At 37.5% G+C, this 262,212-nt stretch overlaps 1 protein-coding gene and 1 long non-coding RNA gene across 4 annotated transcripts; one reads left to right on the top strand and one right to left on the bottom strand.

Moving 5' to 3' along the window:
- Positions 1–88,483: 88,483 nt before the first annotated feature.
- On the top strand, positions 88,484–217,836 carry LOC128029443 (leucine-rich repeat and fibronectin type III domain-containing protein 1-like protein). Of its 3 annotated transcripts, XR_008187387.1 has the most exons (7): positions 88,484–89,100; positions 149,422–149,613; positions 179,261–180,651; positions 197,610–198,229; positions 205,010–205,123; positions 206,126–206,444; positions 217,426–217,836. XR_008187387.1 is itself a non-coding variant. In XM_052617231.1 (5 exons), the coding sequence occupies exons 3-5, from the start codon at positions 179,273–179,275 to the stop codon at positions 205,075–205,077; spliced, it is 2,067 nt and encodes a 688-aa protein (XP_052473191.1). In that variant the 5' UTR covers positions 88,484–89,100; positions 149,422–149,613; positions 179,261–179,272; the 3' UTR covers positions 205,078–205,615. The 3 variants fall into 3 exon arrangements, 1 of the variants encoding a protein (XP_052473191.1); XR_008187388.1 differs by lacking the exon at positions 149,422–149,613; XM_052617231.1 differs by lacking the exons at positions 206,126–206,444; positions 217,426–217,836 and having other exon boundaries at positions 205,010–205,615.
- Positions 114,854–116,260, bottom strand: LOC128029444 (uncharacterized). Its single transcript, XR_008187389.1, has 3 exons — positions 115,986–116,260; positions 115,818–115,906; positions 114,854–115,737 (listed from the first exon to the last, which is right to left on the bottom strand). It is a non-coding gene; the product is annotated as an uncharacterized LOC128029444 (long non-coding RNA).
- Positions 217,837–262,212: the final 44,376 nt, after the last annotated feature.

Raw genomic sequence — 262,212 nt, 5'->3', positions numbered from 1 at the left:
CTAACCACAAAGGCAATAACAGACCTTCACTGACTCATCTCTTCTACATAAACCAAAAGACCTTGTTTTCTTAACTCAAGACAGTCAGCCTGTAAGGATCAGTGAGCAGAATAAACCTGTGAAAGCTTTTTTTAAAAAGCAAAATGCATATTTTTGATGTTAAAATACTTTCTTCTATCCAAGTTTAACATGCAGAGACAACTGTACCCAAACCATTTGTAGGATGACTTCATGTGGAGTGTAAACACAGGCTCTGCTGCACTTTCAAAACTATCTTAAGTGTTGCTTTCTGTCTAGGGAGCAGAATACTAAAGATATTTGACAGCTCTTTTGACTTGGGCCACTAATCAAGCACCTAGCAATCACCCAAAAACTCTACTAATACTAAATGGAAACCGCTTAATAATGACCCACACACCAGTCAAGGTTTGCACAGGTGAGCACCACACTGAAAATATGTCTAAAAAATGCTCAGCATTTATTTTTGTTTTCTATTTGAATATATTTTAAAATGTAACTTATTCCTGCAAATTTTTGAATTTTTATTCAAAAAAAACATTTATTCAATTTTTAGCATCATTACTCCAGTCACACGACCTTTCAGAAATAATTCAAATATTTTTTACGTATATAATTTTTTAGGTTTGTTTGATGAATAGATAGTTCAGAAGAACAAAATGTTTATAATTTTTTTGTAATATTATAAAAATATTTATCATCACTTTTGATCAATTTAAAGCATCCTAGCTAAATAATAGTCTCAACGTCTATTATTTACCAAAAACTAAAATAAAAATAAAAAATAAATATATACCATTCAAAAGCTTTGAGTGTATATATGTATAATGTTACAAAAGCTTTTTATTTCAGGTAAATGCTTATCTACGGTTCTTTCTATTGGATCTTTCTTACTGTTCAAAAAAATTTACTGGTAGTGTATGTATTATGTATGTAGCCTGTGTATCAGACTCATATCACATCTTGATTTGGATAAGAATAAAATGTCAGGTCCGACAATATAGTGAAAAAAAATAAAAAATAAAAAAAAATTATATATATATATATATATATATATATATATATATATATATATATATATATATATATATATCAGGGCCGGGACTCGATTAAAAAAAAAATAATCTAATTAATTAGAGGCTTTGTAATTAATTAATCGAAATTAATCGCATTTTAATCGCAGATAAATATTTGACCTGAGAACAGTGAGAAGTAATTTTTTTTCACATGGATTTATAGTATACCATTGAATAATGACCGAATACATAAGCTTAAGCAACAAAATATTGTTTATTTTTGTTCAACCAAATCTAGCAGACCAGTGCAATTTTTGACATTAAGTGTAGCAATAGCATATTTAGAAACAATCTAGAAATAGTACATTTCAGAAATTCAGGAAGCTTATAGGTGCTGGAACCTTCTGTAAAGTGTTTTTTTTTTTTTTTTAAAGTAAAACACAATACTGTCAATTACATTCAGAACATTGGAAACCATGACTATTAGAAAACATCTCTCTGTTGCTTCAGAGGCCAAAACATACTAACCTTGGCCAAAACAATAAAGAGTTCAACATAAACTGTTGCACCAACAAAATAATACATAGTTCAACATAAAGTGTAAAGTCCACGCTAGCTGCTATATGTTTTGCGTTGAGGTGATACTTGAGGCTCGATGTGCTGCAGTGATATGCGAACGCTAGTCGGTGCTTCAGTATAATCGGTCCGCCGAAACTCATCCAGTGAGAAACGTTCCGCGGTGCAAAAATAAGTTATTAAAAATGCGTGATTTTTTTTTCTGTAATTAATAAATCTTGGTTAACGCGTTATTTTTTTCTGTAATTAATTAATCTCAATTAACGCGTTAAAGTCCCGGCCCTAATATATATATATATATATATATATATATATATATATATATATATATATATATATATATATATATATATATATATTATATATATATATATATATATATATATATATATATATATATATATATATATATATATATATATATATATAAAACATTCTGTCGGCCACTTAAGTATGTAGGCGCACCAGGAAAATGCCGGTATGCTCGATTACCAATCCAGCCCTGTTGAAGACCCATGCATGGTGATTTTGTTAAAGGTAATTCACATAACTGGCAGTCCAGAAAATAAGAGATGAAACTTCTATATTATCTAATCTATCAGACTATGTTAAAAATGTAAAAGATTGTATGACAGAAAAGATTGAGATATTACTTATTGGGCCAAAAAACAAAAAACAAAAAACAGTACACAGAATCTCATAGATTACAATTTGCAACTAGACGGATGTACTGTTACTTCATATACAGTCAAAAATCTGGATATTATATTAAACAGCAAATTTTCTTTTGAAAACCATATTTCCAATATTACAAAAACAGCATTCTTCCATCTTAGAAACATTGGCAAGCTATGAAACATGTTACCTGTTCCTGATGCAGAAAAGCTAATTAATGCATTCATGGCCTCTAGACTGGACTATTGTAATGCACTGCTAGGTGGTTGTCCTGCATCTTCAATAAACAAGCTAAATGTAGTCCAAAATGCAACGGCTTGAGTCCTTACCAGGTCAAGACAATATGGTCATATTACCCCAGTTTTACAGTCTCTGCACTGGCTACCTATTGATTTCCGTATCAGTTAATGGTCTAGCTCCTAGTACTTAAATCAAGCTCAGCGTTAGTTCAGTCAGGCCACAGAGGCATAGGCTGTGACCATCTGATGCAGTCAGCTGTCATCAGTCCAATCACTACCACTCTCCTATTAGAAACGGGACATATATACGTGGCACCACTGCTCGGTAAGCATGCTCAAATGGCTCGCCGGGTTCAAACTGTTCGCTCAGGAACTAATCATACAGCAAATCTCCATAGGAAGCGTTAAAATCAGGATTTGGCAGGATTCCCATAGAGTATCTCATCAGATTTCAAGTTGTGAACTTAAGCGAATTCGCAGCGTTGTTTGTCAAGCAACGGAACGAGCACTTAATATAGACACTTCGCCAGCGATTCATCGTCAAGTTGTGCTAATATGACGGACTCACAACTATCCAGTTACAACTAAAAGTATGCACGAACAACTGGCAATTTCACCTGTAATTAATCTCTGGAGGTCTTCATGAAGCTAAGCAAAGTTCTATCATTTTATTGCCTAGTGCTATTTTGGCAAACATGCTTCAGACATTGCTCAATGTACACAGAAAACTGTTATGTTTGCTAGGCATGCTATCATATTACCACACTGGTAACAGTACCAGTTAAATATACCCACGAGCCTCGTAATCTGTGGTCAAGGCTGTCCATATTAACGGGCTGCTGCTCAGGCTCATATATTGGGGATGCTTTCATCAAACTTATCCGACTATTTCCAACACACTGGGTTTAAATCAGTGATCTGCTGTTGCTCAAGCTAGTGTATCTATAAAGTGCTTGATACTAAATGTACAGATCGTTAATTTTACGATTTTACGACCATATGGCGTACTGCTTTACAGGTGAATAATGATCTTTTAGCTGTTCAAAAGAGCACCCTTCACTACTCCTATTCTCCGTAAGGGGATCCCACCCTACTCCTCTCACTTAAGAAGGTGTTTGCTTAAAGCTATCAGGATATGGGACTGCTTGCTTGTTGAGGCTTATCTATTGTCCAGTATCATATGCTAGTCCTGCCGTTGCATAGGCAGGATTTATGCCTCTGCTGACTGCGCGTACACCTGATCAAATGGTCAATGCTTTATACTTGTTACATTCGCCATGGTACAGGGTCATACTGGTTTTTGAAATCCTCGAAAATGCTGGAAATTTAATGCAGTGTTTTCAAGGTTAATTAAAATGGTTGGATTTAGATAAGTGCTTGAAAATGTGTGCATTGGGTTAATATTTGCTTATTTACTGAATGGTTAACCATGGTTTCATCAAATAAGTAGCTCCGCTTGAGTCTGCACCTGTGGCTGTAGAGTGCTCTTATTAACATGCGCCCTCTGATAGCAGATACAAAAAAAAAAGATTATCTGCTTGTTTTGTTTTCCACGGGAGTGCTAAGTTAAACTACATCCTAAGACCACAATGTTTAAAATCTTATGCAGGGTTCCCCAGCATCAGGGTAGGTATTATTGGCATTATAATTAATCACACACGGCGTTGAACGCTACAATTTTGCTCAGATTATGCGTTCACTGGACTGGACTTTCTCGAACATCGGGATCATAAACAGCGGAAATGACATAAACAAGAATTCATTTTTGGCGTAATCCGCAAGATGCAGTGGAATCATCAGTCATTAATCAGGAATGTTTGTTGCTTGGTTCTGTACGTTAAATCCCAAATGGATTAACCATCTTGTTTTTGCTACTAAAATCACTTATTGAAGGATGTATGAATATGACGTCATTCCCCCACCCAAAAAATAAATACAAAAAAAAAAAAAAATGTCTTTGGAAGTGCTTGGATTTTACTTGAAGTTATAATAAGAACCCTGGTGTATCATTCTTTGAACAACAGGGGACGACGAGGACTAACCATCCTCTAAAACCATCGGAAATCACTAGTGAGAAGTACTGGCTGCATCCGATTCTTTAGGAAGCTGAATCGCTGAGTATCAGGCATTAGGTGCTTTCGACTTCACACAGCACTGTGCAAACCAAATATAATCTGACTTGAAGCAGTGCATACCGGTTAGAATTTTGTCTGACTTGCGACTGCGCTGATGCCATATGACCATCACGTGTGGCATCAAAGTACCGCAAGAGTGTTTTGAGAGCAGCCACCGCAGTTTCTCCAGAGCGACTGCAGGAGCACTGATGATAACACAGCTGTTTTACGTTTGGCCAGATCCACCACACGACAACGATCATGTTTGTTCGGTGATTATTCAACTGGATAATTCAATGGCCAAAAATCTGTGTTTTTAGAACGGTTAAAGCCTTTTTAATCTAGTCGCACTGTTGTAGTCACCGTTGACCTTCCAGAGTCAGGGCTAGTTCCTGTTGACCCTCCAGAGTTGAGTCAGGTTCCAGTTGATCCTCCGGAATCGAGTCAGGTGCTCATGGACCCTCCAGAGTCAGGGTTAGTCAGCATTGACCCTCCAGAGTCAGGTTTAGTCACCGATGACCTTCCATAGTCAGGGTTAGTAACCGATGACCCTCCAGCATCAGGGCTAGTCACTGATGACCTTCCAGAGTCAGGGCTAGTCACCGATGACCTCCCAGAGTCAGGGATAGTCACCAATGACCTTCCAGAGTCAGGGATAGTCACCGATGACCTTCCAGAGTCAGGACTAGTAACTGCTGACCTTCCAGAGTCATGGATAGTCACAGATTACCTTCCAGAGTCAGGGCTAGTCATCACTGACCTTCCAGAGTCAGGGCTAGGTACCATGGACTTTCCAGGGACAAGGCTAGTCACCGTTGACCTTTCAGAGTCGGGTGAAGTCACTGGTGATCTTCAAGGACAGAGTCAAATCACTGGTGATTTTCAAGGACTGAGTCAAGTCACCGGTGATCTTCAAGGACTGAGTCAAGTCACCAGGGATCTTCATGAACAAGGGCAAGTCACCACTGACCTTCATGAACAAAGGCAAGTCACCATTGGTCTTCATGAACAAATGCAAGTCACCAATAAACTTCATGAGCAGAGTCAGGTCAGCACCGATGTTCTGGAATCCAGTAGTAACACCATGGGATTACCAGAGTTTCGTCCTCCCGTTGGTCCGACCACAAGGATGTGGTGGTCTTCTGCTCCACCCTGGGGGACTCAGATCTTGACCACACGGAAGTGGTGGTTTTCTGATCCGCCCTGGGGGGCACCCGTTCCGACCACATGGTTGTGGTTGTCTTCTGCTCCGCCCTGGGGGGCTCTCGTCCTGACCACACTGCTGTGGTGGTCTTCTGCTCCGCCCTGGGGGGCTCTCGTCCTGACCACACGGTTGTGGTGGTCTTCTGCTCCGCCCTGGGGGACTCCGGCCTCGACCACAAGGATGTGGTGGTCTTCTGCTCTGCCCTGGGGGACTTCGGCCTCAACCACAAGGACGTGGTGGTCTTCTGTTCCGCCCTGGAGGGCTTCCGCCTTGACCACAGGCTTGTGGTGGTCTTCTGCTCCACCCTGGGGGGACTCCGGCCTCGACCACAAGGATGTGGTGGTCTTCTGTTCCACCCTGGTGGGCGTCACATGATGTCCTTCATGGACTTATGTTTTTGTGTTTTTGTTTTCTTTTCTTTTTCTGTCTGTTCCCCTCTGTTAGCCTGGCCCTCCGTCCCTCCCCCTGAACCTCCTGGTTTATGTTTGCACTTCTGGTGTCTGTTCCCCATTTTCATGTTCCTCTGGTCTCTGGCTTCCCAATTATTTTTTATTTTTTTGGCCCTCCATCCCTCCCTCTGAGCCTCCACCTGTCCGCCTACCTCCTGGTCTCTGTTTTGTAGTCTTGTCGTGGAGCATCTGGGGGGGGGGGGGGGGGGTATTGTCACAGTGTCTGGGTTGTGTTCCCGGGGTATCCACTAGATGTCCTCCTTTCCCACGTTGTCTGTCACTTCATTAAACACATTCCTCACTTCCCTGCCTAAATCATTGCACCCAGCTGTCACTGGTTATCAATCATTACACTCTGTCAATTTCCCATTAGCGTTTGTCTCTCCCTGTGTATTTAACCTGGTCTGTCGTAGTATGTGTTACGGAGTCCTTGTAAATTCATGTACGTCATTCAGTCGTGCCCTTGCTTTATGTTCGTGTTTTATTTTCATGTTGGATTGTTATTCTGGTTTTGACCCACGCCTGGACTGTTTACTCTTTGGATTGCCCTTAAATAAAAACGTACTCGCATTTGGATCTCTCACTGTGTCTTCTTGTATCACCGGTCATGACACTAGTCTTCTACGACGCTACAATCCATCACACTCCCTAAGATCACAAAACTCTGGAGGTAGAGCTTTTTCACATTTGGCTCCCAAACTCTGGAATAGCCTTCCTGATAATGTTTGGGGTTCAGACACACTATCTCTGTTTAAATCTAGATTAAAAACACATCTCTTTCGCCAAGCATTCAAATAATGCATCTCATAATCTTGGACTGCGGTTATATCTGATCAAATGCACATTATTATTCTTTAGTTTGGGTTAAATAAATTAATTTTACTTGGTTGGAAGAACTGCTATGCTAATTATGTATCTATTTGTTTTCTCTGTTTTTGCCACATCTGGATCCAGAACACCTGAGAAGAGATGACGTCCTCCCCTCAGAGGACCTCAGATGATGCCAACCCTGAAACAACATACAGAAATACCAAATTGTGCTATAAGTTTGATTGCATCATGGTAAATGCTGTTAATAGTGTTCATCGTCCATTTGATTACATCTTTAAATGATTTACTTTTTTAATACAATTCTGCCATATGTACATAAACTCACCACTGATAAGCTTCTATTAAATATTATAGAACATTAATTTTCTGTAAAGTTGCTTTGGAATCTTTTTTATAGTAAAAAGTGCTATACCAATAAAATTGAATTGAATTAAAAGATCAAGGTTGTTGTATATATATATATATTTCTCACTGTACTGATACTTGAGCATAGTTGCACATAAAAAGCAAATGTTGGCACATTTCACATATCCACCACCAGCCCCCGTTGCCAATGAAAAACCCATTTTGGGGCTTGAAATCAATCAATATAGTCCTTGAATTAATTAAGTTAGCCATATATTTTCAGTTCATGCTGTGAAAGCAGTTTAGAAGGTTTTACTTTGCTTATACACTGACAATCTGTGGCCTTCACAAAGAATGCATGATGGACTCTACATTGATGTTACACCACCTGGGATTTTCAGTTGCAATGCATACGTTTTGAATGCCGAGATGGGGATGAATTCTCCTCAGTCCCCAGGATGTGACCATGGTTGTCACCTGAACCCTGGCCCCTAGTGACTATACACTCCACTGATGAATTGTATGTTGCCTGCCATAATTCAGTTTTACTCTGTGAACATACCAAAGATGATTCAATCACATTCTAAAACAAAAATCCATATGGGAGACAGAGCAAGTAAAGCCAGGCAAGTACATGAAAGGTCTCTCAAAGCTTCATTACACGTTTCCCTTTAGAGCAGGAAAACTTCAGAGGAGAAAAAATGCTTGAGGCATGACTTGAGCATGAATAAACTCCACAATTATTTATCAGATGAATTCAAAAAAGGAACAATCAAATTATGTAATTTATAATTTACTCACCTTCATGCCGTGAAAAAATGAACTTATATATTGGTGTTGGTTGGTGTGCTTGACTGGCCAGCAAATTCACAAGACCCGAACCCCATAGAGAATATATGGGTTATTGTCAAGAGTAAAATGAGAAACAAGAGACCAAAATATGCAGATGAGCTGAAGGCCACTGTCAAAGCAATCTGGGCAGGCAACGCCAAATTGAGTCAGAAATTAAAGCAAAAGGAGCCCCTACCGAGTATCGAGTACATTTATAGTAAATTTATAGTAAATTAACATACTTTCCAGAAGGCCAACAATCAAATATATATATATATAAATATATATATATTTTTTTTTGATCTTATGAAGTATTCTAATTTGTTGAATTGTTAGGGTTTTTTTATTGAGCCAAAATCATCACAATTAAAATAACCAAAGAATTAAACTATTTCAGTCTGTGTGCATTGGATTTTGTTTTAGTATACAAGCTTCACAATTTGAGTTGAATTACTGAAATAAATGAACTTTTCCACTAATTTATTGAGATGCACCTGTATTATAAGGCTTTTAAAGTCATTTGATATTGATGCATATAAAACTTATATAAAATCTTTCTTGATTCCAAGCCTTCAGCTCTATCCTGGGCTGAGGCCCTAACAAATAAGTTGGGTATGTAGCCTAGGCCTTTGGCCATAAGGGGTAATGTCATGGACAGCCGTCTAAACAACCCAGGGGCAACTCCTATGGAAATGGTAGAGTTGGTACTTAGTGTTCACCATGATTCTGGCCTGCACTCCCCTAGCATGGCGGCATGTGTATACTGTTCCCCATAGCAACCCCTAGAGGACGCAGTTCGAAGTTCCCTTGAAAGGGAATGTCTCAGGTTATGAATGTATACATGGTTCCCTGAGTAGGGAAACGAGACACATCCTCTAGCTCCATTCCATGCTTCAGACGCAAGCTTTAGACGAAGAAGTGAGTGATGTGTTCTCCCGGTGCCTATTTATCAATGGTCGCGCCGGTAGTGATGTCAGGGGCTGTCGCCGGCCAACACGTTGGTGTTTTTTCAATGTATGCTTCAGACACAGACACTTCAGTTTGATGTCAGTCATTGTATGTGTTACAATGTTTGCATTTTTCTGACCGTTCCTTGAAAATTCCGTACCTTCATGAGTTATCTACTGCACCAAGCCCTGACAGAAATGACTGACATAATAGTTTTAATATAGACTTAACAGCTTTGCGTAGTCTCTTCACCTGCCTAAACAGGGAGCTGGTGGAATATTGGTGGTGGGTGATTCACCACTGGCGTCTACTATCTGGACCATCACAGTGCTGAAGCAAGCTGCTCAGTCCATCTCAGAGCCAGGAGCGGACCTCTGTTTAATAGGTCCGGGTCTTATCTCCTCTGCTGGTTTCATCCAGTTTCCCTGGATCTGGCTCTGCATTCCCTCATCTCCACCAAGGCACGTCTGCCCTAGTACTTTTCTGGGTTCCCTCATCATCCATCTCGGTCAGTCATTGCTCAGCTTCTATCTCGTACTTCTGGGTCTCTTACTGCGCTTCAACACTCCACCCCTTCTGCTCCACCAGGCTCCTCCCTTCCACTGGTTTTTCCATCGTCCTCGGTCACACGAGCCTGCTACTCCACCTTGGGCTTCCAGGCTCATTCCAAGGGTTCCTCCAGTAGTGGGCACTCATGCAACATAATCAATGATGTACATTTGGGTAAATGAGATGGAGGGAAGTTAGTGAGTGAGTGAGTGAGGGCATAAAAGGGAATAAAATGGACTGGAACGCAGTCTTGGTTTGTTGGCCTCTCTTTTCCACCGGTTCCCTTACTCACCATGGTTTCCGCCTCTGTTGATAGTCACCTTGGTGCCGCCCAGTCCTTCTGCCAAAGCTCCACCCTGCATACTCCCACCGCCGTCTCCACCATGGTGTTTGATTTCTTTGCAAAATTTTGTCTTATTTGTTTGGTTTGTTTTCTCACACATTTCTGAGAATATATGTTATGTCAAACAGAAAAAAAAGGCATTTATATAGGTTTAGAACAATTTGCGGGTGTAAAAAAGATGACAGAATTGTATGTTGGGGGTAAATACCCCTTTAACGGTTATTAATCAACAACATAAGCCTCGCCAAAACATTTATTTCTGAGAAATAGAGCACACAAGTCATATGGATTACCTTTTTGCACTATTATGATGCTTTTGAGTGCTTTTTGAAACTTGAAAGTTTATTTCCCATTCATTGTTATTGCATGGAATAAAGACCAACTTGTGGATGAGTAAATACTCTTACTTTTGTAATCTTCTGACCCACTTTGCTTAAACACAGCTGTGGCCTCCTCCGCTGTCCTAGTTGTGGCTTGAGATTTTTAAATACATGGTCCTATGACATTCTCCCTCAGATTAAACCAAACCCATCCCATTAAACCTTAATGAGGCTGTCACTCAGGATGTGCAGTAAGGAGAAGGAGGTAAAGCCAGAGAAATATTGAGTCCAGTGTGACTCAAGTGTGAATCATTATTGGGGCAGCATGTGTCAAGAGGCAGCAGCCGTTCCCATGAAAGAGGCGTGTAACCCCTCATGCCAGCCTGCCTGTCAATCCCTCTTTAATCTGGAACTTCATTTCTGGCAACTTCTGACAGGGTCTCACTGAAAGCAACAGTATTTTTAGTTAGTGGTGCACACACTTATGCATAGTCCATATAAACACAAGACACATATCATATGGTGTATACCGTACATGCAGTATAGCTTCTGCAGTAAAGTGTTTATCAACTGTTTAAACCATAGCATTCATTCTATTATCTTTAGTATATAGCAGGGATAGGCAACTCCAGTCCTGGAGGGCCACTATCCTGCAGAGTTTAGCTTCAGCCCTCATAAAAAACTCACCTGCCTGTATCTATCTAGTAATCCCGAAAACACTGACTGCATTGTTCAGGTGTGTTTAATTAGGGTTGGAGCTAAACTCTGCAGGACAGTGGACCTCCAGGACCGAAGTTGCCTATCCCTGGTATATATCTATAGTAATATTTAGCAAATGAGTTTCTGGTTTTGATGTTATGGTTATAGTTATAAGAAATGTAGTGGTGGAAAGTAACTAATACAAATATATATATATTTTTTCTACTTTCTTGAGTAAAATAACATTTTGGTACTTTTAATTTCACTTGAGTAGAATAAAACTAAAGTATTCAACTTCACTACATTTATTTTTCACCAAAAGTAAAAAAAAAAAAAAAAAAAAAAAAAAAAAAAATGCACCGCTGGAAAAACAGAGTTAGCCAGGCACTTTTCAAACTCCTGGGGTGGAGCCCTGCACTACAGCCAATAACAGACAGGTCTGACTCGGGTACAAAACCAATCAAAACTTCAGGTTTAGCTGTGGGGGCAGGCCGTTCAAACCACGCTTTGCTGTGATTGTCAATCACCGCCGTTTTCGCTTTGAATCAGCATCATTAGCATTTCAGTATTTTAGTAAATGTGAGCTATGCTCTGATCATAGTATGTAGACAGGCAGAGCGCCAATGGAAAAATGACCATCTGTAGGTTTCGTATGAAATCATGCAAAATGCCTATAAGGTGTTTCAGAAAGCTGCAAAGTCTGCAAAATGCAAACATTTTTCTGAACTTATTTCTAATAATTGCCATAAACCTCAAGTTCTATTTGCTACTATTAACTCTGTTTTAAATCCCCCTGTGCATCCCACCTTAGAGCCCTCTACTGCTCTCTGTGACAATTTTGCAAAGTTATTTGTTGATAAGATCACAATTTTAAGATCTCAATTGTCTAACTCAGTGTATACACATGATGTTCCATTATGCTCCTCCATCTGGTCTGAGTTTGAGTCGATTGATCTGGACACATGTAATGAAATCGTTGGTCATTTAAAACCCACTATCTGTCCACAGGATGTTATTCCACCTTCTTTCCTTAGGCAAATTATGGACACTGTTGAACTGGGCCAGTTACTTTTAATTAACGAATGCCTGTCAACTGGTTCCTTCCCTAACAGTCTGAAAGTTGCTGTGGTGACGCCATATCTTAAAAAAAAACTAATCTCGATCCTTCCACTCTTTCAAATTATCGTCCTATTTCTAATCTACCTTTTATTTCGAAGATCTTTGAGAGAGTTGTACTGGTTCAACTCCAATCATACTTATCCCCAAATTCTCTCCATGAAACATTTCAATCTGGGTTTAAAGCTCTACACAGTACTGAATCTGCTCTTTTAAGAGTGTCAAGTGATATTTTCACTGAAACTGACTCTGGGAAATCAATGGCCTTAGTCTTATTAGATTTGAGTTCTGCATTTGACTTAGTTGACCATGAGGTCGTGTTGCGACGTCTGGAGACATCCGTGGGTTTTCGAGGCATTGTCTTGCAGTGGTTCCACTCTTATCTGAACAATAGATGTTTTAGTGTCCGTATTGGTCATCAATCCTCCACTAGTGTAGCTCTGAACTGCGGAGTCCCACAGGGATCAATCCTCAGCCCCATATTGTTTATTCTGTATCTGTTACCTCTGGCTTCCATCTTTAATAAATATGAAGTATCCTTCCATTTGTATGCAGACGATACTCAGATTTATTTTCCTTTAAAACATAATGATAAAAATGGTCTACAACCCTTGTTTGCCTGTTTAAGTGATCTTAAACTTTGGCTTTCAAGTAACTTTCTAAACCTAAATGAAAATAAAACTGTGTGTTTGATGTTGAGCGTGGTTCTCTTGCACCGTATGAAACTCACTGCGCAAGAAATCTGGGCTTTCTGTTTGACCACAACTTAAAATTTGAGAAACAGATCAGTGCTGTTGTAAAATCATGTTTTTTTCAGCTTCGCCAACTCTCTAAAGTGAAACCGTTTTTAACTCAGAGTAATCTTCAAATAGTGACTCACGCATTCGTAACATCACGACTAGACTACTGTAATTCACTTTTCTTTGGTCTATCTCAGTCCTCTCTCTCTCGCCTACAGCTAGTGCAATTTTTATTTTATTTATTTTTTTATTTTTATTTTTTCAGTAGTTTCTTTTGTCCAGTACTGCTCTGCATTTTATTCTCTGCTATGTACAGCACTTTGGTCAGCCTTGGTTGTTTTTAAATGTGCTTTATAAATAAATATTTTATTGTATTGTATTGATCATAATTTTTTCAGCTCCTGACCGTCGATATTACACAGCAGTGTAAGTAAATACAACCTCATCTAATGGACGGACACTGCATGGATGGAGCAAGAACAATGTGTCTAAAATACATGTACATACATGTAATTCAGTTTAATGGTAAAAATGTCATATTTAACAGTGCAGTTAAACTAAATGTACGTAGCTAAAATATCCTCAACATTAACATTTAAATAAGAGCGCATGCATTTTTTTTTGTTCATCTGACTGATAGATCAACCATGGTTTATCTGCCAATCAGATTTTTTTTTTCATTTATTTATTTTATTATTATTTATTTATTTATTTATTTATTCATTTATTTATTTATTTTTTTATTTTTTTTTACAAGAAATGCATTTATTAAGACACTGAACTGCTGTATCTCTTCATGACCACATCAAACTTTTTGAGACTTTTGAGACGAGTACTTCAACTTCGCTCAGCGCCAGGTGCAAGTGAAACAAGCAGAAAAATAAAGGGACTTTAGTAGAACAACAGTGAACTGGATCTGGTAAGATGTTTTTAGGCTATATAAGTCAGTACAATAAACATTCCTCTCCTGGAAGCTGTTTTAAGGTGCTCACGGTGCACACTCTTTACGCGAGTATAAGGCACACCCTCTATATCGCTTTATTAGAAATAGTGCACGCAAGGAACTATGAGAACACAATGTAGTTCTGTCGTAAGTTAATTCATTTGTGTATAGCATCACATTAAAGAACGTCTCTCAAATACATGTACTAAAATATTGTGTAAATATATATTAACACATTGCACTTGCAATTTGCAATTTTTTTTTTTTTTTTTTTTTTTTTTTTTTTTTGTAAAGTACATTCTCGGGTTATTATTTGCTGTTAACTTCCATCCTAAATAACTGTATTCAGCTGTGTTTTTTTAGGCACTAAAACAGTCCAATACTTTATAGTCAATCAAATTTTTATATTTAAATAATGAAGATGTCTGTGCCACCCCAGACTGGTTGCTAGCCCCTCCCTGCTCACCCATATGAAAACAACCTGGCTCCACCACTGGCTGAACACTCTCATATATATATATATATATATATATATATATATATATATATATATATATATATAGTTTTGGCATTTAAGTTTATTTAAAGTTTGCTTAACCCTCCATTGCACCAAGCTCCCTCAGGGGAACACATTTTTATCCAATGCATGTTGTCCACAATTATTGCCACCCTAGAAACTATTTTGAGTAAAATATCTATGAAGTATATTACCATTGAGATGTGTGTGTATATATACAGTACAGAACCAAAAGTTTGGACACACCTTCTCATTTAAAGAATTCCATAACAACTATGAATTAACACATGTTATTATGAAATTATGTATGGAATTATATACATAACAAAAAAGTGTGAAACAACTGAAAATATGTGATATTGTATGTAGCAGAAATGAGTCGAACCAGACAAATTAAAGAGTCTATCAGAGCTGTGTGCATTGAAACGAGAGCCGAACTCCTCAGGAAGTCATAAATCAGTTCTAGTGCCACAAGAACCAAGCAAGATAACCAACCAACCAACTTGTTCACACAACAGCTTTCAACATTAACACCAATAGAATAATTATTGACAATTTTAATTCGAAGAAGAGATTGTCAAAGTTATTGTTCGTGATTGAAATGCAACGCTGGACATCACATGTAAACCCAGGAGATCAAGTTAAATACTTGCATTGACTTCCCACATCAGGCAGAAACAGACTGAAATTCCTAAGGGGGAAGGGCTTTAAACCTTTGTCTTCACAGAAAAGTCCCCTTACCAGAGAATGGCAAAGAAACTGTTTTTTGTACATTATATATGGACCAGAATGAACTCAAAAAGACTTATAAATGAATCGTTCCATTGCTTAACTCCATATTCATTTATGTGTAACCCACACATTTGACTATCATGTATAACCACTTATTGTGTATGTCTTTTGATAACTATAGGATACATAGTCATGTCTAGTATTGATATAATCAAATTTTCTTGCTTGATGTTGTCCTGACAATCATTTATTTGTAAAATATATCATAATCATGTTATAGGAATCATGTCCAAAATTAGACCCTGTGAGGCAAGAACCACATGCTTGGTAAGATAAACAAATGATTTATGATACTCCAGACCCAAGACCATATCTGATTGGTCAAGGCAACATTTGAGGGGTGGCCAACAAGGAAGTTTAAATACTTTGGACCCCATGAAATTTGGCTTTTAGTTCTAGCATTGCTTGTGCTATCAGTCATGCCTTGCTTTTAGTTCCAGCCTTGCTCGTGCTATCAGTCATGCTATTAGTCATGCCTGCTCTTAGCTTTTAGCTTGTAGCTTTGCTACCTAGCTTTAGCTTGTAGCATCTAGCCATGCGGTTAGTCATCATTGTTCTTTGAGCGCAGTTCCAGCGTGCATGCCTGCTGCTACTATGCCACGATGAGAAGGAACACAACCTAGTCTCGTCAAACTTTATTTATTTTCTTTTCCGTTTGAGAGTTTCGTGTTCTGAGTTAAGTTTTGTAACGTCCATTCAACTTAAACCAGCGAACATGACTCTGCACTTTCAGCCAACGCCCAACAACCACGGGATTCCCAAGACGTCACTTCAGAGACTGAACTTCCAGCCAATCAACGACCTCGGGATAGCCCTTTCACCGAGGCTCCCTCTTCACAGGAGATGCAAGTAACTTTACCTCCAGACTGTGACCTTTACTGGTGTATCTAATATAATTTTAACCTCATTGAGGAACTCAATGCGAGCGCTAATTACGTGATTGATGGTTGTTCATGTTTATGCAATTTAACGTATTGCTGTTAACTTGGGATTCCATATTTCCATTCTCTTAAACTCATCTTTCCCTAACTTTCGACCTTCCTGCAACTTGTGTGAATGTGTGTGTGCGTGTGTTTATGTATTAGATTAGTTTATATGTCTTAGATTTATCTAATAAAGCCTTATTCATATTGAAAAGAGAAGTATCTTGTGTTTTGTGCTTACAAGTTAATGTCTTAAACTGCCGATCTTGTTACTGTGCTAATTGATAGTGTTTTCACTATAGTTTGGATATTAGTATCCAGCGCAGATTTGATGTTAAACGGCTCGTTCACTGAACCGCAGGGCGTCTCCGTGAACAGCCGTGAAACAGTGATTCTGTTCAAATTCCCTTTAAAATCTTAAATGATTCCCTTTGAGCTAAATTGACCTGTTTCCCTTACATGTAGGTTCTTCAAAGTAGCCATCTTTTGCTTTGATTACTGCTTTGCACACTCTTGGGATTCTCTTGATGAGCTTCAAGAGGTAGTCACCTAAAATGGTCTTCCAACAGTCTTGAAGGAGTTCCCCGAGAGATGCTTAACACTTGTTGGCCCTTTTGCCTTCACTCTGTGGTCCAGCTCACCCCTAAACCATCTCGATTGGGCTTCAGGTCCAGTGACTGTGGAGGCCAGGTCATCTGGCGCAGCACCCCATCACTCTCCTTCTTGGTCAAATAGCCCTTGATGCCTTCAGTGTGACTCTACAATTTCCATAGTCATGAAAATAAAGAAAACTCTTTGAATGAGAAGGTGTGTCCAAACTTTTGGTCTGTACTATATATATATATATATATATATATATATATATATATATATATATATATATATATATATATATCGCACATATCAGAATAATAATGTCTGGCCGTTCTGGTGCTCAGTGCTCTGTAGCGTCGATCAGAGGGCAACAGTTTAAAGAATGAGTGTGCTGGATGTGAGGGGTCCAGAGTGATTTTACTAGCCTTTTTGCTCACTCTGGATGTGTACAGTTCTTGGAGAGAAGGGAGGGCTGTAACAATGATTCACTCAGCTGTCTGGACTACCCTATGTAGTCTTCTGAGGTCAGATTTGGTAGCTGAGTTGAACCAGACAGTAACTGAAGTGCAGAGGATGGATGATGATGGTGGGATAAGGGTGAGCAGAGGGGCTGCCAGACGACAGGGGTGGAGGAGGCAGTAGTGGGAGGGTTGGTGGGTATTTGTGAGCCAACAGGAGCAAAAGCCCTTCTTGGGCCGAACTTGGGAATGGAAGACCTCTCTGTGTGGTACTCGGAAATGGGAGTTGAAAATGATTTGTAATTTAATATACCCAAAGCAAGGGGGTAATCCACACTAGCAATTGCAGTGACACACGGACATGACGATTCAGATCTGACAAAAGACAGACAGCACAGACTGGGACTCAAATGCTCCGGAATGAGGACAAATAACATGACAGACCTGAACTAAATGACATGAATAACAACAGGGAAAACTAGCTCACGGAGAGCACATGGGAAGGAAAACTCAACAAAACAGTTCCATATTCCTAACACCTTGTGTGTCCAATTTACTATTTGAATTTTTTTTTTTTCGATTTTGTTATTATTATTATTATTTTTTTAAATAAAATACAAATCATCTTCTTGAGTGGAATTGGATGCATCCATTATACATAACGTTGCAGTTATCATGTATTTAAGGTTTAATATATATATATATGTATGTATGTATGTATGTATATATATATATATATATATATATATATATATATATATATATATATATATATATATATATATATATATGTAGTCAGGATATTCACAAGAGGCAGAGGTAAATGAATTCAAAGCACAGTGTTTACTTAAAAAAATCAAGTGCACGGTGAATAGTTGGGGTTTCAGGTTCGGGCTATGTGCAGATCACAGGGTGCGGGGCTGAAGACAGCTGAGTACTTCCATTGCAGGAATGCCAATGCCACACAGTCACAGATTGTTAATACTCTTTTCCTTCTTTTTCAGACGCAGAAGCTTTCGAGCCGACTCGGGGAAAACACGGGAGACTAGAGGGTTCGTTGGATCTCATAAAAAAATAGCCTTTTAAGATTATTATTAAAAGTACTTTACTTTGTAAAACAATAATCTTAGAATCTCATATGATTCTCTGTCATGTATCAGTTATGACAACAATAACATGGCAATTGGTAACCGTTAGTAACTGAAAATTTGGCAATTTTTGAATCAGTTCAATCTCAGCTGTACATTTTCATTTAATCTTTTCTGAGGGTTAAGTTTATAATTTTACTTGATCATTTATTTATTTATTTTTAAAGTATACATTTTCATGCAATTTAAATCATACCAAGTCAAACAAATTCCTCACCGGTTCATCAAAACATAGTTAGATTGGTTGTGTAAAGTAGTTTAGGTTGGTTATCTAATGAAATTTATATATATATATATATATATATATATATATATATATATATATATATATATTAATAATAATAATCATTTTTATTATGTTGCTTGTAATACAGAAGCTTAAAGCAAGGTCTTATAGTTTAATTTGACGTCTTTACACCTGTCGACAACATATTATGAAGTGAATAGACAGTTAATATAAGGAAATATGACATTTTCATACAAATAAAATTGTACAAAGTCATACAGATTCAGCTCCAGTTCGCCAAAAAATTATTACATTATCTCTCTCTCTCTCTCTCTCTCTCTCTCTCTCTCTCTCTCTCTTTCTCTCTCTCTCTCTTTACATTGCTTCTGTTAAGCAGTGGCTTAAAGGAATAGTTCATACAAAAATAAAATATGCTGTAAATGTGTTTAAACTCATGCCAGCCAAGATGTACTGTATATACAGGAATATAGCATTACTGTACATCACTTGCTCCTTTAAAGCAAGGTGTTCTAGTTTAATTTAATGAAAACATGGCTTTCCATCTGTCAACAGCATACGTGTGAGCATTTTGAGCTTTATCTTTTATAGAGAAAGTGTGCGTTAGAGAGCGAAAGAGAGACAATGCATAATCAGTATCCTCTCCTTGACTAATGATGCTGTCAGTACTGGCCCCTGTGCGCTCATCCTCAAACACGGGTCACACGCCACAGAGCACAAGGTCTCAGACCTTCTTCCATCTCTCAACTGACTTTCCTAGCAATATCATGAAAAAAAAAAAAAAAAAAAAAAATCAAAATACCCCCACACAAACACTTCCTCTCTGTCACAGCAGTTCTTCAGCCTGATGCTCAGTCTGTGGAGGCCCAACTGCTCCTAATTACTTCACCGACCTCCATCTCGCCTGCAGTCCACATGCTACCACAGCACTGCTTCCACTCAGCAAGGCAATTAGCAGAGGAGAATCAGGCATTGCTGTTCTGTAGTGGCTCCAAGCACTGATCCAGTGCTTGAGGGTGAAGTTTGAGGCGGTTCCCCAGCTCCAATTACTGACCAGCGCTGCTATGCTCTTCAGAATAACAATACGTGGAGATGAACAGATGCACTTGTGCATCCCACCATCTGTGTGACTGCTCTATTGAGGCTTCGTAAAACAGTCTCCTCCAACCAAAAGGAGCACTTATAAGACACCTTTCTAGAGACATTAAAACTTCAGTGGGGTTGTGAGCGGTGAACACTGACACATGTTTCTGCAGCTTGTTAATAATGTAGCACAGTTTCAGGACTTTAGAGGCACTGATTAAATTTCAAATCCCAATGTTTTTATTTTTTTTATTTTATTTTTTTTGTTATGTGCCATATGAGGATCATTTCAGGTTTTGTAGCAATAACGCTTTGCAAATAATGATCCAGTGAGGTTAGCTAATTAACAGCCAATCAAACCAAGAAACACCCATAGTCTATTCATTGGCTAGCTTATGGATTTTGCACATAAAACAAGTACTGTATTTATAGAAGACATTAGACATGTGTTTGTGTATTGTACAGATTTTCCACAAATTTTAAGTTCTTTTTTATGTTCTCCACAAATATTTGTCACATCAGTTTTTGTCTTTGTTTGTTTGTTTGCTCGCTTGCCTCAATAAACTAATAATTTGATAATTTGCTGCTTATTGACAGTAGGGAAGTGTTTGTAGTCGCTTATATATGGATAAAGGGATCTAAAACGTGGTCATTCAAAATAAGGCATTAATAGTGTGCTTAATAATTACTAAATAGCCAACATAGTAATATGCATGCTAGTAAATAATGAGAATTTGTCATTATAATAAAGCATTACATGTGTGTGTGTGTATACTGTATCAATTAAGTAGTTTATTCGTTTATGATTTTTGAAGTAATCTTGCATAACCTCAGCCCTAAACTGTAAGTAAAATCAATATAACTTGTGACTGGCCACTTTATATGTCAGTCAGACTTCTTTTCTTCTTTTAGGCGGATCTTGACTATAATGAACTGCAATGTAAAATGAGAACTTTTGCTGTTTATTCAAAGATCATGCTATATAAGATTAACCTAAAACTAAGATAAAGCTAAACCTAAATATGTTCTCTGTACTCAATACCTGATCCTTTAACTTCTCTCCTAGAAGAAGTCTTTAAAAAAAAAAAAAAAAAAAAAACTCATTGTGATCAAAAACCACTTACAGTGACAGCAAATTGTGCTGCAAACAATACACCTTTGCCAGATCTGCTAGGCAGCATAAGTTAATAACAGCTAAACATATGTAATGGTGCACCCCAAAGCAGCAAACACATATCAGGATGATGCCTCAGATTTCAGTGAAAGAGAAAAAAGGCAGACAGAGAGAGAGAGAGAGAGAGAGAGAGAGAGAGAGAGAGAGAGAGAAGGAAAATGTGAACATGTAAACCACATAAACAACTGCATTGCAGTCAGTCTGTTTTTGTTATTGCACACCAGTTGCATGAAGTAATATTACCTCTGGCTTTAATTCCATAACTCTTTGATGCTTCTGTCACAGATGAGCAGCATATGGAGAATGCAAATGTTTATTGCAAAAGAAGGCAATGTGACCAGGTGTAAATTTTAACCCCTTCCCACCCTACTGTTCCTATTGCTTTTAGCTTGGAAACATTTTGTATTATTATTGTTGAATGTTAATGTACAGTTCTACTGCTTATTTTATTTTTTTATTATTTTATTTTATTATTATTGTTTTTGTGGAATACAGTACTTTGATAGAATGTTAAAATATCTAACTAACTAAACAAAATAATTTTTATTGACCTTAATCTACTGAATAGTAGTGTATAACATATAGCTGTGAAAACAACCACTGAGAATTTACAGTTTAACACAATTAGGTCGTAATTTGGTTTGCATATCATCTAATCAACAATCTGGGTACAATGTTCCCTCCATTTTATCACTCCAGAGTCTCACATTTTCAGCCATGAGAGATGCCAATTTGTTTTGTGGATATTGATAATGATTTTTGGAATGGTGTGTGTCTTATTACCCAGCATTCAATTGAGTTTGAGTTGTGTTGTAGCACAGTCTTCCAACAAGAGTGACAGCACAGATCCTCAGACTGATCCTGATATCCATATTCTGTTGACTTGTTCGCCCACTTCTCCTGAACTATCGTTATTTTGGAAGTTGACATGCAGTATGAAAGGCACATCAGCCTGTCCCTGCTTTTACATTATATCTAAACATGTCTGTTCCTGGTGAGATTGACTTGTTTTTTCTTCGGTGAAGACTGAGGGCACTTTGGTCAGGCTGGGTCCAGGCTTGCGGGAGGTGCTGTTCTCTGTGACATAAACAGGACCTGAGAGTCCACTTCTCAAGCACTCAGAAAGGATATGTGTCTTCAGGCGAAACAGCCCATCTAAATGATCAAAGACACAGCACTTTTGTTCCCATCCTGCCATGTTACATGAGTCAGCTCAAATCACAAAGTGTATCCATCTAATATGGTTAAATTTACATGCATGCTTACCCAAGGGAGAAATAAACATGTTGTTTTGGAGCGAAGGTAAAGGTGGCAAATGTACTCATAATTGCCTCATGCTTAGCAGTGATGCTATTCAACATCTTGTGTGTATGGTAAAGCTTGTTTTCTGTCACTTAATTATGATCAAGTTATTGTATTATGGCTATTTATGCATCAGAACACTGGCATTAGCATGCATTTTTATTATAAAGACCATTTTAACAATGTTATACTTTGAAATATTGTATGGCAGTGCTTCATAATTGCTAAATCTAGCAGGCAATCTTTGGTCTTTAATCTATTAAGATTTTTAAATAAATAAAAAAAAAAGAAAAGAGGCAATAGGCTGTTTGATATAAAATTACATTTCATTGTAATATACAATATGCACTCCGAGAACTACATTTCTGCGGTTATTAATACGTTTAAATGAAAATGAGTCCATGGTGTTTGATATAAATTTATGGGATCTAGGAAGGAGGACCCAATTGCAGTGTGAGATAACAATGGTTTGACAAAACAGACTGATACAAGAGGGTAGTGAAGTGCACAGAGATACCACAACAGGAACACAGTAAACCGAAACAGCTATGGAAGGCCACTAGGACAGCTTCAGAAAACAACTGGCAGGATACTTTGGCAACAGAGGGGGTGGCAAGACCAGGCTGATGGAAAAAAAAAGACCACACAAGGCACCATAGAGCAGAGTTCAGACACTTATAGACCGCCGGCTCTGAAGCAGACCAAGTGCCAGGCAGGTAGATCCAGGGCAGGACACATGGGAACAGGCGAGGAACTCGAACACAAGACTAGACAAGACAAAGCTCCACAGAAACTAAATTAACCCAAGACAAAAGAAGCCATTACCAATTTAACCAATTAGAATATCAAACAAAACCAAGAATCAGGACTAGAGAAACTAAATTAACTATTACAAATAGGAGTAAAAAGCAAAAACAAACAAAATACTAAAACAAGGAGCAAGACAAGAACTGGACAAAACAAGGGCACAAGACCAACCAGGCAGGCAGGCAGGCAGGCAGGCAGGCAGGCAGGCAGGCAGGCAGGCAGGGAGGGAGGGAGGGAGGCAGGGAGGGAGGGAGGGAGGGCGGAATGGACACATATTCATCCAGAGACAGAGGGAGTAAAAATGACCACAAACCAGCAAACACAAATGGGTAAGGGGCACTATAAATAGGGAGGAACACAAATGAGGAACAGGTGAGCACAATAAGACAAACAAGGCTAACAAGGGGGCGTGGTAAAAAGGAAAACAAGGAGGAGGGGCTAAAGGAGCACACAGCCGAGAAAACAATTAACAAGGTCATGTTCTGACACAAGAAACAAAACAAACAGTGACAGTGCAAAACCCTGACAATAATATTTAATCTAATTGTAATTACAGTGAGGAAAATTGCAGTAGCCAAGGCGAGCTGACTGACATTATCAAGTACGCTGCTGTTTGCAGAATTACCAGACTTGCATCGTCCCGAACTACCATGGAAGCAAGTCCAAAATTTGCATACTTGATATTGAGAAAGACTCACAGACGTAGGTCACCAGACTATTTGCGTAATATTCTCGGTACTTTAGACCTGTACGGAAACAGACAACAACAGGTCTGGGGGAAAAATAAGTTACTGGGACAGATTCCAAGTAATTTCGGTGGACAAAAAAGGCTTATGTAAACATAATTTTGTAAAAAATCTTATTTAGGACATAACTAAATAAGTAAATAGATAAATAAATATAAAAATAACCTGCATTTTGTGTGATCGGTCTTGTTTTGTAATTTTTACGAGAAATATGAGTGATTTCTTTGTGAGAAGAACTTATCTATGTGTTACTGACTGTAACATTGGGCATTTAATTGTAATTCATTTTAATCTAAGCATAATATTTAGAAATAATTTTAAAGGGTTAGTACATTGGATTTTTGAAGTTAAAGGGACAATAAGTAACTTTTTAGGTATTTTATTATCTAAAATCAATATTTTTATTCATAAATATGCCCTCAATGGTGTGCAAATACCTATGCCAATGTTTAAACTAATCCTCATAAATGAAGAATTTATTATCTTTATATACATGGGACAGGTTGGTCGACGGAGGCTTCCATGTAGTTCCGCCATCTTGCAAAACTATAATAGCAGAGAGGGACAAAAAGTACTAAGCCAACGCGTTTCCACAGCGCGTTTTCGGTCAGAGCCAGAAACGCAGGTGCAGAGCAGTGAGAGGCGCTTGAAACTGCACCGGCAAGTTTAAAAGTCTGGATTGCATTCTTATTATGGACCATACATATGCCGCACCACAGGAGAAGAAAACATCATCGCCAAAACAGTCAAAAATAGAACGTAAAAGGAAACGTGACCGTAGATTACAGAAAACAAGAGTTAATGTTGGGGAAGCTTTTTCTAGGTGGAAAGAGCTAATGCTTGATAAAGATTTCAAAAGAGACGCTGAAGTGGCCAGTTTTCTTCTCGACAGGTAAGTCAGTGTTACAATCTATATTATAATATTTTTATTTTATATCTAACAATGCATATAATTCAGAAAATATAACGAATAAATTAGACATAACTACTAATTACAATATTTCATGTTTTCCACAGTCAGTAATTCATACTGTAACATTCGTTTGTTAGTTGTCATGTTGCAGTTTGTTTGAAATAACACCTGTTCACCTGAAGGAAAACTCGACGAAGTGCTATTAGAAGACATCCTGTCAAAGATTTTTGGTACATATCGCCTACCGTAGATGCAACGCGCATTTGAAAAAGCGAGGCGCTGGAGAGCAAAATTAGTTTGAATGCAAAATACAATTTCACCACTAGATGGGAGTAATTCCTACTTAGTGTCCCTTTAAATAAAAAGCTTCCTTCCATAAAAAAAAAATGTGTCTCACACAGCCCCAGGGGTGAACAAAGGCCTCCTATAGTGAATCGATGCGTTTTTACAGGAAAACATATCAATTTTCAAACGTAATAATCACTTTAATATAGCTTGCGCCAGTTTAATGATGCATGAGCTCATCATTCTTCTGAAAGAAGAAAGTCATATACACCTAGGATGACTTGAGGGTAAGTAATTTATGCCTTAATTTTCATTTTTGGGTGAACTAACCCTTTCACAACCTAATTTGGCAAACTCACAGAAAGTGGCGCCCCTTGACAGCAACGTTTACTCCACTATTCTCATTTATTTCTCTGTTGGTAAGAGACATTCTGTCTATCTGTCTGTCTGCTCCAAGATGCTGTCGTTGCTTCCTTCAGATGACAAAATATTGAAGAAGAACAGTATTGCTTTTCACTGGGGATGTTCTTTAGCCACAACCGGGTGAAGCTGTTAATTTCATCCGAGGAGGAGGGTTTATCTAGGTGTAATTTATTAAGATGGAGACCGTTCTGATCCTGAACATCTTGAATCACACTTGACTTCATATAGTTTGAGACTGAATCAACAGACTGGATTTTTTTTATAGTATACAAGCACAAGGAAAGCTTCCAATATGTGGGAACTGCATGTATCATTCATCACAGAAGGATATGATATCTGTTTATTTACATTATATTCTGGGAAAATTCATGAAGGGAATCTACATTGGATTTGAAGTTTCAATACCATAGGGACAAAAACAGAGGGCAATCTGTCTAACCTGTATTTTTATTGCATGCACTGCTGAAAACGTTAGGCTACAGGCTTTGCAAATGCAGTTCTTGTCCTTTCCTAAATCCTTCAATGAGAAAAGTATCTGAACTAGTTCCAAAAATCTGCAGTATTTTAAAATGTATTGCAGATAAGAGGATAGAAGATGGAAATTGTGTTTATAAAAGCCAACAATTGAGTGATGTAACAGTCAAAGAGCAGCCTGGGGGTGTAGACAAACTGCTAAAGACGAATAGAGGTCCTGGTCCTTTAGGTCGCAGATAAAGCGGATATATTCCAGAGTTCAAGGAAGATTCAGAGCGCTCTCATTTCATCATGAACCATGTGACTCTTAAACACTTGAGTTGGCACAGCATTGTGAGTGTTTGACATAATAATCCTTCTGACTCTTTCTCATCTGTTCCCTTTCAGAGAATCTAAAACTGCAGCTGCCAGTTCTCTGCAGCATGCAGAAAATCTTTTAAATGATATAAATCTACACAAATCACTCTTTTAATCCAGGATGAAATACTTGCTAGGCAATCTCTTGCTACTTTTGCATTTTTCATGTGATCTTTTCATCTTCAGGCAGTTCATATCTTTCTGCTCTTTTTTAAAAATCTTTTATAGTTTTTAGTGCATATTAAAATGTTACAGGGTTTCGTGCTGGACTGGAATTGACAGCAGGAAAATCAATGGACTGTCGTGGTTTTAATCAAGGAAAACCATTTGACACAAAATGTAATTTTATTTTTTAGCCTTATCCCACAACCAGACTTTCAGTCTTTAAAGATGAAAATCCATCTTGAAAGTATGATTATCGAATGTTTAAAGTTATGATAATGTAAACACTAATCAGAAATTGTAATGAACTCTTTGTCAGGTTTGTGACATGGTGCGTTATCCTGCTGGAAGATCATACACTGTGGTCATAAAGGGATGGATGTGATCAGCAACAGTACTCAGGTTGGCCGTGGCGTTTTAAACAATGTTCAGTTGGTGCTAAGGGGCCCAAAGTGTGCCAATAAAAAATCCCCCACACCATTATATCATCACCACCACCAGCCTGAACTGGTGATACAAGGCAGGATGAATCAATGCTTTCATGTTGTTTACGCCAGATTCTATTTCTACCACCAGAATGTCACGGCAGAAATTGAGACTCATCAGACCAGGCACCCTTTTTCCAATCTTCTGTTGTCCAATTTTGTTGAGCCTGTGCAAATGGTAGCCTGAGCTTCTTGTTCTTAGTTGACAGGTTTTGCACCCGGTCTTCTGTTGCTGTAGCGCATCTGATTCAAGTTTCAGAGATACTCTGCATACCTGCAATTGTTTTTTTTTTTTTTTTAGTTAATGTTGTCTTCCTATCAGCTGGTCATTCTGGTCTGATCATTCAGTCTGGTCATTCTCCTCAGACCTCTGACATCAACAAGGCATTTTTACCCACAGGACTGCCTCTTACTGGACATTTCCTATTTTTCTGTCCATTCTCTGTAAACCCTAGATATGTTTGTGCATGAAAATCCCAGTGGATCAGCAGTTTCTGAAATACTCAGACCAGCTCATCTGGCACCAACAACCATGTCATGTTCAAAGTCACTTAGATAATTTTTTATCCCAAATCTGATTTTCGGTTTGAAATTAAGCTAATCATCTCGACCATGTTTACAGGCTTAAAAACGTTGAGTTGCTGCCATGTGATTGGATGATTATATATTATTGTTAATGAGGAGCTGAAATTTATTTTTTCTATGAGAAAAGTATGTACAGAAACTGTTAGATTATTTCAAAATGTTTAGATTATTATGCAATAATGTTTAGTCTTTTGTTTGTGTTTGACTTTTATATTGTAGATTAAAGGTCTGGATCAGCATACTTTTATATATATAAGACCAGTACAATGTATATATATATATATATATATATATATATATATATATATATATATATATATATATATATATATATATATATATATATATATATATATATATTATATGCTTTTGGTGGACACATTTTCAACCAAACTCTACAAGTCAAAAAGCGCTCATTTTCGTAAATAAGGCAAACTAATTCATAATAAGCCTAATTTACACAGAAAGCCGGCATGTTTGTACTGAAAAGAATGACAATGAAATAATTTGCATGCAGTACTCAGGACGCAGAGCTATTTCAGCACACTTAGCGCCTCTGGATTGCAGGTGGATAATAGTTAGGTACCACTCGGAAAACTGTTTCGTGAATTCCACCAGAGTGTGTTTTCAAACAAAGCTTTAATTTAACTTTTGGAGGAAACCCAACTGTTGATTCTCATCCAGCATCAGAACAAAAGGAACAAAGTACCCTCTGAGCAATGTGCAACTGAAGGTCTGTTTCAATGTTTCGGTCATCCTTTGGCTAAAGCTTATGCGTCACAAACGCAGATTGTGTGGGAAATCTCCCATGATATTCTCTCTTGAGTAAAAGGTTTTCTCTCCGTTACGTTAAAACCCATCCACTTGTCCTTTTGTTTAAAAGAGGTGCAGACAAATTCAGCACTGTGGGTGGAATCATTCGACAGGCTTTAAGAGAATTTGACTGACAGGGGTTGTCCTCCATTCTCTGCCACCCCTGCTGAGCAACACATCAGTCCTATCTCTCGTCCTCCATCTCTCCAGGCTTTCTCTCGGGTCTCAAGGCAATCAGCGGAGCACACCTGTAGAGCAACCTCGGTAATACGGAGCTGCCATAAAGGGCACGACATCTGTCTACTCATGTGACCTACTGTACATCATGTGAGCTTCAGAGAAACAACTCTGCCTCTTATCACTAAAAGCTTTTTACATGTGGAATAATAACAAAACACACACACACACACACACGTTTGTTTTTGTGAAAAGTAGGGACATCCCATTAGTGTAATGGTTTTTATACTATACAAACTGTATATTCTGTGGCCCTACACCAACCCTACACCTAACCCTCACAGAAAACTTTGTGCATTTATACTTTCTCAAAAAAAAAAAAAAAAAAAAAGTATGTATGATTTATAAGCGTTTTGAAAAATGGGGACATGGGTTATGTCCTCATAAGTCACCCTCTCCATGTAATACCTGTGTCATACCCATGTCATTGCACACACACACACACACACACACACACACGCACGCATGCACGCACACACACACACACACACACAGCAAGACATGGTTGGACCAAGTAGAATGAGTTCTGGATCAACAAACTTTGTATTTGCTATTTAACTTTAGCACAAGCACAGGCTAAATGTATGCACTCTATGTGTAGCAGCTAAAGCTGCACAGTTTTGTTCCCTACCATATAAATAAGACTTTAAAACAGTTGAATAAGAGTTGAATAATTGTGTACCGTATGTCAACAATTATCTCACTGGTGACTATTTATATTTACTATAAGGATTTAAGGATTTTAAAAAAACATCCAGGATGGCAGTATTATCAAAACGCCCACTTGAGTAAATCACTAAATCAGATTAACCTCATAGATGGATCTTTGTTTTTTCCAACTGCTATAAAAAAAGGATTTACAATTTCACATAGCAAAAGAGGAAGACCACAAGCGTGCCAGTGTGGACACACAAATTACACATTCACACTGAAGCCGAGGACAACACCCACCTCCTCAAAATTTTACAATTTGTCAGAGGTGATCTGCAGCACATCCTCATGTAAGACACCATGTCCATTCATTTGAAAAGTATTCTGGTGTGCCAGGTAGAAGGAAAGACAGAGGGAGATAGAAACAGAGAGAAGAAGAAAAGAGCTTGGCAATGTTTCCAACTTAGTTTACCTGAAATTGTCCCACCTTAGATGCGATATCAAGGGGCAAAAGCATTGTACACTATGAAAACAAACTAAATCAGTTTCACTAAACCAGTTGCACATTAGTGTTTACCTACCTCATTTAAAGAGCCAATTACCTCCACAGATCAGAGCTTTACTATAATTACTAATGCTGCTGTGCTTCTGTTGTACACAGTGATCAACAAGAATTTATTTAAATTCCTCAAGAAATAAGATCTATATAAACTGCTGTACCAGAAAATGAGTTCGATTTGAGATTTCCAGCTGTACGGATCACTTTCCTTTAATCTTGTCAAGGTTTCCTGGTGCATTTTGTTGTCTGAAATTTTCTGTCTAATTCTGTTTTTTTCCCATTTTATAGTTTGATGATACATATATATAATCAGAAAGCTAAATCAAGTCAGGTTTTCCACAAAATACATAATTTCTAAGCAATTTTACAGACTAGGCCACTATAAGATCACATGTATCATTGCAGGGATAGAAAATTACTCAACATGTGGTAAATTGTTTAGGTCATATTACCCAACATATTATTTTTATCTGGGAGCTGCAATAAATTAATTACATATATACATACGCACATATTTATTTATTTACTTGTTTTAGTTCATTTATAGTCATTCATTTATATAATATTGCATTACTTGTTTCATAGCACTTCAACATTTCTTTATATTTTCTCAAAGTTCTGCACAGCATTATAAATTATAAATACTGAATAAAATATAGAACATGTCAAGCTTGTTTTATCAGTAACAATGTGCAATGGTGGGATTGGAAATCACAAAAACATAATAATACAAATAAATAAACAAATAAATAAATACATAATATTGATAATAATAATAATAATAATAATAATAATAATAATAATAATAATAATAATAATAATAAACTGTTGTTGTAAATAAATTTACTAGAATTTTTCTGTGCACATTTTGTATTGGTTTGAAAAGTAAAATCAAATTTTAGATTGCAAAAGCATCAGCTTTTTAAGTTTGGCTATGATATCAGCTTTATTTAATTTATTTTCATGTTGAAATGCTCACATAAAAAAAATAAAAAAATAATAATAAATACAAATAAACAATAATAATAATAAATGCTGAACACACCTTGCATCGTGACGTTAAGGGTCTTTTTGTCATTCTGCTATTGTGGAACAGTGAGCGTGAGGCAGAGCCATTGATAGCACATTGCAGTGCTCCAGATCGATGAGTATCTTTAAAACTTTATTAAGTGAAAGTACAACAGGAAAACACACCGAGCTCACTACAATCCCATACCAGAGCAAGGACTTGATTTAGATTAATGGGCATTGTTCTGACAAAGTGAGTATAAATGACCTCTAGCGCATGGTTTCGACAGCTAGATCTAATCTGTAAATGGCGAGCAGAGCAGTCGTTTTCAGTCGTACCTGCCCCTCCTTGGTCTCCTCGGATGCTGTTATTTTACCTAAACTCCAACAGATGTTTTAAACGGCACCAAATTTCATTCGGAAGTGGAAGCTCTGCCCACTAATGTCCTCCCTTATTCGAGAACTGCAAGGTTTCAGCGCTGGTTCGGAACCAGGATCTTTTTTTTTAATGGAAAAATGCAGCCCAATTCCCATTTGTGCTCCGGCTCAAAGCAGTGTGAATAGTTATTGCTTTACTGAGATGATTGTTTAATCTGGATCATTATGAGATGTGAAACGTATGAAAAAGTGAGAAAGTGAGAAGAGTGAGAAAATTGTTCAACAGGTCATTTGCAAATGAAAACTGCCATTTAGGGTATCTTTACATGATGATATATTATCCACAACCACTTCCAATGGTAATTTGTAAACATGTTTGGATGACTTCAACAGACTTTATGCTAATGAGTAGATTAAGTCCCTGCCTTCTCTTACCTGTACACATCTCAATACCTGCCATCACACATAGCCGCTTTTGTCTCCATCTGCTGTAAGGCAATGATGTAAAGATTGCCCTTTGATTGCCCTGGATGACCGACTGAATGCCCCTCAATTACTATCATTAACAGGCTTATACAACAAAATGGAGTTTTATTAGAAGAGGTTACAATTCTCAATTGATTTCTGTCAAAAGAACAGTCTTGGTTTCATTCACTTGCCTGTAATTTAAGTCACAATCTTTGTAGTGCTTCAAGTCAATTAACTCCTTAAATTGCCATTAACTCCCTGCATTGCCATGGCTGATAGGTTCCACTTCAACAGCTCAACCATATGCCACCATTAAGTCAAACAAATCTCATTACGATAATGGGATTTATTTAACAAGAGAAAACTTAATTAGCACACATGAAAGATTTGTGAGTATAGAGGCTAAAGAAGACCAATTGTAAGGCCAGATGCTGTAACACCAGGAGTCTTCCAGCGAGAATGGATGTTCGTAAAGACAGTTGGATTCAGAGCACTTTAAACAATGTTGAAACCAGGTCATTAGGGAGGTAATGCACACCCCACAGAGCATCTGACTGCCATAATTTCTCATTAGTGCTTATAAGAAACCCAGTCTGTAATCAGTGATCAATATTTTGTAAAAGCAAACATTGATGAGCTGTCTTGGTGGGTTAGTCACGGATTCATTTTCCACCATTTATTAGCTTATTTATTTTTCCTAATAGATAACCTGTGTATGTGAGGTTTAAAAGTTGCAAAAAGTGCAAGTTCATTTAAATAATCAAGAACCACTTCAATGATTTTGCTCCAGGCAAAACAGCAGAATTAGGTGAAAAAAAATTGTCAAAGTGTATATTAATTAATTAATTAATTCAAAGCTGTACGGTTATTGGTTCTTTAATAAATCACAGCAATTGGGATGACTGTAATTTATATTCAAAGGCTATGAGACACTAAAGTACAGGTGATTGCTTCAAATTAATTGGCTTTGCAGAGAAAAAAAAAATAATAAAATTAAAAAACATTACAGCCAAAGCACAAACACAGCCATCAGGATAATTACCATCATAATTCAAAGTGGACATGATCCTTCACTAAGCCATTATCAAACATCAATAGCATTCGACCTCATGTTTGAGTAAACATCCCTTATAAAACACAAAGTTAATATTGTTTTGCTATACACAATGCTACTGATACTTAGAAAACGGAAGAAGGAAACTAATTCCTGAAAACTGTCATGGGGAGTGATATTCAAAATATTCAGGAACGGGCTTGGGCACCCCCTGCTACAAAGGGAAAACATCCCGGAGAGCCACAACACTGCGCATTTTCAAACACGGCTAATTCAGGTCATCAGCTTATTAGTAGAAATTTTAAGACCTGAAACGTGTGTGTCAGATAAAAGAGACGTGCAAAATGTGCCGTTTTTGGGGCCCCCCAGGAATGTGGTTGGGAACCACTGCTCTAAGGCACTACTTTGCTTTTACTTTTAGGAACAGATAAGTTACAACGTTTGCCTGCTAAAGTGACAAGCTGTTGTACGCCTTCAAGTGAATTGTTTAAAGTGCTGTTGGTTCAAAAGATGTCCCTTGAGGTAAAACTGTACTTGATTTACAATCTTGGGTACATTATTTTGGTGTTAAAGGACAATAGCAAGATGTCTGACCTAGTATGCTATAGAATCGATTCTGCAGACCTAAAGAACATACTTCATCAACACTGAAGGATTTATTCAGTTATAAAATATATCCACCTTATTTTTCAATGCAGAAGTAAATTACTTTTTGTGAATGTGACTATTTACACTATTTCAAGTCACAAACAAAATTTTGCTTGATTTAAATTTATATTGTGTTGGTTAGCCCCATACAATATCTTATTGGTCCAAATTCCCACACCCATATAGTTATATATTTAACATACTATTTGGACTGGATGTGACTTGAAAACTTTTGGTCGTATCATGCCTGGTTAGAAAACGACGTTGCATTTGTCATCATACAGCTTTTAGTTCTTGTTTACAATACATCCAACTGCATGAACTACAGTGCTTGTAACTTATAAGGGCTTCCACACCAGAGGAGTGTTTGCATAGCTTCCATAACCATTGACAGAAGTACCCGCTTTATGGCTTATTCAAACTTCAGGAACTGGGAATGATCTTGGTTATAGGAATGGGGCAGCTGAGGCCTAATAGTTTAAATTGGATTTGTAACCTGAGGTTTGCAGGTTTGATTATCAGTACAGGCAAAGATTGTAGGTGGGGGACTGAAAAGCACATTCTTCCACCTGCAATACCCATGACTGAGGTGTCCTTGAGCAAGGCACCTTACCCCCAATAGCTCCCTGGGACACATTTGGGATTAAATTAGCTTCTACTTCAGAGCATGGTCTACCTAAACAGTATCTACTACCAATGATGTACTGTAAGTGAATGTTAACTGGTCGAATAGATGCATTGCACTCAGGACTGTAGCTAAGGTTTGCAGGGACCCGCTGTAGGTTGTACCCATAGGCCCTATTTGAAATTGTGTAAATATCACAAATAAATAAAAAGAACAAAGGTTTTGTTAGATATTTGTTAGAGGTGTGCAATTATTTTCAGGGAAATGCACGGCTAACGTAGTTCCACGCAGCTCTCTTGACCGCATTACAGCTCCAAATCACTTTCCATAGTTAAGTGTACAGTCACGCAGTTTGCACAAATAGTTGTTGTCAGCACTGCCCTGCCCCAGTTAGCCTATATAGTGTAGCAACTTAATAGCTACACATGACATTTCTCACTAGCGAGGTAATATCAACGCTGTTTAGAGGCGCACAGAGGTAGCCCTATTCACACACGCGCTCTCTCTCTCTTGCTCTCTTTCTTTCTCTTTCTCTGTGTGTCTCTGTCTCTCTCATTCTCTTTCTAATAACTTCATTAATAACTGCATTAGAATGCTATCAACAGCCCAAGCCTCCATTATCAGCTTTAAAATTGCATTTTGGAACTAGCAAAAAGGCACTGGATGAGATGAGGAAGGAATAACTCTACTCTGCTTCACATCGTGGCCGCATCACCACCTCGGGTGTGCATGATTTTTCTAATAATTCAACAGCCCGTCATCAATTATTCCTGACATAAATTCTTGTAAAAACTACCAAAGGTAATTCAGTCCAGAGCAGTGAGTGATTTTCTCTCTTTTTCTTTTCTTTAAAACACGATGCATGAATCTAGTATGCACATCCAGTTTCTTTCTCTACTATATACGTTCTCTTAAGACATAACCAACAGATTTTTGAGGATATTCACCAAGATGGGTATTTCTACATAATACTGTATGTATTTGTTAAAAGATCTATTAAAAGTTATCTCCTGAACTACAGCTTCACTTTCATTTACCTTTTCAGTCTCTGAATTCCTCTCACATGACTTCCTACTCAGTATTTAACAAAACTATATTTTCTAAATTGCCTAAATGTCAAAATTAGTATTTAAGTACATTATGACCATATACTATATTTGTCACGGTAGGAAATCCAGTGTTTCCTCCGTGTCATGTTTTGTTATTGTTTTTGTACTTACGTTGTCTCCATGTGCTCGTTTAGTTGATTGTCATCACCTGGGTGTTGATTGTCTCGCTCCAGCTGATCGTCATCATACCTCTGCTACTTATACTCACCTCGCTCTCTCTCTGTTGTCAGATCCTCTCTTATGTCTCCATGCACTAGCTGGATTACCGTCCTCCGTGTTTGTGTGCTGGTTTGGATTCGTGTTGTCGTCCGCGTGTCAGTGTTCCGGTCTGTTCCTGGTTCCAACCATTGACCACCTTCACCTGCACCGCTGACTTCACCATCCCGCTCTTCTCACGCCACCGTAGACCTTCCTTGCCATTGCCAACACTCTGGACACTCTTTATCAATAAACAACATCTGATTGCCTGCAATTGCTTCCTCCTCTTTTATCTGTCGTTACAGTAGGATCTGACCATCATGGAAGCAGCAGGCGATCGCTCCCCATCTCATCTCGAAGAATTTCTGCAACGAGCTGTGGGTCGTATGGATCGCCAAGACAAGGCGATAGATGAGATGGGTCGAGCCTTCCAAGCAATGGTGACGAAGGTGTCCGAGCTCGTTCTCCAGACGCAACAACAACAACAATCGTCACCCGCTGCGCCTCCCACGCCACCCACACCGCCGATCGTCTCCAGGGGGATTTCCCAGCCCGAACCACGCCTCCCCATCCCGGAGAAATATGCGGGTGAGCCAGAGTTCTGTCGATCATTTCTGTCTCATTGTTCTCTGCACTTCGCCCTGCAGCCCCGCACGTTCTACACCGAGGAAATGAAGGTGGCATTCGTCTTATCTCTACTTACGGGAAGGGCTGCCCTCTGGGGGACGGCGGTGTGGGAGAACCAAGACAGCTGCTGTGCCTCGTTCCACGCACTTTCGGAAGAGATGAGACGGGTCTTCGACCGCTCCGCCGCCGGGAGGGAAGCGGCTTGGCTTCCCACGGACCTACGTCAGGGGGAAAGGTCTGTTTCCGATTATTCGATTGAGTTCCGCACCCTGGCGGCGGAGTGTAAGTGGAACGAGGAGGCGCAGTGGGATCACTTCCTGCATGGGTTGGCTGACCGCATCCAACAGGAGATCCGCGCCGTCGAGCTCCCCACTTCTCTCAACAGTCTGATTGACCTAACCATCAGAGTGGAGAATCGACTCGATCAAGCCACCAGACGGAGGGGGAGAGCAGTTCTCGCGAACAGACCGGAGGCTCAGTATCAGCGCTCAGATGTTGCGGTCAGCCCACCGGGAGATCTTGAACCCATGCAGGTGGGGCGAGCTCGGCTCTCCCGGGAGGAGAGGATCAGGCGGAGATCCCTGGGACTATGTTTATACTGCGGCAGTCAAGAACATCACATCCAGCGTTGTCCGGTAAAAGACCAAGCCCGATAGTAAGACGGAGGCTACTATCGGGTGGGATCTCTGCCAGAAAGACCTCATCTACATCGACACTCCTTCCGGTGAGTCTACGGTGGTCCACCCACGCACTCGAGCATCACGCCTTGTTGGATTCTGGGGCAGAGGGTAATTTCATGGACTTCCAGTTCGCTAGTAAGCTTAACATTCCTCTCACCTCCCTCAAACACCCCATTGCACCCTTTGCTCTCAATGGACACAGACTACCAGTCATCACTCAGACCACCTTACCGGTTTCCCTCACCACATCTGGCAATCATACTGAGGAGATATCATTTTACATTACGGACTCACCTCAATCCCCCATCGTTCTCGGTCACACCTGGCTTCAGAAACACAACCCCAGCATCAATTGGCGCCTTGGATCTGTGGTTAGCTGGAGCGAGGAATGTCATTTGTCTTGTCTTTTGTCTGCTGGTGTTAATGTTTCTGAGTCTGTGTTTCAGGGGGAAGCAGTGGATTTGGCTAGCGTGCCCGCGGAGTACCACGACCTGAAGGAGGTGTTCAGTAAGTCTCGTGCTGATTCTCTTCCTCCTCATCGTCCCTATGACTGTGCGATAGAGTTATTGCCAGGTACTTCTCCGCCTAAGGGCAAGTTATATTCTTTGTCTGTTCCAGAAACGGCGGCCATGGAGAAATATATATCCAGTTCTCTAGCAACGGGGTTTATCCGCCCTTCCTCTTCTCCAGCGGGGGCGGGGTTCTTTTTTGTGGGAAAGAAGGACGGATCCTTGCGACCTTGCATTGACTACCGAGGGCTGAACAACATAACGGTAAAGAATACCTATCCTTTGCCGCTTATGTCTTCAGCTTTTGAGAGGTTGCAGGGAGCGTCCGTTTTCACTAAATTGGACTTACGTAATGCTTATCATTTGGTCCGCATCAGGGAGGGGGATGAGTGGAAGACTGCCTTTAACACCCCTAGAGGCCATTTTGAGTACTGCGTTATGCCGTTCGGGCTAACCAACTCGCCGGCAGTCTTTCAAGCACTCGTTAATGACGTGTTGCGAGACATGGTCGATCTGTTCATATATGTTTACCTGGATGACATATTGATTTTTTCTTCGTCTCTCCAGGAACACGTGCAACACGTACGACGAGTGCTTCTGCGGTTGCTAGAGAATGGATTGTTTGTCAAGGCGGAGAAATGCGTTTTTCATGCACAGTCTGTTTCTTTTCTAGGACACATCATTTCGACTGAGGGTGTTCGCATGGATCCTGAGAAGGTTAAGGCTGTGGTAAATTGGCCATCCCCAGAGTCTCGCAAGGCCCTGCAGAGATTTCTGGGGTTCGCCAATTTTTACCGGCGTTTCATTCGCAATTTCAGCCAACTAGCCGCTCCTCTGACCGCCTTGACCTCCCCTAGTTTGACGTTCAGGTGGTCAGACGCAGCTGAGACTGCGTTTGCCAAACTGAAAAGCTGCTTTGTTTCAGCTCCCATTCTCGTCACCCCTGATCGCTCACGTCAATTCATAGTGGAGGTCGACGCGTCAGAGGTGGGGGTAGGAGCAGTGTTATCCCAACGCGCATCCTCAGACGGAAAGGTGCATCCGTGCGCGTATTATTCTCACCGTTTATCTCCTGCAGAAGTTAATTATGACATTGGCAATCGAGAGTTGTTGGCAGTCAAACTTGCACTGGAAGAATGGCGTCACTGGCTTGAGGGGTCGGGTGTACCTTTCATTGTATGGACGGACCATAAGAATCTCGAATACATTAGAACCGCCAAAAGACTTAACTCCAGGCAGGCTCGGTGGGCATTGTTTTTCGGTCGTTTCGATTTTACACTTTCTTACCGGCCGGGTTCCAAAAACATCAAACCCGATGCTTTATCCCGTCTTTTTGAGCGTTCCGATCGTACTGCTACTCCCGAGCCCATTTTACCGGGGACCATCATTATCTCCGCGCTCAGGTGGGAGGTCGAATCGAAGGTGTTGACCGCCTTAGAAGGGGTAACGCCCCCGGCTCGTTGCCCACCGAACCGATTGTTTGTGCCGGAGAGGTTACGGTCAGACGTTCTCCAGTGGGGTCATTGTTCCAGTGTTGCTTGTCACCCAGGGGTTAGTAGAACTAGATTTCTGGTCAAGCAACGATTTTGGTGGCCTGGTATGGCTCGTGACGTCCACGATTTCGTCTTGGCTTGTTCAGTTTGCGCTATTGGTAAGACTTCCAATCGACCTCCAGATGGGTTACTCTTACCGCTGTCTGTCCCTTCAAGACCCTGGTCCCACATTTCGCTAGATTTTATCACCGCCCTCCCGCCCTCTAAAGGCAATACGGTGATTTTAACCGTAGTGGACCGGTTCTCGAAGGCGACTCATTTTATTCCCTTGCCCAAATTACCTTCAGCCAAGGAAACAGCGGTAGCTGTCATTGACCACGTCTTCCGCATACATGGCCTCCCGACAGACGTGGTTTCTGACAGGGGTCCCCAATTTGTGTCCAAATTTTGGCGAGAATTTTGTAAATTGTTAGGAGCGACTGTTAGTCTTTCTTCCGGGTTCCATCCCCAGAGCAATGGTCAAACCGAACGAGCCAATCAGGATGTCGAGAGGGTTTTGCGATGTTTGGTTTCCAATAATCCTTCGTCCTGGTGTCAGCAACTCTCAGTTGTGGAGTACGCACACAATTCTTTGCCAGTGTCATCTACGGGCATGTCTCCATTTAAGTGTAGTTTAGGGTACCAACCACCTAATTTTGTCAGTACGGAATCCGAGGTTTCGGTCCCCTCCGCACACGCATTAGTCCAGAGGTGTCACCGCACCTGGACCAGAGCTCGCAGAGCTCTGCTCCAGGCTAGGTCGCGCACCAAGGCTAAGGCCGATCGCCACCGGTCGAAGCCTCCCCGTTACGTCGTCGGTCAAAGAGTGTGGCTTTCTACCCAGAATATTCCTATGCGGTCCGTTTCTAACAAACTTGCTCCCAAATTTATTGGCCCGTTTTCTATTACCAAGATTATTAATCCGGTAACCGTGCGTCTTAGCCTTCCTCCGGCGTACAGGAGGATTCATCCCGTGTTTCACGTCTCCAAAATTAAATCGGTGATTTCTTCCCGTCTTAATCCGCCTGCTCCGGTTCCCCCCCCGCCTCGTCTCGTTAATGGGGAAACCACCTATTTGGTTAATCGTATTCTGGACTCTAGACGGAGGGGACGCGGTTTTCAGTACTTGGTGGATTGGGAAGGTTACGGTCCGGAGGAGAGGAGCTGGGTTCCTGCTCGGGACATATTGGATCACCACCTTATAGATGATTACAATCTACAGGTAAAGCAGGCTGGGAACGTCAGGTGACGTCCTAGGGGAGAGGGTACTGTCACGGTAGGAAATCCAGTGTTTCCTCCGTGTCATGTTTTGTTATTGTTTTTGTACTTACGTTGTCTCCATGTGCTCGTTTAGTTGATTGTCATCACCTGGGTGTTGATTGTCTCGCTCCAGCTGATCGTCATCATACCTCTGCTACTTATACTCACCTCGCTCTCTCTCTGTTGTCAGATCCTCTCTTATGTCTCCATGCACTAGCTGGATTACCGTCCTCCGTGTTTGTGTGCTGGTTTGGATTCGTGTTGTCGTCCGCGTGTCAGTGTTCCGGTCTGTTCCTGGTTCCAACCATTGACCACCTTCACCTGCACCGCTGACTTCACCATCCCGCTCTTCTCACGCCACCGTAGACCTTCCTTGCCATTGCCAACACTCTGGACACTCTTTATCAATAAACAACATCTGATTGCCTGCAATTGCTTCCTCCTCTTTTATCTGTCGTTACAATATTAATAGAAAAATCCTTATACTGCATGTAACCTTATTATCATGAGTCATATTTTCCCCTCATGGAAATTAACCATGGTTGTATCATAGTAAAAGTACAGTAATTCAGGACAAATCCACCAGTGCCTTTTTTCCTTTTAAAGGAAAGCATCTGCATTTCCCCAAGGCCTATTTGGATTTTTATTATCTCTACCCCTTTTAAAATAATGTGTGCAGGGCTCTTCCTCCACTGTGTTTGTGGTAATGCAATGGGTCCGTGGTAATGGTCATGACACAAGAAGAGATGGAGAGGAGTTGTCTCCATTAAGACTACACTTGCATGGGTCTGCTGGCCTCAAATGGAAGAGCCCTTGCTTTTGTGTGCTAATGATCTGTGCACGTTAGGAAAGGAAACATGAAGCTTCACCATTTTCTTATGAGGCAGAAACATTTTACACTCTGTTTGGCTTGTTTTGACTACAAAATAAATCCCACGAGTCTTAATAATACATTTTCTTGGCACACTGTGCTACAATATAGGTAAATATAGTATATTATTGAATAAAAAAACTGATGAAAAGCTATGGAGAGGGAATCTGAAGATAAGCACTATTAAACCAGTTTCTGTCATAACAGTACCCAATTTTAAAGCCATTGAGACAGCTTATCTGTAAGGATTATTTCGGAGAGTCTTCACACAATTCTTTTCTGTATAACAATTCCAACAACATTAAAAAAACATCATACATTTGGTCCTTATATGATTGTGTGCTATATTTCAAGCCTTTTGAAGTCAAGAACCACTGTACCTGCAACATAAAGTCAGTGAACTGAAGTGGGTCGCTAAATCAATCTTTCTTTGAATGAAACTCGTTCTTTTCATTGAACCGTTTGATCACAAATCAGACTGAATGGACAGCCAAGAGTTGTTCAACTCTGTACTCAGTGGTTCGGTTGCAGCCTTTCTTCAGTCAACAGCTCAATGAATGAGACGATTATCACTCGATAACATTACAGTTTCTTTCTAATGCATCTCAGTAACTATGCATCTAAAGCATAGTTACTCTGAAGCTTCCATGCAACTTTAATTTCTTTATATTGCTCATCTTTGATATATAGTCATTTGTATCTGAATCCGTGATGCTGTATGACTGTGATTCTATTTTTATTTAAAATAAATAAATAAATAAATGCAACAGCTGTCTGTTATTTTCTGGTAGTGCTAAGATAATGGAACAGGCCTTATTCTCAAAGTAGCTTTGATGCCTTCACATTATAAATATGTAAGTGCATTAGTACAGGCAATTTGGAAATGCAACTGAATGAGATGTTTCAGTGCAAAGGCTATAGATCAGAAAACTCTAATTTTCATGAATGTGGTGGCCTAAATGGATCTATTACCAAGCAAAGTACACAATGTATGACTTTGCGAGTTTCAGTTAGCATTGGGTTTTGGATTTATTTGCATGCAAATCATATTGTACTGTAAGCAAGCTATACTGCTCACAGCACAAGCAATTCAGTATTTATTTTTCTGCTGTTGAAATGTAATACACGATTTTTCTAAAAATATTCCCCTCATCATGACTCGTGATATCACATAGCCTATAAAACTGAGCAAAAATTATATTTTACAGGCACTTTATATTAAATTCAGTCCCCATGGCGTTTAGTACATCAGCATAAGAAAGACACAAATGTTTTGTTTTGGAATTTTCAGCATCATTACTCCAGGCTTCAGTGACACATTATCCTTCAGAAATCGTTTTAATATGACGATTCGGTGCTCAAGAAACATGTATTATTATTATTATTATCAATGTTGAAAATGGTTGCAGTGATTTTTATAAAGTAAATACTAAATATATAAACAGCTGTGACTTATATTCAATTTATAGCACCCTTGCTGACAAAAAATAAAAATAAATGTATTTAAACAAAAATAATAATAATACAATTTGTGTATAGATATATGGTCTTGTATTAGATAGATATGAGGTCTTATATCTATCTATCTATCTATCTATCTATCTATCTATCTATCTATGTATCTATCTATGTATCTATCTATCTATCTATCTATCTATCTATATATATATATATATATATATATATATATATATATATATTATACATAGAAAATCTGAGAAAATCACCTTTAAAGTTGTCCAAATTAATTCTTAACAATGCATATTACTAATCAAATATCTTCATGGAATATGATCTTTACTTAATATCCTATTTAAGATTTTTGCCATTAAGAAAAATAAATATTTCTGACCCATGCAATGGCTACTGCTAAAAATATACCCCATCAACTTAAGACTGGTTTTGTGGTCCAGGGTCACATATTTGGTTTGAGACTTGAAGCCGATGATATTACATTATCAATAATTAATGACTTGCTAAGGCACTGTATCTACATGAATTTTCTGCATGCGTTCAACATGCATTAAACAAGCAATCTCTAAAAAAATTAAATATTCCTTTGAGGAACTAAAGATCCACAAGGTCACCTTAAAGATGATGAGCTCTTTCTTCTACATTGTCATCTCAACTCAGGAACACAGCAGTTGGTACTATAACACCAAAATGAGTATGTAAATGAGAGTGCTTGACAAAAAAAAAAAAAAAAAAAAAGCCCTCTTACATAACTTTAGCGTATAAATGAGGCTTGGCACTCCAGACGTACTCTTAAACCACTCACGTAATTTTAACAAGGAAAACCGACATATTAAATATATATCCTCCCACACTTCCACGGGCCTGCTGTCCTGCTCTTGTGCACTGGCTGGCTCCCAGCAGAGCACTTCAAGCAATCTCCAAATGCACATGAGACCAGAAGAGCAATAAGGCCTGATTAGCACCGCAGATGTGAGATGCCACCAAGTTAAAGTTGTTCTGCTCAAGTAGTCTCTGACAAGTTTAACATCCCCTCTTCTCAAATAACCAAGCCCTGAGCTGCTTCTTATTGAGCTATGCACTATACATAGATGGGTTGAACATATGTTCATTGACACCCTTAGTAGTTATAAATAATAATGGGTCATTGATTGTTGAGAAAGTGCACAAAGGAACTGTAATCTAGTGTTTTTAAGGAATGCCAGATGAAGCAAAAAACGAATTACTTACCTATAGCTAGCCAAAGATGCTTCTTCATATTTCAGTTTGGCACTATAAGGCTACGTACAGACTGCAAGCAACAGTAGCCCAAACTGGATTTTACTCCTCTCTCATAACATTGTAAAAAACACATTCTAAAAAAAATCTGATCATTTATATTTTCATTTGGGCCAGGTCCATATGTGTTCCTACATCTGGTATCTAAGAATTCATGCGATTTTTGCTTTAACTTCACACCTTTGGTACCTTATAAGTACGATAGCGTTTTAGTGCTGTATAGAATCAAGTCATAGATTAAAGTCAAATTATTTTGATAATAAAGTAACAATTACAAGGACAAAGTCATAGCAATCTGAGAATAAAGTCATCTAAATATTAACTAAAAGATTACATAACATTTTAGAATAAAATTAATATTATTTAGTGATGAACATAATTTATTCACCCTATCCTGAATGATTTATTTATATTTATATATATATATATATATATATATATATATATATATATATATTTATTTATTTATTTTTTTTTTTTTAATGTGTTAATATATTTATTTTTAGAAATAATGTCAGTGTTTCCATACAACAAGTCAAAGTTTTTAGTGACATATTTATATTAAAACTAGCTAGCAAGTGTAAAAGCCGACAGACCAAAAGTGAAATAAAAAAAAAAGAGGGCACAGCTCAAATAAACCTTTTAGCTGTGCTGCCATTCCATTATTTTGTATGTATTTATTTAGTATGATTGAATTGGATTATTAAAGGTCAGCAGCAAATACATTGGTTAACAAAATAGGATTAAATACATAATGGATATTTGTGTTATTTTACATTTAATTATTGCAGGTTTGTGTTATTGTCAGGATTTTGTATGTGTTGTGTTTTTGCTCCCCATATGCTCTGTGACCTAGTTTTCCAGTGTGTTTGATTGTTCGTTGTTTCCATGTGTGTTTCATTATTTGTTCATCCTCCCCACCTTTCTGCCCCTCATTATCCTGTGTAATGTAAGCCCCAGTCTGTTCAGTTAGTGTTTGTCGGGTGTACCAGTGATGTACAGTAAATGTGTTAACCTTTTGTTCTCTGTGTAAGATTCACTCTCTGTGTTGGATTCTAAAGTCTCATTCGATTATCCATGGCTCCGTGTTCATTCTGGCAGTGTAAAGTGACAGAAGACCCGACCGAATGTTATCTTTGTGTTTTCCCCTCCAGTTGTCGTACGCTCTTCTGTGTCAGCTACGGCACCAGGATACATTTTTACATGTATTTACGCTTTGGTTTGAAAGCAAACAATGCATCTGTGCAGTGTGGAGCGTACGCCACACGTTTTTTTGGTGGAGTAACCCTTTAAGTATGTTTATGGGAGTATTTTACTCTGCTACATTTCCCCACAGCATATTTATACTTACTACAAAATAGTCCGAGATCAGAAGAACATTGACAACAGGAAAGCAACCTTCTTGGAGACGTGGGGTGACAGGGACAGCCCAAAGGGGGGGACTTTGTACTGATTTGCCCGTACCGCAAACGCAAAGAGGAGAAATGACCTGTGCCGAGGGAGAATCAAGACATGAAAGTACGTCTCCTTCAGGTCGATCGCTGCAAACCAATCATGGGGATGGATGCATTTGAAAATGTGTTTCTGCGTCATTCCTCGTTCCCACGACTCTCGGCCCCGCCCCACTCGCCACTATATATATATATATATATATATATATATATATATATATATATATATATATATATATAATTTTTCATATTTGTATCATACCATTATCAAATAGACACTGTTATCAAACACTTTGACTGGCTAGCAAGAATTGAGCAACACAATAAGGATAATCACACATTATAATCAAATTCAACAGAGATAAATTGCGATCCTTCCCCTTCAGAAAAAAACATTATCTGATACAATTCTGAAGCATTAATACTGGCTTGATTTTGCTCTGATTATGTGTTTAAGTGCTCCCATAATTCAGTAAAACCCTGCTACAAACACAATAATGAGACAATTTATCTCAGCATTTTAGCAATTGGAAGAGCCCTGATAGCTTTATTGTCCTACAATATGCAGAAGGCATATAACATTTGAACAAGTGTGATTGAATAGTTGCTGATTACCACTTTGTCTGCCCTCTTGTTGGGCCCCCAGATGGCACAACTCAATACAGCACATATATTTACATATGGCACTTGTGCTGATAAGAATGTATAAAAAAGATTTGAAATACGTTTTCACTCTGGCTTGAAATTTGAGAACAATTTTTAACATGTTCTTGCTTGGTTTTGAGTTCCAATATTTATTTTGGTTTGATATTGATTTTAAGACCTGATTCAGATTCATTACAGTCTAGATCACATTTGAATGCACCAATACTGCCAATATGAATCAATACTGGCCAACTGCAGATTCCAAACAAACGGTTTTATCTCCCAATATCTGAAGAAAACATTGCATGTATTGTGTACATGTGAAGTATTTACTGTTAGCATTACCATATCAGTGAGAGTCCTGTCAGAGAAAATGTGCTTGCCTTGTGACATATCATAAAATATAACAAGAAAACTTTATTTTCATGTGATAACTTTAATTAATAAAAGTTTTGAAAAAAATAAATAAATAAATAAAATGACATAGCGTTTGTTATTTTAGGTCCCGGTTCCACATCAGCGTTGCCCTGGAAGTTAACAAGGAGCACCTGCTCATGAGCACTCAAGGCGGATCGGCCACACCTGAGGCTCATCAACCCGCCGGCAGATAAGCAGCATGCTCACGGATGAAGAGTGAGAATCCTCTCCATGAGACAGTAGATTAACTCTATCCTGTTCCAGAGAGCGCTGAGTGACCGATCAGCCCCACCATGAGCAGGGCACAGATTCACCCGCACCTGGACATGACTGAAAGGACCACAACAAGCTAGAACACCACCACTGATCACGTATTCACTCACCTATCAATAAATCCACCCTTTAACAAGCTCTCATTGTCGTGTGATCCTTCCAGCCCTCCCACACCACTATATATATATATATATATATGTATGTATGTATATATGTATGTATATATGTATGTATGTATGTATATATGTATGTATGTGTATATATGTATGTATGTGTATGTATATATGTATGTATGTATATATGTATGTATGTGTATATATGTATGTATGTGCATATATGTATGTATGTATATATATGTGTATGTATGTGTATATATGTATGTATGTGTATATATGTATGTATGTATATATATATGTATGTATGTATGTATATATGTATGTATGTGTATATGTATGTATTTCACTAGTTCACGCTTACATATAATTAGCTGAGGTATGGTATGCGTATTTGGCGTGCTGTCCGGGGAAGGGCTCCGAGCTCGGGAATTGCCCGAACCTAGAGTACCCCCCCTTCCCCGTATATTGTAAAGTGAACTTGAAGTGAGGAGATGGGGTGGAGGAGGGATGCTGATAAACCGTCAATGGATAGAGGTAAGTCAGCGATATTTATACTGTGGGATTGATTACTTGATTGTGGTCCACCTGTGATGATTAGGCTAAGTATCTGACGCGCTCCTCCCGAATCTTCATTGATAATTACATTTCACTAGTTCACGCTTACATATAATTAGCTGAGGTATGGTATGCGTATTTGGCGTGCTGTCCGGGGAAGGGCTCCGAGCTCGGGAATTGCCCGAACCTAGAGTACCCCCCAAAAAGGCAAATGTACAAGAGGACAGCCGCCAGTTTAAAGAATGCCCCCCCATAAAAGCAGAGTACTGGCGGGGGCTGATTTGGTTTCTGAGAAGTCATCTCGTTGGCAGGCTGGAAGGGCCTACGTACTCCGGAGGGAGCGACATGGGAGTTGGGAGAGTAGGCCCTACCGGCTGCAGCTAGTGAACTACGTGGTTGTTGGCGCCCGGTCGGTAGGGCTCGGGCCGATGCTCAACTGGAGCTTTTTGGCGTTGGAACGGTGAGCCCTACCGGCCGATGAGGAGGAGCAGCGTGGTTGTGGTGCCCGACCGGGAGGACCCGAGTTGCCTCGACCGGAATAGGTCACGGTGTCGGCGTACGGGCCCTACTGGCTGATAGCCCCTGCTATTCAGTGGGTGAAGGGCCTAACGCTGACCGAGAGGGCCCATGAAGCCTCCGACAGGAGATTGAGACTCAGGATGACGGACGTCTGGGTCCTCTCGGTTTGGCAGATAAAAAGCTTTTGGGCTAGCCGACAAGGAGGACTCTGGCAACATCCGAAGGGAGATCCCGACTCACGGCATCGGATGGATGAGACTCGCTTGCGGCTGGCAAGCATAGGCCCGTCCGGGAGACTCTCGCCAGACGTCTGAAGGGAGCACACGCGACAGACGGGTAAGCCTCGGCGGACGGGGAGGGTTGGAAAGGAAAACCCGACTGGGAGGACTCTCGCAGCATCCGATGGGGCCTCTAACTCAGAACATCGAATGGGTAAGCCTCGCCAGACGGGGTTAAAAGATGTGAGAGTAGCTGAGGGTAGCTTTTTTTTTTTTTTTTTTTTTTTTTTTTTTGCAGGATTTGGAAAGAGAGGACGAGACTCGTAGCGTCGGACGGTTAAGCCTCGCCTACCGTCAAATGGAAAGGTAAGTTGCGTGGCCGAGAGACTGTTACCGACGTCCGAAGGGAGCACACACATCGAACGGGTAAGCCTCGCCGACCGTAGAGTGGAAACGTAAAGCAAGTCTGTCCAGGAGGCTCTCGCCAGCGTCCGAAGGGAGCACACACATCGAACGGGTAAGCCTCGCTGACCATAGAAAAGGAAAAGGTAAGGTTGTCTAACCGGGAGGCTCTCGCCGGCGTCCGAAGGGAGCACACGCATCGAACGGGTAAGCCTCTCCGGATGGCGGACAGAAAAGGTAACGATAGGTGGCCAGGAGGCTCTTGCCAGCGTCCGGCGGGGACAAAACTGGGTGAGCCTCGCAGGCCGTAGGATGGAAAAGGTAAGTTTGTGTGGTCGTTAGGCTGTCGTCGGCGTTTTAAGGGAGTTTGCTACTCCCGGCAAGAGACGGGTTAGCCTTGGCGACCATAGGAAGGAAGGAGAGTTTATTGTGTGTTTGGTACTTCCAGCATTTGAACAGCTTGCTTGTAGGTTTGTAACCTAAACCACGCGGTAAGGTCGTGGTTGGCTGGCCAGGAGGCTGTCGCCAGCGTCCAATGGGAGCACTCGCATCGGACGGGTAAGCCTCACTGGCCGAGGGTGGAAAAGGTCAGGTTGTCTAGCTGGGAGGCTCGGACCGACGTCCGATAGGAGCTTAGCTCCAGGAATCGAACGGGTAAACCTCTCTGGCTGAAAGACGGAAAAGGTTGTCCGGCCGGGAGGCTCTTACCTTCGTCCGACAGGAGGTTAGCTCCCGGATAGAACGGTTAAGCCTCGCTGGCCAAAGGACGGAAAAGGTAAGGTTGTCTAGCCGGGAAGCTCTCACCTACATTCAATGGGAGCCCTGACTCCGTGCATTGGATGGGTAAACCTCTCCGTACGTAAGACAGAATGGCAAAGCAGGTAGCCGGGGGCTTTCACCTACGTCCGAAGGGAGTGTGAGCTCCTGGCAACGAACGGGTAAGCCTTGCTGGCCGCAGAATGGAAAAGGTGAGGTTGTCTGGCCGGGAGGCTCTCGTCAGCATCCGATGGGAGCGCAAGCTCTTGGCATCGAAGAGAGAAGCCTTGCCGGCCATAGGATTGAAAAAGGTAAGGTTATCTGGTTGGGAGGCTATGGCCAGCATCCGGTGTCTTTTTATTTATTAATTTATTTATTTTCTATATTTATTTTTATTTTTATTTATTATATTTATTAAAATTTGCGACACCAGATGGGTAGTCTCTCCAGCCATCGGAGGGAAAATTTAGATTGTTTTATCTGCGAAGAGCCCGTTGGTGTTCGGCGAAAGCGTAACTTGCGGTATTGGATGGGTACATCTTGCTATCGGAGGGAAAATTTGTTTGGGCTGCAATGTACTCATTGGTGTTCGATAGGTAAATGTCGTTTTTTTTTTTTTTTTTTTGGTTAATCGGCCTATTTTAATCGGGTAAGCTTCGCTGGTGGTCGGATGGAAAGTCCAAGATTGCTTAAGTGGGAAAGCATCTGGCAGGATTTTAATATGTCAAACGAGAAAGCTTTGCTGATAGTTGAATGGAGAAGGCAAAGGTTGGTTCAACCGGGAGCCCTCTTGCAGGGCCTGGCAGGGAGTTCGATACTAAAGATGATTTATTTGTCTACGAGGGTAGACGCTGTGAGGCTTACTTGAATAATTGTTTAGCAAATCCAATGAGCTGCTTCCGATAATGAGTCCGAAAAAATCTTGGTGCAGTCATAGTATCCGAAATTAAGCGTGCAAAAATAAATTGGATTTCCTGTGCCAGTGTACCCCAAATAGGTGCCATGTATCGGCGATGTGGTCATTGTCAGCACGTGAGATCGATGGTACATATCGACGATGTAATCGTGCATGGGTGGAGTAAGAGAAAGATTCTTTATACTGTCTGAGCTTACTATTTACCATTTTGACCATGCAGGTGCACGAAAAGAGCCTATGGAATCACCAATAATCAAAAAATATACTTTCGGATGTACTGATACACTGGTATTAAGTATAAATACTATATTTAAATACTGCTAGTTCATGTAGTCGGCACTACGGTCATCTCGCTTGTCCAGTGAATTTTTTTTTTTTTTTTTTTTTTTTAAACCTACGGGCTCACATCATCCTTTGAGAGCACGGGCGAGCGGGAAATGCAGTGCTGAGATGGGATAACGGAGCGGTTGATAGCCGATTTAAGGTAGGCCGCCTAATGATTATTATAAAAAAAACGTTGGTTGGAAAATGGGCCTAATATCATCTTGGCTATTGTCGATACATGATGCTATCACCGCAACCTCGGATGCATGGCATGCCTTTAGGCGGAGGTGATGTGTGGTATTTTTTTTTTTTTTTTTTTTTTTTTATATATTTAGGTGTAGGAAAGGCTCCTGCGGGAGCAGACGCTGCTACGGCAGTGGGGAGAACGGGAAAGGCTCCTGCGGGAGCAGACACTGCTACGGCAGTGTGGAGGTATAGGAAAGGCTCCTGCGGGAGCAGACACTGTGCGGCAGTGAGGAGGTGTAGGAAGGCTCCTGCGGGAGCAGACACTGCACGGCAGTGAGGAGGTATAGGAAAGGCTCCTGCGGGAGCAGACACTGCGCCGCAGTGAGGAGGTATAGGAAAGGCTCCTGCGGGAGCAGACACTGCACGGCAGTGAGGAGGTATAGGAAAGGCTCCTGCGGGAGCAGACACTGCGCGGCAGTGAGGAGGTATAGGAAAGGCTCCTGCGGGAGCAGACACTGCGCGGCAGTGAGGAGGTATAGGAAAGGCTCCTGCGGGAGCAGATACTGCTGTGGCAGTGGGGAGAACGGGAAAGGCTCCTGCGGGAGCAGATACTGTTGCGGCAGTGGGGAGATACAGGAAGGCTCCTGCGGGAGCAGACACTGCAGCGGCAGTGGGGAGATTTTTTAATTTTAATTTTTAATGCATTTAGCAGACGCTTTTATCCAAAGCGACTTACAGTGCATTCAGGCTATCAATTTTTACATTTCATGTGTTCCCGGTGAATCGAACCCCCAACCTTGCGCTAGCATACCAGTTGAGCTACAGGAACACTATACAGGATACAGGAAGACTCCTGCGGGAGCAGACACTGCAGCGGCAGTGGGGAGGTACAGGAAAGGCTCCTGCGGGAGCAGACGCCGCTGCGGCAGTGAGGAGGTACATAAAAGGCTACTTGCTTCGGCTGCTGTAGATGTTGGCTGTGGGAAGAGTAAAAAGTGTTAGTAATATTTGATGGGGCAAGCTAAAAATGGATGGGTAGCCTACTGTGTTACCAGCTTAGCAATTTGTTGCCTGATTTGACAATTCCTCAGGCCTTGTCCACCTTATTATGTTCCTGTTGGAAAAGCATCTTTCCTCTCATTTGGCCTCCGGGCTCTTTAGACGGACTCCCGAGCGGATACGTTTGGAACGCTGTTTTCACGTTGTATTATGGACTGTGGAAACAGAGGCTTTTGGAAACGATTGAGCATGTTTTTAGTCTTGTAAGGCGTTGTACCGAAAGACATGATTATAGCAGTAACGTTAACCCCTTACCAGACACCCCCCATTTTTGGCATGGAGGCAGAAATTATATACCCAAAATAAAGATGTTTCTGTTCATGATTCTTTCTGACTAGATCCATGATCAACATTTGTCCACGAGCTAACACTTTGACGTTTACCGTTCAGGAATAGTTTTCCTGACATGATGGAAAATTAATCACTGGAATTATGTTTTAGCGAAATATTGGTCAAATATGAAAGCCAAAGTCTTTGGACTTCAATTGATGCGCGGTTTATCCAGATCAAGTAAGAGAGTGATGTTTAACGTGCTGTGAAAATGAAACGTAGACTGGGGCCGTTGGCGATGCTTGCAGCAAATGGGTTAACAGCAGTTATGTGCTATTCGCTTCCAAGTGGTTTCTAAAGAGATTTACTTTCCGGTTTTTTCATATTACGGTCCTTAAAAGGCGATGGTAATTTTACTCACACTTGCTATCCTGCATCTAAACACGAGGGCAGATGCGTTTTAGATTAATTTTGAGTGATCACGCCAGTGAATGGTAAAATAGGTCCCTAAATGATTTGGTCCTACCAGAAGACTTGCATGGAAATTAAAATTTTAAATTAAATTAAGCATTTTTTTTTTAGAACTTATGTCTGTATCATTTCGGCGAGGTTTAAACGTGCGCGGTAAGGCGAATGTAACAATAATAATAATAATAATAATAATAATAATGCATTTTATTTGTAGAAACAAACGCCAAAAGCAATACAACAATTCATTAAAGACAGACAGTCTTGGATAAATGTGACTTAATCAACTTTTTAAAATCGCCCAACATAGGTGCATATCTGACGTGTAGAAGAAGTACATTCCATAGCTTAGGGGCTTTATATGAATATATAATTTTATATGAGGGTCTTTAGCTCACATTATGGCTGGTGAAGTGAAAGCGAGTTAGTAGAGCAAAGAGAGCGTGATGGAATATAAGGACTGATGAGTTCACAAAGATACTCAGGTGCAGTCCCATGAAGTGCCTAGTATGTTAAGATAGAAATTTTAAAATCAATTCTCACGTTTACGGGAAGCCCGTGTAATTGTGAAAGAACCGGTGTAATGTGTTCGCGAGGAGAAGTACAAGCATGCGGCAGAATACTGAAGCTTGCTCAACGATTTAGCTGGAAGGCCTGAGAACGAGGCATTACAATAATCTAACCTAATGCCTTTGGCTTCGTGGTTAAAAAGTGGCATCATCATCCGACGGAACGGTGTATCTGTAGTCCAAATCTATGCGGGATCAACACCCCGGATCAGCGGGTGGCGGTAATGCACCTTTACGTTGGTTTGCCAAAACCGCCATAAAACGCTACTAGAAGAACACGGAACTACGTCAAGACGTAGTTTAACAAAACTTTAGCCGCAAAACTGCTTTTAGATGCAACACTTTGAATGCAAACTGCCGTAAAGATCCAATGAAGAAAAAGAAGAACCTGTTTTTTAGCGTCTTCGCCTGGAAATGTATTAGTCTGCGCCGCTAGAGGAAGCGGCCTCAAACTGCCACTCGGCCGGAACGCCGTGGGGAAAGGCTGAGCCGTGGTTGGATTCTTTCTGCTGCAATCCAGCGCTCGACGAGAGCTCGGTCTCGGGCGGCACGATTGTGTATCGAGCAAGACGAGCTCGGAGTTGCACGGTCTATTGGCCACGATGTGTGGCTTGGCGAGGATAGCAGCTGTCGCGATGACGCTTAATGCTGCTCGACGGCCGTGTTTGGCTGGGTAGAAATGATCTCGGGTCCGGCAAAAGCAGCAGGTCTTATAAATCCCCTGTTTAGCGCTCTTCGTTGGTACGAAAATTGGGTCTGTGATAAGGTGACTGACGAAGCGAACCAGCATGCTGATAAACCGTCAATGGATAGAGGTAAGTCAGCGATATTTATACTGTGGGATTGATTACTTGATTGTGGTCCACCTGTGATGATTAGGCTAAGTATCTGACGCGCTCCTCCCGAATCTTCATTGATAATTACATGTATGTATGTGTATATATGTATGTATATATATGTATGTATGTGTATATATGTATGTATATATATGTATGTATGTATATATATATATATACATATATATATATATATATATATATGTATATATATGTATATATATACACTGTAGTCATAAAGGGATGGACATGGTCAGCAACAATACTCAGATAGGCTGTGGCATTTAAACTATGCTCAATTGGCACTAATGAGCCCAAAGCGTGCCAAGAAAATATCCCCCACACCATCACGCCACCACCAGCCTGAACCGTAGAGACAGAGCAGGATGTATCCATGCTTTCATGTTCTTTATGCCAAATTCTGACCCTACCATCTGAATGTCACAGCAGAAATCGATATTCATCAGACCATGCAATGTTTTATATATATATATATATATATATATATATATATATATATATATATATATATATATATACAGTACAGACCAAAAGTTTGGACACACCTCCTCATTCAAAGAGTTTTCTTTATTTTCATTACTATGAAAAAGTCTCAGTCTAAAAAGCCTGCTAAAACCTGCCAACAGCTGATGGTTTTGGAAACCGATGCCTTTTATTAGGACAGCAGAAGTGTTTTTTGCAAGATTACTTACCATTTTCTTACCCCTGGTTTATCTTCACAAAGACTTTTCCCAAAGACTTTTTATAAGTTTGCATCGTAATTCCAATGGTTAATAGAGCGATGCAAATGCTTCTGTTGTCCTCTCTGCAAACAGTTGGAAGTTAGGGAGCAGTGTGTTCTTCCCGGGATTAGTGCCGCTCATGTTTAACATGAGAGAATGTCACAACCTCACATGTGGCAAAACAAAATGTCATCTTTGGAGGCGGGGGATTAATTTTTAGATAATTAATTAATTTGATTCTTATTCACATATTGATAACTTCTATATAATAGAATATTTCATTAAAATATGTATAATTTACTCAATTCATTCATTCTGTATGACTTACATTCTTCTGTGGAACACAAAATAAGATATTTTGAAAGACATATGCCTTACAAACAGCTTTAAAGGGGTCATATGATGCTGCTAAAACGAAAATTATTTTGTGTGTTTGGTGTAATGCAATGCGTTTTATGCAGTTTAAGGTAAAAAAAAAAATATATATATTATTCACAGAGAGCTTGTAACACACCAAAGAGAAAGAAAAAAAAAAATGAAATTTCATATGACCCCTTTAAGTTTAATTTCATGGACAAATAAAAATAGAGACATTTTTCAAAATATATCTTCTTTTGAAGTGTGTGTATGTGTCACTTCATATTTTAAACTGTATCTCACCTTTTTATGCTTAGGTAGAAACAGGTTTTCATACTTAGAAGACTATCAGCCTGAAAGTAAACATACCATTTCTGGAGCAATTCTCACAATATTGCATTTAAAATGCACACACAAACACACACACACACACACACACACACAATTATCAGATGTAAATGAGCCTACCAAAAAATGTTCTGTTTTTAATTGTTGCATAATGTCTTTAAAAAATAAAAAAATCTACTAAAAACCTATTTAGAAGATTTACAATGAAAGATATTGTCTCATTAGTATCAACAATCTTCTCCAGATCTGCCGTTGATACTGTGGGTATTGCGGTCTATACTGTAATCTGGGTAATTAATTAACACTTGAATAATAAGTAGGACACCGCAGGTGATTACAGAAGTAATAGCAGGACATCCAGCATGATCAGCAAAGCATTGTTGATTAAAAGTATGCTATGGAATCCAAAATAGGTGACATTTTGTATCAAGAGAAGATTGTTAATGAGTGATTGACAGGCTGTCAAATTGTTTGCTTATGGTTTTGTGTCTCTGACTGCAGCATTAGTGTCAGGCAGTATTTATAATTAATAGAAAATGATATTGTCAACCTAGGGAGAATACATTGAACATGTCAGCAGAGTCATCAACACTTCTGATCCATTTTTAAGGATCAGAATTTTTTTTAATTAAAAGTATGTATCTAAGTTTATTTTGAACCAAATGTTAAGTTTAAGATCATCCAACAATATAGGCTAAACCTAGACATATGTCAAAGTTCATCAGTAAAGCTCTACAAATGCAACATTTCGAAAGGTATTAGCAAAGCTCAAAGGTCGCTTCGGAGGAAATAGAGAGGGTTTACCATTTCAAAAGCAGAGTGAATCAGGTACACACAGAGGTTTGAGCATTTCAAAGTCTCTTTTGAAGTCTCAGTCTAAAAAGCTAAAACCTGCCAACAGCTGATGGTTTTGGAAACCGATGCCACTTTTATTAGGACAGCAGAAGTGTTTTTTTGCAAGATTACTTACCGTTTTCTTACCCCTGGTTTATCCTCACAAAGACTTTTCCCAAAGACTTTTTATAAGTTTGCATCGTAATTCCAATGGTTAATAGAGCGATGCAAATGCTTCTGTTGTCCTCTCTGCAAACAGTTGGAAGTTAGGGAGCAGTGTGTTCTTCCCGGGATTAGTGCCGCTCATGTTTAACATGAGAGAATGTCACAACCTCACATGTGGCAAAACAAAATGTCATCTTTGGAGGTGGGGGATTAATTTTTAGATAATTAATCCCTGATATGTGACGTTATGTGTCATTTCAAGATGTTCCATTCTTTTGAGCTTTCATTAGAATCGCATCACCTTTAAAAAATTTTAATGAGAGTGTATTGTTTTCTAACATCAGCATGATATGACAGATGTTATAACATGTTAAAAAGAGTAAAAGCAAACTTGCTTTAATATCCAGTTTATTTCTCACTGACATGATTATACAGTATGAAAAAAAAAGTGTCATACTGTTGGCCCCTTTATACTGGTTTCTTTATAAAAAGTGTGGTTTCTTTCACAAATGTATTGTTTCATGTCATAAAACCTCAATATATCATCAGGAGCCATGGGTAATAATTTTAATTTTATTAAAGTAAATTTAGTACAAATTTAAAGTTTTGTATGAATTATTCCTATTAAAAAAACAGTATTTTCCAGGAACCAATAAAAGATAAATGAAAATTGTGGTCAGTTTTGTGATCTATAGTTATTCAGCAAAGGCCCATAAATCTAAAGATCCTGTGAAACATTTATAAAAACACAAATATCAAAATTAGGATCCAACACACAGAGATAGGAAGTAAAAAGGTGGCCTACAAATACTTTGTTACTATAAATAGATTTTTCTGGTACTTTACTTCACTATTTTCATTTTTTTCTGACAACCTTTCACTTTCACTCCTTACATTTTTACACAGGTGTCTGTACTTTCTACTAACATTTTCAAAACATGCTTGTTACTTAAGTTTGAATCTATATTTTCACCATTACAAATCTCTAATAACATCATGAATCTGAATCTCAGTGTGTGTGATTTAGTAAACAGCATGCTTTCTCTCTCTCATGATAATGCAACAATATAATCAATATTAGATTTTTTTTAAGATATTGTAATGGTGTAGTTATTGTTGTACTATTGAAATTTGGGCAATTTAGAAAATAGTAGTTATTTTGCAGGGCCCCAGCCTAAGGATTTTAACCTTTATTATGTGATAGCTATACAAAAATAGTGTTGTGCATGGTTTCAAAATATGTTGTGGGTGTATAGGCAGACTGGATGTGTTCTACATGGCAGTTGTTCAGCCTAGTTATATTCATCAGTTAACTAAATTTGAAAATTAAGTTCCTCTGTATTAAGGTATTTATATGACATGAGGATCTGATATCCACATGACACTAAAACAGGTAGTAGTAATGGTTTTTTTTTTTTTTACTTAAGTGCATGTCAGAGTCCATAGTTCTTTACTTTAACTTGAGTAGAAAAGTGTAGTCAATACCTCAACTTTGACCAGAGTATTTTTAAACATGAGTATTTTTACTTCTATTGACTGAAGAATGTGTGTACTTTTGCTATCTCTGCCAACATGGCATATTCCAAAAGAAAATGTCTTTCAGATAAGATCAGAGATCAGAGATTAGAAGCAGCTGGCATATGGAGCGAGGAATTCTGACAGGATGTATTTAGCTAAAGTCCTAATTTTACCTAGTCGTCATCATCATTATCGTCATCATCATCTCTCTCTCTCTCTCTCTGTGACACAAATACACAATCACATACACAAATCTATAACACTAAACACTAATCTGCCCATCCATCTGTAATCTTACTTTGACAGATGGGAAGGAAATTGTTTCCTTTTTAATGGTAAAGCTGATATTTTTACTCCAGTCATTCTGTGGCATGGATTTTCTTTTGACCCGGAAGCAGGCCCCACAGGGAGTGAAGCTTCTCTCAGGTCTAGAGAGTGATATTCAGAAGAAAGTGTGGCACATATACAATGCTCCTAAACAGTGCTGTGTTGCTAACTGAAAATAGTGTCACTACTTAATTATATATTTTAAGATATCGCTTTTTGTAATTATGCCTGGTTGAAAGTATTATTTTCTAATAAGAATCTGTTGCCAACCCGACCCATATTATTTGCAGCAGATTTATAAGGAAATAGTCATCAAAGAGTCAGATTTATTTTGGTGAACTGATTTATTTTAAACGATTCATTAAAATGATTCATGGATTGAAAGTCCCTGAATGACATTGTAGGTGTTTTTGGAAGTATAATTTTCATTTATGTAAATGCTGCTTTTGTTTTTAACCTGTTGAAAATAACTGCTCATAAATTACACTGCAACATATCCAAGTCATTTATTCACTGGTGTTGTTTAACTATTAGCCTATGTAGCGCCCTCCTCCCCGATTTAAATGGGAGGGGCCCTGAGCTAGTTTATTGTTAGATCTCTCTAAGTAGCCTCTGAATATTATTAACTTTATTTCAATAAACCCCTTATGTCAATATTGGTGTGTTTATTAACAAACTAAAATAACCACAAAATCTTGTAAGTAAAATAGTATTTTTAGTAGTAGTTTACTCAAATAAAATTCAAATAGCAATTGGAAATAAAATAAAAGTCAAACTTTCATAGTTTTACAATAAAAGGTTCTTTCCACCTTCAAACTCAAAAATCCACAAATACAACAATGTAGGAATATTCTCTATGGAAAAGAATAAATCACTTTGGTGATTTATAAAACAGATAAAATGAACAGTAAATACACAAAATATTCCAAATATCACCAAGGAAAATATTATTGTGTTGATTGCTATTCAAGTTCACCAAATCTTTGTTACCTCAAGACAACGGTTACTATTCACATAAACATCCCACAAAAATAATGAAAAACACCCGGGTGTCAATGCTCAAATTTGCCAAACCAAATAAAATAAATACCCTGTTGCAGGCCTGATGCAGTGCTGGCGATCGTTGAGGCACAAAATGGATTGCCACTTCGCTCAATGAGCAAAAAAAAACACAGCTGTCTTACCGATTGTTAGTTCGAGCCGGCTTTCATAACGGACTTTTAGCAAAGGAGTTCACGGTCCAAAGAACTGACGGCAGATCAATCAACTCGTCCCACGTTGCCAGAGGAACCACTGAGAATCCCTGGTATCTCAGGGCGCTATCTGGGATGTCTTCTATGGATATGGTAAGAGAAACGATGCACGGTAGTTTTCCACAAACGTGACCTCATTAATCTCTCACGCGCGACCAGCGCTGTTTCTTAAGAATCGCGCGCCACTCAGTCACATAGTCAGAGGGGAAATTGCTATCCCCTCACGTTCATACAACATTACCAGCTTTAGATCAGTTCTCTTATGGACAACCGTCATAGAATGGTATTTTTAGCAAGCTAGCGCTCCGACGCGGTCTCTCTTCCAGTTTTAGCTGTCACCTCGTCTTTTCCGGATCACCTTTTTTTCCTCCCGCCCCCTTCAGCGTTTAACCAATCCCCGCTCTTAACAACGGCAAGTACTTTTAACTCAACACATAATTATACATTTTTCTTCTTCTTTTTTATTACAATAATATTATATGAGGAAACCAATACACATACAATATATATTAATAAAATATAAAAATGTTAGAAAATAATATAAAGGAAATATTACTAAATCAAATGAATAAACTTCAACCGGGCTTCACCTACTTAAAGTTGCCTATTAGTTTAACTAGTTTAAATTATGAGTAGGTTTTCGTTTGGCAAACAAAAGTAAAAAATAAATAAATACATAAATAAATAAATGATAATAATAATAATAATTGCAACAAAGTTTGTAGTTCGGGGAAAAAGTATGTGGAAACATAAACATAACTTTCATAATAAAATAAACACAAAACTGAAAATAGTGCTACAGCCCCTCCCGGATGACTGCCACACACAAACAGAACAAAAACAACATAAATAGTCCATGCCTGGTCCTCTTTCATCCTTTACTGCCATTACTCCTCCTTTAATCCATCCGGAACTCCTCCCTGGGACTCCAGACCGGCACAGATCACTCGCTGTCATTCACTCCACTGGCCTCACTCTGTTCCCATGGCTCTCAGCCCGGCGCCACTCATCACATACCCCAATCGCCCCTCGCAGGCCCAGGGGTACCCATGAGACTGTGCTCTACTCAGGGACAAATTAATGCATGGGCCTACTGGGCACGTGCCCGGTGCACTAGACCAGAGGGGGACCCAGCCGAAATACTGCTCTTCCTGGAATATATAGTTAATATTCTCTGAAAATTGTAAATATTCTTTGCTTTCTTTATGTAGCAATGAAAGTGCTATAATTAGTAACTTACAATGTTTTATTAAATTTACATTAAGTGCAAAGTCTTATTAAAAATATTCTATGAAATGACACCTACTGTATAATTAGTACAAGTTAAAAGATAGGTTTTATATAAAATGGGCCACATTTTGGTAAATGACTTGTAATACCATATAATAAGATATGCATGAGATCTAACAAGGTATATAAAAAGTGAAACTTGGATATCATATTAATTCATTACACACAGACTGATATATTCCAAATGTTTATTTATTTTCGTTTTGTTGATTACAACTGACAACTAAGGGAAATCCTAAGTTCAGTATCTCAGAATTTTTGAATATTGTGAAAAGGTTCAATATTGAAGACACCTGGTGCCACACTCTAATCAGCTAATTATCTCAAAACACCTGCAAAGGTCTTTAAATGGTCTCTCAGTCTAGTTCTGTAGGCTACACAATCATGGGGAAGACTGCTGACTCGACAGTTGTCCAAAAGACTACCATTGACACCTTGCACAAGGAGGGCAAGACATAAAAAGTTCATTGCAAAAGAAGCTGGCTGTTCACAGAGCTCTGTGTCCAAGCACATTAATAGAGAGGCGAAGGGAAGGAAAAGATATTGTGGAGAAAAATGTGTACAAGCAATAACCGCACCCTTAAGAGGATTGTGAAACAAAACCCATTAAAAAATGTGGGGGTGATTCACAAAGAGTGGATTGCAGCTGGAGTCAGTGCTTCAATAATCACTACACACAGACGTATGCAAGACATGGGTTTCAGCTGTCGCATTGCTTGTGTCAAGCCACTCTTGAACAACAGAGAGCTTCAGAAGCGTCTAAAGACAAAAAGGACTGGATTGCTGCTGAGTGGTCCAAAGTTATGTTCTCTGATGAAAGTAAATTTTGCATTTACTTTGGAAATCAGGGTCCCAGAGTCTGGAGGAATAGAAGAGAGGCACACAATCCACGTTGCTTGAGGTGCAGTGTAAAGTTTCCACAGTCAGTGATGGTTTGGGGTGCTATGTCATCTGCTGGTGCTGGTCCACTGTGTTTTCTGAGGTTCAAGGTCAATGCAGCCGTATACCAGGAAGTTATAGAGCACTTTATGCTTCCTGCTGCTGACTAACTTTATGGAGATGCAGAATTCATTTTCCACCAGGACTTGGCACCTGCACACAGTGCCAAAGATACCAGTACCTGGTTTAAGGACCATGGCATCCCTGTTCTTAATTGGTCAGCAAACTCGCCTGAGCTTAACCCTATAGAAAATATGTGGGGTATTGTGAAGAGGAAGATGTGATAAGCCAGACCCAACAATGCAGATGAGCTGAAGGCCACTATCAGAGCAACCTGGGCTCTCGTGACACCTGAGCAGTGCCACAGACTGATCGACTCCATGCCACGCCGCATTGCTGCAGTAATTCAGGCAAAAGGAGCCCCAACTAAATATTAAGTGATGTACATGCTCATACTTTTCATGTTCATACTTTTCAACTGGCCAAGATTTCTAAAAATGCTTTCTTTATATTGGTCTTAAGTAATATTCAAATTTTCTGAGATACTGAATTTGGGATTTTCCTTAGTTGTCAGTTATAATCATCAAAATTAAAAGAAACACACATTTGAAATATATCAGTATGTGTGTAATGAATGAATATAATATACAAGTTTCACTTTTTAAATGGAATTAGTGAAATAAATCAACTTTTTGATGATATTCTAATTATATGACCAGCACCTGTATATAATATATGTTTATTTAAAAATATATATATATATATTTTGAATGATTGTGAATATTTTTTAAAAGTGGAAAACTACATTATGCAAACATCTACTTCTAAGTGTACTGCCTACGTTGCTGTACTTAACCTGTAATAATTTCTACAGATTTACTGCCACAGAATGAATAAATGATACATGAAACAAGAACATTGTTGTTCTTCCTGGTTCCCAGGTTGTGTTTAAGTTTTTATGCTTATAAATTGCCTTAGTGATAATCCATGCAATCCATTTAAGATTTGTCAGTGTACATTCATTGATTTATTTGGATTTTTTTTTCTTCTTCCTCTAAGTCTTCCTTCACAATAATAGTGCAGATTGTCATGAGCAAAGCCTGGTTATCAAACATCCTCTGTTCCTGCAAAGCGTTTTTGACAAGCAGCAAAAACTGTGACATAAAAGTTTACCAAACATGATGTGTCTTGTGGCACAATGATCCTATTAATTAACTGAATTATGCTAATTGAGGCTAAATGGCATTTATAGAGCTGGACATGGCTTGTGTTGTCAGATTGGAGCGTTTGTACATTTCTGCTAGTTAAACACATTAATGAACATAAAGAAAATACAATCACTTAACAGTTTAATCACACATTTGCTTACAATCTCATTGATGTTCTTTCTTTCTTCCTCTCTCTCTCTCTCTCTACATCTTTTTTTCTCAATATGTTTATGGGTAATTAAATGAAATTCATGGCAATTTAGATGTCACTCAGCAATTTATAGCAACCTATTAAATTCAATGAAAATCCTGTCATTTAGTCTCATTCTGACAGGACTGAGGATTTTAAACAAACTGGTTCAAGTATTTAAATAAACGGCATTTACACAATAAAATATAATTATAGTTCAGTTACAATTTTGCCAATCTGCTATAGAGTGTTGTCAGCAACATATACATGTAGATTAGGACCATGATTAGATTTTTAGGGATGGGAAATCATGACAACTGATAACTATTATAATTAACATTTTAGTGTCATTGATATACTATTACAGTTTGTGTTAATATTTTCAATCACATTTTAATCATGTTTTAATTTTCATTGTAGTATATATATATACATTTTTACAAGTCGTAATAGTTTTTCATTATTACTATTATTAGTATGTCAGTTTATTAGTTTTATTTAATTTAGTTGTACTTCAAATTAACTATACGAAAATAAGAAATGTTGGCAACTAGCTGAAATAAAATGTATATATATATATATATATATATATATATATATATATATATATATATATATATATACTGTTAACATTGACTTAATTTTCCACCATAGTACAGTCAAGCAAAGCCCCAAAAAGCACAACATAAATATACGTATAATATCCATTTATAACTAATAAATTAATAACTAATTTGGCTATAGATTTTTTGGCTGTTTGATATTTGACTATACGCTATTGATTTAAATCAAACTGTTCAGCGAAAACATGCTGCATTTTGTGGAAAATAATACAAGAGAATACTAACCTCTGTGGCAAACCTGAAATGGTCGAAGTGCAGCATCTCAGCATTCAAATAATGTTAAAATAAACTATATTTAGCATAACAACAGCATAAGAACTTCATGAAATTGAGAAATGAGTCCTCTTTGATGTTTCTAATCATGAAAGTAGCTTTTGTCCCATTATTACTGCTCTATTAGGTCTCTACTGGAACATCCAGGAACAAGCTTCTGCTTTTCTATGCTTTTTTGATATTTACTCTCTCTTGGTTTTAGATTTTGCCTTCTCAAAACACCACCATTTTCCCTTGCTACAACCCATCTATGTGGTAGATTTGACAACCTCCTCTTCAGACAGCGAAGTCCAATGATAGCTATGATTGCTCACAGGTTGAGCTCACGAAAAAAAAAAAAATACACACAGGTACTGCTTTAAATATTACATCAAATAAGCAAGTAAACAATTTTGCCTCAGAAACCATAATTTTTGAACTTTAGTAACGATTGAGTTGCTTCATTGAAAGCTTATTGTATCACTGTTTTAAAAGCTCACTGCATGTAGAGTAGAGTATTATGAGAGAAAGATAGAGACTGACTGAACGTGCAATTATCTGCATCTGATACAGCTTTCATTCTTCAGCTCAATCTTTTATTCACAATTAAACATTCGTTTGCATGTCTGCTAAGGAAAGTGATATATTTGTCGTAATGTCCTTTCATCGTTCAATGATTAGTTCAACTTCAAATTAAAATTTCCTGATAATTAAACCCCAAGTCATCCAAGATATTTACATCTTTCTTTCTTCAGTCAAAAATAAATTAAGGTTTTTGATGAAAACATTCCAGGATTATTCTCCTTATAGTGGACTTCCAATGCTACCAAATGATTGAAGGTCAAAATGACAGTTTCAGTGCAGATTCAAAGGGGTCTACATGATACCAGACAAGGAATAAAGGCCCTGATATACTACAAACTAAGTTGTTTTTTTTTTTTGTTACTTTATTTTATTAGTTTTCATTTATTTTATTAAACTGGATAAATAATTACACCTTTATATTTTATGTGGTGTCACGATTTGATAAAAACAAAGGTTTATTATTGTATGTTCCTGTGGCATTTCATTTATTGTATACCCTTTAAATGTGCATCAGCAGCAGTATTTGAAACACGTATTTGGTACTTGCTACATTTTATTTTTACTCTTTTCTTTCATTTTTTTCATGGCTTTGGAAAATTAGCATCTGATATTTTATCTATGTAACTTTTTGCATAACTCTGGGTAGTCGGTACAAAGTTTCTTTGCAATTTATTTCTAGGAATTAAATGCTTTATCTGAATCTTTCTGTAGTCTATACATGAGAGACCGTACAGGTGCATATATAAATGTCCCAGCTCAGCTATTAGACACTACAGTCTAATCATGTTGCTAGTAACTAGGAGATGTTGTTTTCTTGCCCCCTGCCTTCCGTTGAATGAGACATGACCCTGGAAAAAAAAAATATTGCAAGTCAAAGAAGGTGGAGTTCCTGAACATACACATCAATTGCCGCACGGCCGAACGGCCACAGACTAATAGAAGCTCAAAGATGTCTAGGAGCCAAAACGAACTCCCCCACAAAGTTTGCTTTGGTGAGCTGTTTCGAACTGCCAAAACAAACTCAAAATTATTTTCATTTTGGCCTGATTTTGTTCAAAATGACATTATATCAGTTTGTTCTTCAGTTTTGTTGGAAGTATATCTAGTGAAACAATCCGTAATTTAAAAAAAAAAAAAAATCTATATGCTTTACAAACAGAAATGCTCGCCTTGCACTGATCTGTGATGCGTGTCGTTGAAAAGGTCACGTGTGGCAGAAGTACCGAATAAGTGTGATTCCAAATGTTAGTGTGCATCCCTATGCCCTGCTCCATTCTTGAAGTGTGTTCTTTGAAGAGTGTAGGGCATTACTGTCTCGTAAATATGTTTGGAACTCCTTTGGCAAAGGGAATGACTGACCAAACGTTACCTTGACATGCACGTGTGTGCAGAATTCAGCACTTTTAGGATTCAGTTGTTCACTTTCATTTGGAAAGGCCCTAAATATGGCATTCCCTTCACGAAATTCCCTTGAAAGGCACAGCCATTTACAAATGATTTTAAAATTTCACTGAACATACAACAACTTTTGAATGGTCCTTCTTCTCCACATTTGTAAACACTGACTAAGTCAGCTACTTCCGCCTACCTCAAGCGTGAAGTCATGGATGCACATCACAGAGCATTTCTGATGACAACGCTGATCATTGCATTTGTTAACTGTGTCTTACAAGCTGTGATTAAAAAATAACAACACATTTTGTTTCAGTTTCTTTAAATTTGATTATATTTATATTTGTATTGAAACATACGTTAGCTGTTTTTTTACAAATTGGTTCTCAGTTGGAAATTTTATATGGGTAACAGTTTAGAATAGGTAACACTTGTTAACTATTAACTACGACATTTCTCTCAATAAATTCTTAATTTGCTGCTTATTAATAGTTAGTTAGGTAGTTGTTAAGTTTAGGTATTGGGTAAGATTAGGGATGTAAAATAAGGTCAAGTAGAATAACGCACTAATATGTTCTTAATTAGCACTAATACATGGCTAATATTTTATTAAAATGCATGCTAATAAGCAACTAATAAGTGTTACCTATTTTAAAGTGTTACTGTGTGTTGTTTTAATTCAAATTGTGCTTTCCACACATTTGAGAGACCTGTTAAAGGGATAATGAATGGAATGCAAAATCAAAAATGTGTGTAATTTTTATTTTGGTATAAGCATGCAGCTTTTCCAGTTCAGCTATTCAAATATAGAAACGTCAGCTGTAACTCATCATCAGCCTTTTCCTTTAATGACTTCAGCTGTCCATTTATAGCAAAGATCACAACATAAATTTATTTACCACATTGATGTCGTGTACGCCACACTTTTGTTATTAATCTTCTCTGCCCCCGACACATCTAATATTTTAGAATATGTTAAATGCTGTCAGAATCACTTGAGAAGCCGAGATATATTGAAATTGATGCTCCGAACCGGCCTGACAAGTGAAATGAGATGGGAGAGAGCATGGTGTTCAATCATGTCTTCAATCTAACATAAGTTGTCTGGCTGGCTGAAATCGGAGATGGATTAGATTTCTGTGTGTATGATCGCAACCAAGTCAAGCATTAAAAGTAATATACATTAGATTTTTGGGCTTGATTGATAATTCACATATTTTATGCATGCATTTTGTGACAGAAAACACAAGGAAAAAGTTAGTTTGTGACTAGATTTTGTAACCCAATGAGCTCAAAGAGCAACAACACAATGGAAATTGAACAGATGCGAGAGGTTCAGTCATTAAGCACCATGCGATAAGCTCTTTTAATGACTCCACAGCTACATGTATAAAAGAACTAAGAAACTCATACAGGTTGGGATTAACATGAAGATGAGGAAATGTCAGAAAAGGTATTTGAGGAGTAGTTTGAGAGAAAGTACAATACATACCTCTAAGGTAGGTCGTCCATGGCACCAGCTGTCATATAGTATAAAGTTGTTCAAACAATCATAAAATTATAACATTCAAACTTCCAACTGAAGGTCACTGTGTAATACACACCCTGGTCAGTGCTGACCCGTACACCCATACACTTCAACAGCCTCTGTGCAAACCTGCATTACATTTTGATAGGTTCTCAAAACAACACCCTTAAAAAAAGCCAGTCAAACTTGGAATGACATGGGACCTTGTTAAAAAGTACCTTTTTGTAAATCCTTGGGAAACGCCATGGAACAGTTAATCTGTATAGTATCTGTCCTACTTCCTCTTTATTACCTAACTGTGCCAGATGGTTCAAATCTCTGTACTTGTTCATTAGAGCTTCAAAACAAATCAAATAAAGTAAATCAATCAATCAATCAATCAATCAATCAGACAGGCAAATTTGCTGAAAATGTACCCCCAGTCCATTAAAGACGTGGATGAGTTTGTTTCTTCATCAGAACATATTTGGAGAAATGCAGCATTACATAATTTCCTCACCAATGGATCCTCTGCAGCGAATGGGTCATCAGAATGAGTACAAACAGCTGATGGAAATGTCACAAAAACCTTCTAATAATGCAATAAAAGTAATCCACATGTCCCCAGTCTATTAATATATATATATATATATATATATATATATATATATATATATATATATATATATATATATATATATAAAATATATAATTTTTTTTTTTTTTTTTTTTTTTTTTTTACAGTAAACCTGATGGTGTTTATTTCATTTTTATTTATTTATTTATTTATTTTTTTTGGGTGAACTATTCCTTTAAGGACATCTAGGCTACAAATTCCTCCAAGAAACACATTACACTGAGGTTATTATAAATTGAGCAAGCAGATGTAGCTACTTGTGAAGAATATATGTCCTTTAATGTACTGTATTTTCATTTGATTAGGCAACTCTGCATATGCAGAAACTATATGAGCCCTCACTGATTTGGTCTGGCATCTCTATGAGCTAATATACAGTGTTTAACAAGAGGTACAAACCAGTGCCTCTATTTCCCTCAAAACATCTCCATTAATGAATGAATAACAATTTGGAGACTTTGAGTTTTTTCTTGCATTAGCAAGAGCTTTTACAGTAAGAAACTAAATAAAATATATATTAGTATTCAACGTTTAGGAGAAAAGCACTTTACTCATCTTAAATATATTCAAATGTTTTGCTCTTAAACTCTTCAACATCATAAAGCCGCCCCAACACGTGATAATACACAGTGGGATGTTGTTTGTCTCAGTGTAACTGTAACATACCCAGTGGCTACTCTCCTTCTCTCAGAAGAGTACTCAACAAAAAAACATATCCAAACTGTGGATTTCGACATATAATGGTGCTTTGCGTGTAACATACCCAGTGGCTACTGTCATTCTCTCAGAAGTGTACTTAACAAAAAAAACATATCCAAACTGTGGACTTCGACATACAATGGTGCTTTGCGTGCCACTCCAGTCAGAATAACTTGACTTTAAATGAGTGAAGCAGAGTGCAGTATGACACGGTTGCTAACTTTTTAGAGTGTTTGTAGCCATCCATCTGTTTGACACTTATTACAGGTCCGCAAAGCTGTTTGCCTTTAAAGTTTGTTGTTTTTTCACAAATCCAGTTTTGCAGGTTTATGACTTTCACTATTCATTAAATGTCTTTGATGTAGATGTATGAATATCATTCATGTGTGACAAGTCACATACTCTACATGAGATAAATGCAAGTTGCTTAGTGGTGCTGCTGATCAGGGTTTTAGAGATAAAGTCTGATTTGCAGTACGAGCAGGTAGACTAAATCAGGCAATGTGTCCCATATACATTTAAAGTACCTTAAATTATTCCCACCTGCTTTGCTTTCCTCATCTGTTTGAAGTGAGGAAAGCAAACAAAGATTATACTTTTGGAGTATCTAGAACATGTACAATTCATATGAACTTTCGCAAAAAAAAGAAAAGAAAAAAAAAAGAAAAAAAAAAAGAAAAAAAAAAGAAAAGAAAAAATAAAATATATATATATTTTTTTTCTCCCAAGGTTTTTGTCTACATTATGTCCCCAATGGAGCTGTAGTTCCTTGCCGCTTTCGCCTCTGGCTTGCTTAGTTGGGGTCACTTTATTTACAGTGATATCACTGACTTGATTGCAAATGATTGCACAGACACTGTTTAAACTGAACCGAGATGATGACATTACTGAATAAAATTATGAACTGCCTTTAAGTGTCATTTTGCATTATTGACACACAGTTTTCCTAATTCATGTTGGTCAGTTGCTTCGACACAATCTTTTTTTGTTTAAAGCGCTAGATAAATAAAGGTGATTTGACTTGACTGGATGACACTGCTCCACTGATCATGTACTGGTTACTCCACTGCACACCTCGGATCACTTTCTCCTCATTCTTATCCTCAAAACATGGTTCCTGACACAACACATAGCCCTCCCTCCACATGTCATCTTTCGACATAACCTAAACTCACTCTTACCCTCCCGGCTATCTGCTATGGTTTCATTTTCGCTTTCTCCCCTTAAACAGTTATAAGTTCTTAACCCATTTAATCCCAATTTTTTTTTTTTTTTCTCAGACATAAAAATATCCAAATTATGTGTCATTAGTAACCCTTTGAAATAATCAATAATTTTATATATATATATATATATATATATATATATATATATATATATATATATATATATATATATATATATATATATATATATATATTTATTTATTTATTTATTTATTTATTTTTTTTGGAAAAATGTGTGAAAAAATGTGTTTTATGTTTGGTCACAGTTGTGACCGGTGGGATAATGTTTGTACTGAAATAACATATTTCTGCAGTCATAAAAATTTTAAAATATCTTAACCCAGCTATTGTAAACTGTTTTATCACATTCTATGGTTATTATTATGCATAAAGATGCACTGAGATTTAAAAAAATAATAATAATAATAAAAAAAAATCTAAATGTCTGTAAAATATAACTATTTTTTTATACTAATGCTTATTACAACATCATTATTGCATGTTTTTATGCAATAACATTTGAATTTTTAATTTATTGCAATATTTTGTCACTGAAACATTTTATTTTCCTTTTCACTAGCAATTAGATTTATATTGTACATCTAAGTTCACCAATATCACACTGGTCACTATTGTGACCATCAGCATGTTTACTCATTCTATGACCACACTCAACAAAACTAAATATATGTGAATGCATATATTTATAGTAGACACCCTAAAGATCACATGTACCAAACATCTTTGTCATATATTTATGTTAAGACACTTTACTAGCCTTTAGTTTTAGAGCTTTGATGCAGCCGTCATCTTCTCAAGGTGCAAACAGGAAGTAAACTGCTCTGGTCATGTGACAATTTGCACAAATCATGTGAAACTGCATGTATTTCATTGAGACCCTTTCTTTTTTTCATACCAGTCAGTAAGGTTTTTTAGAGCTTTATAAATGAAAACCTTTTTTACAGTCACTATTGTGACCAGGTTAATGCTAACAGTAATACTGCTATTTTCTGCTCCACTCTTACATCTTGTTAAGACACTGTCTGCTCCTTGTCTTCTCCACGCACATTGTTCTAAGGTCAGGGCTGCTAAAAGGGAATGACATAAATAAAATAAAATACATTTTTGTAACTCTTGCATGCTCTTTAAAACTTTTTCATCCCTCCTTTGTCTTCCTCCCGTTCATCAACTATTAACAGCTGACGACTTTGCCACATTCTTTATTAATAAAATAAAATCAATCAGTTCACAATTGTCCACAAGACAATCCATCAAGCACACTTTACCAGCAAACATACACTTGTTCTCATCCTTCTCTTCACTCTCTGAGGCAGAAATCTACATACTCATCCCTCATCCTACTACTTGTCCGCTTGATTCCATTTCATCTCATCTCCTTCAAGCCATTTCTCTTGCAGTTGTACCTGCACTCACTCACATCATTAACACATCCCTTCACACTGGTGTTTTTCCCGCAATGTTTAAGCAGTCTCGTATAACCTCTCTGCTTAAGAAACCCACCCTCAACCAATCTTTTTTAGAGAACTACAGGCTGGTTTCCTTCCTTACTTTCATTGAAAATAACAATTAAACCATCTGTGTTCAACCAAGATTCCAGAGAGAGGATTCCAAATCTTCAATAATTATCTTGCTGGATCTGTCTGCTCCTTTTGACACTGTAAACCACCAGATCCTCCTGTCAACCTTACTGGCGAAGGGCATCAAAGGAACCACACATCAGTGGTTTGATTCTTACCTCTCAGAAAGGTTCTTCAAGGAATCTTGGAGAGGTGAGGTGTCCAAGTCACAAGATCTAACAACCGGGGTGCCTCAGGGCTCAGTTCTTGGACCACTTATCTTCTCTGTTTACATGGCATCACTAGGTTCTGTCATTCAGAAACATGGATTTTCATACCACTGCTATGCTGATGACACTCAACTTTACCTCTCATTCCATCCTGATGATCTGACGATAGCTGCTCATATCTCAGCTTGTCTAACAGACATTTTTTTGCGGGATGATGGACCATCACCTTCAACTCAACCTTGCCAAGATGGAACTGCTTGTGGTTCAATCAAGCCCATCATTTCATCACTATTTCGCCATCCATTTAGGCACATCAACCATAACTCCTTCAAAAACAGCCAGAAACGTTGGAGTTATGATTGATGATCAGCTGACTTTCTCAGACCACACTGCTAAATCAGCCTGTTCCTGCAGATTTGCTTTATTCAACATCAAGAAGATCATGCCCTTTCTTATGGAAAATGCTTCACAACTCCTTGTTTAAGCCATCACTTTATTGTGCCATACCAAAGAGGCACAACATCATTTTCACAGATATTTAAATTAAATGTTCCTTCCTGGTCGAATGATCTATCCAACTTAATCCGAGCAGCTGAGTCCTTTACCATTTTTAATAATTGGCTGAAAACACTTCTCTTTATTTGACCATCTAACTATAGCAGATATATATATATATATAATAAACTTGCTGGGTGTACTGATTTAAGCTAAGTGAGACTTAGCTTTTTGATTGCTTCCATTGTTCTCATTAAGTTGCTTTGGATAAAAGCATCTGCTAAATGACTAAATGGAAATGGAAACAACCATCTAGAAAACCAATTTAAGTTTAGGTTTAAACCATTTAAGTTTGCATAGCATTAAAAAAGTAATGCTTGATTAATGAAGGCAATTTGTCTAATGTCAATGTGGAAATTACATGAAAGAACAAGTTCAACTGGCCCAAAATGCTTATCAGCAACTTATTACTGAGCCCTGTGAACTGATCTGCAAATATCCAAGACATTACATTGAAACTCATGGTCTGACAGCTTGATGTTTTGAAGCAGTCTTTCGGAGTGTGAAATAAGCACTTCTGAACACACCAGAGCATTTATATTTTATGATTACTCTAAAGCCCTTATTCATACAGTTGTTTAATTGCCCTCTGCAGATATAATTGGATTCACCTCTACTAAACTAAGCTAAAGCCCTGTTGCTTTATCCTTTCACAGGATTTTTTCACGTTAGAGCCCTACGTGCAGCTTTTGGGAATATCATCAACCCTTCGTTCTCTTACTCTTCAGTGTGTGCTTAAAACACAACAGACTTAAAAACAGATTAAGAACTGCTTACCAGAGCTCTGCTCATTCAGAGGTGCCGTAATGAGGTAAGGCTGCCCTCGCTGACACAGTCAATCTATTTCAATAGACGTCGAACCTTTGATCACAGCTTTGAATTGCCACTTGTAAATCTAGGCTCACAGTTGGGTTGTTCCCAAGTGTCTTTCCATTCTCTATCTTTTTATGTTGACCCTGTTTTCTTGGACTCTGTGATTCTGTGACCTGATCCAAGATCAGGTCTTGTCCCAGCGGGCAGTGGGGCATGAAATTAAGAGTCACAACTATGTTACTGGAAGGTGTGTGGTTATATTGTCACAGATGAGCCCTGGATAATTCATGGCATCAACAAATGCCTGTCTGCATCTAATGGGCCACTAAATGACATTTGCAATGGCGTTGACGCAACATTGATTCACATGCTTATAATGTCTGGAGCCAATGTTCTGTCGGACCACCAGAACACTCGCATCATTTTTGTAACAAAAAAACTAGATAGACACATTTCATTAAAATCATTGTCGTTATACTTTAAAACATCTTTACCTATCTAACCAAATTAAATGTTACAAAAGGGAGTTTTTGAAGCAATGCAGTAGAAGAACCATGGTTGGTTCCCCAAAGAATCTAGAACAGTGAACAGTTCTAAAAAAATAAAAATAAAATTACGCTTAAAATAAAGGTTTCTCTTGGTGTAAATAAAATTGTATTGCTCTTGTGAGCAGTACGGTCCCACATATGGGATTTTTATTTCCATGCTCCTGGGAGAACGGTCCCACATATGGACATTGGAGGGTTCGGTGACATCACATAACTGCCAAATTCAAAGTGCACTTTGGCACTTTGTCTGGTGCTGAGACACCACTAGACTTGCCATATAATCACAACTATGTCCAAAGAGATATTCTTTATCAAATTTAAGACTCTTGAAATTGTTAAATAATTGACTTACCTTGGGGTGACTCTGGATTCTGTATGTGTATTTGAGTTTGTGTCTGCAGATGTAAATTATCAATGTTGCTCTAATCCAGATAGTTTACATTTTGTATTACCAAAAATGAACGAAACTTTATAAAACTGAACGTAACTTTTTCAGAAACTATCAAAAATATGCCATTGCAAATAAATAAATAAATAAATAAAAAAATAAAAACAATGAAAATGAAAAAAAAAAATAACACAGTTGCACAAAAAAAAACAATAAAGAATGAAATAGAAATAAATAAATGAGGGCCAAAATCTATACAAAATCACACATGATCAAAATTCTAATAGTCCTTTCTTATTAGATACTGAGATTACATTCAAATAGTTTTCCATTTATTTTAGAAAAACAGAGAAGACAGGTTTACAGTTGGATAATTTGTATTTGTGAATGTGAAATTTGTTTAGAAAAAAAAAAATAATTAATAACAAAATTGATATTTTCGTTTGTGGGGTCATAATACCCAAAAAGTACCCAGAAGTCTGGCAAAATCGTACACTTGACAAACACACCAATGTCATCCAAAAGTTCCTGAGTGTAGTGACATGACCAAAATAGTGTACAGTTTCTTCAGAACACGAACAAAAAGAGCGTGTAAGATCAATGTAAAACGAATCTTTGAAAAACATTAACAAAAATGAAGCACATTTGACAATGACAAAATGTTCCTTTTTGGGTGAACTATACCCCTTTAAGGAGTAGTGTGTTAACAGTCCAGCCACAATGTTCACCTTAATTTTTCTTCGTTGTGCAGAGACCATGCTGTCATTTTTGGTATATCTTGGAGAGGTAATGCAAGGAAAACTACTTGGGTTGTTTGCTGGGTGTACAAATGAATATTTTAAATTGACGAAGCATGTCACAAAAGATGCAGAAACATAATATACAATCAAACAAAAAGGAGGGCACTTCAAAGAAAAGATGCTCAATTAGTATGACTCTATGAAACGTATTAGAATAGAGTGAAAATGGATGAAAACCTTTGCTAGTTGATTTGAGACATGAGGTGTTCTGGTAGTTTTAGTGCATTTTGGAGATGACATTCACTGCTGAAAATTTGTAAGGCAAACTGTTTGAAGAGTTTTGAAAATGTTACAGACTGGTAATATAAATAAGGAATGAATGAATATCATTAAATCATTTATTCATTCATTTTATGGGAAAACCAAATGTCTCATAAGTACTTTTTTTTTTTTTTTCAAAGCTACCATCTATCATATACTGAAGTTCAAACCACTGAGAATTATTAGATTATATAATGGAATTGAAATGGAATTGTAACATTTTATTTGTTATTAGTTATTAGAGTAAAAAAGTTTTTTTTTTTTCTTTTTTTTTTATTTTTTTTTTTTTATAAAGACACAAATGTATGAATGCAGACTGTGATTATGTATTTATTTCTTCTTATTCTTCTTTTACACATTATGTTACACTTAATCATGTTATTCATTGTTCATATCACTGATGTCATTATGTCATGGACAAATGCATTAGCTAGCTCCGGGAATCAAGCTTTAAAGCTCTTTCCTGTAGTTTTAAATATGTGTGGGGATTCCATCACAATAACTACCGAGGCTGATGTGGTGGTTAGTTAATCTAAGAGCTTGAACTGTAATGCAGTTTATTAATGATTTGATATTCAGAGCTTTCCCTTTTGTCTATCAGACAAAATAATATTATGTTCATTAATGTTATGGAGTGCATGAAGCTACATTCTAAATCCCACGCGTTAAATTATTAATTTGAGTTTCCGTTTTGATTAGATGTGTGGTAGGATTTATGATACCAGGTAATCACTACAGGTAAAAACAAGGTCATTTTTTTTTTTTCCTTTCTCCTTTCTCCTGTCTCTGTTTCTCCTCATCCTTGCCTCGTCTGTCTGTCCTTACCCCCAGGTACCCGCGGCCACTGTGATTGGTTATCCCAGAAGGGGGGCAGTAGAGCGCAGTTTCAGGGATACCCCCTGGCCTGTGAGGGGTGATGGGGCTATGTGACGAGTCGGGCAATTGGAAATTAGCGACACCTGTGCCACTCATGGACGAGCTCCGGAAGGATACAGTGGTGAAGGACAAGAGAGGACCAGGTCTGGACTTTATTTTGTGTTTTGGTTTTGTTTGTGCGTGGCAGTCGTCTGTGAGAGGCTGTCGCGCTGTTTTGTGTATATTTTATCATTAAAGTTTTACTTGAATGTTCGCCTGTTCCCGCTTCCTTCTTCCCATCTTACAAACAGCTTTACAGTGTCCCTTTAAGATTGTAAATATACCCATATACCCAATACAGTTTATTAAGACTGTAAATATACCCATAAACACAATATCCCCATCCCCAACACATAGGAGACAAATGATAATAAATAACTAAAGTTGAAATGCATACATATGAAGCCTTTAGGCCTTCCTGCTGTGTTTAGACAAGGAGAGCCGTAATGTTATCTCTGAGATTTGTTATTATGTGTTACATGTTTACCCCTCCAAACAGCCCTGTGGTTATTCCACATCAAGATCAATAAAATAAACACATGGTTATTTATCGAGCATTCTGCATCTTAAGTCATTGAGGTTGAAAAAAAAAAAATAAAAAATAAATAAATAAAATAAACAGGGCAAAGGCAATAATTTCTAAACTTACATGATTACAAACCTACCTAATTTTACAGAACATTACAGAAGCTTGAATTTTACTGGCCTATTAATATATGCTTCAATACTTTTTTGTCCCTCTTGAGACAAGCAAATTTTTGCTCCACTTCCTTAATATACAGTCACATAATGTGGTTGTCTATAATTATCATTGTCAAATGGCACTTAAATTTGGAATGCTGAAAATAAATAAATAGATAATGAATCCAAAGCAAAATAAGTAAAAACATGCAAACACACACACACACACAAACGCAAAATACATTTTTTTTTTTTGTTTTAGTTGTTGAAAGAAATAAAATAAAATGAAGGATGAAATAAAAATAAATAAATAATAAATAAATAAATAATAATACTTGTCAGTATTTTTAATTATTCAATTATTTCAAATAATTCAATTAATTATTATTATTAATTTATTTTTTTGGATGAAAAAGAACATGAATGAGGGATGAGTTTTGTGTATGATCTGGGAAATATAAGATATGATACTGTACCTCCAAACCCTTTTGATGGTCTGACTTAAAATAAATCAAAATGCTCTTAAGCCAGTTACATGATCAACATTCATATACACCTGACGCTTACTGACCTTCTGTGATCATATAGAGAGGTGGTTTATTTTATCAGCGAGCTGTAAAACAGCACAAAATTTGATTTCACCCTCTGAATGATTCCCATGATCACCACACAGGTGTAGGAAAATAGGGAATTTTATGTACAAGCCCAGTTTTGACTAAGCCTCAATTTTCTCATCCTTTTTGGTGGAAAAGCCCTATATCATGAAGACATATTTTGCACCCCCAGCCCTTTGCTCCTAATGGATCTTTCCACATGTTCTCAGTGGTCTATTCACTGCTACTGGGAATATTTTTCCAGCAGCGTACACAGATAAAAGGAACACATTTTATCTGTACAAGACAACCTGGTCTCATAAAAACACTGGTTCAATTCGTGAACCCTGGCACATTTTAATAATGTTGATATAGGTACGTATTGCTGTTGTTTTTATTATGTTGCTCCTGGTACATGCTGAGGCGGTTCAGCATGTTCAGCAGGCGGTTTGAGAATTCAGATATCCGGGTGCTGTCACTAAAAGTTAATGGTCTATCATGTTGGAAATATGCCCTACACCAAACCCAACCCTAAACCTACCCGATAGTGTTAACAAAGGCAAACCTGATATACAAATGCATTTGTTATTGCAATCGTGCCATTTGAACTTCATTATAACCAGATTTGAACTGCTTTGTCAAACCATGGTTACAATACACAGTATTTGAACTAGGCTTCCTGCGATAGATAAAAAAAACTTTGTGTCATTTATTTGTTTTATTTGACATCAGGGTGTATGCCCTGCCTACAAGCTTTCATACTCGTTTTGCTAATAAACATTCTACATTTACTAAAAAGTGCACCCAGGTACATATATACCACGAGACCAGGTAGGTACAAGACTATGCCTGCTGGGTTGTGCTCTGTCAGTCTGCATAAGTACACACCTGAGGTGTCAGAGTCCAAAAACTGCCACAAGTCACATCTGGAGCAAACAGAGATCATGCTGACATTTGTGTGCAAGGAATCACTAAACCTTTTTTGGAGGCAAACAAAACAAAATACACAAAACAAACTATAAATAAACAAAACCAATGCACAAACAACACACAATTTAACAAAACAACAACACAATAAAAAAGGCCATAAATGAAACAAAACAAACACACACACACACACAATTAAACATTCAATATTGACGTTTATGAAGGTTGCTGGATTGTCAAATAAACTGTCATTACTAAAACATCTTGGGGTGGAATTGTCACTTTAAAGGTGCCATGTGCAAAAATTGAGGTAAAAATATCCAAAAAAATGACCTACACACATCAAAAAGAATGAGAAGAAATAAGGGCGATGATGTCATTAAAAAAATGTCAAGTTATAGTGCTGCAGAGATATCAACCTTAATTAGCATTAGCATTACTAGCCCCGGCCCGACAGGTGTTGTAATACCAGTTTCGGCCATGGGAGGCGGAATGCGGGCAACATAAGCACCAGCCAACCTGCAATACACGAATAACTCGCACGGCTTGTGGGCGTACTTGAACCTGATGTCAATCATGTGGAAAGTACAGCCCACTAGTTCATTTCACTTCAGGGAAGAGAGCGGAAGGATGACTGAAGCCCTTGGCAAGAGACCACCACCCGCTACAGGGAAACAACCGCGCTCGTAATCACAAATCAAATCCGATAAGAAAAGGAGCCGAACCAGAGTAAACATCGCCACTGCTTTAAATCGCTGGAGACAACTGATGGACCTGAAAGAAATGAGGTTCGACTCCGAACTTGCAACATTTATTTTGGATTGGTAAGTTAGATACTGTTAGTATTTCGCTAGAAGTTTGTTTTATGTGTTTGTGTATTTTTTTTTTCCGGGAAGTTATAACATGGAAATGTATCGAAGGCTGTTCGATAAACGTGCTAATGTTAGCAATGGCTAACCGTAGTTGCATTTGATAATTAGCTAGCTATAACTTACCCATTTTTTGATATCATAACTAACCTGCTCTGTCTAGTCTGTTGGTCTCCGTGTCCTCTTTGCTTCTTGGTTTTTCTGTGCGTGAGAAAATTGATGTGTGGCAAGAGTCAATTGCGTGTGTCTCACGATGAATGCTTGAGAGTTGGCAGCTCTGGTTACGTTGGTTGGCGCTAGCTTGGTCAACATCAGCTGTCTGATGTTGACCAATGATGTTGACAGAATGCTGTCTGTCAAATTAATTTAATTCAAATAATGTGTATATACAACATAACAATATGAACAAAACAAATAGGAACATATTCACTGGTAAAGGTGAAGGGGAGTAGCTTGAAGATATCATGTTTCAAAATCACTTGACATCACCCAACGTCCTCTGGAGGTAAAATGTCCTCTTAGGCTTCGGCTATGGCTGTAAGGTTGTGGTGAAGGTAGGGTCGGAGCATAGAGACTATGCCGTTTCTCGTTTGTTACTCTAGAGTACACCAATTCACTTTATCGAGGCATACTGCCCCCATCAGGTATGGAATGTGGAGTATGACTTGATTTTTTTGCCAGACATTACAGATGGCACCTTTAAAGCCATATATCTAATGTCAGAAATATTGCATTTTTATTTTTCAAGACAGAAATTATAAATTATTGAACATATTCACAACTTCAATAAGGGATTATTGTAATGCATATATATATATATATATATATATATATATATATATATATATATATATATATATATATATATATATATATATATATACATATATACATATATATAAATTACGAAATGCTACTTGTAAAGTTCCTCAAGGTAGTCCTTGTGCAAAGAATAAATATTTTTTTTTTTTTTTTACAATTGCTCAAAGCATTGTTTTGGATGTGTCCTACTGTAGCACTGTTCAGGACTCATACATACTGAACTCTCTGTTTAGGTCTAGAGTGAAGACTCTGTTTATCCAGGCATACAGTTCAATTCCCACAGTCTGCTTTTAATCCTGCTGCGCTAGCTCGGAACAGTTTGATTCTTTTTCACCATTACTTTTCATCCTTTACTTTTTTCCATTTCTTTTCTTCATCCATATCTTAAGATGCCCATGCCAGTGTCCACGGGCTCCTGTCACACCCAGATTCACTCCTGGCCATATATATATATATAATAATTTTACTGAGCTTCTCATCCAATATATGTATATATATATATATATATATATATATATATATATATATATATATATATATATATATATATATATATATATATATATATATATATATATATATATATTGGATGAGAAGCTCAGTAAAATTATTATTAGCAATGCAAGCAAGATTAACGGTAACCACACTGGCGATGCTAATGGGCTGTAAACTAATAACTAACTGGGGAAATCAAATAAAACTAGTAATAAGGCACTCTGATTGTTTCTGTTGTAACATACGATAGGGGATATATTCTCATTATAGAAACAGAAATGATGATGCAGAAAATGTATTTTAAGACAATAAACTTGACAGAGCTCAAACTCAAAACACGTGGTAGCAACAAACAGGAAGTTTCAGTCCAGATCCAGCACATACAAAGAACTGAGATCACCGAAAACCTGAGAAAAGATGATGCAAACCCCTCAGAGGACCAAAGATGATGCCAAACCTGAAACAACATAAACTACCAAATTTCGCTACAAGTTGGATTGCAACATATAATCATTGCTTTTAATACTGTTCATCGTCTGTTCGATTAAGTCATTAACTGAATTTTACCATACATTTCTGCCATATGTACATCAATCTGACAGTCACCACTGACGAGCTGCTACTAAATATATTGTAGAAATAAAATTTTCTTCAAAGCTGCTTTGCAATGATTTGTATCTTGAAAAGCGCTATGCAAATAAACTTTAATTGAATATATATATATATATATATATATATATATATATATATATATATATATATATATACACTGTAAAAAATAAGTGTAATTTTAACTGTAAAATTTTGTAAAAACGCTACGGAAAAAAACTGATAATAGGTTAACAGTAAGTTCCCGTACTATATACAGGGAAAAACTGTAAAAGATCTAACAAAGCATTTAATGTAAATTTACAGTAAAATTCTGTTAATTATACAGCTTTTAGAAGTAAAAAAAGAACAAATCAATGTATAATTTACAGTCTAAAACTGTAAACTGATATTCCCAGAATTCCCTGCGTGACACTCCATGTTTGAAAGTATTTTGTTTAAATAATCATGTTTTTAAATAGTTCTTGTTTTCAGTTATGTACATTTGAGCTTTATGTTACATCTTCTGTTGCTTAATGAAAGTTTTTTGCATTATTTAAGTATCACGTGTGTTACCATGATGGTGTTTTGTGTTTCCATAAATGTGCACCTTCTATATGTTAATATATACTTCTGCTTGTGGTGAAGCTACTTGTGATGAGCTTTGATACTTCATGTGGCTTTCTCTTATACAGTACCATCTTTATTATTATGGTGGTTGTCAGTATTTTCAAGGTACAAAACAGATTTAATTTTGTGTGTTGTTGAATTTACTGGTTTATATTCACATTTTCTTGTTTGTAAATTACAGCTTTATATTGTAAAATTAACAGTTTTTGACGTAAATGTGTTTACAGTTTTCTGTATTTTTACAAAATTATTCTGGCAACCACAGCTGCCAAAAAGTTTTTGTAAAAACAACAAGAAATTTTTTACAGTGTATATACACTCACCTGAAGGATTATTAGGAACACCTGTTCAATTTCTCAATTTCTCATTAATGCAATTATCTAAGCAACCAATCACATGACAGTTGCTTCAATGCATTTAGGGGTGTGGTCCTGGTCAAGACAATCTCCTGAACTCCAAACTGAATGTCAGAATGGGAAAGAAAGGTGATTTATGCTATTTTGAGCATGGCAAGGTTGTTGATGCCAGACGGGCCGGTCTGAGTATTTCACAATCTGCTCAGTTAATGGGACTTTCACACACAACCATTTCTAGGGTTTACAAAGAATGGTGAGGAAAAGGGAAAAACATCCAGTATGTGGCGGTCCTGTGGGTGAAAATGCCTTGTTGCTGCTAGAGGTCAGAGGAGAATGGGCCGACTGATTCAAGCTGATAGAAGAGCAACTTTGACTGAAATAACCACTCATTACAACTGAGGTATGCAGCAAAGCATTTTTGAAGCCACAACACGCACAACCTTGAGGCGGATGTGCTACAACAGCAGAAGACCCCACCGGGTACCACTCATCTCCACTACAAATAGGAAAAAGAGTCTACAATTTGCTCGAGCTCACCAAAATTTTACAGTTGAAGACTGGAAAATTGTTGCCTGGTCTGATGAGTCTTGATTTCTGTTGAGACATTCAGATGGTAGAGTCAGAATTTGGCGTAAACAGAATGAGAACATGGATCCATCATGCCTTGTTATCACTGTGCAGGCTGCTGGTGGTGGTGTAATGTCGTGGGGGATTTTTTCAAATGTTAATTATGTAGATATAATGGCATGCTAGTGTGACAATGTATATACTCCTTCCAGAGTGACAACATCGTTGCCTGCTTCAGCTGTTCAAGAAACTGTATCTTTATCCTGGTTGATAACAGTGAAAACTTTGAATAACTTTTATGTAGTCGAGACTTAAAACAAAGTGTTCACTGCAAAGTGAAATGGATGACAAGCCTTATCCTTGCCTATACATACAACTGCACATTACAGCAGACAGGACACGTTCCAAGCAACAAACTATTCCAAGGTGCCAGACGTACTTCACCACAGATGAGAGCAAGCATTTGCTGCAACCTGCGCATCTGGAGCTGCTCTGCTTCAGAACACGAGCAACACAACACCAATGTGACGAGTCAGTACTCTTCAGCAGAGCCATAGAGGGAACAGCTTTATCATCAGCATAAATTACATTGCTGTGAGACGTTTTAATTTGGCAACCAACTGAAGCACCCAGAAAGTACATACAGTAGTAGGTGACAATTACTCCTCCGCTCCCGCTACATAAACCACAATCTTTTCTCCATCTTCCAAAAGCAACTCTGTATTTTGAGGTCAAAACTCAACTTGTGATTGTATAACCAAACTATTATGTCCGTGGCTAAACCAGTTTTGATGCTAAAACTCTCAAACAAGTGTGCATTTTTAAAATTTATGAATTAATACTATACACATTTTAAAACTGCATCCCAAATGACACTGACACTAAGCCAACAATACTTGTAATCTAAGTAATCTACTGTGCACTTAACCTCATTGGTCTGTTTCATTGTGTTAGCTGTTTGAATTACTTTTCACATCTTAATCAGTGTTACATACAAACTATAAATTTGAAGTATTTCAGGAACAATCCATATATATATATATTTTTTTTATTATGTAAAAGGATCAAATGATAGTACATGGATAAGTCTTTCTCTCCATCTTCCGTTTCTGACAAGTACAGTAGAGAATGGACTTTTCACATGAATAAAGGTTCATGGTGAAGAGAGTGCAGTTGAGGAAATATATCCTGAAGTAATGATAGCTTTGGTCTTTCTCTCATTTCTTATGTCGCAGCATAGTGTAAAAAAAGGCCTTTCATTCAGCAAAATGGCACAACTGGGAGATTCAACAGTGCAGCATGCATGCTTTATTCTTCTTGAAAAAAAAAAAAAAAAAAAAAAACCTTGATGAAAGGGTTGTGGGGTTTCAAAGCGCCACAGGACCTAGCGGGGGGCTGTGTTCTGACCGTTGAGGCGTGACTGCTGGAAATATTGATTAAAGTAAATAAAATGTATTCTGTTACATTCCCTCAAACTCTGTGCATGTGAATCACTGACGATCTGAAGGCTGTATAGAGAGGTTTATATACTGAGGTTGTCACTATGGGGGGGGGGGTCTGAGGAGGCCAAAATGTTAAATATAAATATAAAAATATAAGTCTCTTATGCTTAAATTAAGCTACATTAATTGGATAAAAATAAGTTATATTTTGAAATATTATTACAATTTAAAACAACTGTTTTAGTTGTTTCTCTGTTATTTTTGTTTTATTATTAATTATTAGTAGTAGTCGTTGTAGTTGTAGTAGAATAAATTTTTAATTTATGTAATTTATTCCTGTAAAGACAAGGCATCAGCACTCCAGTCTTTACTACTGAAAATGGTAATATGCTGATTCCCTGCACAAAACAAAGCACAAACAAAAAAATGATAAAGCATGAATATTTACAATAGTATGACAAAAAAGTATAAAAAGAAAAATATAAAATATTGAGTGTGGTTTAATTATTCCATCAAGCAACAAACAAACAAACAATGAATGAATGAATGGTTTAGTAAAATGATTAAATCATTTTGTAAATAGTTTGAATAGTTAGTAGTTTTTAATATAGTAAATGGTTTAGTAAAATATGATTAATAAATAAATACAAATATTAAATACGAATCTCAACATTGTGTCAAAATCTGAACTAAAGTATTCTTATCCATACGTTAAATACATAAGCCCAAAACATAAATGTTAACAGTATAAGCTGTAAGTAAGGGCTGCACATTTCCAGTAGTATGTCTTCATATGTTTTCCCGGTTTATCAGTGTAGATCAAACTGAAGTTGGGTTGTGTCAGATAGATTTAGAACAAATGCTTACATGTAAAGCCTATTGTGTTTTATCCATTTACTCTGGGGATCAGTAGAGCGTTTTAAGATGCATGATGCGCAAAGTATAAACCTGTGCACTGTACAGATCCTTGGGCATTCAGTGGGTTTTTCAGTGGGTCCTTGTTATTCAGTACTACAGATTGCGCCTGGCCTTGAGTACACTGACACCCTCTCAGCTGGACAGCATGCAAGGGTTAGTTCAGTTCATGCTGACAACAACAGGCCATGCAAGTGGTAATACCCAAGGCTGCTTCAGCATTTAGCCTGCACATTACCCCACTCCAGGGGCTTTAGCATACCTGAGACCTAAAATGACCCGACTGTTGTACAGAATTCCAAGGCAAAATCTTGAGTGATATTTTACTTTGTTCCTCATTAGACACAATGGGAGGGATGCTATATTAAATTATTTTAGGCCAAAATGCAAAATGCAATGAACGCTTAATAAACGTCTCCTAATCTACATTGACATGCATTAACATTTTTTTCTTAGAATCGAATACTTTTATTCCGCAAGAACATGTTAAATTGATCTAAAGTGACAATAAAGACATTTGTAATGTTGGAAAAGTTTTGACTAAATCAGGGTGACAGTCTGTACAAATGTTCGGTAGTATATTATACATTTACTTTGTCTCACTTTAATAGTGTGAGTTGAACCTTAAAACATAGTTTGACTACTAAGATTTACATTACTGGAGTAAAATTAAAACACTTTTTGCCTTAATTAGTTAATCATATTTATTTCTCTCTGTGTGTGTTTTTTGCAATGACTTTGTATTTATTTACTGTTTATTTTTATTTATTTATTTATTATTATTATTATTATTATTATTATTATTATTATTATTATTAATTTATATTTTTTTCTTATATATATATATATATATATATATATATATATATATATATATATATATATATATATATATATATATATATATATATATATATATATATATAGTAGTTTTTTTTTTTTTCACAAATCAGCCAATCCTTTGCAGATCTCAGTTTTAGAAAACTCTTGGGGTGGGTTTTGCCAAACACCCATTGGAGTTTGCTTCAGATAGCACATTTGAAGACACACAGTTTGGATCTAAAATGTAAAACAAAAGAGATACTGACAAGATGTTCAGCCCAAGGGATGTGGCTGTTCAAACAGATCACTAAGATGGCAGCAGACACCTCACACACACCTGCCCTCCCTCGCTGATCCATGTGTACATGTATGATTGATATTTATAATGCCCTGAGGCAGTGCTGCAGTGCTGAGTGATTTGCAGTGACTGCCCCACACTGTGACCTGTACGATTTCTGTAACTCCCCTGACCTGTTTGCATACACAACGTTACAAAGTATATCTTACAGAAAGACACTGACATGATACCAAAGGATGTAAGAAAACTATTTTCAGAAGTTCCACAAAAACAACATTTCATTTTATGGTAGATTTTGTAAAGTGCAGTAGAATCAATCAATCGATCAATCATTAACCGTATGTAAATTGCAGTACATCGATGCACAATTTCAAAATTAGTTGCAATTGTAATCTCAAACCTCTTAATTCTTTATTTAATTTTGCATTATAGATGTGATTAAATCATTTATTATTCATTGACTGTCATCCTCAAACTGGTTGCTGAAAGTGGATCCAGCAAAAGCTTTTATAATCTAAAAATGGACACTGACTATACAGTATTTACCATTCTAAATCTGCAAGGTTGGTTATTGTAATAAAAAAGTAATTGGGCTAGGAACCACGCTGCGGAACCACTTGGCCAATTAAGCTACAGCTTCTCATAAAATGAGGATTGATAAGTATGCCCATGAGCCTAATTCATAATTGTCTTTTAAAGTATGCTCAGATATCTACACTGACTTAAACTTATCTTAAGTTAACTTGATACTTATCATAATGATGGTGGTGGAACAAAGTCACTGTTAAACAGCTGATTTTTGCTTCAATCAATCAATTAATCAATCATCAATCAATGCTATGTATGTTTTATACTTTGTTAATTCTTAATCATCTTCCCAAAATAAGAGATATAACAGTGTTTGGTTTAAATGCAACATCACTCAAAGGAAAAGTTAGAAATTACTTTGTAGAAATACCCTACTTGCTGTCTGCTAATAGTACAGAGGCAAAGTGAGTATTCAGCAGTTTTCAGATTAAAATAAAATAAAATAAAAACAGCACATTTTATACATTGCTTGTTGATTGGATTGTGAAAAAAAAAAAAAAAAAAAAAAAAAAAAAAAAAAATATATATATATATATATATATATATATATATATATATATATATATATATATATATATATATATATATATATATATATAAATATATAAATATATATATATATATATATATATATATATATATATATATATATATATATATATATATATATATATACCATTTACATGTTCTATAAGTTTTGATTTCATGCCAACATATAGAATGTGTTTTGACACAGAATATATATTTGGTTTACAAATGACATACAGATGAGGATTGAATGTGTTACTTTTCCATTTTCCCCACATCTGACACTCCACATTGTAGTTATTATCAATTATTCAGCTTTACCTCAGCAGTCCTTTCCTGTCTTTGATCTATTTATATTATTTCTACAGAATGGTACATGTATCACTTTTTATCCTTCTTGCTTTCTTTGTGATTCAGTGATCGGCCCTTTGGACACCTGCTTTGTTTCCTGAGTGTTTGTGTATTTTCACACTAACCCTTCAGCTTTTCTTTAAACTCTGTCTCCTATTGACTTTCCTACTTCTCTTTATCAGCCGCCAATCGCTTTTAATGTCTCTAAGGAGTAGTGCAGCAGGCATGCTGTCTCTTTCATCCCTGCAGCAGACCTCCATTTTGTGGGATCTCACATCTGTTTCCTATAATCGTTCAATGTCTCTTGAGGTTAAATGACATTCCCAAGGTCCCCGGGTCACATTAGCTGCAGTATTCAACTTGTGCCGATATTACGTTTCAACAATAATTTGAGGTAAAAAAATAGTGGAAGACACCATCATAGTGGTGTAAATAATAAATTAAAAATAAATAAATAAACAAACAAATACATGTATCCAGATAAGTTAACTGCAATTGAGCAACTGCAAAACAAATAAATAAATAAATCTACCCATTCTAGCTAACTTCAAGATCTAATAGTTGAATATATATATATATATATATATATATATATATATATATATATATATATATATATATATATATATAGGCCTACATATTTATACACACACACATACAAAAAAAGGTTGTAATAATAATATAACAAAACAAAAACAAAAAAAACAAAATATATATATATATAGTGAAGTGAATTAGTGAAGTGACATTCAGCCAAGTATGGTGACCCATACTCAGAATTTGTGCTCTGCATTTAACCCATCCGAAATGCACACACACAGAGCAGTGAACACAAACACACACACTGTGAGCACACACCCGGAGCAGTGGGCAGCCATTTATGCTGCGGCGCCCGGGGAGCAGTTGGGGGTTCGATGCCTTGCTCAAGGGCACCTAAGTCGTGGTATTGAAGGTGGAGAGAGAGCTGTTCATGCACTCCCCCCACCCACAATTCCGTCCGGCCCAAGACTAGAATATATAGAATATATATATATTATCATTAGTATTATTATTATTATTATTATTATTATTATTGTTCTATGCTATATCGTAAACTGTTTCTTTATATTCCCATCCCTTCCGGAGGTAAATTCCTTATCGTTACAAACTATAATAAATCAAGCTTTGCCAGTATAAAATGAATCAGTTTTTAAACGTTCCGCCGGCGTGTGCGCTGTCCGTGGTGCTGAAGCAGGACACTGACACTGGGCAAAGAAACTAACGCGGGAACACACCTTTATCTCCGCGTTGATCAGATTATTGTATAATGTTATTTCCGTCTGATTAAGAACCCGCTCACGTGCCGGGCGCTCATTTAATATTTGCTCCTCCTGTGTGGCAGGGTCCTATAGTTTCGCCTGACTTGGAGCTCTCCTCTCACACTCTGTAATGTTGTATCTGTTTTACCTCTCACCAATCTCAAAGTCACAAGTTCCTGCCATCCGCGTTAACAGCGCGCCTGTTTGTGTGCATGCAGGGGAGCAGTGCTTCAGGCGGAGGCATGCATGCTTATTGCCAGTGAGCAGTGAAGATCTACCCCTATAACGCCCACTCTTCAGCGTGCTCCAAGACGAACAGACGCTTCGTGCGTATTTGTCTTCTAACTCATCTATCAGGATGATATTGCGAGGGGCTTCCTTAACGAGGATTTACTCCACTGACGGATTGGATTGTCCTGTATTTGAGCAGCATACGGATATGTATTTTTTATCGCAAGATGAAATGAAAAGCCACGGAAAGTAGATATCTGTTTCTCCGCACCTTGGAAGAAGGGTCGAGCACAAGAATGGGAACTATTTATGCGCGAAGGCAAAAGTAGAGGCAAATTGCATTGCGCTGCATAAAGAAAATGAAAGCGTGCTTTTTGGTTCACATTGTGAAGAACATTATGGTACTGTGCAACCGCACCGAACATGTCTGATCTTTTAACCCAGTTTTAATTAGTGCAATCCGACCTCATCCTCGTCAAACGACCACCGGCTTTCACTTTTCAACGGAGGATAAGGTGCATCGCTGTGGAAAGGTAACCTTTTCTTAAAAGACTCTGTAGAACAACCTTGTTGGGATTAATTGACGGTGCAGTGCAAACTATTTCTCTCTTCTTGATTTCTAGAGCGTTTTTTTTTTTTTTTTTTTTTTTTTTTTGCGCATCATTTTTTATTTAGATTGGGTTCTGATTACTATAAAGCTAGTGTTATAAATAAGTAGCGTGATCTTCCTCCAGATGCAATGATCTCGAGGTGTTTCTCTGCATGGATGCTGAGTAATGGTCAGCAATGCACACGAGCCACGATTCTCCCCATAATGATATCTCACTTTCTCCTCTTTATTTGCATATGGAATTACTTAAAGATTTGGGTTTTGCCAAATGATGATGTAAATGATGCAACATGATGTTTAGACAAACTGTATGCTATTCAAACGTTCTTATAATGTTAGGGTTAGGGTTGCGGGTTAGTTCTGCCTGACAAGATAATTTACCCATGGTGGCAGCACACCCTGATAGGCTTTTTTTTTTTTTTTTTTTTTCTGCCCGACAAGATGTTCTACCCACGTTTCTACTGCAATAGTACATCCAGATAGAGGTTTTCTGCTTGGCAAGATGTTGTAATTTTAAAGATGATTACTGGTTTTAAGTGCCACCGAGTGCTTGATATAATCTAACACCACAAATGTGTCCAAATACCTGGATGAAATGTATGCATAATGTATTCTGAGTCACAAGCAGATCACCAAGATGATATTATTTGGCTTTAATGCTCATATGGATTTCATTCATATGCAAACATGTTCTGTGAGAATCTTAATGGTGCCAGGTGACATGTGTCATCATTGTTTTCTTACATTCATTAACAAACACTTCAATATCAGTAACTAGTGCACTTGTATTTTAATTGTGCTGTAAAAGGAATATAAAACCCACTTGATTCATTTCCATGTATTGCATTAATGTCTGCTATGACTGTAAGCCCACAATTTGGAGGAGTTTTGAATGTCAAGTTGCAAAGCTCATAATGTCTTATTCTAGTCCACAGGTAGGGGGCCACGGTGGGCCTGTAGATGAGTGATCGTACTGTATCGCCTATAGCTTCTGTAGCCTGAAATCATTTGAGTCATGTCAGGTGCAGATGGTTATTTCAGAACCGGACGTAATTGAATCCGTATGTGCTGTTAGCAAACATATGTTTCTTTCCCTTTAATGCCCTTCAACATGATCGCCATCTGAATTGTGTTATTTCATCATATTGTTTCTTTATTGCCATATTGGGTTTGATGGGATATGCAAATGACCACATTGTTTACTCTGACTTATTATCTGAGGGTTTCAGCTGGTACTAAAAAGTCTTAATTTACCCCTCCACAATTTAAGGCCTAAAATGTCTTAAATCATTTTTAGCATTTTACAGCTGGTACTGGTGTCATATGAACAGTGAGAAAACACATGGTGAAAAAAGGCATGCTAAAAGCTTCAAACTGCTTACCAAATTATTATTTGTATTTACTTACTTATTTACTATTATTTTTGCGAGATACCCTTTTTTAGCTTGATTTCCACATCAAGCCAGTCAGCGTTATTGGTTTCAAGGTGTCAGTAAATGTAATTTAACCATCGTTTGTTGCATAGTTCCAGAAGAACCGTGGCATCTGAATGGAATATTTCAAATTGTCCCCTGTTCCCTGTCCTCCTTCTCTACAATCCATCATGAGCTGCAGCACTCACCAAATATGCAGACGAGGCCGTATTCTGAGCGCGTGCTCGAGATTGAACACTCCATCCTGGGCTTTTCAAACAGACTGTCATGTTTTTCAGCATGTGGTAGGACCATTGTGCACACTCCAATCTCCAGAGAGAAAGACAGAGAGTGGGCTCACCATGAAACAGAGTGGTGCTCAGGGATGATTGGAATGGAGGTAGAGAGCGGGGCGAGGGAAAGGAAGAGGAAGTCCCTCTCTTTCTCTCTCCCAGGGTGTAGAGTTCTGCATTAAGGAGAGGCAGTGATGAGTGGGGTCTGCAATAACCCTCAGGCCTCCGTCACACCACAGCTACCTCGGCTTGCAGCTAATTGTGCCGATGTATTACCCTGTGTGTTGCTCTGCTATTACCTATTACTCTTCCCATTCCCTCTCCTAGACGTTTAGCACGGCCGGTGACTGCTCTAAATTAACTCTTGCTACTTTTGAGTTGATGCCCAACAACAGAATTTTCGCCAGTAGAACTTAAATGGCCAGACATGCAATTTTCCAGTCGATCTGGTCTGGAAGCCAACAAAGATACACATCGTGGAGAGTGGGATGGAGGCGAGGCTGTAAAACAGTTGGGGAGTGAAGCGGAGTAAAGGATGTTGTGAAGCACATTAATATGTTGCTTAAACGTTTTACACCTCAGCAATATCAATGGCTCTTTGCTAGACCTGAGGAGGCTTGTAAAGCTTTTGAGCCCTAATGTGTTTATCTATGGTATTAGAAACAACTCACTACAAATCTTACTCTTTGTCAGGCTTGATTTATTTTAAAACATGAGTCGGCGATAGGACTGTGCTTGATTTAATTTTATCATTACTTCGGATTGGATGCCAACTGTTACTTTCCCCTGGAAAGCTGGCAAAAAGGTCGAAATCCATAGTGAAGGTGCAGCAGGAATGGTATCCAATGAAGGTCAAAATAAATGAGGAAAAGTGGCATGACATCACTAAGTTGGCCAAAAAGTGGTGTGAAATTTGCTATTTTGCATTATTTTTCTTTCTTTCTTTCTTTCTTTCTTTCTTTCTTTCTTTCTTTCTTTCTTTCTTTCTTTCTTTCTTTCTTTCTTTCTTTCTTTCTTTCTTTCTTTCTTTCAGAGGATTAAAACTGCAAAGTACTGTATGTCTTTTAACCTGACCTCCTCAGGAAAAACTAGTCCTGTCCAAAAAAGCTTAAAAACAGGAGCTTTCACAGTGTGCAGTTACCATTGCTCTCACCAGAGCACTAATATTTGGAATAATACAGTGATTTGGCAGCTATTATTTGTATAAAACCAGTAGTAATCAGAGTCAAAAATAAGTGTTTAGTCATGCCAACCAAAGGTAGATGAATAGAGAAAATGTGCTGGCCCTACTTACTTGCTTAGTTATTCATGATTTTTAATTTCAGTATTGATTAATATAATTGTTCAATAAATTTAAATCATTAATTATATATTTATTGGATATTATATTGGATATAATTTATAATTATTTATCATTTTAATTCTGAATTAAATGCATTATTATTATTATTTTTAATATTATGTGATTATATATATTTGCAATAATTGTTCATCTTGTACCTATGTAATAATTTGCTGTTATGATATTTCATATGTCTACTTTTATTAATAGATAATGTGTTTAGTAATTCATTATACATGCATTTATAAAATGTAAGTATTTTTTGTCATTATTTTTGCTGTTATTTTTATTTTATTTATAATGTAATAATCAAACGTTAGTTTTGCACACTGATTTTAATATCACTTTGTTCAGATAATATCTAATATCTTGTTTAATATCACCAAGAATGTAAAGCATACACAGTGACATAATTCCAAAACCTAGAACTGTAAAAAAAAAAAAAAAAGTTCCTTAGTTTGTAATACATTAAAAATGCATGTTGATAGTGTTTTTATCTAGGCCATGTCCACACGTACATGGTATTTTTAAAAACTGAGGTTTTCCTCTTAGCTTTCCGTTAAAAAAAAAAAAAAAAATCTGTCCACATGAAAACACAAATGCAGGCCAAGAAGCACTGTCAAGAGCATGGCAAACCAACAGGTGACAATATAATCTCAACCATAAATCCATGTTGGCCAATCAGATGCCTGAAAAAGTTTCCAGTATGCAGAGATAACAGCACTGGCTCCGACATCAAAAGCCAAAAACGCAGTTTTTGCCGTCTACATGACAACACTGCAACCAGAGTTTTTGAAAATCTTCACTCTGGCAGGCGTTTCAAAAAAAATATTCGGTTTCAGTGACCTGGTGCATCGTTTGCGTGCGTTGTTTTAAAAATAACCACATTCGTATGGAGAGGGCCCTAGACCTTACCAACAGTTTTCCCCCACCATGAGCAGTTTTACATTTCAAATCCACTTTAAATAATAATTATGTGAAATATGACCCAGAAAATGTAGCATTTATCTCACTCCAGTCCAGTCTTCAGTATATATTTAACATTGTGTCTGTTGGTATAATTAAGGTCTGCTTAAGTGCACTTTATATATTTGTCCTGCGCTCCTAAGCCCTCTATTGATCTATGGTTACAGCCAGTCAAACCACAGCCAAAGCCTTTACTAATCCATTCTGGGGTTCCTGCAGAGAAACAGATCCAGCACGGTGGGAAACCATCACTTCCTATTTGGCCTTTCAAGGATGACCGATCCCTACAGTATGTCTTCTTTCATTGGCTTGGTGAAAATTACTTTATGAAGGGGTCCCAGCACAATTGCGTTCACCTCTGTCTGACTGACACTGGGTCTGACATTAAGTGTGAGTGAACGCTCTGCTTTCTTCATTTGGGGCTGATCACCAGTTAAATGCCCTCAGATAAAGAGAGTGATGTTGGCATGAGAAACAACTATTGGGAAATAGTTTCAACAGAGACTTGGCAGTTCTTCATCGTATGATGGCATGATTGCAATTGTGACATTCTTATCATTGAGTCCCCTCGTCAGGCCAAAAGTGTAAAGGCCATTTCTTTTTAAATATAAGATATGGTTTACGAAGTGAAGGTCAAGCATTTAAACCATAATGGACTTTCTCTTATTCCACAAAAATGAACCTGTATTCATAGGTTGATTTCTCAGAGTGTAGAAACTGTGTCTCTGTGGTGTTTCTATATAGCACTGTTTGAGTGTTTGGACAATTTTTATTCCAGGAAAAAGAGGTTAAACTGGGAATTCATGGTGCGTTCCATTTGTAGACGTTGGAAACTGAATAGGAACGTTTATCTGGAATGCCCTCATAAGTCACAGTTCTGACTCAGAATCCAATATGGCTGCTTAGTAAAGAAATAATTAGATTAACCGTAATAAAATATTGTTTATTAGCACTTATGTTTGTCCGTGTCTTAATAAACTCAGTGGTTTAAACAGTACAATCTCTATTTGTGGACATGATACTATTGTGATAGTCATGTAAATTACAGCTTTTTATGTGTTTTTAATCGACTGCTAACAATGGGGAAGTCATGGCCTAATGGTTAGAGATTCTGACTAGTAATCCAAAGGTTGCGAGTTTGAGTCTTGGGCCAGCAGGAATGAATTTACAGCACTCTCTCCACTTTCAATACCATGACTGAAGTGCCCTTGATCAAGGCACTGAACCCCCAACTTCTCCCCAGTTGCCGCAGCATAAATGGCTGCCCCCTGCTCCAGGTGTGTGTTCAAGGTGTGTGTGTGTGTGTTCACTGCTGTGTGTGTGCACTTTAGATGGATAAAATGTAGAGCACGAATTCCGAGCATGGGTCACCATACTTGGCTGAATATCACGTCACTTTCACAATGGATGCATTCATCTTAGCTACCACTGTTGGAACCCTTGCAACAAGATGAATTGGAACATCATCAGCCCTTGATTACACTAAAAATCAAATTTTGGCAAGCTGATTTGATATGTCAAAATATCACAAGATATTTGTTAAATTTACTGTAACAAACAGCTGACATACCTTTCCTTTTTAAAGCGAAGAAGGATGTGGTGGTCCGGTCATGTCTGATATCCTAGCTTTGGAAATTGTGTATGCAGCAAATCTCCTTTTATGAATATGGTCAATTGCAAAGTGTTTATGTCCACAAGAAAAGTTCTTGACATAATAATTTCTACGTTCTTTATTTTGTGCACTGAATTTTTTTCTTCTTCTTCTTTTTTTTTTTTTTTTTTTTAAAGTCAAGTGCATTTGTACAGCTGTCTCAGCTTCCTGTTGATTTTTTGTCTTCATCCTTTCCCAGCTCACTGTGATACTGTATGTAGGTAGCTGTCATAGACAGTGAGATAGTGTTAACCCAAAAAAACAGAGCATCCTGAAATGGATTTTATCTCTGCCGTGTTTTACCAGTTGGCGTGTAACTGTGGGGAGAAGTGTGTTTATCAGCATTGTCTCTCTCCTGACACAGTCATCTCCGGCTGCACCTTCAGTGGTGATGGAGTCAATCATCCGTGACCTTCGACTACACCTTCCTCTGTCTCTCTCTTTCGGTCTCTGGCATTATCTTTCTGTCTCTCTCTGCAGATTAGCACAGCTTTGCTTCTTTCTATGCCATACAGTATAAATAGAAATGTTCTCAGAGGCCATCTGCCTGTTCTCATTGGCGGGTACGGTGGGTCAGATTATGGGATCCGTATAGACATCCGGCTGGACAGCTTTTGCTTCTGCTCCAGTCCTTTTTCTGAGCCTGTGCGTACAGATGCGCAGCTCTGGGTTACATATTGGGGCTCGTCTCCTGAGCTGTGATTTTGCTGAAGGTGATACGGTTGATGATTGCGGGGGATACAGTGTGTATATGTGTTTTGTGGGCATTCTAGGTATTCGTCAGGAGGATTACACTCTAGGGCCCAGAAAGGGTTCATGGCAGATTAGCTACACAATATAGTCAAAACAACGACACGTTCTAGGGCAGCGATCCTCAAATCTGGCTCGCGAGATCCACTTTCCTGCAGAGTTTAGCTCCAACCCTTATCAAACAAACCTACCTGTGATTTTCTAATGATCCTAAAGACATTGCAGACTGGTGTGTATGATCAGGGTTAGCTAAACTCTGCAGGAAGGTGAATCTCGCGAGCCAGATTTGAGGATCATTGTTCTAGAGTTTTGGTCTCAACAGGGCTTGACCACCTACCTGAGCGTGAGGTGATGTGGTTCAGAGGGATATTTCGTCAAACTATTTTTAAGTAGGGTAGAGGAATTCAAATCTGCTTTCCTGTAGGTGTATGTGGATCGTTGACGAATAATAGTATCTAAGAGTGAAATATCTTCTTAAAATATAGATTACAATTTCCTAGAAACGTGTTGTTGGTATTCATTTTGGTTTGATATTGTTTTCAAAAATATTTCAATTTTCAGGTAGAGCGTACATTTAAACGTCTTGTGGCGTAACAACCAAGTGAAATTGATTTTAGAAATTGTAAATACTGACTGTAAAAAATGACTGTACACAACTTAATCTTCATTTTAAGAAAAAGAGTGTCATCATGTCAGTCATCCATATAGCCGTTGCATTATATATAGTTATTTCATTGGAGAGAAGAAAATGGAACGTGTTTCTCTGTGTGTGGGCCAACGTCGTGAAAGAGTGAAAGCCCATTTAAAAAGGGTCTGGCAAAACTTATTACACTGTACATGAGGACTAGTGTCATAGGAACAAAAATAATAGAGTGTGAACAGGATTGAGAGAGGTAAAGAGAGTGTTGGCCCCAACTGCTCTTCAGTCATATCCTGTCTGGCCTGGTTACTTAATGCCAATCATATGATTTAATGCTAGATTAAGCACATGCTTGACAGCTAAAATACCCCCCTCTCTTTGCTTAGAGTCACTCAGGGTTTATTGGCTTCAAACAGCTCTCAATCTGCCCCCACTGTTGAATTATCACAAAAGCATTCCACCACAATGCAATCCAGAGTGCTGCAGAAGGTGGTTTTTACCCATTCACGCTTTTGACCTTGGTTCTGCGAATGCAGTGTCACCAATTCAGCCTGCAATGCACATTGGCCAGCATCTAGGAATGAAAAAAAAAAAAAAAAAACCTTAACAAGTTTGAGAACTGCTTCTCTGCTCATGGCCTTGGTTTTCACAGATTCAAACAGTGAAAGAGTGCAAACAAGAAGCCTTTTTAGAGTAGAGTAAAACTAACCCTACCCGCCTCTCCCCTTATGTAGCAGTGACTAGATCACTACTATGTAGAGAACACCATGTGTAATCGACCACAGGATTTAACGCTGATGAGTCAACAAACATCGTTATGCAATACAAGTGTCTGAGTCATGTGCTTCTTTAGCTTTTCTGTTGCTTGTCTTTGTGTTCACATTAATCTATAGCCCACAGTCTAAGAACAGAACAGCTAATTAGCATTGCTTGTTGTTCTAATTAATGGATGCCCATTTCCTTTTCAGTTCAAAAAAGCAAAAAAGTAATTGCGACTTTATTTCTCATATATTTCTTATTTATATCTCACAATGCTACTTTACAGTATATCTCACAATTGCCACCTTTTAGGGTGACTGTATATCACAATTGTGTCTTTAATTCACACTTTCTCACAATTTGACTTTTAATTTTATGATTTGAACTTTATTTTTCATTTATAGCTCACAATTTGACTTTATACTTTAAAAATGTAACATTTTTTCCTCATATGTCTTGAAACGTTGCGTTCGATCTTTCAGGGTGACATTGTAACATTGTATCTTAAAACTGTGACTTGTTTATCATATTACTTATAAAGTCTCACTGAAAGATATAGTCACATTACATCACGTGACCATATCTTACTATTGCAGCTTACTATAGTCTTATTTATTTGTGTAAATGTAACTGTTTATCTTACAATTGGACGTTATTTCTCATTCATTTATTTTGTGACTTTATATCTTTCAGTGGGATTCTGTATTTTGACTTTGTATGACAATTTCAACATGATTTATCATTTATATCACAAAATATGAATTTATATCTTAAAGGGCTTTTTATGCATTACATATTATGATAATATGTAATGTAGATTATTATTAAATTGTAGAATAGCTTGTAATTAACACATCTCATTGCCATACAATTTTAACAGCACCTTCCCCCAAAAGCAAAATCTATTTAATTTATTTATTTTTGGTGTGTCTTTAAGTATCAGATAATGTGTTTTTAATTAGAAAGAAGTGTTGCCTGAAATGTGATTTATATATTTATATATATATATATATATATATATATATATATATATATATATATATATATATATATATATATATACACATACACACACACACACATATATATATATATATATATATATATATATATATATATATATATATATATATATATATATATATATATATATATATATATATATATATATATATATATATATATATATATAGAGAGAGAGTTTTTCTAGAGTATATATATATATTTTTAGGCCTTCATTTGGTTTCATCAATATTACAAGCTCTCAGGTGGTCTTCTAGTTCTGCTCTAGCTTAGCAACTGTTGCTGAGATGAACAGACGTTTTAACAGCTAACTTGCTTCAGGTATTATAGACCTCCTTCCTCAGTACAGGAAACAGATTTGCACTCGTCAGACCATTTTATTGGGTCTTTAAAGCCAGGCATAACTACATGTGCTACATTACTATATGCTTGTATCCTCATAGTAAAGTCCAACCAACTGTTCTGTTTCCAGTAACATTAGTTGTTATGGAGCTATAATACAGCATACTGAAAAAAAAACAAATCTGTACTTTATATGCGCTGCTATTCAGGCATGGCATTTACACACAGGAGGAAGTTTACAGCTGTGTCACACTGCTAGAGATAAGAAAGAGGCAGTGCATCAGGCGTTGAGGTGAAAGGTGAGGGATAAGTTCAGCGATCTGCACACATCGAATCTGTGTGTGTACTTACTAGTGCATACACAGGGCTTTATTTCCGTGTTAGCAAACAACTGACATAAGCTATAATTTCCCCACTCTGAGCATGCTTTGTTTTCGGTTAACATCCAGATCTGTCGGATCGCACCTGATGTGATGATCACATATCTAAAAAAAGAAGAAAAAAGATCATGATTGGAATAACCATTTAATTCAAAACACAATCGGTTCACCAACATTTAAGTGGTGGAGGAGTAGTTTGAAGTAATGTGTAAAGTATTTTAATGAATATAGGCCTGCAAATGTAATTCTGCTTTTATTTGCATGTTTGTTAAGCATAAGTGATTTTTAAAGTGTAATAATGCAGTTAGTTTGTAGGCGAATCATTGTTATTTCCTGGTCTGTGTTTTATAGGGAACCACTCTAAATGAAATCATAACGCTTTTCATGAGCACTTCATATAGACCTCTGATAAGATGTTATGTATCAGAGTATATGAGCGAAGCGGAGTGGGAGTGGTGTGATTTTGACTGGAGCGAGAAGCAGATTTTTAAAAAGTCGGAGCATCTCTATCATGAGTGCAGTTCATGCCAATGACCCATAATATAACTGCATATTTAGCAAGAATTCATGTCTTAAACATATTTAGCTTGCTTGATAGAGAAGGATCACTGAAAACAGAAAGAATGTGAAGGCTATAATGATGGCAATGGACATGAGCGGGAAGTTATAGTTCTCAAAGAATTTGTTTGTTCCTTCTATATATATATATATATATATATATATATATATATATATATATATATATATATATATATATATATATATATATATATATATATATATATATACATATATATATATATATATATATATATATATATATATATATGTATACATACATACATACACATAAAGCAGATCATTAAAGGCTGGATTTTGTGTTAATACAGTACATTGTAATGCTTGCCTATCTTTAATCGAACTTAAATATGGCTTATCATCTGAAATATGTAAGTAGTACCAACTTTACATGGCCACTTAATCTAATTTTAACCTAGAAAAATGTGCACTATTCAACTGTCTGAACAATAACGCGCTCACATGACAGATTGAGGCAGTGGTGCAGTCATTTTGGTCATACAGATAAGAGTAAAACATCTTTCAACTCTGTAAAGCCTCTATGTTTGTGTGCACTCACTATAACAACAAAACATTGTACTTTTGTAAAATAATGAAAGAAAACAGATATATAAATATATTCTCAGATTATGTAAGCCAAACATTGCATCCAGAAACTTGCACCCAGGTGCATCAAGTACTAAAATGCTTCTTTTTCTATCCACTATTTAAATGGCTTGCACACACCTGAATACTTGGGTTGAATTTTCTGGAACAGTGTTGTAAATACAACTTAACCACTGATTCCTACTTGTGTCCTCTTTTGGAAGACAAAACTAAGTTTTTCAGGCTCTGTCTCCACAACATGGTGGAAGCAACAATCGACAGCGACAATCAAAGTCACTCCTTCTGTCTTTACGTGAACATTAGGGTGGTGTTATGCAAATCTTCCCACATCGTGATGTAGACATGTGAGGGCGTGTTTAAATGAAAAAGTCTTAACTTTTATAAGAATATCTACTACTCCATCACATAAAGTTAGTGGCACAGATTGCCTTTAGAAATAAATGGTTATTAAAAATAGTTGCAAAAAATAAATAAATAAATGAAATAATAATAATAACAACAACAACAACAACAACAACAATAATAATAATAATAATAATAATAATAATAATCATAATAATAATGATAATAATAATCAGAATTGTGAGACAAAAAGTCACAATTATTTCTTCTTCTTCTTCTTTTTCTTCTTCTTCTTCTTCTTCTTCTTTTTTATTCCATTTGGTGGCATAAAATGGCTACATATCTACTTGTCTTTGACTTTTCCCCAATTGTAAAATCAAATGTGATAATTTGTACTCACATCTACATTTTTTTTTTTTCAGCAAACTATATACTCCTTATCATCATTCACAGTCATTACAATTGGATGGAGGATAATGAGTGGGTTGCTTGGTAACTACAATTTGTGTGGCATCTCCCAAAAAACACCTCGCAGTCATTAAGTAATTTATTCAGAGCACAAACAATTTGGATTCCCTGTTCTCGCTCTCTCACACATATAGCTGGCAATAGCTGAAACACAGCAGAGCATGAGTCTGGTCATGTGAGTGATTTGGCAACACACTTGTGCATACAGTGACATGTCCTTGTGGGGGAATGATGGGGGTGGCTCAAATAAAAGAAAATAAAACAAACAAAAATATTTCATGCGAGCAAGAGCATTATCCATTTTGTAATTGTGATTGTGATGATCCATTTTGTGATTTATATATATATATATATATATATATATATATATATATATATATATATATATATATATATATATATATATATATAGAGAGAGAGAGAGAGAGAGAGAGAGAGAGAGAGAGAGAGACAAATATGTATGTATTTATTTATTACATGAAACACATTCATGCTTTACATCTTCTGTTTTGCATTTAAGAACATTTTACTAAAATATAATGAGATTTTGAAATGAACAGCGTATGTTGCATGATTTATTACAATATTATATAAAAGTGTTTTAACATAAGCTCTAGTGCTGTATATTATATTAGTCGCTGCTTTGTGGGAAACCAAATAGCGGTTCTGTTAGTTCTTTTGCAGTTTACAGAATAAAAATGTCCAAAGGAAGAACAATGTTTACTGCAGCTGAGGCGATAAAAATATATTTGTGTTATGAAACTATTGCTCACCTGTTTGATGCATTAAAACACTCTCTTAGAGAAGGTTCCGTGTGTATGTGCAAAATACATTTTGTACACAGCCTGTACTCCTTCACAATTTCCTTTTAAGATGTATAGTTGGCATCAGTCATTGTATGTAGGAGGTGTTGAGTTTTCTAGAGTAGCATCACTTTGCAACTACAGTATTGTTGTTTCTGCCTCTAATAATTTATTTAAAAGCATTGTTAGCTTGCATTTGAGCTCAATCAGTCTTTTTTTCATTATTATTATAACTATTATTATTATTTTTTAATTTTTTTTTTATTTTTTTTTTTGAAGAATGTATGATTGTTGTCACAACAATGACAAAATCCCATTGATTAAAGTCATTGTACAGTAACTCTTGTTTCCTGTTCTTCATCATGAACTCTCATTTTCCATCTACCCAAATCTTTTTTCTCACGTTCTTCTTGAACTCCATCTGCAGTGATGTTCACCAGCTTGAAGAATCTTTCAGATGATATTCTTTCATTGCTGTATCTCATGTGCGGAGTCAAAGCTTCTTCAGTGTTTGTTCCTTTCAAACCTCCCAGAGTTGCTAACCGTTTCATAGCTGCATGCTTGCTATTGCTGCCAAGGTTGCATTTCAAGGGTTCCCGTGGGCCCACAGCCTTGAAGAAATGTAGGTTTGGAGATCAGTTTCCATTGGCTGATCAAAGGTCCAGGGCTGTTGTGACAAAAGTGTCTGAACGTGACAGCTCCTGGATCACAAGCCCTCAAGTCCTGGATTCCCTCAATACCACGGCAATCACAAGTTGCCAGTTGTACTGGAAAGCCTGACACCATCTGATGTCTGACTTCTTCCAAAGTGGGTGAGAAAGGCAAGCGTCACATCTGCAGTAACATATCCTCCTGCTTTCTGCCGCTCATCATCACGTTTCCTCCATAGAAGCTGACTGTGGCCATTGTACCTTTCGAAGCTTCCACATTCCTGCCTTTTTCACGAAAAACAGCCAACAAACATATTCCCTCCTGAGTTGTGATGCTCCGACAGATTCATCTTGTGGTGTTCATTATTAAACACACAAAGCATATTGTTTGTGAAGTTCTGATTATGAAACAAAACAGTTGATGTGACAATTAGTAACAGTATATAACAGCAATAGTAACATTAATATACTACTATATCATTTAATTTTATTTCTTTCTAAAAACTTGTTTCTGACATTGGGTTAAAATAAATAAATAAAAGTAATGGTGACATTTTACCACATAATTTATACTTGAGAGTTCAGTCTCACCATTCAGATTTTTTTCTTCCCAGAATTGCGAGGAAAATGGTCAGAATTGTGAAAAGCAATATCTGATTACCATTCTTTTCATTATACATTTTTTGGTATTTTTATGAATTATTGATATATATATATATATATATATATATATATATATATATATATATATATATATATATATATATATATATATATATATATATATATATAAAAAAAAATAAGCAAGTTTATATTTTTGTTTATTCCATTTTCATTTAATTTAGTTTGTTTCAGTAATTTTGTTCTGTTTATTGTCTTTTTCTTTTCTTTTTTTGTAAAGTGAGTCATATGTTGTTATTCATTTTAATTAAGTTTTAGTTATTTTAGTACATCAAGTTAAACTAAATGACATTTTTTTTTTTATTTTGCTTTAGCAACTAGCTAAAATAATCAAATTCATTATTAATCAAAAACAATGTATAGTTTGTGAAGTTTTGACTAAATGGCATTAGCGTCAAAATAATTGAGTTTCTGATGAATCAAATCAAAACTGGAAACAGTGACAGCTGCTCAGACATTTGGGGTGGAGATGGTGAAATTACAGATGAGGAGGAAACAGGACTCCTCACTGAGAACAAAAAGGGACACATGGAGATTTGCTGCTACTTAGTGCTTCCCAGTTTCAACGCACACATCATCGTGCGTAATGCAGCAGAAGATGCTCCCCGCAGTGAGCAACTGCTGAAGCACTGAAGACTGGGGGTTTGCTTGGAGGAAAAGAGCCCCACTGACTGAATATCTGGTGTGTTATGTTGGGCTTACCAAATGAAAGATAGCTTCTGCAGAACAAGAGACAGAGAAGCGCTTACTGTGTGGACTAACGTAGTTAATTACCGATCGACACCAGAAAAACACACACATAAAAAAAAAAAAAAAAAAAACGTGGTCATTTTGGCATGAATGCGTCAATATCCTAATGATGAGAGTGGATAACCCAGAAATAGGACTGATGCCTTGAATCATTAAGAAGCCAAATAAAAGCTACTAATCTGCTTGTGCAAATTATGTGTGCATTGTATGGCTGTATTGCAGGTGATTTGATGGGAATAACTTCACAAATAATTACTTCTGCACATGTTAACGTTTAGTCATTACTTTTAGTTATTAGTTTTAGCCAAACTGCAGTTATCAAATGTTTTTTTTTTTTTTGCTAGCTATTTTATATGTTATCTTCAAACTAAAATAATCATTTATTCTTCTCTCTTTAGACCAAATAAATTTAGCTTATAATTAATTCGAATCAAGGATTGAATTTGAAAAAGTAGTGAAAAGGGAGCAACTTATACAAAATATTATTAATAATATTTAATAATAATTATTATTAATAATATTAATATATATTAATAATTATAATATTAATATTAATTAATAAAGGAAGCACAATGAGAAATATATAGAGATACAAATTAAACTAATTTATTTTATATACAGTAGGTTTACTTAACATGTACACATTTATTTAACATTTTGTTAATTAACATTAATGAGAGATGGGTCACAGACCGAAGGCATGCATCGCTGTCACAGACCGAAGGCATGCATGTGATACTGAAAGACGTTCAGTTTTCACCCACCTGTTTTTATTTACCTAATCCATAACTGACTGTATTTATCTGAGATACTCTTCACGATAAACATTTGGACTGCCGTGTGTATTTTTGAGCACTGAGAACTGATCGTGTGCTGTATATGAGAACTGCAGAAGATGACCGTGCACGAGAGAGAGAGCTTTTCAATCAGCACTCCCGGGAAAAATGGGACATCTGGTCACCTTATCCCTACCTCTTCAGGTGCTGAGGCCATTGTTTCAGATTGCTGGTTTGTGTTTTGTGAGGCTATCCATCCACTGCTGCAGCTATACTGAGACTTATCCAATTGCAATCCAATGACAGGGACGAACATCTTGGAGGACAATAGCATATAGGATGCATTTTGAATGTCTGATAGTTCTCAAATAACATTATAGTCCCGTCATGTCTAGTTAATGAAGACGTGGCATATATTTCGTCATCAGATGTTAGTTTTAGCTCATCAACATCTCATCTTAGTCACAGAAAAAAAGAGTTTTTTTCTGAGTTGGAAAACACCATTCAAAATGTAACTTTTTGCACAGAATGTTCACATATACCTTACTGCATATGCAATTATTTATTTGATATGTAGGTCTCTCAGTCCAAGCAGGGAAAACAAGGCACAAAGAAACCACGAAGGAAAATGGGGTAACATCCACAACGACTGACAGAGCCAGACTGAGAGACCCAACTTGGTTGCACTTTATTTTACAGTACGTGTACTTACATGTACTTATAGTGTACTTAAAGTGTATTTATCTAAGAAAGTTCTGATAATACAAGGTAACTACATGGGGTAGGGTTAGGTTTAGGGGTAGGTTCAGAGTTAGTACCTAGTCATTACATAGTTATTGAAATTAATATAATAAGTACATAGTATGGACATTGGGAACAAGACTGTAAAATAAAGTGCTACCCACAACTTTTTACACAGGGGCAAACAAGATAACGAGGTAACAAGGGCATAGTTATTCAGTGTCCATGGCAACTTACAAGGTGGCAGCATGGCAGGGAAACATGAGGTGAACAACACTAGGGACACAGAACACAGGCAGGGATTGTGACATACCCATATTGTGACATAGGAAGCCAGCAGAGCTGAGGACCACCAAGGTGGAGCAGAAGAACACAACAGCAGAGCAGTAGGGTCAAAGTATACCCATGGCCGTGCAGACGACCACCACAGCAGGGCAGATGGGATTGAACACCCCCACGGTGGAGCAGAAAGGACTTAAGATCCCCATGGCGGACCACAGTAACGCAAACGAGACCGCCAGGGTGGAGCTGAGGGAACAGGGAACCACCACTACAGATCAGGCTTGACTGGAATAATAAGCACAGAGGGGTTATCAATGGCCTCTGTAGCTAAAACAGGACAGGCAGAAAGTTCATAAACGGCCTCCTTGGCCATGGCTGAACAGGCAGAGAGTTCACAGATGCCGCTGCCTCTGCAGGTTTTGCAGCAGAAGACGCCACCTCAGGAGGAGCTGGAGCAGATGCTGCCACTTTAGGAGGTTCTGCAGTGCAATCTGCCACCTCAGAAAGAGTTGGGCTTACTGGAGACATAGGAACAGGAAATAGCAATCCTGGCCATGATGAGAGAACAGGAGCTGATTCAAGGACTAGACTTGGCTTAGGAAGAGATTCCAGAGCTGAAATTGGCTTAGAAATGGATTCCAGGGCTGAATTTGGCTTAGAAATGGATTTCAGGACTTGGCTCAGGAATGGATTCCAGGACTTGGCTCAGGAACGGATTCCAGGACTTGGCTCAGGAACGGATTCCAGGGCTGGACTTGGCTCAGGAACAGATTCTGTAGAAGCTGGAGGACAGTATGCAGCCCAAACATACCAGATGGCCACCAACATAACTGGAAGCACTGTAGATAGGAGAAATGCCTCAGTAACTGCTGGAGCTAAAGGCCTTGGAAGGCCAGCTACTCTCACTGATGTCAATGATGAGTCCGCAAAACTGGAAGCCTGCCTCAAACACTCATGGAAAGCCTTGTTGTCTCCAAACTCAACACTCATGATGACTGGGAACTCTGGCATGGCATCCATGATGACCAGAAACTCTGGTGTGTCATCCATGGTGGCTGAAGACCTTGGCATGACTTTCATGATGGGTGGAGGCTCCGGCGTGGCAGCCATCTTGGGTGCTGATTCTGACTGTGGCATGACAGTCCTCTTGGGAGATGACTTGGAAATGGTGGGTATTTTGGGTTTAGACTCTGGTGGGGTTGACTTTGTGAAGAAACTCTGCAACAGTGGCCATGTTGTGGAGAGGTGCTGGACTGGGGAATGATAACACTGAACTGGCCATCACCAGCATGGGGCTTGCTGGAGACCATGGTTGGCCAAGCTCAGTGGCCAATGCCCCTCCCCCGCAAAAATATAGAAATAAATGTAGCATCTACCTTGACCTCCCCAACAGTGAGAGGGGAATCCATGGAAACTTCAAGAAACCTGTCTGCAAAGCTACCTAAAAAAAAAAAAAAACAATGTGTAAGTGCACCAAGGAGAAAAGCTTTTCTTTTAATTTAGTTAAGTTATTAGAAGTGAATTAATAAAATATATTTATGGCATTATTTTTGACGGCATCCTCACTTTATGGCATTTTTACACAAGTGCCTAAAACTTGCAGGTTTCTTGAAGCGTTTTGTAGATATTGCCACAGTTGTTCTGGATTTAGTCGGTCTCAGGTTGTTTTGTTTCTTCATGTTATTCCAGGCAGACTGATGATGATGTGATCAAATATCTGTGTGGAGCACTGGCTGCTGTAAGAGTCCTTGTGCAAACAAAAATCTCACTTGATTATTACATTTAATGGCAAACATAATGTTTGAAATATAAACTGATATTCCCTACTGACACACTGCAGCAATACATAGAAATAACAATTTTTTGTTGGTGAAAAAAAACTAGTGCCCTAAGACTTTTGCACAGTAATGTATGTATGTGTATATATATATATATATGTGTATACCTGGTCTCATAAAAATATGTAACTCTGTGTACTTTTTGTGCAACACCATTTTTACGTACCTTACTGCATGTTTCACCGCAGTTTCAAAGAGAAATGTCCACTGAGTGCTGCTAAAAAGCTGGTTCAATTCGTGAATCCTGGCATTTTTTTATTACGTTGAAATGTGTACGTATTGCTTGGTTTTTATTATCTTCCTTCTGACAAGTATTGGGGCCATCCAGAATGAAAATATCCGAGGACTGTCACTAAAAGTTAAAGTTCAATCGAGTTGGAAATATGTCCTACACAAACCCAACCCTAAACCTAACCGATTGTGTAAAAAATGCTAAACTGACATAAAAATGCTTTTGTTTATGCAACCATGCCATTTGAACTTCCTAATATACAGATTTGAACTGGTTTGTCAAACTGTGGTTACGCAGAGCTCCTCACCCCTCAAGTATGTCTCCTTACTCCATGAGCTACCAAATAAACCTGCCGCCTATGAAAACTCATAGATATGAAGCTGGATATGTGCGATGCTAACATTCAAAAGCATCAGTTTTCAAATTTCCCAGCATATTAATATTGTTTTGATGTCATAACATGATATTCTTCAAGTAATTGTGCGAGAATTACGCTGTATTAATCAAAACTAAATTCATGAAAAGGAATAAAAGGTGTCAGAGTTTCCCTGCCTCTAGTGTTAATTTATTTTGGAAACTACAGTGAAGTGTACTTACTGGTACCAATTTCACATCTCGCAGAAAATTGAACCCAGGTACATTAATGCCATAGGACCGGATAGATTAATACTTTTTAATTTGCTGACACATTTGAAATATTTTTTAGAATGTGGTATGTAATGTAATCCATTTGCATTAGAGTTGACAAAGTGACACAGTATTCATTAAGCAAAAGCCAAATACACGATTGAGCTCTTCTGAAAGACATAATTCATAGAGGACTACATTAGCAGATTGTCACATGCATGTTCTGTTTTGATTTAGTTTTCCTTGTGTTTTGTTCTACTGCATTAGTTCCCTTGTTTGTCGCCCTGACTATTAATTAGTTCACACCTGTTTATGTTACTAGATAGATACAGGCAGGTGAGTTTTTATGAGGGCTGAAGCTAAACTCTCCAGGATAGTGGCCCTCCAGGACCGGAGTTGCCTATCCCTGGTCTAAAGGCATGTTCACACCGGGACAAATATCGCACATGATTATCACGACGTTTAACACCTTGTGACTAAACAAAGGGTGCCAATGTGAGTGTGCACACCGACACTCGCCCAAAACTTGCTGCGTTAAAAACTGTCCGACCAATGAGATTGGTGCTTTTGTTCATGTGCCTGGAGCTGCTGAAATTACAGTAAAACACAACTTGGTGCCGCTCAAGCACAAAACGGTCTGGCCGTGCATGACTTGATCACTAACGGCGAAGAGGAAGTAAATAGACCAAGTTAATGCATTGAGGCAAGATGACTGTAGAGCTGCTGGTCTCAGTGGTGTCTTAACACAAAGGGCTTCATGACAAGTGTGACAGCGACTACAAAAATCTTGAAAAAAGTGAGTTGTTATGGAGAGGAATTGCAGATCAGATACGATTCGATGTGAACCGGGGTATTTCTGTTTTTCATTAAAGGGGGGGTGAAATGCTATTTCATGCATACTGAGTTTTTTACACTGTTAAAGAATTGGATTCCCATGCTAAACATGGACAAAGTTTCAAATATTAAGTTGTACGTTTGAAGGAGTATTTCTGTTCCAAAAACAGAAATGTGACCTAAGATGGAGCGGAATTTCCTTATATGGGTCCTGAGGGCACATCTGCCGGAAGAGCGCGCGCTCCCGTATAGCAGAGCAATGAGAGCACAATAGACGTTCACTGATCAGAGCGAGAGCGTCGCGAAATGTCACAAAAGGAGTGTGTCTTTGGTTGCCAGGGCAAGACAACCCTGCACAGATTACCAAAGAAAAAACAGCATTAATGGACCAGTGGACGGAGTTTATTTTTCAGAGCATCAACGGAGTTGTGCAAGTGTTTGTGTTTGTTCCCTGCATTTCTAAAATGCTTGTTTTACAAACAAAGCCCAGTTTGACGACGGATTTGCGTATCGTTTATTTCTTAAGGATGATGCAATCCCAACGAAAAAGGGTCACAATTGTGTGTTGGAACCACAGGCGGTGAGTAAAACTGCTTAAAATATCTCTGCCTCCTTGTTAGTGTGTCCGCCTCCCATCGGAGACCCGGGTTCGAGCCCCGCTCGGAGCGAGTCGTTGCTGCTGCTGCTCTCGTTCAGTTTCAGCCTTCAAAGCTGTCACAGCTTCCAAACGCTCTCAACGCAAAAGCTTACTCGCGCTCTTGATTCTTTAGCTCCGCCCACACGTCACGCCTCCAGGCGCTCGTGTTTTTCCGGGAAAAATCGGTACAGACTATCTTTCTCTTATGAATATAATAAAACTAAATACTTTTTGGAGTTATGAAAGATGCAGTACTACTCTATAGGTACTCAAGATTAACATGATATTGAGTGAAAACAAGCATTTCACCCCCCCTTTAAGTGGCATTTAATGTCAGAGAGTGAATCTGCACGTTAACTCAGCTCATCGCCAGTGAAAATTGCTTGGGTATGAACACATAAGATGCATCAAAATGTGCGATAATCATTTCTGTGTGTACGAGGCTTAAGACTAAATCTGTTTCTTCAATAGCAGGGCTCTCTTGTGACATAGTATACAGTGGTTTGCTTTGGTGATATAAATGGTAAAATAGTCTAAAGTACCTTGTCCCTGAGGGCCACCTATGCAAGGCCAGGAACAGAAATAAAATAACACTTAGTTTAAAGGTGCCATGGAATGCAAAAAAAAAAAAAAAAAAAATTAGTATAAGGTGTTTGAACACATTTGTGTGGCCGCAGTGTCCGACAGTGTCTCACAATGTCAGTGCCAAAGAGCCATGGAAAGTGTTGTGTTGAGATGCACCAACAAACATAGGAGTCTCCATAGATCACTGAGGAAATGGAGGTAGACTTTCAGTTTCGATGGACATGTCCCAGGAAGAAAGTGGAACAGTCCTATCTATACATTTGTGCTTACATTTTACAATGGACTGCCTCACAAACAAGGATCAGTTCATCACTGGAGTTGTGCAAAGATTGCTTCTGAAAGAGGGCTCGATACCAAACGCCATGTGTGTAAACTTCCAGACAAAGTAAGCATCACACATTATATTTTGTTTTTCAAAAGGTCTTCTTGGCTCTCTGTAAGGCTAATGTTGCTAAAGCTACTATTGTCTCTTCCTATTTTCACTAATGCTGCCTTCATGTGCTACCAGAATGATTGTAAATAGGAATGTGGTAGTTAAAAAATTGCATTCTGAAGCAAATAACACATCAATAACAGTGAAGTCACTAACACGGTCACCACTAGTTATACTGTAACACCGGTTTGGCCGGGAGCATTAGCTCTTGAAGCTCTGCCAAGGTTGCCAGGTTTTTTTTACATCAAAAACTGCCCAATTGGTACTTAAAACAAGCCCAATTACGTTTTGAGGGGGATCCCCTAATAAAAATCGCATTCCGGTGGGGTAAAATACATGGTTTTTTTGGTGGGATACAATTTCTCGTGGTAAAATTAACATTTTAGGAGCTAAATATCACATTATTGGGGTCACTTAAACCCACGGGAAAACCATTGACTTGACAACGCTGACTGCTCCGCACTTATCTGAAAGGGGAGGCGGGAGCAGCAGCTCATTTTCATTTAAAGAGGACAAACACAAATAAGAGTGAGTTTTGGCTCATACCCTAAAAGTGGCAATAATAAAATTAAATTGGCAAATAAAAAATTATCTGTGGGGTATTTTGAGATAAAACTTCATATACACACTCTGGGGACATCAGAGAACAATTTAAAATATTGTATTAATGCGTTTCATGGCACGTTTAAGTGCTTGTAATGGCAGTAAGGCCAGGATGTGGGTGGCATTTCCCCAGAGACCTGTTACACCATAAGAAAAAAATAAAATAAAAATACTAATCCTTTCCATAGCTTTCTATACCTATAATTTGTTATAGCCAACACCTTTTTTTCTGTTTGTTTCTATATTGTTAGGACTCTATTTGTGCACACAGTAAAATGTTAATTAGTGTGATTTGTTTAAAAGCATGATTGACTTGCTTTCAAGCTCCTGCAGTGAATTAAGGGCACAACAATGGCAACATCGCCATTTAGGCAATCCCTAACAGCGAATGTGTGCTTTTAATGCTTTCTATCATTGGAGATTCTCATCTAAGCATCATCCCACACCTTTTACAGTCACATAATTACATCCCGAGGCCATTCTGTCCATGTCTACCATTGTGTATGTGTCCTTGAGAGTCGCTCCATTTTCCTTAATGTTCCTCATTGGAATCTGTGCAACATGCCATTGACATCTGTGGCAATCTGGAAGATGATGCTCCGACTACTGCTGACATGTGAATGCAAAAGATTTACCTTTCTGACCAATCTTGCTATACCTTTGCCGCCTCCTGTTTGAGTATGCAAAAACACATGGCAGTTTAGTATATTAACCCCTTGTGGGTAATTTCCTGTTGTTTTACAAGGACCTGCAGGGTCAGTTACTGCTAAATGCTAACCGGTAATCCTCCTCTAGAGGTTCTGAGATGACACTGAAGATTAATGGTGCAGAATAGAGTCTTGAACATGACAGAAACGTGCTTTTATTGTTAACTTGAGATCATTCACCAAAAATAAAAAGACAATTTACTCGCAATTGTTCCAAAACCATTTGACTTTCTTTCTGCTGTGGAGCACAAGAGGAGAAATTTTACACACAAGAATGTGCTTGTTGATCTTCAGTGTAGTTCATACATCTTGTGGAGTCATAAAAGTAAAGTTTATAAAGTATTAATGAGTTCTGATGCAAACGGCATATGTGCATCGATAGCTTTCCAATGTATATTTGATAGCTTGCACAAACTTCAGTTATAGTTCTGTGTGAAATTTTATACACTCACACAAGCACTCATTATCACAGGTGTCAATTGTTGTTGTGGCTTTACTTATTTGTTTGTTTGTTATTCTGTCTCTTCTTTTTCTCTTTTAACCGTGAAACAACAGGCCTGATTGGGCAAACTTATTAGTGCAAAAAGTTCATTAAGTGCACTGTACAATTGCCCTGGTGTTTAGTATACATATATTTTGGGCTTAAAAGCTTTTTATTTGTCAATATAACAATTTCCCCTCTAGTGAGCTGTTAACTATTGCAACTGAATCATCAAGTCAGACTTGAACTCGGACCAGATCTGTAACCGATTCACTGAAAGCATCTGACATTGTTTGTTCACATAGCCGACTCTTTCTGTACACAAAGTAGAAGTCAATATTTATCTCATGAATGTTCCAAGGACAGTAAGGGTGAATATTTAAAAATATATGCAAAAATGACTATTACTTTAAAGGTGGAGTAAGAGATTTATGGAATCCAATGTTGATATTTCAAATCATCAAAACAAACAAGTCCCTACCCCAAAAATGTCTCACCCCTATTTGGATAGCTCCACCCCACACATACATAGCTGAAGGGAAACGACAACACGATTGTAGATGAACAAACCAACAAACCAACAGGATACATTAGCATACTCAAGCAAAAGCCAGCATGCCTGTGGCCCTGGACCACAAAGGTGCTTAAGTTGCTGGGGTATATTTTTAGCATTAGCCAAAAAAAAAAAAAAAAAAGATTGTATGGGTCAAAATTATTGATTTTTCTTCTATGCCAAAAATCACTAGGATATTAAGTAAAGATCCTGTTCCATGAATATATTTTGTATATTTAGAAAATATATCAAAACTGAATTTTTGATTAGTAATATGCATTACTAAGAATTCATTTGGGCAAATTCAAAGGTGATTTTCTCAGTATTTAGATTTTTTTGCACCCTCAGATTCCAGATGTTCAAATAGTTATATCTCGGCCAAATATTTTCCTATCCTATCAAAGGCTTTCAGATGATGTATATATCTCAATTAAAAAATAGATAATAATAATTACACTTAAGACAGTGAAACAAAGCAAAATCAATTTTACAAATTCACAAAAGCAACCTCAGCGTCCGAAAGCAAGCATTCCCGTTCCTTGAGTTCTCTCCAGCACTGGAAAGCTGATCCGATATTTACACGGGTCCTACATCATGCCTTATCGTAAGCCTTCTTTTGTGCCGCATCTCTATCTTTCTGTCGTCGGCTATTCTTTATCCTATGCACCGAGCACTCTCTCCTCCCCATCATGAGCAGACCACACCCCTTACTGCTGATTGGCTAAAAGTTTGTTTTGGAACTCGACCTGAATTGTAAAAAAAATAAAATAAAATCATACCACACCTCTAAGAGAAAGGTCAAAACAGAACTCACTTTTAGATGCAAATCCATCTCGGACACTTTCACATGTGTGCGTGCAAGGACAAAAGAATTCTGCTAACACAAAAACAGAGATCATGAAATATGCAGGATCTGGTGGCTCACAGTTTACACAGAACTGGAAGGAAGCTCAGTTCCATTGCATAAGCTTTCCGTGCTTTGTGCATGTTTTGCAACCTGCTTAAAAGGGGAAAGATGGTCAGTGTTACTCATCAGATGATGTGCAGGAAAAGCTAGCCTTGTTGGTGAGGCATCTTTAATGCACCCACAACTGTTGTTATTCATCCCATTATTTATCCATCACACATTTCTAAAAGGGATTTTAGTAACTGAAGGTTTCTTGACAGGATCTAAAGTAGTTAAGGATTTTTTTATTATATTTTTTATTTTTTTTTAAATGTGTATCTGTCATATAAAGAAAACTGGCATTTAAAATTCATAACAATAAATGAAGGAAAAGTGGGAATGAAGAAGAGCATTATTTACACTAACTTTGTAAATACTCAAAGCTAATTTCTGATGCATTAACAGACAGAAAAAAAGAAAAATAGCTGCCATACTAGAATTCCCCTTCAAAAACAAACATCACAAATGATTAACCACATATGAAAAAAATAAAAAAATAAAAATAAAAAACTTGCACTTTTAATTGAATGTTTCTGTTCTCTACGTAACACTCTTTGTTGCTGTCATTCACAGACTCAAGAGATATATTACAGAATCCATTAATTTTGAAAGCTTTACGAAAACTTTACATCCCAATTTCTCTGAAATGTATCAGCATCATTAGGAAAAAAAACTGAGCTTGTTCTCAGAAATAGTTGCTTAAGTTGAAATGTTCTGGGTTGCCTGATATTGTTGATTATGACTGTAAGTAATCACGTTTGCATATATATATATATATATATATATATATATATATATATGTGGCGGGGCGGTGTAATTTTTGGAACACAAGAGCAAATTTTTATTCCCTAATAAATAAAAGTCCGACTACGCCACCCTAGGGGTTAGCCCCAGGGAAAATACTCAAACAAGGAGCACAGCACACAGGTTCGATTCCCTCATAGAATTGAGCAAGAGACGGGAGTAATACAAAAATACAAATGTTTATTAATAAAGAAATACTTTAAAATGTTGAACACTGAAACCCACTTTTAAACTAAACAATAAGAGAAACCATGCAAAAAAAACAGAAAATAAATACCGGCAGGCCTGGGGCTCCCAACGACAGGAACACTTCTACACGCACACACACCCCGTGTCACTTAATCACACAATCACACACTCAACAGTGTACACTGCACACGATAAAGGACGACCACCACCAGGAGGAGGAAGAGCAATCCACCCGTGGGACCCCAGCGTCTGCAAAATAAAGATAAGAAACTATGACAATGTTCATAAAAAAGAATAACCAGATGGACATCAATAAAGCAAATCCTCACAACAATAAATGTAAATGACAAAAAAATAAAGAAAAACCATTCAAGCGCAGGAACATCAATTAGTTGGTCACCTAAATAATACAAGACAATTTTAGCTCAATAGAGGTTCACACACAAATAAAATTGTACTTATAGATGGTTGATCACATGAACCAAGCAATTAAATGGCTTAATTAAATATTACACGCCGTTTAATTGGCTTTACATAAATAAGGATGAAATAAAAATCAAGGTAACCAAACAAACTATACTTCCAAAAATTAGAGGTTAGTTAACAGAAAATAAACAAAAGAGGTTTCAAATCAAACAAAAGACACAAAAGGGCAGCTAACTCCCCTACAAGTGGAAGGAACCAAATAGTCCCCCACACAATCCAGGGTCAAATATAACGCCACGATAAGAACCAAACAAGCAGTCCCCGTCTCTTTAGTGATGATCGCGTCAGCGCGGCCGTATTAACCGCAGCACTTTAATAGGGTAAAGACAGTAGCAAAAAAAATCACGGCATAGAACGAGAAGGAGAATCCTATAAAAAAAAACAAACGGAGATGTTACCAATCGTAATGCTAGCCCCACTCCTAGTCATAGTAAAGTATAAACACTTACCATCAGGAGATCACGCTAGATAGCACGCTTAAAACACCGATTGGTCAGTCATGCCCATCGGTTTTACAAGGGAATACAGGGAATCACGCCTATTTGATATCCGAAATAATGTTAAACCCACACAGCCATTTCAGCACCATATCACGAGCTCTTAACAATAAACATTACCTGTGAGGTGAACAGTCATCAGACCCACTAAGCAGCACGGAGGGCACCGCACCAAAGCTGCACTAGTTGATAATGATTTAAAAAGTTATGCATAGGAAAACTCCAGAAAGAATCACCCATTAAACACAGCTCGCTTACCTACAACCACCGTCGACGCTAGCAAAACAAACGGGGAAAATCGGACGTGACACATCCCAGATAACAGCCAATCAGACTTAAATGCAAGGTACTACGTGCTGATAGGATGACACTGCTGTCAATCACCTGATACCGTTACATATATATATATATATATATATATATATATATATATATATATATATACATATATATATATATATATATATATATATACATATATATATATATATATATATATATATATATATATATATATATATATATATATATATATATATATATATATTAGGGCTGTCAAATGATTAAAATTTTTAATCAAATTAATCAGAATTTTCAGTGGATTAATCATGATTAATCACTATTTGCAATTACACCTGAATCCTAACCATTTTTTTTTCTGAAATGCGTACCAAAAGATAAATAACAGGACACAGATACATAATTTTCATGTATTGATTCATCAATATGTGGTTTTTTTTTTTTTTCTCATTTTCAAAAGTTTAACATTTACTTAATAAAATTTACCTGAGCACTATATCAAACCATGCCATTTAACTACAGATACTGTAAGAGTTTTAGGTGAACCAGTGGTTAAATATAGCCACATATCTATGAAATTATGCATAGAGAAACTCGAAAGAATGAACTCAGAAACACAAACATGCGCCACCATCACATAAGCAGCACTCTGGGCACTCTTGTTTTTGGGAGGTGTTCATTTGCTCTGCCACAATACTTTAGGATCGATATTTTCACGTTCTGAAGGCTTCAAGTGCCAGTAAAACCAAGTAAAAATGCAAATGCTTTTTCAAACAGCTGTAATTTTCGCTGCATTGCATGTAGGCGTTCTGCGCATGCGCAGTGTGAAACACAGGACGCTACAACAGAAAGAAGCTCCAGCGTATCAACTACCAAAGTCGTCTCTGTTTATCGAGCTTGGCATGAATGTATTTGAGAGTAACTGGGGTAAAACCTTAAGCTTCTTCTGTGTTTTCGTCGCAGCGCTCACCGCTGTTTTTTACTATCTTGAGAATTCAGAGATCGACGAGACTTTCCTGACCTAAATAATTTGTCACACTGCGCATGCGTGAAATGCGTTAAAAAATTTGACGTAATTAACGACAAACAACTAATTAACGTCGTTAACGCGCTATTTTTGACAGCCCTAATATATATATATATATATATATATATATATATATATATATATATATATATATATATATATATATATATATATATATATATATATATATATTAGAGGTGGGCATAGATTAATTTTTTTTAATCTAGATTAGTCTCACTGTGATCTTGAAATTAATCTAGATTAATCTAGATTAAAATGGCTCATTCGAATTCTGCCAAAGGCATTCAGAATATGTGTTACCCAAATAAAATTGACAAACAGTAAGTCTTTGAGAAGGGGGTTATCAAGCTAGGTAGTGCATTAGAAAAGGGGCTCATCTCTTGGTTCCAAAATGTATCACAAAGTGCTTGAAAAAGCTGTAAACTAATTCCACATTGCACAAGGTGCAAACAACATTACTCCTGTTTCACACCAATGTTTAAGGTTTTTTTTTTTTTTTCAAGTTTGTAGGTTTCAAGGTACAGAAACCAAATAATAGCACTGGATAGTCTTCAATGTAAAAATGAAATATATAATGAAACCAACATTTATTCAGACACCTTCAACATTTCTCACATTATTACAGTTTTGCTATATATATCAAAATTTATATCTGGTTTCTGAATAATTTTTGGTTTGACTGTTAAAACTACAAAGAAATTCAGTCAAGAGCAGTGAGTGATTTTCATTTTCTTGGATTAACATTACAGCAGCCAGTAGCTAAATTAGGCGCGGTCCTTTTAAGAGAAGATGAACGCATCCAATATAATACACATCCCATTTTTTTCCTCAACTGTTTAATTTTACTTAAGAAATAACTGACAGTTTTTCCGAGCATAATTTCCAAGTTGGATATTTTGACATATTTTGTATGTATTTGTCCGCACAAGAGCAAAAATAAGCAAATTCGATGTTCTAGTGTTTTGAGACGCCTTTCTCTGCGCGAGCCCTGAACACCAGACCACCGCGGTATTGAATTGGGCTCTTCCACAACTTTTTGTTTGTTCAAACTGCAATTTGTATTTGTTCGTCCCGGTGCAGGAGGAACTTCGAGGTGAACTTCGCAGAAGAGAGCTCGGTTCAGTGTCGCTGTCCGTGATACGCGGCTCTCTCTCTCTCGTGCACACCTAACGGCACGCGCTACTCTGTTCAGCTTTTCCGCGCCTAGTTTTTGGATGCTTTAATGTTTAAATCGACAAGCGGTACGGCTTAACAACACATGAGAAAGATAAGCTTTCGTGACGATGCGCAGCAGTGGCCCGTCAACTGTCCTGATAATATTTTTAGGCTGTCCTCGGCGAGTCCGTTATATAAAATATCAAGGTGAAAGCCATCATAGCTCGCTTAGTATAGACCCAGCTCCCAACCCAATTTTGAGAATAGATTAACTGCGATATTTTTTTCATTACATTTTCTGAAAACAAGCTTTAGCATCATCTTTCACTTCACTGTCTGCATCTATATATATATATATATATATATATATATATATATACATATATATATATATATATATATATATATATATATATAGATGCAGACAGTGAAGTGAAAGATGCTAAAGCTTGTTTTCAGAAAATTTATCTTTAATAAAAAGTTTATTTTGTTTTTACTGACTGAAAGCAACAACAAATTCAATTTTTTGCATATTTTTTAGAATTTCATTGGAAAGCAAAAAATCTACACAATTATAGCCACAACACAAACGAGGTTAAGCTTAGTCACCTTGTTGATGTCCATTTATGTCCAAGCTTTCGACACATGCTGTGACTCTTGATTCAGCAGACCCAGTAAATCTAACAATGTTCACAAGACATGAAACGAATGGGACGTGAAAATTTGGGGGTAAAAACAACAACAACAACAGCTATAACGATTCAATAAATATTTCAGCGCTGATTATTTCATGTCAAATATTTCTGCATTTACATCAACTAATACAATTCCCACATAGGCCATATGTTACTGCAAACAAGTTGTGGTTTGTTTTTATAAACTGAGGGGTGAGTTACAGTCAAATGTTTTGGTAACAGACAACTGCTTTAGATGCTGTTGGTTGAGCTTAAACTGTATTTGACCCAGAATATCCCGCTACAGTATCTATGCAAAAACATTTCTAGGGAATTCACACCCCTTTGGTCAAAATATGTTTAATATGGGAGCTAAAGATAGGCACCCATATGTAATATTTGGAAAGTTGCAAAAAAAATTACTTAGAAGCTGGTTTTGCAAATCATGCAGGATAGCAAGAACTTCACATAACTTTTCCATAATGGATTTTCTGTTATCTGTGTGTGTGTGTGTGTGTGTGTCTGAACTAGAGCAAAGTAAGTGAGTGTTAATGTGGTTGAATGAACTGCTCAGGCAGTTTTCAGAGACATATTTTAGAGGTCACATGGGAAGAAGAGCCTGCATGTTGAAATCTTAGGTGCTCAAGTGCAATCAAAAAAGGCACTATGTGCTTCTCGTTTTATTCCACCCCTCCATAAGCCAGGTAAAAAGCCCCCGTGGGCCAGCACTTAAAATGCATTAAGTGCCAGTTAAATAAATAAGTGGTCAGCTGTGGGACACATCAGTTGATTAAATGTCTTTTGGCTGAGTCTAAAGGCTGAATCATTGCCTTATCCTATTCATAGTAACCCTGATTTAGGAACCATTTTCTCTCTCCTTGTTTTGATAAATGGGATAATATTAAAGGGAAATTAAGACTTTTATGTAGTTTTTTAATTAAGTTGATTTATTTAAATAGATCAAATTCAATTTATTTAATAACTAAGATTCAAATTCTAAACATATGGTGTATCTCATGCAGTTTTGAGGGCAGGTTCGGTTAATTAACATCCAACTATAAACATGTCTGGTGAATATGATATTGAAATTATGGCTAAGTTTAGGTGTGATAGGCAGATATATTTTTAATGCTCTTCAGCAGAATAAACATCCTGAGGCATCTGTGTACTCCTACTGCAAACAATTCGCTGAATCTTTCATAAGATGTGACAGGTAAATCACAGGCTCCGGAAACAGCATCCCTAAATATGTCTCTGCCCCATTCAGGTCTGTCATTTCTGATGATAAACTCGATCAAATCTTCACCTTTAACTGAAAAAGTAGTAGATTGGAGTAGACTGGAATTGATTGGAACAGCTAATTTGGTGTTAAGTTAAGAGGGATAAGTAAATAACTCAATAAATAAAATCCAGGTTTTGTATTGTTTTGTATGTTTTGTATTAATGTATAGCATATGCAATACACAAATCCTTAATAAAAGCATGTATTCGTATGTAATGTTGGGTTGGAATCCAATTCACATTTACATATCTGCATTATTATTCTTCAAATGGTGTGCTGTATTCTAACCTGTGCAGCTTGTGTGGAATCCAGCAGAATCAGTGACACATCTTCACAGTTCTAGGTAAGTCAGAGCTTAAAGCAGGCAGTATACAGCACAAAACTGACTGCACCAGACTAAAAATAGTGCCTGAAGACTGCAGGAACTGTTATAAAGGGCAAACAGAGAAAAAGCAATTGCAGGGTGATGAGAAACGTGGTGTAAACTTTATTCCCACTGGAGTATGGCGTCATTCAGGGGAGATTAGAACATTTTGCCACAACTGCCTCATTTCCCAAAAGTCTGTACAGGGGTAAAGCATTCAGGACTTCAAACAGCATTACACACACACACACACACACATTATGAAGTACCTAATAATAATAATACAGTATTTATGGCACAAATTAATAATAATAATAATAATAATAATAATAATAATTATTATTATTATTATTATTATTATTAGTAGTAGTAGTAGTAGTATTAGTATTAGTATTATTAGTATTAGTATTATTATTATTATTATTATTATTATTATTGTTATTATTTGGCCAATACTACTCCTACTTCTACTACTTCTACTACTACTACTAATAATAATAATATGCATTTGTGTTTTGCTTTAATTGGTTAGTTAGTTATCCACAGGCTGAAACTGTATGAAGTGTTAAAGGACACCATGGCTAAGTGGTGTCTTGGGTGCTCCAGCTATGAAAAGTGTATTAGGTTAGAGTAAAGGGTTTTAACAGAGATCAGGAAACATGAAGATGCCTTCGTGAAAGCAAAGGGAATATCCATTAAGTTAAAAGTAAGTTGGTGCTGGAATCATTTTCATCTGGGGGGAATAAGCCTCAGCGGAGTTAAATCGCGTTGCGCTGTCACCGTCATCCCTAATGTTGAGCCAGATATTGGCATGGTATCGATGTCATGTCTCTTTGTAGATTTTAGTTCAAAAGCATACTGTGGAGAGAGCCTATAATCTTCCTATTTGCTCTCAATAGTCAAAGATTTGATATGAGTTGAAAGATTCAGGAGGAGACTAGTTTGACCAAGTGAAATAGATGGTCTCTTTAAATGGATGCTGACACTAGGGTGGGCAATATACTATGATATAGATATATATGACCCAGTTAAAATGTTGGAATTTAAGTTTCTTTTCTTTTTTTCTTTTTTTTTTTTCTTTTCTTAGTGACTTACAATATGGAAATATATGATTTGGCTAAATCTATATCAGCATGATCTATGATTATTTATTTGTAGTACTTTAATTTTCACATTCATTTTTGCAATAAAGACGTTCATTTTATTCAGCAAGTATGCATTACATCGAAGTTACAGTTGCATTTGTCTTTAGACTTTTGAAATGGTACAAAGATTTGCTACTTCAAAAATCATTGGCATTGACATTGTTTAGACCAGTGCTTAAGTAATAATTGTAATTTAATATTGATTAAAATAAATGTTCTTTTGAACTTACTATTCATAAAAGAATCACATTGCACAATATAAACACAATTGTTTTCATCATTATTGATAGTAATATATATCTCTTGAGCAGAAAGTCAGCATGTTAGAATCATTTTTGAATGTCTGTGACCCTAAAGACTGGAGTAATGATGATGGAAATTAACTTTACCATCACATGATTATATTATATTACACAATATATAATATAGATATATTTTTTTATTTATTATTTTTTTAATACTGCCACTACCACTACTATATGTATTGCTGTTTTCCTGTATTGTAATCAAATAAATGCAGCCTTGGTGGTGAATTGAAATAAATTAAAATAAGTTATAAATATCACCGGTCACTATACTTACTTTTTGACTTGTTTTTTTTTTTTTTTTTTTTTACTCACAGTTGACAATTTGTGTTGATGAATTAACTCGTCAGATATAAAAGGCTTTGTGTGACTGACAGTTACATGTACAGTACAACAAATATTGTCAAAGAAGACCAAACCCACACAAACCCATTGTTTTTCTTAATAGAGGTTACCTGAGTTTTGGGACCATTTTAAATATTTTTTACCTTAATAAAAAAAAAAATCAATTTGATTAACCTGTCAAAAGTAATACAAATAAATAAATAAATAAATAAATAAATAAATAAATAAATAAATAATGGTGTCTAGATCCTATCCAGCTGAACTATTAGACTAATTGCAGTACAGCACAATTAAACCTAATTTCAGTGGATTTAACAATTTACCAATCTTATAATTACTACTCCTTTTTCTCAACAGAGTCAATAATAACTGTTTAAATCAACTCAAATGTCTTTATTAAAAATACTACTACTACTACTACTAATAAAAAGAAACAGTCTGTTTTTCTCATGCAGTGCTAGCCTGAAGCTAAGACCGCTTTTGTGGTGTGCCTCGGGTCACATTTTCCCTTCTTTCTCTCAATCACGGCTCTGTTGAACTAATGAAATAAATTAGCAACAAGATCCCATGCGGCAAAGCCTCAGGAATAGATATGTGGATAATGTGTTTCCTGTCTTCTGCTTTCTCTTACTCTCTGTATCCGAGAAGAAACGCTAAAGCTGGGAATGAGGTTAGGCTGGTTTATAGTACATTCACGTCTCCTTAGAGAGATAGTTTACTCCAACTCTCTGTCTACCTCTATCTCACCTCAACCCCAAAAAAAAAAAAAAAAAAAAAAAAAAAAAGATGATTATATCTGTGGCAAGTTGCCGAGGGGCTAAATTTATAATTCAAGCTGTATTCACTCTTCCAACCGGCATAACAAGTCGAGAATGACATTTTGGTTTTTCCCATTGAGAACTAAGCTAGATAGCTAGCTAGTCAGATAGCTATCTATCTATCTAGCTATCTATCTATCTATCTATCTATCTATCTATCTATCTATCTATCTATCTATCTATCTATCTATCTATCTATCTAGCTATCTATCTATCTATCTATCTATCTATCTATCTATCTATCTATCTATCTATCTATCTAGCTAGCTAGCTAGCTAGCTAGCTAGCTAGCTAGCTATATTGATATGTTTTCTTAAACTTTTTAACATATGTGAACACTAATAATTATTTATTAAATATAATTTATTACATAATTTTTTTTATACATATATACATTCTAAAAATTGTCGCTAAATTGTTGTTAAAGGTTCCTTGTACTTAGAAATGTAGTTTGCATTTATATTGGCTTCATATGGTTTTGAAAAGCTTAAATACTATTAAAAAAGTGGTATAATCATCATTTAAAAGAAAGTAAAAACATATTTTCTGTAGATTTTTCATAAATATATATTTTTCCAAATTGTGTGAAATCAACATAAACACAAAATGAAGCTAAAAAATGTTACTCTTTAAATAATGTTAAATAATGTTAAATAATGTCGTCTCCTCTATGTTAAAGAGACTGTTGAACCAAAATCGATCATTAGTTGTGATCGACATAAAAGTGAGTAATTGGTGATCCATATTTTCATTTTAAGATGAACTGTCTCTTTAATACTTGTACTGTATGCGTGAGACAAACGCTTTAAAAATAAGCTCAATATCCAAGTGCCATGTAGAACACGTTTCATGATGGATACTAGCTGACAAGCCATTTAAAATGGAGTGGGTTTAATTTTTAAACACTCTCTCAGCCCACTCCTCTGATGCCAGGCGGGATCACGTCCGTCTGTTGAGAGTATGGTGAAAAGGACGTGTGGAAGGAGAGCTCTTTTTTCTTTTCTTCTGTCTTGAAGGTCACTATGTGATGACCTTTAATATAACCTATCCCTCGAATAACAATAGCACAACCCTTTTGCCCTCAGAATTCTTTTTTTGCTATCAAATCTTCTGGATGCTTTCTCCTCCAACATCAGCTGGTTTTCATCTTTCAGAAGTCTCTTGTAAAATGAGACATGGCCAACACTGATGGGAATCTTCAGAGGCTTTGTATAAATGTACAAATTTTAAAAATGTCATGTCAGTAAAAAAAAAAAAATAAAAAAAAAAAATGGTCATTGTCTTCAAAGGACAATTCACGGATGCCTCCAATATATATATTTTGTTATATGTAGTGCTCATTAATCAATACATTTATGATAATTAGTCACAAGCAGAAAAGCATATCTTATTATTATTATTATTATTATTATTATTATTATTATTATTATTATTATTATTATTATTATTATTATTTTAGTCAGAATTATCTGAGCTTGAGTGCACATGCGACTGGTGACATGAAAAAAAGTTGCTAATGCCAAATTTAGTTATTGTAAATCAAAATCACATTTAGGCCAAAACTAGAACAGGCATGTATGCATATTGTTTTTTTTTTTTTTAAATGCTAATACATTTTCCTGTAGTTGTCTGTTTATTGTATCATTTACACATATTTAGTAATATTTTATTAAGGCATCTGTACTTTTAATTGCATACTCAATCTGGCTGCCTTCAGAATTCAGTCTGATGAAGTTATCTCAGCAGACAGGATCTGAACATGCCTTGTTGCCTTTCTTCCTTCATATGCAGTATTTTTAGATTTTCAGATGCAGCTAGAGAGAACGCTCTTGCATACTTACTATAGTAGTGTCACTGTACTGTAAACACAATTTGCTGCAGTCCAACTCAAAGTGTTCTCACTTTATTTATATGCCCCCATAAACATAAGCGCCCTCATAAGCGCTCAGTCAGAGCATTCTAGTATGTAGGCGCTCTAAAGGGGTCATAGTACAGTACACAACATGCATATATCGACTATACTTATTATTAGATTCTAACTTAAAATGCCAGTGATGTACTCGCAATGTAGACTCACAATGAAGTTAGGTTGAAAAACAAGTTAACAACTTTTTCACAAGGAAATTAATCTTCTGTTCTTGGCTTGTTTGTAAATAAAGGCCCGGCTTTACAGACAGGGTTTAGGTTAAACCAGGTTTAGGCCATAGTTTAATTAGGACATTTGACTTTTTTTTTTTTTTTATAAATGTGCCTTATATATATATATATATATATATAAAACAATAATAATAAATAAATAAAAAACAACAATAACAAAACATTTATGGTGTGCATCTTGAGACAAATCAATGACAACGGCATCAATGGCAATGGCATCCTTTATGATCCATTCAATGACAGTTAAGCTAAAAATATGGCAACTGAAAGTTGCAGTAGGTGGTCAGTTTGTGTGTAAATGTACATCGTTGACCTTTTTTTATTATTAATTATTATATATATATATATATATATATATATATATATATATATATATATATATATATCTTAGGGCTTTCAAAAATAGCGTGTTAACGACGTAATTAGTTGTTTGTCGTTAATTACGTCAATATTTTTAACGCATTTCACGCATGCGCAGTGTGACAAATTATTCAGGTCAGGAAAGTCTCGTCGATCTCTGAATTCTCAAGATAGTAAAAAACAGCGGCGAGCGCCGCGACGAAAACACAGAAGAAGCTTAAGGTTTTACCCCATTTACTCTCAAATACATTCATGCCAAGCTCGATAAACAGAGACGACTTTGGTAGTTGATACGCTCGAGCTGCTTCCTGTTATAGCGTCCTGTGTTTCACACTGCGCATGCGCAGAACGCCTACATGCAATGCAGCGAAAATTACAGCTGTTTGGGAAAGCATGTGCATTTTTACTTGGTTTTACTGGCACTTTAAGCCTTCAGAACGAGAAAATATCAATCCGTATTGTGGCAGAGCAAATGAACACCTCCCTAAAACAAGAGTGCCCAGAGTGCTGCTTATGTGATGGTGGCACATGTTTGTGTTTCTGAGTTTCTCTATGCATAATTTCATAGATATGTGGCTATATTCAACCACTGGTTCACCTAAAACTCTCACACTATCTGTAGTTAAATGGCATGGTTTGATATAGTGCTCAGGTAAATTTGATCTAAGTAAATGTTAAACTTTTGAAATTCAGAAAAAAAGAACCACATATTGATGAATCAATACATGAAAATTATGTATCTGTGTCCTGTTATTTATCTTTTGGTATGCATTTCAGAAAACAAAATGGTTAGGATTCAGGTGTAATTGCAAATAGTGATTAATCCTGATTAATCCACTGAAAATTCTGATTAATTTGATTAAAAATTGTAATCATTTGACAGCCCTAATATATATATATATATATATATATATATATATATATATATATATATATATATATATATATATATATATATATATATATATATATATATATATATATATTTGCATTTTTTGATGAAATTTCAAGCAAGAAAACAGTATTGTAGGAATTAAACATTCATTTAGTTATCACAAAGCTCTCTCTGTTTTGTTGAAGATCATTAAACCATTGTTGCCTCTCTGACATATGTCCAAAATTGGTTCCGGGAGGTGCTTTTGTGTGCAAATGCTACCTAGCAAATCATTGCCTATGCTTTCAGGTGGAGCCATTGACTGTACTCTAACACATGCACACATTAAGATAGAAAGCAAGAGAGTCCTACTTTCTTTTTCTTTTATTTATTATGAAAATTGTTTGATAGTATTCATTGTTTCAGCCTTTCCTGTAACACAAAGGCTTTTAAGAGCAAGTACCTGTGCAAGGCAATTCCATTTCATCTTTTGATTTCAGCAAATCAGTTCAAGCGAATGCATACAATGCAAATAATATTCAACAGTCTGTCAGAATGTACCATGTTTGATAGTAGTAGTAGTGTCAGTAGTAGTAGTATTTGATTGTCTTTTTGATCACTAACATTTAACAATCATTTTTAAGAATAAGATTCAAAAAAAAAAAAAAAAAAAAACTGCTCGGCACACTACAAAGCTTGTCTGTGCTCTCTTGACTTTGAAAAGCATTGTTTACAGTGACTGACTCTAGTTTTGACTGACTCTAGTTTTATATTTTGTCTAGTGCTTTATAATGAGTGTTTCCTCCTGACACTGCACTGTGTTTAACAATAACATTAATTACAACGTCCATCATGTCTTCTGAAGCACACGGCCAGACACTACATTTAGAAAACAGCAACAATATCACAGCAAGTATTTCTCATAGAGTTGAATGCTTTGCCCTTTTCAGCTGATATATTCTATTCTCTTTTTTCACATGAGTTACATTGAAACTGACAGTCTGACAAGGACTGCTGTCCAGTTGTCCATGTACAGCACAGACTGTATGTTTTTTTTTTTTTTTTTTGGCAATTTCTCAGTCTTTTTTTTTTTTTTTTTTTATCTTTGGTTAGGATTAGGGATTTTGACTTTGCTAGCAGACCGCTTCAGCTTTAACTGGATGCTGATATGTATAGGCTAGTCTCACTGAGCCAGTCTTGTGGCCAGCATAAAGTCTGATCCACTTTACAGCTTATTCTGCTCAACAACCAGCCTATTCCAGACAGGAGTGCACCGTCTGAATCACATAAATGACTTAGCACATTTACGTTTGTTTAGCTGTTGTTTATTTTAACAAAAGCTTTTATTTTTAGAGTCTGGAGAACAGTCAGAAGTAAAACACATACCAAATCCTTGAAAGCACTATTAGCCTGAAAGCATTATAAGTCATTAATTTGTTCATTCATTCATTCATTCATTCATTCATCTGTCTGTATGCCTGTTTGTGTATGTGTTAGTTCTCCAAGTACATTTATTTATATATTTATTTACTTCAGTTCAGCACCAAATATCTGCAAGTACATGTTTGTTTGTTTGTTTGTTACAGTGCAAAAAGCTAATTAATGTGTATATGGATTTGTGTAAGTAGTTTGTTTTATTTGTTTGTACGCTCATTCGTTTAAGTGTAAAAAAAAAAAAAAAGGCTAGTTAATTCTTATAAGGGATTTTATAAGCACATTAATTTAAATATTTACATCAGTTCTGAGCCAAATACCTAAATTAAGTTATTAGTTCATTCGTTTGATTCTTGTTTTTAAGTGCAAATACTTTTAATGAATTAGTTGTGTACCAAATGTCTCCATGTACGTTAGCTCATTCATTTATGCATTCAAGTGCAAAAAAAAAAAAAAAAAAAAAACGTTAGCGTGTTTAGGGTATTATTTTTTTTTTTTTAAAGTGACGTGACATTAAGCCAAGTATGGTTATCCATACTCAGAATTTGTGCTCTGCATTTAATCCATCCAAAGTGCACACACACAGCAGTGAACACACACACACACACACACTGTGAACACACACCCGGAGCAGTGGGCAGCCATTTATGCTGCGGCAAAGGGAGCAGTTGGGGGTTCAGTGCCTTGAGACTCAAACTCACAACCTTTCGATTGCCAGTCCAACTCTCTAACCATTAGGCCACGACTTTCAAATACATTAAATATTTATTTATGAATCAATGAGTCAATGAATGATTGAATGAAAGCACAAACAAAGTTTAGTTAGCTAGTTAGTTTTTGTATAGGGATTATATAAGGAAGTGGATAAATGGGTATATAGGAATTATATAGGAAAGTGCATTATATTTGTTTACATTTAAATGCAAAAAGCAACATGTTACTTGTTTATTTTAAACACAGACAGACAGACAGAAAAAAAAACAACAACAAAAAAAAAGGTTTATAGAGGTTTATATTTTTGTTTGTTTAATTTATTTATTTTATTTACTTCAAGTCTGAGCTCACCGTTTTCAGAAAGCACTTGCCATTTTGTATGCGTTACACATCAGAGGTTGAGCAAATGTTTGTGGGTGTGCCTTGTGAGAGTGATACACAGGCAGGCTTTATATCTCACAGACCAATCATCATGTTTCTGTCTTTTTCTCCATTAAACCACAACCAGCACTGGAAATCGGAGTGCTTTACACAATGAATAGTATCATTTTGTGGATTTTTCAACCCCATCGCTGAAGTATTACACTATCATACACTTCTCAAGTGACTATTTAACCATTATCACACAGTTGTCTCGGTGTAGCCACATGCTGTTTCATTAGCATCAACATGTTGATTTCAGCTCCTTTAAGCTCTGGATCTCCTCGCGAGTGAGCAGTGCTACAGTGGTACGTGACAAAGAGATTTGTGAATGATGGCTTCTAATGGAAGAGCCCATTAGGCATGTGCTGTGGTCTCCTCACAGTAATGAGGAGGAGGCTTGCTGGGGGTTCGTCTTATGATCCCTCTTAGCCTCCATTAACATGACGGCTCACAGCCTGTCTTAACACTAAGTCTACTCTGTAATTCCAAATATTGACGTACATGGAGAGCTGGCATTTCCCCCAATTTTCATAGAGATGGTACGTATTTGAACGATGTTGCGATGCACTTTGAGAATAGACAAGAATATATTTAATGAATTGTGTGCTTCTCTGTTTATTGTAAGGAAGAGCATGATGCTTTTCTGAGTTTATTTCTCACATTGTTTGTTTTAATCCTGCTGAATGTAGAAGCTCAAAAACACCAGAAGATACAAATGTATATTCTAAAAGCATCACTCAAAAAAAAATTCGGGGCTGCATTATATTCTTCACTCATATATATTTACTTTATGCACAAATGTCCAAAAGATCCACACAATAACGTCACCAGAATGCTTTTTTTTTTTTTTTTAAGTCTGATCCACTTTACAGCTTATTCTTCTCATCAACCAGCCTATTCCAGACAGGAATGCACCGTCTGAATGACATTAATGACTTAGCACAGTTTGTTTAGCTGTTGTTTCTTTTAACAAAAGCTTTTATTTTTACAGTGTGAAGAACAGTCAGAAGTAACACATTATAAGAAAAAAAATGGGGCACTGGGTCTGGAGTGGGGCTGGTGACATCTTAAATGGTGAATCCACAGGAAATGTCTCAGGTTACTTATGTAACCGTGGTTCCCTGAGTAGGGAATAAGCAAAGTGTCCCCTAGGGGTTGTTTTAGGGAATGCCTCGTCGTGACCCATGTCTTAAGCATACATTGAAAAACACCAACAACATGTTGGCCTGCGACAGCCCATGACCTCATTACTGGTGCGACTATAGTATAAATAGGTGCCGGGAGAACACGTCATCCACTTCTTCGTCTGAAGCTTGCGTCTGAAGCATGGCAAGAAACATAGAGGACGCAGTGTCTCATTCTCTATTCAGGGAACCATGGTTAATTAAGTAACCTGAGACGTTCCCTTTTCAAGGGAACCTCAAACTGTGTCCTCTAGGAGTCGCTATAGGGAACGGTATACTCACACCACCATGCTGAGGGGATTCAGGCCAGAACCATCGTGAGTACTAAGTACAAACTCTACCATTTCTATGGGAGTTGCCCCTGGGACGTTAGACAGCTGTCTGTAACAATATTCCTTATGGTCAAAGGCCTAGGCTACAAAATCAAACTTACCAGTTTGTGCCAAACTTCTGGGCCTGGGGTAGAGGTCAAGGCTTGGAATCACAAATAGATTCCTTTAACGCTTTGAGGTCGATTAACTCGCATACGCTTTTATGAGGCAGTTTCTCCTGATAACCCCGAAAAGAACTTAAATTACACTTTCAGTTTCGATCGTACAGATAAGAGCAATACATCAATCAAATCTGTAAAAGGTTTACTTTTTTATATACAGAGATAATAACAACAAAACTTTGTGCATTTATAAAATAAAGATAACATACAAGGTGTTCTGTTTGCAGCCTTTGTCTGCAGTGATCTTCATTTAGACACATGTCATTAAAATTAACTGTACCTCAGTGAATACTCAACGAAGAGACATGAGAGATATATCTATAGAAAGCTTTACATGTCTTCTTTTAAAACTAAGCAAGTGCTACCGAAAACAAATATTATGTGATAAGTAATCCATATGACAACAACGCAATGTGCGTATTTCACTTTTACCTTCATTATCTCTAATGCGAGATTGTTCAAGTTTTTTTTTTGTTTTGTTTTTTTTTTACTGTTTGCTTTGCGATGAGAGGAATAAGACATAATTCACCCCAAAAAGATGTGATGTGGATTACCTCAGGATTTGAGATTTCCTCAAATGAGGCCAAGGCACGCTCTTGCGATTCATCCACCAGTTCCGATGCTCTCTCGCCTTGCGTGGAAGCCCACCCTGCGGCTTTTCCCACACGAGTGGAGAGCCCAGTGTTTGAGCTGTCTGCTTCCGAGGAAGTAGACATGCTCAGCATCGAAGGCAGGGATTTTGGGGATGACTCGCCTCCCCGTGTCCCCGCATTTGAGGAGCTGGTGAAGGTTGTTTCTCATGCAGTGGCCTGTCTTAATATCAGTTGGCCACATGAGATGCAGGAAATGCTTATTAAAAGCAAGTTGGACGACCGTTTCCTGCAGCACATGTGAGGATGGACAATATGTGTCCCGTCACGGAAACCAGTGACACAAGTCGGCAACACAACTTTCGAGCAAAATGAGAAAGAAGCGGTTTTTTTTTTCAAAATTGGTGATTTTCGTTTTTTTGCAGAATCTGTTAGTTGATATCACAAAGAAGCCTCTTCGTGTTTGAGATAGCAGTATTGGTATATTTAAAAGCGTACATTTTGAGGTTGAAATCAGCTAGTTTGTCAGAGATTCTAGCACGCAGTAGGGGCGTTTCATTGTCTGTCTGTATTTCCATACTGGATAAGCCGGCTTTTGTTTCTTTTGTTATTGCCCCCGCCCTCCGAGGGAAGCATGGTTACTTAGTATGCAGCGCTCTGGCCGGCTGTAGCTGATATCAGAATTCAATGAAGATTTTCGCCGCAAAGATGAACGCAGACGAACTGAACCATGGCCGTTACACCGAAAATGCTTTGAAGTAATTCTTCGACAAGCCGGATGCTTATAAACAAGCACTCACTGATTCTGAAGACGATCTGAGCGATGATGAAAGTGGCATAATAAAACTGTATAATATCCCTAATCTACAACTGAGCGAAGATGACGACGAGGAAGAATGTATTGGACTGGCGTCAGACGAGTTGGACCGTAAGATATCAGAGGCTATATCAATAGTAACATTTGATAGGGATAAAGACAGAGAAATGGGGAAAATCCGTAAGATTTAGAGGCAAACAGACGCACAGTGCAAACTTCGAATACTTTTCTGTTTCTTATGGGGTTAGTTTTCATAAACATCAAAGTTTGTCATTTTGTGTTCATTCTAAGAACACGTAAACGTTATCTCATGTTTAGTTCATGTTTAGACCGTCCCATATCTACCTATTGTTATTAGCTAGCTCATCGGTTATCACAGAATCCTGTTAAAAAAGTCCTAATGCTACACAGTTTTATGTAGAATACCAGCAAATAACAAATAAAATTAGCATCAATATGTACTTTTTGTTTACATAAACATTAAAATAATAACATTAAAATGATGGCCACATTTTAAAGATTAAAGATTTTTTATAAAAAGATAAAACTCACATATTTCAGCTTCTAAATCATTTTTATAAAAGTCAAAAAAGATAAATTACAGACATTTACAATGCACATTCTCCTTTATTATTAATAGTATGTGGTCCGATTTTTCCCGTTGTGTCTGTCGTTGCTATGCAGGGGGTATGGCTTATCTAAATGAGATGTAAATGAGCACCATCGTCACTCGCAGCAGTGAGAACTGCACAATCTTCAGAGGCTATTTCTGCTTTTTGAGCTTTTTTGAGTGCCTACCTTCAAATGGCCACAACTTCTCCAAATATTATCAGATGTCCATGTGTTACACATCGTTGGAAAGCTTGGAGACTACACTTTCAGAATCTGTGAATAACTCAAAATGCCCCAGAACCGACTTGTGTCCCTACTTTCCGTGATTGGTCACATATGTCGGTGGTGGCCTATATAAACCATCAAGGGGGTCTGAGGTCCCGCCCTCTATGTAGACTGGTGCATCAGATCCTCTTGTGGTCCCAGGGGAAATTGTTGTCTCTCATCCTGTCGAGGCAGGGGCTGAGACCCGGGGAATGGAGACTCCATCCCAAGGTGGTGGAGTCAATATGTCAGAGGTTCGGCCCAGTGGAAGTGGATCTATTCGCATCTCGAGAGATGACTCACTGTCCACTGTGGTTCTCCTTCACACATCCAGCCCCATTGGGGTTGGATGCCATGGTACAGACGTGGCTGAGGCTGCCTCTGTATGCTTTTCCCCAGACTGTCTGCTCCCGGGAGTTCTAGAGAGGGTTCATCACAACAGCATCAGTCTATTATTAGTAGCCCCATTGTGGCCGGCCCGAGTATGGTCCTCAGACATATTTCTCCTGGACGGCCCTCCATGGAAGCTTCCCATTCTCAGTAAAGATAGCGCATTGCAACGATGGGAAAAGTAATTAATTAGATTACTCCGTTAATGAAAATGTAACTCTGTTATTAACGCCGCCGTTACTCCCAACACTGCGTACCACTACTCAAACGCATGTAAAAAAAAAATATTAAAATACTATCAGGCCCTATAGTATCAACAATTGGCTTAAAAAGTGTGATGGAATACTATTGTAAGGACAAAAAGTTTAATTCAGATGATCAACAATATCCTTAGGGTTCTCATCTATAAATGTTGTGTGCACCCAAAATGGGCATAGAAAATGCACACGCAATTTTCCACGCACATACCGGGCTTTACAAAAAATAAACTTGCCGTAAATATGTACGCAACGTACGGGCATTCTAGACCATGCATACACACTCTTTTTTTCCTGCAGTGAGAAAACTAATGAAGCCAACAACGATTTTAAAATCTGTTTTCATTTGGATGTACACATTAACGTTATCTCCATTAATGACAGTGGAATATTTAATCACTGAAATTACATAAAGACATTACGCAGGACAAATTTAGGCATGTTTAGTGGATGAACTTGATGACTTTTCCTGTGTCATGCTGTTTTAATGACTGTGAGGAGTGCTCTATGTGCGCAATAATTCATCTTTGAACTAAACTGCAGATCTTATGTTTTTAGAAAATATTATAGTGCGAACCATGATCAAAGATGCGCACTTCAATATTGTGGTGGACTGCTTCGGTGAAACGGTCCATTTTCTGGTTTGAATAGGTCCAATGATAATAGCTTACTGTACAACCGCAGCTGCACGGAGGTGTTGATGTCATGTGAAGGCATCTCCACAACATTATGAAAAATACCACTGTATTTGAAGGATACAACTTGAAGAAAATGGTCATTTGCATGTTTTCCTTTTAAAATAGGCTACTTTGTCAGTGATTCACTAAGTCAGACAATATTTACACTGAAATAAATATAGGCTAAAAATAGCTAAAGGATGTTCCCATTATCAGCAAAACTGCATAAATTGAATTTGATTCAAATTGCTTAAAACAATTGAAATACTATTTGGACAGTGAAAAAAAAAAAAAAAAGAGCTCAACTCTATTCTAAAATATTTATCTGAGAACTATTTTAAACAGTTTTGTTTTTATGGATTTTGATATATTTATGCTAAAACATAACAAGAATACTAGATGATTTTTACCAATAAAAATTGTGTATGGCCCAAATGGCATTTACACTCTGTATCTCATATATCCTTGATGTCTTGTATCTTTAACAGTGTTAAATATGGTGTCACGTGGATGGTAATATGCATGGAAATGATATGCAGATGAGGTTATGCATAGTAAAACTAGGCGTTGTAAGCTCCATGATTTCAGGGAGGAGTCGGGGTGGAGATGCATGTACGCACATCTACCCATGACTGAGATTTATAAAGGGATTTTTGCACAGGTTTTGGCGTACACATGGTTTTATACACTTGTTTTGTACACTTTTAGGATTAAATCTGTGGAGAGTTTTATAAATGAGAACCCAGGCCTGAAGGGTAATCAATGCTCCAAATTTAGGAGCACCTAGTTATTTCAGGAAAAGTATAAGTGACCAGTGATTGTTGTCCTGACCTTGTTGTCTAATTAACAACAACAAAAACAAACAAAAAAACAACAGGAGTTAAGACACATCAGGGAAACATCAATAGCAGGATTAAAAACAGCATCTATAGTTGAAATAGTGACAACCCATTTAGACCATGCGCCCGGGTGCACCAACTGTTTTTTCGTCATTAAAATAGCAAAAGTGGATTTGGACAAGCCCTGACTGCACCTGAGCCGTGCACTTTACACTTTGCATTTCGATTTTTAAAATAGGGCCCTAAAACCATAATAGGGACATAGTAGTATAAAGTAGCTATTATGTAAAGTTCACTTAAAGAAAACTTATGAGTATACTTGCAGTATAAAACTACTAAACTAGTAGATTACTGAGACTATACTTCAAAGGTACAAAGTATTTAATTAGTAAACTTTCAGTAAACCTATAAGTTCACTTTTAGTATAATGGCAATACAAACTACAAACATAGAGGTAAACTAGTTGTGTACTCAAAGTTTGCTACTGTTATACTTAAAGGACACTTTATAGTATACTTTTATTTACTAGAAAGTGGGCCAATTTAGTCCCGAGGAGTATTGAAACAGTACACTTACAAGTATACTACTAGAACACTGATATATGTATACTTGCTACATGAAGTATACTTAAAAATATACTTGAACTTTACTTAAGTATACTTAGTAAGATAAACTTGAAGTATACTACTTTATCGTAAGTGTAGAATAACTAATGAAAAACACCTAAATGGAATGACACAATTTACTTAAAGAACAAAAACAGTACAAAAGAAAACTTTTCCAAACTGAATGATACGTTGACAAAGAGAAAGAATTAATGACATTTAATAAATTACATTACACAATATTTTATTTTATTTTACCTCTGTAATTGTTAGCTAAAATATTACAACTTTCTTTAATAGTTACCCTTCTGGTGCACCATGTACAGATAAATGTAATAAATAAATAAATAAAGCTTGTTTTGTGTTTATGCAGAACAGGAAAACACACACACTTTGACAAATTGTCTGATCTGAATGATGATTCTATTTTTTTTTTTTTTTTTCAGAGCATTTTTAATCAGTGCTACAGTAAATTTCAATATCCATTTCTTTCTAGTCATCTCAAAGTTATTCAAAAGTTAAAATAGGCTTAACAACACACCATAACTAGAACAAAAGGAGTGGGGAATTAGCAAAATGGTGCTAATGCTGCAAGACTGCAAATAATATCACTAATAAAACATGTTTCCTGAAAGCTTGCTGAAAAATGATTTGGAGTACCCAAGTCACACGTGTGTTTGTTTTGAACGCATTTTTAGTTCTGTAACGACAGATAAAAGAGGAGGAAGCAATTGCAGGCAATCAGATGTAGTTTATTGATAAAGAGTGTCCAGAGTGTTGGCAATGGCAAGGAAGGTCTACGGTGGCGTGAGAAGAGCGGGATGGTGAAGTCAGCGGTGCAGGTGAAGGTGGTCAATGGTTGGAACCAGGAACAGACCGGAACACTGACACGCGGACGACAACACGAATCCAAACCAGCACACAAACACGGAAGACGATAATCCAGCTAGTGCATGGAGACATAAGAGAGGATCTGACAACAGAGAGAGAGCGAGGTGAGTATAAGTAGCAGAGGTATGATGACGATCAGCTGGAGCGAGACAATCAACACCCAGGTGATGACAATCAACTAAACGAGCACATGGAGACAACGTAAGTACAAAAACAATAACAAAACATGACACGGAGGAAACACTGGATTTCCTACCGTGACAGTACCCTCTCCCCTAGGACGTCACCTGACGTTCCCAGCCTGCTTTACCTGTAGATTGTAATCATCTATAAGGTGGTGATCCAATATGTCCCGAGCAGGAACCCAGCTCCTCTCCTCCGGACCGTAACCTTCCCAATCCACCAAGTACTGAAAACCGCGTCCCCTCCGTCTAGAGTCCAGAATACGATTAACCAAATAGGTGGTTTCCCCATTAACGAGACGAGGCGGGGGGGGAACCGGAGCAGGCGGATTAAGACGGGAAGAAATCACCGATTTAATTTTGGAGACGTGGAACACGGGATGAATCCTCCTGTACGCCGGAGGAAGGCTAAGACGCACGGTAACCGGATTAATAATCTTGGTAATAGAAAACGGGCCAATAAATTTGGGAGCAAGTTTGTTAGAAACGGACCGCATAGGAATATTCTGGGTAGAAAGCCACACTCTTTGACCGACGACGTAACGGGGAGGCTTCGACCGGTGGCGATCGGCCTTAGCCTTGGTGCGCGACCTAGCCTGGAGCAGAGCTCTGCGAGCTCTGGTCCAGGTGCGGTGACACCTCTGGACTAATGCGTGTGCGGAGGGGACCGAAACCTCGGATTCCGTACTGACAAAATTAGGTGGTTGGTACCCTAAACTACACTTAAATGGAGACATGCCCGTAGATGACACTGGCAAAGAATTGTGTGCGTACTCCACAACTGAGAGTTGCTGACACCAGGACGAAGGATTATTGGAAACCAAACATCGCAAAACCCTCTCGACATCCTGATTGGCTCGTTCGGTTTGACCATTGCTCTGGGGATGGAACCCGGAAGAAAGACTAACAGTCGCTCCTAACAATTTACAAAACTCTCGCCAAAATTTGGACACAAATTGGGGACCCCTGTCAGAAACCACGTCTGTCGGGAGGCCATGTATGCGGAAGACGTGGTCAATGACAGCTACCGCTGTTTCCTTGGCTGAAGGTAATTTGGGCAAGGGAATAAAATGAGTCGCCTTCGAGAACCGGTCCACTACGGTTAAAATCACCGTATTGCCTTTAGAGGGCGGGAGGGCGGTGATAAAATCTAGCGAAATGTGGGACCAGGGTCTTGAAGGGACAGACAGCGGTAAGAGTAACCCATCTGGAGGTCGATTGGAAGTCTTACCAATAGCGCAAACTGAACAAGCCAAGACAAAATCGTGGACGTCACGAGCCATACCAGGCCACCAAAATCGTTGCTTGACCAGAAATCTAGTTCTACTAACCCCTGGGTGACAAGCAACACTGGAACAATGACCCCACTGGAGAACGTCTGACCGTAACCTCTCCGGCACAAACAATCGGTTCGGTGGGCAACGAGCCGGGGGCGTTACCCCTTCTAAGGCGGTCAACACCTTCGATTCGACCTCCCACCTGAGCGCGGAGATAATGATGGTCCCCGGTAAAATGGGCTCGGGAGTAGCAGTACGATCGGAACGCTCAAAAAGACGGGATAAAGCATCGGGTTTGATGTTTTTGGAACCCGGCCGGTAAGAAAGTGTAAAATCGAAACGACCGAAAAACAATGCCCACCGAGCCTGCCTGGAGTTAAGTCTTTTGGCGGTTCTAATGTATTCGAGATTCTTATGGTCCGTCCATACAATGAAAGGTACACCCGACCCTTCAAGCCAGTGACGCCATTCTTCCAGTGCAAGTTTGACTGCCAACAACTCTCGATTGCCAATGTCATAATTAACTTCTGCAGGAGATAAACGGTGAGAATAATACGCGCACGGATGCACCTTTCCGTCTGAGGATGCGCGTTGGGATAACACTGCTCCTACCCCCACCTCTGACGCGTCGACCTCCACTATGAATTGACGTGAGCGATCAGGGGTGACGAGAATGGGAGCTGAAACAAAGCAGCTTTTCAGTTTGGCAAACGCAGCCTCAGCTGCGTCTGACCACCTGAACGTCAAACTAGGGGAGGTCAAGGCGGTCAGAGGAGCGGCTAGTTGGCTGAAATTGCGAATGAAACGCCGGTAAAAATTGGCGAACCCCAGAAATCTCTGCAGGGCCTTGCGAGACTCTGGGGATGGCCAATTTACCACAGCCTTAACCTTCTCAGGATCCATGCGAACACCCTCAGTCGAAATGATGTGTCCTAGAAAAGAAACAGACTGTGCATGAAAAACGCATTTCTCCGCCTTGACAAACAATCCATTCTCTAGCAACCGCAGAAGCACTCGTCGTACGTGTTGCACGTGTTCCTGGAGAGACGAAGAAAAGATCAATATGTCATCCAGGTAAACATATATGAACAGATCGACCATGTCTCGCAACACGTCATTAACGAGTGCTTGAAAGACTGCCGGCGAGTTGGTTAGCCCGAACGGCATAACGCAGTACTCAAAATGGCCTCTAGGGGTGTTAAAGGCAGTCTTCCACTCATCCCCCTCCCTGATGCGGACCAAATGATAAGCATTACGTAAGTCCAATTTAGTGAAAACGGAAGCTCCCTGCAACCTCTCAAAAGCTGAAGACATAAGCGGCAAAGGATAGGTATTCTTTACCGTTATGTTGTTCAGCCCTCGGTAGTCAATGCAAGGTCGCAAGGATCCGTCCTTCTTTCCCACAAAAAAGAACCCCGCCCCCGCTGGAGAAGAGGAAGGGCGGATAAACCCCGTTGCTAGAGAACTGGATATATATTTCTCCATGGCCGCCGTCTCTGGAACAGACAAAGAATATAACTTGCCCTTAGGCGGAGAAGTACCTGGCAATAACTCTATCGCACAGTCATAGGGACGATGAGGAGGAAGAGAATCAGCACGAGACTTACTGAACACCTCCTTCAGGTCATGGTACTCCGCGGGCACGCTAGCCAAATCCACTGCTTCCCCCTGAAACACAGACTCAGAAACATTAACACCAGCAGACAAAAGACAAGACAAATGACATTCCTCGCTCCAGCTAACCACAGATCCAAGGCGCCAATTGATGCTGGGGTTGTGTTTCTGAAGCCAGGTGTGACCGAGAACGATGGGGGATGAAGGTGAGTCCGTAATGTAAAATGATATCTCCTCAGTATGATTGCCAGATGTGGTGAGGGAAACAGGTAAGGTGGTCTGAGTGATGACTGGTAGTCTGTGTCCATTGAGAGCAAAGGGTGCAATGGGGTGTTTGAGGGAGGTGAGAGGAATGTTAAGCTTACTAGCGAACTGGAAGTCCATGAAATTGCCCTCTGCCCCAGAATCCAACAAGGCGTGATGCTCGAGTGCGTGGGTGGACCACCGTAGACTCACCGGAAGGAGTGTCGATGTAGATGAGGTCTTTCTGGCAGAGATCCCACCCGATAGTAGCCTCCGTCTTACTATCGGGCTCGGTCTTTTACCGGACAACGCTGGATGTGATGTTCTTGACTGCCGCAGTATAAACATAGTCCCAGGGATCTCCGCCTGATCCTCTCCTCCCGGGAGAGCCGAGCTCGCCCCACCTGCATGGGTTCAAGATCTCCCGGTGGGCTGACCGCAACATCTGAGCGCTGATACTGAACCTCCGGTCTGTTCGCGAGAACTGCTCTCCCCCTCCGTCTGGTGGCTTGATCGAGTCGATTCTCCACTCTGATGGTTAGGTCAATCAGACTGTTGAGAGAAGTGGGGAGCTCGACGGCGCGGATCTCCTGTTGGATGCGGTCAGCCAACCCATGCAGGAAGTGATCCCACTGCGCCTCCTCGTTCCACTTACACTCCGCCGCCAGGGTGCGGAACTCAATCGAATAATCGGAAACGGACCTTTCCCCCTGACGTAGGTCCGTGAGAAGCCAAGCCGCTTCCCTCCCGGCGGCGGAGCGGTCGAAGACCCGTCTCATCTCTTCCGAAAGTGCGTGGAACGAGGCACAGCAGCTGTCTTGGTTCTCCCACACCGCCGTCCCCCAGAGGGCAGCCCTTCCCGTAAGTAGAGATAAGACGAATGCCACCTTCATTTCCTCGGTGTAGAACGTGCGGGGCTGCAGGGCGAAGTGCAGAGAACAATGAGACAAAAAAGATCGACAGAACTCTGGCTCACCCGCATATTTCTCCGGGATGGGGAGGCGTGGTTCGGGCTGGGAAATCCCCCCGGAGACGATCGGCGGTGTGGGTGGCGTGGGAGGCGCAGCGGGTGACGATAGTTGTTGTTGTTGCGTCTGGAGAACGAGCTCGGACACCTTCGTCACCATTGCTTGGAAGGCTCGACCCATCTCATCTATCGCCTTGTCTTGGCGATCCATACGACCCACAGCTCGTTGCAGAAATTCTTCGAGATGAGATGGGGAGCGATCGCCTGCTGCTTCCATGATGGTCAGATCCTACTGTAACGACAGATAAAAGAGGAGGAAGCAATTGCAGGCAATCAGATGTAGTTTATTGATAAAGAGTGTCCAGAGTGTTGGCAATGGCAAGGAAGGTCTACGGTGGCGTGAGAAGAGCGGGATGGTGAAGTCAGCGGTGCAGGTGAAGGTGGTCAATGGTTGGAACCAGGAACAGACCGGAACACTGACACGCGGACGACAACACGAATCCAAACCAGCACACAAACACGGAAGACGATAATCCAGCTAGTGCATGGAGACATAAGAGAGGATCTGACAACAGAGAGAGAGCGAGGTGAGTATAAGTAGCAGAGGTATGATGACGATCAGCTGGAGCGAGACAATCAACACCCAGGTGATGACAATCAACTAAACGAGCACATGGAGACAACGTAAGTACAAAAACAATAACAAAACATGACACGGAGGAAACACTGGATTTCCTACCGTGACAAGTTCACATACAAACATAAGGGTAAAAAAATGAATTTTGGTGGCCTTTGCTATCTGTTATGAAAGTTTCTAGCTGTGGCGCAGAGAAATAGAGCCTTTTGCACTATGTGCTTAGAGAATTGGGACACAAATGATGATGCCATTGCTCATATATACTGTATATATATATATATTTTTTTCATGCACACATACATTGAGTCATGCGACAAGCCGTGAGGTGGTCTTGCATGATTCCCCCTGCGATCGTGAAACATGACCACCTGCTGGCGTTTCGCCCTCAGCAAAAAAGCCGACACTGCCGAAGGACTTGTTTATTTTTCCTCTGGTGGAACTGTTTTTACGAAACACATTTCACAATTACCATGTGCCCAGGGATAAGGCTAAACGCAAAGCCATGGGCAGGCAGGCACAACTCCAGCTAAATATAGCACATATGATTATCTGTGCGGAGAGGGAGCTTGGGATGGATAGACTTGGAGGAAGAGAGCTGCTCAATTAAAGGAAGAAACAGCCTCCTCCGAGGTTACGAAAAGAAGACAAAAACTACAGCGAACACATAAAACCTTAGTGATGTTTAGAAGCCTTCTCTGTATTTAAAGACATGAGAGATCAGTTGTTTATTTTTTATTTTTTTTGCTTTCTAGTAACTACTGATGATGTTTACAATTAGGCCAGCAACTATCAACTGTTTAATCATTGATTAATCTTGATTTTTGGATATCGTCAAAGCTATCTTCAATCAATGTGCAAATTAAAATCAATTCAGGGCTCGACAAAAATAACTGTTGCTTGTTATTTTGGCTCTACTGTTACAAATTCTGCTGATTTGTTACTAATATAATGCCAAGATAATGTAACCAAGAAGCTTGTTGTGAGCTGGCTAACACAGTTGACTATTTTCTATTGTATTTTTTTTTTTTTTTGCAAATAAGACATTTGATTTTCAAAAAGAATCGGTAAGAATGTCAAAAACTGCAAACTAACTGGTCATATTATATTATATTATATTATATTATATTATATTATATTATATTATATTATATTATATTATATTATATTATATTATATTTTTATTACATGTCATTATTTTCCAGCTGTTCTACTTTTACATGTATGCATATAATTAACAAACAAATAATTAAAAAGGCCTCTTATACTAAAAGTTTTTCCCTCTCTCAACTTAAATGCCATTAAACCTCTTTTTTATGAAGCAATCTCTCTTATCTGACCAAGATCATGCCTATTACAGTGAACCTACATCTCAACTGGTTATCACCCGCAGCCCATCTAATGCCTGGAACCAAAATAAATGAGAAAGATTGGACTTTTGAAATGCTGTGCTGTTCATTATGAGTGCTTTAAGCGTGACCTATTTGAAGGAATTGCTGTTAGTTAGTGCAGAACTTTTTAGCCGAGAACAAAATCATGAGCTGTGACAAGAGCACACTACATTTATTGCAGAGTTTATGAGGAGAATCGCTCTGGGAGCAACTCCATTTGCCACGTACAAAGTAGCATTGGATATCAAAAAAGATTTACCTTCAAAAATACTGCCTTATCAAGCTATTTACACACGATCTGTCCACGTTGTCAGATGAGCTTTTCACATTATTCAGTTTTAATTCTAAGTTTAGAACTGCCAAGTGAACTAAAATAATCCAATCCTAAAATATAATCCTAGGATGTAGTCCTAATCAACAATTCTTGGCTTGCATTATATTATATTATATTATATTATATTATATTATATTATATTATATTATATTATATTATATTATATTATATTATATTATATTATATTATATTATATTATATTGCATATATCTTTGCTAACAGGTTGCACTGCAGACTAATTTATATTCATGAACCAATATTCATATTCATTACCGTGGGTTAAAGCTGCAGTTGGTAACTTTTGACACTAGCGGTTAATAAACAGAACTGCTTGTGTCTTGCGGAAGAACATCGTAGCCGGAACTACTTCTCTCTGTTTATGTCTATGAAGAATCACAAAGGTACTGGGTTACTCCGCCGCAGTACCCCCGAAGCAATCTAAAATATTCCAAATATAAACACTTATTATAGGTGTACCCTAGTGATTGAGGACAAGCCAAAAACACGGTTTGGAAAATTGATTCATGGTGTACTCGCTTATTATATACATTTTTCTACATTTTGAACACAAACAAAGTTACGGACCGCAGCTCTGATTGGTTGATTTCTTACCGGGAGCGGATGACTTTCTGCAAATGGCAGAAAGGACCACTGGGAGGAGCCAGAGGAGCTTGATTTTTTCACAGATTATCTGTCTCATATTCTACTGTCAGGACATAATGACAGGTTTAATAAAAATGTAAAAAAAAAAATATATTTACAAAAGTTACCTACTGCAGCGTTAATAATCCTGAGTATTCAGGTTTTGAGATTTCACTCTGTACATTTGTAAACCCTGAGTTAGTTCTTATTTGCATAATTAGGAGGTCAGGAACATTCATCAGATGATTGGATGATACGCAACCTAGTTTTAATACCAATCATCTACAAAACTGTTGGCGTGTACAGTAAATCCACTTTGGCACTTTGCTGTCTGTCTGTCTGTCATTCTGTAATTCTGCCTATTGTTCTGTCATTCTATCTGTTGTTATTGTATAGCTGGACATCATATTCCTATCCTATCTATCATTCTGTCTGTCTGTCAGTCCATCTGTCTGTATGTTAAAACTAAAATAAAACTCCTAGTCAGCTGAGGAGCTAAATCTACTCGATCCTTTCAAGTGCTATCAGCAAATCAAATTCCCCATGTGCAATTTCCCAGTGTTATGTACAGCCGTGCTTCTGATTGCTTTTAAAGGCAGTGCACTGACATCGGGGCACGCATGCGAATGCTGCCATCCAGTAACACAGTCCTTCCACACCCTCATCTCCACCCTAATGTGCGGTATTGACCCGGCCTCTAATGGACTAGTTTGGAGGGAGGACCACGTCTCCATGGAACACTTAGAGAAAAACCGAACTCCTCGCACAAGTCACAGCCGAGGAGGTCAGCCGAGGCCTGAAGTGTGGGTGGGCACGATAAAGCCAGAATATCTAAGTCAAGCTGGGATCATTATCCCAGCTTAATGCACACTCTGTTTGGCTTGGTGTGCTCCCACTTTCATTTCCTTCGAGAGGCTTGAGTGCCGTGTTTACTCGCCAATTACCGCTGCTCCCTATCGTTAGACGATGGATCCGCTCAATTATGTATTTTATCTCATTTCATAAAGGGAGAAATGTAAATGGCGTGTGCCTGGATGCATATCGTTTGCTGCGTAAAGCACAGTCTCCTCGAATCAAAGCGGTTTGGCATCTGAAATGGCATCTGAGCCCACGCTCAGTCGTTTCGGCAACCCCCACTGAGAGCGTTCGTGCGATTTGCAGACTATGCCAGTTGAGCGTGAGCACATGTTCCAGCATGTTAGATTTAGCATTGTCGAGTGGGCTGAACGCAGCTTAGAGACCCCGTGAAATCGAAATTTGAATTTAGTCTGTGTCTCTTAGCTTCGAGGCCATTTATAAGCACTGAACGTTGATTCAGATTGACTTCACCAGATATCCGCTCTTGAAATTAACAGTCTCTTACTAGAAAACAGACAAAATGTATGAGTGACTCATCTTGTACTCTGCATTTACACATTTCCGTTCTAAAAAATTAAAAAAGGATTCTCCTTGTATCACCACCTGCCTTTGACAAAGTCATCAGTAGATCTATCTGTTTGTCAGTAGATCTGTATGTTTGACTATCTATCTACAATTGTAAAGTGTGTGATTCTCACTAATGCAGTTTTTAAGATGACTGGTTTTGCTCTATGATGAAATACATTATGGAATTTGTCTCAATTGGACAAATTATGGCAAATACTACACAGTGTGCAACCTGCAGTAGAAGCCAATGCTTCTGAGAAAAAAAAAAAAAACATTCACTTCAAAGCAAAAGAGAGGAACTAAAAGGTAATAATGCCCTTTGTCTTCAGAACAGCAGTGTGCGGCAGCCATTAATACATAAGTGCTGCGGTTTGTAATGGCACGATCAGACGGCGCCATGACACAACACGAGAATACATGAGATTAAGCTCTTTGCTTCTCTGTCTTTTTAACCTCACGCTGGGGCTCGACAGAAAGGGTGGATAACACAGAGCCACTGAGGACCGGCCAAAAGTGAGTCAGAGTCTTGACAAAGAGACGCCTGTTCTCCCCAGGCAGCTGGGCTCATTCTGACGACTCGCTGAGGAGAGAACAGCCATGTACATACACACTAATCTGCGCCCTGTATCATACTTTGGGGGGTGGGGGGAAGCGTTGTGATCTAATGCCGGTGTGATGAGAGGATATTGCATTGTTAAGCTGAACTTCTGCTCTATCAGCTTTGAAGTCAGCACATATTCCTCCTGCAAGAGGCATCTTTTACAGTACATGCAAAAGATCAAAGATGGAATCATTATTGTGTTTTTTCCCCAAGGGGCAAACCAGAATATGTGTTTTATCAAATATAGGTAATTATATATATATATATATATATATATATATATATATATATATATATATATATATTAGGGGTGTAACGGTTCACAAAATTCACGGTTCGGTTCGATACGATTCACTGGTGTCACGGTTCGGTTCGGTACGGTTCGGTACGTTTTAGATACAGCAAAAAGAAAAATTGGCAGATAAATTTCCTTGATTTTTAAAAAATGTTTTATTTATTAAAACTAACAAAGTATGTTTTTTTTTTTTTTTTTTTTTTTTTTACATTGAACAATGATGGAGCTATTCTTTACCCATATTCTATGGTGTTTTCTTAGCAGCATATTGTATAAACAAAAACAGCTCCTTATAAAAAATAAAAAAAATGAAAATGTCATATTGTTGTAGTAGTTATGAACACATAGAAAGATGTAACCTTTTATATGGAACTCTATAACTCTTTATATTGAGTGTGTTTTTACTCAATTGGTTCTCTATAGGGCTTATGTTTTTTGGAACAAAGCAGGAATTACTCTCTGGCTGAAATAGGCTCATGAAGGAATATTGTAACGGGGCTCAATTACATTAAGCATGTTCTTAAAACCTGCGTTTTCCACTACAGAGTAAGGCGCTCGCTCACTCAGTACGCGCTGAAGGCTCGTTGGAAAATGGCTAAAGGGTCTTTTACACAGGACGCGGTATGCGCGGTGCTGGACCCTGGGCTCAGCGTTGCCCTTCAGATACAACGCGATTTGCGCTGCACCATACCAAGAGCAAAGTAGGTGGAGTTTTCAAAACTGCCCTTGCATACGTTCTATTTATAACAGTTCTTCTATCTAATAACGTGCAGGCCTGTTAATTGTATCGTACTGCTCAGGAAATTCCGACACAGTATAGTACTAGTCCATTTTGATTTCCGTGCTTGTTTGGATGCCCCGATCGATTGGTAAAGTGCACCCAAACACGAGACCTGTTGGTTATTGGAGGATTTTCTATTTCTGGTCTTTTAAACGCATTGGCCATTTTTTAAACGAGCCTTCAGCGCGTACTGAGTGAGCAAGCGCCTGACTTCTTCGGGGGTGTCAGGGGCGTTGCCTGTTACGTCGTTTGGGTTATTGGGCTACCTTGTTGAATGCATATCATTATATTTCACAATTCTTTTTTCCAAATATAATTAATTAGTCCAATGAACCGTTCGGTACATAGTGCGTACCGCGTACCGAACCGAAAGCCTCGTACCGAACGGTTCAATACGAATACGCGTATCGTTACACCCCTAAATATATATATATATATATATATATATATATATATATATATATATATGCTAAATATAAAGAGAATAAAGACAAATCAACAAACTATAGAGTGCACTTGGGTATTTGATGGAAATTGTAAGCTAGCGAAAGTGTGGAAATCTGTTTTAAGGGAATATTTTTGTCCACAGGGCCAAAAGTGGCCATAGCTGAAGATACGCCCAGTTCTTGAAGGAACAAAATGTGCACACCATCGCATCTGCACAAAATCATACAATATCTGAGTAAGAGGATTTTGTTCTTGGATTTCTTTCCAGTAAGGGACATAAATGTCTAATTAAGCAGGTCTAATTAGGTTTGTGGAGTGGAGAGATCATCATGGTGGGCAAACAAGAGATTAGGAGAGAGAGAGAGCATAAAGACAGAGAGACCTGCAAATTGTATAGTGTAAAGAAAAAAAAAAAAGTAAGACATTATTGTAAACAATAGCCACAACACCCCATTTGTTTTTGTTTTATACGTGTGTTTTTTTGTTTGTTTTTTTTTCACAATTTATCATTGCCTTCAGATCAAACATTTCGACAAAACTCCACATTTTAAAAGCTTCTGGAAGCATTTGACATCTTAAAATAAAATCGAAGTTATGTAATGGGGGAACTGAAGTTAAAGGAATATTTCATATATATATTAAATGTATACCCTCACCTCCAGGCCATCCAATATGTAGATAGGTTTGTTTCTTCATCAGAACAGATTTGGATAAAAAAATAAATAATAATAATAATAAAAAATAAATAAAAAAATAATAATAATAATATCACTTGTTCACCAATGGATCCTTTGAAGTGAATGGATGCCGTCAGAATGAGAGTAAAAGCAGCTGAGAAAAACATCACAATAATCCACAAGTAACTCTAGTCCATCAATTAATGTCATGATGGATTTATTTCTTACAATCAAGTAAATTTTTACTCCACTAGAAATAAGTTGATGGGCTGGAGTGTTGTGGATTACTTGTGGATTATTGCGATGTCTTCATCAGCTGTTTGGACTTTCATTCTGACGGCACCCATAAAATAATAATTATAGTAATAAATAATGGCCCTAAATTATGATTCATATTTATAACATTCATATATATAACAGATTCTCAACAAACTCCAGCAACGTTTGCTTAACTCCTACAGCATAATTCTCCCTGAAAGACAAAATAAATAAATAAAATAAATAAATAAACAAATAAATAAATAATAATTAAAAAATACATTAAGTTAAAAAATTGTACTGTGCGGGTTTAAGCTGCATTCATTTGTTCAGAGGCATGCATTTAGAGAATAAATAAACAAACAAACTGTTAATGTGCCAACTGCCCAGAGAGACAGCTGTATCCATCAGCAATGAAAGAGGCAGACAACTGTAAAAGAAACACTGGAAATAATAACAAGAATTTGTTTCCAAAGAAAATGGAGCTAAATTTATTGCGAATGGCAGCTATTATCAAGAGTGATGGTAAGAACGTTCAAACAGCGTGACACTTCTGGGTCATTATTAATGTCCTCGCTCTTGCCGCATTCCATTTTCTTTTTCATTCCAGTTGTTTTGTGATGTGAAAAAAAAAGAGGTGCATATGCACTGTCTAGCTCTTGTTTTTGTCCTGGAAATGCATTGGCCTTTTAGTCCCAAGAGGCAAAAAAATTCAGACAGACATGCTTTGTGTCTCGTGTAAATGTCCCTCCTCCCTTTCTCCTTTCACAGGTGGATGGAGCTCCTGAATCTCCAGCGCTGTCTGTCGTGGCTCTGAGCGCCAGATATTCTCATGTTCCTGGGCCAATGCATCGAGTCTCTGCTCTCTGCCAGCCTGTCCACATGTAGCAGCCCGCGTCTACAGCTGTCCGCCAGTGGAGTCTTCATGAACATCTCCAGCCATTTTACGCTTCTCAGATAGAGGTACACTGCAGTGAGGTGTTCAAGGAATAACACACCCCAAATTCTCTTATCATTTACCCAAAAAACTGTATGACTTGAACAACAGGAGATATTTGACAGGATGTTTGCACTACTCTTGAAAGTGAAGTGAGACCCCAGACTGTCAAGTACCGAAAATCACAGTAAAAACACATTAATACAAAGGTTATTATTATTATTATTATTATTATTATTATTATTATTATTATTATTATTATTATTATTATTAAATAAGCCTCTAAAAAAAAAAAGAATATTGTGAGATATTAATACAAAAAAAAAAAAAAAAAAAAAAAATATATATATATATATATATATATATATATATATATATATATTAATACATTTAAAATATAATTCATTCCTTTTACGGATAGCTTAATTTGTTCAGTGTCACACAATCCTTCAAAATAATAATCAAATAAGTGCAGCTTTTGTGAGAATTAGAGACTAGTTTTGAAAATAATAATAATAATAATAATAATAATAATAATAATAATAATAATAATAATAATAATAATACAATTAAAAATCTTAATTATTCCAAACCTGTAGTGCATCTTTAAACAGTTAATATTTCTTAGGCACTATATTGTTAAGGTTATTATTTATTTATTTATTTTACTAAACAAACAATATTTAAAAATCTCCCTTTGTGCTTATATTTGAATATATACAATATCAATGAGATTGAAATGCTGCACTTTACATTTTTAGTGTAAATAATTTACATTTCAGAGTTTTTTTTTTTTTTTTTTTTTTTTTTTTTTTTTTCTCTCTCTCCCTGGTAGCCATTCGCATTCAATGCAGACAAAGTTAGAAGAACATTCTTTCCCTTGCGGTCTGTGGAAGAAAGAAAGTCACGTGGGTTTGGAAAGACATGATTGTATTTTATTTTTGGGGTGAAATATTCCACATTGTCCTAGATATGGAATTTCACACCTAAAATGACAAAGCAGCACAGATTTTGATCATGGGAGCCATCATGCTTGATGAGACTCTGACTGAGCTATAGTTCTGAACATTCTTCGAGACATTTAGGTTTTATTTAGGCAAACAACAAAATTAGATTATCTCTCTCTCTCTCTCTCTCTCTCTCTCTGACATATTTGACTCAAATGTGTTTACTTGTTTATAGTGTGAATGAACATTGATTTAAAGCTATTTTTTTTTTTGTAGTAACACAATAAAATGAGTTATGTGACGTTAAGTGACATTTATGATGTTATAAATAATTTAATAATAAATGTCAAATAATTGCTTTCTATTCATAAAATAATCCTGAAAAAATCCTGAGCAAATGTTTTCAGCAGTAATCAGAAATGTATTGAACAGCAAATCAGCATATTAGAATGATTTCTGGAGGATCATGTGACACTGAAGACTGGAATAATGATGCTTAACATTGACCATAGTGAAATGCATCACAGGCACAGAAATAAGCTGCATTAAAAATATATTACAATAGAAAGCTGTAATTGTAAATTGTATTAATATTTCACAATATTACAGTTTTTACTGCATTGTTTTACAAATAAATGTAGCCTTGGTGAATATTCTTTCAAAAACATAAAAAAAAATCTGACCAACTTTATTTATTAATTAATTTATTTGTTTGTTTGTTTTTTGAACATTAGTGTAAATTATATATTTATTTGAATTGTAATTTTATAATTAAATCAGGGTTTAACACCTTTATATGGTTTTGAATCAGATTTTGCAATCTGACTAGTACTCTCCTTGTTTTTGGACATTGTGGTCAGTCTGGATATTTAGCACAGATATGGACACAATGTCATACACCAATGTCATACTGCACATTGCAAAATGCAGCAGCCATTATATGGAAAGCATATACTGTACCGGATACTGACTACACAATCTGAACAAACTGATCTGATTTCATTACTTGTGAAATGACACTGTGGATACCGATAGCCAGTCCTAAAGATCAGAAAGCAAGTCAGTACTGCACATACCTTAATGTTTTTCTAATCATTTATTCCTTCGTATCTGAAATTGACAGATCTGTGGTTCAAAACACATCAATGTCAAACATCGCTGCTGTCTAATCATCTGGATATGATTTGTTTACATAATCAAGTTGTAAGGCGCACCAAGCTCTCCACACGTGATTCAATTTAGATTTCATGCGGTGTGTAATTTTGTTTTTGAGTGAAAATGGAAAAAAGACAAAGATATGCCGTTAGAGTTTACTTTTTCATTTAAATAGGAATCTGCAAGTTAATGAATGAATGGATGGATGGATGGATGAATTAATAAATAAATAAATAAATACAATCCTCCTCAGGTCATATTCTTATACTCAAAGGTCTATCTTTTATATTTGCATGTTCAGTCAACTCAAACTTTTAGCTAATTTTCATATTGTTGTTATTTGATATCATCCCACAGCTGTTTCTTTCTGTTATTTTGCCACAGTCATTAGTCATAACTATTTATAATTAACTTATAATTAGTCCAAAAATATATAGTAACAACAGACCACAGTTGCTGGCTGTCTAGCATGTGTGAAAAAGATACATAGCACAGCAAAGTCACGGGTGGCTATGGTCAGAGGTCAACTAAAAGGTAAAAGTATGCATGTTCCTTTTGGAAAACAGGCCTCCCATGATCTAGTGCATACACCTGGCCTAATTCAAGGTGAAGGGTTCTTTAAATCTCCAGAAACATGATGCTTTTAGAGCCGACTACTGAGGCCCTCTGGGTAATAGCCTCAGTCGAAAGCATTACAGTGGCAGCTCACTCTAAATGTCACATCAGTAGTCTGAAACATCATTTTTCTTTGGGAATGATATGACTGAAATGCCACAGACACACATGAAGCTCATGCAGGTGCTTTGAATGCATTGGGGGAATGATCTAAACATTATTCTGTTAATGTCCATATTTGGATATCAAACATTTTATTGTAATTGCATGTCCTTAAATGGTCTTGTACAGTACAGGGCAGAAATTGAGATTTTGAGTAATGGTGCTGGACTTTTTTGGTGCAGAGCATAGCATTGTTTTGTGCATTCATTCATTAAGGGGTGTACAATACATAACTGACAATCCAAGTGTGGGTATATACAATATATTAGGGCTCTGTAATTTTTGCATTTTAATAAAAAAGTATGCAACCTTTGCATCCCAAATTACACAATGTACTTATGCACTCAACCATGTAGTGTATGAATTATATTAGATTATTTTGTCATTCATAATCACAGTCTGACAATCTCTCACTTTTACATAAAGCAGTTGAGTCCATGAAGTGTCCAATATTCCATACTTATTGATTGACTGATTCATATTTAAAGTTAATCAAGTGCATCATCCAGGCAAGTGCACTTTTTCGATACAAAACAGTACAGAATAGTGCATACGTATGCGATTTGTGAGGCACCTGCAGTATATATCATTTTTATTTATTTATTTATTTAATTTGTTTTGTTTGATAAAAGTCTGACATATTTTGTGATGCTTTGTTCTGTATTTGTTTTACTTTGTTGTTATTGTTTTTTTTGTTCTTTGCTTTATGCTACTTTTTTTCTTGCTTTGTTCTGTTGTTTTCCTGCTGCTTTTTGTTTTGTTTTGTTCTTTGCTATGTTGTGTCATTTTATGCTTTGTTCTGTTGTTTAATGTGTTGCTTTTTGTTTGTCGTTTTATGTTTTGGTTCTTGTACTTTCTTTTGTTATGTTTATTTTTTATTTAATTTGTTGTGCTGCACTTTTTTATTTTGTGTGTATATATATATATATATATATATATATATATATATATATATATATATATATATATATATATATATACATATATATATATATATATATATATATATATATATATATATATATTAGGGATGCACCGAAATGAAAATTCTTGGCCGAAACCGAAAACCGAAAAAGAGAAAACCAAGGCCGAAAACCGAAACCGAAACACCGAAAGAAATTATGCCAATTATTAGTACCATTGCATTTATTGCTATGACCGTGTACTAACTTTACTAAAATTAAGACATTGCAATTGCATAAATTAATATTAAAGTTTCAAAGATAATTACAATTACATAACTTATTTAAAAAAAACAACAACATAAAAATACATAATTACAAATGATGCAAATATTTATTAAAGGGGGGGTGAAATGCTCGTTTTCACTCAATATCCTGTTAACCTTGAGTACCTATAGAGTAGTACTGCATCCTTCATAACTCCAAAAAGGCTTTAGTTTTATTATATTCATAAGAGAAAGATAGTCTGTGCCGATTTTTTCCGGAAAAACACGAGCGTCTGTAGGCGTGACGTGTGGGCGGAGCTAAAGAATCACGAGCGCCAGTAGGCTTTTGCGCTGATAGCGTTTCGAAGCTGTGACATTACTTGAGGACAAAACCAACCAAAACAAACCATTGCTAACAGTCAGATTCAGCGTATATTTATGATCCAGAGGCTGAAATTTAACAATAGCAGCAGCAACAACAGCGGCTCTATGTGGTATGTACTGAAACTGTATATATATTTGCTTAGCAGTTTTGGAAAATGATTAAGTTGCACTTTGTCGTTTTTTTTATTTATTTATTTTTTTTTTAAGCTGTACATGTGGAAAGTGCAGTTTGATGACAACATCGCATGTTGTTTACTTGATGTGCTTACGCGCCGATAGCTAAGTTAACAACAAAGAGATATTTGAAGCAGTTTTACTCATGCAGTTTGATGACAACATCACATGTTGTTTATTTGATGTGCTTACACGCTGACAGCTAAGTTAACAACACAGAGATATTTGAAGCAGTTTCACTCACCGCATGCGGTTCCAACACACGATCGTGACCCTTTTTCGTTGGGACTGCATTATCCTTAAGAAATAAACGATGTGCAAATCCGTCGTCAAACTGGGCCTTGTTTGTAAAACAAGCATCTTCAAAATGGAGGGGAACAAACACAAACACTTGCACAACTCCGTTGATGCTCTGTAAAAATAAACTCCATCCACTGGTCCCTTAATGCTGTTTCTCTTTTGGTAATCTGTGCAGGGTTGTCTTGCCCTGGCAACCAAAAACACACTCCTTTTGTGACATTTCGCGACGCTCTCGCTCTGATCAGTGAAGTCTGTTGTGCTCTCAGTGCTCTGCTATACGGGAGCGCGCGCTCTTCCGGCAGACGCGCCCTCAGGACCCATATAAGGAAATTCCGCTCCATCTAACGTCACACAGAGCCATACTCGAAAAAAACTTTCCGAAACTTGTGACAAACCGGAAGTAGTATTTTTGGAACAGAAATACTCCTTCAAACGTACAACTTAATTTTTGAAACTTTGTCCATGTTTAGCATGGGAATCCAACTCTTTAACAGTGTAAAAAACTCAGTATGCATGAAATAGCATTTCACCCCCCCTTTAAGCACATTGCAACAATGCACAGTATAAAATAAAATTCAAACTAAAAATGTATCCCACTCATGTGTATATTTAATAACAATGTACAGGCCTACTGGCCTGCAGAAAGGTTTTAAAATGAACAGTTCTCTCATAAAAACAAAGTGCATTTAGGTGAAGTGCATTTGAAATTTTTCTATGTAGGACTAGAAAGTGCATTACTTCTCCAGTTGGCAAGACTGTTATCACTTCTGGGGATGGGGACTTCAGACAGATAACCATCTAGCTGTTGAGCAGTTGAGCTTGTCATCTGCCTGACATTTGAGAAATATTTGAGAGAGTGTATTTAAATAGGGCCAGGGCATAAATAAATTTTTTTATCAAATTAAAGCCGAAATCTAGCAGAAAATCTACCATAAATATGGCTACAATCTGATATTATGTATGTATGTGTGTGTGTGTGTGTGTGTGTATATATAGTAGCCTAAGAAAAAAATAGCCAACGTATTATTATTATTATTTGAGGCACTTTCTTGCAGAATTCCACTGAACATATCAGACAACGATGGTGCATGCCCCTCATCTTGTGCAGAGACCAGTCTTTTTTTCTGCGCTCTGATCTGTCTCCTGCGCTTGGCGCTTCTCCGTCTCCACACGGGTTCTCCGCATACAGCGCGGCCTGGATCATTTCTCGTGCTCGCTGCCTTATTTCCGCATCTAAGTAATGGTCTTTATAACGCGGATCAAGCACATTCGCGATGAAGTGCAGAGGATCCGAAAAGATCTCAGTGAGACGTGTGCTAACAGACTCTATAAGACTGTACTTTTCTCTGTTTTTACTTCGTGGTCCGTCTTAATCTCTTTGTTAGGAGACGTTTTAGTGCTGCGAATAAAGGAATACGAAGAGAGAGAATGTTCTCACTGGTGTTAAGTGAATGTCGCGTTTAGCTCGTGGTCTGCACTTTGCAGGTGCACGTGCAGGTCGCGGTTTCTGTTTGCGTCATCACAACATTTCGGCCGTGTTGTTTCGGTGATAAAAGTCTATCGGCCGAAAACCGAAAAGGCCATTTTCGGCCGAAAATTTTCGGTGGCCGAAATTTCGGTGCATCCCTAATATATATATATATATATATATATAGAGCTACATTTTGTTTAGATTGTTTTGGCTTTGTTCTTTTCTTTTTGTTTAATTGTATTTTATTTTGATGTTGCTTTTTAATTCTATTTATTAATTCATTCATTTATTAAAATACACAAACACGTGTGATGAAAGAGTAAGGGCAGTAACAGCTGATATAACTAACCACCAGGGCTTTATCACAGTGTGGGTAGCGAATGAATAGCAGCGTGGGTCTGAAAGGTTGTCTATGCTAACCAAAGGTAATGTGTCAAGACCACATCTGTCTGACTGACCTCATTCAGCAGTAGAGCTTCAGACAGTACGGTAGAGGCTAGATGATGACAGGATCTGGAGAGAGTGGGCGGCAGAGCATTTCAGGGTCATTTAGGCTGTAAAGGCTGACTGATATTATATGTTCACTGACTGAGAGAAGTTCTCTCACAACTGAGCAGAAATCAAATCAGTCGCTCCTTGGCCAAGTTTATTTTCTTCGGGGTATCCATGCGGCACTGCACTCAGGCAAACATCAGCAGAACGCCCAGCAGATTTTAGTTATTCAAGGGCACAGAATTTCCATTCGCTGGTTACGTTTGCCTTATGCTGAATCTCACTATGAAAATAACATGTCATGAATAGTTAGACAAACCGAAGGGACGGATGAACACTGAATATTTTGGTAGGGCAGGATTAAGCATCTTATGATGGATTATTGACTTTAAAAACACATTTTCGAGTTCAAGACCTAGAAAAATGAGTCACACAAACTGGGTCAGATTAAATTATCTCAGCATTTCTGATGAAGCTGTTGAGTTGATATAATTGTCATTCCGAATAGAGACTTGTTGTTTAGGGGCACTTACATAAGTGATCAATCATAACGATGCGCTTCATGCAGTGATTTTCTCACTGCACAAAACCTCTTGAACTCATTTGACAGTGATTCTGCAATTTTGAATAGACAATAGGTTTAGATTCAGATGCATTAGTAGTATAAATCACTATGACTAAAACACATTCCATTCAGTCATACATATTAAGATAAAAAAAAAAAAAAAGAGAAGAGAAGACTTATTATTGTAAGTATGCACCAATATATCGGCCAATAATTGGTATTGGCAGATAAAAGCAATTATATGCAGATCAGATGATCAGACCCAATTGCATCATGTCATTCAAAAGGATGTGGAAAATAGTGTCAGACTTCAATGTCTTAATATATATATATATATATATATATATATATATATATATATATATATATATATATATATATATATATATATATCAAAGTTAACATGATAACGCATTAATGCAGTGTAATAAAATAAATGAAAAATAATAATAATAATAATAATAAGCCATATAGCTCAATAACTTCACATAATGCAATAAGTATAACATTGTTAATGTAATAAAATCTTGGACCCATAATGCATTTGGAAGAAAACGAAATATATAAAATATCAATATATATCACACACCAAGACACATTCCTTGTGTGTGTAAACACTTGTCAATAAAGCTATTTCAGATATATACATACCGACATTTGTATTTAAACATTCATAGTGTATATAGAAAAGGAATAATTACACGTAATATATTTGTCTTGATTAACAGTAACAAAATTAAAGAAAATAACTGCAACACAGTTTTGTTAGTTTGACAAGTTCATGGAAAGGGAACCAAGATGACAGAAAGTGCATCCGGTTTGTTTTCTTTGTTTAATTGTGAATGTACACAAATAAAAGAAAATACTTCGCAGTTTGAAATGTTGTCGTACTATGTCTGTATGACCAAAAATTTAACATTTTAGGTTTCCGCTGTTCGATTATGATGGCGCCTCACACACACTCACACCAAACACACAACAAATGCTATTTTAGCATTGCAAACTTGGCATTGCTGCCTGTTCATTATCAAAATAAAATAGTCAACCAAACATGTTACATATATAAATGTATAAATACTACACTGCTCATCTTAAACACTCGGTAGTACAATCCTAGGAAATAAATGCCGTTCAGCATAAGCACCAGTTCACTGTGGTGTCATAAGCATATTTTGCTCATGTGAAGATTATTTTTCTGTCAATATTGGAAGATGAAGTACAAAGCCATAATAGTTTAGCACCTAAATACATTGCAAATTTTGAAACATTTGGATTTGTGCCAAATGACAGAGTTTAACAGTGAGATCGACACCATTTACACCTTTTTTCGTCATAATTAATTAATAATAAATAAATAAATAAACAAACAAATAAACAAACAAATAAATAAATAAATAAAAACCTGTAAGGATGGAATCAAACTCAGATATTGTAGTCAACTGAACTACCTCTTTACCACTAGGCTATGGTGGATAATAAATAACCAATGGACCCAATAGCAGAAGAATAACATGCAGGCTTTGATGATCGAACACAATGACTTTACTGAAGATTCCTAGTTCCAAAGTACAACATAAAGGAAGCCATGCTTCCTCAGTAAAAGTACGAAACAAAGGATGAGCAAAAACAAACCCAGAACTCAACCAACTTGGCTTTCTTAGCAAGGGTTATCAATGCTAAGTAGGCTCAAGATTAAACAGAATTCAAAGGAAAAGGCACAATTAAATATACAGAACACAAACAAGATATTAATGACCAGGTAGAAGAAATCAAGACCTAATTAGTGGTAACCCAAAGAGTTCTACAACGGCTGGGCCACCTAGTGGACAGGAGAGCCATTACATCTCATGAGTGTCAGTGCCAGCTAATGGTTGGGAGAGTCATTAAAAGAGCAGCAACTAGAAGCTGGAGCCTTACAAATGGAAATAATAGTTCATAATAGTTCATATTACTGAATATCATTTCATAGTATTTGTTCACATCTAACGGCACATGATGTTTCTGTTAATTTTTTACTTCTTATTTTCTAAATATATAAAAATTGTTATATCTGAAATGTTATATAATTTTAATAGCAATAAGACATACCATTTCCTGTTTTAATCTTCTTTAGGTATTGCTGCATGTCTCTTCTGATGATATAATGCCCAGTTTACATGGCTGTAAATATGACTGATTTGGTAACAGTTGTTTAGGGAAAGATTAGTGCGCTGGAAGAGGAAGTGTTTGGGCTTTAAATCAGGGTGGGCTGCGGAGTGTTGAATTACTGTCTCAAGAGCTGATAAGATCTCATTTGTGTGTTTGTGTGTGCAATGAAGTTTGACCACCGTGTTAAAAAATGCATGACTCTAACAGTTTAATTTTCAATGCTAACACTATATATCAGCATGGCCTTGATCAGATTGCATCTATATACTTAATTACATTAACATAATGTGAAACCACATGCTGTTCCCCAAAATAAGTACTTATACTGCATATATGGTATGCAAAATACCCTGCTTTATTTCAGTATTTCATGTTTTATGTATAAGGTTTATTTAACTGATTGATTTGCAGATCACATGGCATTTATTGTTAAACTGAAAAGAATGAAAGTTCCTTATGAAATTGTATAATCTTGACAAAATGATCTGGAGGACAGAGATATGATATGACAGCTGCAGAGAACAAGCAAAACCCTTTTCTAAATATGATTTTGCTTAGGTTTATTTGCAGCTTATTATGTCAAATTGTGAATCTTGTTTTTTTATGGCAGTTTTAGGTTTGTTTCTAGTCTAAATAGGCCTCTGTCTTTATTTCACTCCTCAGAATAGTGAGCTGAGGGAACAAGTTAGACATCAATGACAAAAAATGAGGGCAAATGAAATGTGCAGTAAACAGGATGTGGAACATCACTCTGAAATAACCGAAATAACCATATTTCAGACAGGCCGGGTCCATTTGTATTAGCAAGATGCATTTGTAAGTTTGTCTTCAAAAAGTACTTTAGAATTTCCGCAAGGCCACAGGGAAAGTATTTGCAAAAATGTGGTTATTAAAGAGCTTGAATTATGGAAATATTTGCCTAGCTAACACGTGTGGGAATATATGTTCAGGGCCTGAGGCGGCAGGTTTTGGCAATCAATGAATCCAGCTGCTAATAAATCAGTACAGAATGTTATACTGTCACATATTCTGCAGAGAAGGCCATTATGCACAAGAATAACAATGGATTTTTAGAATCTTAATTAAAATTGCCTCATATTTTGCAACTTTCTTAATAATTACTCAATTTAAATATGGGACATTTGGTTGATGTTCTTATTTAGAGAGACGTTAAGGCAATCCATTAAACTGGATAACCAGTTTAGAAGATATGCAAATAAAAATTGAATTACAAACCTGTCAAAAAAAATAAAATAAAATAAAATAAAATAATAATAATAATAATAATAATAATAATAATAATAATAATAATAATTATTATTATTAGTATTATTATTATTATTATTATTATTATTGTTGTTATTATTATTATTATTATTATTATTATTATTATTATTATTATTATTAATAGTGTTATTATTATTAATGTTGTTTTTGTATATAGTCATTCATTCATTACTGTATTACATAACAAAACATTTACAGACAAGTTTTAGTGGCAAAAAAGTACTGGTCAGTTGGTGACTTTTTATTTATTAATTTATTAATATAAGTATACTTTATAATATAATTTGTTTGTATTTTTGACAGACACAAATCACACTGATTGTCAGTAAACTCTATGGCACATGGGGCGACGCATTATACCCACAAAAATGTATTTAAAAATAATAATAACAATAATTCAGTAATTCCCAAATTCAAAGCAATTCAAACAATAATATCACAATTTTAGCATTGTCCCCACCGGCATCCCCGAAAACTCCACCTATGATCAAACTATTCCAAAACCCAGATAGCTACAGAAACTTACAGTCACAGAGGTGCAACAGGAATATTTCCAAATGCGCATAGAAAGCTATCTTCAAGCGGCAGTGTATATCTTTAAATATTTTTTTCTTCTTTCTTCTTATCACATCAAAGAAAGTGGCCTTGAGGGACAGCTGCATGCAGGGCTGCTGAATAGAAGCCTGTCTCACAGATTACACCGCTGCTTTTCCTGTCTCCTTGAAACCGCTCTTTTGAAGAGCCGCCCAGTTCTGCGGGAGCACCTCACAGAGGTCATGGCCAATTATGTGATTCTGTATGTGGTGCTGTTTGTGTGTTATTTCTTCCTGCAGTATTAAAGAATGCCCTCTGTCATTCACGTTGGGTAATAAAACCAAACTGCCCATGCTTGACACAGCTTTACATTCCCATGGCTGTGTGGATTTTGACATCTCTGAATTAATGGAGTTTAATTCAGAAAACTCCCATGACTAAAATACTTGACAAATAATTCAGTGGCCAACAGCTTTATGTAGGCTGTAGCTGGCTGTAGATATATAAATGTTAAAACATTTCCGTATTTTGGATGAGTAACCAGGGTAATTTTCCTTTTTTTAGTGTTCAATGTTGACTTAAGCTAACGTATATAAATTAATATTCAGAGGTTATGGTCTCCGCGGTCGCGCCTCCAAGTAGGAAAGCAGTGCAAAGTTATTCCATTCTCATCCCCCCCCATGGCGATTATGTGTTGCGCTATTACAGCCCACAATACAGCAACGGTTTACCATGGTTGAAATAGATTTTTAATTAATCAAATTAAGACACACGGCTGAGAGAGAGTACATCTAAACACTCCGCAATAGTCCGAGTAGCAGTAAAGGAGGCCATCAACATGGCGGCCACGCCAAGTAATGACATCACGACGCCCAAGCCCTGTTCAGTTGTTAAGTGGTGACGTAAGAAGCGCTGTTTCCGGGTCCAAGCCTCAACTTGCTTCACTTGAGAATACGACCTCAGCAGCTGTTTATGTGCACTGTTTATTCATATTGATAACACTTTCAAACGTATGGTATACACAACAGTTTTCTTGCTCACAGCATCCCAAACACACACACAAAAAAAATATATATATATAATATATATATATATTTTTTAGGGCCGGGACTCGATTAAAAAAATTCATCTAATTAATTAGAGGCTTTGTAATTAATTAATGGAAATTAATCGCATTTTAATCGCATATAAATATTTGACCTGAGAACAGTGAGAAGTAATTTTTTTTCACATGGATTTATAGTATACCATCGAATAATGACTGAATACATAAGCTTAAGCAACAAAATATTGTTTATTTTTGTTCAACCAAGTCTAGCAGTTCAATTTTTGCCATTAAGTGTAGCAATAGCATATTTAGAAACAATTTAGAAATAGTACATTTCAGAAATTCAGGAAGCTTATGGGTGCTGGAACCTTCTGTAAAGTGTTTTTTTAAGTAAAACACAATATTGTCAATTACATTCAGAACATTGGAAACCCTGACTATTAGAAAACATCTCTCTGTTGCTTCAGAGGCCATAACATAAGTCCAACTCTCAATAACCTTGGCCAAAACAATAAAGAGTTCAACATAAACTGCCAGTTGCACCAACAAAATAATACATAGTTCAACATAAAGTGTAAAGTCCACGCTAGCTGCTATATGTTTTGCATTGAGGTGATGCTTGAGGCTCGATGTGCTGCTGCGGCGATATGCGAACGCTAGTTGGTGCTCCAGTATAATCGGTCCGCCGAAACTCATCCAGTGAGAAACGTTCCGCGGTGCAAAAATAAGTTATAAAAAATGCGGGAATTTTTTTCTGTAATTAATTAATCTTACTTAACGCATTATTTTTTGTGTAATTAATTAATCTCAATTCATGCATGAAAGTCCCGGCCCTAATATTTTTTTATATTTATATTTTCATTGTCTGGCTCTCTGGGACTTCGGTATGGAGTTAAAAGTTAAGATTATAACTTTTTCGCTAGTATTCTATCACATTGTGAGTTTATATTAGCATCTTTTGTTGTTTTCTCGTGGTAACTGTAAGTGTTTGGACACGGCGCTGCTATATGACGTCAGACTTAACAAGCGAATACTGACTCGCCTCAGAGCAACATTCACATAGTTTAACATTAAATTACATTATACTCGCTCGCCCCAAATCGTTGTTAACGTACATAATGGATTGTATATTGAGCATTTTCATCGAAACCATTGATGTGGCTCTAATAAAGTCTGTATGTTTCATTTATAGAGCTATAGATCGCTCTTTCCGTTTGCTCTGTTTTTTAAACACTGAACTTCAAACTTATCTTTGCCTCATTGTTCATTCTTGAAGTAAACTTGTGTCTGTTTGATGAATGAATAAACTTGAGCTGAACGTGACGCGTCTGGAGTGTGTGTGATACCAGTTCAGACTCAGCGCTGCTCTTTTATTTTGATTAGACAATCATTAAGTGTGCAATAATAGAAGAAGTTCTGTGTGAGTGTGAGAGTAAACATTGTGCTAGTATAATTGTAGGGCCCTATGTTTTCCGCGATCCAGAAAATGCGGACGGAATCGCGGAATCCATTCAGTTTAGCGCGTGATGCGTGATGCTGGCGATGGTTTCAGCGTCTGTCGTGTCACTTAATGACGATGAAAACACAAGAAGAACATCTCCAGAACTGCTCAGAGAGTCACTTCATGAGCATTTGACCGTTTGATTTGCGCAAAAGCATCTTTTCACATGCAAAGAATTGTGAAGTTATTCATTGATTTTGCAACCCATCAAATTAAAAGTCCGGTTTTTAAGTCTATTGTTCAGTAGAATGTACATAGTCTACTGCTACTACTAAAATGAAACAAACATTATTTTTAAGGAATAATCACGTAACATTTCTTCCATGTTTTAATTTTATTAGTAAATCCCCTTTGTTTGCCAAAAAAAAAGTTTGTTAATTTTAAGTAAATAAACACAAATAAAATTAATGTTTCATGCCTTGATTTGATAACAATACAAATTTAAATAAACTGATTTTTTGAGGGAAAAAAAAAATCATTAGGCTTCTTTAAGAAAAAATAAATAAATTAAGTTGTTTTATGCATTCAAATAATTAGACAAAAATAATATGGTGAGAAAAAATAAATAAAACATTTCATAGGGCCCTAATAATGACATTTTTGTTCATCTTTTATTACACTGATTTGAAAATGTATAAGTTTCATGATTTTATTTAATTAGACTTACTTAATGATTAATAAACTTTAATTTAACTATTAAAAAGGAGAGGAGTAAAATAAAAAAAAATAAAAAAACAGAATCCAAAATTCTTTTTTTATTAAATAACACAATTTGGGAAAATAAAATAAAATGAAATTTAGGAAAAAAAAAATAAACAAATTTCATAGGGAACTTTTAGAGTGTGGTAATTTCGACATTTAATATTACTGTTATTATTATTATTATTATTACTATTAGTATGGTTCAGGAAGGTTTTTTATTTTTTATTTTATTTTTTTTTGTAAATAAAGCACTATTTTATTTTTATTTTTTTTATTATTTTTTTATTTTTTGTATCCATTTTTAAAACTATCATTTAATTACAACATTGCTTTCAGTATCGGCAAAATCCAATATCGGTTGGCCTCTACTTCTGATACAGCATTCATTCTTAAGCTCAATCTCATATTCACAATAAAACATTAGTTCCCTATCTGTCGGTCACTACGAGTTATGTCGACCGACAAATGGGGTCTCACTTGGGAGGCCAATCATCTCTGATTTTAAGAGAAAACGCCAATGAAATTGGCAAGTGGATTAACACACCTGAGCCACTCCCCGTGCCAGCGGGTATAAATAGGGCGACAGGTGCATCCACTCATTAGATTTTTGCTTCGGAGCCGAGTGGTTGTATGAAAGCTGTTATACTCCACAAAGCCATTCATCTGCTGTGTCGGGAAGCTGTTCTGGTTGGCGGTACGGCGCAAACAGCGGTGTCCCTTTCAGCGATTCCCCTGGGCGCTTCAACTAAGAGAGCAGATTTCCTAAAAGAGCAAATCGCGGACGATTCGCGTCTTTTTCAAGACGCCGTTTCGTCCGCGTCCTTCTGGATGCGGTCGTTTCCTGTTCTCTGACAACGGCCACGTTCGCTCTCTTCCGTGTCTGTGCATTCAGCATGCTGAAGGCGCGTTCGTGGATGGTTCATGCACGCACTGCGTGTGTGACCATGGCAACGCTGTGATCGCGTCTCCCCTTTCTTAAAGGGAAGGGAGCAGACCCCTCTGTCACTACCCGTTCTGGTTTCTCTGTCTCGAGCAGAGGACCACCGGCTAGTGCTCTGGGAGATTTGAAGGTGACAGTGAGAGCTTCTCCGCCGGGCCATGCCCCACGGACCTCTTACCCCTTCCGCAGTGTTTGTCCTGTGCAGCTGCTGGGTGATTTTGCTGGGCTGTCTTATGGCAGTCCCAACGGGTAATTCAGTTTGCCGCCGGAGATCAGATGTCGATTGCAGCATCGGGGATGGGCTGTTGACCTCTGTGGATGAAGATTCGGCGGGGCTGCCCCCCTCGGGTGTTGTCGCCACTGCCGAATTGGACCCAGAGTTGACAGCCGTGCTTGCCCGGGCAGCTGTGAGCATCAGGATGGAGGTGAATGCACCGCCCAGCCCTGAGTGCTCATGGCTGTTTGATTGGTTCTCGGTGTGGAGCCGCGACTCACAACCGCGTTTTACTCTGGTTCCTTTCTTCCCGGATGTGCATGGGGAAGTGATGTAGTCGTGGATGGCCCCTTTTACGGCCGGAAGCAGCTCATTTCGTTCCTCCGTCCTCACTACCCTCGATGGCGAGGCAGCTAGGGGTGTGTTGACATTCCCCAGCAGGAGAGTGCGATTGTGGTGCACTTGTGTCCGCAAAACGCCGCCATTGGGAGGGATAGTCCGCGCCCCTCACCCAAGGCCTGTAAGCTGTCGGCCGCGCTCGCTACCAAGGCTTACAGTGCTGCGGGCCAAGCTGTCTCTGCTTTGCATGCCATGGCTATCCTGCAAACCCAACAAGCCAAGGCTTTAACAATGCACGAGGGTAGGACCAACACGAGGTTGATGCAGGAGCTGCGCATGGCGACTGACCTCCCCCTTCTGGGTGACGGAAGTCACAACGCAGTCCCTCGGGTAGGCGATGTCCACTCTGGTGGTCCAGTAGTGCCGTTTCAGGTTCAGCCTGGTCTGTATGAGAGACATTGACAAAGTGCATTTTCTCGATGCTCCCATGTCCCAGGCTGTCCTGTGTGGCGATGCTGTCAGGGGCTGTGCCCAGTAGTTCCTGACAGAACAACAGCAGACTGAGGCCATACAGCACATCTTGCCACGACGTGATCCTCCGGTTGCCACCATTCCGTCGCAGGCAGTGCCTCAGCCTGCTCGTCGCCGAGGGCGCCCCCCTGCGTCCTCCACACCAGCTCCGCCCCGTGCTGAGAGTTCTTCGAGGCCGGCGCGTCGAGCCCCGCGCAGGAGAGCGGCGCCCCCCGTGTCACTCCCGGCTGCAAAGTCCTCGAGGAAGTCGACTAAGCGGCCCTGACACGGGCAACTCGGAGATGCGGAGAACTGCTCTTCAGGAGTTGGCGGAGAGAGCGCCACTCCCTCCCCCGGAGGAGGGCCGGGTGGAGAATCTTCTGGTTCTGTTCCGCCGCTGGTCGAACGGCCAGTGGCACCCACATTTTCATTGGAAGAGCAAGTTCTCCTTCCTCCGAGTTGCAAGGCTCGTGGGCTGACAATGAGCGACGCACAGCTTCCTCATTCTCACCCACGACGCCCCCTTTCGCCAGCGGCCAAGAGGTCGCGGTTCGGAGACGCAACGCCTCTCCACGTGTCTCTGGCCAGTTCCTCCGGGAACACGGGGAGTGTGGTTGCGATGACCCAGGATGCAGTGCCTTCTGGGCCTTCCGGCACGACTCCCCATCGCTGCACCACTGCGGGTATGTCGACTGTCCCTTTGGTGCCACTTGTACGGTATCTGGGAGCGTGGCTTGCGCTGCCCAACCCGTCACGCTGGCTCATCCGGACGGTTCGACTCGGCTATGCGATTCAGTTCGCCCGGCGACCCCCCAAGTTCAATGGTGTGCTCGAGACTTCGGTGGCAGTCCAGGACGCCCCTGTCTTGCGCGAGGAGATTGCTGTCCTCCTGGCGAAGGATGCAATCGAGCCGGTCCCTCCAGCCGAGATGAGGACGGGGTTTTACAGCCCTTACTTCATCGTGCCCAAGAAAAGCGGTGGGTCAGGCATGCTTTCGAGGGTCAGGCATGGCAGTACAAGGTCCTCCCTTTCGGGCTCTCCCTGTCCCCCCCGTGTCTTCATGAAGGTCACAGAGGGCGCCCTTGCCCCACTTTGGGAAGTGGGCATCAGGATCCTCAACTATCTCGACGACTGGCTCATTATGGCCCGGTCCCGAGAAGAGTTGTGCGATCACAGGGACTTCGTGCTTCGGCACCTCAGTCAGTTGGGGCTTCAGGTCAACCGGGAGAAGAGCAAGCTCTCCCCTGTGCAGAAAATCTCTTATCTCGGTATGGAGTTAGACTCGGTGAGTATGACGGCACGTCTCACCAGCGAGCGTGCCCACTCAGTGCTGAACTGCCTGAGTTCCTTCAGAGGCAGGACAGTGGTACCGCTGAAACACTTTCAGACTCCAGGGGCATATGGCATCCGCAGCCGCAGTCACACCGCTCGGGTTGCTTCATATGAGACCACTTCAGCACTAGTTACACTCCAGAGTCCCGAGATGGGCATGGCGCCGCGGTACACATCGTGTCACCATCACACTGATGTGTCGCCGCCTATTCAGTCCTTGGTCGGACCTTGCTTTTCTACGGGCCGGCGTGCCCTTAGAACAAGTGTCCCGGCACGTTGTTGTCACAACAGATGCCTCCAACTCGGGCTGGGGCGCGACATGCAACGGGCAACGGGCAGCTTCAGGATCCTGGACAGGACCTCGATCAACTGCCTGGAGTTGCTGGCAGTGCATCTAGCTTTGCGACGGTTTCGTCCGCTAGTGCTGGACAAGCACGTGTTGGTCCGCACGGACAACACTGCGGCTGTTTCGTACATCAACCGACAAGGCGGTTTACGATCACGTCGCATGTCTCAACTCACCCGTCATCTCCTCCTCTGGAGTCAGATGTGGCTCAAGTCGCTGCGCACTGTCCACATCCCGGGGGAGCTCAATCGTGCAGCCGACGTGCTCTCACGACAGCTCACTTTCCCCGGGGAATGGCGACTCCATCCCCAGACGGTCCAGCTGATCTGGAGTCGATTCGGGGAAGCCCAGGTAGACCTGTTTGCTTCCCACGAGTCCTCCCACTGCCAGCTGTACTATTCCCTGTCCCAGGCCCCCCTGGGCACAGATGCACTGGCACACAGCTGGCCTCGGGCTTTACGCAAGTATGCGTTTCCCCCAGTGAGCCTGCTCGCACAGACACTGTGCAAGGTCAGGGAGGACGAGGAACAGGTCCTGTTGGTTGCGCCTTACTGGCCCACCCGGACCTGGTTTTTGGAACTCATGCTCCTCGTGACAGCCCCTCCCTGGCGCATCCCCCTGAGGAGAGACCTTCTCTCTCAGGGGCTTGGCACCATTTGGCACCCGCGCCCAGATCTCTGGAACCTCCATGTGTGGCTTCTAGACGGGACGTGGCAGACCTAAGTGATCTGCCCCCAGCGGTGGTAGACACTATCACTCAGGCTAGAGCCCCTTCTACGAGGCAGGCCTATGCTCTGAAGTGGAGTCTGTTCACGAATTGGTGTTCTTCTCACCGGGAAGACCCCCGGAGATGCCCGGTCAGAGTCGTGCTTTCTTTCCTGCAAGGTAGGCTGGAGCGTGGGCTGTCACCCTCCACCCTGAAGGTGATTGCAGCCCATCACGATGCAGTGGACGGCCGGTCCCTGGGGAGGCATGACCTGATCGTTAGGTTCCTGAGGGGTGCCAGAAGGTTACATCCTCAAGACAGCGCTCCTGATCGCGCTCACTTCCATCAAGAGGGTCGGGGACCTCCAAGCATTTTCGGTAAGTGAAGAGTGCCTTGTGTTCGGGCTGGCCTACTCTCACGTTGTCCTGAGACCCCGGCCTGGATACGCGCCCAAGGTTCCCACCACTCCCTTCCGAGACCAGGTGGTGAACCTGCAAGCGCTGCCCCTGGAGGAGGCAGATCCAGCCTTGTCGTTGCTGTGTCCCGTAAGAGCGCTTCGCATATACGTGGACCGCACCCAGAGCTTCAGAAGCTCTGAGCAGCTCCTGGTCTGCTTTGGAGGTCAGCAGAAGGGGAAGGCTGTCTCTAAGCAGAGGTTGGCCCACTGGATAGTGGACGCCATCGCCTTGGCTTACCATTCCCAAGGCGAGCCGTGCCCCCTGGGGGTGAGGGCCCACTCCACACGGAGTGTGGCCTCCTCCTATGCGTTGGCACACGGCGCCTCTCTGGCAGACATTTGTCGAGCTGCGGGCTGGGCGACACCTAAGACCTTTGCGAGGTTTTACAACCTCCGTGTAGAGCCAGTTTCCTCCCGTGTGTTGGGTAACAGGTAATTGGCGGGAAGGGCTGGCTGGGTGTCTCGCTTGCTGCGCCATTCCCCCTAACACGGGGATGTGAGCGCCTTCTTCTCCCAGTAGAGTTCCCCGGTTGGCGTACCCTGGTCGAGCATCCTCCAGCACCCTCGGCGTCAGACTTGGCGGAGCAGTCTGTCGCCAGGCCCAGTACTGGCGTTAGCATGCCCGGAGCCAGTCAGCCCTTGTACTGGGCTAGGTGTCCATATGGCTGGGTTCCCTACGGGTAATCCCATATGTGTATTCTTCCACGGTAAGGTTTCCCTCTTGGCAAACCCGTGTCTTCCCTTGACAGATCGCTCTGTCAGTCTCTTCTGGCAGCCGTTCCATCCCTACTCCAAGGTAGGACCTGCCTCAGAGACCCTTTCCATATGTAGTACTGCCCCCTGGGTCAGTCCATATCGGTATATCCACATGTCACCTCCCTACGGGTAGGATGTGGTCTCCGTAGCGACCTTTCCTAAAGGCTCGCTTCCCCATTGTCTTGCCAGCTGAAAGAACAAATAGGGAAGATTTGAAGCAATCTTTCACTGAAGGTTGAAATCCCTTCCATTTACTTTATGTGGGCGGAACAGCAGCATGGCCTTCTCCAGCAGCGATGTACTCACCCTTTGGCCCCTTCGGTACCAAGGTCAGTGAATTTGCGCTGGGGCTTTGGGAAGGTTACGACCTTAAGCCTAGCTTTTGTGGCACGCCAAGGCTTGTCAACAATTGCAGCGCCTCAGGGTTGTGACGAGGTTCAGGTTATGGCGTTTTCCATAGGACCCCATTTGTCGGTCGACATAACTCGTAGTGACCGACAGATAGGGAACGTCTCGGTTACGTACGTAACCCTTGTTCCCTGATGGAGGGAACGGAGACGTTATGTCCCCATGCCACAACCTTGAACCATTCGCTGTTGCCGGGACACGTTCTCGGCTCCTCAGCGTAAAACCTAATGAGTGGAGGCACCTGTCGCCCTATTTATACCCGCTGGCACGGGGAGTGGCTCAGGTGTGTTAATCCACTTGCCAATTTCATTGGCGTTTTCTCTTAAAATCAGAGATGATTGGCCTCCCAAGTGAGACCCCATTTGTCGGTCGACATAACGTCTCCGTTCCCTCCATCAGTGAACGAGGGTTACGTACGTAACCGAGACGTTTAGATGCCCACTTAGGAAAGTGATATCTTTCACCAATTACTTCATCATCATCATCATCATCATTATTATTATTATTATTATTATTATTATTATTATTATTATAGTTTATATATATATATATATATATATATATATATATATATATATATATATATATATATATATATATATATATATATATATATATTATACTTCAAAATATAACAGAGCATATATTAAATATTTATTTATATATAAAAAAGGTCTACAAATGTATGTCTTTCAGTATAATAGTGGAATTTAACACTTAGGGCAATATATTTGTGATTTTAGCATAATTTTACTAGTTCCAGGATCCCAACAGGAAGTAAAGGTGCTTCAATAAATATATATAAAAAAATAATAATAATAATAATAAAAATAATAATAATAATAATAATAAAAGCCTTTTAAAATGTAAAATTTACCATTTAAAATTACAGTGTTTATGAGCACCTGGTACTATGTTAATTTATTCAGCGTCCTGCAATGTGACCTTTAACAAACACAAAGTATACAGATTTTAAGCAAAAAGTAGGTTAGAGCTGCACTTATGTGTGTGGACATTAGCATATGCATAAGTGTTGGCAACAACATGTCAGAACAGTTTAGTGTGACAGCAGTGTCCTGCAGTGGAGTACTTCAAATATCTGCAATAATTCAGGAAGACATGGTTTTGTAGTGTGACTATTATTATTATTATTATTATTATTATTATTATTATTATTATTATTATTATTACTTTGTATTATTATGCATGCAATTTCATATAATATAATATAATAAAATAATTTATAGACTGTATAGAATGCTTCTACGTGTGGAAATTAACTTATGGTTTAGGTGAAAATCTCAGCAAAATGTATGTATATTTTAATATTTTGATATATTTATATTGATGAATCCTAAATATTTTAACTATTGTTGCACAACACATATTTATTTACATTACATTATGATTTTAGACCATCTGATTGGGCAAAGACCTGTGAAGTGCAAAATTATTCATAAATGAGAACACACTATACATTTATTCATTATTGCGATTTTAAATTACTTTTTAAATGTTTAGGACTGCATTTGCATATAGATTGGACCTTTAAAGTTTTATGAACCATTTGTAAATAGTCCGATTAGTAATTAAATAAATGTTCATGGTTAAATACGCCTTAAGCTCATGCTATTGATTACCACAAGCAGAACAAATGAAAAATGCTCTTCTATATAGGAGCTGTGAAATCAGACAGGTTAACTGATATTGACTCATTTCATCTCATTTAATACAAATCTTCAATGACTTCTTAGATCCTTAAAATAAATGTTTCACATTCAAGACAAGCCTACAGTTTGCTCCAGTGCCAAGGATATTCAGGGCATCATCCCCCTCTGAGACTTAACGCAAAACAATTAACAGCTCATCCTGCATCAGTCTGTGATTAAAATGTCTCCATTTTCTCAGTGAGGAAACCCTCAAACTGTGAATATACTGTATGAATCCACTGCATTTCATTTGGAAACTCAAGTCATGTTAAATCGACCAAGGAACATCTGCAGTCAAATGAGGCCTACAGTAACTAGATGGATTGTGACAGATACACAGGCGTAAAAAAAAAAAAAAGGAAAAAAATAAAAAATAAATAAATGGCTATATTCTGTTATTTGAATGCATATGCAAAAGCATCTGTTTTGGCTCGGAAAATCATGCCTGTTTCTGCATATTATCATTGTTCAGAACTGAAGCAAACCACAGTGCTGCAATGTGTTCAATACTCCAATTAGATATTACATGAGCAATAAATAATTTGTGCATAACGCATGGCTGTGATTCGGTAGCAGGTAGTAGTAGTAATAACAGATCAACCAATAAAGAGAGAGTGCATAAAGTATACCGTGTATAAGAGAAACGTAACAGTTAGACACATGTAACTTAATCCTTATAATTTATTGCAGATGTATCACAGTGTTCCAAATGACGATGCATTTCAGTTGCAGTCCTCTCAGGTAGAATATAATAGAATCGTGAGGAGCAGTGGATAATTTAAATTGTTAATCGCTGAAAATACTATCCCGATCCACTCCGTCAAGGTGCACGTTTTTCATTCAAAACACGCATCACCGGAAACACGGTATGTTGCGATCTATGACGAAACCGGCAAGAGCCAATTTGGATCTGTTCCTCACACGAAGCATTACATGGATAAAGAGGATTTAAATAATAATAAAATACTCTCATGATCATTTTATTTAATGCTTGTACGTGACAGCATACTAATAAAAACGATGTGCCCCCACTCTCTATTATAGTCCCATAGTAAACCAAATAAATATTACATGATAATGGTTAAATTCTCTCTCTCTCTCTCTCTCTCTCTCTCTCTCTCTCTCTCTCTTCATGTAAGGATTCTAAGATTATTTGTACCAAGAATAATTGAACATTTAATGAAATTATAATTAAGTGCAGATTAATGCACTTGACTGATTTGCTTAATTTTGAAATGATAATGTTTCATTCTGTTTTGACTTGCAATTTCAAAGACTACATTTTAACAATTCTACACTTCATTAAAATGTCTGTGATAATTTAACCATTATCATGCAATATTGTATTTATCTTGTTTATCATGGGTCACATAATATGCTGCCAGATCTTAGCCTGATTTGGGCCACATACTATATCACCTGACTGATCTGGGCCACACTCCTCCCACCAACAATCGGCCCGGATACTGTTTGCCGGTTCCCCGCCGTGCCGTCATTGCCACACATGGCCCAGCTCTGGCTGAAAGGGTACATTCCATTGCCGGCAGGAGGCCAGCAGTGCCAGCTTAAGGCCACATTTGGGCCAAGTCCGTTTGCTATGTGTGGATGGGTAATCTTTTAGACAGTTGCTTTCACATGCCTTTTTAAACAAGCTCAACGGCACTAGCCTGATCAAATATAACCAAAACGCTATTGGCTATTTTAAAAAGGGGCCACGCCTCCTCGATATGTCCCTTGTCAAACCTAGACTTCTTATATTGCCTTAACTCATGAGTCATGGATATTAGTAAGACAAATTAACTATAATTGCCTTTTGCCCTTTGGATAATTAGCTGTAAATTCGAGGCACAGATAGCTTAGTCTTGTGTTCATTGCCACTCACCTCCACACCAAGACAAACTGGAAAGGGAGGAAGGGATTGACTTTGCTCTGTAATGTGCATGCACCAATCAATATGTGTTACACTGCTGTGCCGAGGAGATGTCACTCAAAACAGTCTCACCATTTTCAGACCTGACCTGATAATTAGAATTTTTTTTTTTTTTTTTTTTTTTGCTAGACCAGGAAGGCTGTGCACAAACAGAAACACACACACACACACACACAAATATACAAAAAAAAAAAAAAAACACACCCATAAGAAAGAGCACTTTCTCTCGAGGAAGAAAAGGGGCTGGTGCTCGAGGTGCTTGATGTCTATGTGTGCACGTGCCTGAATCACAACATGCCAATAAACAGCAATATTGCACGCTATGAGTGTGTTATTGCGTTTATACAACAGTTTGACAGCACAATTGTGTAAACAAATAAGAAACAACAATGGGGTGTCTTTAAAAACCCTCTTTTGTGCAAACTTCCGCCATGGTTTCAAAATCAGTTTGACAGTTTAACAGCTGAGCCCAAGCCTCCGTTTCTGATCCAAAAAGTAACTTTAGAACTAGTAACGAAGGACCGTTGAGTTGCTTTATTGAAAGCTTACTGTATTACTATATTATGTGGAGTAGAGTATTTTGAGAGAGATATGAACTGAGTGAGTGTGATTACCAGCTTCTGATACAGCATTCATTCTTCAGGTCAATTTCATATTCGTTATTCTATCTGTTAAGGGTTACTTCTGATGTTATAGCTGTTGTTGAAAGTCAATAATTACTTCCTTGTTTACAACCCTGTTTCAGCCTCTTTCAACATAAAAGTCAACATAAAAAACAGTCTCTTGTTGCCATCTAATGGCGGAGCAATGTAACTCAAATCACCATCACGAACACAAACACAGCTGTTTCCCAATGCTATAATTTTTTTTAATATTGTTTTTATTATTATTATTATTGTAGTGGATTTGTGAGGCCACCATGACACTTGCTGCAAGAAATATTGCAAATGGAGTGACACAATATTCTCTCTGTGCTAGTGACACACTATTCTAGTTCTGTTAACACTAGAATATTGCACTCCTCTCAGCCAAACAGATTTGAGGACCAGATTTTGTTGTGTGTGTGTGTGTAATAACAATCACCTTTAAAATAATCACATTGTGTTGTTTTGCAGTCTGGAATGTTTTATTCAGCTGTATTTACTCAGCGTGCAACTTATAACATCCCAGTGAAATATATAACACCAACATATTAAAAAAAAAAAAAAAAAAAAAAAAAAAATATATATATATATATATATATATATAAATAAAACTAAATACAAATCCTGGAGCATTCTAGTCATTGGTAGTGCAGTATGTATGTATGTATGTATGTATGTATTTATTTATTTTACATTGTACCTACAGTAAATTAATATTAATTGACAGACTGAATTGAACATTTATACTTGTTAAATTAATTTACAAGTATAATAATTGAAGACATTTTTAACATTTTGTTTTGACTTTTCACTGGAGGAAGCATTATTATGGATTATGGACTCATATTTTAGCCAGAAGCAAAGTTTAAAGTTAAAATGCTTTAATGATGGATTTGCTTCTTAGAAAAACAGCTTTTCACACAGCGTTAATTGATGGACTTGATGGAATTGTGTGGATTACTTATGGATCAATATGGTGTTTTTATCAGCTGCTTAGACTCTTATCCTGGCGGTACACAGCTACTGCAGAGGCTCCATTGGTGAGCAAGTGATGTAATGTGTAATCTTTTTCGCTGAAGAAACAAAGTAATTTACATCTTGGATTTTTTTAGGGTGAACTATTCCTTTAAGTGAAAACCTCTGCAAAATGTACCTACTAGTTTGCTTTAGTTATTTATTTAAATGGACCAGGGAACATCCTCAAATGAGGCCTTCAGTAGCTAGGAGGATTGTAATGGATACACAGGCCTCGGAAACAGTAGAAATGGCTAACTGCTGTTTTCTGAATGTGTTATGTACTTGAAGCATCTGTTTTGGCTCACAAAAACAAATCCTTGTTTCTGTGGATTGTCATTGTGTTGATATAATTCAGATCAGTGTTCAATACTGAGAAGCAAGCCACAGGCCCACTGTTAAGATAGAATGCTTGATAATAGGATGTGATAAATGCACTCTCCATTGTGGATTGTCATAGCAACATGAACTAATGGGCATTATTTTACCCGAGCTGAATGGGAGCTGGAGACAGCTGATATCCAGGATAAAACGCTCAGGGTTTGTGTCTATACTGGTTTCGGAGTTTTATTTTTGTGTTTTTTTAAGCCAATTTGGTGCACCCCACAGGGGTATCCATCTTTGATAACACCCGACTGGGCCTCCACTGTGCCGAATTAAATCCATTGTGAATTTTTAATTGAAGAGCCCAGAACAGTAGCTTTCATTCAGTTCATAATTTGGCGCATACTGTGAGTGACAGACAAGTATGACATCCGCCCTGTGGGTCGCGTCTCAAGTCCCAAGGCAGCATATGATTACTGTGATTGCTTGATTCTAGAGCTCTCCACTGGATGACATTGATTGAAGCACAAAGGGGTTTGAGTCACATGATGATGCACAACAATGCATTGCAGCAAAGTAGTTGCAACTAATATGCAGACGCTTTGAATAGACAGACAAAGACAAAACAGGCAGGCAAAATACTGCTGCAGCTGGTCAGAGTTCTGAGAGAGAGAGAGAGAGAAAAAGGTGAGGTTGCCTTCGAGGAAAAGGAAGTTCAGATCGATTTACCACACTTTTACCTCACCGGGCCCATGGGCACTCGGGTAGAAAGCAGACATGGACGTGGTAATCCATCTCCATTGTGTCAGAGCTCTCTGGGCTAGGAATTCTGTCAGTCGCAGAGGCACAGAATGTTAGAAAGACTCCGTAAATCACTTTCTGCCTCTCACTAGTAGAAACTTTCTAGTTCAGCTAGTTTTATCCACCGGTCGTTCTTTGAACGTGAGCTTCTTACAGATGGAGAGGTTTCAGAAGAAGGACTGGCTACTGTTCTGAAGGGTATTTAGGTTTGTGTCTGAGTAGTGCCATGAACTAATCTTTCATTAATTCCCAGTGGATAGTCCTAATACTGTATACTATGTGGCTTTAGCTTGATTCAGTGATTGAAGAATTATCTTTAGTTTAAGGTATACATGCTATGTTATACATGCCAGTCTTCCTGAAAATGTTCATTTTAACACTGAGTTTGCAGCCGGTCTGCTTGTCTGTCAGATCAATGACAAACAAAGTCTAAAACATAATTCATAATACATATATAAATACATATATAAATAAAACATAATAATTGTAACTGTCTTTACACTACAATATACCCTAATAGACACTACCAGTTTGAGGTCAGTGAGATTATTTCGCCTTCTTATTTATTTGACAAAATTAATGAATAGAAAGTCCAAAACATCAGCAATTGAAAAATAAATATTTTGGAAAATTATGAATCTGCATTATAGTCTTTTTTGTTCAATTGAATCCACTCTTTCTAAATAAAAGTATTGTTTTGTTAATCAATCAATAATCTGCTCCCAAACTTCACTAAGGTTTGAGCTCATAGACTCTGAGATGAGTTTTGAAGAATGAAATGATCCAGAGTTGTCAAATCATCAACATTTAAAAACTGCTAACTCCGTAATAAAGTACAAAGAACAGCACGCTCTTTGGTGACACCAATGGTGCAGAAAAACACTTTTAACTGGATTCCAAATCAGATTGATACATCAGAGATAACGTTCTATGAATCTGATTATCAGAGAAGCCTTCAAACAAGCCCCATGAGACAATTTGTCTGATTTTTACCCATTTTTTCAATCTTTTTTTTTTTTTTTTTTTTTTTTTTTTTTTTATGAAAAACAAATCACTGTGGCTTGCTTAAGGCAATTACAATCAAAGTACCTAATCCATGTTTAAATTGGATTCGCTCTGTGTTCATTTCTAAATACCAAGTAAATAAATATAAAACATTTATGTATGTATGTATGTATGTATGTGTATGTGTATATAATTGCACATTTCCTTTGTCCTTTCCCATTTACATTTTATTGCAGGAAATATCCCCTTTCTTTTCACACTTTCCAGACTGTGCACCACAGTCTTCTTTCACATTTAGAATTTTTATTACAGGCAGTGACATGACTTTTTATAATATATATATATATATATATATATATATATATTTTTTTTTTTTATTTTTTATTCACACAATAATAATTTTATATATATATATATATATATATATATATATATATATATATATATATATATATATATATATATATATATATATATATATATATATATATATATAAACCAGTCACTCTTATGTTGTAAAGCCAATGGCCGGAGCAGAATAACTTATGTCATAAATACTGGCAACCAGAGGAGCAGCTTTATGATGTCATAATATAACCACACAAGTACAGCTCTCAATCTATTAAAAAGCTTGTCATATGCATCTCAGGAAACACTAATTTACCACAACTTTGTTTAAGCAAGACAGAAGTGCTTCTGTAAAATTGTTGCTTAAATCCTGTTTCATGGCATCCTAATATACACAAAGATAATCTCTATTATAAGCCTCGAGACCTACTGAGATGCACTGATTTCATGAAGGACCGCTACTGTACTTTGGAATGAACCTCATCTGTAACATGGAAATTGTTTTTATTGTTACTGAGATGAGAAGGTGGAATTGAACATGTGGGAATTCTTTGTACTGGTCTCCTTTTTCCTCTCATATTTCTATGTTATCACTCAAATGACTCTAGTTCGATTTTGGGCAAACATGATGAATTTCTATTGTTACAGTGTGGACTATGATATTTAAAAGAGTTTCAAGAGGTTAGATATTTCTGCCACCTTACATCATCTCCACATAAACTTACTTATAATGAGTCAATTCTACATTACTGTGCAATCATAACAGGGAAAGGCCAATGTGTGCTGTTACCATGGTACAGTTCATGGTACAAGGATTCTTACTTTTTTTTTTTTGTAATTGCATTAATGTTTTATATCCAGGGGTCTTTAAGACCCAAAATTATGTAACATTTGATATGCAGCACAGTTGAACCTTGAAATGATGTTTATAATCAGTTCACATGAGATTAGTAAAAGTAATGAATTATCAACCAGAATTAAAATAACCTTGGAATCTCAGAGACCCCAAACAGAACATCAGGTTTGAATGTGGATTTGTATACAGAGTCCAAGAGTTGCTTAAAATACTTTACAAAATATTAACCTTACTCTAGGCCACTGTCAAATGCATGATGTTGTTTCTGTCAAATACAGGGACAGTGCATTTTACAAAGTCATTTGCTTTCAACATTTGAGTGGAGAGTGCATTTACATTAATTTTCATCACACTGGCACATTGTGTTTGCTTGTTTTGCAGTTCCCCCGAGAGATGGAGTGGCTGATCTTCTCCCTGCTGCTGCTGGCTGTGTCTACGGCGGGACAGCTTTGCCCCAAGCGTTGCATGTGCCAGAACCTGTCACCATCTCTAACTATCCTCTGTGCCAAGACCGGCCTGCTTTTCGTGCCAACAGTCATTGACAGGCGTACAGTAGAGCTGCGTCTCACCGAGAACTTCATCACAGCGGTGAGGAGAAGGGACTTCGCAAACATGACAAGTCTCCTGCACCTGACACTGTCCCGCAATACCATTAGCCAAATTATGCCTTACACTTTTGCCGATCTTAAGCGGCTGCGTGCATTGCATCTAGACAGTAACCGTTTAAGCGTCATCACGGACGACCACTTCCGGGGACTCACCAACCTTCGGCATCTTATCCTTGCCAACAATCAACTGCACAACATCTCTCCACATGCATTTGATGACTTTCTGGGGACTCTTGAGGACCTGGATCTCTCATACAATAACCTGGTGGAAATACCATGGGAGACTATAGGACGCCTCACCAATGTGAACACTCTTAACATGGACCATAACCTCATAGAGAACGTGCCTCTAGGGGTCTTTTCAAACCTACACAAACTAGCCCGTTTGGATATGACTTCCAATAAGCTAAAGAAAATCCCCCCTGACCCCTTGTTCCTTAGGATTCCAGTTTATGCCAAGTCAAAAGGGTCACCCCTTTCCTCCCTCGTCTTAAGTTTTGGAGGGAACCCACTGCATTGTAACTGTGAGCTACTCTGGCTAAGGAGGCTAACGAGAGAGGATGACCTGGAAACTTGTGCATCACCTCCTGACCTTACAGCAAAGTACTTCTGGACCATCCCAGAGGAGGAGTTCATATGTGATCCACCTGTTATTACAAGGAAATCTCCCAAAACCTTCACCATGGAAGGCCAGCCCACTAGTCTGAAATGCAAGGCCAATGGAGACCCAGACCCAGATGTTCACTGGATCTCCCCAGAGGGCCGTCTAGCTGCCAACACCTCCCGCACTTTAAGCTTTAGCAATGGGAGTTTGGAGATCAACATCACTTCACTGAAGGATACAGGAGTCTTTACCTGCATTGCATCAAACGCCGCTGGGGAGTCTACAGGCACGGTGGAGTTGGTGGTGAACCCACTGCCGCACCTAGCTAACAGCACTAACCGAATCAGAGAACCTGATCCAGGACCATCTGATATTCTAACCTCTGCCAAGTCGACTTCATCCGTAAGCAATGAGACCAGGTCTCAGGAGAGGAAGGTGGTACTTGCTGAGCTTACGGCAAATTCTGCACTCATCAGATGGCCTTCGCAACAACATTTCCCTGGTATCAGGATGTATCAGATTCAGTATAACAGCTCGGCAGATGAAACTTTGGTCTACAGGTAAGATGCCTCATTGTTTTGTGAGATTGAAAATCTAATCACATGTATAGTTGGTCATTTGGTTGTGCTAATGCTGCAATGTTTTTTTTTATGGTGCAATTGCATATCCAATAAGGTATTCAGCCTTCTGTTTTATTATTGTGATGATATGCTGTTTTTGTTGTTGGGTACCAGTCTTTATTGATTTTATAGCTGGGACTTACTCCAAATATTTCTTCTGTTTACTGTCACTTATTTTCTGTGTTTAATGCAACAATCAATGGTCTTCATCTCCATGGACCAGCCTTATGCTTCAGGTTTCAGAATGCCAAAAATAAAATAAAAATAAAGGAGTAATTTCTGCTGTATTCCACCACAGAATGCTTTTGTCATGATAAAAGAGAAAACATTTCTTCATCTATCAGTTAAGGGCCATGTATTCCCAGTGCACTTTCTAAAGCTGTGGGATATACAAAATTCAAAGTGTTTAATTTGAGCCTCAGAAATCTCATCCATTAAAAGAAGAAAGAAATATCAGAGAGGATGACTCTGTGGTCATACTAACAAATTATTAATTTTGACATGAATGAGTGTAAACTAAATCTGTGATGGGAGAGATGGGCACAAACCAGGCTATTTTGTCTTTGGTGATGTTTAGAATCAACACCCATTGTTATATCTACTTATTCACAGCTGTTTGGTATGTTTGATTAGTCTGGGTGCTGGGGATGACTGTGAATTAGTAGTCATCTCACAACCTTGGGCAAAATGTTTCAGTGAAATGAATGGGCATTAAATATTTACAATAAAAAAAAAAAAAAAAAAAAAAAAAAAATATATATATATATATATATATATATATATATATATATATATATATATATATATATATATATATATATATATATATACATAATATATATATATATATATATATATATATATATATATATATATATATATATATATATATATATATATATATATATATTCAATTCCCCCAATAGTGACAATTCTGTCATTAGGTACAGTATTTGCTCTCATCTCTTTCAAAGCCTGTACTGTATGCTTTTCTTTCTTATGTTTAGCACACACAAAAAAAAACATAAAAAAAAAATATATAATAAAAATAAATAAATTGTTTCACAGAACTTTTACTCAAGCACTGCTTATCTCAAATGGAATGCAATATCAGGTGAGCTAACAAGCACATTTACTATGTCAGAAAAGCCATACTATACTTATTAAGCTGGTTAGGTGGTGCAAACATCAAAATGTTTTACAAACCATGCACTATAATAAAAGTGTATAAGGTTATAACATGGTGTTGTGTAAAGTTTATGTATTTATTTATTAGTTGTTTATTTATCTATTTATTAATTATTAGTAGTTTATTATAATCTAATATAAATTTGTTATTATAATATAATATAAGTTTGTTATAATCTGCCAGTGTAATCATAATATAAATGAATATGAGTAAATAGCATAATTTTCACTTTTGGCTGAACTATCACTTTAAAAGTGAATCACAGTGTAAAACTCTGAGAAACTGGGTCATTCCAAGGAGAATTTCATCTTGCTAAACCTCTTGCACATTAAAGCACAGCGACTGCTTCTAAAACAGGCATCCAGTCACTTTTGCTTAAGCTTTTTTCTTTTCTCTTGTGACCTTTTAACCAAATCTCCATAATGCTGTTTCTTCTGACTGAAGTAGCGTGTCAATAGTTTTTTTTTTTTTTTTTTTTTAGGGCATGCATACAGATTATACTCTATTTCTCTATTAAAGCCTATGTTATATAAAGGGTTAATACATTAACTGTACACAAACAACTATAAATCCAGGCCATACTGCACCTGGAAAGACACTTGTGTTATATTATCAGTAAAGATACTGGCCAGACTTCCTTCTGACAGGATGCCACAAGAAGTCAATGTACCACTGACAGCGCAGAGTAGCACCTTGAATACCCTCTCCAAATGAACAGACAGATAGAGACAGACATATCAAAATAGGTTCCTGTTTCTTTTCACACTAGAGGACAGTTGGAGGGGACAAAAACCAGAATAGGCATTTTTATTCCCTAAATGAAAGACTGACTATAAGACTTTACTGTACACATGCAAGTATGGATATGAATACAATGAATAGGACTTTAGTAATGTGTTAAATGCATTACCAGGGTTAAATGTGTTCATGTTTACCAAGGTTGTGCATCATTCAGAACTGAATTAATTCCTTTAAATTTTTAATTCAGTTCCTGCAACTGAATATTAATTTAAATTAGAAAGTACATTTTAAAAAGCAATGTTAGTCAAGACAAACTTTGAATGTTGCAAATTTAAATTTTAAAAGCCTTGGGGTTGGATGAATGAATGAATGAAATTAATGAATTAATGAATGAATGAATGAAACAGACAGATGGATGGATGGATGGACAGATGGTTAAAAACTTACACACCACGTTTCCAAGGCTTATGACCATACTTAGAGTATAAGTATATGTCAACTATCAGTGTTTTTTGTATTTTCTTCTCTTTAGTGCATTGTGGTTAAAACTGTTTATATTTATTTCTGTCTTTTTAGCAAGGTTTGTACAGTACAGTGCTGTTGTTTTTATTGTGCTTTATAAATACATTTTGATTGATTGACTGATTGATTGACTGAACTGTTTTAATGTTTGAAAGCTCTGCAAAATGTGAACAAAAACATACTGAATTCATATTTAAGTAGGATCTTATCTAGGTAATCCATGTCATATTCAGTGCTATATTTAGCTAAATTTAGCATTTTGTGCTAGTATAGCTATAAACTAATGTGTACAGGCGATTAATTAAAACTGCTGGAAGAATAATAAAAATCTGCTTTAAATGTCATTGAAAAGCATCTGTTTGAAAGGACTGATTAAGTTGCTTTGCTCATATAGAGGTGTCTGTTGAGAAGAAAGTGTTCACATCTATCAGCGAGCGCAAATTAAATTCAGTTGCAATTTTTCATTGTGGCAAAAGAATGCTCTGAGCAACAAAGCCTGGCTTTGTCTTTATAGCACATCTAATGGGGGTGATACTTTTATTCACTGAGTGTTTTATTTTGAGGAAGAAAAGAGTACAGCTGTGTTCCTTAAATAAAAATCCTTAAGATTTCTTGTGTAGGGCTGCAGAAAATAAGCTTATCCTTGTAGAGCATAGTAAAAGAGGATAAAAGCAGCTTCTCATAAATCAGAGACTGGGCACTTTGTTGTTTAACAGCCAAAATGCTGTTCATATATATATATATATATATATATATATATATATATATATATATATATATATATATATATATATATATATATATATATAAACATTTTTTCTGTTTCCGTCCCATCTTGCACAATAAATTCTACTGAAAACTGATAAACACGCAGGATAAAGGATTCATTTACATTTGTTATCATAGGACATGTGTGAACGGTTCAAAACCCATTAAATACACAAGACTTAAATTTGTGATAAAATTATAGCATTATGTATATAATTTGTTCAAATAAGCATCATAAATGACTTCTAAAGTAGTTGTTCTGAACAGTTCATAATCTTCTTATTGATCCACCAACTGTTAGTTTATTAGAAATAAGGTTGAAATTTGTATTGAAGGTGCAACAGGTAGCACAACTCTTAAAGGTCCCATGGCATGGATCATTTCCTTATCTTTAAATGCTTTTTAATGTTCTCTTAGGTGTACTTATATTGTTAGTATGATTTTTACATTCAAAATGTAGAAATAAAAAGCATTTTTAGATCCTGATATTAGCCCTCTGGCTTGAATGCTCTGTTTGAAGGGGTGTGTCTGCTGTGAGACTCCAGTAAACCACAACTGTTGTGATTGGCTGACATCGTTGCATTCAAAATACATTAATGTGGAACCCCTCTCAAAAAAAAAAAAAAAAAAAAAAAAAAAAAAAAAATATATATATATATATATATATATATATATATATATATATATATATATATATATATATATATATATATATATATATATATATATATTTACTATTACAGCTGTCGAGATTAACGAATCGTGGAAGTGTGGATTATATAAGAAAATGTTCGATCTTTTCCCATCACATGAAAGGCTGCAGTGATGAGCATTGAGTAGACAGAGTCTGTTTATCGTGTGGATGCAGTGATCTCGTCATTATTGCAACACGTTTTCTCACAAAATGCTTTCAACACAGCTAACAGCAAACACATGAATACAGTAAGAGCTCCGTTCGTTGTGCAGCATAACAGCGTCATTCATTGTAACGGCAGTTTGGGCAAGTGTGCAGATATACTCGCGATGTGTAACAGCTCCGGAAAAAAAGCGAGCGTTCTTTGATCGCTCTCTGTAGTTAAATCACAATTTAAATAACAGATTTGTTTCATGCTACTAAGAGAAACAACGTGAAGTTGATCGTTTAGTCACTGGCTTGATTCACTGATGCATCTATTAAACGATTTAGAAAGAAAGTCTGTGTGAACTTGAATGATTAGCTACACATCAGAAATCACTGATCACAGATCAGGCATTAATGAACACTGTTACTCACTGTTTGTGCCGGTGCTGTTGAATCCATATCATAAAAGTATGTTTGTAACGCCTGTGCTGAATTATATGTAAATATTTGGGCGGGCAAAGCAGAGAAAGGGGAGGTAACAATTCTCGTTGCAACGTCACAACGAGGAGATTCAAGATCAGCCTGATTGAGCTTCCATTTTCTCAAAGGCAGAGAAAGATAGAAAAATCTCAATTTACACCGATTCAAATTTCTAGAAACTTGGGGAACATATACAGGCTATAGGGGAACTCATATTAATGTTAAAAAACCTCAGAAAGTGAAATTTTAATGTCATAGGACCTTTAAATTTAGCTTTAGTTAAACATTTCAAGAAGGTCAAAATATATCAAAAGTGAATTAGAAGTGTTAGATTAGGATTAGGGTTATGACTGGATTAAATGGGATTTCCTGAGAAACACTACCAAAGTCCTCAGAGAAAACCTGTCCAGATAGTCTTAAATATAGCGTGACAGACAAATAGAGTAAATTACACGTTGAAATTCACTGGTGGTGAGATTGTCAGTTGCATGAGGGTTGTGGATACGTTCATGTGCAATATTGCTTATCTCTGCATATGCCTCATAGTTTACTGTGAATCACATGGTGCTAATGTAGAAAATAAGACGGATGTATGTATGGATGGATGATGTATTTGTAGTTGAAAAGTTGTTTCATATACATGACTGCATCAACTTTATGGGTGTTTTGAATGAAATAAGTTTCAAAACTGTACCAGAAAAACAATAATATAATATATAATACAATATAATATTATTTATATAATATTATTTTATTATAATTTACTGCCTTTAAGTATTATAACTAAACAACATTTTGAATCCAAAATGTGATTAACAGAAGCTTTTTAGGTGAGAAAAAAATAAAAATAAATACTTTTTTTTTTCCCTGCAAGACTGAAGATACTATTTTAAAATGAACCGAGCTACAGTATTCTCATGCAACTGGAAATGAAGTGAAGTAGATAATGTTATTACTTTTAATTAGTTACTACCCACCACAGGGACGGATGGCTGTTAAAGGAGTCATATGATGCAATTGCAATTTTTCCTTTCTCTTCGGAGCGTTACGAGCTCTTGGTGCATAAAGATGATCTGTGAAGTTGCAAAGACTAAAGTCTCAATCAATGTCCTTACTACCTTTCTGGACATTGAACATGGTAGTTCTGTTGCTGTCTATGGAGGACCAGAGAGCTCCCGGATTTCATCAAAAAGATCCCATTTTGTGTTCTGAAGATGAATTAAGTTATTGCAGGTTTTGATGGACATGTGGGTGAATAATTAATGACATTGACAAAATTTACATTTTTGGTTGAACAAACCTCTCTCGTTTATGCACAGGGATTAAATTCCTTGCATTTGTTTTTTCTTCACTCGTTTAGTTAATTGACAGTCAATGTTAACTCTCAGAGCTGCAGCATGTGTTGCTTTCTGAATGCTGCATAGGATGTTTCCACTGGGCTTCTTAACTGTTTTAACCAGATTGCACGTGCAAACAAACACAGCCCACATACTGATAATGACTGACCAGGGCTGTGCTGGAAGATGAATGTATACATTGCAGTCATGTTTCCCCAGATGAACTTAAGAGTAGTTGTGCCCAATCAGTCCTGATTAGCAGATGGTTAATGTGTGAACTGGGAAGCAGAGAAGGGATAATGTTTCATTCATCATGAATGACTGATGAGCTTATTAAATGTCTCCCAGCAAGGGCATCACTGGCCTGCAGTGGTAAAGAGCATGAAGTCTGCATTATCTGCACCATTTCGTCAGTTTCACATGTCAAACTCTCTGCACACTGCTATGGAAGTATGAAACCACTGCCTGGTTTTGATGAAAGGCCATTATCTAGGTAAATTTAAGGCCTTAATCTAGATTACTATTGGTTTAAAAATCCTCATCCAAATACCGTATTTGTGCATAGAAGATTAGCGACTTGTCAGTGATCTAGTAATGCAATTATGCTGTTGCCATTGCTAATGATAGTGCTACTAGCTAACTGTAGCAATTAGAAGAGTACACATTAATTTATGTATTTATTCCTTCATAGAACAGCAGAGCCACATGTTTAACTATCAAATGTGAGGTTTATGAAGTGTTTATGAATTCAAATTTACATATATTTTTCTGAAAGTTTTCATGAATGAGGCCCATTGTCGACCAATGTTTATGAGATATTCATAATCAGTTGTTCGTTAAATTTGATACAGTGGGGCTCGGAAGTTTGGGCAACCCTTGCGCAATCTGTGAAAATGTGAATAATATACAAAAAATAAGAGAGATCATACTAAATGCATGTTATTTTTTTTAGTACTGTCCCAAGTAAGATATTGTACATAAAAGATGTTTACATTTAGTCAAAGGAAAAATGGCTGAAATTATTAAAATAGCCCCATTCAAAAGTTTGGGTACCCTTAGTTCTTAATACTGTGTGCTGTTAACTGGATGATCCACAACTGTCTTTCTGTTTTGTGATGGTTGTGAATGAGTTCCTTGTCTGTTCTGAACAGTTAAACTGAGCAGCGTTCTTCAGAAAAATCTTTAAGGTCCTGCAGATTCTTCAGTTTTCCAGCTTCTTTGCATATTTGAACCCTTTCCAGTGACTGTATGATTTGGAGATACATCTTTTCAAACTGAGGACAATTGAGGCACTCAAACACAACTATTAAAAAAGATTGAAACATTCACTGATGCTCCAGAAGGAAACAAGATGCATTAAGAGAAAACTTTTGGAATTTGAAGATCAAGGTAAATTGTAATTAATTTGAGTTCCGGGAAACATACAAATATCTTCTGTTGATTACGAAGGGCAGAACTAAATCGAAAAAAATATATATATATCAACAAAATAAGAAAAATGTGAACCATCTTCATTGTGTTCAAAAGTGTTCACCCCCAAGCTCTTAATGCATTTTGTTTCCGGTTATACTTTCCAGTGTTTCTTACAGTTATGACCATTTGGAGAATGGAGACCCACTGTAAAGTAACATTGTAATGCATCATTAGACTGTCATTGTCTATGACTATTATGATTAGACATATTGTCATTAGACTAGTTTCGTTATAGTTTCTGGTCCGGAATGTATTAGAGAGTAAAGATAAATTAGGAGAGTCTTTGGTTTAAACAAAAAAAAAAGTTTGATTCATTTCTGTGAATCAGTTTAAACTGTTTTACACTGAAGACTGGAGTAATGATGCTGAAAATTCAGCTTTGCATCACAGAAATGTATTTCTAAAATATATTCACATAAAAAAAAAAAAAAAAAAAAAAAAAAAAAACTTTACATTTGTACTATTTTTTTTTTTTCCACAATATTACTGTGATATTCAATCAACGCAGCTTCTGTGAGCATAAGATACTTTCAGTATTAATAAAAAATCTTACACACCTCAAACTTGTTAGTGGTAGTGTGTACATTACTGTCCATATTTTTACTTGATATGGAATCCATACCCTTATATTGGACCTAAAACTGCAGCCTGTCAAAATGTTGAGTTTGCATTTCGATCAACCGCACCTCCTCTTGCCTCCTTCTTCCCTCCCAGGATTTCATCATTCCTGCAGCGCCCCAGATCAATTTTTAATTATGGACTTCACCTTTACCTGAGTGAGACTACACGCTTTAATTAAAATGACGTGCCACACCCCTGCAGATAAAACAGCTCTCCCTGGCCTAGATAGTGATTTTAATGACAGCCGACAACAGGTAGCCTGAAGAATATATGCTAATCTAACAAAACAAAAGAAATTGGAATCATTGTTATGAAAGAGAAGTAATTTCCCTGCCTCAGACCATATTGTCTCCTTGAACAGAAAGCAGTTTAATAATTTAAATGTGTAATATATATGCTACTGCAAAAGTACTATTTACTTTTTTTGTTTTCACTTAAATCTATCTATCTATCTATCTGTCTATCTATCTATCTATCTATCTATCTATCTATCTATCTATCTATCTATCTATCTATCTATCTATCTATCTGTCTGTCTGTCTGTCTGTCTATCTGTCTGTCTGTCTGTCTGTCTGTTACCAACATTATATTTAAGCATTTGGTAATAGTAAACATTTCTCTTTCTTTGTGGTTTTAAAAGCACCACTGACTGACAACAACAACAACAACAACAACTATTATTATTATTATTATTATTATTATTGTTGTTGTTGTTGTTGTTGTTGTTGTTCACAATTTTAAGTAACATTTTCAATTTTGTATTTAATTGTTATTTGTCATTTAATTCTTAATTGTATTTATTTATTTATGAATGAATGAATGAATGAATGAATGAATGAATGAATGAATGAATGAATGGACATCTAAAACGACTTAGAAGGCAAACTAACAGGTCAGTTTCAAAATAACCATAATATGGTGTCCGGGACCATAAATTGAATTTTAACAGAGCATGGGGGTAAACATTTGCTTCATTTACACACAATGTTCCATTAATAAACGAGGTTGCATCGTGGAGTCTCAATATCAAATTCTTAAAATTCAAAGATCAAAAGAACACTATGTAGGCCGAAATGCATCCATTGTAAAGTAATCACACCCCCTCCCTTAAGCTAAACAGCAAAGCCCTTTAGCTAGCAAGTGTGACTGAGGTTTCTTTTTAATGCAATAAAGGCATTTTCTGAGATAGACCATCTCCACCTAGAGCTACTTAAATTCCCTGCGCTTACAGTGAAACCAGGCAGAATTGAAGGAGTGACCTAGCACCACCACAATTTCCCCCCGTTTATCAAATCAATCGATCCTCAATGGAAAAAGGAGAGATTTATAAGGCCATGCTCTTCTGTTGAACCAGCCTTTTGCTCTCTCCTCTCTCTCCTTCACTATTTTTTTATTTAATTTTTTAGGCTCAGCATTTTGATTATTTTGCAACTTATTTTTTTATGAAGATGTGGTCACAGAAAAGCCTTGAACGTTCTGAAGAAGAGGAAGAGAGAGAGAGTGGGTTTCTTTTGACGACATTCACATAGAAATATTCAAGGTGACTGGGAATCTTCTTTCAGACAGGAACTGATGGATTATCCAGACAGTTTGCGAATGAGCTTAGTTTGTTGAGCGTTTGATCTTGACCTAAATCCAATAGGCCATTTATTTTCTCTGTTCTGTGTAAAATGATAGCTTTTGCTGTGACAGATATGACCATAAAGCCGTGAAACCTCCAGCGCTGCCCACCTGAGGACTACACAAGGTCTGCCAGTTGAAAAGCCATATTGTGAAACTAAACGAGTCGGTTGTCGGACAGCAGCTCTGCTACAAAAAGCCCTATCTATCCATAACACTGGTGTTGGAAGCTTTTTGGAAGCTGACTTTGTGAAACATAATTCAATCCTCCTCCCCTCCAGTCTGTCAAGCAGTTACCGCAAACGGGTTCCTTCTCTGGCTGAGTGCGAGATAGCATTCAGAAATGCAGCGAGGAGTCGGCAGGACAGTTTAAGCATGTACCGATTTAATTGCGGGAATGCATCTTTCCCAGCGTGGCCTGATTGCCCACGGCATTTCCACAGAAATATGAGACACTGCGGTGTGGATCCCCGTGTTCTCAGAGCTTTCTGGTTCTGTCGCTTCTGGTATATTTTCCAATTTAGTGTTTCTTACAGTTATGACCAGCTCAAATGCTGATAAAACAAAGACCATTACAGTTATTAACATTGATTTATACCTTGTTAATATGCCATATTTGTTTATTTTTTTCTAGAAAATATTTATTGTATATTGCTATATAGCAATGTAATGATGCAATAATTGTAATGATTGCTGTCAAAATGATTGTCAAATGTTTATCTATTTTGCAAAATTTTGTATTATATATTGTAAAAAATGATTTTTGTGTGAAAGAAAATATTAATTGAAAATTAAGTGATGTTCAGTAAATAATGATGATTATATTTTCTTATGTGGGGGTGGGGTTGGGGAGGACTATTCCTGTAAATGCACATGTGAACTTTGACAGCTCTAAAAATGCATTTTGTAAACTATTTTTATATTTCTAGATCACAGTATGAAAATGATGTAGACTAAGCGTGGGAAAAAAACATGCGGGAAGAATTCCAAGTATAAATGCATGTTTTCTAAGTAAATATAACCTGTAAACCCTGTTATTCAAGAACAACCAACACTATAATCCATATTTAATTGCAAGGCTGAGTTCAGTCAGAATCTCAGTAACAACTTACATGACTGTAAATGAGAATTCTGTCAATTCTGACAGTCAAGTGTTTGCTTGTGTTTATGCATGGATTTGCAGACACATGATCCAGACATTTCACAGTTCACTGTGTGGTCATTCAGCTTCCTGCTAAAACCAACACAAGCCATTCTTTCAGCAGAAGTGGGAGAGTGAAGTAGCGGTGTCTTTTTACAAGCAAAGGAGTGTCAGAGCAAAGCAGAAATGTTTTGCATCAAATATTAACATGGCTTCACAATTCCCAACAACATTTCTTTTTTAATTTTCAGAGTAAATGTTTGCCGGCCTTGGATTTGTATCCATGTGAAAAAGAAGTATAATTCAGCATACTTTTAAAAAGAGTACTTATTATTACAGATGTTATATATTATTAAAATAATGTATACCTAAAGGAATAGTTCACACAAAATACAAGGTTTGTTGAAAATTTACTCACCCCCAGACCATCCAAGATGTGGATGTAGTTTGTATCTTTATTCGAACAAATTTGAAGAAATGCATTACATCACTTTCTCATTAATGGATCCTCTGCAGTGAATGGGTGCCGTCAGAATTGAGAGTCCATCTGATAAAAACATCAGAGTAATCCACATGACTCCAGTTCATCAATTAACTTCTTGTGAGGTGAAAAACTGCATGATTGTAAGAACAAATCCATCATTAAGGCATTTTAATTTTAATGGTTTAGCTGCATGTTCATTTAAAAAAAAAAAGTTCCTTTAGAGTCATCTTAAGTGGCCTTTAATTAAATACAGTTAAGCACACTTATTTTTAACAAAAGTAGGTAACAGGAGCTGCACTTTTCAGGTTAGACCATTTCTCAAGCTATTCTGGTCAAGAGACGTAATTTACAGCACAAGGATCAACATTCAAGGGACCTTCAACCCAAAGCATAGACCTATACCCATGTTTGCTAGGTACAGACCTCTGAGGTGAGCTTATGAATAAGAGATGAGTGAATATTATAGGCCCGCTTTCAGTGACCAGTTATGCTTGGTGTCCCAGTGCAGAAGAAGAGGAACATTGAGGGTTTGGAGACAGGGGTTGTATTTGCTGCCCACCCACTAACCTCTGTAAAGCTCTTTAGAATCTCACCACACATCAATAATGCAAGCCCTGGCACAATGCACAAGGTAGGTGCAGACACACAGAGCCTCGCCTTGTGTAATGTGCATTAGGGACGGAGGACAGCAGCTCGATGGTAGCATGCGTTTGGAATGTGGAAGCTGTTATGCAACTGCATACAATTAATATCATGCAATTCAAATAAGAGCCAATGGTAATGAAGTACTGTATCATAAAATGAGGTGAAGCCTGGATAATTCCTTACTTAGAAGATCTCTGGATGTCTCCATCTTTTTTAAAATCGTATTTGCAAATCATTCAGCTCCACGGGATTTTCTTATAATGTGAGACTTGCAAATGTAGTCTGACTCTCCCTGTCGCATGCAAACTGGAAACAGACCTGCTCTATATAGGAGGAGCTGGGAAAGGAGATAAGAACATCTTGAGTTGCCTGAGGCTCATGCTCTCCTTGGCTCTCTTATGGGAATGAGGAATGGGCCAAAGCCTCATCCTTCCTCCACCCACCCAGCCCCACTCCCCCTTCTCCACAGGACTGCCAGGCATGTAACCCAACGTCAACTGCTTATGAATATCTTCGTTGAAGTACAGCTTTTTGTGACATGAATTTTCATTGCATGGTTTGACTTTTGTTGACCTCCATCTTCTACTACACTGAAAAAAAGTTTGGGGTCAGGTATATATATATTTTTTTTTACTCTTGAATGGTGTTCGGGTCTGTTGGACCCATTTTCACTTTTTGTAAAAACAATTAATAAATAAATATATATATTTTTTTTAAGCTCATTTGTTCTGGATGTGTGTTGCTGGGTCTGGATAAAATAAGTTCCGGTGCTCTATTTGTCTCCAAAACGTGTTACTGCTATGAAAACGAGTCTACACCATGGCATCCAGTCCATGTGAGGGATGCGTGAGGGAGAACCAGAGCAGACAGTTTGTCATTTACCAGAGTGCTGTCATGTCAGTGCTGCGGAACAGCCTGGGTTCACAGCAGAAGCTGTGGCAGGTGAGGCTCTTCCTGGGCTGACAACTTTGATAGATAAGTGCTATAACCATTGGTGCTATTGTGAATGTAGTTGAATACATATTTTTCATAATACCTTAAGATTTTCTTTAAAGGAAACCTGTAGGGAGGTGGGCGCCTTTTTGTTTGAAATTGCTTTTCTCCTGGTTATGTGTAGTCAGGGAGACAAGTTTTAGGCAAGGAAACGAGTGACAAGTGGGTGTCTTCCCAATGACTGACCACCCAGAAGGGCATGGTAAGCAGCTAAGGCCGCCACATACACCTTCAGAGATAAACCTGAAGAGAATTGCGCCTACAAAAACTCCAGAACTGTACCAACTGGGCGGTTGACTGGGTCTTGTAGTCGCTGTCCGCACCGAGAAGTAAAAAGTTTCCACTTCAAGGCATACAGTTTCCGCATAGATGGAGCTCTGGATTGGGGAATGGTCTTGACAACCTCAGTTGAGAGACCAGATGCTGTCGCAAGTGTGCGGAAATGAGTAAATGTGTTGTTTGCAATTTTCCTTGAGAATAAAGTCAATTTGGCTTCGAAGGCTTTCACATTTGTATGCATTTCATGCACAAATTTATATTTTTCTTGTAGCTTCTCGTCCAGCACTTATATGTGTCCCAGTATGTCCACAGTGAATGCAAAATCACTAAGCCAGTCTATGTCGCTCAGCTCAGAAAAATCGTAAGCCTTACCTATTAACTCCAATAATGAGCTTATCTCGTCTTTGAGATCCCACACTTGCTGACATGCTTTCCCCCAACTTAACCAACAGATATTTGAGTGGTACAGTAAGTCCTAGTGATCAGCATCAGTTTGTTCATTTTGATCAGGCATCTGACAGTACTTGATTTTATTGATGCAATAAAAAACATACATTTTGTTACAAATAGCTTTTCAGCAGCTAGTTAACAGGTGTGCTTTTAGCCCTAGCCTGATATGAGATAGATTGGTGTGATAAATTGGTCCCTGAAAGTGAGCAGCATTGAGATCCTAACATGCGAGAGCCAATCTTGCTGTGGCAGGATTTCGCACATACAGAAAATTGAACTCAGCGATGCTCCCGCAGCACAAGCTAGTTAACAAACTGGTCAGGTACGCAGGAGACTACAGCGCTGATAATTGTACTGATAAATAAGCTTAGTGGATGCTAACGTAAGGCAAAACTGCTACTGTGCAGGAAAAAAATCTGCGATGTGTGCAATGTTGTCCAAAGTTTTTGGGTCACTACGTTTACTGTAGAGCGGGTGTGATTGTTGTGTTACACAGTTTAAGACCACAGATGGGATTTTACGCTAGAACATAGCACGGCATGAGATCTTGCTGTATGTGCATGTGATAGTTTTTTTTTTTTTTTTTTTTTTGTCTCTAGAGGATGAAAAAGCTGTCTTTTTGGGCGATACTGACGGTACATGGAAAATATACAAACATTCTGTGTGATGACTCACTTGGTTTCTATCTAGGAAGTATTGCCTAACAAAGGGTATCCTGCAAAAGGCTGCATTGAAAAACATACAGTAGATACAGCACTTTTTTTTTTAGCCCAAAGTGCTATAAAAAGCAGCGTGATTATAAATAAGTTGTATATTGTGCATAATTTGTCTATAAGCTCATGACAAACGAGGTGCTACCTTAGCATCTATTGACTTAAGTTTTTTTTTTAGTATTTTTTTTTAGTTTCACCACATCGATAAAACATACCGCTTCTTCTCTAAAGCATATTGGTGTGATTTCTCTTTGAGAGCACTGTTTTCTCATATTTTCTTGTTGTTGAAGTTATTAAATGACTGATTAGTTTGTGGCAGGTGTGCGGTAACAGCGCTAACAAGCTTAGTATCCGTGTTACTTTGCGGCATATACCACAGTGTTTTATTGCTGTTGGATTGGAGGACGTACGTAGTTTCCCTCCAAGTAATTATTTTAATAAATTGAAATATCAACTATAAGATGCACTTCTTAAAGGGTTAGTTCACCCAAAAATTTTAATTGTGTCATTAATGACTCACCCTCATGTCGTTCCAAATCTGTAAGACCTCCGTTCATTGTCGGAACACAGTTTAAGATATTTTTGATTTAGTCTGAGAGCTTTCTGTCCATCCACTGAAAATGTATGTACGGTATTCTGTCGATGACCAGAAAGGTAATAAAAACATAATCAAAGGAGTCCATGTGACATCAGAGGGTCAGCTAGAATTTGTTAAAGCATTGAAAATACATTTTAGTCCAAAAATAACAAAAATTATGACTTTATTCAGCATTGTATTCGCTTCCGAGTCTGTTGTAAATCCGCGTTCACCACTCCGCAGTGACGCTGCTGACGTAAATCACTGCTTTAAGCAAGGTGTGTTTTAAAACTTAAACTTAGAGTCACTTAGGGATAAACTGAGATCGATACTGTTTTTCTTTATTTTCAGACCAGTAATGTTGAGAATTCAACAGAATTGAAAATGACAACAACTTCACTGCAAAAATGGAGATAGGCTTTGGTTTATGTGGCGCCAGAGAGAAAAGGATTATCAGTTGTTCGCTAAATTATGGGTCTGGTAATTTGAACATTTTTATTGTGCCACAGCTGCACAAAGTCCTCTTTTGTATTATCTTTGTGTTTCTTTATTAGCTGCTCTTTTTTTTTCTGAAAGGGTCTTTGATGGCCTGCAATACCTCTCTAATAACACAAGACTTCACTGGTGGCCCTAATATCATACAGAAAGGAAAGGCCCTTGACGGCATGCAAATGAAGCAACTGTGTGTGAAGTGTGTTTGAGAAATGCATTAAGGTGCAGAGGGATTTGAAACATGTCATCTTTAGTGAAAAAACAAAAACTAAAAACTAAAGTGCTGTTTCTTGTTGATTGAACAGAAGGCAAGACGCAAATGAGAACACTTCAAGTATGACTTTAAAATCAATAACCAAACGTTGCAGCTGTCTCCTTTGTTGTATCGTAACATGAAGTATATATTTTTCAGTTTATTTCTTTTTAACGAAATCTAACATAGGCTTTGAAGTCATGGTTCAAGTAAACATGAAAAATTATATTTTTTTTATTCACCTTTATGTCCTTCCAAACTGAAACACTCCTATATTTATTTCTTTATTTATTAATTATTATTATTATTATTATTATTATTATTATTATTATTATTATTATTATTATTATTATTATATATGTTTTTTTATCAAACATAAACTGATAAATGCTACACAACACCAAACAATGAAAGACTATAGTGACCTTGGTCTGTCAATCTCCAAAAAAGACACTACAACTTGAATTTTCAGTCTTTTTCTCTCATAAAGCTATCGCAATTCTTGGAATATAGTGTATTTGGACCATTTTATGATGCTTTTTTTGGCTTGTTTGGAGCTTTTATGGCAGGAACGGTGTAACATTTACTCTTGTGTTCCAGAGGGAAAAAATAAAAATAAAAATAACAGCCTTGAAGAATAAAGAAAAAAAAAATTATAATAAAAATAAAGTAACAGCATAGAAGAAAAGGAAGACCTATAACCTATAAACACTTACATAACTTATATGTAATTTTTACATTATTTTGAAATATATATATAAAACATGACACAAATAATTTGTTTTATAGTATTTTAGAATATACAACTATTAAAAAAAAAAAAATGTTATAAAAATGTTATTCTACTGTAAAAATACAAATTGCATTACTGTACTGTTTAAATGTTAACACTCCACCCATAGACTTAATCACACCTTATTAATATTATACAGTTCAAGTAGAAATCAATAATGTATTGTGTATTGATTTTGACATTGGTTATGTTGATGGGGCCTTATAATAAAGAGTACAGTTTTGCTTGGCCTTTTTTTCATGATGGGAAATAGCTCTCTAATGACTACAGATTACACTGTAGTATGTTATATATTAAATTCATTAATCATAATGAACATGATGTGCATTATATTCATATTTATGATAAAATTAAATACATTTCTCTACAGTGATCATGTGGCCATAGATAATACATGCACATGCTCTCTGAGTGTAATCTTAATTATATTCATGTATTACCTGGGGAATACATGATAACATTCAACTCTGCCTGCCTGTCTTGCAGAATGATTCCCTCCACGAGTTATGACTTCCTGGTGCGAGACCTCGTATCCGGGCGTGAGTACGACCTGTGCGTTCTGGCCGTCTATGATGATGGCGTGACCTCGCTGACCACCACACGGCAGGTGGGCTGTGTCACATTTGTCACAGAGACAGAGTACAGCCAGTGCCAGTCACTCCGCAGCCATTTCCTGGGCGGAACCATGATCATCATCATCGGAGGAATCATCGTGGCCTCCGTCCTTGTTTTCATCATCATCCTCATGATCCGGTATAAAGTTTACAGCCATCAAGGGACAGATTCCGGAAAGGGAACACAAATGACAAATTTATGCTCACAAAGAAATGGAGGGCAAGCGGCAGGGCAGGTCCCGCACTCCAGCTCCAAAATCGTGGAAGGCCAAGAGGCTATAGGAGCGGGTTTAGGAGGGGCCGCCGCTAGTTTAAAAGACTCCACCGCCATGGTTCTGGTCACAGACTCTGAGACAACTGTGCAGATATCAGAGATGATCTCAGAGGACATAGTCTACCCCACACAAAAGAACCAACCCAGGACTTATATTGAGCTCAAGAGACAGCATTCTCTTTCCTCTAAAGAGGGTACAAGCACAGACACACCAAGAGGTATGTACACTGATTATTACTATCATTATTATTATTATTATTATTATTATTATTTCATTTGAAATAGGTTAAACAATGTATTGGAATATGGTTTTTACATTTATATTTAGTCATTTAGCAGATACTTTTATCCGAAGTGACTTACAAATGAGGACAATGGAAACTCAACAAAAAGAGCATAGGATGATATTTCAGTTTTTCCATTTCAAAATGTAACTTTTAATTTTATTGTTACTATAATTTATTTTAAATTGTTTGCGGAGTTTTTTGAGTACAAATTGTTTCTACTACATTGTTAAAGGAATAGTTTACCCCAAAATAAAAATTTGCTGACAATTTACTCACTCTAGGCCATAAAAGATGTAGATGAGATTGTATCCTCATCAGAATAGATTTGGAGAAATGTAGCATTACATCACTTGCTCACCAATGGATCCTGTGCAGTGAATAGATGCCATCAGAATTAGAGTCCAAACAACTAATTAATAATCCACAAGTAAATTTACAATAACATGTAAGAACCAAGTAAAAAAAAAAAAAAAAAAAAAAAAAAAAAAAGTTTCTTACAAGCATAGATCTTAATGATGGATGCTGTGTGGATCCAAGAAACAAGACAAAAAAATTGCCAATACATATTTTCTATATTTGATACAATCACATCAGCATGATGTAGTTCAGCACATCATACCAGCTTCTAAAATTCAAATCTGTATTCTCTGGCTGGCGCTGAGCCTGACACATGCATTATAACCAATCACACAAGATGCTGTTAAGCTTATGAATGCAATGATCAATCAGGGGTATTCAGATGAGTCATCACTAAAATGGCGGTGTTGTTTTTCACTCACCTACTGTTTAAATAACTATTTCTGGCGTATTATCTCGTTAGATACAAAAAAACTACAGATATGTGTATAAATGTGTAAGTAAGATATTCATTTCACAGTGTAAACAACTTCAATGATTTTAATGGGAGTTTTCAAGAGTGCTTGAACTCTAAACTGTGAAAATGTTCTTTGCTCTCTGTCCAATGAAAGTGTTATGATAAGTAGTTTTTATTCATATTTTGTTCATGTTAAATTCACATTAAATATAAAGTCAGTCCTATTAAAAATATGTTATGGCAAATACTTTGACCAACACCCACTATCAACTAGCATAATCAATAAAGGTGAGAATCATGATATTTTGTGATATAGTTAATGCATTTGGGAATGTTTAGAGAAAAAAAAAACGGCTCTATTTTGGCTGCTGTGTATCACAGGATGCCACCCCCCAACCTCCCCCCACGCCCACTTGTGCCCTCTCAAAAATAATGAATGCATGATGTCCCTGGTTGCACACATCAGGCTGCACTACCTCCAGTTTGTGTTGCAGGCAACCATCTCCCCTGTACACTTCAGCACACTAAAAGAGCGAGTTCTAAAAGAGCAAAGATGCCATTCCATCCCTGCGTTTCTGGATGCGGACGTTACCTGGCCACAGGTGACGGTCACGATCGCTGCCTCTCATGTCTGGGCATTAAGCATACTAAGGTAGCTTTCGTGGAAGAGTCAAGCTCCGATTGCTGGACAATTACCGTCTCTGAACTGTGGACCAAACTCCATTTCCTGCAAAGGGGTGGGGTACCTATGCCTATATCTAGGGTTCCCTCTGGCGGCAGCCGGGGTGGTGCTACTTCTGGCACTGGCTGGACTGGTCTTATGGTGATGGTGAGGAATTCCCCTCCGAGGAACCAACCACCAAGGGCTCCTCCTTCCGCCGGCACTTTACGGCCAGTGGGGCTACCGAGAAAACAGGCTGGACCCTCCTGTGGGAACCACTTGTATCTTTCAGTGCTCTCCCCGACGATCAGATGAAGATTGCTGCTTCGGAGGGTGAGCCAGACCTTTTTGGAGAGGATGACCCAGCAGCACTGCAGCCATCTGGATGATTGTTTTTCTTTCTGGAGGTGCATGATGAGCTCACTGGGTTGTGGATGGCACCTCACTGTCAGAAACTCTCCCAGTATATGAAAGTCCCTATAGTGGAGTGGTCGGTTGCAATGCAATTGTGCCAAATAACGCAGCCACCTGACGAGGCAAGATCTTCGCCTAGCAGTTATCTGCTGCACAGAAGTAAACTGAGGCCATGAAACACATGCAGCTGCTGCCTCCACTCAGCCACCTGCAGCAGCACATGATGACCATGCTTCGGACTGGCAATGAGATGACCGGACCGGGTCCCTCCATTCTCCATCACTGTCCCACCGCAGGTTCTTCGGTGGTTCCATTGGTGCCACTTGTACAGTTTCTGGGAGCCTGGCTAGCACTTCCCAGTCTGTCTTGTTGGCTCCGTCAGACCATCAGACTTGACTATGCAATCCAGTTTGCCCTCCCAAGTTCAGGGGCGTCCACTTTACTTCAGTGAAGGCAGCAGATGCAGAGTTCGCACTGGCAAAGGATGCAATAGAGCCGGTCCCTCCAACCGATATGAGGACAGGGTTTTACAGACCTTACTTCCTTGTTCCCAAGAAAGGTGGTGGGTTGACACCAATCTTGGATCTACGCATTTTGAACCAGGCCCTTCACAAGCTTTCTTTCATGATGACCACACAGAAGAGCATCTTTAGGTGTATCCATCCCCAAAATTAGAGCAAACGACCTGAAGGAGGTGTACTTCCATGTGTCGATCCTTCCATGCCACAGGCCATTCCAGAGCTTTGCATTCGAAGGACAGGAATATCAGTACAAGGTCCTGGTCTTCAGGTTGTCCCTGTCGCCACATGTCTTCATGAAAGTTGTGGAGGCAGCCCTTTTTTCCCTGAGAGAACAGGGCATTCGCATTCTCAACTAGAATCCTAGACGACTGGCTCATACTTGCTCAGTCTCAGGATTGCACAGTTGTGTGAACACAGGGACTTTGTGCTCTTGATCCTAAGCCATTTGGGCCATCAGGTCAACTGGGAAAAGAGTAATCTCTCCCTTATGCTGAAAATCTCTTTTCTCTGAATAGAATTGTACTCGGTCGAACAGACAGCATTGCTTACACAGGAACATGCTCAGTTGGTGTTTAACTGCTTATAATGCACATACTAGTCCACACGGACAACACTGTAACTGTTGTGGATATCCCCATTGCATGTCGCAACTCATCTGCACATACTAGTCCACACGGACAACACTGTAAGTGTTGTGTATATCCCCCATCGCATGTCGCAACTCGTCCGTCAACAACTCCTCTGGAGTCAGAAACATTGTGCCATTCAAATACCTGGTATGCACAACCGGGCAGCCGATGAGCTGTAATGAGCTGCGCTCCCGGGAGAATGGAGACTCCATCTCCAGGCAGTCCAGCTGATTTGGAGTCATTTCAGATCTGCTCAGGTAGACTTGTTTGCCTCTCCAGAAACCTCTCCCTGCCAGTTGTTTTACTTCCTGGCCACGGGAACACTCAGCATGGACTCACTGACACACAGCTGGCCGCAGGGCCTTTGCAAATTTGTGTTTCCCCAAGGGAGCATTCTTGCACTCACACTGGACGAGGACGAGGACGAGGAGCAGGTCCTGCTTGTGGTGCCTCACTGACCCACTCGGACTTGGTTCCCGAAAATAAAGATCCTTGTGACAGCCCTTCCTTGGCAGATTCTTCTGAGGAAAGATCCGCGTCCAGAGCTCTAGAAACTTCATGTCTGGTCCCCGGATGGGACGCGGAAATTGTAGGTGGCCTATCTCAAGAAGTAGTTGACACCATCACTTCGGCAAGAGCACCGTTTACAAGACACACTTTAAATGAAACCTGTTTGTTGAGTGGTGTTCTTCTCACCAAGCAGACTCTCATAAATGTCCGATCAGAGTTGTGCTGTCCTTTCTGCAGCAGGGGTTGGAGCGAAGGCTGTCTCCCTCCACCCTTAAAGTCTACGTGGCTGCAATTGCTGCCAAGCTTGACTCTGTGGAAGGGAAGTCGATGGGGAAGCTTGATCTGATCATCAGGTACCTTAGGTGGGCGAGAAGACTATATCCTCCACAGCCCCCTTTATACCTTCCTAGCACTTTTCTGTAGTGCTCAGATCATTGAGCCTTGTCAGACAGTCGAGCTAACATTTATGTTAATAAAAATTCTGCTCCTGTGTGCATTGGCCTCCATCAAGAGGATAGGGGACCTGTACACATTTTCGGTCAATGATTCATGCCTAGGGTTTGGCCCATCTGATCCCCAGGTAATCCTGAGGCCCATGCCTGGCTATGTGCCCATGGTTCCCACTACTCACTTCAGGGATTAAGTGATGAACCTGAAAGCACTTCCCCCAGAGGAGCAGACCCAGTTTTAGATTTGCTTTGTCCCGTCTGGGCATTGAGATGCTATGTAGACAGGACACAAAGCTTCCGTACCTCAGACCAGCTCTTTGTCTGTCATGGAGGCCAGCAGAAAGGGAATGTCATCTCTAAGAAGAGGATGGCCCAATGGATAGTTGCTCATTCAGGTGTCAAGCTCACTCTACTAGAAGTGTTGCATCCTCCTCAGCAGCCAGACGTTCCTGTCCCAAGTGGTACATGTACATTTTTCATGTGTTATCCACAGGACACTGGAAGGGGCAGTACCTGTGGTCCTTTGGTAGGGATCCCAATTTGTCAGTCATCCAACATGGATGAATGAACAACGGAAAGGGAACATCTCAGTTATGTATCCCAATGCTTCGTTCCCTCCTTCAGTGAACGAAGACATCACGTCCCATTGCCAGAGCTTCTGTATCACTGCTGAGAGGCCGGGTCACTGGATCGGCACCTTAATGAAAATTTGAATATGCAATGCTCCTGCTGCCTTCTTATACTCACGCTGTGATCAGCAGCAGTTGGATACAATAATTGCATGCCAATGTGGATTGGCTCGTTTAGTTTACACTCGATGTGGATTGGTCTCTCTAAGCAAGATCCCAATTTGTCGGTCATCCGACATGATGTCTCTATTCCCTCCTTCAGGGAACGAGGGTTACAATACATAACCAAGAAATTGTTCTCTCACATCAAAAACCACCAACATATTAGTTTAGAACAGTTTTGGACTGTCTTTTGGACTGTCACTTGTAAATGGAGCTTGATCTGTGCATATTTCTCTACTGAATCAGATGAGACAACTTTTTCACTGGAGAAATACATATTTTGGAGTATGGACTTGTATTATAGCTGATAGCAACAGTTTGAAAAAAAAAATGTCTTGTTGGATTAGTTTCTTATAAACACAGCTTTTAGATTCACAAGATGTTCATTGATGTACTGGAGTCATAGGTGAACTATAACTAGAAATTATGTAATATCTTTTGTAAAATACAGCTAAAAGATAAAAATAAAATGTTAAGCAAGTACAATAAATAATGTGTCATTAAAATCAAAGGCAAATCACTTTTAGGATTTAAAATGCTTAAGGTTGCTTGCATGCAATTGCACATTCAGATAACCTTTTGACAGTAGGCATTTAACAATGCCTGGACAGTTTACAACTGCTCCGAGCACATCTATATAGACTATTGTAATTGCCAGAAATTGAGCTATTCACCTTATTCAATAGGCCATTTCCAGGTATTCCTTAAAGAGTTTTCCTTTGTTGAATTTGGATTTATGGGTCCAATCAGGTAATTGCAGTTTCTAGATGAATGCTCATGGAATTCAAGGGGACCTCATCCTTAAATCACTAAATAGAAGTCCATTCAGTCAAGAGCTGGTGATGCAGAAAAGTGAACTTCCATGGTTCTCCTGATCCCGTCAGTCACCCCAGTACTAAAGGCAGTGAATTAAAAGTAATAATTAGCCAAGTAAGTTAGCACAGAATGAAATAGCATTGTCTGAAGGAGCATGATGACTCAGACAGACACCTTTTTTTTTTTCAGGAATAGTACCTGAAATCGTGTTTTTTTTTTTTTTTTTTTTAGCAAATGGTTGGTGAAAAGAGACTTAATCTTCATAAAATTTTCACTGGCAACTTCAGTATATGATACTAAAAATAAATGTAAATAAGACTGATCATGTTCCATTAAGTATATATGAAGTTTGAAGGATAAAATATGTTGGGACCAAAATGTTGGTTTTATATCTATAACATAACACACTTTCCATATTTTAATACATTTTTCATTATAATAACTTGGGTACTAAAAAAAGGAGAGAGAGAGAGAGAGAGAGAGAGATTTTGTTATTAATATTATATATAGCTGCAGTTTTCGGTAATCAAAATAAGTTCTTTAAAATGTATATGCGATAATACTTCCCACCAATACGCTGTCAATAAACAATATGTCGTCATAAGAAATGGCTTTATATTATACATCAGAGGAATCTCTGTATGGAAAAGTAGGATACATATATATATATATATATATATATATATATATATATATATATATATATATATATATAGCAAAAGGCTTCTTACCATCACAGAATGTGTTTTCCTTTGCCACTGCATAAGAGTCAGGATTACACAGCCCTCTGGAATACTTCATCGTGATTGGTCAATTGCAGCATTGTGGAGGGAAATTCTGCTGTATAATGACCATCATGCAGTATATTTGACTTTTGACCTTGTGTTGTGCAAGCTGTGCATGATCAGCTGATTATACATTATATCTTACTTATCTGTTTTGTGACACATTATACTCTTGTTTCCTAGCAGTTAAAATCAGTTACTGTAGCCGTTCTGCTGCCACAGACAGGCTGATGTCCTTCACCTCTGCCAGCACACTGTCCCCTGTGCTGTCACTAACACGGTCCTGCCCATCCCTCACTGCCATTTTTCTTTGTTCCCTAGACACAGCAAGCCCGCAGGTCAGCGACGAGAAGAGGGTTCAACGAGACTGGAGTGACTTTAAAATTTGATGACTCCTTCCGCTGTCCCACAAGAGACAGCTATCAGCCCTAAAGAGTAATGCCATCTTTTTATTCTTCTGAATTCCTCTATGTGGAATTTTAGATAGTTTATTTTGATAAGTTATAATTTTAAAACTTGTAATCAACCTAATTTATTTGTTTAATTGTTATCAAATATTTCCATGTGCTTTAGTATGTTGGTCAAGTCACACTTGTACTCTTAGTGGAGAAAGAAAAGAAAAAAGAAAAAGAAAAGACCTCATTTAGAAACCAATGTGAAGCACATTTTTATCAAAATAACTAAAAGCTGTTTCATCCTCAAATACTCTGCACATCTTGTTTGGATTCATGACTTTGATTTTCTTGCTGTTTGGCCCAAATTCCGTGACGCGGCCACGGATATTTCTCCAACGCAAGTCAATGACACTGACCTCTCGTGGTCCACACAAGGTCCACAATGTGTAAAGAAAATATTTTTTCTAAGAAAAGAGTTGCTGGTCCCCATTGACTTCTATAGTAATTTTCAGTGGGGTCCATAAACTGTTTAGTTGCCAGTATTTTTATATATATATATATATATATATATATATATATATATATATATATATATATATATTATGTTTGGCAAAAGAGAAAAAGAAAACAACAGAAGTTTGAAACAACTTTATGGTGAGTAAATTATATATATATCTGCTAATATTAATATCTGCAAGTATGCATTACTTTAACAGCTTTTTTTAAAGCATGTCTTTACTTAAAACAAAATAATATTTATATGAAAAAAGAAAGCAGCCTGAGATGAAAGAGTAAGACTGAGATGTTGTCCAACACAAAACAAATTATTTTTATTTATTTATTTATTTATTTATTTATTTATTTATTTATTTATTTATTACTACACTGTTACTGATGTAGTATGGGCGGTCCTGTCTGGTGCATATAACATCTGTTTCATCTCAGCTGTAGTGTGACAGATGCACTTGATCTCTATTCAGGTTTGTATTTGAGTTTTTTTGTTTATCATTACCCTCCCTCTCTTGTTTTCAACCCGTCCCAGAGCTGGCCAAGTCATCCGAATATGGGGAAGAATATGGAAAGATTCAACTGAACCCCTACTGAACTTTCTCCCCTGAGCATTCACTCCTCACACTGCATTCCAAGGACCATCCAGTCGTTTCCTACCGGCACAAATTAGAGGACACAATCCACTACTGCAACAAATGGAAACGGAGCACAATAATTGTTCTCCATTGCAGGCTTTTGGAACGTATTGCCTTTTACATCCACACAGCCGGGACTGTCTGTGTTTGCTGCCGAATACAGTATGCATTGTTTGCTGGACGGTCTGGGTTGAAAAACAACACCTCGCTTAAGGAGTGAGTATACAAATGCTCTTTTATATAGAGAACGCTCACTCTTGATGCTAATGCAAATAGAAACATTAAAAGAAGTTATATATATATATATATATATATATATATATATATATATATATATATATATATATATATATATATATATTTTTTTTTTTTTTTTTTTCTTAAACTTGAATGGGTATATCATTTTATAAATATTTTATCAAGATGCAATAAATCAAAATGCAGTCAGTTTTATTTTAATTCTTGTTACATCCTCTGTGTGTGTGTGTGTATGCACGTGCTTGTGTATACACCTACAGTATAGATCAATTAATTTCTAAATGTTTGAAAGTACAGTATTTTTGAAAATATTGAATCATTTAATATAATGAATAAATATGAATATATTGCACTTTAAAACATTAAAATGTAAGAAAAAATACTTTATCAGCTAAAATAATTCATTGCGCATTATTCTGTAATGACAATTAATCACACTCAACATAAAAATGTGACCACAAACATATTTTTACATTGAATCTACACATTAATAAATAACATATTTTAAATACATTTAATTACTTTTTCACTAAGTACTATAAAATAAGGCAAATATCTCCAATATTAAAACTGATGCCTCAATTATTATTATTATTATTATTATTATTATTATTATTATTATTATTATTATTGTTGTTGTTGTTGTTTTTGTTGTTAGTGTTTAATTTATTTTTAATCAATTTCTTTGGACAAATTGTGTACATATAGACATAAACATAAACGCAGTGTACATTTTTTTGTTGTGTTTTAATTACATTGTATCATAATATATTTTATGATTTATAATTATATTTAAATATATATGTATTCAGTTTTGTTGTTCACTTTGGTGACCAGAAACATTCTCAAACATTTATTTTATGAACAGTCAACAATGCATCAGATATTCCAAAATAAACCGGTTTGCTCTCTCATATGAGATGAGAATCAGTGATTAGTGAACACTTGGCTCTTCTGTTGACATCGCTGTGTCTGTCCTGAGGTTATCAGCTAATGTTTTGCAGCTCAGCTTCATGTATTAGACACTGTACTCACGATCACTCATGTGGAAATATAATTAACTTGGCTGTGTTACAAAATTAGTACCTTTACTAAGTATCACCTCAGACTGCAAACAAATGCCAACATAAGGTCGTAGTAAATGACAAGTATTTAAGTTTCCCTTGTTGGAGGCTAGACGTCAAGACGTCGAGTTTATAATGGATACATGCACAGTTTGCACTACAAGGTGAGTATATAGCATAGTTGTTGCACAGTGGACTGTATTCAAGCTCAGAAATGGCGACAGTCTCATGAATAATTGATCCTGATATATATATATATCAGTGTTCAACCCGGTTATATATTGTCAGTGGTTTTAACTGTTGCAAAAATTTCTCTCTCAATGCCTTGTACATCAGAAAAGAGGGCTGACAGAGCATGTCAAAGAAATGAACAGGATGTTGCAGGCAAACCAGTGCACTAGGGAATGTAATGCACTTAGACATCGTATAGTACATGTAGCATGGACATGAAGATACATAAGTCCCCAAAGGTACATTCGTGACTTTATTTGTTGTCAGAGAATAAACAGCCCTCAAAAACTTAAGCAGTCAAATAAGTTGCAACTCGCTTGATGAAATATTGATCTAGTTTGTGTGTGACCAGGGTGTCTGTGACCCCAAAAAGGTTTTTGATACTGACGTCATGCGCAGTCAGTGGAAGTCAGTTTAAAAGGAGCTGGCAAGGAAAAATTGACACGCCAGTGATTGTTGCTTCACATGGCTATTGATCCCAAAATCAAAGCTTCTGCTTTACATGACTTTGAGAAATGAGAGCAGTTAAAAGTTTGACAGGGCAAAGTGAAATGCAAAGCTAAGATGGATTGAGTGGTTTGTTCTCCTGTTTCAAAGCTTGAAGCTGTGAAAAAAAATCCAGCTGTCAGGTGTCATCCTGAGATTTGCTTCTGTGATACAAAGCAAATGTAAGCTGACCATAGGAAAACATATAGATCATATAGATCATCAGGCCGCTTTCAGCAGTAGCTGAATAAAAAAAAATTAAAAATAAAACATAAATCAATCAATCAATCAGGATTTTAACAAAAATATTTAAGAGACAATTGTTTTTTTTTTATTTATTTTTTTTTTAAATAGACTCATTTTCCACCTCCCCTAGAGTTAAATTGTTGAGTTTTGCCTTTTTTGAATCCTTTCAGCTGAACTTCGGGTATGGCTGTACCTCTTTTAGCTTAGCATAGATCACTGAATCTGATTAAACCGTTAGCATCTCACTCAAAAATGACCAAATAGTTTCTATATTTTTCGTATTTAAAACTCAAGGAATACGAATCAAGGAACTTTGCTGCCGAACCATGGGTGCAGCATGCACAGTGATATTATACAGCACCTAAAAACAGTCCCCAGCAACTCTTCTATTGCTGCAACTAAACAAACTAGCTGGAGATTTTTTTTAGGCGCTGCATAATATCATTGTGCCTGCTGTACCCATGGTACGCCAAGAAATTTCTTTGATTATCACCCTGGAACAAGAGTATAGTTCCTAGGCATATCGGCCTAGAAAAAAGCAACTTTTAATTTTCCATTGGCCGTATTACACAATGTTACTACAGAAGAGTCAAGTTTTAAATAGGAATTTTTTTTTAGAAACTCTCTGGTCATTTTTGAGCAAAATTCGAATGGTTATAAAATGTATTGTATTTATATTAAAACAGAAAACCGTTTTAATTTTAAATAACAATAATAAAAAAAAAAAAAAAAAAAAAAAAAAAAATCTAAATTCTTTGCTGTATTTCTGGTCAAATATATACAGCCTTGTTGAACATAAGATATTTCTTATATAAAAAAAAAAAACATGAAATAATAATACAAATTAAATATTTTATTCAAAATTTAAATTTAAATAATTAATGACTTACGATGCTGTGAGCAATAAGGCTGGAGGTGATTACACCTCCATAGATCGAATAGATTGGTTTCTCGGTGCGGAGCGTGGCTCACAACCAGGTTCTACTCTGGTTCCTTTCTTCCCAGAGGTTGGCCATGGATGGCCACTTTTACAACCAGAAGCCACTCATCTCCTTCTTCTGTCCTCACTACCCTCGATGGCGGGGTGGCTAGGGAGTGAGTCGGCATTCCCCATGTGGAGAGGGGGTTTGCGGTGCACCTGTGACTGCAAAATGCCGCCACTTGGAGGAATTGTCTGTGTCTCCCGTACAAAGCCTGTAAACTGTCGGCAGCTCTCGCAGCCAAAGCTTGTAGTGTTACGACCCAAGCCGCCTTCAGCCTGCATGTCATGGCTGTCCTGCAATTTGCCAAGGCTTTGACAAATGCACAAGGGTAGTAGCGACCCAAGGTTGATGCAGCTGCTACACATTGAGACTGACTTCGCCGTCTGGGCAATGAAAGTCATGTTGCAGTCCCTCAGGAAGGCGATGTCCACTCTGGTGGTCCAGGAGCGCCATCTCTGGCTCAGCCTGGTTGAGAGAAGAGACGTTGACAAAGTGTGCTTTTTTGATGTTTCCATCTCCCAGACTGGACTGTACGGCAACGCTGCAAAAGCAGACTGAGGCCATCCAGCATATCTTGCTCTGACATGATCCTCCAGATGATATCTCCAAGCATAGGTTCGTCCATTGGATGGTGGGTGCCATTGCCTTGGTGTAACAATCCCAAGCGGTTGAAAGCCCACTCCACTCTGAATGTTGCATCCACCTTGGTGCTGGCGCATGGTGCCTCCCTGGTGGACATTTGTCGAGCTGTGGGCTGGGTGACATCTAACACCTGGTTTCTTTCTGTGTTTTGAGTAACAGGTAATTGGCGGGAAGAACTGGCTCATGTCTCGCTTGCTGCATCATTCTTCCTCACATCTTCTTCTCCCAGTAGAGTTCCCTGGTTGGCAAAACTGGGTTGAACATCCTCCAGCACCCCTTGCAGTCAGACTTGGCGGAGGCAATTTTTCCCTCTCGTTAAACCTGTGTCCTCCCATCTTTTCTGGCAGTTTCCCCATCCCTACTCTAATGTAGAACCTGCAATATACTCACCATTTGGCCCCCTTCGGTACCAAGGTCAGTGAATTTGCAAAAATTCAACATTTGCAGCACCACAGGGTTGTGATGGTCTTTAGGTTGTGGAGTTTTCCATAGACCTCTAATATCGTCACGACATAACTCATAGTGACCAACAGATGGGGAACATATCAATAATCTACAACAACAGAAATAACCAAGAGCAGCAGCAATTCAGCAGCATAACAGAGATCTATTCTGCACAGACCAAATACAACAACATTGCCATATCCATTACCATGCTAAAATCTTCAGAGAGTCGTCTCGATTGAATTAAACCATATATGGAAAGTGTGGGACATATAAGGTGTTGTATTTTTTTTATTTTTATGTTATATAGTTGTGTACATTAATAAATGCAAGGAAATTACCATTTTAGTAACAATATAGAATTAAAATATACATATTTTTATAGCCGCTAATCGCACTCCTACCCAGTGGTGGTAAGTAACGAAGTAAAAATACTTTACTACTTTACTTAAGTATTTTTTTTTTCGGGGATCTGTCCTTTACTTGAGTATGTTTTATTTGCATCTTCTTTCATTCTTACTCCACTACTTTATTAAAGACAAGAAACATTGCATTTCACAATGTCACAACGCAGGTGAAAGCCAATGAACACTCAATTTTACTGCAATAAAACCTGTCTGTGGCGAGTGGGGCGGGGTGTAGTGATTGGAGATGAGCTACACCTGCGCCCCACCGCCAGTATCGAGTCCCACGTAGGAGATGGAAGGATATAAAACTGGAGCGACTATAGTGAAGGACGAGAGAGGACCAGGACTGGGACATTATTTTATGTTTTGGTTTTTATTTGCGCGCACCAGTCGTCCGCGAGGGGCTGGTGCGCCATTTTGTATTTATTTTGAATATTAAAATGTTTGATTGTGCGCCGGTTCCCGCCTCCTTCTTCCCGATGAGTATGGAGAACGTATCGTTACACTGTCATAAAGATTCTTGAACCTTTTTATAGCAAGCACATCAATGCAGGAGAGGGGTCTCTGCTCAGGATGGAGATGAAGATTGCAAAATAAAAGCTTGAGTTTTGGTCTATCCTCATAATTGTATGGATTTTGAAAATTTGGATTACAGCGCACACATATATATATATATATATATAATATTAATTTATTTATTCGCGTGTTTTTCTGTATTATATTTTATGGTTCTGTTGTCAGTCACTAGTCATGTTACATGCTGTGCCGAGGCTTTGGAACATGTGTCAAGAAATCTTGGCAGCTTTTGAGTAAAGCACATATCGAGGCTTGTATCACTTTAGAGCAATGATGTAACTGATGATGTTCCAAAGCCTTGCTTGGCCAGACTGGTTCAAGAAGCGATTCAGATCTTGTAAATTCACAGTCCTGCTAAAATAAACCAATTTTTATTTTTATTTTTAACAATATTGGCCCTCCTGCCTATCATGAGCAAATACATTGATTTAAACACATTTGATAGCCCCATTAATTTCAAGCTGATACGTTTACTTCATATTATGTTATACAATCATTATGACATATACATTATATTCATATAGATAGATTTAGTCTATGTGGATTTTTCTTTTCATTCTCCGTTATTTCTATTATTATTGCCTTTTTTCTTGTGCAAAACAGTGTAATCAGATCACATCAGGTCATCTGTAATGTATCTGCTTGTTTTATATTCTTTGGCCACCAAGTGGTATTGTGAGAAAATGAGGCCTCAACAAATGAATTCTTTGTGAGCCACTTGGATTAAAAGCTTCAATGCTTCATAAGGCTTCATCTCGCCATCACTATCAGTCACATGTTGGGGGAAACAGCTTGTGTGCCCCATAGAAAACAAAGTAAATATTACACGATTAAGTATTGATTAAACTATTGCAGAAATGTTATTAATTTTAAGGATTTAAAGTGTAGATGTCATGGTACGCATGCATGAGGCACAAAGAAATGTAAACAGTCTTTAATCCAAGGAACACAGGGGAAATCCACACAATGTGAGCTGGAGCAAACACATGTACACGAGTAGACCCGACAAAGGAGAAGTGCACAGTCAAGAACTTAGAAACACAGGAGCAGAGAATGACTAATTAACTAAACGAGAACGGGAACATGACCAAACAAGAGAACACAGTAACAGAAACGGGCAAAACACAACAAAACAGGTCCATGATCCTGTCTTGTTTAACATGGTAGTATTTGAAACGAGTTGGCAGCAGAAATCACTCAGAACATAATGAAATGTTATAATTTCAGTAAACTTTATTTAATAATGCAACTGAAAACATTATGCTATTGTTATGAAAACTGAATACGATATACAACATGAAATGTTAATGCCGCAATTTCAATATTCATAAGGATTCATTTGTAAGTCTGTAAACTTGTTCACATGTAAATAATTCATGTTTTAGGTATTCTCAAAACCTCAGATTTGTTTGTTAAAATGCTGTAAATTCATCCGTATGATTAGATGCTCTAAAATGTGAGTATTGTACGTTTTAGTGTCTATGTATGTTTTGTTTAACCACATTTTACTTAAAATATATACAAATTCTCATGACTTTTCATTGATACATCATATACTTGACAATGCAATTTAATATCACTGAGACCGTTTTTATTTGCTAAAATGTCACTTTTGGAAAATGGAAAAGGCACTTGTTTCATTATATCTCATTTATTGGTTCCATTTAATTCTTCATCCAGACATTTTGAAAGAGTAAAGTGACAGTGAAGAATTTCACTCTGTTTTCAGTAGAGCAAAGATGACTTTTTGGCTCTATTAAACGATGACTGAGCTTTCCAACATTGTTGGAACTTTGACATTCTTCTCTCAGTGGTACACCAAAGTTGTTATTATTTTAAAAATACTCCAAGTGATCTGCAATTACACAGTATTTTAGTTGTTGGCACCCCTTCGCCTCACTTAGCATTGCGTTTTGACTTGTCAAGCCTCATTTCTTCGCCAATTAAAAAATCATTACATGACTAATCACTTCTCCATGCTGATGACACAGCGATGAGCTCACTGAATACATTTAGCCACCTCAGACGCTCGTGCAGGTTGTTCGTTTTGATTGCTTATTTGCCATTTAATCACAGGAATGCATTAACAGGAATGGTTTAAAATGTTGATACTTAATGATTAATTATATAAGGATGATAAATGCACTAAACTCAGATTTGTTTAGACCGTTTAGCTCAAGACGCAGACCTTGAAATGTCCTTTACCAGTTTTGGCTTGGAACTGGAAAATTTGTGCATCCGATTTCTTACAAAAAAAAAAAAAAAAAAAACAAACCTGGCAGATACTGATAACTTGAAAAGTATACTTCATAGACAACAACATATTTTTTTTCTGCTTCATTAATGAGTTGTTCTTGATTGTTGTTGTTATCTGTGAGTGTTGTGTTGAAAGAGTCGATGCTATCTAGCCGGTGCCATCTCACCCAGAGGCAATGTTTGTTTGATACCTTAATTCTTTGTTCCACCTTCCACCTCTTTGAGATAAGTACTCTCTAATTAGTAATTACCACAATACTGTTAATCACATAGTACATCTGCGCTCTTCGAAATGAATGGTTCAGGCTGGTTTTGTTGCTAATGTTTTGTTTCTTGGAAACCCGTTAGGTGCGCTTTCAGGCAAATTGAATTTGGGAATGAAACACCCCACAAATTAACCCTTTCCTTGAGATGAAATGCTTCCCTAACAGGGTCAGATAAAATGTGAATTTGTTTACTGCTTAGATTAACCAGATGGATTTCAGTGGTCGCCCACATTGACTTCTCCAAATGTGTCTTGTTTTCTTCGGGGGTGTTCAAGATGCTGGTCATATAATTAGAATATGCTCAAAAAGTTTATTTATTTCACTAATTCCATTTAAAAAGTTAAACTTGTATATTATATTAATTCATTACACACATACTGATATATTTTATAGATCTTTATTACTAGTTTTATCATTTAAAAATTACATAAAAAAAGATTATGTAGTGCACAATGAATACGTGCATACATAGTGGAAGCCGTGGCCTAATGGTTAGAGAGACGGACTTTGAATCGAAGGGCTGTGAGTTCGAGTCTCGGGCCGACAGGAAGTGTAGGTGGGGGGAGTGCATGTACAGTGCTCTCTCCACCTTCAATACCACGACTTGTATGTCCTTGAGCAATGCACTGAACCCCGAACGCTGCAGCATAAATGGCTGCCCACTGTTTCGGGTGTGTTCACAGTGTGTGTGTGTTCATGGTGTGTGTGTTTGTGCACTTTGGATGGGTTTAAAAGCAGAGCACGAATTCTGAGAATGGGTCGCCATACTTGGCTGTATGTCACGTCACTTTCTCTTTCACATGTTTTACCATGCACAATTACGTTAAATATGTCGACACTATAAAGTGATTCCAGTTTCTTTGTTTTGAAAAGTTTGTTGCTGTCATTCCCCAGTGCATCATTTGCATGACAGACTGCTGTTTTACAGTATTAAAAGGACTTCTTTCATTTATGCATGGCTGCCATTCATCATTTGCCCCTGGGTTTGCACAAAATCCATTGAAAGTCTCCTTTATGTGATATCTAATGGTCATGCAGGATTTTATTGCATAATCTATAGTGCTGACGAGAAACAAGGTGTGGTGATATAACTCATAATGAAACCATAATGGCAAGCAAACAAAGTAATAAGATTCTCTCAGTGCTGAAAGCTGTCCTCGGTTTCTGATACCGAAGATTGGATGTGTTTACGCTTAAGATTTCATCTAGAACTTTAGTGTGGTACTTCAATGCAATTTATGCATGAAATAGTCTTGCAAAAGTCTTCTCAATTGGCTGATTAAAATGTATTGCACTGCTAATAGAAAAAAACTGATTATTTTCTATAGATTCATTTAGTTTTTATGTATTTTTTTTTACATATTTAACATAAGTCAAATTACAAACAAATTATATATAAATATATATAATTGTGAATTATTATTATTATTAATACAATATAAAACTTTTTTTTTATTTACATTTATTTTAAATGTTATTTATTCATGTAAAGCAAAAAATAAATAAACTCCACTCTTCTCGATATATTTATTTATTTTATATATATTTTTAATTGTTTATTATAGTATAAATTACTATTATTATTATTATTATTATTATTATTATTATTATTATTATTATTTTATTAAATTTAATTAACATTTTATTTATTTATTTATTCATTTATTTTATTAAATAGGTGAAGCTTCAGGGCAAATGAAAATGATATTAACAAATCCTGACTTCATTTTCATGAATTATACACAGATTTCAGGGTGAATGTTAGCATAGCGGAGAGATCAGGATTTTATGACACAGTGGGATTGTAGTTTGAAGTATATTTATCTTTACTTGAAATAGTCCTCTCTCTGGAACAATAGGCATATATTTTATTTTTGTAATAATGCACATATATCTCAAGGAGTCTATGTAAATAGTCACATTTAAAATTGAAAATGTTATTATTTTTTTCACCTAACAAGATTAAACACTGGAACGGCTCGTCTGTTCATGCATACAAGAGGAGAAAACGGCTAAGATTAAAACAAGCAGGATCAGAAACTTCATTTAAAATGCAAATGCCCGGAGCTGTTGATCTTAGCTGTGTTTGGATGATCCTGGTTGTGTGTTCAGTCCACTGTCACGTCTACGCCGTCATCTAGAGCCGCGAGGCTCCAGACAAATCCATCTCGGAGCCCACATGCGGTGTGAAACATCCAGTATCTGTCTCAGCGCTTGGCTGGAACATATGGCCGCTCTAGAGGCCAAATCCATGGCCATGTTTTTTCTTTTGTCAGGACTGAAGCATATTTACATCAATATTGATGGATGTTCATTTAGTTTTTGATTCGAGACTGATTTGTGGTGTTTGAAACAGATCATAGATGGAGGTCTTCGTCCAGGTATCGAAGGTGGTCTCTGAAAACGCATTGTCTAATGGCAGCAGAATAGGTACGAGGTCGAGTCACTGGCAGACATGTCATCTAGTCCCGGCTGCTTTCATGGTCTCTCAAGCTTTCCAGAGCTTGGCGGCACCATTTGCTGCTCCTGCCAACAAATTAACATTTATATCAGCTGTTCTCCCATTCAAAGGGTCCAGACGCCCAAAGAGAACACCATCATAGATTTGAGAGGATGCCAGCACGGCTGTTCATTGCATTTGTTCCTTTATTCATGTTAGATCAATGTAATGTTAGATGTCACAATCAACACTTATGAAAGCCAATTTCACCCATTCCCTCTGGTCTATGAAAACTACTAGCTGTAAAGGAATGTGCCAGGTTAGTGTAAGGTAAACTCAATCCAAAGCATTTGTGGCATAATGTTGACCACTGCATAATCCATAATGTAGTTGTGGAATAATTGTTAAAATACAAGAATAGTCATGTGTATATAAATATATATATATATATATATATATATATATATATATATATATATACACACACACACATACACACACACACACACGATTTTACAAAAGCACAACCAAACTATTGGTTCAAAAATTTGGGGTCAGTAAAAGTTTCTTCTTCTTCTTCTTCTTCTTCTTCTTCTTCTTCTTCTTCTTCTTCTCAGCTAAATTGAAAATAAGTATTTGACATTAAAGCACATATTTTATACAAGATTTTCAAATAAATGTACATTTTATTTCCAAATTCGCTCTAGTAGTCAGTATACCACAAACACTGTCATTAAAGCTTACATTGTATTGTACTGGATCATTCTTCTATATTATATGCTAGCTGACCTGCAAGCAGTTCTTCTGTGACTAGGAAGGGCCTGCAATCTTTTCTTATCTATTCAGAAGCATCACACATTCTGCAAAAGAGTCTGATTTTCTCTCTTGTTTTCTCTAGATACTCATCATCCTCCAGCCATTCAGTCAGGCAAACTGCACCAGTGAGAGGAAACTCAGATGGGACAAAGTAAACAGTATGTCTGTGCTTTCTGCACTTTCATCAATCTGTGATTATGCATCTCCTCTGACTATACATTGTCAGTCTTGACCCTCTCGTCCAGTGAGAACTCAAACCTAAAGGACCCAAAGCAACAAACAGACGGCAAAAGCAGCAGCAGCAACAGTCCTGATTGGGAGCACAAGTATACTGTACCTGTTATTTTGAGTTGTTTGGTCACTTTTTATTTTGCCATGTTCTTTTGTAACTGTACATAAATGAATTTAAGATCTTATAGTTTTGTACATGTAATTTTTATGGTGTGGGATTTTTTTAATAAAATAAAAGACTGGCTAAATTATAATGTGCTTGGTTTTAGCATATATATAATCATAAAGTTAGCTAATATTAATTATTTTAGGCAGAAGCTCATTAAAGCAATTATTACAAGTGTGATCGTAATGATTACAGTATAGATAGATGTTGGCAGCTGTGCATGTTGATTCAAGCTGATGTCATCTGGGGTCCTTGCAGGGGTCAGCATCATCTCTTCAAAGGTGTTGGGTCATCTGAATTCTTTCTACACTCCACGCTGGAGCTGGAGCTGGAGCTGTAAGGAAGAAAGGCAGTGGGAAATATTTAGCTTAGCTGCTGTTTATAATGTTTCATGCAACAAAAAAATAAAAATAAATAAATAAATACAAATACAAAAATAAATCAATGAATAAATAAAAATAAATAAATAATGTATGTGACTTTCTGGTCAAACTGGGGACATTGGTATGAGATTAATTCTGTGAATCCTTATTAGATATTAACACACAGATATATGATTAATATATAACATTATATATTTCATAATATGATATATAATAATATATTATATGGTGAATTAAAAAAAAAAAAAAAAAAAAAAAAAAATATATATATATATATATATATATATATATATATATATATATATATATATATATATTACTTTTACTAATTTATCAAATTACTTTTGATATTTACATATCTACATATTTTATTTTTATTATATATTTTAAAAATAGATATGGTATTTTTGTACTATATTTCAATATTCAATACAAATAAAACATTTGTAAATATTTGTTCCGATTTAAATATATGCATTTATTTTGTGTTTATTAGCTATTATGTCATACAATATATCATACAATAAAAATAAAATATGAAAATCAAAATTTATTTTGTTGATGTCTAAGTATATTCATATAAGATTCTAGTCTTCATATCATTACATGTGTGTGTGTGTGTGTGTGTGTGTGCGTGTCTGTATTATTAAAATAATTGTATTAAATAAAAATATTGTAAAATAAAAAATAAACCTCTTTACATATATAATGTAAATATATAATGAATATATCAAATTATGTTTTATATTATAGTATATAGTATATATTTACATGCATCTAGATATAAATTTTTTATGCATTTTATATATTAATATATTAATATACAAATATAACATTAAAATAGATATTCTTTTTTATATACTTTAACATCTGAATACACAGTTGCTTTTGAATTATTGTCAAAGGAGAAATGAAAAAGTGTGCAGGTGGAAGTGTCAAGCTTGCCCTACTTCTAAGGTTCTTCCATTGGGTTTCAAAAATGTTAGTCACTATTAGTCACTTTCTCCTAAACACAGCATTTTTTTCTCTCTGCACCTGCGGTGATGTCATAAGGTGGGCCCCTCCCACAGGACTGTTTCCTTTCCCAAGTGTCTTTTTTTTTAATACATCTAATGGGAAACATGAGAAAAGTGAAATTCCATCTTGCTACAGTAAAGGCTGTCTAGGTTGTACATATTCTGGAATCCACGGCAGCTTTCGACGGTTAAAAAGCAAATATTGGCCAAGTCCTGACAATTCGTTTCATTCAGCGTCACGTTTCGGGACGTGGAAATGTCGCCACAATAACAGACTCTCGGACATATTTTAAATATACTATTCAGCAAAATTGTAATATTTCACATACTTTTGAAACTCCAGCGTTAAGTTGATTCTGATAAGCGCTCATCGTCACAGTAGTAAACATTATGGCTTTCTTCTTTCGTGAGTGTTTTTGGCACCGCGGCATTTTTGTTTCCAGGCAGAACATTAAAGAACGCGACACAAAAATCTCCCGGAAATCCTGTAGAATTCAACCAATCTGATGACGACTTTGACACTCCTAGTGTGTTTCCACTTTTTTGTCCCATATGCATCAGACGTTTAGCCAACGGTCTGTGGGCGTGACGTCTGAGGCTGAGACTAGGTTGTACAAAATCTTTTGTATCCTTTAACGCCCGCCATCAACAAGAGTGCTGCATTCATTACACAATCAGTTTCCCTTAACTCAGACATAGACATTTTAGTTTTACAAGTCGATTCTTTCTTCTGACAAAACATGCACCTTAGAGTTCAGACCCATCTTTTTTTAGTCTAGCTGGTCAATGGTCAACCTTATGCACCCCTGTCTCCATGCCTCTGGAAATCTCCCTCCGGTTTGGATTTCTCTGTAAAGAATCTAGAGACATGTAATGTCACAACCTACTCAAAGGTGTTTCTGCAAAGCATCCTCACACTCCTACACCGCACAGTCACTCAGGGGAAACCTCACTTTGTCAAACCATATGGCCAATTTCCAGGGCAATGTTTCCAGCCCCGGTCACAGATTAAACTCCACAGCCAATGAATGTAAAAATCTGTATTAGTCAACAACTGCATCTAATCCGTGTCCAGGAGACATTACACTGAGGAATTATTTTTTGTTCCTTACAGAAAATGGCCATGATAAACTATTTGTTTATTTCATAGCGGTCAAGTCAATGGCTCAGTTCCAAAACCTACTGAGCCGCCTAGTTGTCTGCCAGTAGATAGGCTGCTGTGTCAGGCAATTACCACTCTTCTTCAATAAGTATCCTAGACTGGCACACTAGCATACATATATCTTATTATCTATGCCAAAAATGGGAAGAATAGTTAGTGTTGATGAGATATTCTATGAGATTTTTTATTTATGTTTTTATTTCACATCATTGAAAGAAACACTAGATTATCTCATTTGCAGGATACAGGCCTTACAATTTTAGTGAACGAAGAAATCATAGTGATAAAAGATGGCATGTCCAGTTTCAACAACAGCATCATAAGTATAGTGAATTAAAAAAAAAAAAGAAAAAGAGAGAGAGAGGGAGATATTTGTGTGGGTTGTGTATTATTATGCTTATTAGGGCATCATGCTCTGCTTTGTGACTGACAAGTTGACCATTAGCTACATTCCAACGTCACTTTCCATTAAAATCAAGTCACTCCGATGTGGTTACTGCATGAAGAGTTTCATATCACTTACTTTATCTAGGTCAGGGGTTTTTAAAGTGTGGAAGACGTGCCCCACACAATACAGAATTATTGAGTTTAATTATTATATGTATTTCTTTTTAATCATATTTAAATATTTTATTTAAGCAATACTAAAAAATAATAAGTCAAAAATATAAGAAACATTGTTTTCACCCAGAAGGCCATAGCTGTGAATTCGCTGCGGTTTGGCAAGCCAGCCAATAAAGGTGCACTGTATGCCTATTAAAACAATGGAGCGCTTTCGGAGAACCCCCAATTCAAAGTCTTCAACATCAGGGCTTAAACCCAAATGTCGACGATATGATGATCAGTATTTGAGTTTAGAATTTAGGTGGACAGGACCAGCTGATGAACCACGACCTTTATGTGTGGTCCGTCAAGATATTTTGGCTAATGACAGCATAAGACCCGCAAAACGTTGGTGACACCTCGAAAAAACATGGACATTCACGAAGACTTTGAATGCTGTGGCATATGCAATGATGGGGCAAAATCAATGAAAGTCCGCATTCAAAGTCTATTCTTTCTCATAAATTTGTTCAGTTTGTTGAAAATGTGTTCACCTGTTGTGTGGGTGGGCGAATGACTACTAAATAGAAACTCTTCGTGAATGTCCATGTTTTTTCGAGGTGTCACCAACGTTTTGCGGGTCTTATGCTGTCATTAGCCAAAATATCTTGACGAACCACACGTAAAGGTTGTGGTTCATCAGCTGGTCCTGTCCACCTAAATTTTTAACTCAAATACTGATCATCATATCGACGGCATTTGGGTTTAAGCCCTGATGTTGAAGACTTTGAATTGGGGTTTCTCCGAAAGTGCTCCATTGTTTTAATAGGCATACAGTGCAGCTGTATTGGCTGGCTTGCCATACAGCAGCGAATTCACAGCTATGGCCTTCTGGGTGAAAAAAATGTTTCTTATATTTTTGACTTATTATTTTTTAGTATCGTTTAAATACAACATTTAAATATTATTAAAAAAATACATATAATAAATAAATAAATAATATAATAATAATAATCTCATATCGAGCCGTGAGCACACACAGCACAGTCCATAGACAAGCCTTAGCTGCCGAGAAGATGCCACATGATCTTCGGAGTTTGCTTGACGAAGCTGTGAAAATTGTCTACCTGATAAAAACACACCCTCTAAATGCTCATCCTCTCCACATTACATACAGCTCACTAAGGTAGGGATATAATTATGTATGCATATTAATCAGGAGTGTAGATATTTAAATTTTGGCATTGTTTAAAACTATTTGCCCACTCTCTAAACAGTACAGTAATATATATATATATATATATATATATATATATATATATATATATATATATATATATATATATATATATATATATATATATGCACACTGCCGTTAAAAAGGTTCGGGATCTGTAGACTTGCAAATATTATTATTATTATTATTATTTTATTTTTATTTTTTACAGAGGTCTCTTATGCTCATCAAGGCTGCATTCATTTAATCGAAAAAAAAAAAAAAAATCTTGCAAAATGCAATTGCAAACTTTTTTTTCAGGATTCAATGTTGAATAAAAGTTTAGTAACAGCATTTAATCAAAATGTAAATATTTTCTAACAACATCTAACAATATCTAGTTCTAACAAAAATCTTTGTTTAGACATTTTACAATTTAACGTATAGTTGCTGAATACAATTTTTAATTTCTTTCAACAAAAGCAGTTTCCAGCACTGAAAACAAATCAGTATATTCAAATAATTAATGAAGGATCATGTGAGACTGAAGACTGGAGCAATGATGCTGAAAATTCAGCTTTGCATCACAGGAATAATTTAAATTTTAATGTATAATAATTATATTTCACAATATAAAATCCCCCCCCCCCTGTTTTTTAGATCAAATGAAAGCAGCCTTGATAAGCATAATATTCTCAACATTAAAAAATAAATAAATAACTAAAAGAAAAATAAAAAAAATAAAAATAAATAAATGTCTGATCCCATATATATATATATATATATATATATATATATATATATATATATATATATATATATATATATATATATATATATATATATATATATATATATATAAACTGCAGGTACTTCATTACAAATATGCAATTATTATTAATATTTAAAAACATTACATCAAAGTTTGGATAAAATAATGTTCTTTTAAAATATTATTTCCAAAATAAGTACTCTTTTTAAAAGCACACTAAACTGTACTTCTTTTCCACAAAGGTCTGTGAAGGTAAAAGTCAGCAAGGCAATGCAATTAATTAAATAAATAAAATGTATTTTATAACATGTCATCTGCCTATGATGCTGTGTACCATTTCTTGACAGTACAGAGTACATGTAATCACAATTACATAATCAAATTCAAAAAATTTAGTAATTGTAATTTGAATATATTTGTCAGGATTTTGGACTGTCTGTGTGTGTTTTGCTCCCCATGTGCTCCCCGTGATCCATTTTCTTCATTGTTTGATTGTTTTTATTTTGTTTAGGTATGTCTTTTTACCTAAATCCTGCATTTATAGTGTCGTCTGTCTCGTGTTCCCTGTCTGGTATTGTTCATCTCCCGATGGTGCTATGTGTGTCTCCTGCCTACCTGTGTTTCCCCTTGGATGTTTATTAAAGACTGTTATCCTGAATCTCCTTCGTCTCCGCGTTCCTTCGCTCCTACACAGTAGACATCATGATACAATACTGGAACCAAACAAAATAGTTTATTTGCATGTTGTCCCTGTGTGTGTGTGTGTGTGTGTGTGTGTGTTGTTTTCTCCTTATGGATCACTTCGCCTCATTATTCACCTCCCTACCCCATATTAGAGTATGCAGTTGAATTCAGCCAGCTCGCCATTATAATGGTGTTCAATGACGCGACACTGAACTCACTGTTCTAGATTGGGGCAAATTACCATCACCCTGTTGACCTCCAAGACACCTCTGCAAAGTGCCCTGATCCAGAGCACAGCCAGAATCCCCGCCAAATCCCCGCCTTAGTCATGGACAACTCGTCAGTAAAGCCAATCCCGTGATAAGTAGTAAACCACCATCACCTGCTTTTAAGTTTGAGGGGCATTCTCTACACAGAGTCGTAAGTCCTTCCTCCACCATGGCTCCTCTCTCTGTCGTCTCCATCATGGGTTTCCTTCATGGTTGTGGCCTGGGTCCTACCTGGCTCCGCCTTCTCCATGTCCCTCCTGTCTCCTCCCTCCATTGGTCAGCCCTGGCTCCTCCTGTCTCCTCCCCATGTTGTGTCAACTCTGGAGTCCATTGGCCACTCTCCTCCCGGGTGTCTGTCCTCTACCAGAGCCTCCTCCGAAGGTCCTACCCATTTCTCCCTCTGTTGTTCCTATGGCGTTAGGACAAGGGGGGGTGGGGGGGTGGTCGATATGTCAGGATTATGGACTGTCTTGTGTCTTTCACACTGGCAGTTTAGTGCGGAATGGGGCACGGTTCACATGAAAAATCGCTAATGTGAACGCTGTCATCGGACCCTGGTGCGCACTGGAGTACCGAACCCGAGACTACCTGGAGACGGTGGTCTGAGTTCGTTTGCTCCAGAGGTGTGGCATGGTTCGCGTGAATGTGCAAACAACACGGACTCGGGTGCGCACTTGTTCAGGAACTAAAGTATCCCGCGCATGATATCATTGTTTCCTCAACACACGAGAGAGCAGAGGTTGAGTCCACACTCCTAAAAGTAAATATTTTAATTTTAAAAAATCAAGGCTGCATTCATTTAATCGAAAAAAAAAAAAAAAAAAAAATCTTGCAAAATGCAATTGCAAACTTTTTTTTCAGGATTCAATGTTGAATAAAAGTTTAGTAACAGCATTTAATCAAAATGTAAATATTTTCCAACAACATCTAACAATATCTAGTTCTAACAAAAATCTTTGTTTAGACATTTTACAATTTAACGCATACTTGCTGAATACAATTTTTAATTTCTTTCAACAAAAGCAGTTTCCAGCACTGAAAACAAATCAGTATATTCAAATGATTAATGAAGGATCATGTGAGACTGACGACTGGAGCAATGATGCTGAAAATTCAGCTTTGCATCACAGGAATAATTAAAATTTTAATGTATAATAATTATATTTCACAATATAACATTCCCCCCCCTGTTTTTTAGATCAAATGAAAGCAGCCTTGATAAGCACAATATTCTTAAAATAAAAAAAAATAAAAAAAAAAACATAAAAAAATCAATAAATGTCTGATCCCATATATATATATATATATATATATATATATATATATATATATATATATATATATATATATATATATATATATATATATATATAAACTGCAGGTACTTCATTACAAATATGCAATTATTATTAATATTTAAAAAACATTACATCAAAGTTTGGATAAAATAATGTTCTTTTAAAATATTATTTCCAAAATAAGTACTCTTTTTAAAAGCACACTAAACTGTACTTCTTTTCCACAAAGGTCTGTGAAGGTAAAAGTCAGCAAGGCAATGCAATTAATTAAATAAATAAAATGTATTTTATAACGTCATCTGCCTATGATGCCTGGAGACGGTGGTCTGAGTTCGTTTGCTCCAGAGGTGTGGCATGGTTCGCGTGAATGTGCAAACAACACGGACTCGGGTGCGCACTTGTTCAGGAACTAAAGTATCCCGCGCATGATATCATTATTTCCTGAACACACGAGAGAGCAGAGGTTGATTCGACACTCCTAAAAGTAAGAATTGTATTAATTAAAATTAAATAATTCTAATAATTCAAATTAATTATTATACTGTGCATAATAGTACCAAAATAACAAAAATAACAACTATGCTCAGTGGCGTTGTGTTCTCCATGCATTTTCCTTGTGCGTTTGCGATGATGTAAGGTGACTGCAAACGCACCAGGGTTCGATACAACTATTGAGTGTGAAAGCAGACCAACGCTGCGGGCGGCGCCGGGAACAATTGCACTCGGACTGCAGCAAACAAGCCCAGTGTAAAAGCCCTCTCTGTGTGTGTTTTTTGCTCCACTTGTGCTCCCCGTGATGCAGCTTCTCCCTCGTTTGATTGTTTTAATTTGATTCAGGTGTCTCTTGTAATCACCCCTCATTAAGCACTCTATTTAAAGTGTTTGCTTTTGATGTTGCTACGTGTTTCTCCTGCCTGTCTGTGTTTCCCCTTAGATGTTATCCTGAATCCCCTTTGTCTCCACGTTACTTCACTCACACATAGTAGACACCATTACAATATTCTGTTTGAAAATGCATGTTGCTTGTTCATAGCAAGATACATTTACTTTTTTATGGATAAGATGATTACAAACTATTCACACAATGGCAATAAAGTATTTGTAATGTATTGATTTTATTTCTTTTGATTTTCCTTTTGTAAAGGATTCATATTGTTTATATTGAATATTCACAATATAGAATGAGCATGCAAATATCATGTGAATTAATTTGTGATCCATGCTTCTGGATCTGGGGACAAAAACACCACTCAGTCAGTTATACCGTGTAAGAGACAAAGAATTACCAAGTTACTAAACACTGCCAATATATAGCTGGAAGACTTTGACCATGTAACTGTGTTTTTCCTGTGTGCTAATGTTTGTTCATGTGATGCAGGGGTTCCTTAACCTTTTGTCAGTCAAGCCCCTTTGACTTAAAGTCAATATTTCCAACATGTAATCACACAATTACGTCTATACAGTTCTTTAATGCTGGTTAATGGTCACATTGGCATGCAATGAAATATTTGTAACCTAAATTAGACTACTGACTACAATTTTCATCATATAATTTGTGATCAGTAACAGATTGCAATTAAGTAATCTACCCAGCATTGTCTTTTGGTAGGTAGTTTGCTATGTTTTGCGTGGATTGTCTCAATTAAGATCAACTTGTCTAGGTTCTGGATATTAGGTTGTATTAATAATGGTAGCACTTTATTTTACAGTCCTATTCCTCATGTACATACCATGTACTTATTATAGTAATTACAATAACTATGTAATAACTAGGTACTAACCCTGAACCTACCCCTAAACCTACCCCTACCCCATGTAGTTACCTTGTGTTACCAGAACTTTCTTAGATAAATACACTGTAAGTACACTATAAGTACATGTTAGTACACGTACTGTAAAATAAAGTGCAACCTTAATAATTAACCCTTTAATGTATCTCTGTCTACATGCTGGTTTTTAAGAAGCCAGTCTGCTTATTCACCCAATAAATATAAATAACAAAGTGAATATGGGCAAAAGAAGATTAAGGGCAGAGGAAATATATAATTTAAGAGGCTAAGAAGCATCCATAAACAGCCCTGCATGTCCCAGTGCATCTGTCCATGAACAACTGCAGGAATAATCGCACCTTATAAGCCAAGATCACAGAGGAGGCTGATGCAAACCAGACAAATGCATATTAAAAATTAGTGCTGGGCAAGGAAGTCCAGCTGAGACTGACCAGGACACTGCTTTTATCTAGGAGCAGTAGGAGGAGCCTTAAAATGGTGGTCATGGGTTTGTGGCATGCACAGCATACTGAAACATGTGAACAGTATGAAAGGATAGAGATAGACATGAATGGTATAATATACAGAATAAAAGGGAAGAGAGGGAAACATTAGATAGATAGATAGATAGATAGATAGATAGATAGATAGATAGATAGATAGATAGATAGATAGATAGATAGATAGATAGATAGATAGATAGATAGATAGATAGATAGATAGATAGGGTCACCATGTCATATAATTAATTCACCCTATGAAGCATGAATGCTGCTAACAAAATCTGTGTAGCAGAAAAGATATTTGTTCTCTTTTTTATTTTTGGCCTCCGCTTCATCCTTTTCCCCATGTTCACCCTACCTAAGCCTACCCTTGGGTCTCAGTCACAGCAAACTGACCATCAAAGCCCACTGTCCGCACTTGGGGAAACAATCCAAACGGTGGTCTGTGACGGCAAATGCCTGTCTCTTGAGCAGGGTCTGATGGGTAGCATCGCCAGAGAAGCTGGACCAGCACGGAGAGAGCGAGAGGCTTTGATCTTTCATCTGAACAGTTCCAGGAGACTCAGCCACTGTAAAGAACCACAATAATGTGGTTACCGGAACCCCTTCTGGACACCTCTTCCACACAAGATGACACCAGGATCAGGGATGAAACGTTTGTGAAGGAAAAACAACAACAGGATTTTCATCTCTGAAAATGGGAGGGCTTTACTACAGTATTCATGGAGAAATTACTTATTAATTACCTAAATTAAATCAGCAAACCAATCCAAATATTGCAATAAAGCCCATTTCACACACACTGCAAACATAAGCAGCACATTCAATAAGTGGTGCTGCAGTGAAACTATTTATGCTTCATATATGACTGCAGGAAATTACAGTGAGTTCTAGGTTATTTTTTATACAGTGGTCATTGGGAGTGGTTGACTGAAGATTATTAATTCAAAACTTTATAATCAATAATTGTCATTTTCACATGGAACCATGGAAATGGTTGAAATTGCTGATTGACAAGAGACTGATTCATAAGCACAACTGGAGCAGGACATTTCTCCGTGGAAAGTGTCAAGTCTTGAAGTGATCAAACAAATTTACTCTCACACCATCTTCTTCTCAACAGTGTCTTCTCAAAATTGTGTTAACCACATAGAAATTTAACTGTGTTTGTGGTCAGCCAAGTCAAGTTGGTCACCTAAAACGTGGGTGGACATTATGCAAATCTGTTACTTCATGACATAGAGCCATTACAGAATAAGATTCAAATTCCTGACGACTCATTTAGGCAATTGCGAGCCGACTCTTTTATTTAACAGACATTACCGCTATCTATCATGTACTGTCGGCTTCCCAGTTTTGAAGATAGTTTATGTTCACATACAGCTACATGACACACTGCATGAAAGGTAATAGTCGAAAAGGCATAATGGGGCACTTTAAAGAAATGGCATTGCTGCTTTAGCAAATGTTTGATAATGCTTTAGCAAATCTTCAATATTATTTTACACTATTATGATTGGTAGTATGAATGTCAATCTGCATTTTAAATCAGTAATGTTACAGTTGTTAAACTTAATTTTATGTGTAATTATATATTTAGTTCTGACGAATATTAACTGATAACATGTTAGGGTTATTGCATTTAACTATGCATAATTCACTGTTATTACTATAGTAAGTACGTAACATAGGAAAATGTAAAATAAAGCTTTAGTGTTTTAATAAAAAAAAAAAAAAGAAAGGTCACAGAACGAATCAGGATTAATCTGATTATTCTTAAATTGATCTGATTAAGTCTTTTTGTTGAACCAAATCAAAAGTCAAGCTTAATGATATGATAATAGCAGTAATCTGTTTTTGTATATGATTGTATGTAACAGATATTTTATATCCCAATTATACAACAACCTTACCTCTTCTGTTACATACACATATTCCCTAACTCCTTTTTGGATGACCTACGCTCTTGATATAAGAGGAATTATGTGCTTTCCTACTTCCTTGATTATTGCTTTATTAAATAATCTTATTCTACTGTTGCTGTGGACATACAGTATCTGTTTTGAAACACAGTATCCTCCTTCAGCACTCATCCCAATGTGGCTCATTCGCTACTCATTTTCACAGGATGCATTATCATTGAAACGCTGGACCGCACAGATGTCTGCTGATGGAGAATGATTCATTCATGCTTGAGCTGGGACATAATGCAAAGAGCACTTCCTTGATTATATGGCCATCAGGGAAAACATCCCAGCTCAGGCTGGTGGCTAATGCAGCGCAACTGTATTATTGAATCAATTGCATATGCAGGTTCGAGAGAATCTAATGGTGTCCTCTTGGAAATGTGGGTAGTGATCCACTTTTCCACAAACAGATATGTTGCGTGAAGCTCAAGAACAAGTTTTATGTCATCTAAATGAAAGATAGGAAGCATCCTCATTTAAAAAATAAATAAATAAATAAAATTCAGCGTGATCAATTCATTGAACAGGCTTGTTTGTAAGGTGTAGTTTATAATTGCTATTTTCATTATTATTATTTTAAATAAAGGGAACCAGACAAGCCATCTGCTCAGTCTGACCTGTGTTGCAGTCTGGAATTGAACCACGCCATGCTGATTTTTTTCTGGCCAGAGGAAAACTGAGTCAGGGGGGATTGAGCCTGGTTTTTCCCAAGGTTTTTTTTATTTTTTATTTATTTATTTATTTTTATTTATTATTATTTTCTGTCACCGACTGAGTTTTGGTTCCTTGCCACCCTCATCATTGGCTTGCTTAGTTGAGGATGCTTGACTGACTGCACAGACACTATTGGAAGAGCATTGAATGAGATGATGACATCACTGAATCTTCAATGAACTGACTTTAGCTGGAAAAATTATTAAAAAAAATGTATATTGTCCTCTTGCATTATTGACAACTATTTTCCTGTTTGACACTGTAAAGCTGCTTTGACACAGTCCATTGAATCAGTATTGTATAAAGCTCTTTACCAATAAAGGTGACTTGACTGAAAAAAAACAAAACAAAAAAAAAATGCCTCCATTTAGATCTTGTTCGTCCGATTTTGTGAAGACAAACTCAACAGCACTTCTCTCTCTGCTTCTCTTCTCTTTCTTTCCTTCTCTCTTTTTCTCCGACACAGTAGCTGTCGATTATTTCTTTTACGTGTTGTGTTTTATTGAACAGGTTATCTAATAGGGGGTTTTCAAGACACGTCATCAGTCCATAGGTTGCTATATTGGCAGCACTGAATGTAAATAATGCCAATGAACCTATAGCATAACTCATGTATGAGCTTGACGGAAAAAAACAGAACAAAAAAAAAAAACAAAAAAACAAAGCATACACTATAGCTGTGTTTATATTACATAGTTGCACAAAGAAATATTTTATGTCTATAAAAAAAAAAAAAAAATCTATAAATACTGCGAAATGACGGTGTTTCCATTAACTGATGTTATGGGACTAAAACATAATTTATTCCTCTCATGCTAAGTCATGGAGATGGATGTTGGTAGGGTAGGTTAACTATATTGCAACCATCGCACTAGCCATTATTTTTAACTGAATGAGACAGATGTGTATCTTTAGCGAAGCAGCACAGAGATTCGCTTTTGGGACATACTGCAGCACGGGTGCTATACACACAATAATTGATTGGAGTGGCCGCAATCGGCCCTGGTGGCCATGTCAGATCCATAATGCCCTGCAGACATGTGCAGTGTAAATAAGGGGTTATCCAGACATTCATTTCAAGTAAAGCCTCTTATATTTGAAAGTGGCCAAATACGAGGTGTTTCTTGGAGGTTATAGTACAGTGATCATGTGACTTTTAGGTAAATACAAAAAAAAAAAAAAAAAGTTTCCTTTGCCATTTTTCAAAATTCCTGAAAACCACCTCATGCAAACGAACAAACTTTTTTTGCAATATTTTTTTTTTTTTTTTTTTTGCAAAATTGTGGTGTTTGCATTGGGCATATTTAAATGTGCACAGTTCTAATGGAAACGCAGCCAGTCCACGGAAAGTACTGATATTTACCTACTATTAGCTGTAGTTTGTCAAAATATCATACCCTTTCCTGCTTATAGATCATTCTCTAAATATATATATATATATTTTTTTTTAAAGTTTAGGTTATATATATATATATATATATATATATATATATATATATATATATATATATATATATATATATATATATATATATATGGGTGGGGGGTGTTCTGAAACTTCAAAGAACAACCTCAGGGTCAGTACTGACACATGCACATAGCTTCATAGCATACATTATCTCATAATTCCACACCATAAAGCAGCAGTCAGGATTAAATCAATTCAAGAATGGATGCAGAAAGTATTGTGCACTTGGCCAACTTGCAATGCCTGAAACATTTTTTTTTTCTTTCCACTTGAAATATGCTGTGACCTCCACTATGACCTCTTTCATTTGTCTACCTGCAAACCCATGACAGCAGACACAGACACAGATGTCTGCACTCTTAGGCAGACGTCCTCCATCCTTATTCACAGTCATGGAGCAATGTGGACTGTAGGCAAGAAAAAGACGTTTTAACCTTCATGGTTGGGTGAGCAAGGAGGCTATCACCGCGAGACTCCTTTTATATCCAAGCACGTGTCCCTGTCCTGTTGCTGCACCCTCCAAACATGCCCCAGATAAGCCAGCAGGAGCTCTGCGGAGACAGAAAGAGACCTAATCCAATTCAACAACAGGGTGGTGAGCAGGTCGCTCTGGAAGTTAATTGTGGTGATGGTAAGTTATATGAACATCTTCAGATGGACAGGAGGGAGAGTTGGAGTGAAGGATGTTTGTATATGCATCACTTGCATTTGCACTTGGTTCGCAGACAAAGATAATTCTGTCCACACCATATGCAAAAGGAAACAAAATAAGAAGCAAAAAGGTTCACACCAGTGTTCACACCATGACTCCTGTACAATAGGTGGTCCAAATCAACAAAAAAAAAAAAATGTATTCACACCTTTCAGCTTAGCGATGGCAGTGTGGATTTATGTTAATGTTAATGCATGTAATGTTGCAGAACATTTTATTCTGTATGATTTCAATACAATGAAATTGTTAATAAGCATTAAAATGTGGTATTAGCAAATTATATATATATATAATTTTAATTAATTAATTATTTTATATATATATATATATATATATATATATATATATATATATATATATATATATATATATATATATATATATATAATTTTAATTAATTAATTATTTTATATATATATATATATATATATATATATATATATATATAATTTTAATAAAATAATTTGATATATTATATATTATTTTCTATATTATAATAGTATGTTATTAAATGTATAATTATTTTCTTTTATTTTCAAAACCTTTGTAAATAGCATTCATAAAACATATGTTGTCTTATTATGAATTAGGCCAGATCTATACAAGAATGGGTAATTTATTTGAATTTCAGTATATAATAACAGTTTAAGGGATTAACTGGAATTCAGGTCAAGTGTTGTCATTATTCTGGGTTCATGATATTTTATATATTATATTAAATAATATTTGGCTTAATTTGGTCATATAACACCCATTTAGCCATTACTGTGCCGTATAAATTAACCGAGCAGAAGTGTGAACCTCAGTCCTACACTTAATCTAACTCTATTCCTTCTTGAAACATCGCAGACCAAACTGGGAGTACATAAAATCTATATTTCTGTGCAAATGTAATAGCAACTATACACTGGTGGAAGATAGGAAACCAAGGCAGTATATAGAGTAATTTTGTATATTCATTTTCTGCATTTATTTTTTTAGTTTATTAAACATGACAATTAAAAAAAAAACAACCTTAGACTGTTTTTAAAATGCCCCTAGCTGTGTTCAACAACACAAGTTCAAGTTGACTTTATTGTGATTCCGCTACATGTGTAGACATCAGTGTTGTGCAATTTACTTCCAAACTGTAATACATTATAGATTACTTGTTACTATCATTTAAAAGTAATTCCTTGCATTACAATATTACTGTCTCAGAATTGTAATGCGTTACATGACTCCTGTATCACTTTTCAGTTACTTTCACCAAAATAACTACAGAAGAGCATTTTACATCCAGTAGAGGGCGATATGGTGTAGAATAATGACTGTGGGCTATCCAGGCTACTAACAATATAGTTTACAATTGGCAAAGTCAAGGCTCAAGATAATGCAAGAAATGATGACAGCCAGAATAACAAACGATCTAAGTCTGTTAAAAGTACGGTAGAGGTAAAGTGATTATCTGGCAATATCAGTGAATTGCTTGGGTCTATTCATATTACACACAACGGGACTATGAGTAAACTCTAATGCCACATGCAATTGTAAAATGACAAGATGCGCATACGTCTATCTCGCAAATGTACAGTCTTCTGCCATCTTCACCCATTGAGACAAGGCTGAAATCATGCCGTATCATGCCAGTATCCTCGCGTCACTCCTCTAAAACCTGCCCTAAACACACCTTCACTGGACTACCTCACACAATACAAAGTTCCACCTGCGAGAGAGAGAGATGAAAAAAAAAAATCTAAACAAATATATCAGAGGCTGTCGTTTAGTCTTTATTCCCAAACGTGGACACCACACGCAGCTATTGACTGACACAAACATTACAAACATTACTCTGGCAATGCGTTACTCCCAACACTCGTGGACATACAATCAAACAAAATGTAGTGTCTCACAGGACCACAGTGCTACATAAATACAGTCATACATCAAATAAAGAAACAGTATAAACCTATACATAACTAACCTACTGACAGATTTTGACTATAAATATACTGTATATAAATGTTTACCTATACAAAAAAAAAAAAAAAAAAAAAAAAAAAATACTATACGAATGCTTCACATAAATACTGTACCTATACACAACTAAACTTCTGACAGATTTTGACTCTAAAATATATAAATGTTTGCCCATACATAAAAAAAATAAAAAAAAAAAAAATGCGAATGCTTCACATAATAATGTACACAAGTCAAGCAGCTGGCCGAGCAACAGTGCAAGATGATTTGTAGAGCATAAGCATGTCTTTTTGGGATTATGTACACACAGTAGTGTCTGTGATGAATGTCTAGAACACATAGAGGAGAATTTGTTACTAAAGGTGGTTTGTACAGGCCCACTCACCTGTGTGTAGCACACTTTAAATTGCACAGAAAATAAAATAAAATAAAAGAGAGAGCATTTCAGGCAGTTTTTCTATGATGTGGTAAGGTTGGGGATGTTTGGGTGATAGAGGAGGTGAGATCTTTGCACCTGTGTTCACTGTCCGCTGTAGTGTCTTGCGGTCTGCTGTACTACATTTCCTGTACCAGACAGTGATGCAGCTGATCAGCATGCTCTCAAGGGGGCCCCTGTAGAATGTGGTGAGGATGGGTGGAGGGAGGCTTGCTCTTTTCAGCTGACAGGGAAAGAGTAGGTGATGTTGTGCCTACATGGAATGCCTATATAGAATGATTTAAAATATTTGTATGCTTTAGTGATTTTCACATTTTTATGCGTTGCTCATGTTGAGCATCAATAAAACAAAAGAAATGTGCAATGTTTGATTGCATGCACTAGTGGCAGTATAGAAGGAAAGGAGGAGGTAATCAAGAACACTTTAAGAGAAGTAATTAAGAGCTCAGGCTCAATCTATGGGCTTGCAATGAACAGCAGTCACATGATCCTTCAGATATCATTCTAATATGCAGATTTGTAGCTCGATTAATATCAATTATTACTTGTGTCTAATTATTAATCGATCAGGACCATGGTTGAAACATGAGCCAGATTCCTCAGAAAGGCAACAGGATGTTGTATATCAAATCTTAGTGCCACAACTAAGCAAGTTAACCAACCAACCAACTCTTTCACAGAACAGCATTCAACATTAACACCACTAGAACAATCATTGACTATTTAAATTCGGAGAAGAGATTGTCAAATTTGGGGCAAGTAAATCTAGATTTATGATCAAAGAGTTGCACAGCTGACCATCACATGTAAACCCATGAGAGTAAACAAGGTCATTGAATTGACAACCTTTTAACCTCTGGTCTCCACAGAACATGTTTATGTCAGAGAATGGCACAGGAACTGTTTTTTATAGATATAGATGGATCAAAATGAACTCAAAGATATATAAATTAATTTCAGTCCATTGCTTAACTACATATTCATTTATATGTAACCCACACATTTGACTATCATGTTTATAATCACTTACAGTATTTTGTATGTCTTTTAATAACTATTGGATAGCTTATGGATACATATCCAACCACGGGCTTCCCAAGACATCACTTCAGCGACTACTGAACTTCCAGCCAATCAGCAACCTCAGGAAACCCCCTTTCAACAACAACAAAGGGAACCCCCTTTACACAAGCAATGCAAGTAACCTCCAGACACCGATCTGTACTGGTGTATCTAATATAATTGTATTTCATTGAGGAACTCAATGCATTAAGTGACTGATGGCTGTTCATGTCTATGCAATTTCAGGTATTGCCGTAAACTTGGGATTCCACATTTCCATTCTCTTAAACTCATCTTTCCCTAAATTTCTCTCTTCCTGCAACTTGTGTGAATGTGTGAGTGCGTGCGTTTATGTGTTAGATTATTTTATATGTCTTAGATTTATCTAATAAAGCCTTATTCATATTGAAAAGAAAAGTATCTTGTGTTTTCTGCTTACAGATTAATGTCTTAAACTGTCGATCTTGTTACTGTGCTAATTGATAGTGTTTCACTATAGTTTGGATATTAATATCCAGCGCAAATTTGATGTTAAACGGCTCGTTCACTGAATTGCTGGCTGTTTCAGTGATCAGCCGTGAAACAGTGATTCTGTTCAAATTCACTTTAAAATCTTAAATGATTCCCTTTGAGCTAAATTGACCTATTTCCCTTAAAATTCTTATTATTATATCTTACCCCAAAATATTAATGCAGTTTTGACAAAAACAGAAAGGAGAACTGTTTTCAGCATAGATTGACAATATTTATTTTGCAGCAAATCAGCATTATATAATGATTTTTGAAGAGTCATGACACTGAAGACAGGAGTAATAATGCTGAAAAATCAGTTTAGCATCACGAGAATAAAATAGTTGATAAAGTGCTCTGCATTTAACCCATCCAACACACAAACACACACACACAGCAGAGGGCAGCCATTTATGCTGCGGCACCCGGGGAGCAGTTGGGGGTTCTATGCCTTGCTCAAGGGGACCTAAGTCGTGGTATTGCCGGCCTGAGATTTGAACTCAAAACCTTAGGGTTAGGAGTCAAACTCTCTAAGCATTAGGCCACAACTTCAGAAAATTGTTATTTTAAATTATAATAATATTTAACAGTTTTTCTGTGGTGTTAAATGCAGCATTTGTGTACATATCAGACTTATTTATCAATAGTGAAAGTATAAATTTTTTTTTAAAATTATTCTACAAATGCACTTATTTTGAAAACCTTTGCAGGAATGTCCAGTATTTCTGAACTCATAATTAGTATCATTTCTCACACTATTCCACTGAGATCTGAAAAACACAGATTGTTTATGATGAGAAGGAACAACAATATGTTGCTGATTGAGGAAATCTTGAAAACATGCCAATGGTAAACACACAACCTAAAGGATGCAGAGTCAACATATGCAGATGTGTGGATGGCAGTGGAAGGCCTTGTAATGAACAGAAATAAAGCAAACATATTTTATTGTATGAGGATCATTTTGGAGATACCATACAAGCATTGTTGTGTTGCTGTCTTCATTATATACCTTTTCGAATTCTGGATTAAATCAGAAAGAAAAATAGCTTCATTGCCAAGTATGTTTGTACATACAGTACAAGAAATTTGCTTTGGTGACAGAAGCTTTCTGTATTCAGAGACAAAAAAAACACACACATAATACAATGTGAACAAAATGCAAATATATAAATAAATAAAAAAAAATAGACAAAATAAAAAAGAGGGAAAAAAAGTATGTTTAGGTGTGCTATAGATGGAATAGAATAGAGTAAGATGTAGGCTTAGGCTAAAATGGGTGGTATGGAATGAATATAAGTAGTATTGCACCTATTTTTATTGCAAAATGGGGAAAGCATTTAATTGTTTGTGAGGTACATTGACTGGGGGAGACTTTTCGTGTGCCTGGCTGTCCTGATGTTTGGTGCTCTGTAGCGCTGACCATATTGCAAAAGTTCAAAAAGGAGATGGCTTGGATGTGAGGGATCCATAATGATTTTCTGAGCTCTTTTCCTCACTCTGGATATATACAGTTCTTGAAGAGTGGGCAGGGGAGCACCAAAAGGCCTCTCAGCAGTCCAAATCGTCCTCTGTAGCCTTTTAATGTCTGATTTTGTAGCTGAGCCAAGCCAGACAGTTATTGAAGTGGACAGGACAGACTTAATGGCAGTATAGTATAACTGTGTGAGTAGCTGGCAGATGGTAATTTCCTCAGATGGTCGAAGGAAGTGCAATCTCTGTTGGGTGTTTTCAACAATGGAGTCAATGTGATTGTCCCACTTCAGATCCGGAGAGATGGTGTTCCAAGGAATGTGAATGACTCTACTGCTGCCATAGTACTGTTCATGATTGTGAGTGGGGGAAGAGCTGAGGGGTTTTGAGCATGTGTTTATCTCCAGATTTTTAATTCAATTCAATTTCAATTCAAGTTTATTTGTATAGCGCTTTTTACGATACAAATCGTTGTAAAAAATCTTTACAGAGCATCATAGGTTTCAACAATATTTAGTAGTAGCCTATCAATGGTGACTGTCAGTTTATGAAGATTTGGCAAAAAATGTATGGAAAAATCAATTAAAGATGTAATCAAACAGACAGTTAACAGTAATTATTATATGATTTGGTAGTTCTGTATGTAGTTTCAAAGTTGGCATCATCTGAGGTCCTCTGAGGGGTTGGCATCATCTGTTCTCCTGTGTTCTGGATCCAGACTGAAACTTGTGTAATTCCTAGTTACAAAAACAGAGAAACAGACAGATAAATATAATTAGCAAATAGTTGCTGTCCCAACCAAATACAATTAATTTGTTTCACCCAATCTAAAGAATAATAATGCACATTTGATCAGATATAACTGCAGTCCAAGATTATGAGATGAATTATTTGAATGCTTGGCCAAAGAGATAGTCTAGAGTCTTTAATCTAGATTTAAACATAGAGAGTGTGTTGTGTAATGAATCCGGCCTCTGTGGTTCCCCCCTGATCGTCACCAGAGGTCGCCATCATCTGAATATTGACTTTTCTCATCAAACTCCATTTCCCATCATCCCGTACCTGACTTTGATTACAAGCTCACCTGATGCTTGTTTATGAGACAACTTAAGCCTCTGCCTCGTACGCACTCTTTGCAAAGTCTTGTTTTTGCCTTGACTGACATGTCAAAGTGTTATAATCTTATCTACTGGATTACTGTGTTGGATCCTGAACTGTTCTTTTGTTTTTATATTCCTCGCTGCCTTCCTTTTGAATCTTTTGCCTTGTTTTTTTGTACTGTTGTTTACTCTGCTTGTTGCCAGCCCCGGTCACTTGCCTGTCTTGTTATTATGCCGTTGTCTCGTCTCTGACAACCCTGTTACCGTTCATTGACCATTGTCTGTACAACTGTGTTTACGTTTATTAAAACCTGCAAATGGATCCTCACGCCGCTGACTTGTCATTACAGTCTGAACTCCGAACATTATCAGGAAGGCTATTACAGAGTTTGGGAGCCAAATGTGAAAATCTCTACATCTTTACTGGACTTTGCTATCCAATGTACTACCAAAAGTCCAGAGATTTTGTAACTTAATAGGTAGCCAGTGCAGAGACTGTAAAATTGGGGTAAGTATAAGTACATCCGTTTAGGTGCAAATTATAATCTATGAGATTCTGTGTACAGTTTTATTTATTTTTCATTTATTTATTTATTTTTTGGTCCAATAAGCAATATCTCTGTCTCAACCAAATTTAATAGGAGAATCATTGGTCATAAAATCTTTTACTTTTTTAACCCACTCTGTTTGCTTAGATAATTTAGAAGTTTCATCTGGTCTCATTGAGATATACAGTTGAGTATCATCAGCAAAACTGTGAAACCTAATCCACATATTTTCTAATAATATTACCAAGGGGCAACATGTATATTGAAAATAGCAGAGGGCCTAGGACAGATCCTTGTGGAACTTCATATTTTACTGGTGATAAATTAGATGACTCCATATTTAAATAAACAAAGTGATAACAATTGGACATGTAGGATCTAAACAATCTTAAGGCATGCCCTTGAATACTTGTATAGTTTTGTAATCGATCTATAAGTATGTCAAGATCTAAGGTGTTGAACGCAGCACTAAGATCAAGTAAAACTAGCAATGAGATTGGTCTGATGCTAGAAGCAAGTAATTTGTAATTTTAACAAGTGAAGTTAACTAAGATCTAGTTGTGGTTTCTTAATAAGATGATTGATAACCTCCAGCTTAAATGGTTTTGGGACGTGACCTAAAGATAATTATTTCAGTAATTTAGTGGGTAGAGTATCTAATAATCATGTTGTTGGTTTAGATGCAGTTATGCGTTTATTTAGCTCTTCCTGTCCTAGTTGTAAAGCACTGCAGTTTATCTTTGAGTGCAATGAATAAAGCTGATGTATTAGACACTTTAGAATCTACATTTGTTATTGTATTTCTGATGTTATCTTTTTTAATAGTGAATAAATTCCTAAAGACATTACTATAAAACTGGGAGGTAATATTTAGATCAGGTTAGTTTTTCTCCAATTGCATTCAAGACTACGAGTTTCTTTCTTTAGAGAGTGGATATTACTGTTGTTCCATGGCACGGTACATTTTTCTTTAAATCATTTTTTTTTTTTTTTTTTTACTTGATGCGGTCAACAGCTTCTAATGTATTAGAGAAGATAGTGCCCATGTTGCTAGTCATTTGTGTTTATAGGTACACAGAACAGTTGAGATAAATCAGGCAGGTTATTTGTGAATCTGTCTTTGGTGGCTGGAACAATAATTCTGCCAGGACGATAACACAGAGTGATATAGTTAATATCAGTAATATACAGCATTCACAATACAAGGAAATGGTCAGTAACATCATCACCATGAGGCATGATATCTATATCTGTAAGATCGATTCCATGCAATATGATTAAATCTAGCGTATGATTAAAACAACGAGTGGGCCCAGTGACATTTTGCTTGACTCCAAAAGAGTTTATTAGGTTAGGTCAGTAAATGCAAGTCCTATTGCATCAAATGTATTATCAACGTGAATGTTAAAAACTCAGACAATAACAATTTATCAATGGTAACCAATAGGTCTGAGAGGAAATTTGCTAATTATTTTAAGAATTCTGTATATGGCCCTAGTGGTCTATACACAGTAGCCAGAGCAAGAGATACATTTGATTTATTTTGCATGTCTGACAGTCTAACATTAAACAGAAGTATTTCAAATTAGTTAAACCTATGTCCTGTTTTCTGAGTAACATTAAGAATATCACCATATATTGCTGCAACTCCGCTGCCACGACCAGTCTGACGGGGCTCATGCTTATAACAGTAGCTTGGTGGAGTAGACTCGTTTAGACCAATATAATCATTTGGTTTTAGCCAGTTTTCAGTCAAGCAGAGTACATCAAACATATTATCTGGCCTCACTTTAAACATTTTTTTGTTCATTTTTTTTTTTTTTCTGGTTTAATCAAGATCAGGTTTTTTTCTAGATCCTGCATTAAATTTATATTTTGACCTCACTATTTGGGGAACAGACACAGTCTTAACAGATTGGTCAGCGCAAGTGCTTCTATCAGTTAAGCTGGTAGAACAAAAGTCATCATAGCAGTTGTTTTAGAATTGGCTTACTAGTCATATGGAGCGCAGCATCCTGGAGATGTTTTCCGAAAAGAGTTCTTCTGCGACTCTGCTGGTGGAAAAAGCCTAGGACGCTCCCAGAAAAGATGTTAAATGCTGTTACATCTGTACACCACCTTGCATTGATGTAAAAGCATGTCCCCACGCCTCATGATTTCCCTGTTGATTCTGCGTTGCGATTGGCTTAGAATAGCTGAAAGCCTGGCAGATATATCACACTGTCTGGAATGACTTCATTCAGTCAGGTTTCCGTAAAACACAAAGCAGCAGAAATCATTATTTATTCAGGAAAGCAGAAGAGGGAGTGGTGATTCGCCAGATGGATGCTAAATAGCACCTTTCTAAAGCCGTGCTGTCGTAGTTCGACTGCACGGCATCCCACTCTTGCTTCTTAAAGTGTTGCAGCTGCCAACTGCAGTGTTCAGAAAAACATCAAAATAATTGAAAACTGGTAGAAGAGTGTGTGGTGCCTTTTGCCGAATGATCAGCAGTATTTGGTAAACCTGATTGTGTTTGAGAGAGAAAAATAAAAAAGTTATAATGAAAGAAAATATATATTATATTATATTCACGACATTCTAACCAAAGACTATCTAGCAAAAATGATGGTCCGTAGATAAAACTTCTGCTTAGAAGCGTTCGGTCCGTGAGTGCCGCTCTTTGTCCAGGTATAACACAAAATTAATCCCAAGAGCTCACTGTATAAAGAGTGAGGGAGGAGAAAGGGTGCCCATCTCCGAACCATAGTGAATAAAATTCTTACTTCTCCAGCCAGATGAATATACATCATTTCATTCCTCAGAATTAAATGCAGTCAAACAAACAGACAAGTAAACGGTGTGATATGATATAAGAAGCAATATAAAGGATCATGAATGACTAATGCACACGTTGCTTTAGCCACCCTATTCTACAATGCATAACGCTTTCTTCCATCGAGAAGAAAATGCCAGTGAGAGCAGAGCTATACATCCGTGGTAATGCACACTTGCTTTTGTTACACTAGGGATTTTGTTACACTAGGGCTAGCTGCAGTAGCAAGCTCTCACTCAGATGGGGAAGAGGCTGCAGCATGGGGTTATGAACCCAGAAAGAGAGTGCTGGATTTAGGGAAAAAAATGCGAGAAAAGCAGAGTCCGTCTCAAACTCGTCCACTAGATCCATGTGTGAGCCCCGCAATCTCAATCTCTGCTGTGCCTCAGCATCAGCAGTAGTGGGACCGAAACCGCCAGATCACAAATGCCGTAACACTCCTGAAAACGTGCTTGGCAGGAGCGGCACATTTGTAGTGGGAAGAAGCACTTTTACTGGGACAGACAACAATAAATAGAACTGACACATACAGAGTGCTTCGCTGAATGATAGAAGCTGCCGCTGTATCCTCCGGATATGATTTTAAGCTCTCTGGACTCTACGTAACCCCACACATGACGTCTCGCCTATCCATTGGACTGATTTCACACATGATTCAGAGGCGTTTCCAAAGTGTCTTGATGCATCTGGAGTAGATCAGTCTTCGATCTTTAAATAATGCTGCATTGATAACAAAATCAGTAGTGTGCTTTGTGACTGGATATACTTTTTAATGGTTTAGAAAGGTTCACAAAACCTAAATGAATCATTTACAAACTTTACTGATAAGTTTATCGAGTTCACTCACTGATTCACTGAGATGGTTGCAGTGTTTAAAGGAATATATCACACAGTGATTAAGAATTTCACCCATTCTGTTCTGTTCTGAAGAAACTGGTGAAAACAATTATGGATAAAGGATGTATGCTATTATTGATAGCCTGGAGTGATGTAGACTACTTGTGGATTGTTGTGATATTTTTATCAGCTGTTTGGACTCTCATTCTGACGGCACACATTCAGTGCAGATGATCAATTTGTAAGAAAGTGATGTAATGTCAAATTTCTCCAAATTTATTCCAATAAAGAAACAAACTCACCTACAGTGTATCTTGGATGGCCAGAGGATGAATAAACTTGGCACATACATTTTTATTTTTTGGTTAACTTTTCATTTTGCAGCCCTGGAGGGGACGATTATCAGTCATTAATGACTTAAGCAATGCATGTCTATCATATTAATTCGGAATGTTATCCATGTAAACATGGTTCCCTGAAAAGAGAACGAGACGCTATGTCCTCTAGCAGTCCCTATGGGAAATGCCCTCTGCGAGACCGGTGTCTGAAGCACATGTCTAAACATGACAATAACATTGGCAGTGACAGCCTATGACGTCACTGCCATATGACCATAGTATTAAAGGGCACCTTTAATTAAAGGGAAAATACATTATCCGCTTTTTCATCTGCAATAATGAAGCATGCTTTCTGAGGCATGGCAAGAAAAGAGGATGCAGTGTCTCATTCCCATCTCAGGGAACCGTGGTTACATACTGTATTTTCCGGTCACACTTTTTTCATAGTTTGGCCGGTCCTGCAACTCATAGTCAGGTGCGACTTATTTATCAAAATTAATTTGACATGAACCAAGAGAAATTAACCAAGAGAAAAACATTACCGTCTACAGCCACCAGAGGGCGCTCTATGCTGCTCAGTGCTCCTGTAGTTAACACTGAAGACATTGACCGCCCTCTCGCGGCTGTAGACGGTAATGTTTTCTCTTGGTTCCAAATAAATGTGAATTATAGTCCAGTGCGACTTATATATGTTTTTTTCTTCCTCATCATGACATATTTTTGGACTGATGTGACTTATAGTCCAAACAATATGGTACATAGCCTGAGAAGTTCCCTTTTGAGGGGACTCAAACTGTGTCCTCTAGTGGTTGCAGTGGGGAACAAAATACCCATGCTGCCATGCTCAGGGAAGTGCATGCCATATTTTTTTGAGACGAGCACTAAGCACCGACTCCAAAGTGAAAGCATCAGCCCTCAGTGGTTGTCAGTGATTTTTGGAGTTTGAATTTTTCTTATATTTATTATTTTATTTTACCTAGCCCTGGAAAATTACCATTAAACAAGATGGAGTAACCAATAGTGCTGTTTTATAGATATATTTTATCTAAGACCCTTTTGTCTATTTTTTTTTTTTTTTCTCGATAATAAATTTTGTTTTCATCCTTATTTATGATTTTAATGTAACTATCACTTTATCCAATCCAGCCATAGTTACAAATAAATTTTTCAGCAGAAAACTTCTGTCTGTCAATTAAGTTTTTTTTTTTTTTTTTTTTAATTTCAAGCATTCTCTAGCGTGATCATTGGATTTCTTGGTACTGTGCCCACAAAGGAAGGGATGGGAGTCCTTCTGTTGGACCATTAGTCGGTTGAAGTTTTTGGTTACACTGGGACACTCAAAGGCCCCATGAAGTGAACTGGAATATGGTCTTTGTTCCTTCTCTTTCTCTTCTAAGTGTGGGGCTTGAAAGGAGCCTGCTGAAGAAGCCTGTGGGAGGGGCAGGCTCTTGCACCATCCTTATAACCAAGGAGAGCAATGCCAGCTCAACTATGAAAACAGAAGTGTTGCATCAACATTTATATTATATATATATATGGAACATGTGCGGCTTTGGTAGCTTCAGTCCCCGTTTACTGTAAATTCATAAACAATGAGAAACATAATCTTGTGAATTTATTTTTTTGTGCTGCACAGATGAAAAATAAATAAATAAATAAATAAATAAATAAAATAATTTAAAAATAATAATAATAATAATAATAATAATAATAATAATAATACAAATAATATTCATAGTTTTAACTCAGAATCACATTTATAACCAAATATGCATAATACCATGCATAATTTAGGTTCCATACATTTAAATACGCATAAATACTAGCAAAACAATACATTTAGAGTTTAACAAATACACACATGTCTATGGAAGCAACAATAACAATCCATTCAAATTTAATTTGCAGATTTGTTTTATTCATATCAGATACACATAGGGTAAGTAACTGTAAAGTTCACTCTATTCTTCCCCCAGTTCACCTGCCACTTATTACTTGTATTTCAGGAGAGACTGATGAGTTCACCTGCTGTAAATCCGACTAACAGGACTCTCTGCCCTGCAGCGTGAACAAACATGTCACCTATCTCACATTACAGATCACGATCAAGATAATTTAGAAAGAACACATATTTATGAATCAGAATATCAGATTGTTCATGACATGGTATGCAAGTTTGTGAATATTTAAATAAAAAAAATTGGAAAAACAAAAAAGCGATCCATCTGTCATACAGTGTTATTGTAGACACGGTGTGTCACATGACAAGAGGGAACATTCTAAAATAACAGTTGCCTTAAAAAAAACTCACACTGGGGGACCGATAGAATATTTTCAATTCACCATTGAAAAGGTTCATGTAACACATGTGAAACACATTGTGTGTATGGTGTTTTATTTTTCAGTCAAGTGTAAAGTCCATGGGCATGAGTAAGAAGCCCTGATGGGTCATGGGTATTGTTGATAAGGACAGTTGAGGATGAAAAAAAACTGTTTTTGTGGCATGAGGTCCTGGTCCTGATTTACCGCAATCTTCTGCCAGATGGGAGTTTGTATCCTTGGCAGTAGCAGCAGAACACCAAGATAGTGATGGAGGTGGTGAGAATGGACTCAATGATGGAAGTGTAGAAGTGAACCATCATTGTCTTTGGCAGGTTAAACTTATTCAGCTGCCTCAGGTGTGCTTTTTTAATTAGAAAGGTAATGTTAAACTCCCACTTGAGGGCCTGGGTGATGATGGTGAGGGGTTATGGGGGACAGGTGGGCAGGGTTCTTCCTGACTCTCTAACTGCATCATCTACAGACCTTTTGGCTCTGCAGGCAGACTGCAGGGAGTCCAGGAGAGGGTCTGTGATGGATTTGAGGTGGGACAACACAAGGTGCTCAAATGACTTAATTACTACAGATGTCAGGGCGATAGGTCTGTAGTCATTTAGACCTGTGGTCCCTTGGTTTTTTGGTCATTGGGATGATGGTGGAGGTCTTGAAGCAGGCTGGCACATGGCATAGAATTTCAACTCTCTGTATGTATGTACTGTACATGTGGAAGAATTGACAATGAAGCAGACTTGACTTGACTTGATATCTGCAAAGAGGTCTAAAAGATACCTGTAAAAATTGGATATAGCTGGTCAGCACAGCACTTCAGAGGGGAATGGAGAAACAGACTCCGGTCTGGCTGCTTTCCGAGGGTTCTGTCTCATGAAGACTCCTAACATCTCTCTCCTTGTGAGTCATTTTCAGACAGAAGTGGAGGCATTAGCTGAAAATTGCTGTTGTAGTTTATCAGAGTACGTGATGGAACACAGCAATCTTCACAGAAGCTTATGTATGATGTCACAGCCTCTGTATACTCATCCAGGTTGTTGGTATCATTCCTAAACAAATCTCAGTTAGTACAATCCAAGCATTCTCTAATTTCTGCCTGTATGCAGGAATATGATGGATAATTTGATTACTGCATGGGTATGAGCCTAATAAACAAATACACTGATCGGAAAGAATGATCACTCACTCTTGGGTATGCAATGTATCTTGTTTAGTTCTTGTGTGTAAAACAAATACTTGCTTTACAATACTAACAAGCCGAGAATTACCAAAAGCGAGCTATGATGTATTTTGCCAAGCAATATACACTAGGGGCAAAACTCCTTTAAATTAGTGTAATTAGTCTGACTTTCACTGTTTTATCTTGAGCACTGTTCTATCACACACATTTATAATGAGAGAGCAGAAGGAGGCAACTTTCCTAGACTGCAGCTATTTTCCAGTCTCACATACATACACAGCATTCTGTGCAAACTCAGATCTTTCACTGGTGCTTGGAACGAGTTTAAAGTCTGTACACATGCTTCCTGCAGATACAACACACATATAAAATCAATGTTAAGCTTATCATTGGTGTAGTGCACCTGAAGGTCAGGTAGCCCTTTGTTTGTGGATTTGACTGGATAGTTGGCAAAATCAGAATGACTCTGCGACCTAATCGCTTTACACACCCTCTTAAACACAGCAGTATTTGCAAGGTGGTAAAAAGGCCTGACGGCATGCCTGTTAGTTTCATCTAAAACTGTTCCTAGAATAATTGCACAGTAAATAAAACTAAAGAGAGAGAGAAATGCTAGAAATGCCCTCTTTTTGTGAGGACTCTTGAGTCTCAGTTAAACTTATTTGCATAAAAGTACATATGCCTTTGATCTAGTGGTTTGAATAGAGTTAAAATAAAATAAACCTCATCTGGTGCATTCAAATTAATACTTGGTAACAAACATATTAACGGTCTCTCTTTTAATTGTGTTTTTTTTTTTTTTTTTTTTTAAGACTGCAACAGTAGAGTTCTGAAAGTAAACATCCCATTTATTTCCTACATAGCAGAACTGGCTTTGAAAGATAACTTATAAACCATTACCGACAGAGCTACTGTGAGCTATGAGGTTGTTTATCAATGGTATTTCATTTTACTGAATTTGTCAGTTCCTTTTCAACTGTCAACTATATTCAACAATGTAATTCAATGTAATTATATATATATATATATATATATATATATATATATATATATATATACAGTATTGTTCAAAATAATAGCAGTACAATGTGACTAACCAGAATAATCAAGGTTTTTAGTATATTTTTATTGCTACGTGGCAAACAAGTTACCAGTAGGTTCAGTAGATTGTCAGAAAACAAACAAGACCCAGCATTCATGATATGCACGCTCTTAAGGCTGTGCAATTGGGCAATTAGTTGAAAGGGGTGTGTTCAAAAAAATAGCAGTGTCTACCTTTGACTGTACAAACTCAAAACTATTTTGTACAAACATTTTTTTTTTTTCTGGGATTTAGCAATCCTGTGAATCACTAAACTAATATTTAGTTGTATGACCACAGTTTTTTAAAACTGCTTGACATCTGTGTGGCATGGAGTCAACCAACTTGTGGCACCTCTCAGCTGTTATTCCACTCCATGATTCTTTAACAACATTCCACAATTCATTCACATTTCTTGGTTTTGCTTCAGAAACAGCATTTTTGATATCACCCCACAAGTTCTCAATTGGATTAAGGTCTGGAGATTGGGCTGGCCACTCCATAACATTAATTTTGTTGGTTTGGAACCAAGACTTTGCCCGTTTACTAGTGTGTTTTGGGTCATTGTCTTGTTGAAACAACCATTTCAAGGGCATGTCCTCTTCAGCATAGGGAAACATGACCTCTTCAAGTATTTTAACATATGCAAACTGATCCATGATCCCTGGTATGCGATAAATAGGCCCAACACCATAGTAGGAGAAACATGCCCATATCATGATGCTTGCACCTCCATGCTTCACTGTCTTCACTGTGTACTGTGGCTTGAATTCAGAGTTTGGGGGTCGTCTCACAAACTGCCTGTGGCCCTTGGACCCAAAAAGAACAATTTTACTCTCATCAGTCCACAAAATGTTCCTCCATTTCTCTTTAGGCCAGTTGATGTGTTCTTTGGCAAATTGTAACCTCTTCTGCACATGCCTTTTTTTTAACAGAGGGACTTTGCGGGGGATTCTTGAAAATAGATTAGCTTCACACAGACGTCTTCTAACTGTCACAGTACTTACAGGTAACTCCAGACTGTCTTTGATCATCCTGGAGGTGATCATTGGCTGAGCCTTTGCCATTCTGGTTATTCTTCTATCCATTTTGATGGTTGTCTTCCGTTTTCTTCCACATCTCTCTGGTTTTGCTCTCCATTTTAAGGCATTGGAGATCATTTTAGCTGAACAGCCTATCATTTTTTGCACCTCTTTATAGGTTTTCCCCTCTCTAATCAACTTTTTAATCAAAGTACGCTGTTCTTCTGAACAATGTCTTGAACGACCCATTTTCCTCAGCTTTCAAATGCATGTTCAACAAGTGTTGGCTTCATCCTTAAATAGGGGCCACCTGATTCACACCTGTTTCTTCACAAAATTGATGACCTCAGTGATTGAATGCCACACTGCTATTTTTTTGAACACACCCCTTTCAACTAATTCAACTAATTGCCCAATTGCACAGCCTTAAGAGCGTGCATATCATGAATGCTGGGTCTCGTTTGTTTTCTGAGAATCTACTGAACCTACTGGTAACTTGTTTGCCACGTAGCAATAAAAAAATATACGAAAAACCTTGATTATTCTGGTTAGTCACATTGTACTGCTATTATTTTGAACAATACTGTATATATATATATATATATATATATATATATATATATATATATATATATATATATATATATATATATACATTTTTATTAATTTTTTTCTACAAAGAAATCTCCACCACGATGAGCGTAGAAACAAATCTCACCAACATAATATTTTAGAGGCTACCAACGTGCGTAGAAACAAATCTCACCAACATAATATTTTAGAGGCTACCAACGTCCGTGAGTTGGGTATATGATATATGATAGTTATGGCAATACAATTAAGTTACTTAAGTTATAAATGCAGTGTTTAAAAATATGATTTTTTAAACTGATTTATTTTTTTAAGTAGTGTGCACTTTAATCCACTGGTGGTGGATGAGGACATGTAAAGTGCTTTGAGTGCCTAGAAAAGCGCTACTGTATATACATGTAAGGAATTATTATTATTATTATTTTAGCTTGCATCATCAAGTGATTTATACTTGAGGATGCAACCTAAAATGCAGACGAATCTTACAACATTTAGATGCAATGAAAGGTTTAATAATATTTCAAAATGTTGCACCCAACATATTTAAATGGGGAATTATATTTTGGGAAAATTTCAACAAGTAAATGTGTATAAGTTTGTCACAGTAACACTAATATAAGTAAAAATAAATGACTAATTTGAATGAGATCATCTGCTGCATTAAAGGTTTACTCTACCCAAAAAATGTTGTAATTAAGCCCCATGTCGTTTCAAACCCGTAAATTATTTGTTCTTCTTCAGAGCACAATTTAAGATATTTTGGATGACAACCGGTAGGCTTGAGACTGTCCCATAGACTGTCAAATAAATAACAATGTCGTCAAGGTCCAGGAAAGTATGGAAAGCATTGTCAGGATAGTCCATCTGCCATCAGTGATTAAACCGTAATGTTATGAAGCAATGAGAGTACTTGTTGTACACAAAGAAAACTAAAATAACTTTATTCAACAATTCCTTTCCGTGTCTCTCCAAATCAGTGTAGCGCCATTTTTGCAAATCTGAAATGTACTCAGATGGCACATTCTCGTCGCTTTTTAGAATGTTACGGTTGAATCACTGGTTGAATAATGACAAAATTTTCATTTTGGGATGGAGTCCTTTTAAGCTGCTTCGGCATCACATATCAAGGCTTATTCCTCACAGCGCGTCTTATTAAAAAATGAAAAGTAGCTGAGATTAACTTGAATCATTCTTTGTATACGGAGGTGATGAGGACATTTACATGTACGTGCAGCTCAAGCCTGGTTTTGCGTAGATGATTATAGCGTGTGATGTGTGTGGACACATATAGGTGAGCTCAGTCGGGAAGGATTGTACCTCAAGTTGGTTTCATACAGATTATTTTAACAGAGAATATTTATTCTCTATATGACTTACTTCAAATAAGACACGTCAAGCTTTCTTTAGATATACCGTATTTCTCAGGTCATTTTCATGCATGTTAGTGTCTCGTTTCAAGAAGATGTTCACAGAGACTGAATACAGAAAGTGAACCCTTTTTTTTACGAAAAAAAAGATTTGTAGATATTGGGAGTGTAGGCTATAAAGATAATAGGCTACATGTGTTTTTTCAGTCATTATTAAATTAAGAAAAGACATATGACTTTCTCTTTGTAGTGTATTTTCTAGGTTTGACTTAAGTAAAGTAATTAGTAATCTGATTACTTTTTAAATGCAGTAGTCAGTAATCAAATTACAATTTAAAAGAAGTAATTAGTAATTTTTATATTGGATTACTTTTTTTGAGTAACTTACCCAACACTGTCCATGAAGCATACTATCAGTACATTTACACAAAACCATGTAATAAAAATGTTTAAGTTTTTTCCCTTTCACGTTTTTTTACGTTTTGCAAACAAGACAATATTGACAGAGCAATCTCTGTTCACACATTCACAAAAACAATTAAAAATGCTGTATTTATACATGCCAGGCCAGCATGTCAAAGCCACTTTGTAAAGAAACACGCGAACTGACCACATAATAAGTTTGCACATGATGTCACCATTTTCAAAAATGTGAGTTTCTGTAGTTAATAGGATTGTTTTCAAAAACTTGCACCGTTTTCAAATGTGAGCTTTTTTAAGCACGCAAAACTACATTGTTGTGCAATGCAACTGGATTCTAGATTTTCTGACTAAAAGACATCAGTCTGTTAAGTTAGATAATCTCTCTTCCTCCATCATCTACCTGTACACCGGTGTTCCACAGGGCTGTGTACTAAGTCCTCTTCTGTACTCCTTATTCAACCATGACTGCGTTCCTGTTTATGTCTCCAACACCATAATCAAATTTGCAGATGACACCACTGTGGTAGGTCTGATCAAAGAAGATGATGAGTCAGCCTACAGGGTTGAGGTGCAGCATCTGGCTGTGTGGTGTGCCACCAACAATCTGGAACTAAACACTCAGAAGACAAAAGAGATCATTGTGGACTTCAGGCGGACTAGGAGTCATGCACCCCCCCCCCCCCCCCCCCCATCTACATCAGTGGATATGTAGTGGTGGAGCATGTGTCGAGTTTCAAGTTCCTTGGCATTCACATCTCTGATGACCTCACCTGGTCCCTTAACACCTCCACCCTGGTCAAAAAGGCAGTCCCAAAAGTTGTGCAAAAAGCACTCCAGCAGGTAGTGAGAAAACTGCTCAACGGATCATCGGCACTCAGTTAATTTCCATTGAGGACATTTATCACAATCGCTGCATGGCAGGGTAAGGAACATCATCAAGGATGCTTCTCACCCTAACCATGGACTGTACATTGTTCAAGCTACTACACTGTAAACTATCTAACATTGTTACTGTACAAAGCACAATAAACTATTTCTATAAAAATATTTTTGCAATACTGAAGTTTTGCATAACAATATTGTTAATAATAATAATGTTTTTACATTAACAATAATTCTACCGTACACTCTGTATTTATTACAAACTGTATTTATTGGCACTGTTCTTTTGCTGCTGTTCATAATGTTCATATTTTCCTTCAATACATTCCTAGTTATATTCTGTACATACTCTGCTTAATATTGTATATAGCAACTCCACTGTAAATCACTTCACTTATATGTACAGGTCCTTCTCAAAAAATTAGCATATTGTGATAAAGTTCATTATTTTCCATAATGTAATGATTAAAATTAAACTTTCATATATTTTAGATTCATTGCACATCAACTGAAATAGTTCAGGTCTTTTATTGTTTTAATACAGATGATTTTGGCATACAGCTCATGAAAACCCAAAATGCCTGCCTCAAAAAATTAGCATATTTCATCCGACCAATAAAAGAAAAGTTTTTTTAATACAAAAAAAGTCAACCTTTAAATAATTATGTTCAGTTATGCACTCAATACTTGGTCGGGAATCCTTTTGCAGAAATGACTGCTTCAATGCGGCGTTGCATGGAGGCAATCAGCCTGTGGCACTGCTGAGGTGTTATGGAGCCCCAGGATGCTTCGATAGCAGCCTTAAGCTCATCCAGAGTGTTGGGTCTTGCGTCTCTCAACTTTCTCACCCACCTCTCTACTAACTTTACCAATAAATTAATATAAGCTTAATAGATAACTTTCAGAACAGACCAGATTCCTTGTCATAGGCTCCAGTTATCACAAGGGTGTTAACACGATAACACAGTAAAGGAATTAACCAAAATCAAGCAAACCAACTAAAGCATGTTCCTCTGACCATCAATTGTGCGACTGTGGAGAGAGTGAGCAGCACCAAGTTCCTGGGTGTGCACATCACAGAGGACCTCTCCTGGACTGAAAACACAGCAGCACTGGCCAAGAAATCAAATCAGCGTCTCTACTTCCTCCGCAAACTGAGGAGAGCCAGAGCCCCACCCCCCATCATGTACACCTTCTACAGAGGGAACATCGAGAGAATCCTGACGAGCTGCATCACTGTGTGGTATGGCGCCTGCAACGCGTCCTGCCAAAAGACTCTGCAATGCATAGTGAGAGCAGCTGAGAAGATCATTGGTGTCTCTCTCCCCTCCCTCCAGGACATTTATGGAACACGTCTCACCCGCAAAGCCCTCTGCATCGCAGGTGATCCCACACACCCATCACACAGCTTCTTCAGCCTGCTGCCATCAGGGAGGAGACTGCGGAGTCTCCAGGCAAGGACCAATAGACTGAAGGACAGCTTCATCCACCAGGCTGTCAGGAAGCTGAACTCGCTCCTGTACTTGCCCCCTCTTCTGCCTCAAGCACCACTGAACTATTAACCCCCACCACACTTAAATACAATGACAAGCACCAGTCACTTTGTGCAGCTTTGGTCTGCTCACTACCTCATTCTCCATGGAACTGACGTCATTCCACTAACTCATCAGTCAGTTTAATAATATAACTGCTCTTGAGCCCTTTGCCACTTTAATCAGACTTAATAAGCTTGTGTTTTTGCACTAAATAATCTTTTATCTGCACTGTTGTTCACTTCATTGATTTGCACTCTATCTGCTTTTTGCCTTGCGCTGCTTTATTTAACTTTATTTTTAATTTTATTATGTCTTTTTTTTTAACATTCCCTAATTGTATAGTTGTATCTACATTTTATATTTTGATCTAGAATTTTAGGCTTTAATGTTAATGTTATCTGTGTGCACCGGGGGTCTGAGAGTAACGCAATTTCGATTCTCTGTATGTATGAACTGTACATGTGGAAGAATTGACAATAAAGCAGACTTGAACTTGAACTTAAAGCTTTCTGGATTGAGAACAGAATCCTCATTATGCAGCCTCCACACACACAGCTTGTGCTGTGCAATGGTGCAGCTTAAAACCTCATGGCTTCCTCTCCTCCTGCAATCTCATCAGATCACCAATTATTGGAAGCAGGTGGTAGCCCTTACCTCGTGCTTAGGGAAAGTAAAGGAGCAGAGAGAGAGAAACGGAGAAAACAAAAATACATCCTTGGATGTAACATATCACTTTTTGACATGTTTTTGGTTATTGCAGTTTAACTTGTAAATGTGTTCCTTTAATTAGAATCCTATCCCATTTATGCACTGCTCCTGCTGTTAAAAAAAGTTACTTTTAATGTTAGTAGATTTTAAATGAGCAAATTTTTACTTTTAATTCAATTAAATTCAAGTTTTCACTATACAAATCAATGCAAAGCTGCTGTACAATATATGTTTCTACAATATATTTAGTAGTAGCTTATCAATGGTGACTATGATAGTAAATGTACATATGGCAGAAACAACAGAAGAAGAAAAAATCAGTTAAAAACAGATTATGAACACTATTAACAGCAGTTTGTATATGTTCCAATCAAACTTATAACAACATTTGGTAGTTCTGTATGTTGTTTACGGGGTTGGCATCTTCTTAGATCCATCCAAAAAATGGCTGCCTAGTGTTTTTTATTTATTTATTCATCTGCCTCTCGCAGGTGGAACTTTGTATTGCGTGACGTAGCCAGTGAAGGCATGTTAAGGGTGGGTTTTGCAGGAGTGGCCCGAGGATACTGGCATGACGTGGCATTATTTGTGCTTGAGGTCCCAGGATAATATATCTGCCCGGCTCACTGTTAGCCCCAGCTCACACTGGCCAGTGGAAAAGTGGCTAATGGGTGAAGTTGGCAGAAGACAGTACATTCGCGAGATGGACGTATGCGCACCGTGTCATTTTACAATTGCATATGGCATTAGAGTTTACATCTAGTCTTGTTGTGTCTAATATGAATAGACCCAAGCAATGCATAGATATTGCCAGATAATCACTTTACCTCTACTGTACTTTTAACAGACTTGGATCGTTTGTGATTCTGTCCATCTTTTCTTGCACTGTCTTGAGCCTTCACTTCACGCCAATTATAACCTATATTGTTAGTAGCCTGGGTAGCCCACAGTCTACACCATTATTCTACACCATATCACCCTCTAATGTAAAATTATCTGCAGTACCTTTTGACATTTCAGAATGTTAAGTTCAACTTCTATAGTTATTTTGGTGAAAAATAACTCAAAGGTAATACAGGAGTCAAGTAACACATTACAATTCTGAGACAGTAATATTGTAAGGTAAGGGATTACTTTTAAATGACAGTAACAAATAATCTACAATGTATTACAGTTTGGAAGTAACTTGCACCACACTGTTTGTATGGGTTTTTATTTATTTGTTTTATAATTTTATTTTTAATTTTATTTTTTGGTGCTAAATTGGCTCTCCTTTCACCTGTGGCCAACCCTACAAGTGCATTGGTATTCCTTACTGACTCCACTACGGTCTAAACAGCTTAAAATAACTAATAATAATAATAATAATAATAATAATAATAATAATAATAATAATAATAATAATAACAATAACTAAACAAACTAATATTGCTGAATTCACACAGGCAACCAGAAGTGATAGGGCTAGTCTGATGTCAGAGAGCTGAGTCACAGGCATTCATTGTTCGCCGTGTTGTTATTCTACATGATTGACGACTTCATTCTGAAATGGTTAGCAAATGATTAGACCAATTATTTGTCATGCGATTTAATAAGACCAATTCCAATGCATGTCTGATGGCCTGAAAAGATTAAAAAAATAAATAATAATAATAATAATGACTGGGGCATCCACCTGGAAGGAGGTTTTGTTGTTGCTGTTGTTTTCGTTCTCTTTTTTTTTTTTTTTTTTTTTGGTCAACTTTTTCTTCAAAAAACAAAAAACAAAAAAACATTGTAATAAATAAACCACATTTCAAAAACATTTCTGAGAAAGCCATGTGTCATTATGCTGTCTTCAGTTTACCCTGAGCAGAACCACATGTCTCACTACCTAATGAGACACAGGCTGTGCATTAAAGTACTGTGCTCTTTCTAATGGTTTATATTAGAGATAAATAAAGATTTCTCAGCAAGGGCGTTTGAATGCTTCGGTGGCACCGTTTCCACTTCCTCATTACTTCACTGTTTTATGGTCAAAGCTGTCAGATTTGAGTGAGTTATACATTCTAAATTGAGTGAACAGCTGGGGAGTTGGTTTTACAAGCTTCCATAATGTTCATAATGGATTTTTTATTTTTATTTTAACCCTTGTGTGATGTTCATATTTGTGTTACTCAGCCAGTGTTTGTGGGTCCAGTGAACCCGCTGCAGTGAACCCGCTGCAGTTTTGAGTTTTTAAAAAATTATATGTTAAAATACAAAAAAAATGTTTACTTCATCCCAGTTACAAGCAATATAGACAGCATATATGGTCAACATTTGCTATTTACCTTTTTTTTTTTTTATTAGTGATTTGTTGCCCTTCTGGAAACTATGTTCAATCACTGCATGTACTCAATACATGGTAGTGGCTCATTTTGCTTTACTCACTGCCTCAATTCTGCATGGCATGGCACATCCGCATTTTTTGGTCTCTTGTTTCTCATTTTCCTCTTGACAATACCCCATAGATTCTCTATGGTGTTCAGGTCTGGTGAGTTTGCTGGCCAGTCAAGCAAACCAACACCATGGCAATTTAACCAAAACTTTAGGCACAATTCATTGACCTAAAATGTGTGCAGGTCCCCTACCATCTTAAATCAGTAGATCATTCCTCAGAGGAATCTGCAAGGCAGGGGCTGTCACGAGGAGCATTACTCCAGGAATCAGGTCCGAGTGGGCCAGTAAGGTGCCACAAGCAGGATCTGCTCCTCTTCCTCCCTGACCTCACACACCGTGTGTTGTCCGGTCTGACCAGCATGTGCTTGCCTCATAAACGCCCTCTGAGGCGGTTCAAGGCAAGTCGTACTGTTCAAAACTCTAGGCAGTTGATTCACCAGTGCATTTGGGGACCTGTCCAAAACCCAGACACTGTGAGCCCATTGTACTTTGCCCCCCAGCCAGTGGTAGAGGCATCCATATAAACCACAACATGCCTAGAGCACTCCTGCCCAAAGAAATGCAAGGATTGACCAAGGGGTGAAGGTAGGGTTGCAGGACAGTGTGACTTGGACCCAATGCCGCATAGCCACGCCCACCTTGTGTAGCCCCAAAAATGCTCATAACTGCTGGATCTGGCAACATAGAGGCTGTGTCCACGCCCTCACTCAGAATCCAAGCCTCATTCATTATGCCAGTGTATTGCAGTTATCATGTTCATACCACAGACACTAAACATTCTTGCAAAATCTCTCAAATTCTGTATCTACATCTGATACAGGCTCAAAAATATTATGCTGGATGTCTAATCTCTCATTCATTCACGTGGGACAGTAAACATCTGTTTGCTGTGTCAGCTACTGAAATGACCCGAGCTTTAAAACAGCCATTTAGAGCCGATGTCAACAATATTATTCATGACCCTTCCAAATGAGGTAATAACAATTTCATTCAAGGGATAAATCCTAGGGTTGTAAATAGACATGAAAACAATTTCTGTAGAATATTTGCCCTTACCTAACCATCATACCTTCTATGTAGATATCAGAGAACAGTTTAAAATATGTTATCAATGCATTCAATGACACCTTTAAAATAAAGTGTTACCAGTTAGAGGCAGGTTTGTAGGCATGGTTAGGTTTAAGAAGTAGAGGTAGGGTCAAAGGTGTAACTACAGATATATAATTACAGATATAATCGCAATGACAGTATTTTCAAATATAAGTTTTCAAAAACATGAATGTACACAATAAAGGCATTGTAACATACAATTTATTTAAATGTATAGTAATTAAGGACACTTAAAGTCAGCATCAAATTAAAGTTGCAATAGTAATTATTCTATATTGTGATGTATACCCGAGTGAAATAATTCCAAATCCACCATTTTTTCCAACAAACAGCCCAAACAGTAGAGTTAGATTAACGGCAGAGGATTATGGTGTATTGATATATTGCTGAGACAACATAACTCTTAATGTTCTTTATGTTTATTTCATGCTTTATTTAGTAGTAGAGAGGAAGAGATCGGTTCAGTGAAAAATATATTGCAGAGCAAAGAAGACTCCGACAATGTGTCAACAGACAAGACAGAACAGGTTACTTTTGGAATGAAACCAAGTCTCAGCTTTCAAACTTTGTCAGGTTTTAAATAAATTCAAACAATAAGTTCTACTGGTTCAAATATGAATCAATCTCTTCCTGTCATTTGTAGTGTCACAGGGTAAGCCTGTGACTATGCATTGACTGAACACACACACACGCACATTACGCACATACCGGCGTCATGTTAACACGGTCTGTTTGCTCTTTTGCACTGACTATCATGTATACACGGACTTGTGTAGAATTAGATGCTATTGTATGTTTAAAGGTGTGTTATGGTGTATTATGTCCTGATTTATGTGAGTTATATGGGGAATCAGTGGCTGTAACATTAGTGCATATGATAGCATATACAGAATTTACAGAAAATAAATCACTGCACCATTATTATTTGGTTTAAATGGTTTATTTAGTACAGTGTTAAGAGTGAAACAAATATACTTGAAAGTAAATTCAAAGCGACCGAAAAAAGAGCCCACCGAGCCTGCCTGGAATTGAGTCTTTTGGCAGTTCTAATGTACTCTAAATTCTTATGATCGGTCCAAACAATGAAATAAACCCCTTAGCCTTCCAGCCAGTGACGCCACTCCTCTAACGCTAATTTGACGGCCAACAACTCTCTGTTAATCGATTATCGATGAGAAAAAAAACGCGCAAGGATGTACCTTATCCGAAACAGCACGTTGGGACAACACTGCTCCTACTCCCACCTCTGATGCGTCGACCTCTACCACGAACTGCCATGTGGGATCAGGGTTCCACAAGGATGGGAGCCGAAACGAAGCGACTTTTGAGGTTAGTGAACGCAGCCTCTGACCACGACCACCTGAACGGAGCACTGGGAGAGGTCAAGGCTGTCAGAGGTGAGGCTAGTTGGCTGAAATTGCGAATGAAGCGCCAATAGAAATTGGAGAACCCCAGAAACCGCTGTAGGGCCTTACGGGAATCTGGAGATGGCCAATCTATCACAGCCTTAATCTTGTCAGAGTCCATACGTATTCCCTCGGATGAGACGATATACCCTAGGAAGGGAACAGACTGTGCATGAAATACGCATTTCTCCGCCTTGACAAAAAGCCCATTCTCAAGTAACCTCTGGAGCACTCGTCTGACGTGTTGAACGTGTTCCTGCAGAGATGAAGAAAAAATCAGTATGTCATCCAGGTAAACATATATAAACTGATCTACCATATCTCTCAACACGTCATTAACGAGTGCTTGGAAAAACCCGGGCGAGTTGAAGAGCCCGAACGGCATCACCAAGTATTCAAAGTGCCCTCTGGGGGTATTAAAGGCGGTTTTCCATTCATCCCCCTTCCTGATGCGGACCACATGATAAGCATTATGTAAATCCAATTTTGTGAATACAGATGCTCCCTGCAACCTCTCGAAAGCTGAAGACATGAGTGGTAATGGATAGGTGTTCTTTATCGTGATGTTGTTCAGGTCTCAGTAATCAATGCAAGGTCGAAGAGAACCATCCTTCTTACCCACAAAAAAGAACCCTGCCCCCGATGGAGAAGAGGAAGGATGGATGAACCCAGATGCAAAGGAATCAGAAATGTATTTCTCCATGGCCTCCCTCTCATGAATAGAAAGAGAGTATAACTTGCCCTTAGGCGGAGACTTACCTGGCACTAAATCTATGGCACAGTCGTAGGGACGATGCGGAGGAAGAGAAGCAGCTTACTGAAAACTTCCTTCAGGTCCAGATTCTCTGCGGGAACGTTTGGCAAACCATGTTCTCCCTCTGAAAGACAGAAACAGGGACAACAGGATAAGCAGAAACCAGACAAGACTCATGACAACTTTCACTTGGAACCCCACTCCACTCTTGGATTATGTTTAGTTAACCAGGGGTGACGTAACACAATGGGAGCAACAGGGGAGTCCATGAGAAAAAAGGATATGGTTTCGCGATGATTGCCAGAAGTGAGTAGTGTGATGGGTTCTGGCCGTTGAGTGCGGTGACATGGATGGGAAGAGACACAGGCAGGACAGGAATGTTCAGGTGATGTGCAAGGAAATAATCGATGAAATTACCTTTGCTCCGGAGTCCAGAAGAGCTTGACAGTCGTGAGAGTGATTCTTCCACCGCAGTTTCACCGGAAGGAGGGTGTTGTTGAGGACTTCCCAGCGGAGATCCCACCCGAATGTAGCCTCAAGTTTACTACCGGGCTGGCTCTTTTACCGGGCATGAGTAGATGTTGTGTTCCGAGTCTCCACAGTATAAACATAGTCCTTGGGACCTCCGCTGTTCCCTCTCCCTCCGGGTCAGCCGAGCTCTACTCACCTGCATGGTCTCGTGGTCGTCGAAGAGATCGACCGCGTTCTCTCGACTCGAGCGCCACCTAACTGGAGAGATGGTATGGCACACTGGACTTTGCTGGTGACCCAGGCGATTAATCCGTCCATCAACTCGTAAGGCCAAGTCGATTAATCCATGAAATAAATAAACAGGTATACAACGACGATGCTGGGAAGACGACTATCCAAGATGGTGGTGAGGTGGTGAGGAATCCGGTTAATGACGGTGAGAAGGCAGCAGGAGAGGATGGCACAGGAACTGCGGGGAATAGAGCCGAAGGTAAGTCTTTGTGGCTGAGTGAAAGTGCGGAGAGTGGATGAGGTTCAGGGAAAACACGAACATCCAAATGCAAACAACACAGAAGCCAACAGACAGAGGAAGCGCCATTAAACAACGTTCTCACAAACACAAGACGTGAGACAAGCCAATATATAGGGAGTGTGTAATGAGTGACAGCTGCTGCTGATGACAATAAACGGAGATGCCCACAAACTAATCAGTGCAGACGCGAAACACACAGACTTCACCACAAAGTGCAAAAACCCAGAGATCCCGGTTTACCAACCGTGACACTTGTCTAACAGACATTTCTTGCTGGATGATGGACCATCACCTTCAACTCAATCTTGCCAAGACAGAACTGCTTGTGATTCCAGCAAACCCATCGTTTCATCACAATTTCCATCAAGTTAGGCACATCAACCATAACTCCTTATAAAACAGCCAGAAACCTTGGAGTTATGATTGATCATCAGCTGACTTTCTCAGACCACATTGCTTAAACTGTCTGATCCTGCAGATTTGCTTTATTCAATATCAAGAAGATCAAGCCCTTTCTTTCGGAACATTCTTCACAACTCCTTGTTTAAGCTCTTGTTCTGTCCAGGCTAGACTATTGCAATGCCCTCTTGGCAGGTCTTCCAGCCAGTTCTATCAATCCACACAATTACAATTAATCCAGAACGCGGCAACAAGATTTATTTTTAATGAGCCAAAAATAATACACATCACACAACCTTTATCAATTTGAAATTTGCAATAGCTGCTGATGTTTGCCTACAAAACTACCACTGGATCTGCACCCATTTACCTAAATTTGTTACTTCAGACTTATGTGCCCTCTAGAAGCTTGCGTTCTGCAAGTGAACGTCGCTTGATGGTGCCATCCCAAAGAAGCACAAAGTCACTTTTACAGACTTTTAAATTAAATGTTCCTTACTGGTGGAATGACCTCCCCAACTCAATCCGAGCAGCTGAGTCCTTAGCCATCTTCAAGAATCGGCTTAAAACCCATCTCTTCCATCTTTATTTGACCCTCTGCCCATTCTAGTCTTAAAAAAAAATAAAAAAATAAAAAAATCGAACTACCTTTGTAATCTTTTTGTATTCTACTTTCTTTTAATTTATAATGCAATTGTGTGTGTTTGT

Source organism: Carassius gibelio, chromosome A15, assembly GCF_023724105.1.
Source record: "Carassius gibelio isolate Cgi1373 ecotype wild population from Czech Republic chromosome A15, carGib1.2-hapl.c, whole genome shotgun sequence".
NCBI lineage: Eukaryota > Metazoa > Chordata > Actinopteri > Cypriniformes > Cyprinidae > Carassius > Carassius gibelio.
The sequence above is the reverse complement of the archived record's forward strand: the minus strand, read 5'-3'. Positions and strand labels throughout refer to the sequence as shown.

Bases quoted from the DNA above. Each gene is read 5' to 3' on its own strand.
- LOC128029443 (XM_052617231.1), top strand. From the start codon at position 179,273: ATGGAGTGGCTGATCTTCTCCCTGCTGCTGCTGGCTGTGTCTACGGCG. The intron at 180,652-197,609 runs GTAAGATGCCTC...CCTGTCTTGCAG, and splicing joins GATGAAACTTTGGTCTACAG to AATGATTCCCTCCACGAGTT. The intron at 198,230-205,009 runs GTATGTACACTG...TTTGTTCCCTAG, and splicing joins AAGCACAGACACACCAAGAG to ACACAGCAAGCCCGCAGGTC.